This window comes from Coccinella septempunctata, chromosome 2 (assembly GCF_907165205.1).
Source record: "Coccinella septempunctata chromosome 2, icCocSept1.1, whole genome shotgun sequence".
Lineage (NCBI taxonomy): Eukaryota > Metazoa > Arthropoda > Insecta > Coleoptera > Coccinellidae > Coccinella > Coccinella septempunctata.
This window is the reverse complement of record NC_058190.1, coordinates 567,474-815,662: the sequence shown is the minus strand read 5'-3', so window position 1 is coordinate 815,662 and position 248,189 is coordinate 567,474. Positions and strand designations below refer to the sequence as shown.

Genomic DNA, 248,189 nt, shown 5'->3' with positions numbered 1-248,189 from the left:
ACAATTATAGCTAATGCCAGGAATTGGAACTGAAAACAAAGAAGCGTTATAATAACACGCATCTGTTCAACAACACATATCCACTTTGGGTAGTCATTCCATTGCGAGAATTGTCATAAGTCTACCGACAAGGGCATAGCAACTGTCCAAAACAAGCATCCTAACTGCGGATGATCCATCCATTAGGGGCATGAAGATCCGTCTGATAACAGGGTTCCATGCTTCAGATGAAAATCTGTGTTAGCCACAGGCATCTATAATGAAAGTTACACACCACAATCTGCAGCCTGTACTGTGGACAGCTCGCCATTACAACAACAGGCACTTATCTGAGAGCCAGACCGGCATTCCATTGTTAAAAATGGAGGTCTGAAATATTAAAAGTCATTAATATTACATACAGTATGATGGCAATTGGCATGGCAGTCATCCATGTTGAAGGATGGCATCTGTCTGATAATAGTGAGACAGAGAATGTGTTCAATAATCGGGAATGTAATAATAACATTCAATTATATATATATATATATATATATATATATATATATATATATACATATATATATATATATATATATATATATATATATATATATATATATATATATATATATATATATATATATATATATATATATATATATATATATATATATACATATATATATATATGTATAGGATTCGTCAAGTTTGGGGACATTTTTTAGGTGGCTTTTTTTTTGTATACATTACTATACATTCGTATATATGACCTATTGGACCGGAGAAAACCAGAAAAAAAACATTTTTTCAAGTTTGGGGTCATCCTTATATTCGATATTTTTTCTGATATTGTGGTATACATATGTGTTATTCCGTGAATGGAGTCAGAAAAATCACAAATAATGAAAAATCAATCGTTATTAAACACGTTTATTTTCAATATTTGCTTTAATTCTGTTGATTCATTGTTTCAGGATCTTCACGGTCCGTTCGCACACAGTGTTCAATTCACTCGTGTAATGATATGTGCTCAATTTATTGATATGGAAATTTCATAAATTTTTTTTGTATCTGAAAACACTCAGGTGTGTAAAAAACAGACTCTATTGAGTCTGATTGAATGGGCTATTGCATATATACAGGTTGAATGTATGTTATGAATTTTCATTGAACTGATTTAAACCAAGAATAATATGGAATAGTAATTTCAATTATTACTGAAAAAAAAATAACTGAACATATTTTTTAGAAAATTTTCTAATAGAATCAATAAATCTATGAAAATTATATAAAGCATCAAAAAGTTTAGACGCAGAATATTCAAAATATCACATGATATTTCATTTCGCCGAATTACCCAAAATAAAAGATGATAGTTGGTCAGTGGGCGTACTATATCTACTGAGTAAAGAACAGTAAATCCCGGATAGCATGCTCGCCGGATTACAGCACTTCAACTTATCTATCTACTATGACTGAAATCTATGGCAGAAATATTGATTAAGATCATTTCAATTCGTGAGAATTTGAATATTCGAACCGACAAACTGGTTATTATATGCAGCAAGTTGAATGAATAGTTCAGTAGTTCATTGCTGAAAAAGGTCCATGGTACAAATGCAGCATCTATAAAAATAGATTGAAAGGGAAAGAAACCAACATCTTTAATATCAACACACAATGAGTCCACAATAATCTATTCAAGTTAAGAAGTTTCTTCAAATTACAATATTGCTCATACTTACAAACTGACCTGTCAAGTATATTGAAAAACATGAATTGAACAATGAAATCACAGTATCAATATGTCAAATCATAAACACTAATAATAGAAAACTTCTAATAATAATATCAATTTGATGCTGATTGATTAATATTTTTCATCCTTCAGTAGTAATAGAAGACTGCAGCAAAACGAAAGCGAAAGAACCGGGTTCTCGATAGAGCTTCCCGCTGCGGTACCTAATAATTTCTAAAAAGTTCCTGTCGAACTTTGTCCTAACGTTTATACTAGGATTTTCCGGTTAATTTTGCACAAAAACGAAAAGAAAATAACTTTTTTTTGGTATAAAGTTTGCTTTTGTGATATAGTATTAATACTTATTCTTCATTTTTTTTTATAATTTTCAATAATTCAAAAAGACCGCGCGGTGAGAATGGGGTGTTTACGTTTACAAGGTGCCTCTAGAGGGCGCTTGAGTCATAAACAACGATCAGGTGTTGTTTACAAGCCCAGACAAACTTCAAATGTCGTCAAGAAATTGTAAATACGATGCTGATGCATTTTGTTTTATATGTGGTCAATTTATTATAATTCGTGTCGTGAAATACGAATTAAAGACATCTCACGTTCTCTCTGAAGCCTATGAAGCATATTTGGGCTTTCCTGTTTGGAATCAAGACAAGGCATGGGCTCCACATGTTGCTTGTAGGTATTGTAAATGATATCGTTGAATCAGTCTCCTAAACACAGAAGCAAACTTTTTCATGCCATATATTTTTTTTCGTCTAATTAGGATCTAAACTATCGAAATTTTATGCTTAGCAATTAAAGTCAAATTTGGTGTTGACCCGTGTTATTCAATAAAATTTACTGCAGCCAATCGTTCTGAAATACTGTATTTTTACAGGTAATAATATTTTTATCGTTACCATAACAGAAAGTTTTCAAAACATTACGATTCTCATAAGTAGGTATGAATATGTTATAATTATAGGAAGATCGAAGAGCCGCCACTGAAGCCCGATATGAATTAATTCATGTTGGACGGAATATATCAAATGAGTCGATAAAATTCGTTGTAACCTTTTTTTCCATCGTTGGGGCACACTTGGAATATTACTGACCCCAAACTTACCATACCATAACAAAAAGGTTCCAAACACGATTTTCATGAGTATAAATAGCTAATGTGCAGATCATGGACGTTAGATATAAATTTTTTATATTCAACTAAATATATGAACATAATTCAATAAAACTCATTGAATCCACCCGTTCTATTGTTGAGATACAAGATAATATTTTCCTCATGATCATCATACTATATCATAAAGCATAAAGGTTCCAAATTTACGTATATAACATTAACAACGATATATTTTAACTGGCAGAATCATCGAAATATTCCACTTCTCCTCCACCAGTTGGAAAAGTGTTGCTACGTAAAAGATCTCAACCGTAATTAGCCATTTTTTTCATTAATTACGTGTTTCAAACGATTGAATATAAATCCAATCCATAGGGTGCCATATCCATCCATCTAAAGCGATCAGGAATTTTCGATGATAATTATTGACTCAATAGGTATTACCAGATTGCGGAAAGAATGTAGAATATGTGTGAGAGAAAACTTCTGAAATCAAAATTTCCGTACTTAACTGAATACAGACAAAGTATTCCGCCCTTTTTATGAACTGACCCCGAACTGAACAAATTTCGGATATACAAGCTCATCAACTCCTGAAAATTCTAGAATATTCTTCCCCGTTCGCTGGTGTCTATGAAATTAACGAATGAAATAATGAAATATATCCACATAGCAACAGCCGTAGAATTCCCTGATGACGAAATTCGCTAACTTTTACCTATTCAAAGTACATATCCAAATATTGAGCAGGAAATCTTCTATAACAATGATATGAAACTCAAATGAGACAAAGTATTCCGCCTTTTTTATGAACTGACCCCGAACTGAACAAATTTCGGATATACAAGCTCATCAACTCCTGAAAATTCTAGAATATTCTTCCCCGTTCGCTGGTGTCTATGAAATTAACGAATGAAATATATCCACATAGCAACAGCCGTAGGAATTCCCTGATGACGAAATTCGCTAACTTTTACCTATTCAAAATATCCAAATATTGAGCAGGAAATCTTCTATAACAATGATATGAAACTCTAATGAGACAAAGTATTCCGCCCTTTTTATGAACTGACCCCGAACTGAACAAATTTCGGATATACAAGCTCATCAACTCCTGAAAATTCTAGAATATTCTTCCCCGTTCGCTGGTGTCTATGAAATTAACGAATGAAATATATCCACATAGCAACAGCCGTAGGAATTCCCTGATGACGAAATTCGCTAACTTTTACCTATTCAAAGTATCCAAATATTGAGCAGGAAATCTTCTATAACAATGATATGAAACTCAAATGAGACAAAGTATTCCGCCTTTTTTATGAACTGACCCCGAACTGAACAAATTTCGGATATACAAGCTCATCAACTCCTGAAAATTCTAGAATATTCTTCCCCGTTCGCTGGTGTCTATGAAATTAACGAATGAAATATATCCACATATCAACAGCCGTAGGAATTCCCTGATGACGAAATTCGCTAACTTTTACCTATTCAAAATATCCAAATATTGAGCAGGAAATCTTCTATAACAATGATATGAAACTCAAATGAGACTTTGAAACTCAATAGCAAGAAAGGAATATTTCGTACTTTTGATATTCCTATAGACGCAAAACTTCGGTGGATATATACAGGGTGATTTCTGACCAATGACCCATTGAAAGGGGACAATAGAGGACAATATGAGGAGTCAGAAGTAGACACTCAATCATATTTTATACCTACTAGTTTCTGAGATACTGGGTGTTTCCTGAAAATCATTATATTGAAACCCCGACAGTTTCGAAACTGCTGATTTTGATGATATTTGGTAACATTTCATTTTTGAGACAATCAAAAGCAGAAATCAATAAAAAAAGGACCGTACAAGATCATAAACTTTTCACGTTCTATAATAGTAGTAAAACATCCCTCTGTATATGAGTCAGAAAATTTTAATTATCAATTTCGTAGACATGAAGAAATGCTATGGATATCAATGATCAATCTGAATAGCACAAATTTTCTGTTTATAGTAGAGCCATCTGAAAAACAAAATATCTCGATTTTTTTTACAAATCTCGAAATAATCGACTGATTTCAATAATATTTAAAACTATGTTTGAGAAGCAGGTGTTAAAAAATTATTTCGATATTAAAGACTGATTTTGTGCCCTAATTTTGATGATCAGATATCAAAAACACCACTCCGTATGATTCACATTTTTATCATCAACATATTCGGAAAAGGAGAAAAAATATTTCTGAAAGAATTATTTCCCATCATTCAGAGTATCCAAATCGGTGGATAAGTGGGAGAAGTCTTAGAAGGAGGGCAGCACCATCTCCTGATTTTATCCGTTTGGATAATTTTTATAGGGTCATTAGAAAAAATTAGTCTATCCGAAAAATATCAATACTAGAGCTGAATTATTTGATGAAGTATGTGCTGATCTTCGGTATAACCCTCGAATGTTACGAAAATCAGTTTTATATGTAAAGAAAAAGCAGCTTACTGATGAAATTTCATAAATAAGTTATCATATTTCCTATGTGTTCGTTAGAAGTTCAATTCAAATATGAATTGTTCGTCTATGAATGAATTTTCCGAAACGTGTGTCTAATCAATTAAAAAAAATGTGCAATGTGAATACATTGTTGCCGAATCATTTCTTCTCGTCTTCACGAATATGTTAGTTTCGAATTCATCATTGATTTCTATAGCATTTTTTTTTGTCTTCACGAAACTGACAGAAAAAATTCTTAGCGTACAGAGTTATGTTTTGATACATGGGCGTAAAATGTTTATAATAGAGTTCTTTAGAGAATTTTGGCAAGAAAATAACAGAAAGTATGCATCTGAAAAGTGAATTCTACTGAAAGTACATATGTAACTGCAGAGAATTCACGGTGCATGAATTCACTAGTAATTATCTAGAGAATTTTCGACTGTTGTAAACGGGCTTTAAAGACAAAAATATTCAATAGTTTGGAAATTATAGAGGTTTGAATATACTGTGATGTTCAGAAAACACCAAGTATCTCAGAAATTGATGTTTGAGTGCCCATTTCTGACTCCTGATATGATCCCCTATTACCACCTGCCCGATGGCTCATTGGTCAGAAATTACCCTGAATACTCAGATACATTGGATCTTTTCGTATTTTATACAGAGAGGTTAAAAAGATTCACCTTCTTTTCCGAACTTGAGTCTTTCGATCGTACCGGAAGTGCATATCAAATGAAGTCAAAGTTCCTGAAAAGAACTGTTTTGAATTTTTTTCATAACTGATCCATGAAAAGTGATTGAAAACTTATAATTCGTTCAGATTTTTATGAAATAAATTTGGAAATTCAATGATTGGTAATTAAATCTTGTCAAGGGTCTACAACAGAGGGAAAATTTTAGACTCAAGTATATACAATAAATGAACCATTTTCGGGTAGAATACATTTCACAAATGAATTTTATTCCTGGACGTAAGACATGAAGTTTATTTTTGAAGAAAAAGAACATTTTTTACGATGAGGCCTAATTAAAATGTTAGAATAAAAAGAATTTTTTTCCGATTTATTCGAGATCTTATGTGGAAATGATATACCTACGTATATTTTTAAAGTTAGGATAACCGTCAATCCTCAGGAAAGTAGAGAGTGTTTTCATTTGAATCCTAGTCAAAATAGAATGAAATATTGTTATAAATGTTTATTCATTCGATGAAATTAACCAGAACGTTAACTTGTTGTACGCCCTTCGGGCTCGTGGGTGGAACTTTTCTCTCGTGTATGAACATTCATTTAACTTACTTGTTGTATAAAAAACTATTATATTCGACTAAATATATCGAATTATTCAATGAAATTCATTGAAACCAATCGTTATATCGTTGAGATACACTGAAAATATTAGAGTCCCCAAACTTACCATACCATAACAAAAAATTTACCAAAATTCAAGATTTCAATTGGTATGAAATATGTAATAAGATCGTGAGGACGTTCGATATCCATTATTTTATATTCAACTAAATATACGACATATCCAATATAATTCCTTGAAGCCACTCGCTTTATCGATGTCAGAGATATTATTGTCTCTACACTCTATGTTCATCATACCATAACATTAAGGTTTCCAAACTTCACGATTCACACACGTATATATGTAAATATGTAAATATATCGAGCTATCCAATAAAATATTACAGATTTTATGATTTGTATGAAATTCGTATTATCAGTTATCAAATTTTAAATATTGTATTTTATGATCAATATATGAGGGCGCTGTAGTTTTTGAATTCTAGTTTTGTATTTGCGTGAATTGTGAAGTTCGAGAATTTTTCTGTTTATGGTTATGGTTCTATTAGTTACTATCGAAGTGCCTGCACTACGATTAGTTTGATCAGTTTTGATAAAAGAGTTGAGAGTTGAGAGTTGAGTTGAGAGGAAACAGGAGGAAAACAAGTTGTAGTCCAATTTTTCTTGATGGAATTCACCAATTAATTAATGCATTGCATCATCCACTACAACGAATTTTGTAGCATATTCACGAAAAAAACTGAGTGACATAAAGAATGAAATATCAATGGAACGCTTTTCAAGATTCTTATGAAGGTTTTGTATTCTGTTAAAAGAAGTTAATTACCCAATTGGCAACTAGAAAATTTACATCTCCAAATGAAAAATTACCTGTGAAGGCGTTTTCAGAAAAATTCATTTTAATGTAATTAGTCTGTTCGACTATTGTGTCCTGCTGTTAGTTGCAAGATGACAGTGATGGACATTTCTCATACATATGGTCCGCAAGAAATACTGCCTGGTGCCTATTCCTTCACAAAAGAAATGATGAACTTTTTTTAACGCATTCTCATTAGATACCTGTCGTAGAGATTGTAGCCCCCTTCCCAAAACATGATACATTTGAATTCAAAATAATATTTGCTGTTCATGTCTTTCATCCAATATTTTTTTTGAAATTCGATTGTTATATGGCGTATTGTATAAATAATCACGTCCAATTATATCTTGTTGATGAAGTCAACAAGTACGTTTCGAGAAAATTCTACGATACACCTTTTGCTGTTCCAGTCGTATGAGTTCAATTCTTGGGAGGTTTCATTTTGAATCTCGTTCTTTATGTCACCAAATTGATGTCACGTTAGAAAAATTTGGTGAAAGTGAATGAAAAGTACAGGGTGGGCAAAATTCGATGGGATCGAATGATAGCTCCGTAACTGTAAGAGCTAGGAAAAAATGGATGGCACGTTTCCGACCTACGGCCAAAACCGCATCCCTCTATCTTTTTTTGTTTTCAAGTTATAAGTGAAAACTCATATATCGGCTCTTTGTACTGGTGTATCTATCTCGTAAAGTATCAGTGATATCGAAAAACAAATGTTACATTCTACAGACACTTTTTCATGTAGAATGTAGTGGCGTAGTCAAAGTCAAATCTTTTTTTTAAATATGAACCCTATTTTATTTCAATACATTCCAGACCTATTATATTTTCTTCTGATTCAGAATATATAACATACGTCGTGTCTCTGATTGATCTTCCAATAAAATAAGTCAAAAACTAATTCGGTCAAGTTGGCAGGCCATTTTCATTGATAATATGATAAATAATAATAAACTTTATTCTTCTATGTTGAGATTTTGAAGATCACTTTCATTCCGGATATGCTCGGGAAATGAGGAAATTATGAGATTTTCCATGGCTACATATTTACCGATTTACCTATACTAGTACTGGCATAGCCTTATTTGTGAAGGTGTTTGAAAAGGCTGTGGTACTAGTATTTAGATTATCTACTAGTTTAAAAGGTTTCGTAACATATTCAGTTGAATCCAGGTTCATAAAATTTCCTGAAAGTGATTCATTCCATATATGAAAATTTTTCATATTTTCAAATATCCGGAATGAAGGTGATCTCCAAATTCTTCTCCTATTAGTAATAATAATGAGGTTTATTCTTTGAAATCTACAAAGTTGTTACAATTTCAATATCTGAATAATAAACCTAAACCTAAGCAAATCCATTAAAGGCAGAGCCTGTGTCATTCAAAAACCTGACACAATTTGGAATAAAGTCATATTTTCAATGAAATGTCCTGCCAACTCGACCGAAATAGTTCTTGAGTTTTTTTAGTGAAAGATTAAAGACAGGACTTGTGTTATATATTCTGAATTAGAAAAATGGGACTTGAATATGTAAGAATAACACAGGGTTTATATTTGAAAAAATAACAACATCACTATATCACTGAAGTGGAGGACTGAAGAAATCTTTGACAATGCCACTGCATTCTACATGAGAAAGTGTCCGTAGAATGCAACATTTGTTTTTCGATATCACTGAAATAGAGGCACCAGTACGAAGAGTCGAAAAATTATTTTTCACTTATAACCTGAAAACAAGAAAATATAGAGGGATGGGGTTTGAGATCTTTCGAAAATTGGGGTCAGAAACGTACCATCCATTAGCCCTAGCTCCTACGGTTACAGATCTGCCATTCAATCCTATCGCATTTTGTCCACCCTATACAAGTGTACAGTGGCTTTTCCGTTAATTGAGATTAAATGAGCAGAAATAATTGCATACCACTTGAGCGATACTAATTAATTGGAAAAGCTTTAATCCTACCGTTTATATCTTTTATGAAAAAGGTTGTGGGCAGGACCCCAAACTAACCGTTTACACAAATTATGTAAAAGTTTGGGGACATGTCCTCAAACTAACCAATTCCCAGAAAAAAAGTTTGGGGTCGGACCTCAAACTTGACAAATGTCTTCAAACTGACCATTGCACAACAGAAATGGACCCCAAACTCGACGATTCATATACATATATATATATATATATATATATACATATATGCTTTCCGTGAACACAATGCTGCTGGAGCTGGATGGCTATGTTATTTCGAGTGCTCAGAAAGAGGTGATATTGGGAACAACACGCATTGTCCGACGATTTCTCCATTGCTCGTGATCCCACCTTGGAATATTGCCCGGTGGTTTCTCGTACTCCCCTGTAAAGGTGATTGGCAAAAAAAAAAAAAAAAAAAAAAAAAAAAAACATATATATATATATATATATATATATATTTTTTTTTTTTTTTCAAATTCACACAGTGTAAACTGTGGGTTGTTTCTCAGAACATGCCCGGGCGTAATGCCAAGAACATTTCTACCTTTCCTACGTCAATGGGGGTATATAACCTGTCTTATTATATTCACCGTTCCCAAGATGACAGCTTTTTGCATCCATGTAATGGTGCCTTCCGGTAGTTTCAGTTCTCGCAGATGTTTGACCGTATTTTTGTGGACTAATCCGTTCGTACTTATAATTAGAGGTTTTATGTCCACCCTGTTTAGCTTCCACATATCTCTCATCTGCCGGGACAGTGCCTCGTACTTATTGATTTTTTCGCCATACGACTTTTTCAAGTTGCAATCCAGAGGCACCGCGAAGTCCAGTATTACGACGGTATTTTCCATTTTATTCCACACCACTACATCCGGTCGATTATGTTCCACTCCTATATCTGTTATGACCGTCATATCCCAGTATAATTTAAAGTTTTCATTCTCCATTACAGTTTGTGGTGAGTATAGGTGATGTGGTGTGAAATGTGGAAGAAGTTGGAATTGAAGACCCAGCAGCTGGTGTACCACCTTGCCCATGTTATTGTGTCGGGCTAAATATTTAGTGGCCGCAATCGCCGAACAAGCCGAGGAGATGTGCTGCACCGTTTCCTCAGCAATGCTGCATAACCTGCACTTGGTATTCTCTACAGGAAGTTTCATTATGTACTTGCTATAGTTACGGGTTGGCACCACCTGGTCCTGTATAGCGAAGAGTGTTCCCTCTGTCTGCGGATAGAGGTATCCCAGTGTGAGGTAAGTATTGGATTGTGCCAGGTCCACTTCCGGCTGGTGTAGGCTAGCGTAAAACCTCCCGTGGAGAGCTTTGGCCTGCCAGCTCAGTTCTAACCTCTCTATCCGATTTTCTGTTTCAGGCTCCCCGGCTCCTTCCTCTCGGTCCAAGATGTGGATATCTCTTTGCGTGGCTACCCATCGGTGTACAGGTAAGTGCGCTCCACGAAAATATGCCCTTAGGTGTGTTTCTTCTTGCAGGCAAGCCTGTTCGATGCTGGTTAAACCTCGGCCTCCCTGTTTCCGTGGTAAGTATAGCCTTTCAGTAGCTGAGTTGGGGTGAAGCATACCGTGCTCTGTCAATGTTGTTCGAATACCTCTGTCCATTTGTTGTAGATCTGTTTTGGACCAGGTTAGCACTCCTGCAGTGTAGGTGAAGGAGGGTATGGCCCAGATATTAAGTGCTTCAATTTTGTTTTTGGCTGAGAGTTGTGTTTTAAGGATCTTCCGCACTCTTCTCATTAGCTCATTTTTCGCTCCTTCTTTGTTTTCTCTTTGTTTTATCTCATAAGTCTGCTGTATGCCCAGATATTTGTAGCTTTCCCCAAAACTCAGCTCCGCTATCTCCCTTCCATCAGATATTCTGATGTTCCCTCCTTCCACCATTTTTCCTCGCTTGACCTCAATCACGGCACACTTCTGCAGCCCGAACGACATACCAATGTCCTCACTGAATTTCCTGACGAGCTCCAGCTCGCCCTCCAATTGTTTGCGCCCTCTGGCATATAGCTTTAAATCGTCCATGTAAAATAAGTGGCTGAGTTTGGTGATGTCATTGATGGAGTAGCCATATGCAGATCTATTAAGGATCTTACTGAGAATGTTCACGGCCAGACAGAACCAACGCGAGCTTAGGCTATCCCCCTGAAAAATTCCTCTCCTTATTCTTAGCTCTTCAGTATGGTATGAGGCTGCTTTTTCTGTCATGGTGATAGTGGTTCTCCAAGATGACATAAGGGAACCAAGTAGGTCGATGATTCGCCTGTTCACCCTGTATATCTCAAGGACATGCAGCAGCCATGAGTGCGGGATCGAGTCGTAGGCTTTCTGGTAGTCAATCCAGGCCATAGAGATGTTCTTCTTTCTTGATTTTGCTTGCCCGGTGACTGCCTTATCTATTATCAGGAGCTCCTTGCTTCCTTTGCCTTTGTTCTTGCAACCATTTTGCTCCCAGGCCATGATGTTGTTCTTTTTCAAGTGAAGGCCGATTTGGTAGGATATAGTGGAAGTGAAAATTTTGTAAATAGATGGGAGGCATGTTATGGGTCTATAGTTTTCTGGCTTCGATGGATCTCCTTTCTTAGGGACCATGTACGTGATGCCCCGAGTGAAGAAATGAGGGACAGTTTGTGGGTTTTCAAGCGCCTTCTGGATGAACCGTGACAATACTTCATGGGTTGATGGCAGCGCTTTCCACCAAAAGTTATGGATCCCATCCACCCCGGGCGCTGCCCAGTTCTTCAGCCTCTTGACTGTGTCACGGATATTCTCCTCTGTAGTGCATACTGGTCCCATTTCCTGCAGATTTCTTTGTTGTTCTGCTTCCGTCTTAATCCAGGAAGCATTCTCATTGTGTGTTGCGCTCTGTGACCACACCCTAGACCAGTATTCAATCATTTTTCCGGTGGCCGGCGGATCTGTGTTCTTTTTTGGTTCTTCTTCTAGACTCCTGTAGAATTCTCTCTGGTTGTTTGCAAAGATGTTGTTTTGGCGGTATCTCAGGGTTCTCTTGTGGTATCTTCGCAGTCTATTCCCCAGTGCAGCTATCTTCTGTTTTAACTTCTCCAGATGGGTTCTCATGTTTGTGCGGTAGTTAGCATCATTTTTCTTCAGTCCAGCTCTCTTGGAGTAAACCTTCGTTTTTCTCTCAACTCTTTTGCTCGGTTTTTGTTCATGTAGGTATGCGTGTAGGACTCCTATTTCCCTTCTCAGTTCTTCTACCCTTTTTTCCAGTCTTTTCTCCCATGGAGGTTTCCTGTCTTGTTTTCTCCCTCGTTTTTCAGTTCCTGGTGTTGTCTGCTGAATGGTATTGGCAGTGACAGCCGCACAATAGACCACGAGACACAGTTCCTCCAAATCGGCTGACGCTGAGATTGTCTCCTTCAAGGCAGTATCCATAGCGTGCATCATTGCTTTCGTTTCCGGATTATTTTTTATTCTGCCGATTTTTGGCCTGGCTTCCATCGTTGTTCCTTCCCATTTAATCTTGGTTTCTCGGAAGAGCGAGAGTATTCCCTCGGTGGCTTCATCTGGTATGTTCAATTCCTGCATTTGATTATTCTCGTCGTTTTCGCTGAATCTTAGCTCTTGTGGTCTGATGGAGCTTCTTCCTTGCAGGCTTCTTCTGATAGTACGAACATTTGTGACCGGAGAGCTTCTTATTGCATCCGCCTTCATTGCTTCCAATTCGTCTGGAGCAAGCAATTTCCGCGTCTTGATATTTTTCACTTGCGCGATAAGGTGTTTTCCGGTGAATTTTTTGTCAGGGTACATCTCCACCCACCGACTAGCTAGTAGTTCAGCGTACTTTTTGGTGTTTGTTTCTCCTTGTGTTACCTTATAATAAGCATTGATGAGACCTATATTCATTTCTCTGGTCCAATGCTGCCTCACCCTTGTATGGGTTTGAGCGGGGTCCATGGAAGGGTGTTCAGCAGAACTACCAGCCATTAGACCCAAGCCGGTACCCTGGGTGTTCCTTGTTCGGGTGCTTGGCCTTGTGGTGCCAGTTCGCAGGGAAGCGCCACTTGCTCCACTTTCCTCTGCTAGGGACTGTACCAGTGGCGGCCAGTGACACTATGAGATGGTGAGGCATATCAGAAAAAAACACGAACCTCAAGGGATCACCAAAAACGGTTTGCTAAAAGCAAAGTTCGCAATATAGGATAAATGTAAATAGCTATCAGGAATTAACTATTATTTTTATTCTCTAAAAATTGGTTCGTTATATGCGACAGTTCGCTGAAAACGGAGCCGTTGTAAGCGAACACTACTGTATACAGGGTGTTTTCAAAGGTGAGGCTTTTTTTTGGAACTCATCAAATCAGTCGTTTCATCATAAATTGTCTACATAAAATATCCAAGATGGCTGAGATACAACTCCTAGAAGTTCGACGAAATTTCATTAAATTTCAAGTACGGGACTGTGGAAGATAAAACGAAACACAACATATAAACATATGGCTGGACAATGAATGGTTCAGTACCAAGTTCATTGGATTAGATGCATCAGGTCACTTTTGAGAAAATCAAAATTGGTATGACGTTCAATTCAGGATGAAAAAAAATTAGAAAATCGAGGCAGTTTCTTGAAAGTGCTATGGTAGTTATGTTGAAAAAGTGCTATGATATTTCCCCATTTCATCTCATTTTCAGGACGATTGTTGGAATGTTCGAACGAAAAGATTGTGATGCCCATTGTGGAAAAATTCGTGAATAATTTAAACCAATTTTATTGGTGAGATTTTGAGTATTCTCTGAAAAATTCTTTACCAAATTTTGGTATGAAAAGAGCAGAGATTACTTTGTATGCAACTGAACAGTGAATTGTGTATGTAACGGTAAAGAATTCACGGCGCATGAATTCTCGAGTAAATTCTCTAAAGAATTCTCGGCTGTTGCAAACGGGCTAAAGTTACTAAAAAATAATGAGAACAATTCGGCAGTCCTAAGTTTCCATTTTCATTACCACGTAAATATCGAACGAGCCATTATCCTAAACGAAAACACATAGTCGAATCAGGAGATAAGTTTTTTCTCACTGCTTTGCGATAATTCACCTAAAAAACGGTCTAAGGTGTATTAGGATCTATTTGAGTAATAATTTTCAAATTATTTTTTTCAACTTTTTCATTTTGAAAGTTTCGGATATTTTATTCTTGGTGAAACGCTTCATTTTAACCACTTCTATTCCGTTGAAAAAAAGGCCTCACCTTCGGAAACACCCTGTATACATATCTACACATAGGAAAATAATTCTTTGCCTGATAATTCTTTAAAACTTCACGTATTCTTGGTAGATCCAAGCGCTATCTCCCGCTTCCCGAACACTGCAGAATAATTGCAGTTTGCCGAGGACATGTACGAGAGCCGAGGCATGCCTCAAAATGATCATTAGAAGCAGAAGCCGCTTTCAAAGGCGTGTGGATATATTCGCGTCGCATCGATGTAGATCACGCGCTAGACAAGGAAGCGCGTAGGCATGCCTCAAACCTCTTACTTCTCAAAGAGGAAGTGGGATGAATATAGAAGAATTGTAAGATTGAGCAGGATTATTATTGAAAACAGAGTGCCGTACGATATAATGCGAAAATTCGAAAATTGGACTGAAAAGATGATGAAATGGATTAATAAAATATTCGATTAATACGTGTAATCTCCAGCATTTATTTGGTGAGGCACTGCCTCACCTGCCTCATAGGACAAGCCGCCACTGGACTGTACCAGTGTGCCTCCAGGCGCAATCCCAACACCGGAGGAGTCATCCGAGGCCTCGACTTGTCGATCGAAAGCTATATATCATTCACAGCAAACGGGCCGCTAACCCTGTTCACTGGTTGACTCAGGTACGCGGGGACGTCACTCCCCGAAGGCCGAAACCCCCCTGCGTATATATGTATATATATATATATATATATATATATATATATATATATATATATATATATATATATATATATATATATATATATATATATATATATATATATATATATATATATATATATATATATATATATATAATCACTGTAGTTATAAGAGCCTTTTAATAATATAAATTCGACGATAAGGGTCTATCGACTCTGGTTTGGGGAGTGAATGAGGTACTCTTTATTCTACGCCAAGCTTTCGCATTTCTTTAATGCTTCTTCAGGGCTTCTACAAGGACAAAATAATATATGTATATATATATATATATATATATATATATATATATATATATATATATATATATATATATATATATATATATATATATATATATATATATATATATATAGGTACAACCTCAAATCCTGTAAGTAATTATATTTTTCAAATACTATGCCTACAAATACTAACTCCTCTATGTTTTATAGTGCTTCTGAAGAAGAGATAAATAAAGTCTCGAAAGCTTAAGCTGAAGGAAAAAGAGTTTTACTTACCATTGTCGCTTTCCCAATAAATACCAAGACTCTATATATATATATATATATATATATATATATATATATATATATATATATATATATATATCTGTATAAGGACAGTCAACCATACTGTAAGCTGGCATCTGTTATAACTACAAGCCTCTCTCTGACGATAGTCAGACAGGCATTTGTATATATGAACAATCCGTTATAACAACGGTTTTCTGTAATATAATAATTACCAATAATATGTATCTGTGTGATGAGACATCGATATGTGGGCTTACAATCTGTTCTAGCAGCAACAGTCTGTTCAGCAAGGGGCCAAGGGTCCATCATCTGTTGTAAAACAGGCATCTTTTTTTGGCAACGGCCATCTGTCTATACATCCATAGACAGACATCAGTACTGGGTATAGGCAATCCGTTTTTCCAAACGGGCATCCATCCATCTATTGACGGACAGGCATCCACCAGTGTCTATTGACAGGGGGCAGTCCGTTTTTCCAAACGGTCATCCATCCGTCTATTGACGGACAGGCATCCACCAGTGTCTATTGACAGGGGGTTATCCGTTTTTACAAACGGCCTTCCATCCGTCTATTGACGAACAGGCATCCACCAGTGTCTATTGACAGGGGGTTATCCGTTTTTACAAACGGTCTTCCATCCGTCTGTTGACGGACAGGCATCCACCAGTGTCTATTGACAGGGGGTTATCCGTTTTTACAAACGGCCTTCCATCCGTCTGTTGACGGACAGGCATCCACCAGTGTCTATTGACAGGGGGTTATCCGTTTTTACAAACGGCCTTCCATCCGTCTGTTGACGGACAGGCATCCACCAGTGTCTATTGACAGGGGGTTATCCGTTTTTACAAACGGCCTTCCATCCGTCTATTGACGGACAGGCATCCACCAGTGTCTATTGACAGGGGGTTATCCGTTTTTACAAACGGCCTTCCATCCGTCTTTTGACGGACAGGCATCCACCAGTGTCTATTGACAGGGGGTTATCCGTTTTTACAAACGGCCTTCCATCCGTCTGTTGACGGACAGGCATCCACCAGTGTCTATTGACAGGGGGTTATCCGTTTTTACAAACGGCCTTCCATCCGTCTGTTGACGGACAGGCATCCACCAGTGTCTATTGACAGGGGGTTATCCGTTTTTACAAACGGCCTTCCATCCGTCTGTTGACGGACAGGCATCCACCAGTGTCTATTGACAGGGGGTTATCCGTTTTTACAAACGGCCTTCCATCCGTCTGTTGACGGACAGGCATCCACCAGTGTCTATTGACAGGGGGTTATCCGTTTTTACAAACGGCCTTCCATCCGTCTGTTGACGGACAGGCATCCACCAGTGTCTATTGACAGGGGGTTATCCGTTTTTACAAACGGCCTTCCATCCGTCTGTTGACGGACAGGCATCCACCAGTGTCTATTGACAGGGGGTTATCCGTTTTTACAAACGGCCTTCCATCCGTCTATTGACGGACAGGCATCCACCAGTGTCTATTGACAGGGGGTTATCCGTTTTTACAAACGGCCTTCCATCCGTCTTTTGACGGACAGGCATCCACCAGTGTCTATTGACAGGGGGTTATCCGTTTTTACAAACGGCCTTCCATCCGTCTGTTGACGGACAGGCATCCACCAGTGTCTATTGACAGGGGGTTATCCGTTTTTACAAACGGCCTTCCATCCGTCTGTTGACGGACAGGCATCCATCAGTGTCTATTGACAGGGGGTTATCCGTTTTTACAAACGGCCTTCCATCCGTCTGTTGACGGACAGGCATCCACCAGTGTCTATTGACAGGGGGTTATCCGTTTTTACAAACGGCCTTCCATCCGTCTTTTGACGGACAGGCATCCACCAGTGTCTATTGACAGGGGGTTATCCGTTTTTACAAACGGCCTTCCATCCGTCTGTTGACGGACAGGCATCCACCAGTGTCTATTGACAGGGGGTTATCCGTTTTTACAAACGGCCTTCCATCCGTCTGTTGACGGACAGGCATCCACCAGTGTCTATTGACAGGGGGTTATCCGTTTTTACAAACGGCCTTCCATCCGTCTATTGACGGACAGGCATCCACCAGTGTCTATTGACAGGGGGTTATCCGTTTTTACAAACGGCCTTCCATCCGTCTATTGACGGACAGGCATCCTCCAGTGTCTATTGACAGGGGGTTGTCCGTTTTTACAAACGGCCTTCCATCCGTCTATTGACGGACAGGCATCCACCAGTGTCTATTGACAGGGGGTTATCCGTTTTTACAAACGGCCTTCCATCCGTCTGTTGACGGACAGGCATCCACCAGTGTCTATTGACAGGGGGTTATCCGTTTTTACAAACGGCCTTCCATCCGTCTGTTGACGGACAGGCATCCACCAGTGTCTATTGACAGGGGGTTATCCGTTTTTACAAACGGCCTTCCATCCGTCTTTTGACGGACAGGCATCCACCAGTGTCTATTGACAGGGGGTTATCCGTTTTTACAAACGGCCTTCCATCCGTCTGTTGACGGACAGGCATCCACCAGTGTCTATTGACAGGGGGTTATCCGTTTTTACAAACGGCCTTCCATCCGTCTGTTGACGGACAGGCATCCACCAGTGTCTATTGACAGGGGGTTATCCGTTTTTACAAACGGCCTTCCATCCGTCTGTTGACGGACAGGCATCCACCAGTGTCTATTGACAGGGGGTTATCCGTTTTTACAAACGGCCTTCCATCCGTCTATTGACGGACAGGCATCCACCAGTGTCTATTGACAGGGGGTTATCCGTTTTTACAAACGGCCTTCCATCCGTCTATTGACGGACAGGCATCCTCCAGTGTCTATTGACAGGGGGTTATCCGTTTTTACAAACAGCCTTCCATCCGTCTATTGACGGACAGGCATCCATCAATGTCTATTGACAGGGGGTTATCCGTTTTTACAAACGGGCATCCATCCCGTCTGGGCTTCGGGGTCTTCTGGCTAAAACATATTTTAGTTATGATTTAAACATACCTTCTACACAAGTTATCTTTGACAACTGTTTTGTGCTTCATCTGAAAGCGTATTCGATTCGTTTGCATCATTCTTCTGCCAATAGGAACGTAACTTGTTGAATCTTCTCAATTCCATTCCAATATATGGATTCTTCGTCACCAACATGGTTCTCAATGATTTATGCAAGGATTGTAGATTATAATCTTTGAATATATAATTCCGAAGAATCGATAACTTCACTTTTGTCCTTAGTAAGGGCAAAATTTTAAACACGTGTGGTTCTTCCGACACAAAAAACAAATAATGGTGGCTCAAGGCTGAAGGAGCATCGAGGAAGCATGGGGATGCGTGCGCAGTTTTTTAGGTTTGGAAATATGACTCTATGGTCATATACTTTGAACACTGTGGTGAATTCCTTCGGAAACAAGTATACTACAATTATGATCTAGAGGACGAGACGCGCAATATAATTAATTAATAATAAGCCTCCATCAAATCTGAATCTTATTCCAACTCCTCTTACAGGCATACTCTGCATGTCAGCAATTATCGAGACAGCTATGGCGAAAATATTGAACAGTAAAGGCGCTAACACGCAGCCTTGATTTATTCCAGAGTTGGTTAAGAAATGGTCGGTTGTAGAGCCCAATACAGTATGGAGATAAAGAACATATGCAATGAATGTTTTTTAACGAGTGGGTAGTTTTTAAATCTACCCCCTCATTTTAGAATAATTCTTTTAGTTTTCATTCTTAAGTAATTTTATTTTTTCCGAGAAATATTTTCAAATTTTCAATTCAGGATTCCGACATAGTTCGGAATTGTAAACATTCCGTACCGTTTTTACTCCGTTTTCACTTCTGAAAAACGATGTCGCACCGTATAAAACATCCTGAATTGGAAGATAACCGTGTTTTTTGTTCGCCAGCACAGATAAGTCGAAATTAAGACGTCTTCATCGACGCAATATTTTACCGAATTTCGACAGTAGGGGCACATCTGATTTCCGTGGGTATAAAATCAGATGTTCCACCCCTACTGTCATTAAAGTACCCTGCTGGTGTGGATACCCAGGGGGTACCGAAGGCACTTTGGGGTGGCTCATCCTTCCCTCACTTTTCCCCCCTTCTCTTTCAGTCCACCCCTACTGTCATTAAAGTACCCTGCTGGTGTGGATACCCGGGGGGTACCGAAGGCACTTTGGGGTGGCTCATCCTTCCCTCACTTTTCCCCCCTTCTCTTTCAGTCCACCCCTACTATCATTAAAGTACCCTGCTGGTGTGGATACCCGGGGGGTACCGAAGGCACTTTGGGGTGGCTCATCCTTCCCTCACTTTTCCCCCCTTCTCTTTCAGTCCACCCCTACTGTCATTAAAGTACCCTGCTGGTGTGGATACCCGGGAGGTACCGAAGGCACTTTGGGGTGGCTCATCCTTCCCTCACTTTTCCCTCCTTCTCTTCCAGTCCACCCCTACTGTCATTAAAGTACCCTACTGGTGTGGATACCCGGGGGGTACCGAGGGCACTTTGGGGTGGCTCACCCTTCCCTCACTTTTCCCTCCTTCTCTTCCAGTCCACCCCTACTGTCATTAAAGTACCCTGCTGGTGTGGATACCCTGGGGGTACCGAAGGCACTTTGGGGTGGCTCACCCTTCCCTCACTTTTCCCTCCTTCTCTTTCAGTCCACCCCTACTGTCATCAAAGTACTCTGCTGGTGTGGATACCCGGGGGGTACCGAAGGCACTTTGGGGTGGCTCACCCTTCCCTCACTTTTCCCTCTTTCTCTTTCAGTCCACCCCTACTGTCATCAAAGTACCCTGCTGGTGTGGATACCCGGGGGTACCGAAGGCACTTTGGAGTGGCTCACCCTTCCCTCACTTTTCTCTCCTTCTCTTTCAGTCCACCCCTACTGTCATTAAAGTACCCTGCTGGTGTGGATACCCGGGGGGTACCGAAGGCACTTTGGGGTGGCTCACCCTTCCCTCACTTTCCCCTCCTTCTCTTTCAGTCCACCCCTTCTGTCATCAAAGTACTCTGCTGGTGTGGATACAGTGGGGGTACCGAAGGCACTTTGGGGTGGCTCACCCTTCCCTCACTTTTCCCTCCTTCTCTTCCAGTCCACCTCTACTGTCATTAAAGTACCCTGCTGGTGTGGATACCCGGGGGGTACCGAAGGCACTTTGGGGTGGCTCACCCTTCCCTCACTTTTCCCTTCTTCTCTTTCAGTCCACCCCTACTGTCATTAAAGTACCCTGCTGGTGTGGATACCCGGGGGGTACCGAAGGCACTTTGGGGTGGCTCACCCTTCCCTCACTTTTCCCTCCTTCTCTTTCAGTCCACCCCTACTGTCATTAAAGTACCCTGCTGGTGTGGATACACTGGGGTACCGAAGGCACTTTGGGGTGGCTCACCCTTCCCTCACTTTTCCCTCCTTCTCTTTCAGTCCACCCCTTCTGTCATCAAAGTACTCTGCTGGTGTGGATACAGTGGGGGTACCGAAGGCACTTTGGGGTGGCTCACCCTTCCCTCACTTTTCGCTCCTTCTCTTCCAGTCCACCCCTACTGTCATTAAAGTACCCTGCTGGTGTGGATACCCGGGGGGTACCGAAGGCACTTTGGGGTGGCTCACCCTTTCCTTCTTTTATCTCCTTCCCGTGTTCACCCCTACGGTTAGGGAGGCATTCTGCTGGTGTGGATACCCGGGGAGTGCCGAACGCGCCTAAGGGTGAGCCGTCGTAACTTTGTGTCGTAATTTTTCATCCCCTAACCTGGCTGAAGTCCGATATCTGTCCGTTAAATGTGCGTCTTAGGTTCTGGCTGGCGAACAAGTCCGTAAAACCCCGTATAACGTTTGAGATCGGATCCTGTTTTATTCCGTCCGTTTTGCCCTGTAAATTCACTTTTCCGCCGACCTCTTAATAATAGTACTGTTTAACGTACACGAAATTAGCTGTTAATAAACCCTTTTATTGATTAATTTCCTATTAATGCATTATTGTCATGGGTAATCGAACATAGAAGTAGTCAGCAGCTTCCCAAATTATTTCATTTTTATGTAGCATTGATTTTCGTAGTACCTAGCGGGTGAATTGAGAAGAGATGAATTGTGGAGGTTGCAGAAAAATTATGATGGTTAGGGAGTAATCAATATATCTATTATATTTACTACAACTCCAGCTTCCACCAGCTCCACACATTCTTTAACAGATATAATGGGGACTGATATCAATGTGATTTACTCAAAATGTCACAACTCGAAAATGCCCTCTGTGGAATTCTCAAATTGTTCGATCGTCCGCATAACTATCAACATTCCGATATGAGCATAGAAAATTTATAAGGTGTCAAATTTTACTAGGTATCGATAGAAAATTTTTGCAATCAAGATTTCACATTAAATTCGAAATGTGGTCGACGGAAAAACCTTGTAATCAACTCGTTTATTAATAAAAGCGATTAATGATCTCGAACATTAACTCAATCATTAATCGCTTTAATTAATAACCTTGTTGATTAAATAACTATATCTCGAGTCTTTCACTGTACGAATTTTATAATAGTGCCATTTGTGTTTCCTTGTACGCGTCGACAAATATAATTTGTGTACGTCGATTTAGACTTTCACTGGTTGTCGCTAACACCCCAGACACCGAGGAACCTTGTCTTCGGCTAGTAGCTACCAGGGTAGGTTTGCTATTCTCCCTTAAAGAATAGCTGGCGCTCGAGTACACCGAGAAAAAGCCGTTACAGTTTTTCAAATTTACATTCTTATAATCATGAATCGTAATTCAAATTTGAACAAAGGAAAATTGTTGAGGAAATCTCTGTTAATTATTAGTCATTTTTTTTCATCAATACAGTGAGGCTTACGGATTCGTAATAAAAATGGTTCAATTGGAAGGGAAAGGAGTATAGAACTAAATTTTAAGAAATTTTTTTTTATTTTCAACAGCGAAACATTCAATATCAGATCGACAACCTTGCTTTCAGTACTTTATTTCAGTTAATTTCGGAAAACTCAACGTGATGAACATCAAGAATTTCTTCTTTTGTACGTATCAACTCCTTCACATTCAATGGACAAACTGAAAATGTTGTAATATCATATACAGGGTGATTCATAACTATTGGGACATAGGCTAAGGGCAGATTGTTTGGACCAAAATATGGCGATAGGACCAAATATACCTCAATATAATATTGCTGTGGAAAAAGATAGAGGGCGTTAAAGTTGAATTTTTTATAAGGGGATAGAATAATATTTTCTGCGAAGTTCGAAAGTCCTTTATTGAAAGAATTAGAAAAGGCATAGAAGTCGGAGGAAGCCACATAGAACATTTAATTTAAGTTTATCCTTTTTATGTCACATTGTTTTTAATTATGCTTTGTCATCGAAATAAATAAATAAAATAAATAAATTGTTACTTCAAATCCACTTCCGATGCACCGAACTGTTCAATTGTGTTTTTCTTAAAAACGGATGAAAAAATATACAGTGAAATTATTAGCAAAAAACGAAAAAAAAATCAACTTTAACGCCCTTTATCTTTTTCCACAGCAATATTTTATTGAGGTATATTTGGTTCTATCGCCATATTTTGGTCCAAACAATTTTCCCTTAGCCTATGTCCCAATAGTTATGAATCACCCTGTATATGATATTACAAAATTTTCAGTTTGTCCATTGAATGTATAAAGGAGTTGATACGTACAAAAGAAGCCAACAAAATTCTTGATGTTCATCACGTTGAGTTTACCGAAAATTACTGAAATGAAGTACTGAAGGCAAGGTTGTCGATCTGATATTGAATGTTACACGCTGTTGAAAATAAAAAAAAAATTTCTTAAAATTTAGTTCTCTACTTCTTTCCCTTCAAATCGAACCATTTTTATTACGAGTCCGTAGGACTCACTGTATTTGTTCAAATTTAAATTACGATTCATGATTATAAGAATGTATATTTGAAAAACATTCATTGCATATGTTCTTTATCTCCATACTGTATTGGGCTCTACAACCGACCATTCATTCATTCGTTGCTGTATCCCGTTACCGGGAATAAATCTACAAAAAGAAGAAAAAAAAAATTCGAACAGACTTGTAACTTCTTAGTGCTAGTTGCGACTGTGTGCCCTCCTGTGACTAAAGAGACCCAACCGTGACCTACAGATCCTTCCACACTCCGGGCATGGATCTGGCTGTCGCTGTATTCTTCTCGATTCTCCATTATAACTGTGGACCAAAGACCTCCACTGTGACCTGTCTAACGCTAGTTGTTCCCAGTTATGATTAGCATTAACTGATTTTAGGGATTGATGTAGTGTATCCTTAAACCGCTTATACTGACCTTCTGGTTTCCGAGCTCCCTCTGTCAATTCACCATAAAGAGCTATTTTGGGGAGTCTTGTGTCTTGCATCCTCAGAATGTGACCGCTCCATCTGAGTCGGGCCCTCGTTACTTGAGTCTCAATTGTTGTACAACTCGCGCGCTGCAAGACTTCTGCATTCGAAACTTTGTGGAACCATCTGATGTGCATTATCTGTCTTAGATGACGTTGCTGCGTCTGTTCAAGCTGTTTAATATGTCGCCTGTAGGGAGTCCAGCTTTCGCTTCCGTAAAGAAGCGTTGGGAGGACCACTGCTCAACCGACCATTTCTTAACCAACTCTGGAATAAAACAAGGCTGTGTGTTAGCGCCTTTACTGTTCAAAATTTTCGCCATAACTGTCTCGATAATTGCTTACATGAGTATGCCTGTAAGAGGTGTTGGAATAAGATTCAGATTTGATGGAGGCCTATTATTAACCTGAAGCGCCTCAGAACAAAAACCGTACCAAGTTTATCACGGAACTTCAATATGTAGACGACTGCGCACTTATCGCTAGCAGCTCAGAGGATCTACAGATAATGTTGGACACCTATAAACTTATATACGAAGCTTTAGCCCTTAGACTCAATATCGACAAAACCAAAATCCTGGTAAGTCTGCCAGAAAGCATTCAAACAGATATCAGCCTGGAGGATGAAAACTCTTAGAACAGGTCGAGCAGTTCAAATACTTGGGAAGCTTCATAAATACTAGGGCTGACCTAGACTCGGAAATACAAAACTGTATCAATTCGGCATCACGGGCATTCTGGAAGCTGAAGGACAGAGTGTTTCAAAATCACGACCTCAATCTGAAGACCAAGACAACTGTTTACAAAGCAGTAGTCCTACCAATGCTTCTTTACGGAAGCGAAAGCTAGACGCCCTACAGGCGACATATGAAAGAGCTTGAACAAAAGCAACAACGTCATTTAAGACAAATAATGCACATCAGATAGTTCCACAAAGTTTCAAATGCAGAAGTCTTGCAGCGCGCGAGTTGTATAACGATTGAGACTCAAGTAACGGAGGGCCAGACTCAGATGGAGCGGCCACATTCTGAGGATGCAAGACAAAAGACTCCCCAAAATAGCTCTGTATGGCGAATTCACAGAGGGAGCTCGGAAACCAGGAGGCCAGTAAAAGCGGTTTAAGGATATACTGCATCAATCCCTAAAATCAGTTAATGCCAATCATAACTGGGAACAACTAGCGTTAGACAGTTCACAATGGAGGTCTTTGGTCCACAGTTATAATGGAGAATCGAGAAGAATACAGCGACAGCCAGATCCATGCCAGGAGTGTGGAAGGATCTGTAGATCAAGGTTGGGTCTCTTCAGTCACAGGAGGGCACACAGTCGCAATTAGCCCTAAAAAATTATAAGTTTGATCGCACCGATAGTTTTGTTTTTGAGTCCTTTTGTAGATTTATTCTCGGTAATACAGCAATGAATGAATGAATGTTTTGGGAACTGAGTTAAGAACAGAAACACTACGGTACTCAAAGTTTTGTACTGTTATAGTATACGCTGTTTGATTTCTTACCACGTCAATACTTCTATTTAGTTATAAGGACTTACACTGTCCTGTTAATTATACACCGGGAGTGCCCATTAGAAGTTTATGGAGTAATAATAATTCGATGTCTTCCAAATATTGTCTGAAGATATAAGTCAGTTGGATCTTCATTTCTGAAATGTTTTCAAATACCAATGACTTCCTGTTGTAACGGAAATTGCACCAAATTTAATTTTTTTTTTTTCACGACAAAGTGAATTTCAATGGACCACGGTGGTAAAGAAAAAACAAACAAACCGAAAACCTTCCATAAGTTGTATTGGGTCAAAACAGATCACACCTGAATCCAAGATCAAGGGTGCACCAAGAAAGAAATGGTTATACGTCGGCAGAACATGGCCTACCGGAGTTGTACTGCGGGAGTTCAATTTCAAAAATTTTTTTCGGAGGGGAACACCTCCCCTAAACACAATAAAGTAAAAAAGAAAGAATCCCAACTATGTTTGCTGCATCAGAATATTCAGTCAATCAATACGTCGTTTTTCAAATTACAACATGTTTTGTCCAGCCATAATGTAAACATTCTATGTCTAACCGAACACTGGCAATCCGAAGAGGAACTATCAGTATACACTCCTCCAGGTTACGTCCTGGCTTCCTTCCACTGCAGAGATAAGGGTCTACATGGTGGTTGCGCCATTTTTTTGGAAAGGGGTACGAAGTTCAATGATAGGAAAAATTTCAAGCAACTTAATGTAACTGGTTCTTTTGAATGCTGTGCAACACAAGCTATTTTTGGCTCAGAGAAATATTTGATTATTTGTGTTTATAGGCCGAATACTTTTCCTGCTAGTCGTGTTGATATTTTCTTTGAAAGTTTTACGATGATACTTGATAAATGTCAAACTGAAAATGTTAAATTTATTATTGCTGGATTCGAAAATTTTTTTCTCAATTTTGGAGACATATGACCTGGCCGTGTCCACTCTTGAACCCACTAGAATAACGCCAAATAGCGCAACTTGTGTTGATAATATTATTTCAAATATAGACGGAATTACTCATGTTATTGAGGAACACTTGGCTGACCACTCCGGCCAAAAATTTACATTTTCTCGTGGAAGCTATCTCAATATACCCTGTCGAAAGAGGAATTTTAGGCAATATGGTGGAGATAATCATCAACTATTCGAGAAGTTACTTGTTGGTGTGGGCTGGTCTGACCTATATAAAATACCGGAACACAATGTGAATGAAATGTGGGAGTTTTTTACAGAAAAGTTTGCCACCTGTTTCCAAATGGCATTTTCGATGAAATCTATTGATTTCTCCAGAAAAAAGAAAATTCGGCCCTCCCCAAAATCGGAATCTTGATGTAGTGTTTGTTATCTCCAAATACAAACCAGAACTTGAAAAAAATTATAAAATAGTGAAGCGCCTTTATGAGGCTTCTTTGACAGCCGACAAAAGGAGTTTTAATTCGTCTCTCATAGATAAGGCTGATAACAAATCTAAAACGGCGTGGAAGGTTGTTGGGGAAGTTACTAATAGGAATAAATCAGATCATAGTTCAGTACTTCCTGATGGTGATCTCAATATGCTAGCAGATCAATTCAACGACTTCTTCATTAATATGTCGAGTGCTACTTCGAGTGATACCGGACACAACATTAGGACTTGTAGTAAACCTAGAACTGCCAATTCTTTTTGTCTATTTGAAGTTCTAGAAATCGAAATCTTATCAGTTGTCAGAACGATGAAAAACAAAAAATCATTTGGGTATGAGGAAGTCCCAATGACGGTGGTAAAGAAACACATTTCATTAATAGTCAAGCCTCTTTGTTTCATGCTGAATTGTGCATTCAAGTCTGGAATCTTTCCAGATGCTTTGAAAAAGTCTATTGTCAGACCTTGCCACAAGAAAGGGAATTTGAATGATCTCTCCAATTACAGGCCGATTAGTCTTATAACATCATTTGCCAAGATTTTTGAAAAAATTCTGGTGAATCGTCTGCTGAACTTCTTCAAGAAGTTTAATGTTCTGTCCAAGAAGCAACATATGGCTTCACTCGAGGCAGAAGCACGGAGACAGCCATTTTCGAATTCATCCAAAATATAATTGTCTCCCTGGAAGGTGGTGAGTTTCCTGGTGGACTTTTTATTGATTTCTCTAAGGCCTTTGACAGTGTTAACCATCAGATCTTACTCTCTAAACTTGAGGTCTGTGGAGTCAGGGGTGTGGCACTCGATCTGTTCGAGAGCTACTTGACAAATAGAGTTCAAGTCGTGATGTTGCACGATGGGGGTGGTTGTCGTGTGTCGTCTGAGGGTACCTTGTCTAAGGGTGTACCTCAAGGTACGATGCTGGGACCCATTCTTTTCGTGGTATATATTGATGACCTACCGGAGATCTTCCGGCTGAAGAATGAAATTGCGCTAGAGCTAGCCATGAATCAGATTGATTCGAGATCCGGTCTGCATTATGAGAAACAACCCTGCTCGGCTGACGTAATAGGTGTCTCTGGGAAGATCATCTCTGACCAACCTAGCACCTCTTCGGACAATGATGTAGCGGTAACAATAGAAGAATATCTCTATGCCGATGATACGAATATTCTGGTGTCCTCTAGAACTGTTGAGGGTACTGTAACGTGCGTTTCTCGGAGAAGCTCTCGAGCGCCAGCTATTCTTTTCAATAGGAAGAATAGCAAACCTACCAGAGTAGCTGCTAGCCGGAGACAGAGCTCGATGTTGTCTAGGGCGGTAGCGACAACGAAGAAGTCAAAATCGAATTATGTAAAAGTTTATTCACACCTTCGGAAACTAATTATATGTACAAGGGAGATATGTGTGATATAAAATATGAGTGATTCTATCAGTGAAAATACATTCGGGAAATCTTATCCGGTCACGAGCACTTTATGAAATTTATACCGGGTGTAGTGAAAAAATTAACGGTTCAATAAAAATGCGCCAACCAGAACTGACGAATGCTAAGGACTTGCTATACGGTATCGGTATGTAGTTGTATTTCTCCGGAAATGAAACACAATAAGGGCGGATCTGTTCGAGACTTTTATTCGCTGCCCCAAGGGTTATAGCACGCCATGACTGACAGCGAAGAAAATGTCTATTTTTAACGCAACTACGGGATTTCACTGACTACGTGCGGTATCTCTTATTCTCTGCCCCAAGGGTTATAGCACGCCATGACTGACAGAAAAGAAGAGATTTCGGATTTAACACTTATGACGCGGAACGCGGACAGGGGGGTTGACGGAACTTTCCCTTCAGTACCCCAAGGGCTAGGGCGGATCTGTTCGAGACTTTTATTCGCTGCCCCAAGGGTTATAGCACGCCATGACTGACAGCGAAGAAAATGTCTATTTCGCGCAACAGGGTAAAGAACGATAAAATACAACAGAAAACGATACAGTACAGCAGTGTCAAAGTTAAGGAAGTAACGGCGTAGGTCTAACAAAGAAACTGAACGGTACAGACGGGGACCTACCTCCTTTGTTTCAAGCACTCGAAACTCAAAGGATTTAAAAGAAAAAACTAAAAAATTAACTCTAAGCACTGATGCAAATAACACAAAATGATTATCTTTAACGGCGAAAGAAATACGGAAAATCAACTGAATTTATAACAGAAGTTAGAAACCACGTTAGAAAGCGAAAAATCGAAAATACTGTAACCAGTCCGGCCCTTGCGGTCGGACCTTTCGAGAACCAGGGCGGTCGCTTCCTTCTAGAAGAAGCGCGAAAGGAGGTTCGCGAAGGTACCTGAATGTTTCCGGCGCCTATATAAGCCCAGCGGAGGAGCAGGTAGGCAAGTACAAGTACAGTTACAATACAAGCGACTAGTGGAAATAAATAAGAGTGGAAATAAATAGTAGTGTAATAGTTAGTTTGTGAGTTATAAGTGTATTAAGTGTAAATAAATAATTTTAATAAGTTGGACGTTTTAATTTAGCGAAGAAAACGTTACAATACTCAAGCGAAAGGAAAGCACTGAAGTAAAATTCAAAAGTCAGCCGAAGAACTGAAGTAACAGTCGAAAAGTCGAAAAGTGCCCGTCGCGGGGGGGAAAATTTGCTTTTATAGGCATATCCCCTCTCACGGTAAAAATCTGAAAATTCCAGAATGCGACAAGAATGAAAAACGTCGTCAGCTCCGGTTTATCGCATATCAACAGATGAAAAACGTCGAAATCTTCAGCGGCATGTAAGAAAAACAACGTGAAATACAGATAAGCGGTTTTTTACATTTACTCTGCCGTACGGAATATTCGAGAATTAAAATATTTTCAAAGACGGAAATTTAAAACGAAAGAAATGCACTAAGATGAACTCCAATTTTCCTCAGAAAACTGGGGTTCATCACAGTACATCATTTCATTTAACTGAAGCAATGTCATTGATTGAGGGCTGGCGCAGAGAAAATCGCCTTGTTCTCAATAGTGAGAAAACTAATGTAGTAATGTTTTCTAGTAATCGATCTAACTTGACTTGCCCTGAGATTATTGGTTTCAATAATGGTGTGGTACAGGTTGGCTCGAGTACGAAACTTTTGGGTGTTCACATCGATAGTTATTTAAGTTGGTCAGTTCAGTGTGAATCACTAACAAGCAGATTAAACTCAACAATATATATGTTGAGAGTTTTACGAAACCAAATTGACAGTATCACTCTTAAGGTTGTTTATTTCGCAAATTTCCAGTCAGTTATGTCTTACGGATTAATTTTTTGAGGGGGAAGCTCCTCAGCAGAACAAGTCTTCGTCACGCAGAAACTTGCTATAAGAACTATTTTCAATATGAAATTTAGAGAATCATGTAGAGGTACATTTAAGAGGAATCGAATTTTGACGCTGCCAGGTCTATATGTTTATAGAGTTTTACTCTTTCTTCATAAGAACAGACATTATTTCCAGGATTGAAAAAATGTGAATTCTACAAGGAGAATGCATGAATATTTTTTTCCTAGACACAAACTTTCTCTAACTGAGCGAAATGTATTTTATATGTGTATGAAGATATTTAATTATTTACCCCGTATGATAAGGAATATTGGTGTTTATGACAATTTCAGAAAACGAATATTTTCATTGATAGTTGAGTGTGAGCCTTATACGATACTTGAGTTTAAGGATTTCTGTAATAGATTATAGTTTCCGGGGCTTTGGGTTGAACTTGACTTGTTTCAATTTGTTAATTTTAGCAATTATGGAAATAAAATCATATTATTATTATTATTATTATTTCAAATGGAACACCCTGTATATTGTTTCATTTTCGCATATATCTTTAAATTCCCCATTCATTTTATGTACATTTCCCTATAGCCATCTTGAGCCGTTTTCGAGTTATTTATCGTTTTTTTTTTTGAAAAAAAATCACAAATGGAAGCTTTTATAGAAGACTGAGGATTTCATAAAAGCGCAACGCACAAATCTGGTTTTTGAGGTACCGAACAGATATTCTACGTCGTTATGCAGAGAACATTACTTTTTGATATACAGGAAGATCAAATGAGTGTCTCAAAGTTGTAACTTTCTTGACTTCAATGCTCCTGTCTCATTCTCTCTGCTCTCCATACTAACGTGCTCAAATTTGATCAAATCATCCTCGAAACTTATAGCTATAGTTATTGGATTCAAAGATATTAATAATGTAATATCTTTGATTGGATTATGTTGAAGATGAATCTGTTAATGGGGAGGGGGGGCATTTTTATCTCTTGCAGCTTTAAGTATCAAGGATAGAACTAAAAGTTCTAATTGTCTACAAAAGTTACATTACTTACTTCTTACAGTGAGTTGCTGCCATCTTAGGGATTGTTTTCAATATTGATTCCAAGGTAAATGGTGACGTTGTGATATAAAAAAACAACATAAGAAAACAATTGTTGATATGGAGAACTTTTATTAAACTGATATATACAATGTGATAAATGATGTGTACAAAAATATAGTACATGGTTTTTATTTTATAAATTCGCATTTTTTTAGAAGGACATATCTCTATGTCTACATTAGAAAATTAACCCAATGATTGGGCTTATGATTTTCATATATTTTTGTTGAACATTTCAGATTGATATTTTGATCAGACCCTATGTCAACAGAATTCTTTCAACTTCAACTTTATCTAACTAAAATCCCTTTAATTTCAAAGCTTCCTTTAACCCTACTTAAAATGACACTAAAGAAAGCTTAAAGTTTTTTTTACAAAAAAATTCTTTATAACTAATGTCACCAGTAAAATCTAGTATTATTTCGACAGTATGGCAACGATGATTTACTTCTGACGTATAATATCGTACTTAAGATGGACCAAGGTTTTTTTTTTTCAATTGTAACAAACTTACATAGGTGACACTTGTGTTCCTAAATATTCAAATCAACATATTTTACTTGTTTTTTTTAACCTGTTTCATATTCTAATCAAATGAATAGACTTAATGTGAGCCTGAAGTTTGCTTTTTCCACTTGTGACATGAACTTCGAGGTGTTTAATTATAGTCGCAGCATAATCACATAAGTTACAGTTGTGTTTCCTGATATTTTAATGAATGAGTCGATATGCTTTTTATGGCATTATTTTTTTTACTTGTAACAAAATCACCTAGTGACTCTTGCTGTTTTCGAATGAACAGATTTGATATGCTTGCCAAGGTCTGTTTTTAAATTTGTACCATATTCACATAAGCGACACTTGTGTTTCCAGACATTCAAATGAACAGAGTCGATATGTTTTTTCAGTTCACTTTGTCTGATTGCAACATGATCGCATAAGTGACACTCAAGTTCCTTGATATTTGAATGAACAGTTTTCATATGAATTATTAAGTTGTGTTTTCGTATCGTACTGTGTTCACATAAAGAACACTTATGATCCTTGATATTAAGATGAAAAGATTTCACATGAAACTTTAGTTGTTGTTTCTCGGACGCAGCATAATCACACAATCCACACTTGTAGTTCTTGATTTTCAAATGAACAGAGTCGACATGCCTCTGAAGCTTATCTTTTGTTCTCGAAGAATAATCGCATTGCAGGCAATCAAAACATTTGGGTTTCACAACTTTCAGATGAATAGAACTTACATGCCTATCGAGATGACTTTTGTTATTTGTCTCATAAGTACACAATTCACACTTGTATTTCTTGATTTTTAAATGAATAGAGTCGATATGTCTTTGTAGAACATCTTTTCTACTTGTAACAAACTCACATAGGTGACATTTGTGTTCACCAGTTTTCAGATGAACAGATGTTATGTGTATTTTAAGGTTAGAATTTAGATTTGTAGTGTAATCGCACAAATGACACTTTTCTTTGACTTTCAAATGATCAGATTTTAGATGAATGTTGAGGCTATCTTTTCGATTAGCAGTATATTCACATAAGTGACACTTGAATTTGATATTCAAATGAACAGAATTAATATGATTTTGAAGGTTTCGCTTTTTATATGTTACATAGTCACATAAATGACACTGCTGATCCTTAATTTTCAGATGAATAGATTTCACGTGATTTTCAAGGCAATATTTACTAGATGCAACATACTCACATAAGTGACATTCGTTTTTCTTGATAGTCGAATGAACTGTTTCCGCATGAGTTTGGAGGAGACTTTTTCGACTTGCTGTGTATTCACAAAACGGGCACTTGTGTTTCTTGACGGATTTCTTACGTATTTTCTTTAGATCTTTCTGACCAGAGTCGTTATCACACCGTGTGCTTTTTCTAATATTTTTTTTTTTACTTGAGACTACGTGACTTTCATGAGCTATAGCCTGTTCCAGAAGTGCAGAATTAGAATTATTCATCAGTGGATCTGATTCTTGAGGCACTTCCTTGATAGGAGGGACAGATGATATATGACTTCCTTCGATTTTGGTAAATAAGTTGTTTGAGGTACTTTTCTCATTCTTGATTATATATTCTTCTCTTTCATGAAATCCGTCATCATCTAGAAACTGTTCAACTTCTATAATTCCTGATTTTTTCTCGAACTCTACACTGAAAGGAATTCGATTTTTTTAGAAATAGGTGAACAAAATTGTAAAAAACGAAAGGTAATGGAAACATCATAAATATAGATACTCACTCATCATGAGCAACAGGAAATAGTAGCTCTTCTTCAAAATGAATAATTTGTTCGCCCATGGCCACTACCATTTACTTCTTCTCCATAAAAAAAAAAATACTTAATAACAAACCTTAAAAAGTGGCAATCTTTGCTTGCTTGATAGAGCCGTAGATAACAGATTACAGAGTAGAATGGCCGTAGATAGAGCAGAGAGCAAAGAGGAACTTCCTCTTTGATATTAGTGTTCTGTGGCAGAGACTATGGTCAAAGAGTATCAACTCTTACTCTTACTCTTTGCTATGGTCTATGGTGAATTTTTTACAGATTTACAGATTCTCTGTAATCTGTGGTAATTGACATAGAGTCTCTGAAAATTGTGTTTGGTGTATGGAGAAGGAGAATCAGAGACAAGAGACTCTTTCCCTTTCTCTATGAAGAGAACATTGAACTTTAGTTCAATGGAGGAGAATGATCGCCGTACTAAAAATGTGTTCCCGAAAACGGGGAACGTAGGCTAGGGGTCGCTGCGATCGCTACGTTTATTGGTGGGGATTTTAGCGTAACTTTTAAATGAATAGACTTCATTTTATTTTAGGTTATGTGTCGTCGTGGTTTTTCTGGTGATATTTCAAATATCTTTCTTCAAATCTATATTAAATATGAGTTCCCTGAAATATATGCAATAAAATACAAGTCATATTATAAAGGGGATGTCATGTCAGGGTCATGTTATCAGCTTTATTCATTCATAATAAATGACGAAATCAATGAAATTCAAAAGAAATCACTGATCAAAAAATTTCAACTACGTTTGTTTATCATTGTTTATTGAAAACAGGTATGTTAGTTGATTATGTTAGTTGGGGAGTAGAACATATCAAGACAACAAAAGGTAGCAATCTCAGATTTATCACTTATTAGAGAAGACATTACATGTCCCACATGTACAAACTTCTCACCAAAATTATAACTAATAGGCTGACCAACAAGTTTGACGAATACCAACCTGTGGAACAAGCAGGATTTCGCCGTGGGTTTAGTACTATCGACCACCTACAGACCGTAAGAACATTAATAGAAAAGTCAACTGAATACAATGTACCCCTATACATGGCGTTTATTGATTTCCATAAGGCGTTCGATTCTATAGAGACATGGTCGTTCACACCAGCATGTATGATGCAAGAATAGACTCCCGATACACAAACTTATTGGAGAATACACATCCCTCTTAAACCTGTTAAGAGGGCTGTGGAGAATATATATAAAGATGCCACATTTCATGTCAAAATAAACCAGGACTTGAGGACGGCTAAGATCAGGATAGGTAGAGGAGTACGTCAGGATGACACTATATCGCCAAAACTGTTCACCTTGGCCCTGGAAAATGTCTTCAAGTTATTACAGTGGAAAACTAAGGGTATAAATGTGGACGGTTCCTACTTAAACCATCTCCGCTTTGCCGATGACATCGTCTTAATAAGTGGCAACCTGCAGGAGTTGAGCGTTATGTCAAAGAGTATCAACAAGAGTATTCACTCTATCATTTTGGCCGGTTGCGTTTTAATGCCCTTGAATGTTCCTTGGTTTAGTGGAGGGACGAAAACGAATGCAGATGTTCGTTCTGTTCGCAAGTCCCAATCTGATTGGTCGCTCAGATTCTCGTTTGACTGTAGTGAATCTGAGCGCAGTATTGCTGGCGCGTAGCGTCTCCCCACTTCAAGGTTGAAATTCCATGCATTCGATCTTCCCTTGTAAATCGGCGAAGTGAAACCTCTTGTTGTTACTCTTTGGTTATGTTAAACAGTTAAACGAACTTAACGATGCCCTGAGAAAAGTCGGCTCAAAAATGAACATCCCAAAAACCAAAATCATCGGCAATACCACAGAACACATATACATTGACGGCACAATACTTGAAAATGTGGAAGAATATATTTATCTAGGACACTCAATACGAATTGGCAAGGAGAATCAAACAACGGAGTTGAAGAGGAGAATACGGCTGACTTGGATGGCTTTCGGAAAAATGAGCTGTATATTTAGAAATAATGACATCCCTATCAACCTCAAGAGAAAGGTTTTTGACACCTGCATATTACCAGTGGCTACATATGGCTTGGAAACGATGGCAATAACCAAGAAGAGTGCGAACCAGCTGAGAGTGATGCAGAGAGCGATGGAAAGAGCTATTCTTAATATAAGCCTCAGAGACAGAAAAAGAAATTAAGAAATCCGACAAAAAACCAAAGTCGTAGATGTCATCGCTCGGATAGCAGAATTGAAGTGGCAGTGGGCGGGACACGTGGCCCGACTGGACAAATCGAGATGTTCATACAAAATAACACAACATGGCGACCGAGGACAACAAAACGTAGTGTAGGGAGACCACAGAAGAGATGGCTCGATGATGTGAAAGAACATGCGGGAAATAGGTGGTTTCAGATTGCTCAAGACAGAATAGTGTGGAGGAACTTGAAAGAGGCCTACGTCCAGGAGTGGACAAAGGAGGGCTGACGAAGAGAGAGAGAGAAGATTTTGTTTCCAATACTCAGCCGAAAACTGTTATAGATCATATAATATTATGTTATGCCAACAAAATTCTTCAAGAATATCCACATCTGAACCATGCAGTTTTATTGGTTAGATATTCAGAAGAGCCCACTTCTAACGAGGGATGACAATTTCGATTTCCTTTATAATGAATACATAATCTTTTTTGATATCTACATAGCAAAGGTGCTCTTGACACACAATTTGATTTCGAGTCGATTCTTGAGGTAAGTTTTTTCCAATTTTTTCTCAAAAATGCACTCTGAAATTTTATCTCTTCTCCTCTTCTTTCTTATGCCAAAACACTCTTACACTAGAGCACTCTTCAACATTTCACCATGGTCATATGTTGTTTTCTTATCAAAAATCGATAAAAATATTATTCTAATCATCTGTCACCAGGAAGAAGGTTCACTCAGTCAACTACAACTATATAGGCTGTGGTCCGTATATACACTTTGGTTACTTCTGGTTAGTAAGTGGGCGGTCCGTATATGTCGAATTCCTGACAATTTGGTTCAATATCAGTCACCAGAGTAACCGCTCTGGTAACTTTCGGTTACCAAATGTGTATATACGGACCATACGCATAGTTAAAATCAAAATTTCGTCATCCCGTGATCGCCAGCAACACAAAAAATCTATGGTCTCAAAGCAGCGATCGTTCTCCTCTCTACTCTCTTGGGCTGTGGTCCGTATATACACTTATACACCAAAGATTATAGAGTTCTCTATAATCTTTGCTTATACACATTTGGTTACTTCTGGTTAGTAAGTGGGCGGTCCGTATATGTCGAATTCCTGACAATTTGGTTCAATATCAGTCACCAGAGTAACCGCTCTGGTAACTTTCGGTTAGCAAATGTGTATATACGGACCATACGATTTCTAACCAGAAGAAACCAAAGTGTACATGTGGACCGTAGATAGAGGATGTGGACTACGATGTGGACCACAGCCTTAACCTAACTCTTCGACAGTAATGTAATCTTCAAAGATTATAATCTTTGGTAATCTTATTATTTGTTTCTGTGCTCCATATTCTGTGCATTGAACTAAAACTTTCTTTAGTTCAATGGTTCTGTGATGTAATCTGTGCATTGAACTCTATGGAGTTCAATGAGTTCAATGAATCTGTGTCTGTGAATCGAAGTCATAGACATCAGGTTGTCTCTGATATAGGTTATCTTTTCTGCGTTGTGCGTTTTGATTTGAAAAAAAAAAAAATAAAAAATGGATATTGGAGAACGCTGTATTAAAATTGAAGGACTGGTAGATATTACCTGTGTTGAGTGAGTATATATTTTCATACTTATATTCATGACGCTTTATTACCTTTCTGTGTACTCTAACAAAAGTTGTTTAGAGTTTACTGTTACCTTATTATTGTGGGCTTAATAATATTTACCAATTATTATCTACTACTTTGGTTCAATCAACTATTACTCTTCGCTTCAATCGACTCAAGAAGTCCAATTTTTTTCAGAGTAAAGTTAAAAGACCAGTCAGGAATCCTGGACATGTTTGAACAATTTGTAGATGAAGAAGGAGTTCACGATAGAGAGGAATACATACTTAAAAATGAAGAAAGATACTCGAATTCCTTAGTTGAACAAATCGATGCAAATCAATCGCCCATGAGTAAAAAAATAGACCTTGATGTACTCAGAAAATCGATTCATTCGAAAATTAAGCAACACAAGTGTCAGTGTAGAAAAATGCCCCTTCAGAAGCAAGTTGACAGTGTTCATTCGAATATCAAGAAAAGCAAAGGTAATTATGCAGATCTAAAAGAACTGTGCTAGGTAATGAAGAATGTAAGTACATACATAATTTTGTCCTTATAAACATATAAGGCTAAGGAATCCAAAACTGAAAAGAGTGTTTACTGATTTTATATTTCATTCTTTGAATCCAGATCCGGACCTACCAAAAATTGACATGGGTAAACGTCAGTTTAGTATTGAAGAAGCTCATATTGGCTATGATGAGTGAGTATTTATATTTATATAACATGGTGTTTCCATTATGCTGGATTTATCAACTCAACTAAATTAGTTTATTTTTATGTTTAAAAAAGCATCTAAGAGGGAAACAGCTTTAGTACTTCTATTCCATTAATTCCAAATACAATTCATAAGAAATCGATAGATAACAATCTGTCATGGAGATACTATTTGGCAGGTAAATTTGTTACCTATAGCTGATCTTTGTGTTTCATTCCCTCGAAAAAATGTGCTATAAAATCCTTTACAATAAAAATAAAACTTAAATTATGGGGAAAAGGTATGTCATTGGTAATTTTCAATTGTGAATACCAAGTCAGATGGCCCCCAAGCACTGACCACTAAACTTATTACATATTTTGGATTCTTTTTGCCTGTTAATATCATCGTTGAGTATTAACCCCCCCTCCAGGGGGTTGAATGATTGATGATATTATACAGTGTGGAACCACATATGGAATAAAATTATTTGTGTCCTTAAGTTAAGAAATTATTAAAATAAAACTGTAAGAATCATTTTTTCAATTCGCCAATTGATATTGCATGGCACCATCCAGGTTGCCGAGACTGTTTATTTTTTTCTTGATAGTGACAATAATTTTTCCCTCTTGTCGAAATTTAAGATAATATTCATGTCGTAACGAAGTGAATTTTGAATCTTTATGAATTCAATCAATTATTGAATGTTAATTCTAGTTTTCATTTGATCGAAAACATCAGTTTTCTGAAGCGTAACTCAAGGATGGGTCTTTAAAAATTATTTATTTTCAAAAGTCAATTATAATTAGCAAGAATAAACAATATAGGAAGTGAATTTTGAACGTTTAAATCTCCCCAGTCGATTTAGTCTTATTGTGCTATATGAAGAGCAAAGTTTATAACTAAGAAGTGAATATCTGAGAGACTATCTACTTAAAATTCAAACTGTATATGATGAAATTAGGAGTGGGCCTATGATGATACTGAAAGCAATAAATAATACTTATAAAAGAGATGAAAAATGTATTCAGATGGAAGGCCTTAATTTTGAACAAACAATGAGAGCAGCTTAGTTTTTTTTCATTTCACCTATTTCTTATCCATGACTTCATAGTTTATTCTTGGCTGTTGCTAATTAAATGACTTAAAAATAAATCATTGTTAAAGATTCTTCCTTGAGTTATGCTTCAGGAAACTGTTGTATTGAATCAAATGAAAACTGAAATTGGGATTCAATAATGTATAATATTCAATTGATCAAATTCATAAAGATTTAATATTCACTTCATTGTGAGAAGAATATGATCTTGCACATCGACACGAGAGAAAAATTATTGTCACTATCAAGAAAAAAAAAAAGTCCTCTACAACCTGGATGGTGCCATGCAATATTATTTGCCGAATTGAATAAATGAATCTTGCAGTTTACGCAGATATCGAGGAAATCATTAAATTTTTTGTACAGGGGGATTTCACGAACTTTTCAAAACTGTCCAAATTAATGTGATACGGTCCTGCAAATCGAATGATATTTGATCGCAGTTTTCTGGAACCTCATGGATGCCATCTTCATTCCAAATTTCGTTCAGAAGATAGAGTGATTTTAATTCGCATTCAAATTTGAGAAACACCCTGTAAATCAGAATTTAGAACTCCTAGATACTACATATGGGGGTTTTTCGTGACCCTCAACGTGTTCTCTATCTCATATTGAAATGTTTCCCATCTTATCCAGGTCACCCTGTATATAGTTTGTTGGATTAGGAAATAAACGTTCATTATCAAGTGAGTATTATCAATGTCAATCCTCGAGTCCCTAAGTTTTAACCAACCCAGAAGTATTTTAGATTAAATTGAGATACAAACCCAACACTGATATATATGGAACTTTATAAACTTCAATGACATTGCTGTATTTATCTTTTTTGATTCGTTGTTTAGTTTATATATCCAGCATACCCAACATTCTTCTTTCTTTTTTTCATTTCACTTATTTTATTTGATTGGAAAAATCGCTGAATCACTGAATTTCTTTCAGTGTAGAGTTAAAAGAAAAATTGGGAGATATCGACATTATCGAACAATTCATAGACGAAAAAGGAGTTTATGAAAGAAAAGAATATTTAGTCAAAAATGAAGCAAGTAACACCAGAAGCTCAGTTACAGAGGTCGATGAAAATTTATCATCATCTGCCTCTTCTACCGAAGAAATTCCTCCAGATTTAAATCCACCAAGGAATAACTCTGAAACGACCCACCCGGAGCAGAATAAATGTCACGAAAGTCAGGTGGGCAACTTTGTAAAATCGGCTACTTCGAAAGTTAAAGAACACAAGTGTCATCTATGCGAGTACGTTACAAATATAAAAGGAAACGTGAAAGTCCACGTTAATAATGTTCATTCGAATATCAAGGGTCATAAGTGTCACATGTGTGACTACGCAGCGAAAAGAAGAGACACTCTTAACGAACATATAAGATCCGTTCATTTAAAAATCAAGGATTACAAGTGCCACTTGTGTGACTTCGCCGCGAAAAGAAGAGAGCAACTTAAGATTCATATAAAATCCGTACATTTAGAAATCAGGGATTACAAGTGCCACTTGTGTGACTATGCGGCGAAAAGAAGAGGGCAGCTTGAGATACATATAAAATCCGTACATTTAGAAATCAAGGATTACAAGTGTCATCTATGCGAGTATTTCGCAAGTAGAAAAGGAGACCTGAACGCCCACGTTAATAATGTTCATTCAAATATCAGGAGTTATAAGTGTCACTTGTGTGACTATGCCTCGAAAAGAAAAGAGCATCTTAAGATACATATAAAAGCCGTTCATTTGGAAATCAAGGATTACAAGTGCCAATTGTGTGACTATGCAGCGAAAAGAAGAGATACTCTTGATATACATATAAAATCTGTTCATTTTGAGATCAAGGAGTACAAGTGTCATCTATGCGAGTATTTCACATGTAGAAAAGGAGACCTAAAACTTCATGTAACTAATGTTCATTCGAATATCAAGGGTCATAAGTGTCACTTGTGCGACTACGCCGCGAAAAGAAGAGAGAGACTTAAGATGCATATAAAATCTGTTCATTTAGAAATCAGGGATTACAAGTGTCATTTGTGCGACTATGCAGCGAAAAGAAAAGGGCAACTAAAGATACATATAAAAACCGTTCATTTAGAAATTAAGGATTACAAGTGCCATCTGTGCGAGTATAGTGCGAGTTTGAAACAAAATCTTCGGAAGCATGTCGAGTCTGTTCATTCAAATATCAAGGAACACAAGTGTTACTTATGCTAATATTGTGCTGATGAAAAAAAATAACTTCAAGTACATATCGAGTGACTCGACTGAATACGCTGCTAATGTTGAAAATGGCATTGACAAACATATTAATTCGGTTCATTCAAAAGTCAAGAAACACGAATGTCCGAAGTTTATTTCGAGCCGAGAATTGATAACGAATGCAGTTTGAAATCTGTCCATTTAAAAATCAAGAAACACAAGTGCCATCTGTGTGGTTCTTTTACAAATAGAAAGACAGCCTGAAGCTTAACATTGTTCATTCGAGGTTTTTGTGATGAAAAAACTATACTAACTGACAAAGAAACTGCAACACCCATAAAGAACTGTTTAAATTTATATATTTTCTTTGTGAAACATAGAAAGTATAGCAATCTGTAAATGATTAAAATTTGAAGAAAAAAAACGGTTAACAAATTTTTTTTATTAAATTTATTTATTTATTTTTTTTAAACTTTTTTTGTTTCAAACTAACAATAGTAGTAGTCATTTTTGGCTACTTTCTTTTGTTTTCGAGTTATAAGCAAAAATTGGAAAAATGGGGATATTGAAATAAATTTATATTATTATTATTATTATTAAAAAAATTACAAGAGTTGAGGTTTAAAAAACCTATAAACTCAAAAAAGAAATTTACAAATTGGTACGCAGTCACAATAGGTGAAGAGTAACCTTGAAAAAAGAAAGGACCCAAAGTTATGTTTTTTTAAATGGGAACACTAGATTTTTGTGCAATTTTTTGAAAGCCTATTTTTTTCTGAATTCAAAAATATATAACATCATATGATTTATATCGATATAAATAATATAAAATGGTCGAAAACCCTTTTACCCAATATTTCTATGGTTTCACCTTTTGACGAGCACAGAAGAATAGAGTTTCCTATAACAAAAGCAGTCTCCTTCCGGCAATGTCATTCTTTCTATGCATTTTACCAATTTTCACAAAATTCGAATCTAGATATATTTCATAAATTTTTATAATAATGAAAGGATTAATAAAAGGAGACAGTGGTAATCCTGCGATGCTATATGTTTTTATGCTCATCAAAAGTTGAAACCATAGAAATATTGAGGAAAAAGGTTTTCGAACATTTTCTATTATTTATATTGCTACAAACCATATGATGTTATATATTTTTGAAATCAGAAAAAATAAGCCTTCAAAAAATTACACAAAAATCTAGTGTTCCCATTTAAAAAAACATAACTTTGGGTCATAACTTCGTAATTCGAAATTCTGCTAAGAAGGCGAGCACGCCACTGGATTCTACGTAAAAAAGTGCCTGTATAATGTTTTAATTTCAGAGCTCTATCATCAGTATTAGCGGAGATATAAATTTATTTCGATATCCCTATTTTTCCAGTTTTTGCTTATAACTCGAAAACAAATGAAAGTGGCTAAAAATGACTACTACTATTGTTAGTTTCTCAGAAAAAGAGAACGAAAATGGGGTATCAGATTTTGTCTATCTCCTCTGGTTTAAAAACTGTAGTGCTAAAACATCGAAATTTGCCCACCCTGTACACAAGTGAATAGAACCAAAAACAAAACAATAGGTCTATCTACAATTCAACAAATCTTCTAAACTGTAGGGCTCCAAATTTATAAGATATTTAAATAATTCCTTTTTGAATATTTTTTTCATTATTCAACGTTTTTATTCTAATTGGTAGTGAATTATAAATCTTTATGCATCTATATTCCATGTGTCTCTGAGAAGTTGTCAATATATACCTTGGGTAGATGTAATCTATGGAGGGTAGAGAGAGCATATTTAAAAATCGCTAGTAGTTACGATTCAAATCGCCACTAAACTTTCCATAACCTTTTCGGCACTGACTCAATCTTTATTCAGAATTCATCAGGATGAATCGACTAGCGGAGTTAGAAAGATTAGGTGATAATCACCTAAACACGGCGCTTCATATCTGAGTGCCCCCCCCCCCCCGGGTTTTCACACCAGCAGAGAACACTGGGGGTAGATAGAGAAGAAGAAATGGAGGAAAAATTTACTCCATTCACTTTTATTTTAGCGTTCCGTTGGCCATGAAATATTTTTCTCAACTTTTTGTAACTAGAACGGTGTAAGATTGCACTCATGAAATGTCGTTAATAACGCTGTTGCCACAATTAATACCGATTTCAGGAAGTGCTATTTAGAATTCAGGCTCGCTCATGAAATAGTAGGTAACCCTGATATTCTAATATCTACAATATATCAGACGGTAGCGAACATATTCAATGTAAGAGAATTTATTTAATGTTTCATCTGAATCTAAACGACTTATATTTCAGCTGAATATTTCCACAATCAGAAAGTTTGTGAATGAAGAGGATGACAAAGAATTTCCTTCTATTGGAAGACCCAAAAAAGTGGTGGCATTTGAGAATTTTATGTTTGGGTGAATTAATGCGAAAAGTTTACTACAGGATTTTCGATGAATGTCATCGTAGAATAAGTTCCTGGAGAAAATTGATTTTTCTCTTTTTAATTTAACTTGTCCTATACATTGTAAATGTCTTAAGGGATCAATAAATATATAATTATTATTATTATTTTAATATCAAAGAATAAAAAATAAACAGCCATAAACACGAGCCAGTTGTCCTGTTTATTATTAATTCATGTGAAATTTTTGTTAAAAGGTGAAGTTACTGTTGCCTTGAAACTTCCTTTAATTCCTTTTACTTTTATTAATGCAAGATGATTTTTTGTTGAAGAATTCAACATTCTTGTAATTATCCGTTAATTCCTTCTAGAGATACCCATTCCTTACCACTGCATTATATGCATTTCATCTTCGGATTGATTTTTTTGAAATCTACAACTGATGTGACGTCTTCAACCTTTGGCCAAAAAAGATAACCAAAATTGACTCTCCTCAAGCTACCGCATATTATGTGTCCATAATTAAATTTTCTTCCATAGCAAAATTAAATATATTTAAAAACTGATCTCTTGTATTTTCCATGCAAAAAACTAGATTTGGTATACCTTCAATCGGTTTGTATAAACTTCAATTAAGTTTGTCACATATTTTGGACTTCATATTTTCCGAAGTGATTAGACATTGTGATAAAATACGTAATTACTGAGACTTTCACGTAGAACGGACAACATAGTTACTCGCTGGTACGTTGCCAGATCGTACGATTATTCAGGTAATTGAAGGAAGGGTAAAACTATATGCTCCTCCTCAGATTTTAAGGATTATTTTTTTAAGGATGGAACTCTTCATAAGGAATTGAATGGTATTAGTATATTATTGTTCTGTGGGTGTTAGTCTCTACGGAAACTCGTAGTTCGCCATGATTTTTTGAAATTTTTGTAAAGTGCGTTATCTCGAATTCGACATTGTGCTATTGTCAGATTTTTTTCCCGATTTATTCCTGGATGCATAACAAGATACGAAATTCATTCGTACAAATATTAATCTCAGCAAATTTTAAATTTGAGATAAACGATTTTTCGAACATTTCATAAAAATACGAGCTATAACATAATGAATCATGAAATATTATATTTCCACCTCTCGGTCCTTCAAACCTACATTTAAATCGACAAAAATGATATTTTCATTGTTTTTTCAATCTCCTGACCCAACATAACCTAACCTCAAAATGATTCAGTTCAATTTTTAGCGAAAATTGATCAATTATTCACATTTCTCCCAATGATTTACCTAAACACCCCCATTTGTTGAGTTCTGTTGAGAAATAAATTCGAATTGATTAAGAATTACAGTGAACAAACATTCAAATGTGCATTTAATGAACATTTCAAAAAATCATAGCTACTGAAATATAAGTTTCCCAAGAATTCCTCTTGAAAAATTCTATCTAAATCTGAGTTGGGCATGAATCGTGTCCTATTATGTTATTTTTGCACAATCTGGCAACAAAAGGCACGAATTACAGTGTTACACTAGCGTCTATTTCCTGTGCTTTACAAATGAACCTTCATTTGTCATTTATCCCTGCTGTGCTGCCATCTGTAGTGGGAAGTGGGAGTTATGATGTGCGCGGTCATATGTTCCTGAATGTCAAAATTCAAATTTAATTAAATTAACGCAAAGCGGATTTTCGTATATAAAGTTCACGTTTTGAAACCCCCCAATCAGCAGAAATGAATAGTCTGTGTTATAAATGCGGCAAGGTGTTTTGCAATTCCAACATATCAATTAAGTTTGACACGCCAGGAATTTTCACAGAGATGAAACTACTGAAATCGCTCCTAACTTGTACAAAAATGCAGCGAAATATAATTATAACTGCCATTGTAGAAAGAACTTTAGTGATAAAAATAATTTCACGAACCATCAGAAGATCCACGGTGAAGATTCATCTTCTGGTAGTGGTAGTTACCAATCGGTAGGTAGGTATTCTTCTATAAAATTTAGTCATAATATACAGTCTATCATATTTTCATCACTATTTCAGAATGAAGTTCATAACCAGTTGCATAGTATTTTACATGAGGTAGATCAACAAGCTTTACGTAGAAAGCTGTTCAATTTCCTAAACCAATGTGATGATCCAGATGTAACAGATTGTATCAATTACTTCAAAGAAAATTGGGCATATGCTTACAGACTCCATGCTGGTATTAATACTGATATGCATCTAGAGAGATTTCATAAGACTCTTAAATATATGTACCTCAAAGGAAAGAAAGTTAAAAGACTAGATAAGGGAATATGTGCAATCGTGCAATTTGTTGACAGACTTATATCCCGTCATAAATCTGCTGTAAAAGTCAAAGAAATAAGAGTTCGTCATGAAACTATGACCAGCTTGGATAAAAATTTATTGATAGAATGTGAAGATGGATGGAAAATACCTTCAAATACATCTGAAGAAAACATTTATTCAAAAAACAGACAGCGATTGCCAAAAATGCCAACTTAAATGTACATTGTGTAACATCTGCATACATGAATATATCTGCTCTTGTATTGATTCACCTAGTTTCTGCTTCAAGGAAAGAAAATCTACTTCGGCATGGAGGACCAAACTTTCAAACTGATGGTGGTTTAACATTGTAGCAATATGATAATGCCATTGAAGATTGAGAATAGTTATTTTATACCACATGTTGCATAGGAAGAAGTCAACTATCAAGGTAATATAAAAAAAATTTCATTATTGGGTTTAGGACATTTAGCACATTACTATCCTCTTCTTCTATTTCTATTTTTTTCACAAAGCTTGTTATGGATATTTATGTATTATGTTTGGGTGCTTGTAGGAAATATTGTCCTTATAATAGCAGGGTGTATATCATCTTTAGATATTCTTTTGAAAGGGAGAAATAGCAACTTTTACAATCAACTTTTACAATAAAGCAGGTATAAATAAATGGCAACAAGAAGCAGATCGTAGAACCTGTTCCAGATCTCGGTGCAAGCAGAGGAAAATTTTATTAGGGTTCTATACATATATCTTCAATGATACAGGAAAAAAAAGATAAAAACTATTTGAGTGCACTTCTCTGTTATTATACTTCAAAGTAGTGGTTAATTTTAATGTATCCCCTGTTTTAGACAGTAGTAGGTGAAGGAGTGTGAAGACACAAAAGAGAAGAATTTAATTCTGAATGAAGTTGATAGGAAAAGAGACTTGAAGAGGTCCGTAGAGAAGGAGAAGGAAGATATCAGGAACGAAATTGCGAGTCATTTGAGGAACAGACATTCTCCTACCAAACTTCAAGTCATTAAAAATAATTTAGCTCCGGTTTCACCTACACTCGCAGCTTTAGATTCTAATAATTCCGTACTTTCTACAAGTAGAATTCCACATTATATGAAAATTGTTCCACAAAGATCACTGTTTTCAACCAGAAATGAAAAATCAAAGAAAAAAAATCATTCTCCTTAATCTGTGTAGAATACAGTACCTGGTTTCAATAAACTATTTAAAATTTTCTTTGACGTATCATTGATCCCAATTCCATAGAATCCCTTTCTGAATTAAGGTTTATTGTCAGTTCATTATACCATCCCCTGGAATAAATACTCACAGAAAGATATTTAATTCACACGCTGGAAAAATTTTGCTAATGATAATAGGTCGTTATTTTAACCTCAGCGGAAGATGGAGCTTTTCTACTCAACTGAGGAACATAACATATATTTATTCTCATAATTATAACATAAGAATGCTATTTTGTAATTCCAAAGTAGTTGCACATCATTCCTCATTAATACTGATATCTCTGAAAGTGTTTATATTTAACCATGATAACGTATATTATATTTAAAATAAAATTTATCCTTTGCCAATCCAATGATGATTGATGAAAGAGAGCCTGAGCCTAATCTTGTTTATCTGCCTATTCCCAGAGACAGAGTTTGTCTCTGCTATTCCTATTATTAAACAACATAAAACTGGAAACGGTTCCAAATATTATTAAACCTTTTAATTTGCCCGCGCTGCGGACCATAGAGATATGATTACAAATATTGGTCGGACACTCTGTGTTCTGGGTTCATTTGTAAGGCACAAGAAATAGACGCTAGTCTCTGTTACCCCACTTGTCATATTAGAGAGTTACTCTGTTTATGTTCTGTAATCTGTGAGAGTTACCCCATCGAGAAAGGTCTCAGAGTAACCCAGAAACTCTATGGAGTTACCTAACATAACTCCAGAGACAAACTGTCTCTACTCTGTAATCTGTGGTCTCTGCTAACTCTTTGGTCTAAACCACAGAACACTAAACTAAACTTGTGTTCTGTGGTCTTAACAGCGAGGTTACCAACGGTTTTTCCGCCTGATATTTTTTTAATCGCTTGCTTGCCTATTGCCTGAACATTTGAGCTCTACCGTGTTTCCACTGAATATTTTGAGAATTTAATTATTGATATTCTGATTTTTTGCTTAATTGCTCAAAGATTTGTGCTCCAAGTTGTTAACGATATTTTTGAGAATTTGGGAGTTTTTTCAAGCAATTTTCATTGCTCTATTTTATAGCTGTTTGTAATTCAGGAGTTTCTTCAAATTGAAGCAATTTTCATTGCTTCAATTTATAATAACTATTTGTATCTAAGCTTTCAGGAAATAGATATTCGAACATGGATGGAGAAAAGTAAGAATCCACTTTTAAAATGTTTTATTGATTCAGTATTTAAACTGTATATTTCCAGCGATAAACTGATTTGTCAAATATGTGGAAAGAAATACTCCAGTAGTTCCGCGAAATATCGTCATTTGAGAGAGGTTCATAATGAGGAACCTCCTGCTAAACAGACGGTGCATATTAAATGCCCCATTTGCCCTCAAGAAGAAAAAGTGGCTCTCGAGTCTCATGACATGTTGATTCACCACTTTCAGCAGATTCATTCTCTGAGTATCAAGACATCATTTTTAACTTTCAAGAATGAAGAAGAATTCGAGAAATGGCGAGCACTTGATAACAGAGATGTGAATTACGTAAAACGAAGAGATCGAAAAATCAGTGATGGACAGGTGGTATATTATGAATGCAATCGTAGTTATTATTCAGGTGTGTACCTATTCTTTATTCATTAAATTCAACAAATCATTAGAAATTAGGTTATATCAGCTACCGGTTTCATTTTTAGGATATACTAGCCAGTGTAAGAAACGCAGGTTGAAAACTGGGGGAAGTATCAAAATCTCTGGTTTCTGCCCTTCTAGAATTCGTGTAAAGATATGTAGTACAGGTAAATATTATAATTTTTGGTAATATTCTCCAAAGTGGAGTGTTATCAGTTATTGAATATGTTCAAGCTGTATATGTTAAATTTGTTGAAACGCATGTTGGTCATGACAATCTATTGCGATCTAAACATTCGACAAAGGACCATCAGGCTAGTAAATTGGCAGCTGGAGTCACTAAAGAAAGGATTTTGGAAGATGCAAGAACTGTAACAAACAATAAGCTAGAAGGAATTAATGTTCTTGAAAGGGCAGAAAAGAGGAGACATGATGACGACTTGGTTGCCACCAATTTGAAAGTAAGTAAGAAAAATATGATTCAAGATGGTGTTAATAAAAATTTTTCAAAAAAAAAGTAAATTTATAGATGTATTTTCAGATTGTCAAAGGTGAATCAAGTCAAATTTCAAATGATCCGATAGATTCAACAGATTTCGATGTAACTCTTTGAGATGATTATTCATGCACATGGTTTCTCATAGTTGATTGTAGGCTGTATTAGAACAAGCTAGAACGCAGCTTGGTTTATTGGATGAGGGTACCCTTCGTAACATGGCAAAAATGATTAGGGACGCTTATAACTTGCAATGTTCTACCAGCAAATAAAAAGTAATCAAGTTGCACAATTGTGGAGTCGAAAGGTTTATCGTCCACGGAGAAATTTCTCAAAGGAAAAGTATGTTTTCTGTAATTTATGAAAGCTTGATACAAATTTGACTTTTATTATTTTGAGTATTCTAGATCAGAACGAGATAAGCGAATTATGTTCGAAGAGGAAAATTGGAATCTGAAGAGTCCATATGTATTTTTCCGTTGAGGGATGTTACATATGATGGTTTGAGGGCTTTACGTGAAGTAATAAAATCGTTTTTGTGGTGAGTGGTCCTTTTTTAATTGAATTGACACATCATAATTAATTTCCAATGAAGATTATAGAGTAGAAAGGTAGGAAACGCCCTCATATCGCTAGTACTAAAAACTGACTACTTTCTGTCCAGTGAAAACACATTTGACGATGAGATGGCGCTGATAACGTATTGTCAATACGGAAAAACTGTTTAATAACAGTTTTCTGTTTTATAATTGAGGGGCGCGAAATTCGAATTGTATTCCTTGTATTGAATTTCAATATTGACCTTGTTGAGACCAAAAAACAAACATCCTGAGCTACAAAACAAAAGGATGGTTTTGTTTTGCGACCAGGATGTCTGAACATTGTTTGGAATCGATTGGTATCAATAAAATACGCCGTGTTGGATGTGATGAATTTTCATTTACAATCTATAAAAAATTTACAAAAATTTGAAATTATGGACAACGAATACAGCTTTGACTAGGATACAAGAGTACATGGTTATCTGCTATAGGCACGTCAAAGGTGTTTTTTTTGTCAAAACGTTTCGAATTAATAAACTGAGTTGAATTTGTACAATTTATATCAGAAATTAATTACATTGTAACATGGTTACCTCGGAGAAAACTTATCTCGAGAGCCAGCTATTCTTTTCACTAGGAAGATGGCAAGTGTCCGTGAAGTTAGCACCCACTTTTTCGAAAATGAAGAAAATTTTTTTTGCATTCGTTAGTAACTCGTTAGTAACTATTTGTAACACCAAAATTTTCGTTTGTACCTTAAAGATACTGGTAGAAAAACACCGCATTCCGCTGGGTGCTAACTTCACGGGCATCCACTGTTCGATTTTTCGCGAAAAATAAAATACACTTGAAAAGTCCATCGTTAGTAACTATTTGTAACACAAAAATTTTCGTTTGTAACCTAACCTATGATGGGAAAATGACACCCCCAAAACGTGAAGTTAGCACCCACATTTTCGAAAATGAAGATAATTTTTTTTGCATTCGTTTGTAACTCGTTAGTAACTATTTGTAACACCAAAATTTTCGTTTGTAACCTAACCTATGATGGGAAAATGACACCCCCAAAACGTGAAGTTAGCACCCACATTTTCGAAAATGAAGATAATTTTTTTTGCATTCGTTTGTAACTCGTTAGTAACTATTTGTAACACCAAAATTTTCGTTTGTAACCTAACCTATGATGGGAAAATGACACCCCCAAAATGTGAAGTTAACACCCACATTTTCGAAAATGACGAAAATTTTGCGAAAAATAAAGTACAGTTGGGAAGTTCATCGTTAGTAACGACTCGTAACACACAAATTTTTGTTTGTAACCTCACCTATAACGGGAAAATGACACCCTCAAAATGCGAAGTTAGCACCCACATTTTCGAAAATGAAGATAATTTTTTTTGCATTCGTTTGTAACTCGTTAGTAACTATTTGTAACACGAAAATTTCCGTTTGTAACCTAACCTATGATGAAAAAATGACACCCCCAAAAATGCGAAGTTAGCACCCACATTTTCGAAAATGAAGATAATTTTTTTTGCATTCGTTTGTAACTCGTTAGTAACTATTTGTAACACGAAAATTTCCGTTTGTAACCTAACCTATGATGAAAAAATGACACCCCCAAAAATGCGAAGTTAGCACCCACATTTTCGAAAATGAAGATAATTTTTTTTGCATTCGTTTGTAACTCGTTAGTAACTATTTGTAACATGAAAATTTTCGTTTGTAACCTAAACTATGATGAAAAAATGACACCCCCAAAATGCTAAGTTAGCACCCACATTTTCGAAAATGAAGATAATTTTTTTTGCATTCGTTTGTAACTCGTTAGTAACTATTTGTAACACGAAAATTTCCGTTTGTAACCTAACCTATGATGAAAAAATGACACCCCCAAAAATGCGAAGTTAGCACCCACATTTTCGAAAATGAAGATAATTTTTTTTGCATTCGTTTGTAACTCGTTAGTAACTATTTGTAACACGAAAATTTCCGTTTGTAACCTAACCTATGATGAAAAAATGACACCCCCAAAAATGCGAAGTTAGCACCCACATTTTCGAAAATGAAGATAATTTTTTTTGCATTCGTTTGTAACTCGTTAGTAACTATTTGTAACATGAAAATTTTCGTTTGTAACCTAAACTATGATGAAAAAATGACACCCCCAAAATGCTAAGTTAGCACCCACATTTTCGAAAATGAAGATAATTTTTTTTGCATTCGTTTGTAACTCGTTAGTAACTATTTGTAACACGAAAATTTCCGTTTGTAACCTAACCTATGATGAAAAAATGACACCCCCAAAAATGCGAAGTTAGCACCCACATTTTCGAAAATGAAGATAATTTTTTTTGCATTCGTTTGTAACTCGTTAGTAACTATTTGTAACATGAAAATTTTCGTTTGTAACCTAAACTATGATGAAAAAATGACACCCCCAAAATGCTAAGTTAGCACCCACATTTTCGAAAATGAAGATAATTTTTTTTGCATTCGTTTGTAACTCGTTAGTAACTATTTGTAACATGAAAATTTTCGTTTGTAACCTAAACTATGATGAAAAAATGACACCCCCAAAATGCTAAGTTAGCACCCACATTTTCGAAAATGAAGATAATTTTTTTTGCATTCGTTTGTAACTCGTTAGTAACTATTTGTAACATGAAAATTTTCGTTTGTAACCTAAACTATGATGAAAAAATGACACCCCCAAAATGCTAAGTTAGCACCCACATTTTCGAAAATGAAGATAATTTTTTTTGCATTCGTTTGTAACTCGTTAGTAACTATTTGTAACATGAAAATTTTCGTTTGTAACCTAAACTATGATGAAAAAATGACACCCCCAAAATGCTAAGTTAGCACCCACATTTTCGAAAATGAAGATAATTTTTTTTGCATTCGTTTGTAACTCGTTAGTAACTATTTGTAACATGAAAATTTTCGTTTGTAACCTAAACTATGATGAAAAAATGACACCCCCAAAATGCTAAGTTAGCACCCACATTTTCGAAAATGAAGATAATTTTTTTTGCATTCGTTTGTAACTCGTTAGTAACTATTTGTAACACGAAAATTTCCGTTTGTAACCTAACCTATGATGAAAAAATGACACCCCCAAAAATGCGAAGTTAGCACCCACATTATCGAAAATGAAGACAATTTTTTTTGCATTCTTTCGTAGCTCGTTAGTAACTATTTGTAACACGAAAATTTTCATTTGTACCTCAAAGATAATGCCAGAAAAACACCGCATTCCACTGGGTGCTTACTTACTTATTAGAATATAGTCCATCGTTAGTATCTATTTGTAACAAGGTTTGTAACCTAACATATATTGGTAAAATGACACCCTCAAAATGCGAATACATTTTTAGGAAAATCTCAAGAACACGCAATAAGAATACATATCTCATTCAGGCAACGTTTCGGATAACTTGAGGAACTCGCATTGGGAATTTCTCATTCATGTCACGTTCGCGATAACTTTAGGAACTCACATTGAGAATTAATTATTCTGATTATATTCGGGATAACTTCAGAAAGTCGCAATAAGAATTGCTCATTGAAGTTAAGTTTGAGACATCTTCTGGTACTCGCAATAAGATGAAACCTGGACAAAGCAATGTGAGGTCTCTGAGATTTTTCCTGCGTACACCAGTGAGAATGTCGCTTAGTTAAGACACATAGCGATCGTCGAGCCCTCGCAATAGGAGTTCGCATAAGATCCTCATTATAACCTCCCAGAGATCTCGCGGAGAACTCTGCGTTGCCTGGGTAGGGCTTTCCAACGAGAAATTAATGAAAACAAGGAAGATCTTAAAATATTCAACCTACTCAGTACATTAGCTACCAAAGGATCGGGCAGCCAATTTTATCAGGAAAGAGCTGTGTTCCTCAGTGAACTCTACCAACAACAAAAGCTGACGATAAACCACCAAATCGTTAAAGATAATATCATATCTGCTCTACAAAAAATGGGACAAGGATTATATAATGTGATAGAAAAGCGTAAGTGCATGGAATGCTCTCACGAAGAAACGTTCACACGAATGTATAAAACCATTCAGCTGACTAAGCCTAAAAACCTCGAAAACACGCTTCTGGAATCACTGCAAGGACAGTTTAATGGCAGAATGTGTTCTAAGGCAACATTAGTGGACAATTAATTCAGCACCTAATTTTCATTGATACGAGTGAAGCCGAAAATGTAAAGTTGGAAAATTTGCCTTTGAATTTGAATTTTCCTGAACATCAGTTCATATTACGGGGTTTGGTATGTTACCAGAAATCACATACTAGGACGAGCTCGGGACACTTCATTGCTATCTGTCGGAGAAATGATGGAGCGCTGGGGTTATACAATGATATGTCCAAAAAAATGAAAATTGTACCAAAAACAGTGGTACTTGACGTCCACCTGCCACCTACTATTGTATAGTATTTGAAAAATTTTATATTTTACCATGTAAATTTATTTTGAAAATATACTTTCTCTTAGAATATTATTCAATTTATATTCAAAAAACCCTAAAATTGACGAGACAGTGAAAGGCTTGGGTATAAAGACGTTTATTTCATTTTTTCTCCTACCTGACAATTCTTCGACTGCTCGGTGAAATTACGGATAAAAATCAATATGAATTGGATGTGAAATATGTGGGTATGGATAAAAATACAAAGTTACTTCGAGCACAAACATTGGGCCCCAGACGAAAATTTACATGAAAAAAATACTTTTTTTTCATTTTGTGTCGAACATTTAGTAACAGGGTACTAACGAGTTACAAACGAATGCAAAAAAAATTAATAGTAACTTACGATGAACTTTTCAACCGTACTTTACTTTTCGTGAAAAATCGAACAGTGGATGGCCTTGAAGTTAGCACCCTGAGAAATGCGGTGTTTTTCTACCAGTATCTTTGAGGTACAAACGGAAATTTCTGTGTTACAAATGGTTACTAACGAGTTATGAACGAATGTAGAACGAATTTTCTTAATTTTCGAAAAAGTGGGTGTTAACTTCGCATTTTGGAGTTGTCATTTTCCCATCATAGGTTAGGTTACAAACGAAAATTTGTGTGTTACGAGTCGTTACTAACGATGAACTTCCCAACTGTACTTTATTTTCCGCGAAAAATCGAACAGTGGATGCCCGTGATGTTAGCACTCTTCGGAATACGGTGTTATTCTACCAGTATCTTTTAGGTACAAACAAAAATTTTGGTGTTACAAATAGTTACTAACGAGTTACTAACGAACGCAGAAAAAATTTTCGTCATTTTCGAAAATGTGGGTGCTAACTTCACATTTTGGGGGTGTCATTTTCCCATCATAGGTTAGGTTACAAACGAAAATTTTTGTGTTACAAATAGTTACTAACGAGTTACAAACGAATGCAAAAAAATTTATCTTCATTTTCCAAAATGTGGGTGCTAACTTCGCATTTTGGGGGTGTCATTTTTTCAACATAGGTTAGGTTACAAACGAAAATTTTCGTGTTACAAATAGTTACTAACGAGTTACAAACGAATGCAAAAAAAATTATCTTCATTTTCGAAAATGTGGGTGCTAACTTCGCATTTTGAGGGTGTCATTTTCCCGTTATAGGTGAGGTTACGAACAAAAATTTGTGTGTTACGAGTCGTTACTAACGATGAACTTCCCAACTGTACTTTATTTTTCGCAAAATTTTCGTCATTTTCGAAAATGTGGGTGCTAACTTCACATTTTGGGGGTGTCATTTTCCCATCATAGGTTAGGTTACAAACGAAAATTTTTGTGTTACAAATAGTTACTAACGAGTTACAAACGAATGCAAAAAAAATTATCTTCATTTTCGAAAATGTGGGTGCAAACTTCACGTTTTGGGGGTGTCATTTTCCCATCATAGGTTAGGTTACAAACGAAAATTTTTGTGTTACAAATAGTTACTAACGATGGACTTTCCAAGTGTATTTTATTTTTCGCGAAAAATCGAACAGTGGGCGCCCGTGAAGTTAGCACCCAGCGGAATGCAGTGTTTTTCTACCAGTATCTTTAAGGTACAAACGAAAATTTTGGTGTTACAAATAGTTACTAACGAGTTACTAACGAATGCAAAAAAAATTTTCTTCATTTTCGAAAAAGTGGGTGCTAACTTCACGGACACAGATGGCAAACCTACCAGAGTAGCTGCTAGTCGGAGACAGAGTTCGCTGTTTTCTAGGGTGGTAGCGATAACGAAGTAGTCAAAATTGAAGTATGTACTAGTTTATTCACACCTTCGGAAACTGATTATACAGGATGTCCGGGGAGTAACTGTACAGGGTGGGCAAATTTCGTTGTTTTAGCACTACAGCTTTTAAACCAGTGGAGATAGACAAAATCTGAAACCCCATTCTCGGTCTGTTTTTCTGAGAAACTAACAAGAGTAGTAGTAATTTTTGGCCACCTTCTTTTGTTTTCGAGTTATAAGCGAAAATTGGAAAAATGGCGATTTCGAAATAAATTTATATCTCCGCTAATACTGATGATAGAGCTCTGAAATTAAAACATTATACAGGCACTTTTTTGAGTGTAATCCAGTGGCGTGCTTGCCTTTTTAGCAGGATTTTTAATTACGAAGCTATGACCCAAAGTTATGTTTTTTTAAATGAGAACATTAGATTTCTGTGCGATTTTTTGAAAGTTTAATTTTTACCGATTTCAAAAATATATAACATCATATGGTTGGCATTAATATATAAATAATAGAAAATGGTCAAAAACTTTTTTTCCCAATATTTCTATGGTTTCAACTTTTGATGAGCACAAAAAAATAGAGCTTCCTATAATAAGAGCAGTATCCTTCCGGCAATGTCATTCTTTCTATGCTTTTTACCAATTTCCACAAAATTTGAATCTTGAAGAAATTGGGAAACGAGCATAGAAATGAAAGGACTAATAGTAGGAAACTGTGGTAATCATAAGATGCTACATTTTTCTATTATCATCAAAAGTTGAAACCATAGAAATATTGAGAAAAAAGGTTTTTGACCATTTTTTATTATTTATATTGATACAAACCATATAATGTTATATATTTTTGAAATCGGTAAAAAACTTTCAAAAAATCGCACAGAAATCTAATGTTCTCATTTAAAAAAACATAACTTTGGGTCATAGCTTCGTAATTAAAAATCCTGCTAAAAAGGCAAGCACGCCACTGGATTACACTCAAAAAAGTGCCTGTATAATGTTTTAATTTCAGAGCTCTATCATCAGTATTAGCGGAGATATAAATTTATTTCGAAATCGCCATTTTTCCAATTTTCGCTTATAACTCGAAAACAAAAGAAAGTGGCCAAAAATGACTACTACTATTGTTAGTTTCTCAGAAAAAGAGACCGAGAATGGGGTATCAGATTTTGTCTATCTCCACTGGTTTAAAAGCTGTAGTGCTAAAACAACGAAATTTGCCCACCCTGTACAGTTATTCCCCGGACACCCTGTATATACAACGGAAATATGTGTAGGTATGAAATATGAGCGAATCGATCAGCAAACATACATTCGGGAAATTCAATCCGGTCACGAGCACTTTATAGAGTTTATACCGGGTGCAGTGAAAAATCAAAGGTTGTTTAATAAAATGCGCCAACCAGAACTGACGAAATGGATACTAAGGATGACCTCGCGAAGTGAAATGACTTGCTATACGGTATCGAGATGTAATTAACTGTATTTCTCCAGACATGAAAGAAACACAACCAGGGCGGATCTACTCGAGACTTTTATTCGCTACCCCAAGGGCTAACGCTCCATGACTGATAGCGAAGAAAAGGTCTATTTTTAGCGCAACTACGGGATTTCACTGACGACGAGCTTTATCTCTTATTCACTACCCCAAGGGCTTACGCACCATGACTGATAGAAAAGAAGAGATTTCGGTTTCAACACTTATGACGCGGAACGCGAACAGGGGGCTTGACGGGACTTTCCCTTCAATACCCCAAGGGCATACGCGCCATGACTGATAGCGAAGGGAAAAGTCAGGCTCGCGAAACAGGGTTAAGTACGGCAAAAGATAACAGAAAGCGATACAGTACAGCAGTGTCAAAGAAGTAGCCGGTGTAGGTCTAATTAAGAAACTGAACTGATAAAGACGGGGACCTACCTCCTTTATTTCAGGCACTCGCGGAAAACAAACGAAAACTAAAAATTAATTCCTAAGAGCACTAACTTCGCAACACAAAATTATTTCTAAATTTGTTGAACGGCTTGTGCACACAATTAAAGTCGAATTGCGGAGAAAAGATAGTACGGAACGTAAAAGCGAATAAAGAGTCAAAGTAAAGAGACTGAAGTAAAAGAGAATCAAAAGTCAAGTGACCGTCTCGGGGGAAAATCTGCTTTTATAGGCAAATCCCCCCACACGTTAAAATCTGAAAATTCCAGAATGCGACAAGAGTGAAAAACGTCGTCAACTCCGGTTTATCGCATATCAACATCAGAAAAACGTCGAAATCTTCAACGGCATGCAAGAAAAACAACGTTAAACACAGATAACGGTTTTTCGAATTTACTCTGCCTATCGGAATGAATGTACCGAATATTTGAGAATTAAATATTTTCCAAGGCGGAAATGTAAAATGAAAGGAATGCACTAAAATGAACTCCAATTTTTCTCAGAAAACTGGAGATCATTACAACATATTATTTACAAAATTTTCAGAACCACAATTGAAAAAAACCTTACAGAGGTATACAAGACCGGTATTCAAGCCCGTCAGTATAATTTCTTCATGCTTTTTTATGATTTCTTCATGTTATGGTCTCTTTATGACACAAAATATACAAATTGATTGACGAATGAACAAAACACTCGCAGCAGGTTTCATAAAACTTCGACTTTCCAAACAACAATTTGACAGTCAATCGATTCCCAAATCGAAATCCATAAAACTTTTGCATTTCTGAATATATTGAAGGCAGTTGAGAATCTTTGAATGGACTTATAAAACTCATAATTTCCCCTAAATGAGCCCTTCATGTAAGGGATGCTTCCTGCATACAACAATTTACGTCGATGAACAGTTCTCAATCGACTTGCAGTAAAATGTTCATTGCACATGGTGTAGTCAGTAGTGTTTGCAGGTCTCTACGCCCTGAAAATTTTATCCACTTCGTAGCACTGAAAATAAAAATCAATGAATGACCGAGTCACATGTTACCAGTTTTAATACTTACATTCCCATTTTCCTTAGTAAAATTCGTTTTATTTGATCCACAGTTCTTCACCATACAATAATTTTCGAACGATATTCTGAGGTGTTCGCCCAAGAAATTAGACAAAAATTTCAATAATCAGCAACTAGAACATGCTTGAATAACAAAAGGCGATACGAGGTTGTCCATGGATACGAGAATCGAAACATTCAAACCTGTTTGATCAAAATTGCCATTTGACTCTGACATCTCGCAAAAGAAATTTTAACCAGTTTTAGGGCCTTAAAAACACAGTTGAAACACAGATGGCGCTCACATAACTTTAGTCGCTTCGTTTCTTATCTTTCTACTCTACAGGGTGTCCGGGGAGTAACTGTACATACTCATACCAGAGATAGAGTTGGACTAGCTGATTACGGATTGACTATAAAAAATTAATTTCTGGATTTCCTTAGAAAGCTACAGGGTGATTTTCCAACTTCATGGAAATACTTAGACCATCATAAAATCCAAAGTTTTTGACGGATTTTATCGAAACTTAGGAGGTTATTGGCACATGCTAAGGTGAAGTTAGAAAGATATCAATTATTCCATTATTCCAGGGCCGAACTCATTTATCTTCATTTAAAGTGTTCAGGGTAAAAAAAACACTTTGTATTTCGAATTACAAAAAAATGATTCGCTTTTTAGAAAGAAGCTAAATTATGCATCAATTTTTGGTATCGCAAAAAGTTGTCACATCAACAATTATTTTTTTATGAATTTATTAATTTGGATAAAGTTCGAAAATTGCAATTTATTTACCTGAACAGGACTTAGTCATCTTGTGTAGGTCGAAAATAAATAATAAATTTTCTTAAAAAAGTCACTGAAGGTGAAGAAGACTATAATAATTTGTTGATATACTGGGTGGCCACCCCTGACACGGATTTCACTTTGGGGGATTAAATGAACGTATTTGAAAAAAAATGTTGATGTGTATAGGGTATACAGAAGCATATTTCAAAATTATTTTTATGTATACCGGGTGTTCGACAACAATGATATAGACCAGAGTTACACTTCTTCCAGTCAAGAGAACAGCTGATGAACAGAATAATCAACTGTTGCGATATTCTAAGAAATAATTGCGATATGATTCGGAAGGCTGTATCCAATTTGAAAATTCGGCAAGAGAAATGTATACAAGCTAATGGTTTTCATTTCGAACCACTTTTGAAATAATGTTGACTCAGCAATTCATTCGTTTCTATTTTCATTTTTATTAGGTACTCTTTACTGTATTTTAGTTTTTTTCATTTGGTATTGTTTCGTTATTGAAGTGCTTATTGAAGCTCTGAACTTTTTTGTAAATTTTCTACTAATACTTTCGCAATTTATATTCAAACATGAGATTTTCAGTTCTCTTCATGGTAAAAAATTCAATTTTTCGTACTTTATCCACATTCAAAAATTCATAAAAAAAATAATTGTTGATGTGACAACTTTGAGTGATACCAAAAATTGAAGCATAATTTAGCTTCTTCCTAAAAAGCGAATCAATTATGTAATTCGAAATACAGAGTGTTTTTCTACCCTGAACACTTAAAATGAAGATTAATGAGTCCGGCCCTGGAATAATGAATTAATTGATATATTTTTGACTTGACTCCAGCATGTGCCAATAACCTTTCAAGTTTCAATAATATCCGTCAATAAGTTTGGATTTTATGATGGTCTAAGTATTTCCATGAAGTTGGAAAATCACCCTGTAGCGTCCTAGGGAAATCCAGAAATTAATTTTTTATAGTCAATCCGTAACCAGCTAGTCCAACTCTATCTCTGGTAAGAGTATGTACAGTTATTCCCCGGACACCCTGTATATACAACGGAAATATGTGTAGGTATGAAATATGAGCGAATCGATCAGCAAACATACATTCGGGAAATTTGATCCGATCACGAGCACTTTATAAAGTTTATACCGGGTACAGTGAAAAAAATCAAAGGTTGTTCAAAAAAATGCGCCAACCAGAACTGACGAAATGGATACTAAGGATGACCTCGCGAAGTGAAATGACTTGCTATACGGTATCGGGATGTAATTAATTGTATTTCTCCAGAAATGAAAGAAACAACCAGGGCGGATCTACTCGAGACTTTTATTCGCTACCCCAAGGGCTAACGCTCCATGACTGATAGGGAAGAAAAGGTCTATTTTTAGCGCAACTACGGGATTTCACTGACGACGAGCGGTATCTCTTATTCTCTACCCCAAGGGCTTACGCACCATGACTGATAGAAAAGACGAGATTTCGGTTTCAACACTTATGACGCTGAACGCGAACAGGGGGGTTGACGGGACTTTCCCTTCAATACCCCAAGGGCATACGCACCATGACTGATAGCGAAGGGAAAAGTCAGACTCGCGAAACAGGGTAAAGTACGATAAAATATAACAGAAAGCGATACAGTACAGCAGTGTCAAAGAAACAACCGGTGTAGGTCTAATTAAGAAACTGAACGGTAAAGACGGAGACCTACCTCCTTTATTTCAGGCACTCGCGGAAAACAAACTAAAAATCAATTCCTAAGAGCACTAACTTCGCAACACAAAATTATTTCGAAATTTGTTGAACGGCTTGTCGTGCACACAATTAAAGTCGAATCGCGGAGAAAAGATAGTACGGAGCGTAAAAGCGAATAAAGAGTCAAAGTAAAGAGACTGAAGTAAAAGAGAATCAAAAGTCAAGTGACCGTCTCGGGGGAAAATTTGCTTTTATAGGCAAATCCCCCCACACGTTAAAAATCCGAAAATTCCAGAATGCGACAAGAGTGAAAAACGTCGTCAGCTCCGGTTTATCGCATATCAACATCAGAAAAACGTCGAAATCTTCAACGGCATGCAAGAAAAACAACGTTAAACACAGATAAACGGTTTTTCAAATTTACTCTGCCTATCGGAATGAATGTACCGAATATTTGAGAATTAAATATTTTCCAAGGCGGAAATGTAAAATGAAAGGAATGCACTAAAATGAACTCCAATTTTTCTCAGAAAACTGGAGATCATTACAACATATTATTTACAAAATTTTCAGAACCACAATTGAAAAAACCTTACAGAGGTATACAAGAACTGTACTCAGGCCTGTCAGTATAATTCCTTGCTTTTTATGATTTCGTCATGGTATGATCTCTTCATGGTATGATCTCTTCATGACACAATATACAAATTGATTCTGTTATCTGTGCAAATTGATTGACGAATGAACAAAACACTCACAGCATAGAAATACCAAACGAACTAAAGCGGTTGCATTTCTGCCTATATAAGTTGGAAGGGGTTGCTCACAGAAAGTTTCATAAAACTTTGACTTTCCAAACAACAATTTGACAGTCACCCGATTCCCAAATCGAAATCCATAAAACTTTTGCATTTCTGAATATATTGAAGGCAATTGAGAATCTTTGAATGGACGTATAAAAGTCATAATTTCCTCTAAATGAGCCCTTCATGTAAGGGATGCTTCCTGCATACAACAATTTACGTGGATGAACAGTTCTCAATCGACTTGCAGTCACATGTTACCAGTTGTAATATTTACATTCCCATTTTCCTTAGTAAAATTCTTTTTATTTGATCCACAGTTCTTCACCATACAATAATTTTCAAACGATATTCTGAGGTTTTCGCCCAAGAAATTGGACAAAAATTTCAATAATCAGCAACTAGAACGGGCTTGAAAAACAAAAGGCGATACGAGGTTGTCCATGGATACGAGAATCGAAACATTCAAAACCTGTTTGATCAAAATTGCCATATGACTCTGACATCTCGCAAAAGAAATTAAAATTTTAACCAGTTTTAGAGCCTTAAAAACACAGTTGAAACACAGATGGCGCTCACATCACTTTAGTCGTACAGTCGCTGTAACGAGACAGTGGCGACAATTGTGGTCTCGTTTTTCATCGTTTTAGCAAGAATATGGCGGATTTGGTCACGTGACTTGAGCCAATCCGCATTCCGAATTAGAGATCATAGCATTGAAATCTGTGCTTCCAAGCCGCCATATTCTTGCTAAATTTCCAATTGTCGACACTGTTTTTGATAGAGTCACTGTATTTAGTCGCTTCGTTTCTTATCTTTCTACTCTATAATATTTGATTTACAATATTATACATTTTTCTATTTCAGATATTGAATTTCAACCACCTTGGAAAAGACTACGTTTCCTCTTGATATGAGAATCAAGATGACCAAGATGTCCTTCAGTATTGAATATCTCCCGTTTATTTTGTTTTGTTTTTTTTTTTGTAAACACGGGGAGGCAGGGTTTTTTCTTCTGAGGTTTTTCCCTGAGCTCTTGAATCATATGAATAATCATATGGTTCCCCTTTGCACTAACCTCAGCTAAATTTAATAGTGAAATTAATAAAAAAGCATATTAATCACAGCAAGATATTTCTTCCTTTCTTCCTTAGCATGAAATTAATTTCATACTACATTTCAGTTTTCTTGAGCTTTTTCAATGGGGAATTCTCCTTAATTTGGGTTATCACTGCATATGCAAGTTTAAACTGAATAATTATGAGTTTCATTCATGATTTTTCCAAATTCACCGCGGAAACTATTCAAAATCATCCATCAAATATGGGGTTTAAAAATTCAAATCGCTTCGTTTCAAGTTTACGATTTGGCAACAGCGCCTACCAGACAATGAAAAGAACAATGTCCGATCAGCTTGTTTATAAAATAACAGCTGTTGATTTACAGGCGAGCTTCAACTGCAACCGGCTATAAAAATCCCATAAAATATTACGACCTTCCTCGTTCGTCGCAGACTTCATAGACAGCCATCTTTGTCTCTCTCATCAAGATAATGCATTTGTTGTCCTTTATTATCAAGGCATATTTCAGTCGATGTTGCCAGCTTGAGCAATTCTCACAAAACGCTTCAAACTTTAAATACCCATTTTTATTTTTCATTTTTAAGTGCTTAATATAATTTTTTTTGGAGAACGGTTGAAATGGTTATTTCAAAATGTAGTTTCAAAGATATTTCATAAAAAATACATCATTTTCGTCAGAAGGAGTATTCCCTATTATAATATGAAATTCGAAGTCACTATTTTTTTGGTGTGTTACCGAGAATGAAGTGAAGAGAGGTTTGAACGAGATTTCGGAAAATTTGGACCAGAGGATGGAAGAGAATATCATGGCACTTAATGGATAATGAAGTTCAAGCATGAAAAAAATAGAAGACAAAATCATGATAAATTAAGATTGACAGAGAATGTGATTAGAGAAATTGACAGTAGAATATCAAAAGGAAAAGGAATGAAATTTAAGATGATATAGAAAGACAAAATGCACATATAGAGGAACAAAATGAACAAATAACAGAACAGAATAAAAACAATGAAAGAATGACCTAAATCAGATTTTCTCAATATTGGAGATGGCAAACTTAAATTTGATAGAATAAAAAAAAAATTTATAAGAAATTTATTATCAGACGAAGCATTGTTATGGTTCAATGATGAAAAAAAAAAACATTGTATATAAGAAATTGGAACAATACAAGGATGAATTCATTCATACAGTAAAAATTGATCAAATTTGAAAGATTCAGAATGTTCATACCCAGAATATTGAATTTGAGATATAAATATAGGTATTATATTGAGTTCAATGATGCATGGGTGTATTCTTCCACCATGGGTGTCTGTATAGAGGCTAGAGATAAGGAGAACGATCGACGTACTAAAAATGTGTCTCCGAAAATGGGGAACGTAGGCTAGGTGTCGCTGCGATCGCTACGTTTATAGATAAGGGGTGAGGATTTAAACGAGGAGCTAAATGCTCATACCCGTACCGACGTTGCCACGTCTACTTCTCATTCTGAAACTGTCAACTTCAGTACTGAAACTTCAACCAGCCGTCAGATAGACGTCAAAATAAAATTGTGGAGGTGTTGTGTAGGCAAAAATAGTATATAATTTGGAATATTATTTTACTTTTGGTTTAAAATACGTACATTTGAATGCATTATTTTTGTTTTTAATTTGATGGTGGTGTTAGTCCTAGTGATTCCTCAGCCAACAGTGTTAAATGTGCGTTATTATTATAATAAATATATCTATTTACGATTGCCAAATAAATATTCTTAGAGTTCTAGACGAAGTTAAATAGTTGAATACCACTTATTTATACCTTGGAACAACGAAAATATTCGTCAAGTGAAGAGTTTTACTTGTAATGACGCTTTTGCTTGCCTCCACAATTTTTGGTCTTTCGACCAGGTTCAGTTTTTCAAGTACTGATTCTTGATTCTTCAGTTCTTCAGTTGTTCGAGGAACGTTACAGGACCCTTATGTTGTTATATGTAGATATATCAGTTTAATTTAACGTTCCGCTCAAAACTTCTCAAATTTCTTAAGATTTATTTCTGTTGGAATGTGTTCTATGGTAGTTTCTTAACAAGTTGAAAACAAAATTTCGTAATAAAATGGTATATTTTATAAATAATGGATCAATATAAAATTGGTCAGCAAGATCCATGGAAGTTTGTCGTAGCTTCATTTCGTTTCTAACCTCTGACGCTGACATCATTCTAACGCGCAAGCGTAGCATGTCATTTTCATTGTTACGGTTCATGATTGACGTATTGCAGAAATGATCTACGACATACGGATATATTCCGTATAATAATGTGTTCAATTTTGATTTTAGGACATATAAAAGTATTTTGTGATGTAAAATGTACTTAGAAACAACCTCCAATAATTGCGGCACCCAATTTTGCATGTCTTTATATTAACATTTACTTCTAGCTAGCGATATTCCATCATAAAGTCGATTCCTATGTAAAAAAATTTGAATATGGATCTCCCGCCAATTGAGTGATTCTAACCTCACTAATATGGTCTATTAAATACACACACGTGTAATATCTTTGGTCTCTACTCTGCTCAGATCCAAAGATTATAGATCTTATAATAAAAATATTCAAAGATATTACACACATGTGTAATATCTTTGAAAATATTGATATGGGTGAATGTTTAATTAATAATGAAGAAATTCAGAAGTATGATGAGTGAGTTGTATATTTATAACAACGAAAAGGGAATCTAAATTCAAAGTAATCTGCATTTTAGATTTCTACTAGTCCATTTTCGTTGTTATTGTCCTTTTTTCAGGACGTTATTCCTTCCAATCATTTATATTAATCGGTTTTCTTTCAGTGGGTCGCTAGAAAATAAATTAGAAATTATAAAAGTTGTTGAACAATTTATCGATGAAGACGGAGTTCATGAAAGAGAAGAATATATAATCAAGAACGAACAAAACAATTCAAAAAGCTCCTCTAGAGCAATTAATGAAAATCATTTATCACCTGCAAAGGAGGAGAAAGAAAATGTAAAATCTCTACATTCGAATGTCAAGAATCACAAGTGTCACATGTGTGATTTCCAGACCAATTATAAAAAGAACCTTACCCCACATATCAAATCTGCTCATTTGAATATTAAGAAATTCAAGTGTGACTTATGCGAGTATGCGGCGAGTGTGGAAAAGTACCTTGATGCACATATAAAATCTGTTCATTACCAAATTAAAGAGCACATATGTCAGCTCTGTGAATATATGACAAGTAGAAAAGATAGCCTTGAAAAGCATGTCGACCTAGTTCATCTCAATGTGAAGAAATTCATGTGTGACCTCTGTGATTATGCTGCTGGTCGGAAAGTGGACTTCGATTTACACGTTAAATCTGTTCATTTGAAAATTAAGGATCTCAAGTGTCCCCATTGTAACTATGTTACAAATAGAAAAGACAGTCTCCAAAAGCATATCAACTGTGTTCATTTAAAAATCAAGAAACACAGGTGTCATATGTGTGAATATGCTGCCTATGAAAAAAAGACCATTGAAAATCATGTGAAATCCTTTCATTTCAAAATTAACGAACAGAAGTGTCATCTATGCGTGTATGTTACAAGCAGAAAAGACAGCCTTCGGAAGCATGTCGACCGTGTTCATTTCAATATCAAGGAACACAAATGTCATCTCTGCGATTATGCCGCCAGTAAGAAGAGTGCCCTTAAAGTGCATGTGGAATATGTTCATTTGAAAACCGAGCAACATTACTGTCACCTTTGCGAGTATGTCGGAAGTAGAAAAAAATACCTTCAAGATCATATTAACGCTGTTCATTTTGGAACGAAGAAAAACAAGTGTCACTTATGCGAATATGCAGCGATTAAAAAAAGAGACATCGAGGCACACGTAAAGTCTGTTCATTTGAAAATTAAGGATAACAGGTGTCACTTATGTGAATTTGCCTCGAGTAAGAAAATTAACCTTAAAATGCACATAAAATCTGTTCATTTGAAAATTAAAGATCACAAGTGCCATCTATGTGATTATGCTGGGCGGGATAAAAAATACCTCGAAACACATGTGAGATCTGTTCATCTGAAAATAAAAGATTACGAGTGTCACTTGTGTGATTATGCTGCGAGTGAGAAAATGAGACTTAAAATGCACATAAAATCTGTTCATTTGAAAATTAAAGATAACAAGTGTCATCTATGTGATTATAATACAAGTAGTAAATCTTTACTCAATAGGCATATAAACACTGTTCATTTAAATATCAAGAAATACAAATATGATCTATGTGAATGTGTTGTAACTAAGAAAAAAACCCTTGAACTACATTTAAAATCTGATCATTTGAAAATCGAGTAATACAAAAGTGTCATCTATGTATGTGAGTATAATATACCAGGTGATTCCCCGAAGATAATCTTTTATGTAAAACTACTTGCTTAATTCGTGCTGAAAATTTGCATGTTGGGGTTTTCAATAATGAAATTTTTGCTGTTTTGACCGAAAATGTACAGGGTGTGCACGAGGAGATCATCAAGTTGGACAAATGAAATTCATCAAAACTGAAGATTTTGAAATTGCAACCTATTTTTCTAAATAAACTGCTCCACATGAGTTAGGGATATTGACTTTAATTGCAAAAAAAATATAGTTGAAATAAGATTTTTGTGATGAAAATTCATATTTAATATGATTTCAAGTTGCAAATTAATTTTAACCTGTAGGTCTGCAGCTTATATACAGGTGGTTAAGAAAAATCGAGTGAAATAACGAAATTTTATTACCAGAGAATTTAAGCATTTTAAGACTATCAATACAATGTATGGCCTCCACGAGCATCAATAACAGCTTGACATCTTCTTTGTATACTACACACGAGGTTGTTGAACATTTCTTGAGGAATTTTGTTCCATAAACGGGGCAGAAGCTCCCTCAGATCATTTAAGGATTCTGGGGTAGGTTGATGATTTATCTAATCTTCTTTGGAGCATATTCCATGCATGTTCTATGCAATTCAAATCTGGTGAGTGCGGAGGTATTGGTAAATGTGGATAACAAGCTCCTCGCGCACATTCTCAACAAACACGGTGCGGTCTAGCGTTATCGTCCAGAAATTGAAAAGTTTCACCAATAGCAGCGTGAAAATTTGGCACAACTTTGTCAATGACATGCTCCCTATAGTGTAAGGCGGTCATATTCCCAGGACAACTGTGTAGATCTGTGCGCCCGTTGAAACATATCCCGGCTTATACCATAATACTACCCCCTCTTAATGGTTGGACATCTTGGACATAGCGACGATTACGTGGTATGCGTGGGATTGTCCATACCTTTATTCTTCGAGAATCTGAAAATCGTCCATATCTGGATTCATCAGTGAAAAAGGACACTACGCCATTGATCGTTCCAATTGATATGTTTCATTGCCCATTCCAGACTTTGACGCTTATGGTCACGCGTTAATGGAACTCCTCTTAATGGACGTCTAGAACCTAGATTCACCTCTCTCAAACGTCGTCTGATGGTTTCGATAGAAACTTGGACTCCATCTGCATTTTGAAGAGTATTCCGTAGCATTCTACAGGTAGATGTAGGGTTTCTTCTCGCCGAAACGGTGATGAAACGATCCTGAGCAGGTGTTGTTTTTCGTCGCCCACCTAGCCTTGGTCTTTCCAACACGGAACCTGTCTCCCTGAACCTATTCAGAAGTCGAGATATCACACTTTGGCTGACTTGGAGCCTTTCCGCTACAACAACCTGAGTTAGGTCACCCTGTAGCATTCCGATAGCCCTATTAGCCTCAGCGTTTGTTAATTTACGTCTTGGCATTTTCAGAAAACTCGTTTAAAATCGAAGCCATTGATCAGCTGACTTCATTCCAAAATAAGAACATTTATGAAACATATGCAGAGAACCAAACTTGAGAAAAAAGGCGACCAGATTGACGAAATATCTCATGCTGATTTTTATTGGATCGATTCAAGTTGTTATTGAGTTTTAAATGATTTTACAGCGATTTTCTCGAAGATTACATACTTTTAAAAACGATTGAATACGATATCCCTAACTCTTGTGGAGCAGCTTATTTAAATTCCCTATTAGTTGTTAAAAGCTAACTTTATACTAAATTATTTTGTTATGTACTGGTGAATTAAAAAGAAGTTAAGTAAATAATAAATGTCTTAATATCCTTTACAGCCAATCTAATATCGAAGAGTATTCAACTAAATATTCTCTTCTAGGTCATACAACCAGTTATACAGAAAGTTGAGCCTAACTCTGTTATTTCAAATGGGATAACCTTTGTTTTATTACATATTTGGTTTCTCCACAAAATTTTAGCTGCGGTTTATTTGAAATCTCCTGAAATCGAACCTCAAGGTTCTGGAGATAAATTTGATGTGAAAATAGTCTTGTAGGAATTGTTATTCCTATGGTTTTCATTTTATTTTTTGTTATGTGCCACCATAGTTTTCCCTGATGATTTTTCAGGTTTGTTTCTTCGAATATTAATTTTCTGCCTTTATGTGCGATAAAATACCATAATTCACATTATAAAGGGTAGCAGGTTATCAACTTTACTCACTCATAATAATAAAGAAATCAATGAAATTCAAAAGAAATCACTGATCAAAAAAATTATACCAACATATATTTATAATTGTTTATTGGAAACCGGATAAGATATAATTGAATCACATACTTCAGAAACCCCACATGTCCACATTTCAGGCATGAGGGGTTTTTACGAAAAATCAACTTCTTAATAAAGAATGTAACAAGTTAAATTAATTTTGAGGTGAGGAAGGTGCACTAGCTGTAGCTCCTCCAGAAGATGGTTGAAGGACTTGCACAGTTGTGGTCAGCATAGTCTGAGCACAAGCCTTTGCTAACTGCTTGCTAGGTCAATACACTGATAGTATTGCTTTATTGTCTTCCCTATTATATTTTCCCTCATCTTGTTGTTTGTCAAACCTTTAGTACAAACAATAACTGAACAAAGGGCAACATGTAAGTATCCATTTGGTAGATACTGTCCACCAGATTGACAACCTGAATTAATGTCTTTGAGAACTTGTTCTGTTGATGAGTAAGTGGCTTTGGCTAGCTCTTTTATATCATCTTTTTTAAAACATGCCGCAGCTAAAGGTGTTAATAGCATTACATTAAGTTTTATACCTATAGACACTAACTGATTCAATACACAAACTGCTAACATTCCAGCAAGTGTTATATTGAGGGATATAGATGATCCAGCTTTATAGTTCTCTTTGTATTCAACTCCTCTATAATCTGATATAAAGCATGTTGTCGTTATCAACTTACTTTCCTCAGTGACATAGGGGAACTTTAATCTATAAATTTTGTTATCTGTCCTCTTGCCTCTTCTCCAGTCTGGAACAATTTTATATATCACTAGATCACAAAAAGCTACTGCTCTAGATTTACTGTTCAAGTCTAATGGTGGCATGTAGTCTTTACAAATTGTGCTGAATCTAGCTTGCAAGTCAGAGAAGTTGAATGACCCATGATATTCAAGGAACTGGCCAGGCGTTATTCCTGCTATGATATATGTTTTACTAACATGGTTAGTTAATTCAGCAGGAGTTGAGCTTGCCATATCGAATGAAGTCCTATTATCATTGTTATCTACTACATCAGTCTGAGCTAGAACTTCCTGATTTGCATTCTTCCGTTCTTGTGCCATTGAAACTCTACTATTTGTAGACTTCGTTAAGCACGTGTAGAGCCTTTTTCCTTCAGACAATTCTGATAATTTTTCTACAATACCATCTAATATACCATATATTTTAGGGATTTTAAATTCTTTGTAATCTGTGATGAATACCTCAGATCAATCAGATTGATCTTAGGATGAATACGTTGACAACGTTGATACAACCAAAGAGGAATCTTTGATACAACTGTTGGTTTTATCCAGACCAGATTTATCTGGATCCACAGATCACAGAGATCTCTGTAATCTGTGTCTGGATCTTTGATCCAGAGACTCTGGTTTTATGCATACAGTCTCTGGTTTTATGAGCAGCATACATTAATTGTCTCCAGATGCCAAATCATATCGACCAATCAGAGTGCAGCGCATCTCCCGCCAAAACATTTCTCTGGTCTGGCCAACTTTTCCCCCGACCGGGTTATTCTCGATCTCGAACGAACTTCTTCATGTAATCGTACCATTAGATCCTCTTAATTTTGATGATACTCTGTTATCTGTGAATGTAATAAGTTCAAAATTTCGCATTTCAGTTTGTTCTTTCATTAAATTTCGAAAACAGCGATTATTATCGCTTATACAGATTGCGAAAGAAGGTAATTAATTAATAATTGCTTTTTGACTATATTAAAATATTTGAACGAGTTTCTGATATTTGCCTTTCAGCCGGTGGTAATATCTATATCAGTTTATCAGCTCTAAAAAGCAGTTTTTATTGCTACGTTTGAATGATCGATATGGATCAAGAAAGGTAAAGTTTATTCATATGGTTCATTCCGATCTGAGTTACAGAATAGGGGTGATTTGATTGTTGTCATCAGCTTGCTATTTTTGTAGTAAACAGCTTCTTTGTCACATATGTGGCAAAAGGTTATCCAGTGTGTCTACATTCAACCGCCATATAAAACAGGTGCACCTGCAAGAGCCACTTACAGGAAAGGACACGAAGAATATTAAATGTCCACTTTGTGAGGATAAACTTAAATTATCATTTGGAAGCCATGACCAGTTAGTGGATCATATAGAAAAAATTCATTTTTTGACTATTATACGATCAACTCTTTATTTTGGAAACAAAGAGGAATTTGAAGCTTGGAGAGCAGTTGACAATAGAAATATAGATTATGCCTTTCAAAGAGGTCAAAAGATCAAAGATGATGAGTACATATACTATAATTGCAATAGGAGTAATACAAGAGGTGAGTATATTTAAGCTATCTATCTAAGTAACTCAATTATTCAATTACTTCTATTCAGGATATGACAGTAAAAGTAACCAAAGATGTTCAAAAGCAGGAGGAAGCATTAAAATATCAGGATTATGTCCATCTAGAATTTGTGCTAAAATAACTAATTCTGGTAACACTTTTAATAATATAGTTATTGTACTAGTGTTGATTCATTCTATTTAAGGAGTAACAGTGAACTATATTGAAACACATGCTGGCCATGATGATGAACTCCGAGCCAAACATTTATCGAAGGATCAACAGGAAATGCTCGCTGAAAAATTATGTGCTGGTGTTACAAAAGAGAGAATACTTGAGGATGCGAGAATATTAGAGGAAGGGAAGCTCACCAGAATGAATATTTTAACAAGAGGAGATCTCTCATATATCATTCGAAAATTCAATATAAACAAACAACGACATGCAGATGATATGACAGCAACAGCCTTAAAAGTGGAAGAATTGAACTGTCAAGATGAAAACACTGTTTTCTTATTCAAGCAGATAGGTATGTTTTTATACACTAATTTGATTCTGATTTAATACCTGCTTATCATATTTTTATCAGGAGAAAGTCACCCTCAGCTGCAAATTGAAGATTTTGCTATAGCTTTCATGAACAGGACTATGGAAAGAAAGCTGAGGGAATTCCCAAAAATTATTTGTATTGATGGCACTCATGGAACCAACATGAGGAATTTTGAATTGACTATTGTTTTAGTCAAAGATGAGAACAATGTTGGGTTCCCTGTATCCTTTTTGATTTCCAATCGTTTGGATCAGACGATCCAAAACATTTTTTTAGGTCATTAAGGGAAAGACTTGGAGACTATATAAAATGTGAGTATATTATGACAGACGATGATGCCAAATATTTCAATGCATGGTGCCAAGAAATGGTGAAGGATGAGAAGCCAAGGCGTTTGCTTTGCACGTGGCATGTCATAAAAAACTGGAACATCCAAGGGAGAAATAAAATAAAGAAAATAGAAATCAGAAAAGGAATGAAATACAGAATGAGGCATATATTGAAAGAAACTGACCAAACCAAATTTCTAGAATTGAAAGAAGAGTACTTCAAATATTTGGAAGAAGAATGTGAATATGATTTTTTGAAATATTTACAGAAGTGAGTTGTGATATAAGCAATTTAGGCAACTTTATTCTAATTTCATATTCTTTCAGACACTATTTTCAGAGTATTGAAAGAATAATGATGTGGTCCCATTGCTACAGGATAAATGTTGGTATTAATACTAACATGGCTATTGAGAGCCTAAATAAAGTGATAAAATACAATAAAATGAAGGGAAAGCAGAACCTACGGTAAATATTTGTATATTGATACACTATAATTATGTATATTATTTGGAATATGTGGATTTCAGAATAGAAAAATTATTAGATTTATTAGAAGATCTAGTACAAGATAAAATGTGGAAAAAAATTATTGATTTGGAGAGACCTAACGCCAATTCCTACCAAAGCAGAGTAGGTAGAGAAGCTCATATAAAGGCTGAAAATGAAGTAAAGGACAAAGTGATAGTATTAGATTCTGGTGAGTTTAAAGTTTTCTCGACTTCGGTAAGTGGAAAATTTTATATAGTTAAATATAACGAGATGTGTGACGATGAATGCAGAACCTTGTATTGTGACCAATGCAAAGTATGCATTCATAAGTATCAATGTCAGTGTCCAGAATACACTATCAAAACTGCATTGTGTAAACATATTCATGCAGTTGCTTTGGCCGAAAAGAGGAGCGATTTTGTTGTAGGTCCAGAGAGTGATGAATCTCCATTATGTATAGATGAGCCTTCGACTAGCAGAGTTCGAAATCAAAATGAAGTTGACAATTTTATTGAAGAAATAACAGAATCTCAAAATACTGTTTCCATTGATCCTAGTACCAAGCGTGAGGTAAGTTGGGTAGAAAATTGGTGATGGGAATATCCTGTGCATTAAAATTTTTGTAGACTGTATTGAAAGATACATTCCTGAAATTAAAATCATTGGATGATGAAGAATTTTATAAGATGGTAGAGATTATCAATAAAACTTATAATAGTTCTCAAGCCAAAAAAACCCAAAGAGTAGAAAAAAGGAAAATAGAAAAGCAATTATATTATCCTAACAAAAAGTAGAATATTATGAATGTTGGTGATGGAATATTATTCACATTTATAACTTGCTTTTCGTTTGAATTTAGAAGGTTAATATTAATCCACTGCTGCTTTGTGTTGGTTTTCATTTTCGATTACTTTGTAGATATCACTTAGAGGGTGTGAAGGTGGGGAGGTGGTGGGTCAATATCTACATCTATCATGGATGTCTGATTTGTAGAATATGTGTGCTTCACTTTAGAAATGATAATGCATGAATTTGTCTTTTTAGTGATTGTGAAATATAATTTCATTCATGTAGGTAAATGTGGTTTTATTTTGATTTTGGATTATCTAATTATACTAAAGAAATGTATAAGATTGCTTAATTTATATCCATTCTGAATACATTTTGTTTGTTTGTAGTGTTCACTTGTGTTGCGCACTCAAACTTACTCCGAGTAAGCTCTGATTACTCAAATTTACAAATGTATGTATGTCCTCAGAGTATGCTCTCTGAGCATGGTCATACTCTACTCTTGTAGTAAGTTTGTGAATGCAACCTTGGAGTATAATGCTATTGTACATGCACTGTTGCTTCCCATGAGTTATGCAGATTTCTTTTGTGAAACAAGTAAATGTAATTGACTCGTACTTCTTGGATATTCTATTGTTCATTGTAGAAAATAAAGAATGATAACTTTTTAACCTGGATGTTTCTGTTATTCCCTATGTCCTGCCAATTTCATTTTCAAGAGCATCTTTGAAAAGATTTGAGTGAGAAAATTTGTGTATCTCTTTTTGTAGGCCAATTCTTCAAAGTTTCTGATCAAAAAAATTTAAGAAGCAATTATGAAGTTATATTGCCTACGAGTTCTGTAGAAAAATATCCCTAGAAAGTTAATCCTTATTTTGAATAGACATCAAATTGTCTGATAACATTAGTGATTTTTTTCTAATCTATTTTGAATATGACTTAGATTTATAGTTACGTTTTAGTATTCAAAGCAAACCTTCCTTGAAGTGGATACAATTTTCAATATCTTTTTAATATTAACTAAAATGGCATAATAAATTTAGGTAATTATGAAGTTCCGTATTTTTATTACATTAACCAAATTTTATATCATATTCATCCACATGAGGAACTAACGGAGAAATTTGTACAATACTATACTTTCAATATTATTATTTTCAATCCATGTTTGAATAATATACTTCATATTAATCAGTGGATTACAAAACAGAACACTAATATCAGAGACTCTGACTATGACTTATCACAAGTTGAGCTTTGTAGCAAAGATCTTTCTTTGTAGGTTAAGCCAAAGAGTAACCAACAAGAGGATGCACTCTGTCATTTTGGCCGGTTGGGTTTCAATGACCTTGAAGTTTTTCTAGATATTGGTGGGGGTCAACCAGAAAAAGACAAGTATAAACTTTGCTCTCTCTCTTTTAGAATTTTGAATTTGGCGGTATATCCGAAATCATCGCCATTCCTTTTATGAACGAACAAACGAATAAGACAAGCTTTTGATAAACTTCAATTTTATAAGTTTTACCAAAGTTTAACTAGTGACTAGTGATATTTTAAATCGTTTTTTTCAAGACGATCTATAAAAATTGATCCTGTTTTGCATCCCTTTTTTGTTATATTTAGTTTAGTAGTCGTATTGCTCGTTGGAATACATCACATTTTGCATGATTGCATGATTCTTATTTGTTATTTTATTTAATTTATTTGTTGGTTTTATTTATTTGCTTCATATTGAACTGCATGTCATTATGGGTGACCATAGCAAGAAAAAGAAGTGTTCTGTTAAAAATTGTGCTTCGTTAGGTGAGAGACTTTTCAGATTTCCCAATCCAAAAGAACCACATCGGGTTTTGCAATGGCAATTGGCCTGTAGCGATGAAAATATTATGAAAAAAGAACCAGCCTTGTTGTATGCTACTAATAGAATATGTAGTGACCACTTCGAACCTCATTTTATGACTAGTCACAACTTGAATAAAGCTGCTGCTCCTACACTAAATTTGTTTAAGAAACCAAAAACAGTGGATGTTGAAACGCAGACAGAGTTTTTAGGACAAACTAGGGATGTTGGAGTACAAGCAGTATGTATTATTAAAGAAACTGTACGAAGAGAAGAAACTAGAAAGTCTGAAAATACCCAGACACAAACATGCCAGGAAATATCATCTAGGACCCCAAGAAAAGAAAAATTAAGACATTTGTTGAAAGTAATTAAAGCAAAAGTAGGTATTTTCTTTTTTAATCACTGTAATTGTTCCAGACGAAGACAAACATGATTGGACGATTGAAAATGGACAATATAAACCTAGAGAAATCTTTTGAAAAATCAAGCTCTAGAGTCAGTTCGAAGGAAGTTTTTAAGAATTCTTGTGAAGTACATCTTCCAAAAGTTTTGGGCAATTTAGCAAAAATTGTCTGCGACTTGAAAGATAGAAAAGCACAAGGCAGAAGATATTCCAATGAGCTTAAGCAACATGCTCTTTCAATATATTATTCGAGCCCTAAAACATACAGGAAGATGGTACAAAATTATTGTTTCCCTTCAGTCTCAACGCTGAGAAGAATGACAGAAAATATTCAAAGAAAACCAGGATTGAATGATTTTGTCTTCAGAAGCCTGAAATGGAGGTTGAAGAATAAAGCCAACGAAGATAGGATTTGTGTGCTTTCGATGGATGAAGTCTCTCTGAAAGCACATTTGCAATATGATCCGAAAAATGATGAGATTGTTGGATTTCATGATTTGGGTTAGTAGTTTCGCAAATATTATAAATTAATGTTTAAAAGAAATCTTTTCATTGCATTTCTTTCAGGTAATGGAAAGGAATTTGTACCGGCCAAAAATGCCCTAGTTTTGATGGCCAGAGGAGTGAAGGACAAGTGGAAACAGCCCTTAGGATATTTTTTCGTGAATTCAGTCTGTAGTGCTTCAGACTTGAAAACAATTGTCTTCAATTGTATAGAAAAAATGGTTGAAGCAGGGCTTGATGTTAGAGCTCTTATTTCTGATATGGGCTCTAACTTTGTTATGTTTTCTAAACAGTTGGGTATAAGCACTAATAATTCTCAGTTTCAGGTCAATGGTAAAACTTTATTATATATTTTTGATGCCCCACACTTGATGAAGTGTATGAGAAATTTATTAATGAATCATGAAGTGCACTTCGAAGGTCACACAGCAAACTGGAAGCATATCGAGGAACTTTATAATATTGAAAGAAATAAAAATTTGAAAATGGCTACTAAGTTGACTGAAGCACATATATATCCCACTTCATTTCAGAAAATGAAAGTGAAGTATGCTACTCAGATATTCAGTGCAACAGTAGTTTCTGGTAAGAAATTGTATCAAAATTGCACATTATATTATGAATTAAATCAATTGATTTTAATGAAGTATACTCATGTTTTAAAGCTTTGTCGACATATATTGCTTGTGGGGAAATGTCCGCTTCAGCTGCAGGCACGGCACATTTTTTGGAGCAGCTCGATCACCTGTTCGATCTGTTGAATTCATCAACGACAAAAACGACCAATCAATATAGGAGACCATTTTCAGGATTGGAGGACCAGGAAAAATTTTTGATGTCAATGTTGGATGCTTTGAAAGGAATGAAAGTCTTTTCAAATACAAATACAGGTAAAAAAGATGTAACTGGAACTTTTAAATGCATAAATTGTTTCCAGATTACTATCAGTAGTATCATGAGATTGTGGCATTTTCTCAAAAATGATGGACTCCAAGAGATCAGGACTAGAAGATTGAATCAGGATTGTATTGAAAACTTCTTTGGTAAGATAAGGCAGCAAGGAGGTAATTCAGTGAATCCAACACCCATACAATTTATGCATGCTTTTAAAAAATTGTCTTGTATGGATTTGTTGGATTGTGTGGATACCTTCAATTGTGCTGCAGATGTAGATAAACTTTTAATGGCCACTGTAGATTTACCTGCAACTGTAGAAGAAAATCTAACAATGCAAATAAGGGAACCTTTCAAGGTAGAGTGAAAAAGTATTTTGGGCTATGGAACTAGTTTTTTCTTTTTATGGTTTGGTTATCAGAATTACTTTTTATTTTCAGCTTTTATTTTTTATCATAACAAAAAATCAATTTTGATCTATGAATAAGGGGTACTTATCGTGTATGCATTGAATTTTAATTTTTTCATAACGTGTACCTCTAATTAGATCAAAAATTTTTTTTGTTGCTTCGTTTTGAGCATGCCTGGTGAGTAACTTGTTGATTATGAATGCACATGCTGAAAATCTACATCATTATTTCTTTAGATCACCAATGCGGATTTTAGAAGGAGTGATTTGCCTTCTAAAAATGTGGAGCAATATATTAGCAGATATCTGATAAGAAAATGTCTCAAAAAACATACTTGCACGGAATGCCAAACTTACGCATCTAAAGTTGAAGATATGGACTCTAATAAGCTTTTCTGCCACTTTAAGGGTATAGTTTAAATTTTTCCTTTTCCTTTTGTTATGGAAGGTATACTTGCAGCTTCTACTGATAAATATGGAAAGAAAACTGGAAATTTTGGAAAGTTGCTGATTCCAGATGAATCATTTGTAAAATATGTTTCATCAATGGAGGAATTACTGATTACAAATGTGAAATCAGTGGCAACCAGAACACCTAGACAGACTCTTTTTGAAAAATTGAGAGCTATTCCCTTTTATCACCCTTGCCCTCAATTTCCTTATGTGTATTTGATACATTTATTCATAAGAATGAGAATATTTTATATTGTGAAATATGCAAATCAAAATTTCAAATCGGATGAATATAATAAGAGGAAAAGCAACAAATTGAGAAAGCTACAAATATTGCAACATGAATAGTGAGTTGCTCTCAATTTTTCAAAAATCGAGGATTGTGGATAATATGTTTCTTAGGGATTCTATCCCACTGTAAGCATATCATTATGTGATCAGAAGTTTATTCCACTCAATATACTCTTTTCATAGTCGCAATGAAGCTATACAACTTGAAGGATTACAAAAAAATATTGGAAGCTATCAAGGAGGAAGTATAATGATTAAATGGATTCAACTTCGCAGGTGTTCCTACTGCTCTCTATTTTTCATGGATTATGAATATGCTCAGGGATCCTATCCCATTGTAAGAATCTTGCATTATGTGAACAGAAGTTTATTCCACTCAATATACTCTTTTTCATGGTTTCGAGGAAGCTGTACCATTTGAAGGACACACTGCAAAAAAATACTGGAAGGCTATCAGGCAAGAAGTACAATGATTCATCTTCACAGGATGTTTTTGCAATATATTTAAATTATATTGAATAAATGATTTGAAAAGATATGTGTTATTGATTTAGTGCTGCGAAAAAATATTTGGTACATAAAACTGAATCTTCCAATGTGTGTCATCTCTATCTTATATGAGCATGTAATGTATAATCTCTACATCTTCATGGGGATTCCTATCTTGCAGATCCTTTGAGAATTGATCGATTAATGAAGATGGAACTTCATTTTATATGTGCAAATAAAGCCACTCTTCATAAAAAAGTATATTATGGTTCATGTCTTCTAAATCTACTCTTTCAATTTGTGTTGGGTTGGAAATACAGTAATTAAAAATAGATCGTATCAACACCCAACTCGCAAATATTCAGAGGAAAACTATCTTTATGGAATCTTTAATTAATATCCTTCGTATATACATACTCAATTCCATTCAAAAATATTAATATGTAGTAGTGGTGAAAAAACGAACCTTTCAATAATGAAAATTTTACATGTAGATGGAACTTATTCCATATGGATAGATAAATAAAACTTATCTCTTGAAAAAGAAGTACATATATTCTTCATTTCCCCTGAAAGTATTATTTCAATTTATTTATTGGGAATACTCATAATTCGATATTCGAACTATTTTGAAAGAAGTCGCATTATTTTCATAAACGGAAATTGATTCGTTTCCGACAGGATACGAAAACGAAAGCCGATGACTGCCGATATTCGTTCGGTTCGCAACTAGCAATTTGATTGGACGCCCAGATTCTCCATTTGACTGCGGATGATTCTGTTCGCAGTATTCCTGGCGCGTATCGTGTCCCCACTCCAAGGCTAAAATTCCATGCGTCAGATTTCGCCTTGTAAATTGACAGAGTGAAACCTCTTGTTGGTTACTCTTTGGTTAAGCTATCAGCTGAAAGCTGTCAATTCATAACACAACATTCGTTTTTCGATTAACACACGTCAATATCGGGTGCATTGCGTAGGGAAAACGACAAACGAGATAGCTTTGCCCTGATTGGCTAGGATTTTGGGATTCTTTGAGAGAATTAACGTATGCTCAGAGAGAAGATAAAGTTTTGGCGGGAGATGCGCTGCACTCTGATTGGTCGATATGATTTGGCATCCTGGAGACAATTAATGTATGCTGGTTTTATGTATTATATTCAGAGATATATCTATATCTCTGATTATAATTAGAAGAAGAAGTATATTAGTGTTCTGTGGTTTTATGTTTTTTTTTTTGGCAAAGACAACCATAGAGAAAGGGAATATCAGAGATATTATTCTATATCTCTGGGGAATATCCGCTTTAGGCACTGTTCTATGGTTTTAGGCAGAGATATTATTATTAATATCTTTGGTTTTAGCCCAATTCGAATCGGTCATCATCTTTAATGGAAAATTTACCTCTTTTGAAGCTTGCAGTCCAATTTTTCACGGTCGCATACGGAGGACATTGATCACCGAGGGTATTAATCATGTCTTCGTAACACTGCTTATCTCTTAACCCTTTTAAATACAGGTACTTGATGATGGCCCCATACTCCAATTTTTCGATTTTCACAATTTCGGTGGACATCTTCTTTCTTTTAATTTATTGCGTAACTCTGGTTTACTTTTTTGACCTCAAACTTCACACTGACACTTCTAATGAGTTATTGTTCGTTTCTATGGTAAAGCATTTTTTTATGCATGGAACTGGTCTAGGCTAACTAGATATCAATACATCTTCGTACTTTGTATTCTCATATTCATTCATCTTGCTCGATATACATATCAAGTCTCAAGCCTGCAGCACTTCTCGAAACCAACGATTAGTGGTTTCCTTCATTAGTACTCTCATTTTGTACCTCTCATAATTAATCAATGGTATCTTCTATTTTTCTGATGGACGTTCTAATCGTGCTTACTTGTAAGCAGTCTGTCTCTGTAATTCCAATTTCGTAACTGAAAACAATCAGTAAAAGTTAAATACTTATCATCATTTACATAGAAAATTTATTTCATTATAATCTGTATAAATCATAACTCGTCTTCCATTCCACACCAAATTCATAAATGGTTTCCTTAAGATTCAGATGAACAGATTTCACATGTTCTTTTATGTAGTTTTTCTGACCGTTTCAAATTCTATTCATAGGAATAGATCTAATATGAACCTGAATATAGTCACATTTTCCTCACCTTAATTTTCAAATATACAGATTTCACATGAACTTCAAGGTGTTTTGTTCGAGTCCCAGACATTTTTTGATGGCAATCCAGTGGAGTATCATGATTTTTTCCAACAGGTATATTCGCTGAGCTATAACATTAAGATGAGTTTTTCTTTTGAAAACATTAAAAAATGACTTAGAAAGACTGAGGGCGATTCTTTCTGAGACATTTTAAATGTTTTCATTTCAGCATCCTAGCACAAACAGAAACGGAGATAATGACCAATGTTGGAATCGCCCAAATTTAAATTTTGTCCTATAACTCGAAAACAGAAGAAGTTTAGTTTCTCGAAAAAAGTATGAACGTAACGTGCTATTAATTTTGCTCTATCTCGATGGGTTAAAAAGATGTAGTTCATCACCAATTTTGCCCACTCTGTACAAAAATAGCACATGGTTTTAATTCTATAAATTTGCATTTGTTTCGGAGGAACATACAGGGTGTCCCAAAACTAGTGAATCAAACGTCACACTACCTCTTGACTACGATAGAGTAGACCAAATATTATCGAATCACACCAACTTTAGTTCAACGAAAATGTACCGTTTCCAAAATAATCAGAATTTTATTAAAATACCTAAAGTTGCCGATTTTCGAACTATTTTTCTCGATCACAGGGCCAGTTTGTGAAAAAGGATATCGATTTTAAATTATACTGAACTGAGATTATTGTTTTATCCCTCTAATTGAAATTATTTTAAGTAGTTAATCGATAACCTAAGTAAATGTAAATTAAAAAAATTTTTTTTACATGTTTTTTATTACTCAGAATAAACCCCCTCTATAGGGGTGATAATATGGGAGAAAAACACTATCCTCAATCACAAATTGGCCATGTGACTGAAAAAATTGTTCGAAAATCGACAACTTTGTTAGGTTTTTTCAGAAACGGTACATTTTCGCTCAACTAATGTTGGTGTCATTCGATAGTATTTGATTGGTGTCACTAGTTTTGTGACACCCTGTGTATCACTGTGTCTATATTGAAAAATTAATCCAACGATTGGAGTTATGATTTTCATACATTTTTGTTAAACAGTTCAGCCCCTATGTCAATAAAATTCTTTCAACTCTAACTTTATCTAACTAAAGTCCCTTTAATTTCAAAGCTTCCTTTAACCCTACTTAAAATGACAGTAAAGAAAGCTTAAAGTGACTTTAAATTTGATGATGAAACTGGACCTTAGTATTTAAAAATAGTTGTTCATTAAGTAAGCTACTGAACTGATTGAGAAAATAAAGTTGCCGGAAACAATAAATAAAAGTAAAATCATCATTTACATAAAAAAATTATTTTATTAGAATCTGTATGTATCGTAATTTATCATCCATTCACAAAAAATTCTTTATAACTAATGTCACCTGTAAAATCTAGTATTATATTGACAGTCTGGCAATGAAGATTCACTTCTTGTTTTAACATAATATTGTACTTAAGATGGACCAAGCATACTTCAAGGTTTTGTTTTCCAATTGTAACAAACTTACACAGGTGGCACTTGTGTTCCTTAAGATTCAAATATATTTTACTTCTTTTTTTTACCTGTTTCATATTCTAATCAAATGAATAGACTTAATGTGAGCCTGAAGTTTGCTTTTTCCACTTGTGGCATGAACTTCAAGGTATTTTATTATAGTCGCAGCATAATCACATAAGTTACAGTTGTGTTTCCTGATATTTTAATGAATAGAGTCGTTATGCTTTTTATGGCATTATTTTTTTAACTTGTAAAAAAAATCACCTAGTGACTCTTGCTGTTTTCGAATGAACAGATTTGATATGCTTGCCAAGGTCTGTTTTTAAATTGGTACCATATCCACATAAGCGACACTTGTGTTTCCATACATTCAAATGAACAGAGTCAATATGTTTTTTCAGTTCACTTTGTCTAATTGCAACATGATCGCATAAGTGACACTCAAGTTCCTTGATATTTGAATGAACAGTTTTCATATGAGTTATTAAGTTATTTTTTCGTATCGTACTGTATTCACATAAAGAACACTTATGATCCTTGATATTAAGATGAAAAGATTTAACATGAAACTTAAGATGAGAATTTTTAAACGCAGCATAATCACACAATCCACACTTGTGGTTCTTGATTTTTAAATGAATACAGTCGATATGTTTCTGAAGCTCATATTTTGTACTTGCAGCATAATCGCATTGCAGGCAATCGAAACATTTGGGTTTCACAACTTTCAGATGAATAGAACTTACATGCTTATCGAGATGACTTTTGTTATTTGTCTCATAAGTACACAATTCACACTTGTATTTCTTGATTTTTAAATGAATAGAGTCGATATGTCTTTGTAGAACATCTTTTCTACTTGTAACCAACTCACATAGGTGACATTTGTGTTCACCAGTTTTCAGATGAACAGATGCTATGTGTATTTTAAGGTTAGAATTTAGATTTGTAGTGTAATCGCACAAATGACACTTTTCTTTGACTTTCAAATGATCAGATTTTAGATGAATGTTGAGGCTATCTTTTCGACTAGCAGTATATTCACATAAGTGACACTTGAATTTTTTGATATTCAAATGGACAGAATTAATGTGATTTCAAAGGATTTCCTTTCTACTTGTAACATAGTCACATAAATGACACTGCTGATCCTTAATTTTCAGATGAATAGATTTCACGTGATTTTCAAGGCGATATTTCCTAGTTGTAACATACTCACATAAGTGACATTCGTTTTTCTTGATAGTCGAATGAACTGTTTCCGCATAAGTTTGGAGGAGACTTTTTCGACTTGCTGTGTATTCACAAAACGAGCACTTGTGTTTCTTAAGGGCTTTGTTATGTATTTTTTTTAGATCTTTCTGACCAGAGCCGTAATCACACCGTGTGCTTTTTCTAATATATTTTTTTTAATTGAAACTACATGACTTTCATGATCTATAGCCTGTTCCAGAATTGCAGGTTTAGAATTATTCATCAGTGAATCTGATTCTTGAGGCACTTTCTTGATAAAAGGGACAGATGATATATGACCTCCTTCGATTTTGGTAAATAAGTTGTTTGAGGTACTTTTCTCATTCTTGATTATATATTCTTCTCTTTCATGAAATCCGTCATCATCTAGAAACTGTTCAACTTCTATAATTCCTGATGGACCAAGCATACTTCAAGGTTTTTTTTCCAATTGTAACAAACTTACATAGGTGACACTTGTGTTCCTTAAGATTCAAATCAACATATTTTACTTGTTCTTTTTTTTACCTGTTTCATATTCTAATCAAATGAATAGACTTAATGTAAGCCTGAATTTTGCTTTTTCCACTTGTGACATGAACTTCAAGGTGTTTTATTATAGTCGCAGCATAATCACATAAGTTACAGTTGTGTTTCCTGATATTTCAATGAATAGTCGATATGCTTTTTATGGCATTATTTTTTTTTTTTTAGCACTGGCGAGTCTTGCAGTTTTCGAATGAACAGATTTGATATGCTTGCCAAGGTCTGTTTTTAAATTGGTACCATATCCACATAAGCGACACTTGTGTTTCCAGACATTCAGATGAACAGAGTCGACATGTTTTTCAAGTTCATTTTTTCTACTTGCAACGTATTCGCATAACTGACACTTCACATTCAAATGAACAGATTTCATATGGGCATCAAGGTGTGTTTTTTCACTCCCCACGTATTCACATAAGGAACACTTATATTCCTTGATATTCAGATGAACATGTTTCACATGCCTATCGAGATGACTTTTGTTATTTGTCTCATAAGTACACAATTCACACTTGTGCTTCTTGATATTCAAATGAACAAAATCGACATGTTTCTGAAGATTATCTTTTCTATTCGCAGAATAATCGCATAGCAGGCAATCGAAACATTTGGCTTTCACAACTTTCAGATGAACAGAATTCACATGTCTATTGAGATGGCTTTTCATATTTGAAGCATAATCACACAATTCACACTTGTGTTTCTTGATATTTAAATGGAAAGTGTCGATATGTATTTGTAGAACATCTTTTCTACTGGTAACAAACTCACATAGCTGACACCTGTGTTCCTCAGCTTTCAAATGAACAGATTTCATATGTAATTTAAGGCGGAATTTTATATTTGTAGCATAATCGCAAAAATTACACTTGTGATCATTGACTTTCAAATGAACAGTTTTTACATGACCGGTTAGGGCTTCTTTTCGACCAGTTTTAAATTCACATAAGTGACACTTGTGTTTTTTGATATTTAAATGAACAGAATCGATATGACTTCGAAGGCATTCCTTCTTACGTGTGAAATGTTCACATAGATGACACTGGTAATTCTTAATTTTTAGATGAACAGATTTTATGTGATATTCAAGATTCTTTTTAGAACTCGCATCAAAGTCACATAAGTGACATTTGTGTGTCTTGACCTTCAAGTGAACGGATTTGGTGTTTGACTGTAGGCGTTTTCCAATATTATTTTTTTCAATTGACATCGTGTGACTTTCATGACATGTGGTCTGTTCCAGAAGTGAAGGTTTAGAATTATTCATCACTGGATCTAATTCTTGAGGCATTGTTTCAATAGAAGTGGCAGATGATAACTGATTTGCATCGATCTTAGTAACCGAGCAGTTTGGAGTACTTTCTCCATTCTTGATTATAAATTCTTCTCTATTATGAACACCTTCTTGGTCTGTAAATTGTTCAGAAATGTCTACAATTCCTAATTTGGTTAGCACTTTTTCCTCCTCTTTACAACTGGAGGTATGATACTGTATGTGTTCATAGAAATATTTTTCCTCACTTGCAGGATAATCAACCAAGTGACATTCCGCTTCAGATTTATTGCCCGGTGTATCTAATACTTGAAGTATTTTTTTTGTAAAAGAGGCAGATGATTGATTTGAATCACCTTCTATAACTAAGGTATTCAAGCAGTTACTTTCCTCATTCTTGATAATGTATTCTTCTCTTCCATGAATTCTATTCTCATCTACAAATTGTTCAAAAACTTCTAATTTTTCTTCAAATTTCACACTGAAAGAAATATTATTTTCGAGTAAATTCAAATGAATAGAAAAAGTAGCGAAAGTTAGTCGTTATGGTATACTCACTCATCGTGGATTATTTGCACCTCATCTTTGATATCAATACTACGTTCATTTATATCCATTTTTCCTCTTAGAACGATTTATGAATATTTTTGAAATGAAAAGAAATTTATAAACAAAAATAACAACTTAACAGCCACAGATTACCACAGAACAACAGAACTTTTAACCACAGAACAGTTAGGAAAGGTAACCACAGAACAGCAATTACTTTTGTAGATCATAGAGAAAGAATGATCTCAAGCTTAAAACATAGAATACCTGATTCTATATTCTAAGAACTTAAGGAAGTTCTCATCAAAGATTATAGAGAAGGAAGATGGGAAACGACCCTACTAATCTAGTACTAAAAACCGACTACACTTTGGGCCTGTGTTTCACATACTGAGAAATTAGATGGCGCTGAAATCGTAATGTCAAACAGTAAAATTACAGTTGTCTGCTTTGTAATTTAAGGGCGCGAAATTCGAATTTTATTCCTTGTATTGGATTCGAATATCGACTTAGTCGAGACCAGAAAAAAACATCCTGAGAGACAAAACAGTACCAGGGCTTTGTTTCGTGATCAGGATGTTTTTTTTTATGTAAACATTGTTTTGAATCAATTAATATTAATGAAATACTCTGTTAGATTTGCTATATTTTTATTAGAAATTAATAAAAAAATATGACAGAATTGAAGATTTTACAGGGTATACTTAAAGGTGAGGTTTTTTTGACATGTACAACTGGTGAGAATAATTGTGTCGAAATTCTCACCTTTGAAAACACCTGTATACAAATAATACAGCTTTGAATAAAGGATACAAAAGTACATATTGAATATTATATATCAAAGTTCTTATTTCCATGCAATAAATTTTTTTGAGGCAATAGAATTTGTTGAATTTGTACAATCTTTATCAGAAATCTAAATGAACAAATAATCGATATAGGTACCATATATTTTGCATTCCAAAGAGATGATTGTTAATTTCACTTTTCGGATCTTTCTATCACTTCTGGGGAAAGACTTGGAAGTACTCTACAGAGTGTGGGAACTTCTTTCAGGTACACTCGAAAGAATATCTGAAAAAGGGGAAGTTCTTGTAATCTACTTTCATAATAAAACGATTAATTCAATATATTACATAAATTTTCTCATATATAAGATGATAATTCATTCAATTATTTTTGTCACAGATATCTAGGATGACTTACCATCAGTATTTGTCATAACACTTTCAATTTGCTTGCTTTCCATTTAATGTGACCCCTCCATGAACGGAATGCTTCCTGCATATAAAAAAGATATGCATTCAATATATGATAAATGAGTGATGAATTCAGTTATGCATTGCAGATATCTAGGAAGACTTACCATCAGTATTCGATGTATCAGTTTCAAACTGCTCGCCCTCCATCGCATGTGGTTCCTTTGGTGGCCCTTTCATGCATGGGATGCTTCCTGCATACAGCAACTTGCGTGGATGAAAAGATTCAAATTGAATTTAAGTAAAATGCAAAGATTATAGAACCTAACTCTATAATCTTCGGTAGAATGTTCACTGCACATGGTGTAGCTTTTACTCAAGTCAATGTCTTGACGCCCGGAAAATTCTATCCACTTCAGAACACTGAAAATAAAAATCAATCAACATCCGAGTCACATGGTACGAGTTTCAATACTTACGATTCCATTTTCTTTGGTAAATTCAAAAAACTTATATTCGGAGAATCCCAAACGGCAGTTTCAACAGTTCTTCACCATACAATATTTTCCATACGACATTTTGAGCAAAATCTTTGATTTTGAAGTTTATATACTCAAATAACATTGAAATAAGGTGACTAGAACGAGCGAGTTGAACGAGCGGTACGAAAATCAAAACGTAAACAAAACGGCCATGTTGAAATATCTCCATGACATGCCAAATGGCCCTTGAATAAATATTTTAACCAGTCTTAGTATTTTAATACACAACGGAACCACCAGGCGGCGCTCACGCAAGTGTAGTCGCTTCGTTTCCCATCTTCCTTCTCTATAATCTTTGGTTCTCATTAACCAAAGATGTCTTTGTAATTAACCGAGTTGAATATTGATGAATTGACATTATTCAATTAATACGTTGAAGGTGAAACTGCGTTTTATTTGTCCAATCTCAAATCACAGTCATCTTTAGAAGGCTATGGTCAAATTAGCAAGACTTAAACTAAGTTAGATCTATAATCAAAATGGACAAGAGACACTGCAATGATATCGAAGAAAATGGGTAAGTATGCCTTTCCATGGTTTCATTTCCATTCATTCTTTTCTATTTCTCCCACTTATTTGTTTCAGTGTAAAGTTAGAAGAAAACTTTGAAGTTATCGACTTCATTGACCAATTTATAGATGAAGAAGGAATTCATGAAAGAGGAGAATATATAGTCAAGAATGAAGAAAGTAACTCAAACTGTTTACTTTCAGAAGTCGATGAAAATCAAGTACCACCTGACCCCAAGAAAATGTCTCAAGAATCAGATCCTCTGATAAATAACAATGAACATGCGCACATGAATTATGAATATTGTACAAGTCAGAAATCGGGTAATGATGATGTTGAAAAATACATACAATATGATTATGCTTCCAGTCCCGAAGATCACAAAAAACCTATAAAATCTACTCATTCGAATACTAAGGAACGCAAGTGTCATCTATGCGATTATGTTACAAGTAGGAAAAATATCCTCCAACATCATTTGAAATTGGTTCATTTGAGAATTAAGGATCACAAGTGTCACTTGTGTGAGTATGCTGGGACTACCAAGCCAAACCTTGAAAGACATATTAAATCTGTTCATTTGAGAATTAAAGATCATAAGTGCAACTTGTGTGAATATGCTGGGATTACCAAATGGGACCTTAAAAAACATATGAAATTTGTTCATTTGAGAATTAAGGATCACAAATGTCACTTGTGCGACTATGCTACAATCAAGAAATCACGCCTTGAATTACATGTAAAATCTATCCATTTGAAAATTAATGAAATAAAGTGCCACTTGTGTGAATATGCTGTGAATGTTAAAGGGGACCTTGAAAGACATGTAAAATCCGTTCATTTGAGAATTAAGGATCACAAGTGCCACTTGTGTGAATACGCTGGGAGTGCCAAATGTGACCTTAAAAAACATATTAAATCTGTTCATTTGAAAATCAAGGATCACAAATGTCATTTGTGCGAATATGCTGTGAGCGAGAGAAGACTGCTTGAATCACACGTGAAATCTGTTCATTTGAAAATCAATGAAATAAAGTGTCACTTGTGTGAACATACTGTGAATTCTAAAAGGGACCTGGAAAGACATGTAAAATCTATTCATTTGAATATCACCAGGTGCTCCTTGTGTGAATTTGTTACATGTAGAAAGGTTGACTTTCGGAAGCATATCAACTCTGTTCATTCGAGGTGCCACTTGTGTGAATATTCTGGTAGGGATGAAGGAGAACTTAAAAAACATTTTAAATCTGTTCATTCAAGAATTAAGAATAACAAATGACATGTTAACTGTGTTGATTTAAATGGACAACCAACGCCAGCTGTTTGTGTGATTTCGAAACAAATCATGAAAGACTTGATATATTATACAAAGTATGTTCATTCCACTTTTCTATAATAAAATAAATGAATTTTTTTTTACCATTCTCAATAAGCCATCGCGGGAATCACCCTGTGTATATAAAGAGTTAAATAGAATGACCTTTTTACCTTGAAATGGATATCAGCATGCTTATTGCAAATGAAACATCCTTCAAATTGTAAGATTATTGAATGTACATACTATAAACATTGTGACTCTTCAACTTGTACAGGGTGGGCAAATTTCGATGTTTTAACACTACAGCTTTTAAACCAGAAGGGATAGACAAAATCTGATACCCGATTCTCGTTCTCTTTTTCTGAGAAACTTACAATAGTAGTAGTGATTTTTCCCTACTTTCTTTTGTTTTCGAGTTATAAGCAAAAAATGGAAAAATGGCGATATCGAAATAAATTTATATCTCCGCTAATATTGATGATGGAGCTCTGGAATTGAAACATTATACAGGCACTTTTTTACGTAGAATCCAGTGTTCGCTTTTTCAGCAGGATTTTTAATTACGAAGCTATTACCCAAAGTTATGTTTTTTTAAATGCGAACACTAGTTTTCTGTGCAACTTTTTGAAAGCTTAATTTTTACTGATTTCAAAAATATATAAATTACACAAATTATATGCGCCACCATGGCAGAAACGTCTTCAACACAAAACAGAGAAACTAAGAAGAGACATTGGGCGACTGACGGAGTACTTGAACGGGAATCGCGGAAGGAAGGTTGTGAAAGCTGCCAAAGAAATCATGGATAGAAACAGAACACACACGGAACGAGAAACGGAGAATGCTACAGCTCACCATTGCCTGGACACTCTGAAGCAAAAATTAAGTATGTATGCAGAACGCCTGAGGAGATATAAAAGCAATTATACCCTGAAAAGGGACAATAATTCATTCGAAAAGTCGGAAGAAACTTTCTACCGGTCACTCACATCGTCGGATGGAGAAAACGGAAAGTTACCACCAAAGGAAGCCATTGAACAATTCTGGACCGAACAATTATCAACGAAACCTCAGTTCAATGGAGATACCGAATAGATTGAAGATGAAAAATCTGAAGCTATAAAATATGAGCCGATGCAGCATGACATGATCACAATTGAAGAAGTAAAGTCAGCCATCAGAGGGCTACACAACTGGAAAACACCTGGGCCTGATGGATTACAGAACTTCTGGATCAAGAAACTTTGGATCATGCATGACAAATTGACCTCCGCAATAAATGATGTCATTGAAAATCCTGAAAAAATGCCAGTATTCCTTACACATGGCACAACGTACCTGTTACCTAAAGACCAAAGGAATACAGAAGACCCATCCAAATACCGACCAATCACATGTCTTCCAACGATGTACAAATTAATCACATCGTGCATTTCAAATCGAATTCACAACCATTGCGAAAGGAATAACATCATCGCCATACAACAGAAAGGATGCACCAAAGACAGCCGAGGGTGCAAAGAACAACTAATAATAGATTCAGTTATCTGCAATCAAGCGTTCTCCAAGCGGAGGAATATTTATGCTGCGTACATTGACTACAGAAAAGCATTCGATTCTATACCTCACGAATGGCTCTTGACGATCTTGAAGATTTACAAGGTGGATCCCAATATTGTCAAGTTCCTGAAAAACGCCATGTCAACCTGGCGAACTAGTCTTCAAATGAAAGCAGCAGATTGCTCCTTTACAACAGGACCCATTCCAATAAGACGGGGAATTTTCCAAGGAGACTCGCTGAGCCCTCTGTGGTTCTGCATGGCCCTGAATCCCTTGTCTCATAGATTGAATTCTACGGACTACGGATTTTCCATCAAGAGCGGCAGTAGAACTATGATGAAACTGAATCATCTCCTTTACATGGACGATTTGCAACTCTTCGCATCTACCAAAAAACAAATGCAACTGATGCTGAAAATGGTGGAAGGATTCTCGGAAGACATCAAAATGAAGTTTGGACTAGAAAAATGTCGACTGCTAAACATAACGAGAGGGAAAATAGAAGATGGTACGTTCAAACTCAAGGAAGGTGCAGAAATTGAAGCATTAAAGGAAGGAGACACATACAAGTATCTAGGCATAAAACAGGCAAGAAAAATCAATCAGACCCAGATGAAGAAAGAATTAACGGAGAAGTTCACCAGAAGATTGAGAAGGATAATGAGAACTGGCCTTAACAGCAAGAATCTGATAAAAGCGATTAACACCTACGCTTGCTCGGCGCTGAGGTATTCATTTGGTATTATCTCTTGGACTACCACCGATTTAGCAGCTTTACAGAGAAAAATAAGGACGATGCTGACTAAACACAATAAACATCACCCCAAAAGCTCAATAGAACGGACCGAGCTGCCACGACATCTTGGGGGTGGAGGAATTGTTGATTTGTCCAACCGTATGTTCCAGGAAATTGAAGGACTTCGAAGATATTTCTTGAGCAAGGCAGCTTCGTCAGAACTCCATCGAGTAGTTTGTGTTGCTGATAGTTCAACACCGTTAAAGCTACAACAGGATCACCTGGAAACCGTCGAACACTCTGCAGAAAGTAAAATGCAGAAACTGATTGGCAAACCTCTGCATGGAAGGCACCAGAACGAGGTCAACCATGATTACGTCGACATATCCGCGTCGAACTACTGGTTGACTTCCGGAAGGTTGTTTCCTGAGACAGAGGGCTTCATGCTCGCCATCCAGGATCAGGTGATTCCAACAAGGAACCACATGAAATAAATCGCCAAGGATGCCTCAATGGCGGACGATAGCTGTCGTTATGGCTGTGCGACACATGAAACTATCCAGCACATCACCGGGGGATGTAAGAAGTTCGCGGGCACGGAGTACAAAAATAGACATGATGCTGTTGCCAAGATTCTTCACCAAGAATTGGCACTAAAACACCAACTTCTAACTTCGAAAAAGGTTCCTTATTACAATTACCATCCAGATGCTGTGCTGGAAAACGAACATCACAAGCTCTACTGGGATCGCACTGTTCTCACAGACCGGAAAATAACCCACAATAGACCAGACCTCATATTGCTCAATAAGGATGAGGACAGAGCACTATTCATCGATGTGGCAATTCCAAATAATAACAATCTTCTAGATAGGCACACTAAAAAAATTTCAAAATACAGAGATCTCGAGGAACAAACCAGAAGATATCAAAACCATCCCTATTGTCATATCATCTACAGGCCTGAACCCGAAGAAACTACTAGAGAACTTGAGGAAACTTCAGTTGGACGAAAATATCTATAGAGTCATGCAGAAGGCGGTACTGCTGAACTGTACGCAAGTACATGGGGAATGCAGAGGAACACCGTCTGCGCCGACAGGAAGTGCGGGTGGAGCAGTAATCCAGCCTACAGCAGGGAGGCGAGGAGCGACCCGGACCCGACCACCACCACGAGCCCGACAACCTGGAAAGGGCTCCAACAGAGCTTAATCCTTTTGATATCTGGGATAAGTGAATTCTCCTCTGGAGAGGAGTGTGAAAGTCGCAAGGCTAAAGTCATTTTAATTTTTATAATAAGTGAAGAAAGTGGAAATAGACCAGGTAGCGCTAGCAAACAATAAAAATGAACAATATGAATGCTTATTTAATTTCAAATGTCGGCAACGAATATACGTATTCAGTGATTTTAAGCCAGTCGTTTTTTTAAAAAATTCCTCGTACAAAAATTAGATCTCTGATTATGGAAGAACAAATTCCACATTCGCAAAAAACGCGCTGCAGCCATATCTCCATAATAAAAAACGTTTTCAGGAACTTATGAAGTGTTGGCCTGAAAATATTTAATTTAAATCTTTCTTGAGATCAATGTCTGGAAAAACCAAAGAGTAACCAACTGTTGGTTACTCTTTGGAAAAACTATCAAAAATAATTTAAAAATTTCTATCTTCTTAATAATCTATGATTCGATACATAACCTAAAAAGATCCGTCAAAGATTTACTGTTGTCAAACATGGAAAAATCAAGATAGCTTTATCTCCTAAAAATACTATAGTCTGCCTGAAATTACCACCTGTTTCTTATGAAAAACTGCACATATAAAACATGACGAAAAAATCAAAAACCATCTGTAGTGATATAACTGTTGTCAAGTTCCATAGACTGATTCAAGTTCTTGGTGAATCAACTTTAAACATAGCTTTACATCAAAATGACCTGCAATAGCAAAAAAGAATTGATGTTGCAAATAATCCACGTAATAACATATTTTTGAGTGATAAAAAAATGGATATCGGTGAATCTAGTATTAGAATTGAAAAAGAGGTTAATTTTACCAATGATGAGTTAGTATTTATATTTATGAAGTTTGTGAACTTATATTTTACCCTGTTCCGTAGTTCGATTGGCTCCAAAGTTCTGATTTATTTCAGGGTGAAGATAGAGGAAAAATTAGGAATTATAGAAATTGCTGAACAATTTATTGATACAAAAGGGGTTCATGGAAGAGATGAATATATAATCAAGAGCGAAGAAAGTGACTCAGATAATTTAATTACACTGACCAATACAGGTCAATCATCACCTGCTTCTTTTGCGAAAGACGAAGTGTTAGATATAGTGATAAATAATTCTGATCTATCTCACTTAGAGCAATATGAGTCTCATAAAAATAACATTGGTGGTTATCCTCCAGGTGAAGAGAATTATCTAGAAAAACATGAACAATATGATCTCACTTCTAGTTCGATAGATTGCAAGAAAGTAAAGATAGAATCTCTCCATTTGAATATCAAGAAACACGATTGTCATATGTGCGATTATAGTACAAATTTCAAGAATAACCTTGCGTTACATTTGAAATCTGTACATTTGAATATTAAGAACCACAAGTGTGACTTATGTGACTTTGCTTCGAACCAGAAAAACAAACTTGATGTACATCTAAAAGCGGTTCACTTGAAAATAAAGGATCACATGTGTCACTTATGCGAATATGCTGCTAGTGAGAAACACATACTCGACATACACATCAAGTGTGTTCATTTGAATATCAAGGATCACAAGTGTCATCTATGCGAGTATGTTGCAAGCAGAAAACATTTGCTCCAAAGGCATATCAACTCCGTTCACTTGAACATCAAGAAGCACAAGTGCCACTTATGCGACTATGCTGCAAATATGAAACATAAAATCGACGTACACGTCAAATCTGTCCATTTGAAAATTAAGGAATACAAGTGCATCCAGTGCGTGTACGCCGGAACTGATAAACACAAACTTGACCAGCATGTGAAATCTGTTCATCTGAAAATCAAGGATCACCAGTGTCATCTATGCGACTACGTTTCGAATAGGAAATGTAACCTCCAACGGCACATCGACTTCATTCATTTGAACATCAAGAAGTACAAGTGTCACTTGTGTGAGTACGGAGCGAAAGAGAAAAGACACCTCGAAATACACGTAAAATCCGTTCATTTGAAGATCAAGGATCACAAGTGTCATTTATGCGAATATGATACGAATAGAAAAGATAGCCTTCAAAGGCATATTGATTCGGTTCATTCGAATACCAAGAAACACTTTACGGAGGTTAAAAGTGAACTGTAATCGATCAGTCTCTTTCTTTTATACATAATGTATAGATAGTTTTTAATGGATTTTTTCACCCTTCATATCGAGGATTTGATAGAGTGCCTTCCAGATTTTCTGAGACTTCCAAAATATGTATTTAGTCCATGCAAGAATCACTGACATCCCAGTAGGTCTTGGAAGTTCAGCTTAATATCTGGTCACAAAAGATCCCCAATGATTTCTGTAGTTTCAATTACAGAACTGGAATATATAAATATAATCTAAAAAAGTACAGTTATGTTTCCTATTCGTACAGTACAATACAGTACAGTTATACAGGGTGTCCCGTAAAGACCACGTCAAACGAAAACGGAAAGTAGATCAGAATGTGCTCTACCTGATGTGAAAAAATCGTTCATATGAAAGTCTCACAGTTTTCGAGATATTTGATGTTTTATGAAAATGTTGAATTTTTTCACTTAAACTGCTTTCTCTCTTGCAGAAGCTACAATTAAATACTTTTCGAATCAGTTTTTTTTCCGTAAATTTTGTTGAATGATTACTCCAATTCATGCAATGAAAAATACCACAAAATATTATACAGGGATTCTGAAAAAAAAAATTGAAATTCATGTTTCGAAGGAAATGTTTTTTTGTGCTGAATTCTATCTGACGTGGTATAAAAAAAAAGACACTAGACCTTTTCTGCATATTACGTTGAAAAGTTGCCCATTTTGTGAGGATTCCGAAATGGTGAAATACAGGTGAAAACCTTCTTCACGAAAAAAGATATTTGAATGTTTATCGAAAATGGAACATTTCTATGAAAAACTGATTTTTTCACCTTTTCCATAAATACTTTCATTTTGCACTTCCTGCTGAAAATAATCAATCAACAAATCAATAAAATGTTATTAAGATGCTAATTCACTGACTGAGTTTTTTTATTTCTTTTTCTTTGCCTAAAGAACTCTCGAACATCGATATGATGTGATGCGATTCAATGATTCACCAGACTTAAATCCTCTGGATCTTTTTACTGGGGTTTTTTAAAAAAAGGAAATTTATTCGAATCCTATATGAGATGAAGCACACCGCATTCGTATTTCAGCAGCCAAAATAGCGGGGAGAAGTTTGAATGGTTTGAAAAAGGCATTTCTCAATAGATGATGGGCATGTATTAGCGAAGGGGTTGGTTATTTTGAGCATTTGCTCTAATAAGAATCCTGAATTTTTATTATTGATATTTTTATAAAGTTTCTTCACAATAGATTTGTTGATGTTGAAGGTCCTGTGCGTTATTACATTATATCATTGCAATTAATGAATAATTTCATTTTATAAGTAATTTAAGGACTAACTGACATTTTTCAAGAGAATTATTCAATATGTTACAGCAGAATCTGCAAAATGAAAGAATTTGTGGAAAAGGTGACAAAATCAGTTTTTCACAGAAATGCTCCATTCTCGATAAACATTCAAATATCTTTTTTCGTGACGAAGGTTATCACCTGTATTTTACCTTTTCGGAATTTTCACAAAATGGGCAATTTTTCAACGTAATATGCAGAAAAGGTCTAGTGTCTTTTTTTATACCACGTCAGATAGAATTCAGCACAAAAAAACACTTCCTTCAGAACATAAATTTAAATTTTTTTTTCAGAATCCCTGTATAATATTTTGTGGTATTTTTCATTGCATGAATTGAGGTAATCATTCAACAAATTTACGGAAAAAAAACTGATTCGAAAAGTATTTACTTGTAGCTTCCGCAAGAGAGAAAGCATTTGAAGTGAATAAATTCAACATTTTCATAAAACATCAAATATCTCGAAAACTGTGAGACTTTCATATGAACGATTTTTTTACATCAGGTAGAGCACATTCTGATCTACTTTCCGTTTTCGTTTGACGTGGTCTTTACGGGACACCCTGTATACTGTATAAAATTCAAATTATCTTCGTAGTACAGGATATCTATGGTCATAAATGTTCTATGTTTCTATTTTTGTCAGTTTTCAATATGGAGAGTAGAGAGGAGAACAATCGGCGTACTAAAAATGTGTCTTCAAAAACGGGGAAAAATAGGAGTCGCTGCGATCGCTAGGTTGATCGATAATGTGTGGGGCAAAGATTATAGAGTAGAAAGATGGGAAACGAGGCGACTAAAGCGATTTGAGCGCCATCTGTGTGTCACGCGTGTTTTTAAGACGCTAGGACTGGTTTAAATATTCATTTGAGTGCCATTTGCAGAAATATATGAAATTTTTCAAGATTTCAGACGTCAATTTTGATCAAAGAGGTTTTGGATGTTTTAATTCTCATTCCGCTTTTTGTTTATCTGGCTCGTTCTAGTTGCTGATTTTTTAATTTTTTTGTCTCATTTCTTGGTGAAAACATCTAAATATTGTTCGAAAATTATTGAATGGTGAAGAACGGTGGATCAAATAATAAAATGTATTTTACGTGATTAAGATTTTCACTCAACTAAGGAAAATGGAAGCGTAAGTATTAAAAGTCGTAACATGTGAATCGGTCATTCATTGGTTCTAATTTTCAGTGCTCCGAAGTGGATAAAATTCTCAGGGCTTGAAGACAATTACTTCAGCAAACACTACTAACTACACCATGTGCAATGAACATTTTACTGCAGGACAATTGAGAACTGTTCATCGACGTAAATTGTTGTATGCAGAAAGCATCCCTTGCATGAACGGCCTATTAAGGGGAAATTATTATCTTTATAGGTCCATTCAATGATTCACAATTGCTACTCTTTCAATACATTCAGAAATGCAGAGGTTTTATTGATTTCCATTTGGGAACCGAGTGACTGTCAAATTGTTGTTTAGAAAGTCAAAGTTTTATGAAACCTGCTGTGAGTGTTTTGTTCATTCATTAATCAATTTGTATATTGTGTCATGAAGAGAATCATAAAAAAAGCACCAAGAAACTATACTGACCTATAGGTCTTGCATATGTCTGTAAGGTTTTTTTTTAAGTATGGTTCTGAAAATTCTTTAAATAATACCTACATATGTAAGTAACTGGAATATGTATGCTATGATGGTATATTGAATATTGGTTCATATTAATTTCTGATATATGTATATTTTACAAATTCAACTAAGTTCATTAATTCAGAATAACCTATTGTACAGAAACAACACCTTTGACGTATAGCAGATCACCATATACTTTAGTGTCCTAGTTAAAGCTTCATTTATTGCCCACAATTTCAATTTTTGTAAATTTTTTACGAATTGCAAATAAACATATAGTACATCCAACAGCGTTTTTCCTTGATATCAATTGATTCCAAACAATGTTTAAATGAAAACTAACATCCTGATCACACAGCAAAACCCTACTTTTGTTTTGTCGCTCAGGATGTTTGTTTTCTGATAGAAACAAAGTCAATATTGGAATGCAATACGAGAAATAGAATTCGAATTTCGCGCCCCTCAATCAAAAAACAGAAAACTGTTATCAAAAAGTTTTCCTGTATTGACAGTGCGTTTTTAGCGCCATCTCATTGTCACGCGTGTTTTCACTGGCCAAAATGTAGTCGGTTTTTAGTACTAGCGATATAAGGGCGTTTCCTATCTTTCTACTCTATAATCTTTGGTGTGGGGATTTAAGCGTCAGTTTGAAATGAACAGCCTTCATTTTATTTTAGGTTAAGTGTCAGTAGTTTTTTTCTGATGATTTTTCAAATACGTTCTTTCTAATCTATAATAAATATAAATTTTCTGATTTATATGCAATAAATTACAATTCACATTATAATAAAGCTTTATTCATTCATAATAAATGACGAAATCAATGAAATTCAAAAGAAATCACTGATCAAAAAATTTCAACTACGTTTGTTTATCATTGTTTATTGAAAACAGGATATTATGCTAGTTGGTTTAATGTAATCTTCAAAATTATATACATTCGCAGTGAAGAGTAGAACATATCAAGACAACAAAAGTAGCAATCTCAGAGTTATCACTTAAAATTAGAGTAGATTATGTTTCCAATACTCAGCTGGGAATTGTTATAGATCATATATTATGTTATGCCAACAAAATTCTTCCAGGCCAGCAAGGCTTGTAATATGGAGTTGTCGCGTTTCTCTTGGCGGTTACTGTAAAATACCAACTTATACCTGTCACATGCGTTCATCTTTCACCCCTTTTGAAAAATAATGAGTTCTCCAAGATTTTCATATAGAAATGTCCTGTTCTGATTGTTATGTGTTTTTCAGCTGACCTGATGATGGTCTAGGGCCGAAATCGGTTGTAAAAAGTATATAATTATAAAGTAGATTTTCCCCAGCGACGGTCTCTTTTGTCAATTGACGCTCTTTACTCTCTTTTCTCTGCCATTGTGTGCCCGACTAGCCAATCAGCGATTTTAGAATAAATTTTGTGTTAAGAAGGTAGTGCTCTTAGAAATTAATTTTTTTTCCGCGAGTGCCTTGAATAAAGGAGGTAGGTCCCCGTCTATACCGTTCAGTTTCTTCATTAGACCTACACCGGTTACTTCTTTGACACTGCTGTACTGTATCGCTTTCTGTTATCTTTTATCGTACTTTACCCTGTTTCGCGAGTCTGACTTTTCCCTTCGCTATCAGTCATGGTGCGTAAGCCCTTGGGGTAGTGAAGAGGAAGTCCCGTCAACCCCCCTGTTCGCGTTCCCGCGTCATAAGTGTTGAAATAGAAATCTCTTATTTTCTATCAGTCATGGTGCGTAAGCCCTTGGAGTAGATAATAAGAGATACCGCTCGTCGTCAGTGAAATCCCGTAGTTGCGCTCAAAATAGACCTTTTCTTCGCTATCAGTCATGGAGCGTAGCCCTTGGGGTAGTGAATAAAAGTCTCGAGTAGATCCGCCCTGGTTGTGTTTCTTTCAGTTCTGGAGAAATACAATTAATTACATCCTGATACCGTATAGCAAGTCATTTCACTTCTCGAGGTCATCCTTAGTATCCATTTCGTCAGTTCTGGTTGGCGCATTTTATTGAACAACCTTTGATTTTTCACTGTACCCGGTATAAACTTGATAAAGTGCTCGCGATCGGATCGAATTTCCCGAATGTATGTTTGCTGATCTAACATATCTCCGTTATGCGTGTAATAAGTTTCCGAAGGTGTGAATAAACTAGTACATAATTTGATTTTGACTACTTCGTTATCGCTACCACCCTAGATAACAACGAACTCTGTCTCCGACTAGCAGCTACTCTGGTAGGTTTGCTATTCTTCCTAGTGAAAAGAATAGCTGGCGCTCGAGGTAAGTTTTCTCCGAGGTAACCACGTTACAAAATGAAGCGTATTTAGCCGACGTTAATTGTTTGATCAAGGTTATACATATATTTTAAAGACTGTTTAATAAAATATAGTTTATTGATATTTATATATATATATATATATTCACATAAAATCACAGGTATAGAACAATTTCATTCGATTATTATTATTAAGCCTCTTGGTTGTAACATAGTAGTTTCTCCATCAATTTTAAATTTCAATAGAAATTCCGAAAATTTAACCATATTTTTAGTAACGAAAGCTATAAAGTTCCACAAATATAGGAGTGATTTTCAAATTAGTATAGTCGGGGAAATATTCTATTCAAAAAATTCAATTAAAAATTCTTCAACTACTCACCTCCTAATCTGTGAGTGCCTGGATCGATAACTTTACTATCTTCAAGAATATCCAATGATATAAATGAAAAATAACCACAAGCAAAGATTATAGAGTTAGGTTAGGTTAGGTGATAACTTTGAGATTGCTACCTTTTGTTGTCTTGATGTGTACTAATCCTCACATGTACATAATTTTGAAGATTTCATTAAACCAACTAATATATCCTGTTTTAATGAACAATGATGTAGGTATCATGTGTTGATCAATGATTTCTTTTGAATTTCATTGATTTCGTCATTTATTATGAATGAATAAGGCTGATTACTTAAGGTGGTTAGTAACGCGATCGTTCTCCTCTCTACTCTCCATAATGGGCACCGTTAGTGCAAAGATTCCTCTTTGGCTACTGCTTGGTTACTATGGCGACGCAAGACTCATAGAGTAAGAGTCTCTAGCAAGACTGATCTACACAGATCTAGCTCGCATTATTGCAGGGCTGGCAAGGGCTTTTAAAGAAAAAGAGGCTTGCCTTAAATTTGTTGATGCAAATGGGCATGGGCAGAAAATTTCTGATTTCTTTTTAGAATTAATTTAGGTATTACCGCTGAACTGCAAACTTAACATTAACTTAAAACATCAGTTTCAAAAACACACATTTTATTGCACAAAATCATATATATAATAATATTCACTCTATTTTAACATTGATTCCAATTTATAAAATATTTCAAACGAAAATTTTTCAAACCACCAAACTTAAGAATGGCGTTTTCCCTGTAGATTATATTAAGGCTTATTTCCACATTCAATGCATTGGCTAGCCTGCATACCGCTGCCAACTTCACCTACCACGTAGGCATGTCCATTTGGGCACTGGAACCAGTTACCTTTGCTCAACCCTCTAATTCCCACAAGCTGAGTTTTTTCAAGTTCGGTTATATCCGACAACGAGAGTCTCTTCCTGAGATCACTTAATTCTTTCTTGACAGTCTCATCCTTCTCGTCGTCATACTTGGATAAAGAATTGATGAGATCGTTCAAACTCACAATCCTCGTCCTCAAACTTTCCTCCTGAGATTTCATTTTGATCAACAATGGTGATATTTGAACCATCCTATTTAAACGATTGATTTCCCTCTGAATATCTTCGACTTCAACAGTTGTTATATTATCAACTTCCCTCAACAAGTTAGTTAAAATTAAATCAGCTTGGGAGTGCAAAGGTGAAATCAGGTCAGTCTTACCAACAAATCTTAAATCTAACGATCCCAATATTCCATAAACTCGCTTTGTTAGTTGATGTTTTATTTCGATTGCCTTCAATTTGAGGGGGTTCAAAGCCTGTTGTCCCTTTTTGTTAGTTATTTGCAAACGTTCCAGGAAGGGTTGCAAACGTTCGATCCAGAACTTTCTGTAGTGTATCAAATTGTGAGTATCTGCAGAAAAAATTATGTGATAACGAAAAATAGAATTCGTCAATAGAATTCGAAATAAATAGGACATTCGCTTCTGGGGAATTAAAACGGTAATCGATTATCGGAAAAACAAAAAAGCAACCTGTGAATTTGCTGCTAGTGTAAAAAGTTACCCTAAAACCTGTGTAGTATATGTAATTGTTGAATTATGAAACCGGAAATAAACGATTCTTGTTTTGGTTTAAATGTGTTGTTTGTTTTTTAATCTTCCGTCATTTTTTTCATTAGTAATCAGGGTAAGTACAAGTTGGGCAAAATTCGTTGTCTACTGAGGGGATCTCGAGAACTTATAAGAGCTAGAAGAAAACGAATGACATATTTCCCATCTCTTTTTCAGAGAAACAAAGAATGGTGAAAACCGTAGTCTTCTACGATTTTTTGTTTTTGAGTTATTAGCGAAAAATGGGTTTGACCATTTAAAAAAGTTCTCATACCTTTTTTCTCTTTGAAGTTATATAGATCTGAAATTGAACCTTCTACAAGCACTTTTTCACGTAGAATCTACTGACGAGCTCGAAATATTTTTCTCGTTTCGAATCATTAGGTGAACTTTCTTTGTTTCTTTAATGCAAACTTTTATTGTTCTTGTTATCTTTGAATTTGAGAGAAATCTTTCGTCGATAGATTGCACGTAAAAAAGTGGCTAAGAAGGTTCAAGTTTCAGACCTGTAACTTCAAAGACAAAAAAATTATGAGAAATCCTCATTTAGATTCATCTATGCAATTACGTGAAATGTTATATCATTTCATCTTATGTAACCCAATTATCAATATTCTTCATTTTTTATAATTCTTTTTATTATTAAAATTATAATGTTCAGTATTAGATCACCCATATTGTTCAATCTTCCAAATTTATACTACAATTAATCTCAATATGAAGCAGCAAGCTGTCTTTATTTCACAATGACGGAATTATAATGTTTAGCCAAATTTTCAGTGTCAGATCTAAAGTTCATGGAATCGAACAAACTTATATAAACCAGATATTTCTTTTTTTTTATTTTCGTCCCTCTCACGAACGTTTACTATTTCAAAATCAATTATATGATCTTCATAAAAATAATGGGAACAAAGAGCTGTTTTATCTCTATTTTTAACATCTCACAAATCGTTTTTATGTTGTTTTATTCTATTATTCGAACACTGTCTAGTTTGACCAATTTATGATTTTCTACATACTGACCAAGGGATTTTATATATCAAACCAGAAAATGCCCCTATATCTAATCTATTATTCAAATTACTGTAAATGATTCTTCCTACGGTTTTGAGGTTATAAAACACTATCCTTACATTATCATTACTTAAACACCGTTTTATTTGTTCAGACACAAACACGGAATGTATAGTATCTTGTAATAGATCTTTTTATTTTCTTCATTATTTTTTATAACATTTGTTGAACTTCTTTCATAATCTTTATTTTTAATTTTGTTGGAGATTTTCTGTATGAAAAAATCTGGAAAGTTTCGAGGGTAGTTGTTTCTCTTCAAAATACATTTAATTCCTAATATATAAATCACCTTGTTCAGTGTGTAGGAAATCAAACATTGGTCAAACTAGACATAAATGTCTAATAGAACAGAATAAAACAACATAAAAACGATTTGAGAGATGTTAAAAATAGAGATAAAACAGCTCTTTGTTCGCATTATTTTAATGAAGATCATATAATTGATTTTGAAATAGTAGACGTTCGTGAGAGGGAGGAAAATTTTAAAAAAAGAAATATCTTAGAGATATGGTTTATACAGGGTCCTGCAATAGGGCGTTAGGCTTCCATAGCTGCCAAACCAGACGTTTTAAAATTTTAGTTGAAAAGTATTTCCTTTGTACTTTCAATTCTGCATATCAGGAAATTATTTTCTGATATACAGGGTGTTCCCAAATAAAATTATTCAACAAATGAGTGATTTTTTTTAAATGGAACACCCCTTATATTTTTGCATATTTTCAATGCTCTTCAATACCTCTACCATGGTGCAAAATATTAGTGATATTAAGAAATGGATCGCGCCTTCACAGTAAGGCAGGTAAATAATAAACGAATTAATTCAGATGCATAACATCCGCAGATAATTAAATCAACGAATGTTACGATCTAAATCGAACTAACAAACTACCATCGCTCGAAGTATTACCAGAATTTTCATTTCGTCGACAAAGAGTAGATGCTGACCATGGTTTCGGTCTTATTTGACCTCGTCAGAGCAACAAAACTCAATTGTCAACGAAATGCTATGAATTGCCGGCTCCTTTTATTCCATATCAGTAGCGGGTATGATGTATAAATACATCGTACCGACATCTGACAGAGAAACGGGAACCAACCCAATTCAATTTCCTAACTCTCAGAGCGAAGATAGCAGTATGCATCCATATGCTTTATTCCCATATTGCAGATATCGTATATTACGATAATTAAGCAAGGGAAAAAGCGCGGAAAGGTTCGGATCATGGCAGTAACCATGTCATATTAGTGATATTTTTCCAAGGGTACGGATCTTATTCAGGAAAAACTGCAAAATTTCGACGAAACAGTAGTTCGGTAAAAGCCCTTTACCGATTTCCAGAAGCGATAAAAATATGAATTTGATGAGGATTTCTTTTAACTTAAGAATTTGCCTAGTCATCGTTCCTAAATGATCAATCTCTTTTATACAAGGTGTCCGTTATCAATGTCCAAATATGAAGAATTTCAAATTATTTTTTCAAATGTAACACCCTGTATTTTTTTCCATGATGATGTACACAGTTTAAAACCTTTTTTCAGAAGTAACCTCAGGATTATTTTCACTCCTGTGTCCAGCAGACACGAAAAATTACATTTCAACCAAATATTTCGGGAATAATGTACATAATAACTAACGGATATTTCAAATGAGTCACACAATGAAACCAAACTGAATGACCAATTTTTGAAAAACTTTAAAACCAAAATCATAATCCTTGAAGTTTAACATGAAAATGATAAGTAACACATACATAGGTATTATTGTGTATTCTAACGATTACAGAGTTTTATCGGCATCCAAAAAAAATTATTATTCATGAAATGGATTAACACAATTTTTCTTTGTCTTTTTCAACGGCCGTTTGTTTTTATATCCAATATTTATATAAAATTTTCCGTTCATATTTCATTTTTCGTGCCTGCTGAACGCAGGAGTGAAAATAGCCCTTTGGTTACTTCTGAAAAAATGTAACGTTTCAAAATGTGTACATCATCATGGAAAAAAATGAAGGGTGTTACATTTGAAAAAATTGAGAGAAGACAATTTGAAATTCTTCATATTTGGACAGCGATAACGGACACTCTGTATAAGAGGGGTTCATCATTTAGGAACGATGACTAGGCAAATTCTTGAGTTAAAAGAAATCCTCATCAAATTCATGTTTTTATCGCTTCTGGAAATTGGTAAAGGGCTTTTACCGAACTACTGTTTCGTCGAAATTTTGCAGTTTTTTCTGAATAAGATCCGTACCCTTGGAAAAATATCACTAATATTTTGCACCATGGTAGAGGTATTGAAGAATATTGAAAATATGCAAAAATATAAGGGGTGTTCCATTTAAAAAATCACTCAATTGTTGAATAATTTTATTTGGGAACACCCTGTGTATCAGAAAATAATTTCCCGAGATACAGAATTGAAAGTACAACTAAAATTCTAAAACGTCTGGTTTGGCAGCTATGGAAACCTAACGCACTATTGCAGGACCCTGTATAAGTTTGTTCGATTCCATGAACTTCAGATCTGACACTGAAAATTTGGCTAAACATTATAATTCCGTCATTGTGAAATATAGAAATCTTGCTGCTTGATATTAAGATTGATTGTAGTATAAATTTGGAAGATTCAACAATATGGGTGATCTATTATAATTTTAATAATAAAAAAAAATTATACAAAATAAAAAAAATAAAGAATATTGATGATTGGGTTACATAGGATGAAATGATGTAACATTTTACGTAATTGCAGAGACGAATCTAAATGCACTGGTGTTTTTTATTCGGATTGTGGATAAGATTGTTAGTTCCATGAATCGACAGAATTCTTGTTTGTTTTTTGTGTTCTGTCGGTAATTTCTGTCTCTGTGTGTAGTTCGTAATACGGAGATGCGCATTATTCAGTTCGTTGCCTTCTTTCAACACGTTTACTGTTTACTCTTTTTTTTGCTGCTTTCAAGTTACGAGATATTGTACGATTGTATGAGTTTATGGACTATTGTTTTTTTTTTATTGATACACCAAATGTGGTTTTTAGACTTCTTTGGTTAGAAATTTGTTGTGATCATTATACTTTTGTATTTTTACGTTTTGATACATTTGTAGGCCTGAAGAAGCGAAAGGTGGCTTTTGCGAAACGTCGCCACGGATGTTGTGAAACCTAAATAAACTGCTCCACATGAGTTAGGGATATTGACTTAAATTGCAAAAAAAATATAGTTGAAATTTTATTCCCAGAGAATTCAAACATTTTAAGACTATCAATACAATGTATGGCCTCCACGGGCATCAATAACAGCTTGACATCTTTTTTGCATACTACACAAGAGGTTGTTGAACATTTCTTGAGGAATTTTGTTCCATAAACGGGGCAGAAGCTCTCTCAGATCATTTAAGGATTCTGGGGTAGGTTGATGATTATCTAATCTTCTTTGGAGCATATCCCATGCATGTTCTATGCAATTCAAATCTGGTGAGAGCGGAAATAAAGGTAAATGTAGAATACCAAGCTCCTCGCGCGCATTCTCAACTATGGCTGCACGGTGCGGTCTAGCGTTATCGTCTAGAAATTGAAAAGTTTACCAATAGCAGCGTGAAAATTTGGCACAACATTGTCAATGACATGCTCCCTATAGTTTAAGGCGGTCATATTCCCAGGACAAATGTGTAGATCTGTGCGCCCGTTGAAACATATCCCGGCCCATACCATAACACTACCACCTCGGAATGGATGGACATCTTGGACATAGCGACGATTACGGGGTATGCGTGGGATTGTCCATACCCTTATTCTTCGAGAATCTGAAAATCGTCCATATCTGGATTCATCAGTGAAAAAGGACACTACGCCATTGATCGTTCCAGTTGATATGTTGCCTTGCCCATTCCAGTCCTTGACGCTTATGGTTACGTGTTAATGGAACTACTCTTGATGGAGGTCTAGAACCTAGATTCACCTGTCTCAAACGTCGTCTGATGGTTTCGATGAAAACTTGGACCCCATATGCATTTTGAAGAGTATTCCGTAGCATTCTACTACACGTAGATGTAGGGTTTGTTCTCGCCGAAACGGTGATGAAACGATCCTGAGCAGGTGTTGTTTTTCGTCGCCCACCAAGCCTTGGTCTTTCCAACACGGTACCTGTCTCCCTGAACCTATTCCAAAGTCGAGATATCACACTTTGGCTGACTTGGAGCCTTTCCGCTACAACAACCTGAGTTAGGCCACCCTGTAGCATTCCGATAGCCCTATTAGCCTCAGCGTTTGTTAATTTATGTCTTGGCATTTTCAGAAAACTAGTTTCAAATCGAAGCCTTTGATAAACTGACTTCATTTCAAAACAAGAACATTCATGAAGCATAAATGCAAAGAACCAAACTTGAGAAAAAAGGCGACCAGATTGATGAAATGTCTCATACTGATTTTTATTGGATCGATCCAAGTTGTTATTGAGTTTTAAATGATTTTACAGCGATTTTCTCGAAGATTACATATACTTCATTCAAATTTATTTTAGCAGTCGGTTGGCCATGGAATAATTTTCTCAAGTTTTTGTAACTAAAACGAAGTTAGGTTGGCACTCATGAAATGTCGTTAATGTCATAACGTCGTTGCCACAACTAATATCAATTTTTATTACGAAAATTCGAAAATGCCGAAAGTGATTGAAAAAAGAGACAGGGTTTCAGGAAGTGCTATTTAGAATTCAGGTCCGCTCATTCAAATAGTTATACCCTGATATTCTAAAATCCACAATACACGTCAGACGGTAGCGAACATATTCAATGTAAGAGAATTTATATAATGTTTCATCTGAATCTAAACGACTTATATTTCAGCTGAATATTTCCACAATCAGAAAGATTGTGAATGAAGAGGATGACAAAGAATTTCCTTCTATTGGGAGATCCAAAAAAGTGGTGGCATTTGAGAATTTTATGTTTGTGTGAATTAATAAGAAAAGTTTTCTACAGGATTCTCGATAAATGTCATCGGAGAATAAGTTCCCTAAAATGGATTTTTCTATTTTTCATTTGACTTGCCCTATACAATGTAAATGTCTTAAGGTACTAATAAATACCTAATTATTATTGTCACATCAATTTATTAAGATGAATAGCGACAAATACGCGCAAGTTGCCCTGTTACTTGTTTATTCATGTGAAATTTTTGTTCAAAGGTGAAGTTGCATCTCAACTTGAAACTTCCTTCAATTCCTTTTACTTATATTGATGCAAGATGATTTTTGTTGAAGAATTTAACATTCTTGTAATTATCTGTTAATTCCTTCGGGAGATACCCATTTCCAACCACTGCATCATATGCATTTCATCTTTGGGTTAATATTTTTGAAATCTACAAATGATGTAAGCCAAAGAAGATAACGAACATTAACTCTCCTCAAGCTAGTGCCTCAAGCTGATCTCTTGTATTTTCCATGCAAATAACTGGATTTGGTATGCCTTCAATCAGTTTGTATAAACTTCAATTATGTTCGTCACATATTTTCCGAAGAGATTGGAGATTGTGATAAAATACGTAATAACAGAAACTTTTACGTAGAACGGGCAACATAGCGTTGATTTAAAACCCAAAAATGTTTTGACGAGCTTCATAACCCCACATTTTCGTACTATACAGAGTGAAATGTGTCAAATTTCCATGGCCAACCGACTGCTAAAATAAAATTGAATGAAGTATACTTTTCAAAACGATTGAATACGATATCCCTAACTCTTGTGGAGCAGTATACTTTGAAATTTTTTTGTCCTATTTCTTGATAAAATTCTTGGTTGGTATTTACTATGGAGGACGCTAATTCTATTTGTTATACCACATGCATATTTCATACTGAAAGATGTACTTACGTAACAACTTTTTATATTCAAATATCAATTCTGAATGTTTTTCTTTGACCATTCCGTATGTTCCAACTCCTTTCATTTTAGCAGCGGCAATTCCCCGAACTGCTTTTTTAACATAGTCACTGTATCTTTCGGTAACCAATATTTTCGTCTTGCATTTCGGACACACTTTGAATCCGATAGCATCTTGTTCTTGCTCGAGCCATCCTAACATGCCGGTATTTTCGAGAACATGCCCACAATCCCTCAACAGGACGAACCTCGCATCGTCTCCGTCTTCAGTTCCGAAGAAAACTTCCTTAACTCCGTCCTCGTCGCAAATGCGACACAGGGGCGGACACGGCTCGCCGCAGAAGCCGACGCAAGGGTGACCGCATTTCAGGTACTTCTCGCACGGCGCGTCGCAAGGTGGAACGTCGCAAAGCTCCCCGCACTTCTTGGTGCATCTCCGGTGTTTGCACCTTCTGGTACACGGCTCCTTGCATACGAAGCATGGGTCGCCGCAACGTTTTTTACAAACGTTATGTCTGCATCTGAACGAACATTTCGACGAGCAAGGCTTGCATGGCTCTCGGCAGTATCCGGGGCACTTGTGGTCGCAGATCAACGTTCGACCGCATTTGTGGGAGCAACTCTCGTGGATCCGTCCCTGGTAACAGGATCCGCAAGTGCCGCGACACGGATGCTCGACTTCGGGACTACAATTCAATATGGCTGTGCACGGCTCGGAGCAGTAGGATTCCAGGTTTTTAATCGACGATGCATCTGCAATACGAAATTAGATTATTGTTTGAATAATGAAAATTTTACCTGTATATAGAGAGAACTGTTTAGGACAGCCAGTCAGAATAGTAAAAAAAAACCGATCATTGTACATAAGCGAGCGTATCAGATTAAGATATATGTGGTTAATTACATGTTGAAAAGTATATATTCTCTTAATCTGACAATTAAAGCGTGACGAAAATATGTGGGAGGGCGACAAACTTGCAAAAAAAAACGTCACATGTACTGTAACTCCTTTTTCTCGGGGTACTCGAGCGCCAGCTATTCTTATAATAGCAAACCTACCATGGTAGCTACGAGCCGAAGACAAGGTTCCTCGGTGTCTGGGGTGTTAGCGACAACCAGTGAAAGCCTAAATCAACGTACATAAATTTTATTTGTCGACTCGTAGAAGGAAACACAAATGGCACTATCATAAAATTCGTACAGTGAAAGACTCGAGATCAGTGAATTTACATAGGCAAAACGGACGGAATGAAGCAGGATCCGATCTCAAACATTATACGAGGGTTTACGCCAGCCAGAACCTAAGACGCACACTTAACGGACAGGTATCGGATTTCAGCTAGGTTAGGGGATGAAATACGACGACACAGAATTACGACGGCTCACCCTTAGGAGCGTTCGGCACTCCCCGGGTATCCACACCAGCAGAGTGCTTCCCTAACCGTAGGGGTGAACACGGGAACGAACGGGATATTCAAGGAAGGGTAGCCACCCCAAAGTGCCTTCTGTACCCCCCGGGAATCCACACCAGCAGGGTACGTTATTGACAGTAGGGGTGGAACTCAGACTCTGATATAGGAAGTTTGGCGGTATGTGCTGGGGTGAGTTCACGCTATTTGATGAAATGCGTGCTCTTGGGGTGATTGTTTCGTCCCACTGCTAGGGTCGGACTCATCAGGTAGGTTAATGAACCCTAGCAGCTACCTACGACAATCGCCGAAGCAGCGTAGTTTGTGCCTGCTATAAACGCCGGTTACGTCGAGGGTATAGTGTTGCGTCGCCGGTGGCGCCATCGTTTGGCGTATGCTGCACCGCAATAGACGTATAATCTACCCTGTGATCGCAATCGTCGTGCGCAGTGATGCCATCGTTTGGCTACCCTTGGTACCATCATGGTGAGATGAAGTATTCCTCTACCATGGGTACAACTACGCCGCCACAGAAGTGTGTAGACGGAGACTGAAGTTCCAATGATAAAAAAACGAAGTGTCGTCTTAGCTATCGGTTTGGCTACTTGCACTCGTAAAATTTCCCGAACCACCCAATCAAAATAACGAAGAAAAAAAAATTATACTCTGAATCGTAACAAAAAAAAAGCAATTCTAAAGAAATCTCCCAACAAATACAAGTAAATTATATTTGTCGACTCGTACAAGGAAACACAAATGGCACTATTGTAAAATTCGTACAGTGAAAGACTCCAGATCAATGCATTTACAGGGCAAAACGGACGGAATGAAACAGGATCCGATCTCAAACGTTATACGGGGTTTTCGAACCTGTTCGCCAGCCAGAACCTAAGACAGATATCGGACCTCAGCCCGGTTAGGGGAATGAAATACGACGACACAGAATTACGACGGCTCACCCTTAGGCGCGTTCGGCACTCCCCGGGTATTCACACCAGCAGAGTGCTTCTCTAACCGTAGGGGTGAACACGGGAACGAACGAGAAAACTCAAGGAAGGGTAGCCACCCCAAAGTTCCTTCTGTACCCCCCGGGTATCCACACCAGCAGGGTACGTTATTGACAGTAGGGGTGGAACTCAGACTCTGGTATAGGAAGTGTGTAGACGGAGACTGAAGTTCCAATGATAAAAAAACGGAGTGTCGTCTTACCTCTGGGTTCTAATGCATTAACAACGGAACATCAGCAGAAAAAAACAAAATAAACTAATCGACTCTCTCTAAAATTCCCCACAGTAAAAGAAATAAAAAAAATTGGTGAATTCTCAATAAACCCCGGAAACGAAAGTAGCGTAAGCAGTTGACACGGCGCATGCAACGTACAAATTCGGCGATTAATTAGAAGTGAGTGACCTGCAGGGGAACGTCTGATTTAAAACCCACAGGGGGGGGTGCGTAAATCAGATGTGCCCCGACTGTCGAAATTCGGTAAAATATGCGTCGATGAAGACGTCTTAATTTCGACTTATCTGTGCTAGCGAACAAAAAAAACTCGATTATCTTCCAATTCAGGATGTTTTATACGGTGCGACATCGTTTTTAGGAAATGAAAACGGAATAAAAACGGTGCGGAATGTTTACAATTCCGAACGATGTCGGAATCCTGAATTGGAAACTGAAAATATTTATCTCGAAATTAATTCAAAATTACTAGAATGAAACTAAAAAGATTATTCTAAAATGAGGGGATATTTTTGCCAGAAAAATATCCCTGCAGTGGCTTTTTTTCTTATTTTGAAGCTAATGATTCAAGAAAAACTGAAAAAATATAATCTCACTGTTTCAGCAAGCTGGAACATTAAAAAATTGCCATGAAGGTCACAGAAATTGGTTTTTTGAATTATCTCCTCTCCTGGGCTTCAAATTGTTTTCGCATACACCATAAAAGTTGTAAACCATAACATTTTCTACAAATTTTGCCTAGAGCGATTTTTTCTACGTTTGAACGTTTTTGAGATATATGGCGATGAATGTAAATTAGACTGGGTTTCTACCTTGACCTTGATCTTTCTCATGTGTGGCTAAGCTACTCGCCTTTATCGAAAACGGTTAAGAGTATGTAAAATTGCTTCAGACAAAAGTTGTATAGAATTTTTTTATTTACGACTTTCATAATGAATACAGAAAAGATTGGAGGTACAGGAAGGGAGATATTAAAAAAAATGCATCTTCAAACTGTCAGATTAAGAAACCCCCCCCCAGATTATTGTCAGATTAATGGGTCAACACGTCTGCAACACCGGGATTAACTATCTGTAGGAAAATCTGATACGCTCGAGTATGTAAGTTACGATTTTTTTTGTATTTTCAAAGGACCGCTGTGACCTTGTGTCACGTCCGAATTGTCAGTCCCTTGAAACGTAGCTTCCTTTGGGTCCAATTAACATATCTTCTAAAAATTTAACACGCTCTAAAAAGTTTTTTTACCGCTTTTTAAACTCTTCCGTACGGCAAGCCCCACCACGCAAACTGTCAGATTAACATGAATTTATAATCAGAGACATAGACACGTAGGGCATATAGAGTATCTAAATCTGACACACTCGAGTATGTATTTCTGACGATTTTTGACATCTTTGAGACCCTGCAGACGCTTTCCCCACCGCTGAAAGTGCATACATCATAGAACCTTTTTTTCTTTCTTCCATCTAATCTTCAAAATCCACTAGGTCTCCACGACGATCGAGTAAATCACGATTTTGCACTGCGGCTTCCCAACTATGAGCAACGTTCTAAATACACAGTTCATATTTATGAACGACTAAGTGATTTTTTGGTAAATCAACACTATTATTATTTATTTAAACCGGGGTCGTTTTGGCTTGGATAGCCTTCTCGAAATTGCGACCATGTAGATCTTTTGTTCTCTACCCTACTCATTCATAGGAAGCCAAGGAGGTCGTCAATGGTGTTGATAAAACCGACAACATCCTTAGGGGCCCTAGCCGTTACCTCGTGAGTATCCAGGATAGGTTTCCCCATATAAATGGTCCTGAGCGCACACCTAAACAGCCAGTGTCTCGGTCTGTGTCTTGCATCCTCAGAATGTGGCCGCTCCATCTGAGTCGGGCCCTCGTTACTTGAGTCTCAATTGTTTTACAACTCGCGCGCTGCAAGACTTCTCTGCATTTGAAACTTTGTCGAACCGTCTGATGTGCATTATTTGTCTTAGATGACGTTGTTGCGTTTAATATGTCGCCTGTAGGGCGTCCAACTTTCGTTTCCGTTGTTGTTGGGAGGACCACTGCTTTGTAAACAGCTGTCTTGGTCTTCAGATTGAGGTCGTGATTTTGAAACACTCTGTCCTTTAGCTTCTAGAATGCCCGTGATGCCGAATTGATACGGTTGTGTATTTCCATGTCCAGGTTAGCCCTAATATTTATGAAGCTTCCCAAGTGTTTGAACTGCTCGACTTGTTCTAGAGTTTTATACTTCAGGCTGATATCTGTTTGAAGGCTTTCTGGCGGACTTACCAGGATTTTGGTTTTGTCAATATTGAGTGTAAGGCCTAAAGCTTCGTATATATGTTTATAGGTGTCCAAAATTATCTGTAGATCCTCTGGGCTGCTAGTGATAAGTGCCCAGTCGTCTGCATATTGAAGTTCCGTGATAAACTTTGTACGGGTTTTCGCTCTGAGGCGCTTCTGGTTAAATAAGCCTCCATCAAATCTGAATCTTAATCCAACACCTCTTACAGGCACTCTCATGACAGCAATTATCGATACAGCTATGGCGAAAATATTGAACAGTAAAGGCGCTAACAGGCAGTCTTGTTTTATTCCAGAAATGGTTAAAAAATGGTGGGTTGTAGAGCCATTTATGCTGTATTCTAGCGGTATTATTGGTATGGAGACTTTTAAACACTACCAAGAATTTTTCGGGTACTCCAAGGCGTTCCATGATTTTCCACAGCGCTCTCCGATTCACCGAGTCGAAGGCCTTACTTAAATCTTGATTGATGGACTCTTTCTTGAGAGGGTCCAAAACAAATTTCTCAAGCATGTTTCGTGCTTTTTGTGGCAAAAATCTATAGAGGACTTGTCTACTCTCCGGAGTTGGTGTCTCGCTTCAACCTGAATATTCCTCCAAAAGCGATTAGGCGAGCTGATCTGTTTAGGCTCGGTTTATCAAGAACTAATTATAGTTTTCATTCTCCACTGCAGAGGATGATGAGGAACACTAATACAGTGAGTGTTCTCGGGGTTGATATATTCAGTGGCGCGTTGTTAAGGTTGAGGGGGGATGTATCTACTTTGATGAGTTTGTAGTCTCTTTTTGTCTTATTTCCATGATATTTTAGAGTTTGTGCGCCTTACAATTGTAATTATTGTTGTAATTATTGAAATATTTCATCTGTATTTTTTGTATTCGATTAATTTTTTTTTCTTTTTGTAACATAGTAGTACCGTTAATAAATAAATAAATAAATAAATAAATCGATGTAGGGTGTATAGATCCTTGATTGTTGTTCACGGGCCTTCTCTTGCAGCTGTCGCAGTGTAAAGATTGGGTACCACTGTTGGGTCGAAACCCACACTGGTATCCAGGTAATAGCCTTTCTTAAAGTGGAATCTTCAAGAGAATTTTACCGGCCACACTAAGCAACGATATGCCCCTGTAGTTGTTGCAATTCGACGTATCGCCTTTGTTTTTATAGAGGTTGATAACTAAAGCGTCTCTGAAGTCTTGTGGCACATCCCCCTGTTCCCATATCTTGCGGAATAGTGTTAGGAGACCATTGACAATGTCTTCATCCAGGACTTTGAATATCTCCGCTGGAACGCCGTCTAGACCAGGTGACTTATCATTTTTCATATTTTTTATAGCATTTATGATTTCCGTCATCAAGTGATGCCATCGGACTATACGCGGGCAGCCGGCCTAAGATGAATAAATCCTGTGTGCATAGCTCCCGTAACACCTACACGAACAAGCCTTTGCAGTTTCTGCAACCGGCTGCGTTTGGTGACATCTTCGGTTTTTGTCCGCCAAGCTAGAGACGCATGGGTGACAATAGGGCGTACTACCCCTGTGTATAGCCACAGTAGTACCATTTTCGGTGTCATACCCCATGTCTTTCCAAATAGTCTGTTGAAGGCCCGCATGGCCGCCGTGGCTCTGGAAAGTGTCATATCTATGTGTTTCCTCCAGTTGAGTTGGCTGATGTCCAGGATATCACCTATGTAGATATTTGCACTCACTGGCCGTTCAGGACCGGAGCTCTGAGGTCCTGAGATTCCCAAATTACCACTATAGATTATTCCTCAGAAATGTGAAAAAGCGCAATTTAGCTACTTACAGAATATTCGCTTCACTTTTCATACCATTCTAACGATTTTTTTTCATCTCTCATTTTACTCCCAGTTACTAAACATTCCCTCACTGTGGCAGAACAAATTCTACCGGTTCACCTAGTTTTTCAATAATGGGGAATTCTCCTCAATTTGGGTTATCACTGCATATGCAAGTTTAAAATGAATGATTATGAGTCACATTCATGATTTTTTCAAATTCACCGCGGAAACTATTTAAAATCATCCTCCAAATATGGGGTTTTAAAATTTAAATCGCTTTGTGCGGAAGTTACGATTTGGCAACAGTGCATACAAGACAATGGAAAGAACAATGTCCTATCAGCTTGTTTATAAAATAACAGCTGTAGATCTACAGACGAGTACTTACTGGCGAGCTTCAACAGCAACCGGCCATAAAAATACCATAAAATTTTACGACTTTCCTCGTTCGTCGCAGACTTCATAGACAGCCATCTTTGCCTATCTCATCAAGATAATGCATTTGTTATCCTTTATTATCAAGGCATATTTCAGTCGATGTTGCCAACTTGCGCAATTCTCACAAAACGCTTTAAACTTTAAATACCCATTTTTATTTTTCATTTTTAAGTGCTTCAAATAATTTTTTTTTGAGAAACGGTTGAAATGGTTATTTCAAAATGTGATGTTTCAAAGATATTTCATAAAAAATACATCATTTCCGTCAGAAGGACTTTTCCCTATTATCGTCATATTAACCTTCCTCTTTAATCATTCTTTCTACCTTTTGGTGAAAACCGTATGAAAAGAGCTATATTGATAAAATCAATAATAATAATATATAAGAATGGATGAGTAATTTTTTTCTACCTGTCTTATATGCCGTTTTAACAAAGCAGGGGGCCCTTTTCACGATGTGTCCACATTTCGCTGGGATAGACACGTCTACAATTTCCTTGCATTTACTCGAATCGCAAGGGTCTCTGCATATCCTACCACAAACATGTCCACACTCCATCAGCCTAGGGCATTTTTGGTTGCAATATGCTTTAGATGGTTCTTCGGAACAAGGTACTTGACTGGTATGGTCGCAACCAGGTATTACCTTTTCAACCTTGAAAAAATAATAATTAGAGTATCAAAATAAGTTGTAGTCTGTTGAAAAATTCAACATTTTACCTGTTATACATCAATACTTGTATGAAAGCCAGATGAATGAGCCTATGAATTATAGTTGGGGAGCCCAAGAGGGAAATTCGGGATTTACTCGGGCTACAAGCTAGAATAATGTTGCCAGAATTCCACTTTTATAAGAGAAATCTCTCGTAAATTGAGCTTGATGAACTCCAGCTCGGATAGCCGATTATTGTTTCTGAATAAATTTCTTTGCATCAAGAAGGCGAGTCAGACAATAGTTTAGCAGATGAAGTCACAATTTCATTTTCGTCGGAGGATTTGTAACGTGGTTACCTCGGAGAAAACTTATCTGGAGCGCCAGCTATTCTTTTCACTAGGAAAAATAGCAAACCTACCAGAGTAGCTGCCAGTCGGAGACAGAGTTCGCTGTTATCTAGGCTGGTAGCGATAACGAAGTAGTCAAAATCAAATTATGTACCAGTTTATTCACACCTTCGGAAACTGATTATACAAACAACGGAAATATGTGTAGGTAAGAAATATGAGCGAATCGATCAGCAAACATACATTCGGGAAATTCTAGCCGGTCACGAGCACTTTATAAAGTTTATACCGGGTACAGTGAAAAATCAAAGGTTGTTCAATGAAATGCGCCAACCAGAACTGACGAAATGAATACTAAGGATGACCTCGCGAAGTGAAATGACTTGCTACACGATATCGGGATGTAATTAATTGTATTTCTGCAATGAAAATAAACACAACCAGGGCGGATCTATTCGAGACTTTTATTCGCTACCCCAAGGGCTATAACGCTCCATGACTGAAAGCGAAGAAAAGGTCTATTTTGAGCGCAACTACGGGATTTCACTGACGACGAGCGGTATCTCTTATTCTCTACCCCAAGGGCTCACGCGCCATGACTGATAGAAAAGAACAGATTTCGGATTCAACACTTATGACGCGGAACGGGACTTTCCCTTCAGTACCCCAAGGGCTTACGCGCCATGACTGATAGCGAAGGGAAAAGTCAGACTCGCGAAACAGGGTCAAGTACGATAAAATATAACAGAAAGCGATACAGTACAGCAGTGTCAAAGAAGTAACCGGTGTAGGTCTAATTAAGAAACTGAACGGTAAAGACGGGGACCTACCTCCTTTATTTCAGTCACTCGCGGAAAACAAACGAAAACTAAAAATTAATTCTTAAGAGCACTAATACTCGCAACACAAAATTATTTTTAAAATTGTTGGACGGCTTGTCGTGCACACAATTAACGTCGAATCGCAGAAAAGTACGGAGCGAAAAAAGTCAAAGTAAAAGAGCAGAAATCAAAAAGTAAAAAAGCAGAAATCACCAAGTGAAAGGCTGAAGTAAAAGTGAACTTCGCGGGGGAAAATCTGCTTTTATAGGCTAATCCCGCCACACGTTAAAAATCTGAAAATTCCAAAATGCGACAAGAGTGAAAAACGTCGTCAGCTCCGGTTTATCGCATATCAACATCAGAAAAACGTCGAAATCTTCAACGGCATGCAAGAAAAACAACGTTAAACACAGATAAACGGTTTTTTACATTTACTCTGCCTATCGGAATGAATGTACTGAATATTTGAGAATTAAATATTTTCAAAGGCGGAAATGTAAAACGAAAGGAATGCACTAAAATGAACTCCAATTTTCATCAGAAAACTGGGATTCATTACAGATTAATTCACACTATTTTTGCACTTGTACGATAAACTACTTTAGTCATCAGCTATCTATACGACAGTTCACTTTACAATTTTTCTTACGAGAATTGAATTCTGGCAACACACTGTTATTGTTACACACTTTAGATAAAATTTATGACGCTATGAAAAACTGAACGAGTCAAATATTGAGTATGGAGAGTTGCGATCATCAACGATATGAATATGAGTCCTGTTGCCATGTACAGTGCATCCCATTTAAGATAGAGCCTTGCGGTTTTTACGTTCCTGACCTACTTTTTTGTCCCAAGTTGTCCTATCAGATTTTACATAACTGTTTCCGTTTATGAGATACAGGGCGATTTTGGAAATTGATACTTGTCTGACTCTTCCTTTATCTCCGAAGTTATTAGAAATAATGCTGAGCTAAAAATACGTCTGATACAGAATTCTGCGTAGAATCCAGGGGCGTACTCCTTTTCAATGGAACACCCTGTATTTTATTACTTCGTTGAATTTGTTATTTTTTTCCCTTCCCCTTTCACCGCAAGGCTCTATCTTGAATAACAAGCGAGAAACCTGGCTGTCTCACTCAAAATGAGATGCACTGTACAGGGTGGGCAAATTTGGATGTTTTAGCACTACAGCTTTTGAACCAGTGGAGATAGACAAAATCTGATACCCGATTCTCGGTATCTTTTTCTGAGAAACTAACAAGAGTAGTAGTCATTTTTGGTCATCTTCTTTTGTTTTCCAGTTATAAGCGAAAATTGGAAAAATGGCGATTTCGAAATCAATTTATATCTCCGTTAATATTGATGATAGAGCTCCGAAATTAAAACATTATACAGGCAGTTTGTTAGTTCGATTTAGATCGTAACATTCGTTGATTTAATTATCAGCGGATGTTATGCATCTGAATTAATTTGTTTATTATTTACCTGCCTTACTGTTGAAGGCATGATCCTTTTCTTATTTTCCATGTCCGCGGCAGATCGGTTACTGCCATGATCCGAACCTTTCCGCGTTTTTTCCTTGCTTAATTATCGTAATATACGATATCTGCAATATGGGAATAAAGCATATGGATGCATACTGCTATCTTCGCTCTGAGAGTTAGGAAATTGAATTGGGTTGGTTCCCGTTTCTCTGTCAGATGTCGGTACGATGTATTTATACATCATACCCGCTACTGAAATGGAATAAAAGGAGCCAGCAATTCATAGCATTTCGTTGACAAATGAGTTTTGTTGCTCTGACGAGGTCAAATAAGACCGAAACCATGGTCAGCATCTACTCTTTGTCGACGAAATGAAAATTCTGGTAATGCTCAGAGCGATGGTAGTTTGTTAGTTCGATTTAGATCGTAACATTCGTTGATTTAATTATCTGCGGATGTTATGCATCTGAATTAATTTGTTTATTATTTACCTGCCTTACTGTTGAAGGCATGATCCTTTTCTTATTTTCTTATAATACAGGCACTTTATTAAGTAGAATCCAGTGGCGTGCTTGCCTTTTTAGCAGGATTTTTAATTACGAAGCTATGACCCAAAGTTAGTTTTCTGTGCAATTTTTTGAAAGCTTAATTTTTACTGATTTCAAAAATATATAACATCATATGGTTTGTATCAATATAAATAATAGAAAATGGTCAAAAACCTTTTTTCTCAATATTTCTATGGTTTCAACTTTTGACGAGCACAGAAAAATAGAGTTTCCTATAACAAAAGCAGTCTACTTCCGGCAATGTCATTCTTTCTATGCTTTTTACCAATTTTCACAAAATTTGAATCAAGATATATTTCATAAATTTTCATAATAATGAAAGGACTTATAGAAGGAGACAGTGGTAATCATACGATGCTATATGTTTCTGTGCTCATCAAAAGTTGAAACTATAGAAATATTGAGAAAGAAGGTTTTTGACCATTTTCTATTATTCATATTGATACAAACCACATAATGTTATATATTTTTGAAATCAGTAAAAATTAAGATTTCAAAAAATTGCACAGAAAACTAGTGTTCCCATTTAAAAAAATATAACTTTGGGTCATAGCTTCGTAATTAAAAATCCTGCTGAAAAGGCGAGCACGCCACTGAATTCGGCGTAAAAAAGTGCCTGTATAATGTTTTCATTTCAGAGCTCTATCATCAGTATTAGCGGAGATATAAATTTATTTCGATATCGCCATTTTTCCAATTTTTACTTATAACTCGAAAACAAAAGAAGGTAGCCAAAAATCACTACTACCATTGTGAGTTTCTCAGAAAAAGAGAACGAGAATGGGGTATCAGATTTTGTCTATCTCCTCTGGTTTAAAACCTGTAGTGCTGAAACATCGAAATTTGCCCACCCTGTACACTGATTTTCAAACAATCTAGTGATTTTTTTCTAATATTCACCACTTGGAGAAAAAGTTGGGAGCTTTTTATGAAAATCTCAAAGGCACAAGTCAGCACAAATGTAGCACAAGCATATACAAAATTTTCAACAAAAAACACGGTGCTGGGCTAACTTTTTTCCAAAATCTTTATTTTTCTAGAAACTAAAAGAATTTTTGTGAAAATTCCAAAAAATTAAAGTGCTGGGCTAGCTTTTTTATTCAATTCCGCGATTTCCCGAAAAATTCGACGAATTTTCCATGCACAAGTCAGCATAAATGTAGCACAAATTATTCCACTCATTTTTAGGAACAAAAAACAAAAGTCCTGGTTTCACGTTCTTCTTCATTTCCGATTTCCCGGGAAATATGAGAAAAATTCGAACGGCACAACTCACTACATTTATAGCACAATCTATCCAGGCATAAAAACCCATTTTTTTCAAATGCTGGGCTGACACATCTTGTGGAATATCTTGAGAACCGTATGGAATTGAAAAAAAAATTCAACGGCATCAAGTAACACAAACCTAGCTCAATTCAGCACAACGAAAATTTTTTCGATAATCGAAAAGTGCCGGGCCAACTTCACACACATATCGTGGACTCCCCAACTATCAAGGCAGCCTCCTCAATAAATAAATAAGTGATCTATGATCGATTAACAGAGAATTTTGTAAATTATAAATTACATTATGTATCTTAGTATTTACCATCATTTTGCAGGTACCACATGATTCTGCACATCTTTTCTTACACGGGTGTCCACAGTCGAATGTTTTTTTACACGGCTTGTGACATACGATGTCATCTACATTTTCCGAGCAAGGTACATCGAAAAAGTGGGGACACACAGTTCTAGCTTTTTTGACGATTTTCTTGCAAGGATCGCATGGTTCAAAGCACAATTTGTGGCACATATGATCCTCATCCTTCAAATTTGTGCATCCTTTTCCAAACTTAGTACAAGGCCTCGCACATCTATACTGAAAAATTAATAAGAAGATCATAAAAACATATTTCCGACGAATAAAAAAAAATTATATTCAGTTTTATATGTAGTCTTTTATGAGAAACCGTTTCAGCTTCAAATAATAATTCCGATTTTTGTATTTCAGCTTGGGGAAAAATGTTTTCTGATGCCTAGTTCAATGGTAAATGATAATATCAGGAAAATAATAAGTGTCGAGCGAAAAATTAAGTGAGATTATATTATTTTTACGTAAATCATTGATCTACTAAACACATAATGGGGAATTCTACTCAATTTGGGATATCACTGCATATGCAAGTTTAAAATGAATTATTATGAGTTTCATTCATGATTTTCTCAAATGCACCGCGGAAACTATTCAAAATCATCCTTCAAATATGGGGTTTTAAAATTTAAATCGCTTTGTGCGGAAGTTACGATTTGGCAACAGCGCATACAAAACAATGAAAAGAACAATGTCCGATCAGCTTGTTTATAAAATAACAGTTGTTGAGTTACAGGCGCGTACTTACTGGCGAGCCTCAACTGCAACCGGCCATAAAAATCCCATAAAGTTTTACGACCTTCCTCGTTCGTCGCAGACTTCATAGACAGCCATCTTTATCTATCTCATCAAGATAATGCATTTGTTGTCCTTTATTATCAAGGCATATTTCAGTCGATGTTGCCAGCTTGCGCAATTCTCACAAAACGCTTTAAACTTTAAATACCCATTTTTATTTTTCATTTTTAAGTGCTTAAAATCATTTTTTTTGGGAAACGGTTGAAATGGTTATTTCAAAATGTGACGTTTCAAAGATATTTCATAAAAAATACATATCATTTTCGACAGAAGGAGTATTCCCTATTATATACATTGGCCAATTCGTCAATTGGTGTCGGTCCAAGAGATTGTGGATGTCAATAAAACTGTTTACATTCATTTCGGTATTAGGAAAAACACTGTAGAGACTGTTCTACTAAATTACTCCAACTTCAATTTAAAATCTGCTGAAGAATGTAAATTTTTGGGAGTCTATGTTGACAGGAATTTAAAACCTGGTCTACTCATACGAGTTTTCTCTGTAAAAAGCTCGATAACTCTTAATATGCCATCAATAGAGTGAAAGACATGCTACCTGTCAGCTCGTTAATGCGGATTTACTACAGCCCAGTTTATATATATATATATATATAGTCAACTCTCTTATAACATCTTACTCTGGGGAAACTGTGTAGAATTTAACAGAGCTTTCATAGCTCAAAAACGGATCATTCGTTTGATGTTCAAATTAAGTTCTCGTACATCATGCAGACCAGTTTTCGTTGAAAATAATTTGCTCTCTCTACCATGTATATATGTATTCAAATGTTTAATATATGCTAAAGAAAATTTTTTGAATTGGACCAAATTATGTGACAATCATGAATATAGTATGTACAAGGAACCAAGAAATTCTGCTTTTACCTAAGCATAGAACAAAAAAATTTGAGTATTCCTCCATGTACCAGAGTATAAGATATAGATTAATGAATTTTTTATTTTGACCTGTCCTATGCACTTTGTTGTCTAAAAGGATCAATAAACTATTATTATGACTTTAGCCTTGTGGCTTTCAGGAGTTATTATTATTACTCCCATATCTTCGTTAATATGGTAAAATTTTGGCTGGTATTTCACAAGCTTGTTCCTATAAGCATTCACCGTCAGCACAAGGAAAAAAAAAGGAAACAATTGCAGGCCCGTACTCAGAAATTTCAATTCACTTGTCAGATGAGAAATATCACACGGTATATGAGATAAAATAAATTCAAATAGAAACTTTATGACAGTAATCTGTGATCCCGATCGATCAACGAATCCAAAAAAAAATGAACTGTACTATTTCGTTAAGGCCCGGTACTTTCACCTTCGAATAAATTTTATTCACTGTCAATAAGTATCTGTCGAATAATTTCCTATCTGAAGGATACCTTATTTCGGTGCTTTCAGATGAAATTATTTGACGAATAACAATTCTGTGAAAACACGGTATACTACTTTTCACTGATTAATGTAAAATAAGAGACCGCATTGTAGAAAGTGTCATAATTCCAACTAGAAAGCAAATATTCCGTGAAAATCACACAAAAAATAACCATACATCCAGAATCTTAAAAATTCAACCAATAATGACGTACCGACATTCGATCTATGACAAATAAAATTTTATTAACGAGTTTCAATGACAGATTTATTCGATGAATAACATTATCTGAAAGTGAAAAGACTGCATTTTTACTTATCCTAAGAATAAGACTTATTTATCGAATAAATTTAGTTATTCGCACCTGAAAGTACCGGTCCTAAATGTTAAGGAATATTTGAGATTTACACTTGAATTTTCGTTGTAAAAACGAATCTGCAGATATTTCAACACTATCGAAGGATTCGAAGGAGTACTTCTTCAAGATAATTTCTGTTTGACAAATTGTATTCATAAGGAGGATAATTCAACATGATTTTAATAAAACAGAGTCAATTGGCGAAATATCCAATATATTCAGATGACGCAAACGGAATTTTCACTAGAATATTTGAAGAACAGGCTTGAATAGATTCATGTATTTCTGTTTCTTAATACATGCTCACAATTCACATTAAGTATTTTCAAATACAGTTCCTTCGATGAAATATCGCTGAAGTTGTCATAAAACTCTTAGCTGTATCTGTTCCGAATGTTCGTTCATCTGATTTGGTTCTGCCTCAAATTCCAACAACAAAGGGTGATAGTCCAACACTTCTTAGCTGTAGTTCTTGATTATCCAGACAGAAAACTGAACGACATGTTGAATAAATGAATGTTCTTTACCACTTTCTCGAAACTAATATATTTTCACACATCCATAATCGCTTATGAATACAGCACATTCGCAAGTCATAGGAATATATTGAAATTATTTTCAAATATCAATTGACAACTGTCAAATTCTAAATAGCGCTGCCTACAGTGGAAAAAACGAAACTTATCTCTTATTTCCAAAGATGGAAAAACAAAATCTATCAGTGCATACACCATGTTTTTAGACATCTCAGCTACAAATAATATAAATTAATATTACGAAAATGACGAAACTGATTGAAAAAAGAGACAGGGTTTCAGGAAGTGCTATTTAGAATTCAGGTCCGCTCATTCAAATAGTTATACCCTGATATTATAAAATCCACAATACGTCAGACGATAGCGAACATATTCAATGTAAGAGAGAGAATTTATATAATGTTTCATCTGAATCTAAACGACTTATATTTCAGCTGAATATTTCCACAATCAGAAAGATTGCGAATGAAGAGGATGACAAAGAATTTCCTTCTATTGGGAAACCCAGAAGAGTGTTGGAATTTGAGAAATTTTTGTTTGAGTGAATTAATGCGAAAAGTTTACTACAGGATTTTCGATGAATGTCATCGTAGAATAAGTTCCCGAAAATTGATTTTTCTATTTTTCATTTGACTTGTCCTATACATTGTAAATGTCTCAAGGTACCAATAAATACCTAATTATTTATCATTATATCAATGCATTAAGATGAACAGTCACAAATACGCGCTAGTTGTCCTACTAATTGTTTATTCATATGAAATTTTTGTTCAAAGATGAAGTTCATCTTGATTGAAACTTCCTTTAATTCCTTTTACTTATATTGATGCAAGATGATTTTTGTTGAGGAATTTAACATTCTTGTAATTATTTGTTAATTCCTTCGGGATATACCCATTCCCAACCACAGCATCATATGCATTTCATCTTCGAGTTAATATTTTTGAAATCTACAACTGATGTGAGGTATTCATACTTTAGCCAAAGAAGATAACGAACATTAACTCTCCTCAAGCTAGTGCATATTATGATATTATACTGATCTCTTGTATTTTCCATGTAAATAACTGGATTTGGTATGGCTTCCATCAGTTTGTATAAACTTTAATTATGTTAGTCACATATTTTCCGAAGAGATTCGACATTGTGATAAAATACGTAATAACAGAAACTTTTACGTGTTTTACGTAGAACGGGCAACATAGTGTTGATTTAAAACCAAAAAATGTTTTGACAAGCGTCATAACCCCACATTTTCGTACTATACAGAGTGAAATGTGTCAAATTTCCATGGCCAACTGAGTGCTAAAATAAAAGTGAATGGAGTATATCTGTTTTTGGAGGGATAACGAACATTAACTCTCCTCAAGCTAGTGCATATTATAATATTATACTGATCTCTTATATTTTCCATGCAAATAACTGGATTTGGTATGCCTTCAATCAGTTTATATAAACTTCAATTATGTTCGTCACATATTTTCCGAAGAGTTTCGACATTGTGATAAAATACGTAATAACAGAAACTTTTACGAAGAACGGGAAACATAGCGTTGATTTAAAACCCCAAAATGTTTTGACAAGCGTCATAACCCCACATTTTCGTACTATACAGAGTGAAATGTGTCAAATTTCCCTGGCTAACCGACTGCTAAAATAAAATTGAATGGAGTACCCTATATTGTTACATATTTTAGGGGAAAAATAATCTGTGGTCTCAAAGCAGCGATCGTTCTTCTTGTCTCTACTCTCCATATATGTCGCGATTTGAACAGAAATATATCCAGAATTAAATACCCTATGATATCAGAAACAAAAAATAGAAAACAAAATTTTGAAAAATATCTTCCAGAATATTTTAGCTCAGTAAAAAAAAATTATAATTATTCCCTGTATAACTAAAGGTGCGCAGGCTTAAAAAATATAGAGAATTTCGAACAATATCATAATTCCAATTTTCAGATTTCAAATATGTCCAGTTCTCCAGAAACGTCTAATAGGTATTCGAACTTGGGACAGCCTGTATTATAATCATAAAAATAATGAAGGTCAAACTCACCGTCAGATGATCCGGGTCCTGTAAAACATGGCACTTCTTGACACAAGAATGGCCACAATGGAGCCTTGCATTGCAAGGGAACGTACATCCGTATGAATCATCCGCCATATGACAAGGTTTTGTTGCATCATGACCACAAGGAAGAGTTACTTGTACTTCTATCAGACAGTTATAATCCCCCGGGGCCAAATGACACGGAATCACCGCTTGATGGCCGCAAACTAAGGTTACATCTTTAGGATAGTTACAAGGGCCGCAATCTTCACTACAACTCTTGATACATAAGTGTGTGGGATTCATGTCACATAGAAATCTGAAGAAAAAAAAATAATGGCAATCTCCGAAATGCTGTTGGATTTCAGGAACCACAAAATTATTCAATTTTGGTGTACAGGGTGTCCGAGTTAAAGTGTCCCTATACCTTATTGTGGAAACTAAAGGAGCTAGAAGGAAAAATTGAATACAAAACTTGTCTGTAATCCACTGAGCTTATTTTTTATAACCCACATCGATACAGGGTGCTGTAACGTGGTCACCTCGGAAAAAACTTATCTCGAGCGCCAGTTATTCTTTTCACTAGGAAGAATAGCAAACCCACCAGAGTAGCTGCTAGTCGGAGACAGAGTTCGCTGTTATCTAGGGTGGTAGAGATAACGAAGTAGTCCTAATCAAATTATGTACTAGTTTATTCACACCTTCGGAAACTGATATATGTACAACGGAGATATGTGTAGGTATGAAATATGAGCGAATCTATCAGCAAACATACATTCGGGAAATTCTATCCGGTCACGAGCACTTTGTAAAGATTATACCGGGTACAGTGAAAAATCATAGGTTGTTCAATAAAATGCGCCAACCAGAACTGACGAAATGGATACTAAGGATGACCTCGCGAAGTGAAATGACTTGCTATACGGTATCGGGATGTAATTAATTGTATTTCTCCAGAAATGAAACATGACGACGAGCGGTATCTCTTATTCTCTACCCCAAGGGCTTACGCACCATGACTGATAGAAAAGAAGAGATTTCTATTTCAACACTTATGACGCGGGAACGCGAACAGGGGGGTTGCATGACTATACGGTATCGGGATGTAATTAATTGTATTCCTCCAGAAACGAAAGAAACACAACCAGGGCGGATCTACTCGAGACTTTTATTCACTACCCCAAAGGCTACGCTCCATGACTGATAGCGAAGAAAAGGTCTATTTTTAGCGCAACTACGGGATTTCACTGACGACGAGCGGTATCTCTTATTCTCTACCCCAAGGGCTTACGCGCCATGACTGATAGAAAAGAAGAGATTTCTATTTCAACACTTATGACCCGGGAACGCGAACAGGGGGGTTGCATGACTATACGGTATCGGGATGTAATTAATTGTATTCCTCCAGAAACGAAAGAAACACAACCAGGGCGGATCTACTCGAGACTTTTATTCGCTACCCCAAGGGCTACGCTCCATGACTGATAGCGAAGAAAAGGTCTATTTTTAGCGCAACTACGGGATTTCACTGACGACGAGCGTTATCTCTTATTCTCTACCCCAAGGGCTTACGCACCATGACTGATAGAAAAGAAGAGATTTTTATTTCAAAACTTATGACGCGGGAACGCGAACAGGGGGGTATATATATATATATATATATTCTTTTGAAAAAGAGTGTTACAAACTTTTACAATCTGAAAATAACAATGAAGCTGGTGTAAAGAAATGGAACAAGAAACAGATCCTAAAAACCTGTTCCACGTTCCAGATCTCAGTGTAAGCAGAGGAAAAATGTCAACGGGGTACCATACATATCTTCGTATGATACATGAAAAAAACAGAGATAAAAACCTCAGAAAAAACTCTCTGTTTGCCCGTATAAGTGTAATGATGATGTATTTGTGTAAAGAATAAGCTGGAAATAATTGAAATTGAAGGACATCTTCTTCATATGCCAAAATCCAAATACTTCCTCCCATTCTTTGTACTATGATGGTTGCATGACTATACGGTATCGGGATGTAATTAATTGTATTCCTCCAGAAACGAAAGAAACACAACCAGGGCGGATCTACTCGAGACTTTTATTCGCCACCCCAAGGGCTACGCTCCATGACTGATAGCGAAGAAAAGGTCTATTTTTAGCGCAACTACGGGATTTCACTGACGACGAGCGGTATCTCTTATTCTCTACCCCAAGGGCTTACGCACCATGACTGATAGGAAATAAAAGATTTCTATTTCAACACTTATGACGCGGGAACGCGAACAGGGGGGGTTGACGGGACTTTCCCTTCAGTACCCCAAGGGCTTACGCGCCATGACTGATAGCGAAGGGAAAAGTCAGACTCGCGAAACAGGGTAAAGAACGATAAAATATAACAGAAAGCGATACAGTACAGCAGTGTCAAAGTCAAAGAAGTAACCGGTGTAGGTCTAACAAAGAAACTGAACGGTAAAGACGGGGACCTACCTCCTTTGTTTCAGGCATCAAAGGAAAAAAACTAAAAATTAATTCTTAATATCACTGATGCTAGCAACACAAAATTATTCTTAAACGTTGAATCGCAGAAAGTACGGAGCATAAACTAACTGAAGTAAAAGAGCAGTAAAAGCGACTGAAGTAACAGAATCAAAAGTGAAAAGTAGAAGTCACCAAGTGAAAGACTGAAGTAAAAGAGATCGTCGCGGGGGAAAATCTGCTTTTATAGGCAAATCCCCCCACAAGTTAAAAATCTGAAAATTCCAGAATGCGACAAGAATGAAAAACGTCGTCAGCTCCGGTTTATCGCATATCAACATCAGAAAAACGTCGAAATCTTCAACGGCATGCAAGAAAAACAACGTTAAACACGGATAAACGATTTTTTACATTTACTCTGCCCATCGGAATGAATGTACTGAATATTTGAGAATTAAATATTTTCAAAGACGGAAATGTGAAACGAAATGAATGCACTAAAATGAACTCCAATTTTCCTAAGAAAACTGGGATTCATTACAGTGCTCTTCTTTCCCTGTTGGTATCAACTTTCTTATTTTAAATGGAACACCCTGTACATTATTGCATTTTTAAATTCCTTGTAGAATTTTGAGGTAACTTTTGTACGTCAATCATGGTCCTATATAGCACCGATTCTGAGATATTCGACTTTTTCCTAAAATTTTGATAGCTCTAGGTGCTCACTAAAATAGCTGATACTATTATAGTTTTCTAATGAATGTATCGAAACCAAATTTTTCCCAGCTCTTGTCAACATATTGGATCATACGTAACATATCTATTTTTAGCAATCTGATATACAGGGTCTTCAAAAATTCGAGTTAAAAATTCTAATAGAAGTTCAATCAAAACTTAATTTTTTCAAATGGCAACCTATATTTTTTTGTTCATCATGTAGAGCGGGTTAAAATGAACAAAAAATGTATCTAAACTTTTTCTGTAAAGTGAATAGTTTCAGAAATATGGACGAAAAAGTGCATTTTCCCGTAAGAACCAACGATAATTATTAATTAGTGTTGTTACTATATAATTAGCTTTGATTTTTTTGATAAATTTAATTAACTAGATTGACTAATGGAAGAACAATAAGACTTTTTTACTCAGAATCAGTACTCGCTCCCAATAAAATTAAATTATTTCAATTTTAAAGACAGACTCATCCAACAGATACATTTTTCTCGAAATGATCAAGTAGTTGTCTGACAACGATAAGTGCTAGTTTCTATAGTTACCATATTCTATCAGCCAAAGATTATAGAGTAGAAAGATGGGAAACGAGGCGACTAAAGCGATTTGAGCGCCATCTGTGTGTCAAGCGTGTTTTTAAGGGGCTACGACTGGTTAAAATATTAACTTGAGTGCCATTTGCAGAAATATATGAAATTTTTTAAGATTTCAGACGTCCATTATGATCAAAGAGGTTTTGAATGTTTTTATTATTCTCGTACCGCTTTTTGTTTATCTAGCTCGTTCTAGTTGCTGATTATTGAATTTTTTTGTCTTATTTCTTGGTGAAAACATCAAAATATTGTTCGAAAATTATTGAATGGTGAAGAACGGTGGATCAAATAATAAAATGTATTTTACGAGATTAAGTTTTTCACTCAACTAAGACCCGTTTGCACCATACGCACTTAGTGTTAAGTGTCCCTTAAAATGAACCCTTTACTTAAATTACGTTGCACCAACTGTTAAGTGACATTTAAATGACTAAAGCTAGCCTTAAATTCAAGCGCTCCTGTAATGACCACATAGGTATTTAAGGGCGGGATTCTAACCTAAAATAATTTGTTGAACTCATAAACTGACTGCAAAACTGCTGTGGTTTTTCTGATAACGCCAAGTACCTTTTATTTGACAATCCTTATCATTATCAATAATAATGCTAATTCAGCAACAGAAAGTTGTCACTCTTTGATAATAATATAATAGTTTACTTGACACTGACTGACAGGACAATAAAGTTAGGTTAATGAAATGACAACGAACATCGGCAACCGGCCAACCAATGAAAGGGCTTTATTGGACTAGGATGAAGTTGCACCAAAATAAAAACTGAAATATCACTAGATATAAAAGCTTAAGGGCCCCTTACTTAAGATTCTGTCAGGCCGCAGTCGTGCAACTGACAATAAAATTAAGCGTCCATTAACTTTAAACTACGCTTAGTTAAGTACTCATTTTAAGGGGGATTGGTGCAAACGGGCATAACTTTAATTTTTGGAGACCCTGTATATCAAATTGCTAAAAATAGAGATGTAACGTATGATCCAATATGTTGACAGGAACTGGGCGAAATTTGGTTTCGATACATTCATTAGAAAACAAATATCAGCTATTTTAGTGAGCACCTACAGCAGTCAAAATTTCAGGAAAAAGTCAAATATCTCAGAATCGGTGTTATGTAGGACCATGGTTGTCTACCAAAGTTACCTTAAAATTTGGCAAGGAATTAAAAAATGCAATAATGTACAGGGTGTTCCATTTAAAATAAGAAAGAAGAGCACCCTGTATCGATGTGGGTTATAAAAAATAAGCTCAATGGATTACAGACAAGTTTTGTATTCAATTTTTTCTTCTAGCTCCTTTAGTTTCCACAATAAGGTATAGGGACACTTTAACTCGGACACCCTGTACATTAGCAGATCTTTATAACTCGTTTAACGAAGAAACTCGAACTCCAGGCCCGGCTCAGTCAAATCTCAATAAGACGGAAACGCGTACATAAAATATCGAAATTCGTTAAAGTAATATAGTTATTTGAAAAAACAGGAAAAATTTCGGCCAATAACTCGAAAACAAAAGAAGATAGAGGAATGCAGTTGATGTACCCTGTAGTTGATAACTTGGTTAACTTACGTGTTACACTTCTCCGTACAAAAATATTTTTCATGATCTTTGTCGTTATTGTGACATCGCCTTTTACATTTGTGTCCACAAATTAGGGAAGCATCGCAAATAACGTCACATCCACCCTCCGATACCAAAGAAAAATCTGCTGCAGTGGTAACCATCGTTATTTTATCGTGATTCTGACATTTCAAAGCAAGGGAAGGCCCAATAGCTTCTTGAGCCGTGAGAGTAGTTTTAACTTTCACCCATAGCTGTAAAAATATAACTTGAAGGGTTGACATTATGATCATGACATATCAAAATTTTCTCTTAGTCTAAGATACGATATAAGAAAATGTATACCCTCATTAGTTATTTAAAATTGGCTTTTTTTATGAAAGGTTACTTTATCCCTATCTCACAGTATTAGGTTGCCTAGTCAGAAGTGGGGCACATCCATGGTTGTCTAGATTTTATATGTTAAGGTTTAAACGCTAGCAGGGAGAGAGACAGAGAGTTCAGAAAGACGATTTTTTCGATCTTTGGAGGGTGCTGCATTGATTGAATGCTGGAATTAAAACAGATTGAATAGTAACAATAACTTCAAATTTTCATTCACACATTTATTTATCAATAGTATAATACAACAACTTAAGCATGGAATTTTATTCTGATTCTGACTCATCAGAAGTATCCACCTCAAAATCAATATCTTCTTCGTTTTCCTCAGTTTTCAAGGTGACGAGTATATCCCGGACTTGGAAGGGTGTCGCATCCCCTACGAAGCATGTTGGCTTCAAATAACCATCCAAAAACCAACCGCATTCTTCCGGGTTGAATTTGACGTAACACTGATCAGTTGCATGAAGCCACATTGCGTTAACAAGAATTATACGCAAAATTTTTTGTTTTTGTGAAATCCAGCATGGTGGGATCAAATTTGAGTCGATGCCTCTAACCTTTTTAATAAATTTATCTTTGTTTTCCTTTGTTCCAGATGTTTTTTGGAACATCCAGCATCATTGACGCTTATATACTGTTTGATGCCATAAATAAGAGCAGTAAACTCCTGTACGCATTCGAATTTCTCTCCGAACTACACACGAAACACTTCTTCATTTTTACATCAGGTTTTTTTTGGTCACAATCATCATTTTTGAGAAACTATACTCCATTCACATTTATTTTAGCAGTCGGTTGGCCATAAAATAACTTTCTCATATTCTTGTAACTAGAACGGAGTAAGATTGGCACTCATGAAATGTCCTTAATGTCATAACGCCGTTGCCACAACTAATATCAATTTTTATTACGAAAATGCCGAAAGTGATTGAAAAAAAGAGACAAGGTTTCAGGAAGTGCTATTTAGAATTCAGGTTCGCTCATTCAAATAGTTACACCCTGATATTCTAAAATCCACAATACGTCAGACGGTAGCGAACATATTCAATGTAAGAGAATTTTTTTAATGTTTCATTTGAATCTAAACGACTTATATAGAAAAATGCAATAAATTTTTCAATTATGAACTGATTTTTTTTTTCGATTCTTCGGGTCAGAGAAAAATCCAAATGAAGATTCGTATTATTCGTTATCTTACTGCAATTTCTCAATGAGCAATTTATTCGAATCTCTCTCTGAGTTTCACTCAGAAATTTTCAAATATATTCTGCCTTGATCATTACAAGAAAATTAAAAATGAGCGTTACAGATTCCCTGTTTTTTTGGTTTCGTCGAAAATTAGTACATGTACCATAAAAACAGATGACGCTGATGTTTGTTTTTCGATACAGTGACTTCATATACCATGGTGTATAAAGTCACTGTATATTTCGAGTGGTCCATCTATTCTCTGTTCATTTAATCTATGAATGTCATAACGCCGTTGTCACAACTAATATAAATTAATATTACGAAAATGCCGAAACTGATTGAAAAAAGCGACAGAGTTTCAGGAAGTGCTATTTAGAATTCAGGTCCGCTCCTTCAAATAGTTATGCCCTAATATTCTAAAATCCACAATAAGTCAGACGGTAGCGAACATATTCAATGTGAGTGAATTTATATTATATTTCATCTCCATTTAAAAGACTTATATTTCAGCTGATTATTCCCACAATCAGAAAGATTGTAAATGAAGAGAATGACAAAGAATTTCCGTCTATTGGGAGACCCAAAAAAGTGGTGGCATTTGAGAATTTTATGTTTGGGTGAATTAATGCGAAAAGTTACTACAGGATTTTCGATGAATGTCATCGTAGAATAAGTTCCCGAAAATTGATTTTTCTATTTTTCATTTGACTTGTCCTATACATTGTAAATGTCTTAAGGTACCAATAAATACCTAATTATTATTATTATATCAATGCATTAAGATGAACAGCCACAAATACGCGCCAGTTGTCCTGTTAATCGTTTATTCATGTGAAATTTTTGTTCAAAGGTGACCCTTTTACTTTTATTAATGCAAGATGATTTTTGTTAAAGAATTTAACATTCTTGTAATTATCTGTTAATTCCTTCGGGAGATACCCATTTCCAACCACTGCATCATATGCAGTTTATCTTCGGGTAAAAATTTTTGAAATCTTCAACTGATGTAAAGTATTCAAACTTTAGCCAAAGAAGATAACGAACATTAACTCTCCTCAAGCTAGTGCATATTATGATATTATTCTGATCTCTTGTATTTTCCATGTAAATAACTGGATTTGGTATGGCTTCAATCAGTTTGTATAAACGTCAATTATGTTCGTTACATATTTTCCGAAGAGATTCGACATAGTGATAAAATACGTAATAACATAAACTTTCACGTAGAACGGGCAACATAGTGTTGTTTTAAAACCAAAAAATGTTTTGACAAGCTTCATAACCCCACATTTTCGTACTGTACAGAGTGGAATGTGTCAAATTTCCATGGCCAACCGAGTGCTAAAATAAAAGTGAATGGGGTATATGTACTTGGAGAGCACGCTTATTCGCGGAATGGAAACTTAGGTTAACTCCAATTAGTCTATGAACGCAAATATTCGCATAATTGACATAATTGACAGCGTTACCAGTGCAGCTTTTGAACACCTTCTAACGCAGCTCCTACAAAAAGATGGATCAGTCGAACAGGACAAAATTCGTATCCGGAGGTAAAATACCCTCCCATTCGGATCTCCGGGGGAGGGTGCCTGAGCGAGTGAATCATCGAACAAACACCAATGAAAAGCACATAGCTTTTGCAGCATGGAACGTCAGAACCTTGCTAGACAACCCCAAGGCCGACCGACCAGAGAGGCGTACTGCCCTAATCGATAAGGAACTGCAACGAACATCCATTGCAATAGTTGCTTTAAGCGAAACACGCTTTTCGGACGAAGGTAGCTTGGTAGAACAAGCGTATACTTTTTTCTGGAAAGGCTTGCCGGAAGGCGAAATCAGACAACATGGCGTAGGCTTTGCCATTAGAAACGACCTGGCCGCCAAACTTACCGAAAATCCAGTTGGTATCTCAGAACGTTTAATGACCCTACGTTTTCCTGCAGCGAATAACACGTTTGTGAACATCATTGCAGTATACGCACCCACTTTGAACTCCTCTGACAACTTAAAGGACACTTTTTACGAAACACTCGTTGCTACATTAAGTAAAATCCCAAAACGGGAACGAATTATTCTCCTTGGAGACTTCAACGCTAGAGTGGGCAAAGATCAAGACTCAGAACTATGGCCGGGAATAATAGGGAAACACGGCACAGACAGCATCAATTCGAATGGAGAACGTCTGCTGGCTCTTTGTGCAGAACACAATCTGTGTATAACGAACACCTATTTTATTACGAGACCCAATTCAAGGGGGACCTGGCGCCACCCGCGCTCAGGGCATTGGCATACCCTCGACTATGTGATCGTGAGAAGGAAAGATCTGAAAGAGGTGTTGGTCACTAAACCCAGAGCAGATCTGGAGTGCTGGACTGATCATAGGCTGGTAATCTCGAGAATGAAAATCTCAATGCGCCCAAAATACCAACGCAAGCCGAAGTATCTAAGAGAGCGCCTTCAAATATCCAAACTACAAAACCCTTCTACAAAGGACAGATTCACAGCTGCCGTCAAAGATAGCCTAACACCACCGGATTATAACGACGACATTGAGACTCATTGGCTCCGTTTCAAGTCATCCCTTACAAATACAGCGAAAGAAATACTGGGCACAGAACGCTCCCGAAAATCCCCAGACTGGTTTGCCGACAGCGAAACTCATATCGCACCCCTTTTGGATGCAAAACACAAAGCGATGAAAACCGCAATTAACAAGCCTGGCGATGTTGCAGCCCAAATAGGTTTCATAAACATAAAACGCGAGGTCCGTCAAGAAATAAGAAAAATCAAGGACAGCTGGTGGAAAGAGAAAGCTAGGGAAATACAAGCTTACGCCGATAACCATGACTACAGGCGTTTTTTCGAAGCTATTAAAACTGTTTACGGTCCAAGCAGAAAAGCTAGCTTTCCTATAAGAGATGCTCATGGAGCTATTCTAACTGATGATAGAAAAATTCTCGAAAGATGGAAGGAGCATTACTCACAGGTCTTGAATCAAAATAACGACTCGGATTTATCCATTTTAGACCTGCTCCCCGCGTATAGTCCGATGACATCGCTTGATGACGAAATCTCAATGTCGGAAATCATAAGCGCGATTAAAAATATGAAAAATGATAAGTCACCTGGTCTAGACGGCATTCCGGCGGAGATATTCAAAGCCTTGGATGAGGACATTGTCAATAGTCTCCTTATACTATTCCGCAAGATCTGGGAACAGGGAGATGTGCCACAAGACTTCAGAGACGCTTTAGTTATCAACCTCTATAAGAACAAAGGCGATACGTCGAATTGCAACAATTACAGGGGCATATCGTTGCTTAATGTGGCCGGTAAAATTCTCTCGAAGATTATGGCTAATCGTCTGGTTCCACTCTTAGAGAAGCTTTTACCTGAATCCCAGTGCGGCTTTCGACCAAATCGAGGTACGGTGGACCTAATTTTTACACTGCGACAGCTACAAGAAAAGGCCCGTGAACAACAATCAAGGATTTATACAGCCTTCATCGATTTAAGCAAGGCATTCGACTCGGTGAATCGGAGAGCGCTATGGAAAATCATGGCACGTCTGGGAGTACCCGAAAAATTCCTAGCAGTGTGTAAAAGCCTTCATACAAGCAACACCGCTAGAATACAGCATAATGGCTCTACAACCGACCATTTCTCAACCAACTCTGGAATAAAACAAGGCTGCGTATTAGCGCCTTTACTATTCAATATTTTCGCCATAGCTGTATCGATAATTGCTGACATGAGCATGCCCGTAAGAGGTGTTGGGATAAGATTCAGATTTGATGGAGGCCTGTTTAACCTGAAGCGCTTCAGAGCAAAAACCCGTACCAAGTTTATCACGGAACTTCAATATGCAGACGACTGTTCACTCATCGCTAGCAGCTCAGAGGATCTACAGATAATGATGGACACCTATAAACATATATACGAAGCTTTAGGCCTTAGACTCAATATTGACAAGACCAAAATCCTGGTAAGTCCGCCAGAAAGCCGTCAAACAGATATCAGCCTGGACAATGAAACTCTAGAACAAGTCGAGCAGTTCAAATACTTGGGAAGCTTCATAAATACTAGGGCTAACCTTGACACGGAAATACAGAACCGTATCAATTCGGCATCACGGGCATTCTGGAAGCTAAAGGACAGAGTGTTTCAAAATCACGACCTCAATCTGAAGACCAAGACAGCTGTTTACAGAGCAGTGGTCCTCCCAACGCTTCTTTACGGAAGCGAAAGCTGGACTCCCTACAGGCGACATATTAAACAGCTTGAACAGACGCAGCAACGTCATCTAAGACAGATAATGCACATCAGATGGTTCCACAAAGTTTCGAATGCAGAAGTCTTGCAGCGCGCGAGTTGTACAACAATTGAGACTCAAGTAACGAGGGCCCGACTCAGATGGAGCGGCCACATTCTGAGGATGCAGGACACAAGACTCCCCAAAATAGCTCTATACGGCGAAATCACTGAGGGAGCCCGGAAACCAGGAGGCCAGTATAAGCGGTTTAAGGATACACTACATCAATCCCTAAAATCAGTTAATGCTAATCATAACTGGGAACAACTAGCGTTGGACAGGTCACAGTGGAGGTCTTTGGTCCACAGTTATAATGGAGAATCGAGAAGGATACAGCGGCGGCCAGATCTGGTTGGAGACTATCCATGCCCTGAGTGTGGAAGGATCTGCAGGTCACGGTTGGGTCTCTTTAGTCACAGGAGGGCACACAGTCGCAACTAGCACTGAGAAGTTACAAGTCTGTTCAAATTTATTTATTTTTTTTTTCTTTTTTTTTTCTTCTTTTTGTAGATTTATTCCCGGTAACGGGATACAGCAATGAATGAATGAATGAATTGACAGATCCAGCAGATCTTCTCGTCGGACAGAAAATGCTTTTATTTATGGCATCAAACAGTGTATAAGCGTCAATGATGCTAGATGTTCCAAAAAAACATCTGGAACAAAGAAAAACAAAGATAAATTTATCAAAAAGCTTAGAAGTATCGATTCAAATTTGATCCCACCATGCTGGATTCCACTAAAACAAAAAATTTCGCGTATAATTTTTGTTAACGCAAAGTGGCTTCATGCAACTGATCAGTGTTGCGTCAAACTCAACCCGGAAGAATGAGGTTGGTTTTTGGATGGCTATTCAAAGCCAACATGCTTCGTAGGGTATGCAACACCCTTGAAAGTCCGGGATATACTCGACACCTTGAAAACTAAGGAAAACGAAGAAGGTATTGATTTTGAGGTGGATACTTCTGATGAGTCAGAATCAGAATAAAATTCCATGCTTAAGTTGTTGTATTATACTATTGTTAAATAAATGTGGGAATGAAAAAAAAATTGAAGTTATAATATTGTTACTATAATAAGGATAAATTCAGATGCATACCACCCGACAATATGAATATCAACAAGTGTTACGATCTGAATTGAACTAGCCAATTTGCCATCGTCAAGACCCCAAATGGAGTACGCTCCACCGAAGAAGAGCAGATGCTGACCATGGTTTCGGCCTCATTTGGATTCATCAGAGCAACGTAGCATTTTTCCACGGTGGAGAACGTTTGGAATTGATGGAACTTTATTCAATATTGGCATGTTCTACTGGGTACTATACATTTACCCTGAGCGCCACCCAATATGAAACGGTGTCCGATTCAATCCCCTCCAGATGGAAACCAAGACGAAGACAATAGCATCACGGCAGAAATGATGCCAGCGGTACAATAATAAAGAATGATCACGCCTAAAGGCAATGAATACAATAAGAAGGATAAATTCAGATGCATACCACCCGACGATATGAATATCAACAAGTGTTACGATCTGAATTGTACTTGCCAATTTGGAGGGGATTGAATCGGACACCGTTTCATATTGGGTGAGCTCTGGGTAAATGTATAGTATCCAGTAGAACATGCCAATATTGAATAAAGTTCCATCAATTCCAAACGTTCTCCACCCTGGAAAAATGCTATGTTGCTCTGATGAGGCCAAATGAGGCCGAAACCATGGTCAGCATCTGCTTTTCTTCGGTGGAGCGTACTCCATTTGGGGGCCTTGACGATGACAAACTGGCTAGCTCAATTCAGATAGTAACACTTGTCGATATTCATATCGTCGGGTGGTATGCATCTGAATTTATCCTTATTATTGTATTCATTGCCTTTAGGCGTGATCATTCTTTGTTATTGTTACTATTCAATCTGTTTTAATTCTAGGATTCAATCAATGCAGCACCCTCCAAAGATCGGAAAAATCGTCTTTCTGAACTCTTTGTCGCTCTCCCTGCTAGCGTTTAAACCTTAACATATAAAATCTAGGCAACCATGGATGTGCCCCACTTCTGACCAGGCAACCTAATACTGTGAGATAGGGGATAACGTAACCTTTCATTAAAAAAAGCCAATTTTAAATAACTGGTGAGAGTATATAAATGACGGTTGTCTACCTGTTTGTACCTGGCAACCTCATATGAGTACCAAGGGAAACTAGGCAACCCATGTTTTCCTGATTCCTCGTGTAATATTCTGACGACTTATGCTCGATTTTGATGAATAACAAATGAGGGTAGTAGATCAAAAAAAGTTGATGAAAGTTAACAATATTCAACACTATTGGCCCTTGATTTAGCTAGGCAACCCATTTGCAACATATTGTCTTATTTATAACATTCGTCATCATCAATTAACAGATGAGGGTATACAGGGTGTGGCGTAATGAATGGATAATATGGAGCCTGCAAGTAGAGAACTCTATGACGGTTCAGAAAATATATTTTACGTTTAGTAAAAGTGCCTTGGTTTTCGACATATTCGAGATTTTCGAAAATTCAAGAAAATCACACCCTTCGCCACTCTTTTTGCAGGCAAGACTCCAAATGAAGGAATTCTTTCAAACTGCTTATTGGATAGTATTCCTGGATAGATACGCTATCGAATGTAAATTATTATTATTGAGGCGCATGAATAGTTTTTCATAAATAAAAGATTTAACTCAAATTTTCCGTTTTGCTTATTTTTTTTCCTAAGTTCAACCCAGCGTGGTGTTAATATGGTTACCTGAGTGCCAAAGCAAGAGAAAACATACCTGTTTAACTGAGATTCTGAAATGGTATAACTTACTCTATTTCCAGCATTATACAAAATAAATTTCTATTACAATGAGTCAAGGCAGAGTTTGATGTAAGCCTTTTTTTTTAATTTTTAGCAACTGAAATGAGACTTGCAAGCAGAATAAAGCAATTATTCATAAGAAGTTGTAAAGCATCTAGTAGAGCTCCTGATGCCCACTCTGAACACTTTTTGTAAAACTCGATTCAATTAAGCGATATTTTAAAATTGGTTTTTTTCTCTCGTATTCTTTCATTATTAAGCTTATTAAGTTAATAGTTTTTGAGCGAATTTCAAGTAACGAAGTTAATTTTAGCACTTTTGTAATTCAGAAAAAAAAGCCAAAAATTAATTTCTATTACATTGAGTCAAGACCTTTTTGTTACAAAAATGCTAAAATTTAATTCATAACTTGAAAATATTGATTTCACAACGTTGGGGTTCAATAATAAAAGAAAACGCGAAAAAATAACAATTTTAAAATATCGTTTCATTGAATAAAGTTTCACAAATGATGTTTAAATTGGCCACCATGAGTTCTGATACATACTCTATAGTCTACACTTTCTAATGAATCATAGCTTTATTGCATATCAACAATTTTGAAATGAGTATCGTTTTATTGAATTAAATTTCACAAAAGATGCTCTAAGAGGCCACCATGAGCTTCAGTACATGCTCTATACCTTCTTATAGATGATTGCTTTATTCTGCTTGCATTTCTCATTTTAGCTGCTAAAAATTTCATAAACAGTGTTCACATAAAACTAGGCCTCAACTGATTGCAATAGGAATTTATTTTGTATTAAATGCTGACAATACAGAGTTATACCGTTTCGGAATCTCAATGAAACGGGCATGTTTTTTCTTGCATTGGCTCTCAAGTAACCATATTATTTTTTACACCGCGATAGGTTGAACTTATGAAAAAAAATTAGCAAAACGAAAAAGTTAAGTTAGATCTTTTTTTCATGAAGAACTATTCATGCGCCTCAAAAATAATGAATCACATTCGATAGATCATCTATCCAGGAATACTATCCAAAAAACAGTTTGAAAAAATTCCTTCATTTATAGTCTTGCCTGCAAAACGAGTGGCCGAAGGTGTAATTCTCTTGAATTTTCGAAAATCTCCAATATCACGAAAACCAAGGCACTTTTACTGAACGTAAAATATATTTTTCTGAACCGCGATAGAGTCCTCTACCCCCAGGCTCAATATTATCCATTCATTACGCCACACCCTGTATATTTCTTATATCGTATCTTGTACTATATACAGTACCTGTGATTTCTCGCAAAGGATGGACATGTTACCCATAATGTAAAATCCATTTCGAGCACGTGACAAGGCCACACAGACTCTGTTATCGTTGGCAAGGAAACCGATCCTGTTTTCATCGTTATTTCTTACTAGAGACAGCAATATGATATCGCTTTCTTCTCCTTGATAATTATCGAGTACAGCTACTCTGACATCTCCAAGAAGGTCAATTTTCCTCTTCTCTCTTTGTATCTCGTACATTTGACTCAGATACGCTGCTAATATAGTGATTTGCCCGGGCCTATACCCGTTGAGCATCAAATATTCAGCCAAACGAACCAAGAACGTAGCTTCATGGACGTTCTTCTTGGAATTACCAGCGCTCGATTCTTCCGGGTGTTGATGGTCGATGAAATACAAACATTTATCCATTCCTTCGATGGGCGGTCTGTGCAACACCGACTCGTGATCTTGCAAATCCGGATAAATCGACGGTTTGATCAATGCCGAGATTTCCGGCCTCATTCGGTGCTGTACGTTCAAGGTGAAACATTGAACATCGTTCCGAATCATCCTCTCGAACAGACTGATTCCCAAATTGTAAAATCTCTCCATCACGTAGTTCCCGGTGCTGGGCCGCAACTGCTGATGATCTCCGATCAATATCAGCTGTTGGCAACTGGAGGTTAGAGCGGCAACCACGTGAGCTTCCAGAATCTCGGCCGCCTCTTCCACAATAACAATGGGACATTTGAGCACTTGAAGGGTGGAATGTAGACGAGCCGCTCCGGTGGTTGTCATTCCGATCAGTTTCGCGCCTCTGAGAATTTCGATATCGCTGATCTCCTTCAGTTCGTTGTACACCTTGAATGCTTTCCTGTATTTAACATTGTAATCGTCGAACATTCTCAGTAACTTTTTTTTATACAAGCTGATCCAATAAAAATATAAATTCCATCTTTCATTGACGGGGATATATCTGCTATACCTAATATCGGTTTTGGGTATTTCAGCACTTCGCTTGGAAGCTATTGCCATATTGTGCTGAAATATGAATTTTTTTCAATCCGCATTTTTCATTCGAAGAGGTTTGGAAAGTTGAGTCGGTAAGATGGAAAATTCAATGTTAATCTCCCAGAAAAATTATCCTAGATCTCAATGTGATACATATTCTAGAAGACAAACTCTTCTATACTCCATTCAAACAATTTGGTGCCGGAAATCTATCATCTGATTTTAGATGTTTTTAATATGCTGATTCCAAAAATGCCACCAGATTTTTTCTATCAGCTCTAGTTTCTGAGATACACGTTACAGGTTAAATGGTATATTTTTTTCTGATAAAGGACAACAAATGTGTTCTTTTACATAACGGTAACAAATATGGCTCAATTCCTATTGGTCATTCTACTACCATGAAGGAAGAATATGAAACAATAGCATTAGTTTTGAGAAAAATTAAATACGAAGAACATCAGTGGTCAATTTGTGTTGATTTAAAAATGATTAACTTCCTCCATGGACAGCAGAGTGGTTATACAAAATATCCTTGTTTTTTGTGCCTTTGGGACAGCAGAGCTAAAAATGAGCACTGGGTTAACTAAAAATTGGCCTTCAAGAGATGTCATGATTCAAGGAATACAAAACGTGATCAACGAATCTTTGGTTTCAAGAGAAAAAAATCTTACTTCCGCCCTTGCATATCAAGCTAGGCCTAATGAAGCAATTTGTGAAGGCTTTAAATCGAGATGGAAATTGTTTTGGCTATTTGTCACGTAAATTTCCTGGCATTAGCACGGAAAAACTAAAAGCTGGTATATTTGATGGTTCTCAAATAAGGCAACTTGTTAAAGATCCACAATTCACCACATCAATGAACGAGACTGAATCTAACGCTTGGAGTTCATTTGTTCAAGTAGTACAAAATTTTCTTGGCAATCATAAAGCAGATAATTACGTAGAATTAGTGGAAACTATGCTTTCAAATTTTAATATTCTCGGCTGTAACATGAGTATAAAAGTTCACTACCTCCACAGCCACCTAGATCGTTTTCCAGAAAACTTAGGTGATTGTAGTGAAGAACAGGGGGAAAGATTCCATCAGGATATTAAAACTATGGAAGATCGTTATCAAGGACGATGGGATAGCCACATGATGGCGGACTACTGCTGGAGCCTTCAGCGAGACTGCCCTAGTAAACTCCATTCTAGAAAATTTTATAAAAGAAAATTTTTAAGTGATTAGTGACTAATGTAATTATGTAAATTAAGTTTTTGCAATAAATACTTAAATCCAAGTGTCTTTGTTTTTTTTTAACTGTCAATAGTAATATTATATATTATAACAGTTATAACGTAAATTATATACACAATTTTTTTTGAAAATCTCAAAAACTAGATCTGATAGACAAAATCTGAGAACTTTTTTACATTCTGCATCCAAAAATTACTCAGGAACAGTTAACAAATCGCAGGCACCAAAATGTGTGTTGGCCTGTGTTATCATTATATCAATGTAATAGGATTAACATCCACAAATACGTGCCAGTTGTCCTGTTAATTATTTATTCATGTAAAATTTTTGTTCAAAGATGAAGTTCATCTTGACTTGGGACTTCCTTCAATTCCTCTTAATTATATTGATGCAAGATGATTTTTGTGGAGGAATTTAACATTCTTGTGATTATCTGTTGATTTCTTCGGGAGATACCCATTCCCAACCACTGCATCATATGCATTTTATCTTCGGGTTAGTATTTTTGAAATCTTCAAATGATGTAAAGTATTCAAACTTTAGCCAAAGAAAATAACGAACATTAACTCTCCTCAAGCTAGTGCATATTATTATATTATACCGATCTCTTGTATTTTCCATGCCAATAACTGGATTTGGTATGCCTTCAATCAGTTTGTATAAACTTCAATTATGTTCGTCACATATTTTCCGAAGAGATTCGACATTGTGATAAAATACGTAATAACAGAAACTTTTAAGTAGAACGGGCAACACAGCGTTGATTTAAAACCAAAAAATGTTTTGACAAGCTTCATAACCCCACATTTTCCTACCATACAGAGTGGAATGTGTCAAATTTCCATGGCCAACCGGGTGCTAAAATAAAAGTGAATGGAGTATATCTATTTTTGAAGGGATATTTTTTTTGTATAACATGAGATCAAAAAATCAAAAAAAGATCTTTTTTCACCCTTGGTACAAGAAATCAAGAAAAGATGAAAGGCGTAGGTATATAGTATCGTATTCTCAGTGAAAAAGTTCCTGTAGAAAGTTTTCATCGTTTTCGCATATTTCCGAAAATAAAAAAGTCATGGCACATTTTCGAAATCGACAAAATATCAAAATTTGTCTTTATCTTCAAGACAAATGAAGATATTATGAAGCGGTTTCCACCAATGGACTCTCATCCGGAATCACCCAGTATACGTCCATTCAATGATCGTTGATCCGACAATCAAGAAGTTTTGTGAAAGCCGCTTCTTTTTCGGACCGTATCATTAAATTCCCTATCTTTCCGACTGTATTTTCCAAACCTGTAGGATGTTGATATCAAAGATAAGGGAAAACTTACCTTGACGATATTGATGACAGCTCTCAATCTCTCATTTTGTGCTTCCAAATACATGTATGCGAACATTTTTTTTTCATCATTTTCCATTTGCGACCGCAACTTATTCATATCCTCACAGTTATAATAAATTCGGTTACGTAATTCTTCCAAGTCAAGCAACGGCTTTCTTAGATTTGATTTCATGTTAGCTATGATATCATAAAATTCATCTCTTGCATATTCCTCCTCTTCTTGATTACCGCCAGAGTCCTCTATACTTATATTTCGGAATTGCTATGAAAGGGAACACATTAACTTAATTTTTCATTCAATGCTCCGCTTGTTTCACTGACATACCGGGATGTATTGATATCTAGTTAGCCTAGACCATTTCCATGCATAAGAAAAATATTGCGTTACCATAGCAACGAACAATAACTCATCAGAAGTGTCAGTGTGAAGTTTGAGGTCAAAAAAGTAAACCAGAGTTACCCAATAAATTAAAAGAAGGAAGATGTCCACCGAAATTGTGAAAATCGAAAAATTGGAGTATCGAACCATCATCAAGTACCTGTATTTAAAAGGGTTAAGAGGTAAGCAGATTTACGAAGATATGATCAATACCCTTTCCGTGAAAAATTGGACTGCAAGCTTCAAAAGAGGTAAATTTTCCATTAAAAGATGATGACCTATATCCTGAAGGCCAGTTTCTGTGTCAATCCCCGAAAATATCGATGCAGTTCATGACATGATTTTATCAGACCGTCGAATTGGGCTAAAACGGATATCTGAAGCACTGCGTTTATCATACAGTTCACGTCAATTTGGACATGAGAAAAATTGCTGCAAAATGGATCCCCAAATGTTTGAATGTTGACCAAAAGCGTGCAAGGGTAGAAGCATCGCGTTCGATCTGTGCTCGATTTGAAAACGATGTACTAATGAAGGAAACCACTAATCGTTGGTGTCGAGAAGTGCAGAAGGCTATCAAGCAAGATGAATGAATATGAGAATACAAAGTACGAGGAAATATTGATATCTAGTTAGCCTAGACCAGTTTCATGCGTAAAAAAAATATTGCGATACCATAGCAACGAACAATAACTCACTAGAAGTGTCAGTGTGAAGTCGAAAAAGTAAACCAGAGTTACACAATAAATTAAAAGAAAGAAGATTTCCACCGAAATGGTGAAAATCGAAAAATTTCAGTATCGAACCATCATCAAGTACCTGTATTCAAGAGTGTTAAGAGGTAAGCAGATTTATGAAGATATTCTTAATACCCTTGGTGATCAATGTCCTTCGTATGCGACCGTGAAAAATTGGACTGCAAGCTTCAAAAGACGTAAATTTTCCATTGAAGATGATGACCGATCGGGCCAATTTCTGTGACAGTCCCCGAAAATATCGATGCAGTTCATGAAATGATTTTATCAGACCGTCAAATTGGGCTAAAACGGATATCTGAAGCACTGAATATTTCATACGAACGCGTCCATCATATAGTTCACGTCAATTTGGACATGAGAAAAATTGCTGCAAAATGGATCCCCAAATGTTTGAATGTTGACCAAAAGCGTGCAAGGGTAGAAGCATCGCGTTCGATCTGTGCTCGATTTGAAAACGATGTAGACTTCTTAAACCGAATTGTTACTATGGATAGAAAAATGCATATTTGTCTTTTGTCTTGAAAAAAATTACCCCTCATCAGGACATGTGAATCTTTATTTTTTGTAATTTTCATCCAAATCGATACATACGAGGATATATTGGAAAATTCTTAGCCTACTATAGAACCAAACAAAATTTTAATGTCAAAATGTTTTAATACTCAACGTATTCTCCTCTTCATCGGATACATTTATTATAGCGAACCTGCAACGTCTCTAGACCTTTCAATAAAAATGTTTCTTCTTGCTCTGCAAACCAGACCTCCACAGCTTTTATTACCTCCTCGTTGGAAGAAAATTTACGACCTTTTAAACTTTTTTTCAGTTGAGGAAAGACATGATAGTCGGATGGAGCCAAATCTGGTGAATAAGGGGGGTGTCCTAGTAATTTAAACCCTAAATCACGAATTTCTTGCATGGCAACATGAGATTTGTGCGCAGAGGCGTTGTCCTGCAAAAACAAAACACCTTTAAATAGCTTTCCGCGTATTCTCTCTTTAATTTTTCCCCTAGAGTGGTCAGCAGTGACGGCTCGTGCCCGTAAGATGTGGGTCGGCCAGACCCAGGATATACAGGGGAATATCCTGAAATAAAATTAATATCTATTTTTTCAACCAATAACTGAAAATGAAAACGCGGAATCCCACCATAATCTCTGTTTTTCTAAAATTAAATATTGATATATTTTTTGTCAATTAAGTTTCTGAAGATAAGTTGGATAGGGTTGCGGCTAAGGGATGGAAAAAAATATTCAATTTTATTTCCCAAAAATAAATGCAATCAGAAATGACATGTTTTTCAGCATCTTGATGTTAAGTTATTGGTTGAGAAACTACTCATTGATAGAAGAAGAAGGTAATTGAAAAGCAATTGGTGGGTTTCAGTGTCTTCATTTTGAGTGGTTGATTAATATTGAAGAAATATTAATTTTATTCCAGACTTATGCCCCATCCTGTAGATATAGTCTGATTTATTTTTATACAACAGTGTATAAAAGTTTCGTTTTCAATGCGGTATAAAGGCTTGTTTTTGGAGAAAGAATGTACTATACTTCTTTGTTTTTGCCCAGCTTTTGAATAATAGTTTTATTCCTTTTCGGTGTCTCTCTGTAAATACCGATAACAAATTTATTACAACACAAAACGTCAATACGAATCAAAATTTTAAGTTCACTGAAACACATCTACAATTTTGATTTTAAGTGAAAATGTACTAATTTTTCCTTTCTTTATTTCACCATTCTTCCTTCTACTGTCACATGATCTTGTGACAGGATGCAAAGTTTGTTTCGATTTGCTACTACTCCAATTATTCAACAATTAAAGAAATTTAGAATCCACTCAGATTGTCAAAATTTAAGAAATGAATCGAAGAAAACTGATAAACACGTGCACCCCTTTCAATTCATAATATGGGAACAGCGATGCGGATGCGATTCTTAAGGTGCCTACAGATTACTCTGACGTGACGTGGGCCCACGTCATAATGCGCATGATTAAAAAATGTAACATGGGATTTTGCGCGGAAGCGTTCAAACTGGTCTGACGTGACGCTAGGCGTGCAATCCCACGTCAAGTCAGAACAATTTGAACGCTTCCGCGCAAAGTCCTTCGTTGGATTTTGGAATCATGCGCATTATGACGTGGGCCCACGTCACGTCAGAGTAATCTGTAGGCACCTTTATATCCCCACTCCGAGGCTCGGCCGGCCGGCCTACGCGTATTCAAGAAGCTTCGAAATCACCGTGCCCTTATAAATTCACTAGGAATTACGAATTTTTATGGTCAAAAAATCACTAAACTAATTTATACGGTCGGAATACCCTTTTTCAAAAATTAACTATCCATTTAATAATAAAAAAATCTAACTATAATTAGGGATATATTATATTTTCATTGACTAAAACTACTCTTAAAAGGTGCGAATACGCTCTTTTCTAAAATAGACATAATATTTAATGATTAACTATTCATTTGATAATATAATATGTTAGAATAGACAATGAGGAAATCTAGAAATATGACAACTAAACGACCAAACCATAGCAAGGTAGGCCCAACTCGTGCTGGCCGACCGTGTATGTATCTAGCAGCGACCGTAATACGATGTTCAACTTGGTGATAACTGCGTGCGACGTAGGTGCTGTATAGTACAATATCTTGAAGCGTTTCTCTAGGCTACTGCCGGCTGGCCGACCTAGCGTGTAGCGTATTTATCGTAAGGAAAGAGAACTTCGAAATAAACTAACTCAGGGCGACAGGGGCGTCACGTTGATCGAAATAAGTTGTCGTACGTATTACTAGGGAATTAATCGAGAATTTAATATCGAAATTAATCATTTGGAATAAGTTTTGAAGAATAAAATAATTATAATTATTTTCCATTTCTCGATTATTTTTGGGTCGGCCCGGCCGACCCTGCATACCCGGACGAGCCGTCATTGGTGGTCAGTAATGTCGAATAGTAATCTCCGGTTATTGTTCTACACTTATCCAAACAATCAGTCATGATTACTCCATGGCAATCCCAAAAAACTGAAGCAAGAACTTTTTAGCAGATTTTTGGACACGAAACTTCTTAGGTCTTGGAGAACCAGAGTGTCGCCATTCCATCGATGTTGCTTTGTTTCTGGATCGTAGAAATGTACCCAAGTCTCATCCATAGCAACAATTCGGTTTAAGAAGTCTACATCGTTTTCAAATCAAGCACAGATCGAACGCGATGCTTCTACCCTTGCTCGCTTTTGGTCAACATTCAAACATTTGTGGATCCATTTTGCAGCAATTTTTCTCATGTCCAAATTGCCGTGAACTATATGATGAACGTGTTCGTATGAAATATTCAGTGCTTCAGATATCCGTTTCAGCCCAATTCGACGGTCTAAAAAAATCATGTCATGAACTGCATCGATATTTTCGGGGACTGACACAGAAACTGACCTTCCCGATCGGTCATCATCTTCAATGGAAAATTTATCTCTTTTGAAGCTTGCAGTCCAATTTTTCACGGTCGCATACGAAGGACATTGATCACCAAGGGTATTAAGCATATCTTCGTAAATATACTTACCTCTTAACCCTTTTAAATACAGGTACTTGATGATGGCTCGATACTCCAATTTTTCGATTTTTCACAATTTTGGTGGATATCTTCTTTCTTTTAATTTATTGCGTAGCTCTGGTTTACTTTTTTGACCTCAAAATTCACACTGACACTTCTAATGAGTTATTGTTCGTTGCTATGGTAACGCAATATTTTTTATGCATGGAACTGCTCTAGGCTAACGAAATATCAATACCAAAGATTATAGAGAAATCTTTGATCAATACATCCTCGTATATGTCGATATAACGTTTGGGATAACAGCGCGAGACAAAATCTGACACTGCAATACCCAAGGGCGGATCTTTCTATACATAGTTGAACTCTTAAAAATAAACCTGAAGTTCATTTCTCACAGTTACTGTTGATTTTTTTGCTTGTCTGCCCGTTGTCCCCCCCCGCCCAAGAAAAAAATCCTGAATCCGCCCTTGGCAATACCTCTCTAACACCTATGCACAAGCTGAGGCAACAGACAACAACTACATTATTCTGAAATGCATGGAATTGAAATGAAACACCAAATGAAATATGTTTTAAAAACTCACACTTAATAGGAAAGATTCATCTTCTTCCAGGTTATCCTGGATATTAGGAATGCTTTCTGCTAATAACCAATCAAGGAATTCCTTTTCTGTAGCACGGGCAAGCCAACTTCTACTAAAATTCGGGACAACACCGGCAAACACGCCTAAATTCAGAATGCAATCGTGACTTGCAATGGATCTCAGACTGTCAGTCACACCTTTTATCAATTCCAAGCATTCCTTCACTTCGTCCTTTGCGTCCCACACAGAAAAGTCAGCATCGCGGGAAAGTTCATTCAATTGGAATCCTTTCAATTTTTCATTTTTGGACTGTCCTCCGATCCTCACTATTTCATCGGTATGTTCGATTATGGATTCCAAAAATTGATCGAGAGCGTGGTTAGTGAAACAAATCACCAAGATTGGGGAATCTTTATGCCAGGCGCGTGAATTTTTGAGTAACGTTTCAACTATTTTCAAGCCGACGAAAGTTTTCCCGGTTCCAGGAGGTCCTTGAATGATCGATAATTGCCTTGTTAGAGCGGCATCGTATGCGTCGTTTTGGGATTCATTCAATTCACTAACAGTTGGATTTGGTCCTTCGTCCCAATCATCTTCCTGATAAAGTTCATTCATCTCCTCGTCAGGAACCCTAGGATCGCCGAACTTTGGCATAATCACGGTATTATCAACGTCTACTATATAATTTTTCATGGGAAATTCCTCCTCTACGATTCCCTTCAGAACGTTCAAAACGTGGTAGTAAGGCTCGAAATAGATACCGCATTCGACCATCACATAGTCGCTGTTATAAATCAACACTTCCGGTTTACTGAAACCTATAACGAGCTCTCCCTTTTCCAAATATTCCTTTTTGCGGTCCGCAATCCTACCGAATAAGATCGTCTTGAAATTGTCATTCGTGAAACACACCAGAGATCCGAACATGAATTTTTTGGAATCTTCGAATTTGAAGTTAGTCAGTTGTCCGCCGAAGTGAAATTTGAGTAGGACGCAGTAATCCCCAGTGACGGTTACGGGGTTGAGAAATTGGACCTGGGGGTGTATTTTGATGTCCTGTATGTCCCGTCGCTCTTTCCCAGACAATAAATCTTGTATACCGTGTCTTAGCGGCCCGACGAAATCTTCTCTCAACAATCTAAACTGGACATCCAAGTAGTGATTGACGTCTCTGTAAGGACCGACAACGACGTTTTTTCGAACAAACGGTTTTTTGGTCTTCACCAATTCGTAAGTTGTTGGAAAGATGCTGATTTCGTGAAAATCCTCAGGGGGTTCCTCTTCGTAGTACACCAAAGTCTTGGGTTTAGAGGATTCCTCAGTTTGGAAATTTGCTTTGATTTTCTCAGCTCCATCAATTAGAGCCTGCAAATCTTTCGTTTCGATGTGTAGATTGTGTTGTTTCTTTATCTCTTCTATATTCAATACCGAAATCTTGACGAGTTTCAGTAAGTTATCTATGAAGAAATGCGGACTTTCCGTCATAGACACTGTGCAAAATTTCGAAAAATTCCGCCAGAAAGAATCTGGATCATCCCAATAATAAACGTTAGAATCTTCGTCTTCTATCGATTGAAATGCTATGTCGGAAATGAACAACTGTAAATTATCCACGAATCCCGAAGTTAAACTTGTTTGCAAGATGTTGATCCTGAGATTTGGAAACTTGCAATCGCAAAACCTGGCCAAGTGCTTCACCATCAGCACAATATCATCTGAAGAGAGCTCCTGTCCTATATATACGAAAAAATCTTTATTTTGAGAAAGTTGTTGTATTACTTCCTCCAATGGTTTTTCTAATAGGGACTCGAGATATTCGGAAGAAAAATTTGTTGGTCGTCTAATCCTTCTAGGGTATCTGGGTCTATGAAATCTTCTTCCTCCCCTAGATTCAGATGCGGACCTAATGGAACTCGTCCCAGAGTCTGAAAATATTCGAGTTGTTCAACCAACCTGCGGTTCTTGATTCTTTCGAAATGTAGAAAATTGCAACTCACCTTTGTTTTTCGAATTCTCTTGGGAATTACGGACTGTCGATCTCCAACCACGACCGTTGGAACAAGTTGGGACAAGTCCCAGAGACCAGTTGGGACAAGTCCCAGAGGCTGAAAATATTCAAGTTGTTCAACTAACCTGTAGTTCTTGCATCGGTTATTATTTAGAAGTTTTAGAATTAATGAAAACTGTGCTAGTAGTTGGGGAGCCGACGATGCCTTATCGGGATTTACTCAAGCGTCGTGGAGTTCTAGTGGATTTTGAAGATTAGATGGTAGAAAGAAAAAAAGGTTCTATGATGTGTGCACTTTCAGCGGTGGGGACAGCGTCTGCAGGGTCTTAAAAATGTAAAAAAAATCGTCGGGTGTACATACTCGAGCGTGTCAAAACAAGGTACTGTATATGCCCTACGTGTCTCTTATAATAAATTCATGTTGATGTGACAGTTTGCGTGGTGGGGCTGACCGTAAGAGTTGAAATTGACAAAAAATTTTCGAGCGTGTCAGATTTTTAGAGGATATGTTAATTGGACCCAAAGGAAGCTACTTTTCAAGGGACTGACAATTTGTTCGTGACGTAAGATCACAGCCAAGGATTATAGAATAGAAATATGGGAAACGAAGCGACTAAAGCGATTTGAGAGCCATCTGTGTGTAACGCGTGTTTTTAAGACGCTAGGACTGGTTAAAATATTAATTTGAGTGCCATTCGCAGAAACATATGAAATTTTTTAAGATTTCAGACGTCAATTTTGATCGAAGAGGTTTTGAATGTTTTGATTCTCATTCCGCTTTTTGTTTATCTGGCTCGTTCTAGTTGCTGATTTTTTAATTTTTTTGTCTTATAATTTGGTGAAAACATCAAAATATTGTTCGAAAATTATTGAATGGTGAAGAACGGTGGATCAAATAATAAAATGTATTTTACGTGATTAAGTTTTTCACTCAACAAAGGAAAATGGAAGCGTAAGTATTAAAAGTCGTAACATGTGAATCGGTCATTCATTGATTCTAATTTTCAGTATTCCGAAGTGGATAAAATTCTCAGGGCTTGAAGACAATTATTTCAGCAAACACTACTAACTACACCATGTGCAGTGAACATTTAACTGCAAGTCAATTGAGAACTGTTCATCGACGTAAATTGTTGTATGCAGAAAGCATCCCTTGCATGAACGTCCTATTAAGGGGAAATTATTATCTTTATAGGTCCATACAATGATTCCCAATTGCTAATCTTTCAATATATTCAGAAATGCAGAGGTTTTATTGATTTCCATTTGGGAACCGAGTGACTGTCAAATTGTTGTTTAGAAAGTCAGAGTTTTATGAAACCTGCTGTGAGTGTTTTGTTCATTCATTAATCAATTTGTATAATATATTGTGTCATGAAGAGACCATATCATAAGGAAATCATAAAAAAAGCACCAAGAAACTATACTGACATACAGGTCTTGCATATGTCTGTAAGGTTTTTTTTTAAGTGTGGTTCTGAAAATTCTTTCAATAATACCTACATATGTAAGTAACTGGAATATGTATGCTATGATGGTATATTGAATATTGGTTCATATTAATTTCTGATATATGTATATTTTACAAATTCAACTAAGGCCCGGTACTTTCACCTTCGAATAAATTTTACTCACTGTCAATAAGGATACCTTATTTCGGTGCTTTCAGATGAAATTATTTGACGAATAACAATTCTGTGAAAACAAGGTATACTACTTTTCACTGATTAATGTAAAATAAGAGACCACATCGTAGAAATTGTCATAATTCCAACTAGAAAGCAAATATTTCGTGAAAATCACACAAAAAATAACCATACGTCCACAATCTTAAAAATTCAACCTATAATGACGTACCGACATTCGATCTATGACAAATAAAATCTTCTAAAAGAGTTTCAATGACAGATTTATTCGATGAATAACACTATCTGAAAGTGAAAAGACTGCATTTTTACTTATCCTGAGAATAAGACTTTTTTATCGAATAACTTTAGTTATTCGCAGTTATTGTACAGAAAAAACACCTTTAACGTATAGCACATCACCATATACTTTAGTGTCCTAATTAAAGCTTCATTTATTGCCCACAATTTCAATTTTTGTAAATTTTTTACAAATTGCAAATAAACATATAGCATATCCAACAGCGTTTTTCGTTGATACTTTTGATTTGTCGCTCAGGATGTTTGTTTTCTGATCGAAACAAAGTCGATATTGGAATTCAATACGAGGAATAGAATTCGAATTTCGCGCCCCTCAATTAAAAAACAGAAAACTGTTATCAAAAAGTTTTCCTGTATTGACAGTGTGTTTTTAGCGCCATCTCATTGTCACGCGTGTTTTCACTGGCCAAAATGTAGTCGGCAAAGATTATAGAGTAGAAAGATAGGAAACGCCCTCATATCGCTAGTACTAAAAACCGACTACATTTTGGCCAGTGAAAACACGCGTGACAATGAGATGGCGCTAAAAACACACTGTCAATACAGGAAAACTTTTTGATAATAGTTTTCTGTTTTTTGATTGAGGGGCGCGAAATTCGAATACTATTCCTTGCATTAAATTTCAATAACGACTTTGTTTCTATCAGAAAACAAACATCCTGAGCGGCAAAACAAAAGTATGGTTATGTTTTGTGATCAGGATGTTAGTTTTCATCTGAACATTGTTTGGAATCAATTGATATCAACGAAAAACGCTGTTGGATGTGCTATATGTTTATTTGCAATTCATAAAAAATTCACAAAAATTGAAATAGTGGGCAATAAATGAAGCTTTAACTAGGATACTGAAGTATATGGTGATCTACTATACGTCGAAGGTGTTATTTCTGTACAATAGGTTGTTCTGCATTAATGAACTTAGTTGAATTTGTGAAATATACATCTATCAGAAATTAATATGAACCAATATTCAACATACCATCATAGCATACATATTCCAGTTACTTACATATGTAGGTATTATTTGAAGAATTTTCAGAACCATTTTAAAAAAAAAACTTAGACATATGCAAGACCTGTATGTCAGTATAGTTTCTTGGGTTTTTTTTTATGATTTCCTTATGATATGGTCTCTTCATGACACAATATACAAATTGATTAATGAATGAACAAAACACTCACAGCAGGTTTCATAAAACTTTGACTTTCCAAACAACAATTTGATAGTCACTCGGTTCCCAAATGGAAATCAATAAAATCTCTGCATTTCTGAATATATTGAAAGAGTAGCAATTGAGAATCATGGAATGGACCTGTAAAGATCATAATTTCCCCTTAATAGGCCGTTCATGCAAGGGATGCTTTCTGCATACAGTAATTTACGTCGATGAACAGTTCTCAATTGACCTGGAGTAAAATGTTCATTGCACATGGTGTAGTTAGTAGTGTTTGCTGAAATAATTGTCTTCAAGCCCTAAGAATTTTATCCACTTCGGAGCACTGAAAATTAGAATCAATGAATGACCGATTCACATGTTACGACTTTTAATACTTACGCTTCCATTTTCCTTAGTTTTGAGTGAAAAATTTAATCACGTAAAATACATTTTATTATTTGATCCACCGTTCTTCACCATTCAATAATTTTCGCACAATATTTTGATGTTTTCACCAAGAAATAAGACAAAAAACTTCAAAAATCAGCAACTAGAACGAGCCAGATAAACAAAAAGCGGAATGAGAATCAAAACATTCAAAACCTCTTCGATCAAAATTGACGTCTGTAATCTAAAAAATGTCATATGTTTCTGCAAATGGCACTCAAATTAATATTTTAACCAGTCCTAGCGTCTTAAAAACACGCGTGACACACAGATGGCGCTCAAATCGCTTTAGTCGCCTCGTTTCCCATCTTTCTACTCTATAATCTTTGGTAGTCGGTTTTTAGTACTAGCGATATGAGGGCGTTTCCTATCTTTCTACTCTATAATCTTTCATCGCAGCTGTCCTTTGAAAACGCAAAAAAATCGTTACTTGTACAGGATGGGTAAATTTCGATGTTTTAGCACTACAGCTTTTAAACCAGAAGAGATAGACAAAATCTGATACCCCATTCTCGGCCTCTTTTTCTGAGAAACTAACAAGAGTAGTAGTCGTTTTTGTCCACCTTTTGTTTTCGAGTTATAAGCGAAAATTGTAAAAATGGCGATATCGAAATAAATTTATATCTCCGCTAATACTGATGATAGAGCTCTGAAATTAAAACATTAACAGGCACTTTTTTGAATAGAATCCAGTGGCGTGCTTGCCTTTTTAGCAGGATTTTCAATCACGAAGCTATGACCCAAAGTTATGTTTTTTTAAATGGGAACACCAGATTTCTGTGCAATTTTCTGAATCTTAATTCTTACTGATTTCAAATATATATGACATCATATATATCAAGATCAATATTGTCATGGTTGTTACGTGTAGCAAGTGCTCTAAGGCGATTAGTCGTTATGACGACTCTATACCTTGTACCAGTGATAGCTCTCACCTGTTTCATATACAGTGTGTTGATCTAACCGTTGAGGATCTGGAAACAATGAGAAAAACAGGAACTTCCAAAAAATGGCTATGCAACGCCTGTTCGTCAAAAAACATAACCTCTAAAACTGGTGAATTGGCTAATACACCGTCGATTGCAGTATCCTCCACCGATACACTCCTCAATAGCATGGAGCATATAATTATCAAATCCTTCCAATCATTATTTTTACCCGTAGTTGAGGAACTGAGGCTTGAAATATCTAACCTCAAAAACGAGGTCTCCAATCTCAGGGCTGAAAATGCACAACTACTGAGAAACATCAACGGCTCTGAACTTAAAGTACCGTCTAAAACTAAAGCTAAAACCTTTAGTGAAGCGCTGAAACCAAAAATAGACCTCAAAGATAACAAGCCCATGAGTACATCAAAGGGTAAGGAAGCTACAAGACTACAGAATGTTAATACTCCCTCTAAATCAATTGAATCCGAACACAAATCTGATACTGATTCCTGTAAGGACGACAACAAAGTACAAAATGGGGTAGATGAATTTATCCCCGTGAAGAACAAAAAAACGAGAAGAATAGATCGAGGTATTGTTGGAAATGGCAAACCGGAACTGATGTCAATAAAAGGTGCCCCTAAATACGGTTATCTGCATGTCTGCAAACTTGACCCAGCCTTGAGGCCTGAAGTCTTGGAAAAATACCTCAGCGAAAATGGTTTCAATGGTGTTATGTGTGAGAAATTAGAGTCCAATAGACCAAACGAATACTCATCCTTCAAGTTGACTGTGCCAGCTTCGATGTTCGAGGAAATGAAGAATCCTAACCTGTGGCCGGAAGGTAGCAAAATTAACCATTTTTTATTCCGCCTCAACAACAGGAAATCACTAGATCCAAAGAAAAGTGCATAGTTTTCCATCAGAATGTACAATCTCTCAATAATTGCAAATTTAGGTTAGAACAATTTGTAAGTCAACATAACCCTCATTTCTTATGCGTCACAGAGCACTGGCAAGGTGCGGAGGAACTCGAAGCATTGAATATCTGTGGTTTCAAACTTGCGTCTAAATATTGTAGACCGATTGGCTGCCATGGTGGATGCGCCATTTACTGCAGGAACGAAATATTTTATAAAGAGCGTTTAGATCTTATGAATAGCATTCCTTATGTCTTCGAGTGCTCTGCGATAGAAACATGCATTAATACTGTTAAATATGTGATTATCTCTATTTATCGACCTAATTCATATCCTAGAAGTGATATCAATGTATTCTTGGAAAGAATTTACCAACTTCTGCAAAATCTAACAAACTGTAACTGTTACTATATAATAGGTGGTGATTTCAATGTTAACATACTTTGTAATAACTCGGTAACCCAAAATTTCCTATCAATTCTGGAAGGCTTCGGGGCCAATTTGACAGTTCATGAACCAACGAGAATAACACCAACTTCTGCTACTTGTCTTGATAACTTTATAACAAACATGATCAATTGTGATGTTGTTGTTGTTCCCTCGCACCTGTCCGACCATACCGCCCAATTGCTCTCATTTCCTGCTGGCGAAGCTCACTCCAGGAATATAAAGAAACAAACTCGTAGGATTAATGAATCAACCATGCAAGATTTCCTAGAACTTCTGTCCCTTGAGGACTGGGATGATCTCTCCGTCTACCATAATCTGGATGTTGAGACGATGTGGAAAGTCTTTTTCGATAAATACAAATATATATTCGATGTGGCTTTTCCTCTGGTCGTCCGCAGGGAATCATCTCGGAGAAACTACAAAGATAACTCGCCAGAGGTCTTGAAACTCAAAAACCAATTGGACTGCTTGTACACAATGAGTCGTATCCGCCCTGAACTTATCAATTCCTACCGTGATACAAAGAAATTATACGACGACGCCATCAAACGAAATAAGGAAAAATTCATCAATGCTCAAATCTGCAACTCCAGCAACAAGCCAAGAGCAATCTGGAAGGTGATTAAAAATTTGACAGGTAAAGAAGATAGGAGTGAATCAAAGCTGCAGTCGGCCGATCCACAGAACCTTGTAAATGCTTTTAATAAGCATTTCATCTCTGTTTCCTCCTCAATGTACTCTCATGTTCCTACGAATATCGTGGACGTCTCTACAAAAACCATTCGACCAAATAGAAATTCATTCTTCCTCTTCGAGATAACTCCGGATGAAGTGATTCGTACTGCGAGATCCATGGAAAATAATTGGTCTTCTGGGTACGACGGTATACCGTTAACGGTGATCAAGAAGTCCATCACTTTAATCTCGAAGCCTTTAGCCCACATAATGTTTATAGCATTCAGAGATGGGGTTTTTCCAAACCCCCTCAAAATTGCGATTGTACGACCAATCTTCAAAAAAGGAAACAAAGACGATCTCGGAAACTACCGACCTATCAGTATACTCACTTCGTTCTCCAAACTGTTTGAAAAGATTCTGGTGAATAGGCTCCTCAGCTTTTTTCACAAATTTAACGTTTTCTCCAATTCTCAGCATGGATTTCTCAAGTCAAGGAACACTGAAACTGCGATATTTGAACTGACCAGATCGATTCTGCGGGCGCTGGAGAGCAATCTCATTCCTATGGGGCTCTTCCTTGACTTCTCCAAGGCTTTCGACTGCGTCGATCATGATCGGTTGTGTCAAAAACTATGGACCTACGGGATTAGGGATAACCAGCTTAATCTGGTGCGGAGCTATTTGAGAGGTCGAGTTCAGAGAGTTTCCGTTGAGATCGATGGTGTTGTCTACACTTCACTTGATGAAGTACTGAATGCAGGTGTCCCTCAAGGTGGCATTGCTGCACCCTTATTTTTTTTGGTTTACGTTAATGACTTGCCCGACCATATTCTGTTCGAGGAGACTATGGATTGCGCTGATGTGATGCTGGCCGCGGGGCTCAATGATGAGACGAATGTGGACGTGGTAATGTACGCAGATGATACTAATATCTTGAATAAGGCTCCCAAAGTGTCTGTGGTGGTTGAGCTAGCTCGGAAAAAATTCTCAACAGTCTCTGAATGGTGTCAAATTAACCAAATTACCCCAAATTTGAATAAAACGGAATGTGTGATGTTTGGAACCTCTCAAACAAAAACCGTCACGCCTGATACAATTGACCTGCAGGGACACTGTTTAAAACTTAGTCAGAGTACTAATTTTTTGGGAGTTATGATGGATCAACATCTAAACTGGTTTGACCATGTTGACAGACTGCAGAAAAAACTGAATTCGGTTCTCTACACCATTCGGGTACTGTCACAGCTGGCCAATTACGAGTTGCTAAGAACTGTATACTTTGCGAGTTTTCAATCTGCGATGGGATATGGAATATTGGCGTGGGGGAACAGTTCGGCTATTGGAAGATTATTTGTTGTTCAAAAAAGAACATTAAGGGCCATGCTTCACTTATCCTCCAAAACAACCTGTCGAGGATTATTTAGAAAGGAAGGTATTCTCACAATATCTGCATTATATATCCACAGATGCCTAGTATTCGTACATAAGAACCAGATCTACTTTGAGAAATACCGTAATGTGAACATGACTAGGCGCGTTCATTCATTTCACCTTCCGAAATGCTCTCTCACACTGTCTCAAAGGAATGTAGAATATATGTGCCTCTCACTCTTCAATAAGCTTCCAAAAGAACTCCAGATTCTAACAGATACTAGTAAATTCAAGAGAGAAACTCGGAAACTCCTAACTGACTTGGAACCTTACAACATAGCAGAGTATTTCGGATGCAATTCTTATCTGGGTGTATGAGATCCTATTGCAGTATATTTTTTTGTCATTTCTTTTTTCTCATGTTTGACCTATTTTCTTTTCGTAATGTAATTCGATTATGAAAATAAATATTAGTATTATTATTATTATTATTATAATTTGTATCAATATAAACAATAGAGAAAATGGTCAAAAACCTTTTTTTCTCAATATTTCTATGGTTTCAACTTTTGACGAGCACAGAAAAATAGAGCTTCCTATCACAAGAGCAGTCTTCTTCCGGCAATGTCATTCTTTCTATACTTTTTACCAATTTTCACAAAATTTGAATCTTGGAGAAATTGAGTAAGAAGCATAGAAATGAAAGGACTTATAGAAGGAGACTGTGGTAATGATAAGATGCTACATTTTTCTATTCTCATCAAAAGTTGAAACCATAGAAATATTGAGGAAAAAGGTTTTTGACCATTTTTTATTATTTATATTAATACAAATTATATGATGAGATATATTTTTGAAATCAGTAAGAATTAAGCTTTCAGAAAATTGCACAGAAATCTGGTGTTCCAATTCAAAAAAACATAACTTTGGGTCATAGCTTCGTAATTGAAAATCCTGCTAAAAAGGCGAGCACGCTACTGGATTCTACTTAAAAAAGTGCCTGTACAATGTTTCAATTCCAGAGCTCGTATCATCAGTATTAGCGGAGATATAAATTTATTTCGAAATCGCCATTTTTCCAATTTTCGCTTATAACTCGAAAACAAAAGAAGGTGGCCAAAAATGACTACTACTCTTATTAGTTTTTCAGAAAAAGAGAACGAGAATGGGGTATCAGATTTTGTCTATCTCCACTGGTTTAAAAGCTGTAGTGCTAAAACATCGAAATTTGCCCACCCTGTACATACTCGACCGTGTCAGATTTTCATACAGATGGTTAATCTCGGGGTTGCAGACGTGTTGGGCCATTAATCCGACACTAATCAGGGGGGTTTTCTTAATCTGACAGTTTGAAGTTGAAAAATGGTGAAGAAAAAAAGTGTTTATTTTGACATCAGGAATCTGCTGTTAAATTATTTTTACGAGTCAAAGACTCACCCTGTATATAAACTATTCAAATAATTCAGTGTTGAAAATAACAGCTTACGGAATATTTAAACTGTTATGTTCTAGAGATGAGAAAGGATTGGAAGGAAATTATTCAAGATGTATTGAATTCTAAAATATTTTGTTTTATTTGATAAAACTTTGGAATTACGAGTCAATTAGGCACTTTTACATATTGTATTATCTATAGAAATCTGTTGAAAATATTTCTAAACTGAAATCTATTGGGAATGTATGAATTTCATGACATTACCTCTGATATAAATGCAATTTTGTTTATTGAATGTGAATAAACTTATTATGAAATGTAAGTTGTCATGAAGACAATTAGTTATTGCTTCTCCTTCATGGAAACTCATTCGATCTTAATGGGGTACATACTGTAATATTTCAATTGAATCAATAACCCATTGTTTCGTTATCAGCATCCTGGAATGCGTTTTAATCAATTAAATTTGATGAAGAAACGCTCTTTCTATGATAATTTTAAAGGTATATCGAAGAAATTGAGTATTCAATATTTCATTCTTATTTTTTTTTTCCAGTTTCTAATTCAGATGTATTTCAAGATTGATGTAGCACATGCTATACCGTATGGGTTATGGCGTTTTCACATTGATACACTTTATACAACAGAAGGATGAGTTGAATTTTTTCTTTGATCAACCTTTTTCAACGTTTTTTTTTATTTTGAATAGCTCATATTTTCATTCGATGAATCAAATATGATTATCTGATACTTGATGCGAACTTCGGATAGTTACAACAAACTGTATACGTCTTTTTCGAACATTCTAAATGAATTTATGATGAAAACTATTGTTCTGGAGAAACCATATTTGTTTTTTTATCTTGTAATATCGTATGATCCTCCCCGAATTAATATTGTCTCCTCAATTCCAAGACGACTATTTCACCACGGTCAATGCCATATCTCTCATAACAGTGCTGAAGTCGGTTAATTTATTTTCCCTTATTCATAATAGGATGGCGAAAAGTATAATAAGCTAAATGCAAGGAGGGATGGACTGATTTCATACCCATGGTTGTAGATTGTTTTATAATCTTTGATTTAATTATTTCATATTAAATATTTCTTTTGTTTCTATTCAGAAAAATCAGTTCAAAATAGCCGCCGAAGGAAATTGATGATGAATGTATCAGATGTACTCAGAAAAAAAATTTGTTTCGTTCTGACAGCCCTAGAACCCCACCTCCAACGAAAAAAATGAAACGATATTCTTTTTACGATGGAGCGCATATTCCATGGTGAAATGTTGGAGCGTGAAGTGTAAGAGTGGTTTGGCATCGGAAAGAAGAGGAGAAGAGATCAAATTTCCGAGAGCATTTTTGAGAAAAAATTGGAAAAAACCTTACCTCAAGAATCGACTCGGAATCAATTTTTGTGTCAAGAGCACTTTTGTGATGAAAATATCAAAAAGATGATGGATTCATTATAAACGAAATCGAAATTGTCATCCATCGTGAGAAGTGGACTCTTCTAAATAAGAATATCTAACCAATAAAACTACTTGGTTCAGAAGTAGATATTCTTGAAGAATTTTGTTGGTATAACATAATATATCGCGTATAACTGTTCTCAGCTGAGTATTGGAAACAAAATCTACTCTACTCTACTAATCTACTCTACCTAAGTTTTAAATCTGAGATTGCTACTTTTTGTTGTCTTGATGTGTACTACTCCTACTGCGAATTTATATAATTTTGAAGTTTACAGTAAACCAACTAACATACCTGTTTTCAATAAACAATGATACCAACGTGGGTAAAAAATTTTTGATCGGATATTTCTTTTGAATTTCATTGATTTCGTCATTTATTATGAGTGAAAAAAGCTGATAACATAGTCCCCTTTATAATATGACTTGTATTTTATTGCATATAATTCAGAGAACTCATATCACAGGCCAACAAAATGAAAAAAAAAATTTGGTGCCGGAAATCTAACATCTGATTTTAGATGTTTCTAATGTACTGATTCCAAAAATGCCACCAGATTTTTTCTATCAGCTCTAGTTTCTGAGATACACGTTACAGGTTAAATGGTATATTGACAGTTCAAAACGTAGTTTAAAATGTGTTCTTTTACATGACGGTAACAAATATGGCTCAATTCGTATTGGTCATTCTACTACCATGAAGGAAGAATATAGCATTAGTTTTGAGAAAAATTAAATACGAAGAACATCAGTGGTTAATTTGTGTTGATTTAAAAATGATTAACTTCCTCCTTGGACAGCAGAGTGGTTATACAAAATATCCTTGTTTTTTGTGCCTTTGGGACAGCAGAGCTAAAAATGAGCACTGGGTTAACAAAAATTAGCCTTCAAGAGATGTCATGATTCAAGGAATACAAAACGTGATCAACGAACCTTTGGTTTCAAGAGAAAAAATCTTACTTCCGCCCTTGCATATCAAGCTAGGCCTAATGAAGCAATTTGTGAAGGCTTTAAATCGAGATGGAAATTGTTTTGGGTATTTGTCACGTGAATTTCCTGGCATTAGCACCAAAAAACTAAAAGCTGGTATATTTGATGGTTCTCAAATAAGGCAACTTGTTAAAGATCCACAATTCACCACATCAATGAACGAGACTGAATCTAACGCTTGGAGTTCATTTGTTCAAGTAGTACGAAATTTTCTTGGCAATCATAAAGCAGAGAATTACGTAGAATTAGTGGAAACTATGCCTTCAAATTTTAATATTCTCGGCTGTAACATGAGCATAAAGGTTCACTACCTCCACAGCCACCTAGATCGTTTTCCAGAAAACTTAGGTGATTGTAGTGAAGAACAGGGGGAAAGATTCCATCAGGATATTAAAACTATGGAAGATCGTTATCAAGGACGATGGGATAGCCACATGATGGCGGACTACTGCTGGAGCCTTCAGCGAGACTGCCCTAGTAAACTCCATTCTAGAAAATCGTATAAAAGAAAATTTTTATGTGATTAGTGACTAATGTAATTATGTAAATTAAGTTTTTGCAATAAATACTTAAATCCATGTGTCTTTGTTTTTTTCAACTGTCAATAGTAATATTATATATTATAACAGTTATAACGTAAATTAAATAAACAATTTTTTTTAAAAATCTCAAAAACTAGATCTGATAGAAAAAATCTGAGAACTTTTTTACATTCTGCATTCTGCAAAATTACTCAGAAACAGTTAACAAATCGCAGGCACCAAAACGTGTGTTGGCCTGTGTATTTAATATAGATTTGAAGAAAGGTATTTGAAAAATCATCAGAGAAAATCACGATGACACATAACCTAAAATAAAACGAAGGCTGTTCATTTAAAATTGACGCTAAAATCCCCATCCCTTATCGATAAACGTAGCGATCGCAGCGACACCTATCCTACGTTCCCCGTTTTCGGGGACACATTTTTAGTACGGCGATCGTTCTCCTTCTCTCTACTCTCCATATTTGTCAAAACCCCTTAATTTTCTGTGAACATCGATTGCTATCAGGAGAGAAATTATCGCAAAAGTAATTATTAAAATTAAAAAAAAAAAATAGTAGTATCTGTAAGACAATTGAATGAGCCCAATGCAAATTATATCCTACAACAACAGTAGAATCCTAAAATCCCAGGATTTGTTTCATTTGTAGATGGCTACCAGTCAGGCGCATAGTAAAATATAAAGGACAGAAATTAATACAGAGCATAGAACCAAAGAGGATAGAAATCTAGATCTCTAATCTACTCTGTAATCTGTGATCTCTAATCTATGATTCAGGAAGGCATCAAAATTTTCACTTTTTCCTTGGTTGGCTTTCCCCATTGGAAAATCTGAAGCTTACAAATAATCGACGACATAACCTTAACGTCAAACTGAAAACAAATGCTCAAAACAACCGCAAATCAGGCCTTGTCTTTTGTCAACTTTGCTCAGCAGCTGATCGACCTGCTTTCTGTGCGGAATTGGTGCACTTTTGATGAGGCTCTCAGTATGAAAAAAATTAAGTTAGGATTTTGTTCATCCCTGCAGCATTGATATCCGACATACGGTAATGAAAATGGTGGAATAGTCGCTCCTGGTTAGGAGGAACATCATTACCGTATATCAATTGGATTAATTGGATTCATTGATTTTCCGCTTGTGATTGTCTCTAATTGAATCCAACGGATCCACCAAAAATGTAGATCGCTGGGCTGAATAATAACCCTTACTTGTAAAAAATTTCAGCTCACCTTTGTTCCCAGAACTCCTGCCTCTCCAATTTTGAACATCAGACCTTGTCCCAGAATCTAAAAATATTCAAGTTGTTCAACTAACCTGTAGTTTTTTCAAAATGTAAAAAATTTCAGCTCACCTTTGTTTCCAGAATTCCTGCCTCTCCAATTTCGAACATCAGACCTTGTCCCAGAATCTAAAAATATTCAAGTTGTTTAACTAACCTATAGTTGTCACTTCTTTCGAAATGTAAAAAATTTCAGCTCACCTTTGTTTTCAGAATTCCGGCTTTTAAAATTCCGAACATCAAACCTTGTCCCTGAATCTAAAAATATTCAAGTTGTTTAACCAACCCGTAGTTCTTACTTCTTTCGAAATGTAAAAAATTTCAGCTCACCTTTGTTTCCAGAATTCCGGCCCCTCCAATTCCGAACATCATACCTTGTCCCAGAATCTAAAAATATTCAAGTTGTTTAACTAACCTGTAGTTCTTACTTTTTTCAAAATGTAAAAAGTTTCAGTTCACCTTTGTTTCCAGAATTTCTGCTTCTCAAATACCGAACATCGAAACTTGTCCCAGGATCTAAAAATATTCAAGTTGTTCAACTATCCTGTAGTTCTTACTTCTCTCGAAATGTAAAAAATTTCAGCTCACCTTTGTTTCCAGAATTTCTGCTTCTCAAATACCGAACATCGAAACTTGTCCCAGGATCTAAAAATATTCAAGTTGTTCAACTAACCTGTAGTTCTTACTTCTCTCGAAATGTAAAAAATTTCAGCTCACCTTTGTTTCCAGAATTTCTGATCCTCAAATCCCTAACATCAGAACTTGTCCCAGGATCTAAAAATATTCAGGTTGTTCAACTAACCTGTAGTTTTTACTTCTTTTGAAATGAAGAAAATTGCAGCTCACCTTCGTTTTCCGCTTTCCTTATTCTGCTACCCTGCATTTTTAACAGTCTTGATGAATATCGATTCTGATATTATCCAAACCTGCAGATAAAAGTGCAATACTCATGATAAATTCAGTTCCACTTTGTATATTCTCTCATTCAGTGAATCGACTGGCGATAAATTATATTAAGAAAAATTGATTTTTACATGGTGCAATCTTACTCAACTTCAAACTAAAATTCAAAGGGTGCATTTATGAGATGAATATATATTGTATTTAATGTGAATAAACACGGATAATTTGTAATCCTCAAATATAGAAATATCTTACATTTGAATTAAGCGTCAGCACTGAATAACACTAATTTATTTTTTCTTTTGATCCTCCTTAGATCGGTGATTCACATTGGACCACTGAAGAAGTAAATTCTTTCAAATTTGTTGGCATTTATGGTTTGCTAGGGATGTTAATGCACGTAGGAAACATCGATGTATCGATGTTTTTTTATCGAATCTTTAACCAAAGAGGAATCTTTGATATTACGTCACAAATAACAGAGTAGAGTAGAAGTGAACTGTGGAGAGTAGAGAGGAGGAGAATGATCGCTGCTTGCTTGCAGCCTATTCTTGAGGTAAAAAAAAACACTTTTTTTTATACCATTTATTCCGAATCGGCCTTGATAAAAAGATATAGCCATTTTTAGTTTTCATAATGAGCTGTGCCACCCCTAGAAGAACAAAATTATCTTCAGAATAACTAGCTAAATCTCTGACATTACACATCTGTGGATCTTTCAAACAGAGTTGCATTCAGCCAAAAAACCCATTTTTCAAATTTCACAGATATTTTTTATTTTTGAACGTCAAATTATGTACTCGGAAAGGGCGCATTACAATAAAAAAATATTTAATGGCCTAGTTCACAAAAAGCAGTTGATATTAAGTAAAAATTACTATTCTAATTTCTAAACAGAGCTGGTGTCTTTTCTATAAGATTACGAGGATGTATTGAAAAATTATCAGCCTACTACAGAACCAAACAAAATTTCAATGTCAAAATATTTAATTACTCAACATATAATCCCCTTAATTGGATACATTTTATTACAGCGAACCTGCAACGTCTCCAAACCTTTCAAAAAATGTTTCTTCTTGCTCTGCAAACTAGACATCCACAGCTTTTATTACCTCCTCGTTGGAAGAAAATTTACGACCTTTTAAACTTTTTTTCAGTTGAGAAAAGAGATGATAGTCGGATGGTGCCAAATCTGGTGTATAAGGGGGGTGTTCTAGTAATTTAAACCAGAGTGTCGCCATTCCATCGATTGTTGCTTTGTTTCTGGATCGTAGACATATACCCAATAAGTCTCATCCATAATAACAATTCGGCTTGAGAAGTCTACATCGTTTTAAAATCGAGCACAGATCGAACGCGATGTTTCTACCCTTGCACGCTTTTGGTCAACATTCAAACATTTGGGGATCCATTTTGCAGCAATTTTTCTAATGTCCAAATTGACGTGAACTGTATGATAAACGCGTTCGTATGAAATATTCCGTGCTTCAGATATCCGTTTTAGCCCAATTCGACGGTCTGATAAAATCGATATTTTCGGGGACTGACATAGAAACTGACCTTCCCGATCGGTCATCATCTTCAATGGAAAATTTACCTCTTTTGAAGCTTGCAGTCCAATTTTTCTCGGAAAGGTTATTAATTATATCTTCGTAAATCTGCTTACCTCTTAACCCTTTTAAATACAGGTACTTGATGATGGCTCGATACTTCAATTTTTCGATTTTCACAATTTCGGTGGACATCTTCTTTCTTTTAATTTATTGCGTAACTCTGGTTTACTTTTTTGACCTCAAACTTCATACTTACACTACTAATGAGTTATTGTCCGTTAAAGCAAAGTGGAAGACGTGGGTGATATCTTGTGTTCGAAAAAGATTAATCAAAAAAAATGAAAAATTATATTCCGAAATTCATTTCAATCGATGAAACCGTTTGTGAGATAGAACTAAAAATAACATTTTTTATGGTATTTCAACAGCCTGTATCTTGTAAACAGAACCGATTCGGAAAAAATGGTAAAGGAAAAAAGTGTTTCTTTTGATTGCAAGAATCTACTGTTGAAATATTTGTATGAGTCAGACTCACCCTGTATATGCTTTTATGATAAAAGTTGAGTGGTGTTGGATTTTTTCCATAGATATTGGAATCATATAGGATGGCCTTTTTAAAAGTTTCTTCTTATATTGCAGTTTTTTTGGTAGTTATTTACTTTCAATTCAAAAAGCAAAATCATAGATATTTCATTTACTTTCCGAGTTCCTGAATACTGTTTCAAATGTATCAGCTATATCTTGGAGATATTTCAAAAATTCCCCAACTTTTTATGATATTGTTCGACATTATCTATTGAGCTAAAATATTCTTCAAGCCTGAGCCTTTTCAGTTATACAGGGAATGAAAATAAATTTTCCATTTTGTCATTTCTGATATAGAGTATTTAATTCTGAAAATTTTTCTGTTCAAATCGTTGCATTCGTCCAAATGGTTTTCAAAATATCGAGAAAAAACTGAAAAAAAAAAGGATTCATGAGTACGAAGTATTATATTTGTTATTCCTGTTCTAAATATCTTAAGCACAAACCGTTTTCACATTTTTGATGTCAAAGAACGTGGAAATGTTGTATATTTTCTGAATTTCGAAACACTCGTTACAGGGTGTTACAATATTTACCATAACTTTCTTTCTCGAATTACAATCCTAATTTTTTGTGATTGCGTTGGATTCTACCAAGAAAAATAATGATACTGTTCTAACATGAATAATTCCTGAGTTAATTAGGATTTTCTGATTTTCGTGCGTCATAAACCACTGTGGACAAAGAATATACGGACCAAATATTGGGAAAATATGTAGGGTGGTCCATAAGTAATGAATAAAAAAATAAAGGAGAAAATTAATAAATCACCCTGATACTTTTTAAAATAGGACGATAGTTCTATAAAAAATGAGTTATTTAGAAGCAACTAGGTGACCTCTTTCTACCCTAGTTGTAGTTGTAAACACATTTCTTAATGAATCAACCTGTATAAACAAGGATATCATATTCCATTCAAGAATCATTGAAATCTCAGATGGCTATGGAAAATCGTTGATAATAGCCCATAAGTTGATATTTGGTGTTGAGGAACTCAGGTTGGTATTAACCTATAAAAAATTATGCTAATAAAAAAGTTTAAAAAATAAAAATATGTACTTAAAACATTAATAAATAAATTTTCTGAATCATAACAATTTAATTATAACCAAAAACCACAATAACAGATACTTATGACATAAAACAAAATCAGTACATATTCTTTGCCTAAATCATGATTTGGATCCAATAACATGAAGCAAACTAAGCAAGTGGATCTGTTTGACTTGAATGAACATTTCTTAAGTGCCTCTGAAAACTTACTGGTTCATTTGTAGCGAAATCACAGAATTGACACTTGAGTTTCCTAATTTTCAAATGAACACAGTCGATGTGCCTCTGAAGGTTGCTTTTATCGCTCGACACGTACTCACATAAATGACACTTAATATCCCTGATTTTCAAATGAACAGATTTGATATGTTTTTGGATATGACGCTTACTACTAGCAGCATATTCGCAAAAATCACACTTATGTTCTTTAATTTTCAAATGAACGGTTTTTATATGGTGTTGGATAATACTGTTATTACTAGCAGCGTATTCACATAAATTACACTTAAATTCCCTTATTTTTAAATGAACAGTTTTCACATGCTGTTGTATAATACACTTATTACTAGCAGCGTACTCACATATATGACACTTGTGTTTTTTGATATTCAAATGGACAATTTCGATATGGCTCTGAAGAAGACTTTTAACGTTTGTATCATAATGACATAGATGACACCGGTGTTCTTTAATTTTCGAATGAACAGATTTCACGTGTGCCTTAAGGGTACTTTTTTCACACGTGGCATAATCACACAAGTCACACTTGTGTCTCCTGATATTGAAATGAACGGAGTCGACATGACTCTGAAGTTTAAATTTTCTACTGGTAACATACTCACATAGGTGACACTTGTGATCTTTAAGCTTCAAATGAATAGATGTCACATGTTGTTTGAGGGTAGTTTTTTCACTAGCGGAATATTCGCATAAATGACACTTGTGTTCCTTAATTTTCAAATGAACCGAATCGATGTGGCTCTGAAGTTTAATTTTTCTACTAGTAACAAACTCGCAAAGATGACACTTCTGATCCTTGATTTTCAAATGAACCGATTTTATGTGTATGTTGAGGGATCCTTTCTGAGTAGCAACATAATCACATATGTGACACTTAAGCCGGTCACTTTTCTCAATATTCGAATGAGAAGATTTGATACGCCCTTGAAGACTACTTTCTCCACTTGCGACATCTTCACATAAGTGAACAGATTCTTCATGCGTTTCAAGATCTTTTTTATCTTTCGCAGCATATGCACACAGGTCGCACTTATATTTCTTGATGTTTAAATGAACAGACTCGATATGATTTTGAAGGTGCGTTTTGGAACTTGCGTTATATTCACATAGATGACACTTGCATTCCTCGATATCCAGATGAACAGATTTTACATGTAAATCAAGGTTGGTTTTCACAAAAGCCGAATATTCACATAATTCACACTTATGTTTCTTGATATTCAAATGAAAACTGTCCACATGATGTTGAAACATTTCTTCTTGATTTGTAACATAATCGCAATAGGCACACTTGTAATTTTTGATACTGAAATGGGGAGGTTTTGAATGCCCTTCCACATGATCCTTCAAACTGGAAGCATAATCTTCTGGTATGTGATCTTCAATATCATCACCTGTAGGATTATCAACCATGTGAAATTTTTCAGATTTCCACTGTTCAAAGTTTAGAGTTTCGGATTTATTAATCAATGCCTTGAATAATTGAGGGAATTCTTCGGCAGAAGCAGTGGATGACGATTTATTTGAATTACGTTTTGAGATTATGAGAATTGGGTTACTTTCTTCATTCCCGATCATAAATTCTTCCTCATCTATTACTTGCTCGGGAACGTCTGTAATACCCGATTCCTCTTCTAACTTAACGCTGAAAGAAATCATACCGTTGGAACCAATTGAACTCTGAGAAATGAAGTAATGGAAACAAGAATTAAACTCACACATTATATGTGATAGGTACATCTTCTTTTATGTTAACATTACGTTCACCCATATCTAATTTCTCATTTATCAACAAAGAAGGATGTATAGTAAGAGAAATGTTCAATTCACAACTCTTCGAAAATCTACTTTCTGGAAACCTTCAGTTCAGTATTAACAAGGACACTCATTGGTCGAAAATATATAAATTTAATGTCTGCTCATTGATATTATGTGTTTTCACTAGCTTATTTGCACAATTAACAGCACAGAATATCAAATAATAGATTAACAGCTTGCTTGCTTGTGTGCCCCACATAAGTGACGGTCCTGGTTCTGTCAGTCAGTGAGCTGACAGCTGATCCAAAAGTTTTGACATTTTCTTCTTTCTCAGAGACAAGAGACTCTTTCCCTTTCTCTATAGCTGTATTCGGGTTCGGCTTTTGGACGGTCCGAGGATGGTTCTAGAACTGCGCAGAGGATTTTATACTAGAGCGCAACAGTTTTGCGCAGTCCTAGAACAATTCTCGGACCGTCCAAAAGCCGAACCCGAATACGACTTATGTTCTTTCTTTTACAAAATTGAACCACAGAATACATTATGATTGAACTCTATGGGAACCATAGAGTTGTCTCTTTTGTTAGGTTACTAATTCTTTGGGTCTATGGTTGAAGTAAGAAGAAAATCAATAAATAAATAAGTCAAGCAGGGATGATAGAGTCAAGTTTTTTTATATGGAGGTATTCTAGAGGAATAAAATCAAAAATTCGTATATATGCCACTTCTAGAAAGTAGATTTTCCGAGAGTTGTGATAATATTGGAATATTTCTTCCAATAAACACCCTCCTGTGTTATCGAATGACAAGGTAAAAATGGATATTGGCGTAGAATGTATTAATATCAAAGAAGAAATTCATACTTCCTACAATGAGTGAGTATATTCATTATGCATCAATTGCTTTTCTTCTCTATATCTGCATCGACTTGAAAAATCGATTTTTATTTTCAGTGTAAAATCAGAAGAAGAATTCGGAAATATTGACACTTCTGAGCATTTTATAGATGAAAAAAAGGTTCATGAAAGAGACAAATATGTAATTAAGAATGAAGAATCTGGCTCTTCAACCGAAGAAATGCCTCTAGTATTAGAACCCCCGATTATTAACTCTGAATCTGTTCAAGATGATTATACTTCTGGTTCGAAGGATCATGAGAAGTGGCAATCAAAATCTCTCACAGGAAAGTACATGTGCGACTTATGTGACTATGCTACTAATAGAAGAGACAGCTTACAAATTCATGTTGACTCGCTCCATTTAAATATAAAAAGACACAAGTGTGACATGTGTGAATATGCTGTGAACTTCAAAAATTCCCTTGAAGTACACGTAAAATCAGTTCATTTGAAAATTAAGGATCACAAGTGTGACCTATGTGATTTTGCAACAAGCAGAAAAGGTAGCCTTAAGAAGCACATCGAATGCGTACATTTGAACATCAAGAAACACAAGTGCCTCTTGTGTGAATATGCGGTTAAAGAAAAGAAGGACCTTAAAATACATGTAAAATCTGTTCATTTGAAAATTGGGGAGTACAAGTGTCATCTATGTGATTTTGCAACAAATAGAAAACGTAACCTTCCAAGGCATATCGATACTATTCATTTTAATATAAAAAATAAAAAGTGTCGTTTTTGTGACTACGCTGCAAGTGGGCAACATAAACTTGATAAACATGTGAAATCGGTACATTTGAAAATAAAGGATCATAAGTGTCACTGGTGCGAATATGCCGCGAGTGAGAAATACATACTCGATATGCATGAGAAATCGGTTCATTTGAAAACCGATGAACACAAGTGTCAAATGTGCGAGTATGTTACAAGTAGAAAAGACAACCTTCAGAAGCATGTCAAAGCTGTTCATCTCAAGATTAAGGATCACAAGTGTCATCTATGTGGATATGCTGCTAGTAACAAAAGCCGCCTTCAAAGCCATATTGACTTCTTCCATTTGAATATCAAGAAACACAAGTGCGAATTATGTGACTATGCTGCAAGTGACAAAAAAGACCTAGATACACATATCAACTCGGTTCATTTAAATATCGAGAAACATACGGGTGAACCTGAAAAAGAACCACTTCCGCCAGCTTAGTACACCACGTTGTCGGATTTAAATCATGATTTACGCATATTTATTGTCCTAAGTATCTCTTTCTATTTTAATGATTTTTAGTTTTGATTTCATCATTTTCACCTTTGATTTTAATATTTTGAAAAAATATCAATGGTCAATCGTTCTTGGGCGTTATAAACTGTTTTTGCATGTTCATTTCCGGATAAAAAACAATTTATATGCAGGGTGTATATAAAGGTGAGGCTTTTCCTGACAGGAGGTGGAACTGGTAAAAATAATCACCAAAAATCACCTATACAAAACTTCCAAAATGGCCAAAAATTTAAAAACATTAGAAATGATTACTGAAATAGATCCTAATACAACCCTAGATCATTTTTTATCTGAATTGTCGCGAGCATTGGGAAAAACTTATTTCGTATTGACTGACTCACCTGTATGGTTTCTTTTGGGGAATTGGCCTGTTAGATTTTTACGTGGAAATGAAAATGGAAATTTAGGATTGCCGAATTTTCCTCATTCAAGTGACCTGATGCAACTAATCAGATAGACTCGGATGTACTGAACTATTCATTGTCCAGTCATTTGTTCATGTTTTGTTTCGTTTTTCTGATGCTAGTCATATCCCACAGTCCCCTACTTGAAATTTGTCCAAATTCTAGGGATTGTAGGACAGCCATCTTGAATATTTATATAGACAATTTTTAATGAAATTACTTATTTTAATAACTTCTACAGTCCCTCGAAAAAAAGCCTCACCTTTGAAAACACCCTGTATATTTTGATACTGATTCTTGAGGTCAAAAAATAGTTGGTTCAGCACAGGTTAAAACCAGAGATATATCTCTGGTTAAAACATAACCATTCAAATTTTTATAATGAGCTATACCAACCCTGGTAACCTCACACTCATGCCCCCAGTTGCAAAAAAGTCTCTAGAATCTCAATGTTTCATCAAAATTTTAATTCTCCATTGAAAAATAACAGTTTAAAATTTTAATGGAGCATTAAATCTTAATGGCGTCATTCTAACTGGGATATCGACTTGTTGAAGTTAAAATACATACATGCTGACACTGAGTACCATTTCAACTTTGGAAATAAGCTACTGTATTAAGTTTACCTAATTTTCATAATTGAAATGGTTAAAATGGGTTATTTCGGAATCTGGTAATTTTTGTACGAAATGAAATAAACACAATAATCGATTATTTCATATTGGCGATGGATATCCAAAATCCAAGGTAATATGGGGGTTTTAAGCTGAATTCAAATCCAAAAATCTAGGCGCCCTCTGCCGGCTGAATTACGAAACTACTTTGTCAGTACGGCAAAGTCGAAACAAGTTTTGTAGGTTATCTATGAAGTTTTGTTTCTTATGTTTACTCTTATCTGTAATGTAACTTAATTCTGTGAATCTTTCAAATAGAGTCGCATTTAGCCAAAGTATCCAATTTGACGAATTTTTTAATTTTTTGAAATGATCAAATTAAAAGTTAGCTTACTTGAGGACGAATGTTTTTTGAAGTACCCTCCATATTTTGAACGCACGTTAGATCATAGACAAACTATGTGTCAGATGGCTTATTTTAGTGTTCTGCGATCAGAGATATAGACCATATTAGTGAGGTTAGAATCACTCAATTGGCGGGAGATCCATATTCAAATTTTTTTACACTGGAATCGACTTTAAGATGGAATATCGCTAGCTAGAAGTAAATGTTAATATGAAGACATGCAAAATTGGGTGCCGCCATTATTAGAGGTTGTTTCCAAGTACATTTCACATCACAAAATACTTTTATATGTCCTAAAATCAAAATTGAAAACATTATTATACGGAATATATCCGTATGTCGTAGATCATTTCTGCTATACGTCAATGATGAACCGTAACAAGGAAAATGACATGCTACGCTTGCGCGTTAGAATGATATCAGCTTCAGAGGTTAGAAACGAAATGAAGCTACGACAAACTTCCATGGATCTTGCTGACCAATTTTATATTGACCCATTATTAAAAAAATATACCATTTTATTACGAAATTTTGTTTTCAACCTGTTAAGAAAGGATCATAGAACACATTCCAACAGAAATAAATCTTAAGAAATTCGCTAAAATATCCGAAAACAGGCGAGAAGTACGCGGCATTTTTAGTCCCATAAGAAATGCATAGGGAATTCAGGGACCAGATCCACGGATGTATCGCGATTCAAAATTCCCGCCTAACCTCACTAATATGGTCTATAGATATATCTCTGTCTGCGATGCTCTGGACACAGAACATAGACATAGAGACATGGACCGAGCAATGCCAGCATGAAATTGGCTATTTATTAGAAAGAGAGAAAAGCTCGTCGGGACATTACCTTTCTCTTTTTTGTTCACATAGAGGTGAGTGTAGACCAATCAAAATTCTAGAAAAAGACAACTGCATTCCCGACGTGTTTTTCTCTCTGTCACTTTTTTTGACCGTATTTCATGCATAGATATAAAGGGAAGGCACAGTCCATGTCCCTATGTCTATGACACAGAACACACATACTTTATGGCTTTGAATAGAAGAGGAAGATAGCAAGGCCACCTGCTGTCAGATAGAATAGAATAATTTATTAATCCTGATAGACATTTTACAATGTATAGGACATGTCAGTTATACCAAAATATTACACAACAATGGGTAAAGAAGAAGGGAAAAAAACTTATTCCAAAAAATATCATTCTTCAACACTGTAAAAACATTTCTTTTGCAGTACAGTTTTCACTACATTACGAAATTTCGATTTATTCAGAGATTTTATGTCATTCGGCAATTTATTGTACAATTTTATACATTGGTATATGGGCGATAGACGTCAAAATAAAATTGTGGAGGACAAGTGTAAATACAACACATAATCTGGAATATTATTGTACTTTTAGTTAATCTACGTACATTGAAATAGCATTATTTTGTTTAAAGTTTGCTGGTGGTGTTGGTTTAGTTATTTTTCCGCTAACAGTGTTAATTAAATTTACTTTAGTAATGGTAATTAAAGTATTCAATGACTTGGGCAAGTTACACAATATTTTAGCAGTAAATGAATAATTATGCCATTCTTTTGCTAAGTTGTTGGATGTGGAGGCAGAGGAAATAGAGACTGTCAGTTTTTTTCGTATTTCTGGAGGAGTTTCTGTATTTTAGCATAAGAAGCTTCACATAGAGACAACTCTGGCTTTATATGAATGATTTGACTGCTGCGAGTGCTGCGTCGTCTGAGGTAGCATCACAGAACACGAATATACAAGAGGTTGTCTCTGATACAGCGTATGGTCCGTATATACACATTTGGTAACCGAAAGTTACCAGAGCGGTTACTCTGGTAGTCGTTTTTTAGTACTAGATTAGTAGGGTCGTTTCCCATCTTCCTACTCTATAATCTTTGCGGACCACAGCCAAGAAATGCTATGTCCCTACTAATCCACAGAAACACGGATGACACTTGTTTGGCCCAGAGATATCTCTGGTTTGGCCGCCATTTGCGTGGGCACGAAGAGTGGGGAAGAAGAAAATTTAGGCAGGATTTATGAATTCGGAATATGTATAAAGTATTAAGTTCGAAAAATACACTCCGTCGCCTTTCTCTTCTACTATTGTTCTTTTTATCGAGTTTAGTGGGAAATTCGATTAAAAGAACGATAGGAGTAGAGAGAGGCGATGGAGTGTATTTTTCGAACTTAGGTAAGATAGCCGCTATAGAGCTCAGGTTCGAAAAATGTTAGGAATATTAGAAGGAAAAAACAAATTTCAATTAATAAATTAATATATTGAACTTTTTTCAAATTAACAAAGAATCCATTCATGACAATGAAAACTAATGATGTTAAAAATGAGTATCCCAGAAAAATACTTCTATATATGACTAATGTTTAGAATTATCTTGGCAGAAATGACTACATAATACATAGATATTTATTAGAATAGAATTATTGTCTTACACATATTACTCTGGCTGTGGTCCGTATATACACTTTGGTTACTTCTGGTTAGTAAGTGGGCGGCACAGATTACAGAGTAGGGTTCCGTCAGAGATATAGAAGGGGTCCGTATATGTCGAATTCCTGACAATTTGGTTCAATATCAGTCACCAGAGTAGCCGCCAGAGACTCTGGTAGCCGCTCTGGTAACTTTCGGCAGAGACAAAGTCTCTGCTTTCGGTTACCAAATGTGTATATACGGACACATATGAATGTGTAAATTTGCTCTTGGTTGTTAATTCAAAGAATAAACTTATTGTCATTTACTTCAATGAATTTGAACCCCTAGAAGGAAAAAGGTAGAGACAATTGTGGAACCTGACTAGCAATGATGCAAATCTTACTCATAATGTGCTTAGCACTTACAAAATATAACTGGAATGGAGAAATCTTAATTTAATGAAAATATCAATCTCAAACAAATAAAACCCCTATGTCTATGAGGAAGAAGAGGCATTAAGTTCTGTGAACAGAAATATTAGATTTCTGTGGCAAGTGCATAGAATCATATAGAAGAAAAAAAAATATTGTTTTTTCGAAAAAATGGGTGAAAGTTGTATAAATATTGAGGAAGAGGCACATATTGCCTATGATGAGTGAGTTTTTATACTGTGATGTATCCATTATTTTACATTACTATTTTATTTCTCCTAGTTCAATCGATTCGAAAATTCGCATTTCTTTCAGAGTGAAGTTGGAAGAAAAATCAGGAATGGTCGACGTTATTGAACAATTCATGGATGAAAAAGAAGTTCATGAAAGAGAAGAATATATAATGAAGATTGAAGAGAGCAAGCCAATTTGCTTGGTTACAGAAGTCGATGCAAATGAATTATCATCCACCTCAATAATAGAAGAAAAGCCTCACGTTTTAGATCCATTGATGAATAATTCTAATCTTGATCACTTTGAACAATATCAATTTAATATAAAGAACATGGGCGATTATCCTAAAGGTGAAGAAACCTATCTTGATAAACCCTCGCATTGGGATGCTTCTTCTCCAAAAATACAATCTTTGGATTTAGATTTTAATACCAAGATTCACAATTGTAACATGTGTGATTATGAGACTAATTATAAAAAGTACCTTAAGGTACATATCCAATCAGTTCATTCGAATATAAACCAGCACAACTGTAATTTATGTCAGTATGCAACAAAAAAGAAAGAGAACCTTCAGAGGCACATAAACACTGTTCATTTAAATATTAAAAAACATAAGTGCCAATTATGCGAATACGTTACAAATAGAAAAGATGGTCTTGAAAATCACGTCAAGTGTGTTCATTTAAATATGAAGAAACACAAATGTCACTTATGTAATTATGCCGCGAATTCGAAAGCTAGCCTGGATGGTCACGTGAAATCAGTTCATTTGAAAATTAAGGATCACAGGTGCCACTCGTGTGACTACGCCACAAGCGTGAAATATCACCTTGATGAACATGTGAGATCGGTCCATCTGAAAATTAGGAAATACAAGTGTGATTTGTGTAGCTTTGCCGCGAGTCATAAAATCAATCTAAACGAACACGTTAATTCTGTACATTTGAAAACTAAAGAATTCAAGTGTCATCTGTGTGACTACGCTACGAATAGGAAAGAGGTCCTCCGAAACCACATCGACTCTGTTCATTTGAACATCAAGAAGCACAAGTGTCGTTTATGTGAATATGCTGTAAATAACACGTTCATGCTTGAAGTACATGTAAAATCTGTTCATTTGAAGATTAAAGAATACAAGTGTCACTATTGTGATTACGATACGAACAGAAAAGATCATCTTCAAAAGCATGTTGACGCTATTCATCTAAATATTAAGAAAAACCCTTGTGAATCTAAATGTGAGTCATAGTTGTGGATTTTCCTCGACCATAATTGAATTTGAAACTTCAGAATGGTATAGTTTCATTCAGGAGGATGAATAATTTTATGGAATAGATGCCCTTCAGTATTTAGTAGCTTATTCGAGGTTTTTAATGCTAAGCTCTCAAGAGCTTAGGGAAAAACTAATTTTCAATTTTGCTACGTTGCCGCTTATGCGAAAAATTACTACAAACTTCGTTATTTCAAATGGGACACCCTAATTATTATGAGCTTTTTCGCGTTTCTATCCCAGCTGAAAAATTAGTGAACTTCTGAATTGATTTGTGTTCAAACTATTTTGATGTTTGCCATGTGCTGGGAATGTTATAAAGTCTTTTAGTTTATTTATGTTATTTTTGCTGTATTGGTTTTTATTCTTATTGTTGTTACTTTAAAGGGGAATTCTCCTTATTTTGGGTTATCACTGCATATGTAAGTTCAAACTGATTAATTATGAGTTTCATTCATGATTTCTTCAAATTCACCGCAGAATCTAGTCAAAATCATCCTTCAAAAATGGGGTTTTAAAATTTAAATCGCTTTGTGCGGATTTTACGATTTGGCAACAGCGCATACAAGACAATGAAAAGAACAACGTCCGATCAGCTTGTTTATAAAATAACAGCTGTTGATATACAGGCGCGTACTTAGTGGTGAGCCTCAACAGCAACCGGCCATAAAAATTCCATAAAATTTTACTAACTTCCTCGTTCGTCGCAGACTTCATAGACAGCCATCTTTGTCTATCTCGTATCTCATCAAGATAATGTATTTGTTGTCCTCTTATTATCAAGGCATATTTCAGTCGATGTTGCCAACTTGTGCAATAGAAACGGAACGCTTTAAATTAAATACCCATTTTTATTTTTCATTTTTAAGTGCTTAAAATAATTTTTTTCTGGGAACCGGTTGAAATTTTTACTTCGAAATGTGACGTTTCAAAGATATTTCATAAACAATACATGATTTTCGCCAGAAGGAGTGTTCATTATTGCTTCTTCATATTTCATTTATTAATGGAATACCCTAAAAATGTTCTATTGCTTGTGTAATAGCAATTAAATAAATAAATTCAACCTTCTTCGCTGGTTGTTATTTCATAACTTTGTCTTAGAGGAACATATCAATGTGTCCATAATAAAAAATGAGCTCAATGATTAGGCTGATGATCTTTGTTGAAGATATTACACATAACGTTGGTTTGGAATTTCTGAAGATGATCTAGGAAGGGGTTGAATCCCTTATGTGATGTGGCTGAGCAAAGTTCTCAGTTCAAGTAATAATAATAAGGTTTAACATCTCAGTCAAAATTTTATTGAATTGAAAGTTAACTGGGATTACAAACAAGTAGTTAAAGTTCAGTCTCTCTCAATTGTAAACACTTGAAAAATGTTTGTCTTAGCAAAACTAGAAAATTTTCGCAGAAATCTAGAAGTTATTAACAATGTAATGTTTGGGAAAATTTGAATTTTTTTTTCATCAGAAAAACGGAAAAAAATTTTGGTGTTTAATTATTTTTTATTATTTTATCGTTTAATAAGCGTTTTCATCAACTCCTTGAGTTCGTGTTGGCCAAATATATTATATCTCTGCCAAAGATCTCTTTGATATCACCTATGGAGAATATACACAAGGAGAACCTTTGAATAAAGAGGAGACCCTCTATAAGGAGAACGATCGCTGCTTTGAGACCATAGATTTTTTGTCTCCTAAAGTACACTGCGCAAAAGAATTAACGCACATTCTGAAAATCTCAATTTTAATGAAAGTTAACTCTACATTGACTTTATAACTTATTCTTTATGTTCTCTCGGGAGGGTTTTGAACGAAACAAGACACATTAAATGGAAGAAAAATTCAGGATTTCACCGAATCTTTTGTGAAAGAAGAGAAATGAACAATTTTCAAAATACTGAAATGCTGATAAGTGATTTAATATTTAAAATTACAGCTCGGCAACGAAGGTTCATACTCAAAATGAGTGATCTTAAAATGTTCTGATCTAATCCTTCCCAGATTTCTCCGAGTTGGATTCCTAAGTCATTAAGAGTAGCTGGATGATTTTCTGAACTTCTCAGCCTTCTATTGAGGTTGTCCCAAACTTGCTCAATCGGATTGAGATCTGGACTTCTTGCTGGCCATTCCATTCGAGAGACTTCAACCTCTTCAAGGTACTCCTGAACGATGCGCGCACGATGGGGTCTGGCATTATCGTCCATAAAATTGAAATTTTCACCAATGTATGGGGCAAATGGCACTACATGCTCTTCGAGAATGTTCCTTAAATACTTATCAGCATTCATAGCTCCATTATCAACGACCACTAGGTCTGTGCGAGCAGTCAAAGATATTCTACCTCATACCATAATCGATCCTCCCCCGAAACCAGTAGTATTCAGGAAATTGCACTGAGCATATCTTTCATGTGGACGTCTGTATACAATGGAACGTCGATTACAATGGTAGAGGCAGAATCTAAACTCATCTGTGAAGAGAACTCTTTCCCAATGGATATGCTCTCTCGCAAAATCCAAATAACGCGCCCTTCGATGGACTGGGGTAAGAGCTGGGCCTCTTGCCGCGACACGAGGCCTTAAATCATATTCTCTGAGGCGATTTATTATTGTCTGAGTGCTAATTTGCACCTCATGAGTTTGCTCAAGCTGAATTTGAAGGAGGCGAGCGGTTGCAAACCGTTGTCTCAACGAAGAAACTCTCAAGTAACGTTCTTGAATTGCAGTTGTTACCCGTGGTCTACCCTGTCCTGGTCTTCGGACGTTCATACCTGTCTCCCTGAATCGCTTCAACATTCAGGACACACTTGTATGGGAAACTCCACACCTTTCTGCAATTCTTGTGCATGTCCACCCTTCTTCTCGCAAAACTACCGCTTGGGCACATTCCTCTTGGGTCAAATTGCGTGTTTCGCGTTGCATAGCGATCGAGTGTAGCAAATCAAACGAAAGAAAAACTATTGATCACTAGAAATGATCGAGAACAACTGATTTTAGAATGGAGCCAATGCATTCAAAATCTGATAATATCATCTTTTTTTATTCCTGCTGGGAAACAACATCTGTATTGAAGAAAACCGTTGAAAGTGGATAACATATGCATTCATAATTCTGATAAAAATAATTATCATTGAGAACACCTTCAGTTGTAGAATAAATTTGAGATTTCCATAATGTGCGTTAATTTTTTTGCGCAGTGTATGTACCAATAGGGTAGTTCGTGTTTTTGCTAATAGCCGCGCTGGCGACCGCGGGATGGCGAAATTTTGATTTAAACTACTTGAAGTTGGCTGAGTTTTTCTGGTGACAGATGATTAGAATAATATTATTTTCGATTTTTGATAAGAGAACAAGATATAATCATGGTGAAATGTTGAAGCGTGCACTAGTGTAATAGTGGTTTGGTTTCGAAAAGAAAAGGAAAATATAAAATTTCAGAGTGCATTTTTGAGTGAAAATTTAAAAAAACCTTACCTCAAGAATCGGCTAGGATTCAATTTGTGCGTTAAGAGCACTTTTGCGATGAAAAAAGATGATGGATTGATTATGAAAGAAATCGATATTGTCATCCCTCGTGAGAAGTTGACTCTTCTGAATAAAAATATCTGACCAATAGATTGGCGCCTAAATCCCCACCTTTTATCGAGCAACTTTACAATCGCAGCGTCTCCTATTTTCCCCGTTTTTCGAGACACATTTTTAGTATGGCGATCGTTTTCCTCTCCTCTCTCAATCATTGTAGTTCTTTCTTGGGTTCAATGCTCTAATAATTATTAGGTCTGTGATGCTCTCCATAGACATACCCATCAAAAATTAAAATCAAAGATCTTTGTTAAAAATAATAATAATTTTCAGTTATGAAATTTTTTTAAATAACAACACAAACCCTAGAAAAAACCGAACATAATACAAATATAAAACTAAGGCATAAATTTCTACATCAATTCATTTTATAATGGTCACCAAAAAGAAACGTTTGGAACGGCTTTGTTTATTTTTATTTTTCATGATAAATATTAAAACACAAGATCTTATTGATTTTTTATTGAACAACTCTGTAAAATAGGAAATTTAACAACGTCTTTTTACACGCGTCACCCGAGGGCAATACAGTTATTTACAAAATTGCGAAATTATTTCTTCTTACTCCTATTCCTTTCTTTTTCGGCATGCGTCACCACCTGCTCATCAACATAGAGCCCTCTTCTCTTCCTTGCGTCCCTCAAAATGATACTCGCCCTAACAGCCTTCTTATCTATCTGATCCTCGATATTGTGTCTGTAATACGGATCTTCGTTGATAACTCGATAGTGGCTGTATGTCAAATTGGGAGAAGCCTGACCTGACGTAATTTTGCGCATCTCACCCACAAAATCCGTACTGTCAATAACGGGCAGATGAGCCTTCACCAAGTATTTTTTTTCTGCCTCGTCCATACACACAGAGTCGAGGACTTTACCGTTTCTCTTTTCGACCACGTCGTACACTCTTTTCAAAATCATGGTGATTTCTTCCAATCAACACGTAAAGTTGTTTCACCCTGATTTTTGTTATATATTTGTTTTCCGCAATAAAACTCCAAACATTCTCTTCTATTTTAGTCTTGTCAGGCTTATAACCACGATGTAGAACATAAACTTCTTGCCCCTCCTTCAAATTTCCACTGAATACTCTGGCAAAAGCTACGGTAACAATATCTTTCTCCTCTTCGACTTTTTCACCATTTTTCAATGCTTTTTTTCTCACTCTGCTTAATTCTTCCAATATTATTGACCTAGTTTGGTATTGCGATAAATCAGACTTATTCACACAGAACATTTTAGAAACATACAACACAACAGGGGCCTCATCATCGGAAGCACAATTTTTTAAATGGGATATCAGTTCATCTTTGCATTCGTTCAAGTAGGGATCTTCACAGAGAACACTTTTGTTTACCAAATATTCGATTTTTTCTGATGGAATGTCACATTGGGCTGGAAAAACATTGAGGCACTGTTGGAGTATCGTTTGTGCTAATGATTTCCAAGTCTCTTAAATAGATTTAATTTGTATTTTGGGATCTCTGTGCTTCATATCTTTAGTCATTTCTTTAATACCCAGTTTCTCCAAAATGACATTTACTTTTTCCTTATCCTCTTGAACTACTATTGTTGCATAAACATATTTGAGTGTTTTCAAACATAACTGAGTAAATACATTCATTTTTGCCTTTTGTATAGCACCTTTCTTTATCGCTTTACTCTTTGCATCAATATACAGATCGAAATCCCATAGTTTTTTGTTCAACGATTCAACAGTTTCACCAGGAAGCATACTGGTGAACATTGCTGCTATTTGTTTCAAAGTGAATCCCCATCCATGTATTGCACTGGCAAAAATAACATTTCCCTTTTCCGGTTGGAAAAGCAGATCGGTATTTTCGATATCAACTTCACTTATTCCTGTATACTGATACAACTGAGCGACTGCAGAATTGCAGTCTTCGATAATTTGGGAAATCCTGATGAAAATTTGGTACACGTCTTTGTTCACGAAAAGCTTATCTAATTTATTGAGTAAAAGAAGCATTTTAGCTTTCTGTTCAAAAGCTTGCTTTATCGATTCTCTAGTTTGCACACACACACACCTTCAACAACGTCCACTAATATAATAGCTCCGTCACTTACTCTTACAGCTGTCGTCACTTCTGATGAGAAATCTATATGTCCAGGAGTGTCGATCATATTCAACAACATTAATTTTTCAGTTTTGGTAACATCACAATACACTGGATTCATAAGAGATACCCCACTGCTTTTCATCGTAATCTTACGTTCTTGCTCATCCAATCGATCGTCCAAATATCTCAAGGAACCGGCTGAACGTCTGGTTATTATGCCGTTGGTTCCAAGAAGAGAGTCTGCAACAGTAGTTTTGCCGTGGTCTATGTGAGCAAGGATACATATGTTTCTTATACATTTCGGGTATTTCATACACAAACTGATATTACTTTTGCGCTGGGCCATCGTCGCCATTTTTTATAGATTCTTCTAAATTTAAACGTGAAAAAAACTGGATATGAGATACTAAACACAAACATTTGAAATTTGAATTTGACAAAAGCACTGAAAAAATAGGATACACAGATAACGAGAACGTTGCAGGTTTTTTCGTACGTAATGGCCTATACACTAGTATAGTTTTGGCCTTCAACATTTGTATATTATTCAGAATTAATAAGGTTTTGAATAATTAGGCTATGAACTGACTACGAAATGCAAATACAATTGTTATGGTTTTCTTAGCACTTACATTTTGATAGGACATATTCATTGAACTCTATGGTCCATAGAGTTCAATGGACATATTGAAAGAAAATGACAGAGGGATTTTGCTTCATGGAAACTTTAGTTTGAAAACCTGTCTATATTGAACTTTCAATGCATGTCTATCATTCGTTTTTTTATGTTGCAGACACTTGGTGAAGTATAAGTAGCACAGAACACTAATATAAGTAGTACAAGTAGAAGAGGAAAAATTTTGTTCTTTTTTCTATGTTTCAGATACTAGAGTGAACTTAGCAACGGTTTTCCAGCCACGGTTTCTGACGTACGGTGCTTCGATGGCGCGAGGCGGAGTCGACCGTGCGCGGCGTTGCCAAACTGCACAGAAGGAAGTGAACGATTCATTCGCTTGTATTTCGATATTATTTCATTGGAATGAGAGGAATAATGAAATTTACTCATTATTTCAATACAACCTATGTCTCCTGGCATTTGATTCTAAATAATTATTGCCTGTTCATTGATATCCGTACTATATAAGTGAAAAAATTATATCTCCGAAAATACTTCGTGTTCGTTGATGATTTTTTCGCTAAAATGTGTGTAATTGTATGCTTTATCAACTTCAATTCTCAAATGAATTTGGGACGCCGTCAGGACTTGAGGAATTGGGATTTTTGAGCCAGCAACGGTTTTCCGTTTTCGTAAAAACTCTATATCTCCGAAAATACTTCGTGTTCGTTGATGATTTTTTCACTAAAATGTGTGTAATTGAATGCTTTATCAAATTCAATCGTCAAATGAATTTGGGACGCCGTCAGGACTTGACAGAATAGGATTTTTGAGCCAGCAACGGTATTCCGTTTTTGTAAAAACTCTATATCTCCAAAAATACTTCGTGTTCGTTGATGATTTTTTCGCTAAAATGTGTGTAATTGAATGCTTTATCAAATTCAATCGTCAAATGAATTTGGGACGCCGTCAGGACTTGACAGAATAGGATTTTTGAGCCAGCAACGGTTTTCCGTTTTCGTAAAAACTCTATATCTCCGAAAATACTTCGTGTTCGTTGATGATTTTTTCACTAAAATGTGTGTAATTGAATGCTTTATCAAATTCAATCGTCAAATGAATTTGGGACGCCGTCAGGACTTGAGGAATTGGGATTTTTGAGCCAGCAACGGTTTTCCGTTTTTGTAAAAACTCTATATCTCCGAAAATACTTCGTGTTCGTTGATGATTTTTTCGCTAAAATGTGTGTAATTGAATGCTTTATCAAATTCAATCGTCAAATGAATTTGGGACGCCGTCAGGACTTGAGGAATTGGGATTTTTGAGCCAGCAACGGTTTTCCGTTTTTGTAAAAACTCTATATCTCCGAAAATACTTCGTGTTCGTTGATGATTTTTTCGCTAAAATGTGTGTAATTGAATGCTTTATCAACTTCAATTCTCAAATGAATTTGGGACGCCGTCAGGACTTGACAGAATAGGATTTTTGAGCCAGCAACGGTTTCCCGTTTTCGTAAAAACTCTATATCTCCGAAAATACTCCGTGTTCGTTGATGATTTTTTCGCTAAAATGTGTGTAATTGAATGCTTTATCAAATTCAATCGTCAAATGAATTTGGGACGCCGTCAGGACTAGACAGAATAGGATTTTTGAGCCAGCAACGGTTTTCCGTTTCCGTAAAAACTCTATATCTCCGAAAATACTTCGTGTTCGTTGATGATTTTTTCACTAAAATGTGCGTAATTGAATGCTTTATCAATTTCAATTCTCAAATGAATTTGGGACGCCGTCAGGACTAGACAGAATAGGATTTTTGAGCCAGCAACGGTTTTCCGTTTTCGTAAAAACTCTATATCTCCGAAAATACTTCGTGTTCGTTGATGATTTTTTCGCTAAAATGTGTGTAATTGAATGCTTTATCAAATTCAATCGTCAAATGAATTTGGGACGCCGTCAGGACTTGAGGAATTGGGATTTTTGAGCCAGCAACGGTTTTGCGTTTTTGTAAAAACTCTATATCTCCGAAAATACTTCGTGTTCGTTGATGATTTTTTCGCTAAAATGTGTGTAATTGAATGCTTTATCAAATTCAATCGTCAAATGAATTTGGGACGCCGTCAGGACTTGAGGAATTGGGATTTTTGAGCCAGCAACGGTTTTCCGTTTTTGTAAAAACTCTATATCTCCGAAAATACTTCGTGTTCGTTGATGATTTTTTCGCTAAAATGTGTGTAATTGAATGCTTTATCAACTTCAATTCTCAAATGAATTTGGGACGCCGTCAGGACTTGAGGAATTGGGATTTTTGAGCCAGCAACGGTTTTCCGTTTTTGTAAAAACTCTATATCTCCGAAAATACTTCGTGTTCGTTGATGATTTTTTCGCTAAAATGTGTGTAATTGAATGCTTTATCAAATTCAATCGTCAAATGAATTTGGGACGCCGTCAGGACTTGAGGAATTGGGATTTTTGAGCCAGCAACGGTTTTCCGTTTTTGTAAAAACTCTATATCTCCGAAAATACTTCGTGTTCGTTGATGATTTTTTCGCTAAAATGTGTGTAATTGAATGCTTTATCAACTTCAATTCTCAAATGAATTTGGGACGCCGTCAGGACTTGACAGAATAGGATTTTTGAGCCAGCAACGGTTTCCCGTTTTCGTAAAAACTCTATATCTCCGAAAATACTCCGTGTTCGTTGATGATTTTTTCGCTAAAATGTGTGTAATTGAATGCTTTATCAAATTCAATCGTCAAATGAATTTGGGACGCCGTCAGGACTAGACAGAATAGGATTTTTGAGCCAGCAACGGTTTTCCGTTTCCGTAAAAACTCTATATCTCCGAAAATACTTCGTGTTCGTTGATGATTTTTTCGCTAAAATGTGTGTAATTGAATGCTTTATCAAATTCAATCGTCAAATGAATTTGGGACGCCGTCAGGACTTGAGGAATTGGGATTTTTGAGCCAGCAACGGTTTTCCGTTTTCGTAAAAACTCTATATCTCCGAAAATACTTCGTGTTCGTTGATGATTTTTTCACTAAAATGTGCGTAATTGAATGCTTTATCAAATTCAATCGTCAAATGAATTTGGGACGCCGTCAGGACTTGAGGAATTGGGATTTTTGAGCCAGCAACGGTTTTCCGTTTTCGTAAAATCTCTATATCTCCGAAAATACTTCGTGTTCGTTGATGATTTTTTCACTAAAATGTGCGTAATTGAATGCTTTATCAATTTCAATTCTCAAATGAATTTGGGACGCCGTCAGGACTAGACAGAATAGGATTTTTGAGCCAGCAACGGTTTTCCGTTTTCGTAAAAACTCTATATCTCCGAAAATACTTCGTGTTCGTTGATGATTTTTTCGCTAAAATGTGTGTAATTGAATGCTTTATCAAATTCAATCGTCAAATGAATTTGGGACGCCGTCAGGACTTGAGGAATTGGGATTTTTGAGCCAGCAACGGTTTTCCGTTTTCGTAAAATCTCTATATCTCCGAAAATACTTCGTGTTCGTTGATGATTTTTTCACTAAAATGTGCGTAATTGAATGCTTTATCAATTTCAATTCTCAAATGAATTTGGGACGCCGTCAGGACTAGACAGAATAGGATTTTTGAGCCAGCAACGGTTTTCCGTTTTCGTAAAAACTCTATATCTCCGAAAATACTTCGTGTTCGTTGATGATTTTTTCGCTAAAATGAGTGTAATTGAATGCTTTATCAAATTCAATCGTCAAATGAATTTGGGACGCCGTCAGAATAATGAGCCAGCAACGGTTTCGGAAATCTTTTTTGTTGTTATTATACGAGGGTTCAGTTGTTATAAAATTTCATTTCGGTCCTTTTGAGGTATTGCAGTGAGGAAACGTGCATAGGTCCATAAAATTCCCTCACAATATGGTCATTCATCATCTGCAGTGCAAATAAGCAACACTCAATTTTATTACATTGGGCTTTTCCATCGATTCGGTTATTATTGAGGGAGGCCCCCACAGGATTGTCTCAGCCGTCAGGCCGGCCATTCTCTTATTATGTACACACTATGAAAATTACAGAATTTTATCGTATGGTCAATATAATAGTAATAATGTTTAAAGATAGCCATTGTAGGTAATGTTGAGTACACCATGACATTACCGAAAAAATGATATCATTATTATTATTGGTGATTAAAAAATAAATCCAGAATATAATCGTTTGGGGGTCTTTTCAAGTATCAAATATGAAAATTAAGTAGTCGCCGCATTTTTTTATTTTAAATGATCAGCGCATCAATAATTGATGTCAAACCGGCCTAACTGTTATTATGAATTATTACTATTATTTATTATTATTATTATTTATTATTAGTATGAATTATTACAAAAGATATGTTGCCACAATAATACAAAATAATTTTACAGTATATTTTTACAGCTCAAATCACTTTTTTGCGTTAAAAGTTCCCATCATGGGAACTGCCATTGTCTTTATACAAATTTCTTCCCGATCGCATTTTTCATAACTATATAGAATCAATTCCAGCTTTGATAGTAACAAGCAGCTTAAGTGGAGATTATTTTAATAAATAATCTCCACTTAAGCTGCTTGTTACTATCAAAGCTGGAATTGATTCTATATAGTTATGAAAAATGCGATCGGGAAGAAATTTGTATAAAGACAATGGCAGTTCCCATGATGGGAACTTTTAACGCAAAAAAGTGATTTGAGCTGTAAAAATATACTGTAAAATTATTTTGTATTATTGTGGCAACATATCTTTTGTAATAATTCATACTTTCATCTCTAATAATTCCGGGAATATTTTCAATCCTCCAAATCAATCAAATAAAACCAAGAAGAGCTGGAGGGATCGTAAAATGACACTTAGGTTTTTGCCAAATATCAATAATTCATATATAGAGTATTTTAACATTCTAGCAGTTCATTTCAAACTATTTTCAAAGGTGAACCTTGAAAATCAACGGTAAGATTCGACGATTATAACTCAGTTATTGAGTTCGATTCTGAATTTTTATAAAAAAATAATAAATCTCTTTAATGAATTATATCCGGACAAGGCTGTGTATCATGCATTTTCCTGTTTTCTTCTATTTTATCATAATAAGTCAAATTGACACTTTCGTTTCACATCACTCAGGAGAAAGCCCGCTTATGAAATAAAATTACATTAAACACCTTCACAAGATTACATAGATTGAAGCCATTTCAAATTTATTCAAACAAATTCTTCCACTGTTTATCGCCCCATGGGCAACGTTTAGAGAAGACACAGCTGCTTGCGGGTTTCCTAGGTAATTATCCTTTTCTCCCATTTTTATGGCTATTCGGCGCTTTTGATCTTTCTTTCTCAAAAACGCACGTTCAATAGTCGCACTAATTGTTTTGACGACGTATAGAAAACGGTATGAATGTAGATTTTTTTCTTCATAATTAGTAATGAGGAAATCAAATACTTATGTTAACTTATTCAATTACGAAAGGAAATTAATTCACTCGAAATTGTATTGAAAAGAGTGGATATATTATGAAGAAATCAATTTCATTCCCATTAATATGTATATCAATCGATTAATTAGATAGGTAATATATGTGAATCGAGTGTCAGTCGATCTATCGGACCTATTATTAGTCGTCACAACCCTTTGTTACAATTTATCAAATCATCAAAGTCTTAATGCCTCCGATTAGTATTTACTAAAAATAATTCATTCACACAAATTGCATAAATAATTTTATATAAATGTACTTATTATAAGTTTAATAGTTGGATGTTATAGGATTGAATGAATGTACCTATTACACGCTGCTTTTGCCTAGGTACAGAAATGTCTCTACCTGAAAAAATGTTATTTTTCACGAAAACGGAAAACCAAATTCATTTGAGACTTGGAACCGATGGAGCATTCAATTACACACATTTTAGCGAAAAAATCATCAACGAACACGAAGTATTTTCGGAGATATGGAGTTTTTACGGAAACGGAAAACCGTTGCTGGCTCAAAAATCCAAATTCCTCAAGTCCTGACGGCGTCCCAAATTCATTTGAGAATTGAAGTTGATAAATCATTCAATTACGCACATTTAAGTAAAAAAATCATCAACGAACACGAAGTATTTTCGGAGATATAGAGATTTTACGGAAACGGAAAACCGTTGCTGGCTCAAAAATTCCAATTCCTCAAGTCCTGACGGCGTCCCAAATTCATTTGACGATTGAATTTGATAAGGCATTCAATTACACACATTTTAGCGAAAAAATCATCAACGAACACGAAGTATTTTCGGAGATATAGAGTTTTTACGAAAACGGAAAACCGTTGCTGGCTCAAAAATCCTATTCTGTCTAGTCCTGACGGCGTCCCAAATTCATTTGACGATTGAATTTGATAAAGCATTCAATTACACACATTTTAGCGAAAAAATCATCAACGAACACGAAGTATTTTCGGAGATATAGAGTTTTTAGGGAAACGGAAAACCGTTGCTGGCTCAAAAATCCCAATTCCTCAAGTCCTGACGGCGTCCCAAATTCATTTGAGAATTGAAGTTGATAAAGCATACAATTACACACATTTTAGTGAAAAAATCATCAACGAACACGAAGTATTTTCGGAGATATAGAGTTTTTACGAAAACGGAAAACCGTTGCTGGCTCAAAAATCCCAATTCCTCAAGTCCTGACGGCGTCCCAAATTCATTTGAGAATTGAAGTTGATAAAGCATTCAATTACGCACATTTTAGTGAAAAAATCATCAACGAACACGAAGTATTTTCGGAGATATAGAGTTTTTACGGAAACGGAAAACCGTTGCTGGCTCAAAAATCCTATTCTGTCTAGTCCTGACGGCGTCCCAAATTCATTTGACGATTGAATTTGATAAAGCATTCAATTACACACATTTTAGCGAAAAAATCATCAACGAACACGAAGTATTTTCGGAGATATAGAGTTTTTACGGAAACGGAAAACCGTTGCTGGCTCAAAAATCCCAATTCCTCAAGTCCTGACGGCGTCCCAAATTCATTTGACGATTGAATTTGATAAAGCATTCAATTACACACATTTTAGTGAAAAAATCATCAACGAACACGAAGTATTTTCGGAGATATAGAGTTTTTAGGGAAACGGAAAACCGTTGCTGGCTCAAAAATCCCAATTCCTCAAGTCCTGACGGCGTCCCAAATTCATTTGAGAATTGAAGTTGATAAAGCATACAATTACACACATTTTAGCGAAAAAATCATCAACGAACACGAAGTATTTTCGGAGATATAATTTTTTCACTTATATAGTACGGATATCAATGAACAGGCAATAATTATTTAGAATCAAATGCCAGGAGACATAGGTTGTATTGAAATAATGAGTAAATTTCATTATTCCTCTCATTCCAATGAAATAATATCGAAATACAAGCGAATGAATCGTTCACTTCCTTCTGTGCAGTTTGGCAACGCCGCGCACGGTCGACTCCGCCTCGCGCCATCGAAGCACCGTACGTCAGAACCGTGGCTGGAAAACCGTTGCTAAGTTCACACTAGTGTTTCAGATTCACCTAACCTCATAACTCTGTCATAACCAAAGATATTAATTAACCAATATCTTTGGTCATAACCATTGAACTCTTTGGTTCCCATAGAGTTCAATGGTCATAACCATCATTGAACTCTATGGGAACCATAGAGTTCAATGATAACCATAGACCTTATTATTAGGTCTATGGTCATAACTGAAATCTAACCTGAAAATATTTTGTTGCCGTTTTGGTTTCGGCGTTTAAGGTGAGTTTTATATTAAAAAGAATGATTTGAGTTTTAGTAGAAACTGCAATAAACAAAATGGTCTTCTTGAAATTTTCGAATCAAAAATTAAATTAAGTACATAATTTTGATGAGGATTGATAAGAAATGATGTTGTTCTTGTTACCTTTATTACTGGCTAGAATGCCATAAGTGAAAGGTCCTTCAAAATATATGCAACATTCAACTTGACAGGATTTACTTATTTTATAATCTCCTTTAAATCCAGATACGGACTTAACAAAAATTGATATGGGTGATCATCGTATAAGTATTGAAGAAACATTTATTGATGAGTGAGTATTTATATATTTTTTATTTATTTCTATTAAGCTGGATTTGTTAACTCAACTGAATTAAGTTATTTTTATGACTAAAATGCATTTAAGAGGGATCCAGCCTCAGTACTACAAATAACAATACAATACATTAATAATAAATCTTGATTATTAAAATGGAAACACGAAACCTCGGTTTTATTTGGGTTAGGACGCAAATGCCACTCGAAAATGTAATTCTTCGAAATTTCTAAATCTGTAGATAGATTATTCTTTATAGGTACATCTAAAATCAGAATGAGGTAATGCGTAGGCAATATCATCAACATATATAAATTTCTAAGAAGAAGTAGTAGGGATATCACACATATAGTGTTTTTGGCTGGGATATACACAGGGTGATGTTCATCTTATGAGTGAAATTCCACAGTTCAATAATTCTGATTGATGATTTCAAATTTTGTCACCCTTTACTATCGCTATTCTCCAATATTCCTGACATCGAATAAACCATATCCGTACTGGGAATCTCTTTCTTATTCGATTAGAATGCATAAGCTCTTCTCTCTTTAATGCACCCAACCTCTCGATCTACTGGAAAGTCACGTGACAGTGAGTCCATGTATTATAAGTCTATGCTAAGAACCAAGGCAGTGGCGTTACATGGAAAAATGTATATACTTTCCCATATTTTCGAATTGAAAATTGATGTGACAACAATGTCCGAGTCCAATTTTCAATTTTAATTGGAAACACTAAGCAACTATCTCACTCCAGTCTTTGGACAACAAAAAATGTTTATTTTCCATTTCATGTATTTATGGTCCAAGGAGTGATCTAACCTTACCTCACTTATATTGGTTAGGTAACCAGCTGTGGCTTGTTATTTGAATGATGAAAGTTTATAAACATCAATTGTATCTTTCTTTATTCATGTATTTTATTCTCAGTTTAGTTAATACATCCAGCCATACATTTTTCATTCTTTTCTATTTTTTTTTCAAAGAGTTCAATTGACTAGAGTAACCCAATTTTTTTCAGTGTAAAGTTAGAAGAAAAATTAGGAGTTATTGACATTGTCGAACAATTTCTGGATGAAGATGGGATTCATGAAAGAAAAGAATATTTAGTCAAGAATGAAGGAATTATCTCAAGAGAAGACGATGCAAATCTATTAACTCAAGGAATTTCTTCTCGAGTTGTAGATCCACCGAGGAATAACTCTGAACCGGTCCTTCTGGAGCAGAATGAACTTCATGAATGTCAGATGGGTAACCTTGGAATTCATCTGAAAGCTAAAGAAAACAAGTGTCGTATATGCCAGTATTGCACAAGTGGAAAGGACCACCTAAAAGTCCATTTCGACAATGCTCATTCAGATATCAAGGATCATAAGTGCCACTATGCTGCTAGTTCGAAAAGTAACCTTGACAGACATACAAAGACGGTTGATTTAAATGTCAAAAAATACAAATGTCACTTATGTGAATATGCCACTGCTGTTAAAGGAAGCCTTAAAGTACATATAGAGGGGGTTCATTTAAATGTCAAAAAATACAAATGTCACTTATGCGAATATGCCGCTGCTTTTAAAGGAAACCTCGAAACACATATAGAGGGGATTCATTTAAAAAACAAGAAACACAAGTGCCACATATGCGATAATGCCTTTAGTTTGAAAGGTAGCCTTGACAGACATATAAAGTTGGTTCATTTAAATGTCAAAAAATTCAAATGTCACTTATGTGAATTCGCCACTGCTGTTAAAGGAAGCCTTAAAGTACATATAGAGGGGGTTCATTTAAATGTCAAAAAATACAAATGTCACTTATGTGAATATGCCGCTGTTGTAAAAGGAAGCCTTAAAGTACATATAGAGGGGGTTCATTTAAATGTCAAAAAATACAAATGTCACTTATGCGAATATGCCGCTGCTTTTAAAGGAAACCTCGAAACACATATAGAGGGGATTCATTTAAAAAACAAGAAACACAAGTGCCACATATGCGATAATGCCTTTAGTTTGAAAGGTAGCCTTGACAGACATATAAAGTTGGTTCATTTGAATGTCAAAAAATACAAATGTCAATTGTGTGATTATGCCACTGCTGTTAAAGGAAGCCTTGAAGTACATATGGAGGGGGTTCATTTAAATGTCAAAAAATACAAATGTCACTTATGTGAATATGCCGCTGCTCTTAAAAGAAGCCTTAGAGTACATATAGAGGGGGTTCATTTAAATGTAAAAAAATACAAATGTCACTTATGTGAATATGCCGCTGCTCTTAAAAGAAGCCTTAGAGTACATATAGAGGCGGTTCATTTAAATATCAAAAAATACAAATGTCACTTGTGTGAATATGCCGCTACTGAAAAAAGAAGCCTTGACAGACATATAGAGTCAATTCATTTAAATGTCAAAAAATACGAATGTCACTTATGTGAATTTGCCACTGCTGTTAAAGGAAGCCTCAAAGTACATATAGAGGGGATTCATTTAAATAACAAGAAACACAAGTGTCATATGTGCGATTATGCTTCTTATTTGAAAAGTCACCTTCACAGACATATAAAGTTGGTTCATTTAAATGTAAAAAAATACAAATGTGACATATGTGAATATGCCACTGCTGTGAAAAAAAGCCTAAAAGAACATGTAGATTCAGTTCATTTAAATGAAAAATAAATACAAATGTGAATATGCCACCGCTGTAAAAAGAAGTACATATAATGTCGGTTCATTTAAATAACAAGAAAAACAAGTGTCACATATGCGATAATGTTTATATCGAGAAACGGAAAATTTTTTGTGTTTTAATGACTGTTTTCATAATCTTGAAATATATTTCTCTAATACATTAATTAATTATTTACTTTATATATATGACATACCTATAAAAAAATACAAATATCTATAAATACTGTATGTTTCAGATTCACCCAACGTAAAAAACTAAAAAGATTTTTAATCAAATTTTCGTTCCAATATAAATATTAAGAATGTTGATATAGGTTGAAGGAACAATAAAAACCTAGATCTCGATGGCGACATTTCGGTGGTTTATTTCTCACCTTCCTCAGGCTACAATTAATGAAAAAACAATTTCAAACACAACAACGATATCACAATAATACAAAAAATATAAAAGGATCAAGTTGACAGTCAATCATCAATCATTTTTTTTTGTATTATTGTGATATCGTTGTTGTGTTTGAAATTGTATTTTCATTAATTGTAGCCTGAGGTTCTTTAGTTCAATGCGAGCCTTAAACCACATGTAAGTTCTGAACTTTTAAAAGTCCAGAAAGACAAGTGTCTCATGTGTGAATATGCTGCCAATAATAAAAGTACCCTTAACAGATATATAAAGTCGGTTCATTTAAATGTCAAAAAATACAAATGTGATCTATGTGAATATGCTGCCGCTTTAAAAACGAACCTTAAAATACATATGAGTTCTGTACATTTAAAAGTCAAGAAACACCAGTGTCACTTGTGTGAATATGCTGCTAGTGGAAAAAATAACCTTAACAGACATATAAACTCGGTTCATTTAAAAGTGAAGAATCACAAATGTAACTTATGTGAATTGAATATGCTGCTAGTTTGAAAGATACTCTTGACAGACACGTGAAGTCTGTTCATTCGAAAATTTAGGATGCCAAGTGTCTTTCCAGTCATCAGGAGAACTTAGGATCACAAGATTTTGTGATGAAATACTAATTTTGATCAAAATATTATATAAATTATTGTAAACTGCATTCATGTTAAATATCACAAGACTTCATAAATAAATTATAATAAACGTGTTCAGTAGCTTATTATTTAACGAGCCACTTTTTTTCAAATACTACATACATTCGAATGATGGCGGTTCACCTCTAGGTGCTTTCTGTATCCCCTCGGGGTTTCCACACCAACAGTGATTCGTACTAACTTTGGTAGAGGTGGACAATGGCAAGTTAGGAGAAAAAGAACCGCGATTGCGTTCCGGTCCCCCCCGGGTCTTCACACCAGCAGGAGAATCGTACAAACAGAAGGGATAGAACACAAATTGTGGCAAAGGATGGGTGAGGGTGGAGGTTGAAGTTCCCAGATAATAGTACGGAGTACTGTCTTACCACTCTACTTCTGTTTATTTGCTAGTATGTGATTGTGTTAGTATGGTCAAGACTAACATTAGTAAGTGCAATAATCTCTTATAAGGTGAGTTATATTTATTTATTTATTCATTAGTGTTTTGATGACGACGAATATGATACTTCGCAAACATATTTTGGTACAGCATATATTACTGGTTATCTTGAAGAAGATAGAGATTTATTTCCTATACAAATTACCTTTTCTCATTTATGTGTTTGTTAAATCGAAAGACAATAAATAATAAAAATATCAGACACAATTATGAAAGTGAAAATTGATACATTTTATTGATGTGTGTACAGATTCTTCTGGTCATCACAATAAATCAGTTTCGTTTATCGTTTGGAGCAAAGATATTACAATATCTTTGGTTTGGAGTATGATCATAGAATTTTTAATTTTTTTAAAATTCATCAGATACCTGATGATATAGATAATCAAAAAGAGTTTTTCACAAATTTCTTTAATCATATAAGTGAAATGATACAATGACATTTTTTGGATTCTTGTAAAATCTTCAACAAACTACACTAATATGCTCAGAAAGTTTTGGACGAACTTGAGCACAATTATTAATCCCATAATACCTTGACAAATAACGCGATAATCGAAGAAAATCTACGTTGCTTTCACACACAGAACGAAGAATACTTATTTGACGCCATGTTTGTTTACAAGTCGCAGCGCCCTCATCGGTAGTTTCATTTGTAGACATTGAACTTTCTTTAGTTCAATGTTTGTAGATGGCCACTAGTCCGACACATGAGTAAAAAATAGAAGATGTAAGTTCTTCTCTATGATATTGCGTCCCCTTCTATGTTTCAAGATTTGTGTTCTGCCAATGAACTCTATGTTCAAGGTGTTCTGCACAGAAAATCATAGAGAAAGGGAAAGAGGTCTCTGCAGAAAATGGTCTAATGAATTAGTCACAGATTAAAGAGATTCTCTGTAATCTGTGGGATAAGTTTTTTCCATTGAACTAAAGAAAGTTCAATGGTTTTTTCCATTCCCACCATAGAGAAAGGGAAAGTCTCTCTTGTCTCTGATTCCCACAGATTACAGAGTAAAGAGTAACATTCCTTTGCGATAATTTAGCTAACAAACGGTCTAGGCCTCAGATCAATAAAAATCTTATTGATCTGAGGTCTAGGCAGATTGTCTATGGGTCTAGAGTCGTGTTAGGATCTATTTCAGTAATCATTTTCAATTTTGTATAGGTTATTTTTGGTGAAACGCTTCAATTTGACCAGTTCTATCTTCTCTGTTGAAAAAAAATCTTACCTTCTAATACACCCTGTATATAACGGAAAATAATAATGCACTACTCTCGATTCAGCATCCGTTTAAAATCCCAAAATGAACAATAAAATTAAGAAAAAAATAAACCAATTGATAATTGCAGTAACAAACACTTTATTTGATTAATTTTCAAATGGACATTAATTAATTAAAAATCTTCTTTTCTCACTCACAGTATATTCACACAAGACTACGTCATTTGTGATCCTTAATTCTCAAATGAACGGTTTTTACATGTTTTTCAAGGTCCCTTTTAACATTCACAGCATATTCACACAAGTGGCACGTGTGATCTTTAATTTTCAAATGGACAGATTTTATATGTGATTCAAGTTGTGCTTTGTTACCTGTAGCATATTCACACAAGTGGCATTTAAGATCCCTTATTCTCAAATGAACAGATTTCACATGTAATCTAAGTCGTGATTTATTACTTGTAGCAAATTCGCACAAGTGACACTTGTGATCCTTAGTACCTAAATGAACAGATTTTACATGTCTTTTAAGGTCCCCTTTTTCACTTCCAGCATAATCACACAAGTGACATTTGTGATCCCTAATTCTCAAATGAACAGATTTTATATGTCTTCCAAGGTTCTTCTTGGCCTTCGCCGTATACTCACACAAGTGGCACTCATACATCTTGACTTTTTCATCAACTTTCAAATGAACAACTTTTACATGTGAGTCAAGGTACCTTTTATCATTTGTAGCATATTCACATAAGTGACACTTGAGTTTCTTGATATTTAAATGAACAGCGTGGATGTGCCTTCGAATACTACTTTTTCTATTTGTAACAAACCCACATAGATGACACTTGTATTCGTTAATTTTCGAATGAATAGATTTCACATGTAGTTTCTCGCGACCTTCAAGACAGAAAGCATAATCACATTGTATATGGTTCTCAAAATGATTTTCTTCACCTGCAGCATTACATTCCATATGACTTTTTCGACATTCATGTTTCAATTGGGCAGGATCAGAGTTATTGATCTGCGGCATTTTCTTCTCGTCAGGTGATAATGGATTTGCATTGACTTGTGCAAGTAAGCAATTTGAGTTATTTTCTTCATTCTTGATTATATATAGTTCTCTTTCATGAATTCTTTCTCCATCTATAAATTGGTCAATAACGTTGATAACTTCGAATTTTTCCTCTAACCTTTCACTGGAAGAGATGAGTGGAAAAATGGAAAATAATGGAGGGAAATGCATACTCACTCATCATAGGAAAAATGTACATTTTCTTCGGTATTATTACAGCATTCACCCCTATCCATTTTGACCCCATTCGAAAACTCAAAAAAATTAGTTCCAAGGATGATTCACGAATAGGGAAAAATACTGAACAACTGCGAAATGGATCTGATTTTTCTTTTACATTTTTATAAGGTAGCCGGCCGAAACAAAGTAAAAAATAGAGTAAAAAGTAAAGACTCCAAAGAACCAAAAGGCAAAGATTAATTACTTAATTAATTAAGAGTTAACCTAACTCTTTGTTGGAGACATTGAACTTTATGAAACCATAGAGTTCAATGGTTGGAGAGCACGAGAGCATAGACCTAATCGTTCTTCCTCTATCTATAAATGTCTATAGGTTCTCCTTCTGTGTACCACAGAACATTGCATTGAACACATTGAACTAAAGAAAGTTCTGGGAACCATAGAGTACAATATTAGTGTTCTGTGGTTCAATGTATACGTATCATAGACATAGAGACATGGACTGTGCCTTCCCTTTATATCTATGCATGAAATACGGTCAAAAAAAGTGACAGAGAGAAAAACACGTCGGGAATGCAGTTGTCTTTTTCTAGAATTTTGATTGGTCTACACTCACCTCTATGAGAACAAAAAAGAGAAAGGTATGTCCCGACGAGCTTTTCTCTCTTTCTAATAAATAGCCAATTTCATGCTGGCATTGCTCAGTCCATGTCTCTATGTCTATGATACGTATACCATTGAACTCTATGGGAATTCCCATAGAGTTCAATGACGTATACTCTGTCCATAGTCCTAATAATTTTATTAGGTCTATGACCCTGTCTGTCCGTGTTCTGTGCTAAATAGAGTTGTTCCAGAGACAAGAGAAGAGAGAGACTGCCGAATAGATAGGCAACACGGGGGACACGTTTTTAGAATTAGGTTAAGAATTTTTGGAATCCCGTCGGAAATGGCGCTAGTGTTTGGTGGCCAGTTCAAGAACTAGTGGATGTGGATGAAAGAAATCTGTAATCTATGACAGAACTCAAGTCAGCTGATTTCCGTCATTCCGTCTGAGTTTGTTTTGTTTAATGCGAAAAGTTAGAGTATTTCGAGATTTTTGTTTATTCCCCGAAGAAGAAATTTTTTGCTTTTGAACACATGGTGAGTTTTTGTATATATTCCTATTTCTATAATCAATTAAAATTATGGGTAAAACTTCGATTTATGCCCCACCTCGGATTTTAATGATTATTTTTTTATAGATAGAATTTTTTATAAGGAATCGAATGGTATTAGTCTCAATCTGCGGAAACTTATAGTTCGGCAGTTATGATTTTTTGAAATTTTTGTAGAGTGCTTTTTCTCGAATTCGACAAAGTGCCTACGTCAGATTTTTTTGCCGATTTTTTCCTGGATGCAGGAGAAGATACAAAATCTATTCGTATAACTATCAATCCCGGCAAACTTTTAATTTGAGAGAAATGATTTTTCGAAAATTTCATCAAAATACGTGCTATATCATTATATTATCATGAAAAATTATATTTTCACTTTTCGGTCCTTTAAACTTAAATTTAAATTGCCAAAAATGATATTTTCATGTATGAAATTGTTTTTTCACTGTCCTAACCCAACCTAACAACCTAACCTAACCTCAAAATAATTGAGTTCAATTTTTAGCCAAAATTGATCAATTATTCACATTTCTTCCAATGAATTACCTCAAAAGCCCAATTGGTTGAGTTCTGTTGAGAAAAACATTCGAATTGATCGAGAATTACAGTGAACAAACATTCAAATGTCATAATTGAGTGCATTTAACGAACATTTCAAAAAATCATAGCTAATGAACTATAAATTTCCGCAGATTGAGATTACTACCATTCGATTCCTCATGAAAAATTCTATCTATAAAAAAATAATCATCAAAATCTGAGGTGGGGCATAAATCGAAGTCGAGCCGAGTATTTTATAATTTGTTATATGTATGTGTTGTGATGGATCCACCAATGGCAAAAAAAATTAAACTATCGCTGTTTACTGGTAGTGGAGAGCTATTATTTGGAATCCATAGGCAAACCATAAGTTCCCCTGCAATAATGGGTTTAGTTAACGCTTGGAGGAAGAAAAATAATTGTAAAGGATCGATGTGGACTGCTCTATTGGTAAATGATGATCACTTTAGATGTGAATTATATTTTGTGTCGTGGCTCCCTAGATATATTGAATACGATTTTTTTTTATTATTTCGATTAGAGAAGAGTACTTTCCATTCATTAATGAGTATTTTTGGACATCATATGTATGAAAAACTGTACCGTGGTGGTCATTTTCCAATCGGACTAGAAAAATCTTTGCTAATAAGCATTGCATATTTAGCGAGAAAAGAAACAATATTGTCAATTTCTGACAAATTCAATGTGGCCTGTTCCACAGTGCATGCCTGCATAACAAATTTTATGAGAATTATGTCTAAAGACCTCATGACGAAATTTATAACTTAGCCTAGTAGGGCTTTTGCAGAAGAAACCGAAAGAAAGTTCAAGCGGATATGTGGTTTTCCTGGCGAGTTTAATAATGTTTCTTGTCGTGTTCTCAAAATTTTGGATAAAAATTGAATTGTAAATATAAATAAATACAAAATCTACCAGTCACTACTCACATAGATATTTTGCCTGTATATAATAACTCTGATTGCACTACTTATCTCTAATATTGATTTTTTTAGGAGTTATAGGAGCTATAGATGGATGCCACATCAAAGCTAAAGTGCCAGTTAACCAACAGGATAGCTATCAAGACAGAAAATCACAGCACTCAATCAGCATTCAGGGTATATGTTCATCCGAGAAACTATTTTTGAATGTTTCAGCTGGTTACGTGTAGTTATGTGGTTAACTTCCTGTGACGTCATTGAAACGTCATAGTTACATGGTTATCCTCGCCAAAATGTGGTTACCCAAGTAACTACAACCTAACCATAGTTAACCACTAGCGCCAAAATTCGCCTTATATGTGTGATATCCCTACTACTTCTTCTTAGAAATTTATATATCTTGATGATATTGCCTATGCATTCCCTGATTTTAGATGTACCTATAAAGAATAATCTATCTACAGATTTAGAAATTTCGAGGAATTACATTTTCGAGTGGCATTTGCGTCCTAAACCAAATAAAACCGAGGTTTCGTGTTTCCATTTTAATAATCAAGATTTATTATTAATGTATTGGGCTCGACTTCGATTTATGCCCCACCTCAGATTTTGATAATTATTTTTTTATAGATAGAATTTTTATGAGGAATCGAATGGTAGTAATCTCAATCTGCGGAAATTTATAGTTTATTAGCTATGATTTTTTGAAATGTTCGTTAAATGCACTCAATTATGACATTTGAATGTTTGTTCACTGTAATTCTGGATTAATTCGAATGTTTTTCTCAACAGAAATCAACCACTTGAGCTTTTGAGGTAATTCATTGGAAGAAATGTGAATAATTGATCAATTTTGGCTAAAAATTGAACTCAATTATTTTGAGGTTAGGTTAGGTTGTTAGGTTGGGTTAGGACAGTGAAAAACCATTTTATACATGAAAATATCATTTTTGGCGATTTCAATTCAAATCCGAGGTGGGGCATAAATCGAAGTTTTACCCGATTTTTTCCTGGATGCAGGAAAAGATACAAAATCTATTCGTACAACTATCAATCCCGACAAACTTTTAATTTGAGAGAAATGATTTTTCGGAAATTTCATCAAAATACGTGCTTCATCATTATATTATCATGAAAAATTATATTTTCACTTTCCGGTCCTTTAAACTTAAATTTAAATCACCAAAAATTATATTTTCATGTATGAAATTGTTTTTTCACTGTCCTAACCCAACCTAACAACCTAACCTAACCTCAAAATAATTCAGTTCAATTTTTAGCCAAAATTGATCAATTATTCACATTTCTTCCAATGAATTACCTCAAAAGCTCAAGTGGTTGATTTCTGTTGAGAAAAACATTCGAATTAATCCAGAATTACAGTGAACAAACATTCAAATGTCATAATTGAGTGCATTTAACGAACATTTCAAAAAATCATAGCTAATGAACTATAAATTTCCGCAGATTGAGATTACTACCATTCGATTCCTCATGAAAAATTCTATCTATAAAAAAATAATCATCAAAACCTGAGGTGGGGCATAAATCGAAGTCGAGCCAAATACTCTACTGGAATCTATAATGCGTCTCTACCAAAGATATTACATGTGTAATATCTTTGGTCTCTAAGTCTCTACCAGAGATATATCTCTGGTCTCTACCCTCCAAAATCTTATTTTTATCGAAAACTAACCAAACAAAACGTACAGCTGACACCTAACAGCTGATGACATAAATGTCATCAGTAACTATGACGTCAGAGATAACCATAACCATAGTTAAGCTGTGGTTACAGCGCCAAAATTCGCCCGTGTTTTTGGCTGGGATACACACAGGGTGATGTTCATCTTTTGAGTGAAATTCCACAGTTCAATAATTCTTGAACAAATCGACTGAATGATTTCAAATTTTGTCACCCTTTACTATCGCTATTCTCCAATATTCCTGACATCGAATAAACCATATCCCTACTGGGAATCTCTTTCTTATTCGATTAGAATGCATAAGCTCTTCTCTCTTTAATGCGCCCAACCTCTCGATCTAATGGAAAGTCACGTGACAGTGAGTCCATGTATTATAATAATAAGGCTGTGGTCCGTATATACACTTTGGTTACTTCTGGTTAGTAAGTGGGCGGTCCGTATATGTCGAATTCCTGACAATTTGGTTCAATATCAGTCACCAGAGTAACCGCTCTGGTAACTTTCGGTTACCAAATGTGTATATACGGACCATACGCTAGGTCTATGCTAAGAACCAAGGCAGTGGCGTTACATGGAAAAATGTATGTACTTTCTCATATTTTCGAATTGAAAATTGATGTGACAACAATGTCCGAGTCCAATTTTCAATTGTAATTGGAAACACTAAGCAACTATCTCACTACAGTCTTTGGACAACAAAAAATGTTTATTTTCCTTTTCATGTATTTATGGTCCAAGGAGTGATCTAACCTTACCTCACTTATATTGGTTAGGTAACCAGCTGTGGCTTGTTATTTGAATGATGAAAGTTTATAAACATCAATTGTATCTTTCTTTATTCATGTATTTTATTCTCAGTTTAGTTAATACATCCAGCCATACATTTTTCATTCTTTTCTATTTTTTTTTCAAAGAGTTCAATTGACTAGAGTAACCCAATTTTTTTCAGTGTAAAGTTAGAAGAAAAATTAGGAGTTATTGACATTGTCGAACAATTTCTGGATGAAGATGGGATTCATGAAAGAAAAGAATATTTAGTCAAGAATGAAGGAATTATCTCAAGAGAAGACGATGCAAATCTATTAACTCGAGGAATTTCTTCTCGAGTTGTAGATCCACCGAGGAATAACTCTGAACCGGTCCTTCTGGAGCAGAATGAACTTCATGAATGTCAGATGGGTAACCTTGGAATTCATCTGAAAGCTAAAGAAAACAAGTTTCGTATATGCCAGTATTTCACAAGTGGAAAGGACCACCTAAAAGTCCATTTCGACAATGCTCATTCAGATATCAAGGATCATAAGTGCCACAATGCTGCTAGTTCGAAAAGTAACCTTGACAGACATACAAAGACAGTTGATTTAAATGTCAAAAAATACAAATGTCACTTATGTGAATATGCCACTGCTGTTAAAGGAAGCCTTAAAGTACATATAGAGGGGGTTCATTTAAATGTCAAAAAATACAAATGTCACTTATGCGAATATGCCGCTGCTTTTAAAGGAAACCTCGAAACACATATAGAGGGGATTCATTTAAAAAACAAGAAACACAAGTGTCATATGTGCGATTATGCTTCTTATTTGAAAAGTCACCTTCACAGACATATCAAGTTGGTTCATTTAAATGTCAAAAAATACAAATGTCAATTGTGTGATTATGCCACTGCTGAAAAAGGAAGCCTTGAAGTACATATGGAGGGGGTTCATTTAAATGTCAAAAAATACAAATGTCAATTGTGTGATTATGCCACTGCTGAAAAAGGAAGCCTTGAAGTACATATGGAGGGGGTTCATTTAAATGTCAAAAAATACAAATGTCACTTATGTGAATATGCCGCTGCTCTTAAAAGAAGCCTTAGAGTACATATAGAGGGGGTTCATTTAAATATCAAAAAATACAAATGTCACATGTGCGATTATGCTACTCCTTTTAAAAGTCACCTTGACAAACATATAGAGGCGGTTCATTTAAATATCAAAAAATACAAATGTCACTTATGTGAATATGCCGCTACTGAAAAAAGAAGCCTTGACAGACATATAGAGTCAATTCATTTAAATGTCAAAAAATACGAATGTCACTTATGTGAATTTGCCACTGCTATTAAAGGAAGCCTCAAAGTACATATAGAGGGGATTCATTTAAATAACAAGAAACACAAGTGTCATATGTGCGATTATGCTTCTTATTTAAAAAGTCACCGTGACAGACATATAAAGTTGGTTCATTTAAATGTAAAAAAATACAAATGTGACATATGTGAATATGCCACTGCTGCGAAAAAAAGCCTAAAAGAACATGTAGATTCAGTTCATTTAAATGAAAAATAAATACAAATGTGAATATGCCACCGCTGTAAAAAGAAGTACATATAATGTCGGTTCATTTAAATAACAAGAAAAACAAGTGTCACATATGCGATAATGTTTATATCGAGAAACGGAAAATTTTTTGTGTTTTAATGACTGTTTTCATAATCTTGAAATATATTCAATACATTAATTAATTATTTACATTATATATATGACATACCTATAAAAAAATACAAATATCTATAAAGAAGAAGTTAGTTTTTGATCAGATACAACTTACCCTTTTATGTTTTTGATTCTATGTTTCAGATTCACCTAACCTGTGTGTGTAATATCTTTGAAATTAAAGCATAACGTTTCGTTTTGGTGCTTAAGGTGAGCTTGATATTGGAAAGGATAATTTGAATTTGTTTTTAAGTTTCAGTAGAAACCATAGAGAATGTCTCTGGTAGAAACACAGATCAATAAAAAACATTTTTATTGATCTGAGGGTAGAAACGACAATAAAAAAAAGAGAAATAAGAGACTGCGATAGCACTGAACTCTATGGTTCCCATAGAGTTCAATGATAGATAGGCAACACAGGGGACACGTTTTTGGAATAAGGTTATGTATGTTTGGAACATTGAACTCTATGGGAATAGAGTTCAGTGGTCTGCTGTAGAAACGAGCCTTAAACCACATATAACGTCCAGTTTCATAATCAAATTTAAAGTCACTTTAGGCTTAAAGCTTCCTTCAATGTCATTTTTAGTTGGGTTAAAGGAAGCTTTAAAATTAAAGCGACTTTAGGTTTGATTATGAAACCGGCCGTAAGTTCTGTACATTTAAAAGTCAAGAAAGACAAGTGTCTCATGTGTGAATATGCTGCCAATAATAAAAGTATCCTTAACAGACATAAAAAGTCGGTTCATTCAAATGTCAAAAAATACAAATGTGATTTATGTGAATATGCTGCCGCTTTAAAAACGAACCTTAAAATACATATGAGTTCTGTACATTTAAAAGTCAAGAAACACCAGTGTCACTTGTGTGAATATGCTGCTAGTGGAAAAAATAACCTTAACAACAGACTCGGTTAACAAACTCGGTTAATTTAAAAGTGAAGAATCACAAATGTAACTTATGTGAATATGCTGCTAGTTTGAAAGATACTCTTGACAGACACATGAAGTCTGTTCATTCGAAAATTTAGGATGTCAAGTGTCTTTCCAGTCATCAGGAGAACTTATAGGATCACAAGATTTTGTGATGAAATACGAATTTTGATCAAAATATTATGTAAATTATTGTAAACTGCATTCATGTTAAATATCACAAGACTTCATAAATAAATTTTAATAAACGTGTTACTTTCATTGATTGTTTTCAGTAACATTCTCTTCTGAACGTGTTCAGTAGCTTATTACTTAACGAGCCAATTTTTTCGAATACTACATACATTCGAATGATGGCGGTTCACCTCTAGGTGCTTTCTGTCTCCCCCCGGGGTTTCCACACCAACAGTGATTCGTACTAACATTGGTAGAGGTGAACAATGGTGAGTTAGGAAAAAAAGAACCGCGATTGCGTTCCAGTCCCCCCCCGGGTTTTCACACCAGCAGGAGAATCGTACAAACAGAAGGGATAGAACACAAATTGTGGCAAAGGATGGGTAAGGGTGGAGGTTGAGATTCCCAGATAATAGTACGGAGTACTGTCTTACCACTCTACTTCTGTTTATTTCCTAGTATGTGATTGTGTTAGTATGGTCAAGACTAACATTAGTAAGTGCAATAATCTCTTATAAGGTGAGTTATATTTATTTATTTATTCATTAGTGTTTTGATGACGACTAATATGATACTTCGCAAACATATTTTGGTACAGCATATATTACTGGTTATCTTGAAGAAGATAGAGCTTTATTTCCCATACAAATTACCTTTTCTCATTCATGTGTTAAATCGAAAGACAATAAATAATAAAAATATCAGACACAATTATGAAAGTGAAAATTGATACATTTTATTGATATTATCCATACAAATGTGTACAGATTCTTCTGGTCATCACAATAAATCAGTTTCGTTTATCGTTTGGAGCAAAGATATTACAATATCTTTGGTTTGGAGTATTATCATGGAATTTTTAATTTTTTTAAATTCATCAGATACCTGATGATATAGATAATCAAAAAGAGTTTTTCCACAAATTTCTTTGATCATATAAGTGAAATGATACAATGACAGTTTTTGGATTCCTGTAAAATCTTCATCAAACTACACTAATATGCTCAGAAAGTTTTGGAGGAACTTGAGCACAATTATTAATCCCATAATTATTCACTACCTTGACAAATAACGCGATAATCGAAGAAAATCTACGTTGCTTTCACACACAGAACGAAGAATACTTATTTGACGCCATGTTTGTTTACAAGTCGCAGCGCCCTCATGGGTAGTTTCATTTGACACATGAGTAAAAACTACTACCAAAGAGTAACAAGTTGTTACTCTTTGCTACTACTCTGTAATCTGTGAGTAAAAAATAGAAGAAGATGTAAGTCCTTCTCTATGATATTGCGTCCCCTTCTATGTTTCAAGATTTGTGTTCTGCCATTGAACTCTATGTTCAATGTGTTCTGCACCATTGAACTAATTGAACTTCTTTCTTCTTTCTCAGTGAACTAATAACCCATGGAAGGAGTCTAACCGTCAGATGCAAAGATATTACACACACATATTAATATCTTTGGTCAGATGCGGTCGTAATGCGGGTACGAAGATAAATTCATAGTGATTTCGGTTTATTTCTTTAATTTCAAATATTTATACAATTATTTCGACATATCCTCTCATTATTTCAGAATAAGATATTTCGAACTACTAATTTCTTGTATTACTTTGGAACTAGGCAAATGGTTTTATAATAAAATATGAATTAATTTATGTTGAATCAATTTCTTTACGAATGAAAGAGAAATTTTCAACATTTTGTGAGTTTCATAGGAATTAAATTTAATGATATAGGTATTTGAATGAATTATCAAAACATTAAATATTTCTTGATTGATTATTGTCGATTGGAAAGAATCAATTTGATATATATTTTTGCTCAGTTTTGTTAGAATTAATTTGATATATATTCCCCATAGACTTATAATACATGGACTCACTGTCACGTGACTTTTCAGTAGATCGAGGGGTTGTATGCATTAGAGAGAGAAGGGCTTATGCGTTTTGATCGAACAAGAAAGAGATGAACTGATTCCGTGTGGGCAATGTCAAAATCATATGATGGATATTAACGCAGACGTTGCCCACAAGGTGTTCATACGTTGAGTATTATTCACATTATATTTATTCTTGAATGAAACTCACATAATTTTTATATTTTCCATTTCGAAGGAATGTTAAGGAATTCCTGTTTGCCTTCTCGGAAGCTTGTTGAACATTTATTATGGAAAATTTTTACAATTTTCGCAGACTTTGCCCACAAGGTGTTGATAAGTTGATTATTATTCTCATTACATCTATTTGTGACTAAAACTCACATATTTTTTGACATAATTGATTTCGAAGGAATGCTATGGAATTTCTGTGTGTCTTCTCGGAAGCTTGTTTAAAATTTATTGAAGAAAATTTTCGCATAAACTTGTGTTCTATAACCTTTTGACAGCTTGCCCACAAACTTTCCATCTTATTCAACCAACCGACTTCTCTCTCACATGCGGAGTCCATGTTATTTATAAGTCTATGATATTCCCACAGGATGCGTTCATTCTATATCAATAGTTTATAATTTTTTTTACGTATTCTGAGAAATGTTAATTAAAAAATTCTTTCGAAATACTTTATGTTGAAGTAAGAACTGCTGGCCAAAGTTGCTTTGGGACCAGTCCACTTCTATAAAACAACCTGCTGACAACTAATATTATGTTCGGCCTAATGCGCATGCGCAACTAAGTTAGGTACACGTGCTATTAATGGTGCAGAAGCCAGTTCTGTCGGGAATGCGAATAGATAAAGGCTACTCTCACTATTAATAGTTTCAAGCGACCATCAGCCATTTTGTATTATTCACCAGTGTGTTAATATATCTTCAAATAAACTTTGTTAAAACCGTCTCATCAGTTTTAAGAGTATCCACCCTCACATGGTAGCAGCGCTTGTGTGTATGTGCGTGCGTATTAATTAACAAACAGAAGACTAGAAGACCACGTGTTAAACAGAAGACTAGACGACCACGTGTTCAACAACAAGCATGTTCAATCAAGAAGAGATGATCGAGATGGACCAATCCGATGCAAGCGAAAGGTCAACGATGGGAGTACCAGAAAATATTTTTGCAATGCTCACGAACACCAATTTCGTGAAGATGTTGGCAGAGCAAATAAACAACTTGAATCCTCCGGCAACGTCAACAGGAAGCACAGTATCAGAACAATCTGTGGAGAAGGTCAATATACCCACCTTCATAATACCTCAATTTGAGAACAGCGACAAGCTGAGGGGTCATTCCAATTTCCGTTCATGGAAACAAAGAGTCGAACGTGACATTAGGGCCCTAGGAAGATCGCAATTTCTACTGCACAACATGGGTGGACCAGAGTGCAACATGAGCGTAGATGAGAAGAACATGTACAACGCTCAAGTCCTACAATACTTGGAAGCATCGTTGCAGCACGCTCCCAGAGCTGTAATAGAAAATGAAGAATCGGCAGCTGAAGCCTTCAAGAAACTTATCCAAATGTTCGGCAAAAATGATGTTCAAAAAATGGTGGAAGTTTTGGACAATTTTGGAAAAATCACATTTTACCCGAAGATGAACCCGGTGAACTTCGTATCACAATTCGAAAAAGGAGTTCAAGAATTCAAGGAACTGGGCTTTCCGTTGGACCCGAAGATCATAGTGGGATATTTTCTACATAAAATCAAGGATGCTAGTGGTTTCTTGGCGTTTTTCACCACAATGGCTACACTACCAGAGGAAACGAGGACGTACGAGTTCGTAAAGAATGCCTTTCTGGAGGTGGCGAATAGCCAATATTTTAAGGAAGCAGAAAACAGTATGTATTAGAATGAATCAAATGATAGTTTGGATATTTGTTCCGAGTGTTTTGGTATTACAGGTGAGAATCTCAATACTGAGATCAATGAAGTGTATACTGTATGCTCTTTTTGTATTGACGATCCCATTGGAGAATGTACTTTTGCTAATCCTAATTCAGTTTCAGTGCTCTGCATCAAATGTGGTAAGAGAGATGATAATAATTGTTGTGATTTTTGTTTAGAGAATAGGTCTGATCGAACAAACAGGGATGGTTCCAAGAAAGAGAAATATCCAGCAAAGAGGTCTCCTTATTTTAAAGAGAAAAGGGCAGAAAAGAGTCCTTACACACTAGATCAGTTGGAGAAAATAAAGAAAATGTCACCAGCTGAAAAGCGTGATGCAAGTTGCAGAAAATGTGGTTTGATGTTCCACAAGTCAAACACATGTGTGAACACAGAGAGATTCTGCTTTTTCTGCCATAAGAAGGGACACGAAAAGAAGGACTGTAGGAAACTGAAAGATCAAAAATCTAGTAAGTCATTGTTCGATTTGAATAATTTCAGTATGTTTGCAACATTTCTAGTTGATTCTGGTGCATCTCACCATGTAGTGAATGTACAGAATATTTTGTTGAACTATCAGGCTTATAAAGAGCCGATATCTGTTGTTTTGGCATCGGAAACTGAAAGCACTATGTCAATGGGTCAGGGAACTCTTCCATTATTAGTACAGTTTGGAAAAAGTTCGCACATTGTACATCTAGCTAATGTTCAGTATGTCCCCGAAGTAAGGGATAATATTCTCAGTGTCCGTGCATTTAATATTCAGTTTGGGACAAGTCTTGTGCTAAATGCTAATAATGGATTTATTTTATCTAGAAAATTAAGAAGAAAGATCTCCCTGCTCTTTGTATCGGATGGCGTTTATCGAATTTCAGCAAGAGTCAATCCTGGTGATACAAGTAGTATCAACAAAATTAATGTTAATAAAGTAGAAAGTACAAATAAACAGTTAAGTTTGAAAGATAATTCTAGTTTTAAAATGAAACTCTCAGTTATCAAATCCAATAAGAAAGTCAATAATAGTAGAAGAGAAACACGAAAATTACGTAAAAGATTTACTCGTAATCAGTTAAAAATGTTGGCTCAGGAAGGTAGTATGTGGCATCGTAGAATGGGTCATATATCATCTTCTTACTTAGGAAAATTACCTAATGTTGTTCAAGGAGTTAAAGAACTCACGTATAATCTCAGTACTAGTAATTGTACAATTTGTTCTAAAGCAAAAATGACCAGAAAAACATGTTCAAAAGAAAGAGATCGAGCCACTAGAGCTTGTGAAATTCTTCATTCAGATCTATTAACTGTCAATCCGCCAACACATTACACTAAGAAAAAGTATATTTTAATTGTTCTAGATGATTATTCAAGATATGCACAAATATTCCTAATGAAACAAAAGTCTGAAACTTTCAAGTTTTTGAAGTCTGCTTTGAACTATCTTCAGTCATTATTTCCTAGTCCTGGTCAATTCAGAAAATTACGTTGTGATAATGGAACAGAGTTTATCAGCGAATCTTGTCAACAAGTTCTCGATCAGTTTGGTATTCAAATTCAGTTAGCAGAACCTTATCAACATGAGCATAATGGAACTGCTGAAAGGTTCAATAGAACACTCCAAGAAAGGGCTAGAGCCTTGTTATTTGAATCAGGCTTTCCAAATACTTTCTGGGGTTTTGCATTTTCGACGGCTTGCTATCTATACAATCGTACGCCTCATTCATCATTAGACTTTTTGACTCCATATGAAAAACTCTATGGAAAACAAGCCGATCTGCAAAATATAAGAATTTTCGGTTCACAGGCAGAAGTTAGAAATGAAAATGTTCCAAAAGGTAAAAAGTTGAATGCAAGATCTAGCACAATGTATTTAATAGGATATACCGATACTGGCTATTTGTTGTATGATCCCAAAACATGTAAGACTATTACATCTTGTAATGTTCTAATAAATGAAGAGTTGACCTACAAGTCATATGAATCAAAGTTATCAGTCCCAAGTGATGAATTAACAGTTTCGTCTGAATCTGTTGAGTCCAGTGAGAATGTTTCTGTTACGCCCTCTGTAGGCAATTCTGTTGCGTCCATTACGGACATATCTGTTGTGCCACCTACTGGCAATTCTGTTGTATCAGTTGCAAACAATCCTGTTGAAATGAAATCAGTTGAACAAAACTCTGATTCTGTAAGAACTACAAGTCCAGTACAGAGTAGCTCCAACAATTCTGTTGATAAAATAAGTGCTACAAATATGTTAGAAAATGTTTCAGTTAGCTCTCAGATAAATAATGAGATAGAATATGAAGAAATATCCCAGCTAGATGATTTTGATGGCAATGAAACCAGTGGACTTGATATGCCGCAAATTTCAGTTAATGCCACAATTTTGAATCCATTTGGTTTTGTATATGATACAAAAATCTATCAGACAAGTAAAACACCTCAAACATATCTGGAAGCAATGACATGTTCAGAAAGTAGTAAATGGATTACTGCCATTCAGTCCGAACTTGAAGCTATAAACCAACATGAAGTTTGGGAAATTGTGGAAAGAAAACAAGGTATGAAAAGTATTCCGTTGAAATGGGTATTTACAGTTAAGGACAATGGTGTGTGTAAGGCTCGTTTAGTTGTTGTAGGATGCAAAGATACTGAAAAGTATACTCCTGAGGAAACTGCATCTCCTACACCAGCTCTATCAGTTGTTAAATTATTATTTGCATTATCAGTTTCTAGGAATTGGCATGTTGAACAGTTGGATGTCAAAACAGCATTTCTTCATGGTGAAATTGATCGACCAAAATATGTAAGTGTTCCTGAAGGAATCAATCTTGATAAATCAAAGGTAATATTGAAGTTACGAAAAGCTCTTTATGGATTATCTATAGCACCGAAATGTTGGTTTATGACACTTGATAATTTTCTGAAGGATTCTGGTTTTGAATCAAATTTACGAGAACCATGTTTATATAAGAAAAAGGAAGATAGTAATATCATTTTGATTTTAGTATATGTTGATGATCTATTAATTACAGGTAGTTGTAGAAACCTTATTCAGGAAAATGTGAATATGTTGAAGTCACGTTTTAACGTAAAACAATTTGGCTTTCCTACAAAATTTCTTGGTTTGGAAATCACTAGATCAGAAAATCAGTTGTTTCTTCATCAAACACAGTTTGTTAATGAAATGTTGAAAGAATTTCGAATGGAAAACTCAAATTCAGTTGACACTCCTTTAGTTCCCCAAGGAAATCATAAAGTTCCGGAAGTAACGAATGAAGCAGATTTTCCGTATAAGAAAGCTATAGGTTCCCTGCTGTATTTAAGTATGTTCACAAGACCTGATATATCCTTTGCCGTAGGTTATTTGGCTAGATTCCAAGCTAATCCACAGCAGTATCATTGGACATTAGTTAAAAGAGTTTTCAGGTATTTGAAAGGTACAAGTCAGTTAGGTCTAAAATTCACAGTAGGATCTCCAATTTTGTCATGTTATTGTGATGCAGATTTTTCAGGTGATAGGTGTGGTCAAAAGTCGACCACAGGCTTTGTGATTTTTGCATTTGGTAATCCTGTTGTATGGTGCTCAAAACTTCAATTAACAATAGCACAAAGTTCAGCAGAAGCGGAATTTATTGCACTTACTCATGCTACTAATGAAATTAGTAGAAGAGACTGTGGGTCTCAGAGCATTTCCAGTTAATATATATGAAGACAATGAAGCAGCAAGACGTAACTGTCTGGCTAGCACAAGTAAAAGCCGCTTGAAGTATGTGGAACGTAAATATTTATTGATTCGTCAACACGTAAGAAATAAGAAAATTAATATTGTGAAGATTAATACTAATGATCAGATTGCTGACATTCTGACAAAACCATTGAATGCAGTAAAGCTCACTAAGTTTCGTGATCACCTTGTATTCTATGAGGTTTGATTTGCATGAAAATATCCAATCCAAGCAAAATATGATAACCAAGTAATAAGTCATAATGATTCAATATTATAGGAAGAATATGAGAAAAGTCAACGACAAACTCAAAACATGCTCTGTTTGATCAAACATTTCATAAGTAATATTAATTTTTTCTTTTCAGTCATTATGTATACCTTATCTGAGTAGTGTTATAAATGATCTTCGATCTCAAACATACTCTGATAATGAATTCTGTTGTTTATCTTAGTATCTTGAAAGGATCTTCGATCCCTTAGGTACTTTGTTTATATGTCTGTTGAGTGTTTTATCTGTATATTGTGGAAAGGTTCTTCGTTCCTGGAAACATAATCTGATAATACTCAAAATTTGTTGTATATTTGTTCGAGTTATATTGGAAGGGTCTTCGGTCCCTGGAGATATACTTTGATGAATATACATGTTGAAGTGTTCATTTGAGTCATGTAAGAAGGGTCTCCGGTCCCTGGATACATACTCTTACGAATACTAGTGTCTTGATTTGGAAGGGTCTCCGGTCCCTGGAAATGATAGATGCGAAATCCAAAATTCTGACCACATGTGTGTAATGAATTAATCATGTTAGTCCGATATGATGGAACATACTATGTATGTGATCAGTCATGTCATTTATATGTTGATCTACTATGTGATATGTATGCATTATGGCATATGTATCTGTTGATCAGTTTCAGTTGATATGATGGTATAATATCACTTGTGGGAAGGGTCTCCGGTCCCTGGACACAATGTATTGATACCATACCAAATATTAAGGACAGTTGGTTCGCTATAAGGAACCCTATTCCATTGCCTCACAGCAACAGCTCTGTATGGTTCCACTGACAATCCTGTTGTAGGTTTAAGGCTTGATTTATATAAATTCTAATAAAAATACTATCTATTGTACACTTTATATATATTCTATATTTCTTAGTTTATCGAAGTCAGTTAAATGGAACTTTCAGTTTTCTGTTGATTAGTTGTCAGGTCCTCAGTTTGGGAGGGGGTGTTGAAGTAAGAACTGCTGGCCAAAGTTGCTTTGGGACCAGTCCACTTCTATAAAACAACCTGCTGACAACTAATATTATGTTCGGCCTAATGCGCATGCGCAACTAAGTTAGGTACACGTGCTATTAATGGTGCAGAAGCCAGTTCTGTCGGGAATGCGAATAGATAAAGGCTACTCTCACTATTAATAGTTTCAAGCGACCATCAGCCATTTTGTATTATTCACCAGTGTGTTAATATATCTTCAAATAAACTTTGTTAAAACCGTCTCATCAGTTTTAAGAGTATCCACCCTCACACTTTACATGGCTTAGAGGTGATTATTCAAAGTTTTCTGATCGAAAATTTACTCATGCAAATTGAGCTCTTTCCTAAGAACGAGCGCATTGTCATTTTGGCCAAATGTATTTTTTTCGAATTTTAAGCCATGAATTTTTTTCATATAACCATTAGGTTTAATACTCCTTGATATAATTATAAACAACCCATCATATTTGATCATCTCAAACTTATAATTTTTCGTACTAGGTAATGACTAATGGTAGAGTTTGGTAAAAAAATACAAAAATGATCAAAAAAATTTATTTTCAAGTAGAGAATTTGAATACATCTGGTGGAACAATTAAAATGACAAATCTGAATAAATCATAAATAAAAATGGAAGATTTGGATTATTGTCCTTTAAAATGTATTAATTTAGTGTACATTTGTCTAATATGTTGTTTTGCATCAACAGTTTTATTTTGGTGATGTATTCGTATATTGAAATATACCTCTAAAATACTATACACTACTTGAAGAAGGTGGTTATTTAAAGGATCCTGATCAAAAATATGTTCATTTAAGTTAAGGAAAATACAATCAAAATTAATGGAGCGCATTGTTTTTAAAATTAATCGCTGCCTCACATTACCTGACTTAAGATCTGGAAAACTCCTTAATACTGTTTCAGCTCTTCTGCAAATTGAAATTACATCTGCAGAAGGCTTCATCAAACCACCTTTATTTTTTCTATCCAGTAAAAGAGATAGAGAATTTTTACTAGTCAGAGATGAAGAGCATATATTACAGCTGAAAGTTTTTGTCAATTTTCTACAAACAAATCCAGCTATATAAGCCACAACATCACTTGAATATTGATCAAAATTAAAATATTCTAATTCTTCACCTACAGATTCATCATCTTCCTGATTTAATGCATCTAATTCATTTTTTTCCCTCACACTACTGCTTGAAACTCTCAAGATGCTGGTTGAGTCCTGTGCAAGGCAGTTTGCTGCTTCTGAAGTTTTAAGCTCTACATGAATTAGAAGCTTTTTATATGCGGCCTCGAATTGAATTGCTGTTGGATTATTATTGAATCCACCTCGAGATCGAATATTAGAAAAAAACATCTCCAAATGATCTTGACTCAGTTTGTAAGTGAGGAAATATTGGGGATGTTGATTTTCTAATATTCGATCTCTCACAATTCCTTGTATACTTGACATATTTATTAGTAAACCTAATAATCCAACTTTTCTACGTGATGTTATGTTTTTTTCACCTTTTTCATCTTTTAAATTAATCAAATAATCTTTGGCATAATCAAAATAATCAAAAAAGAAATCTTTATTTGCCATAGATAAGGGTTTTTTGAAACTACCTTTTCCTAAAGAGTTTCTTGTGTTCATAGCATCAAAAATATTGTTTATAATGCGACAGAAAACTGCAGTAGCATGAGCACCTTGAAACTGTTTTAATTTCAAGTCATCAGAACAGTATAAAAGTGCATCTGCAACACTGTCACTTAATGTTTGCACTGCCAACTTGACCTTCATTTTTTCTTGACAATAATTAATGTGTCTAGATTTTATTTTGGTCGCAGCATGCAATCCATAATGTTCCTGTAATTTTACTAAATTTTTTATGAAATTCCAGTTAATTTGATTCATAGATTAATAAAACAGGAGATAGAGCATCTCGACAAAAACGCGTTCACAAAATACTGCCATAAATATGAATTTGGATATCTTGGGTGGGGGAACTGGACAGGGGCGGATTCAGAACTAGCCACACTGTGAATATTTCAGGTAGTCGGCAATAATTTTATATCGAATGGAAATATGTTTCAATGCAAAGATTTCGAGTATTTTTCTTATGACAACTTTTCAAAGGGATGTAGAACTAATATGTAATACCAAAACAACTTATGTAAAAAAGAATTTATTTTGAATACAATGTTACCATACACAAATAGTCAATATGACCCTAACCTACATACAGATTATTTGAAATTTTATTCACTAAGCATAAACTGAAAACCAAAAATTACTTTCATGAAAAAAATTCCCTTTAGAATGGTTGATTCTCAAATCAATAGAAGTGGAAGCAGCTGAAGTTTACGGAATTTGTATAATGAGAATCTAAAAGAGTTTGTTCATTGAAGAAATCCTCAAGTCTTCCGTACAGATTTTGCGGAATGAAACAGTAATGCAATACTGTAAACATGAACCAATGATTGTGAAATAGGAAATTATTTTTTATTGTATACAGTAACTCATAAAAGAATCCCTCAATTCTAGATGAAGCATCAATATTTTTTTTTACGGGCAGTTTTAAATTGAATTAAGTTATATTGCATATAAACTAAAGAGCAGTGTTTTTCAGCAACTCAAATACCTAGTTCAACAACCTGCTTCCCCCTTCAAATTTTTATACCACCTCGAAAGTGCTTTTTGGTGTTGAAGTGCATAATAATCAAGAGTTATTTTACGAAACTGTAAGCTCTAACTCAATAATAATGTAACTTTTAAGCAAAGCTTTCCAAGCTTTCATCTTGAATTTTTCTTTCCAATGAATTAGGAACTGCTTGTAGGGCAGTTCTCTTGAAGTACTGACGACTCACTCGTAATCTTAAATCGGTTTTTTGACGTCAATTAGCTGTTTTTTAATTTCTGTTCTCCGCTTGTCTCCTGCAACAATTTTTCAACTGAAGTTTTACTTCGAATATGAGGTATACTGATAACAGACATTTTCATTTAATAAATCATAAAAATAATGGGAATATCCGAGCTCTAATTGAATGGTCATTATTGTAATCATAATTACAGTAGTAGCATAATTTTTAAATTGAAATACGTTTTAGAAATAAAGGAAACTTTTTTGATTTTCACAAAAAGTTCCAAACATGACCTCAGCTCATTTTTATGGATTTTTATTCCTAAGACGAGTTCTATTTGCCATAGCCATGTATAAGGAATTTTGTATACCTCCCTGGGTAGGTATGTACCTCACTTGTTTTATCCTTGAACTACAAGAAGCTTTCATTTCTGCAAATCCTGAACTGGCATTCGTGTTTCTTGATATTGTTCCCATTTTCCTTCCATTTTCCTCAAAAACTCCAGTACTGATAACAGATTTGGCACAGTATTGGCTATAATTACAACATTATTGAAGCAATTAAAATCTCGTTCTACTGTTCATCTCGAAACCAGGAAGAATGTTTGTACTAAAAAGCATGATATAATAAGAAAAAATCTACTATAAATTTCAAGTTCAGAAGTTGTCAGAAATCACTTGCAAAATTCCAAAGAAAGTGATAATCAGACAATAAAGCGATTTAAATAAGTGGTAAACTACCTATCTTACCTCACTCGGGATGGTATCTTTTTTCAAATTTACGGTAAAAGTCGATTACTCTCATTATACTAAAGTCTGGAGTATAAATTACAAGAGAAGTGTAAATTGTTTTCAAGACCCAGTGCAACTCTCCACTGCCGTCGTCTGGTTTCATTTCTGGGAAATCTAAAATTGAAATCAATTATTTGATTGTATAAACTCAACATTTCAATCCCATCATCAGATGGGATTCAAACTTAATTCGACCCTGGCGTGCCCTAACTCCCTCCCCTGATTTCATAAAGTCGTGAACTCAAACAAGAATAAAATATCAAAAACTTACCAGAATAAATAAATCGCTTTCCTCTTTCGTGTATAAATTGCACTTTTATTTCAAACACACGTTTTTACGGCACATCGCTGCTTATTTTCCAAAATATTACGACGTGAATGATTGAAATAATATTTTGACAATTACAAATACACACGCCGTCTTAGAAATTTTAGAAGCGATCTGGAGGGGAAAACAAGCGAAAATTCATTTCATTGGTGGTTTTTGGAAGTGGGAATAATTTGAAAAATGAACAGTCTGGAAAATAGCCTATGATCCATCTATTTAATCTATGATTTGATTACCATCCTTATCAAACAATATACCCCAATCACCGAACACATTACGAATCAACTTTACCATATGACACGCGTCTAAAATGATGAAAACAGGTTCCTTGGTTACAGGATGAGCAAAGTGACTGTGAATATCATTAATATCACTCAGTTTTGCTCCCAAAATAGAAGCCATTGATAAGTTTGTAGCTGCTCCATCAAATGTAATCGAAGAAATTGTAACACCAACTTGATCAAGCATTGTCAAACAACCCCTCACCATATTGGCTTTTTCTTCAGCACCTAATCCATTAATTAGGAAATAGGCTATAGGTAATTTCCATCTGCTATTCAGAGCAACTATCAAAAATACCAAAGCTTCCTTTGCCTCTGGTAAAGATTCACTTTCCATAGGATACCCGTAATTTATGTATCCCACTTGTTTTCTGCCATTCCATTGAATATGTTTACGAATGGACATTTCATCCATTACTAAATTACATATTAAAGTCTTTCCCTCTTTCTTCATTTCTCTGGACTTGAGTTCAATTGCTCTTAGGGACTCTGTTGTGTAGCCTGGTGATCCATCCACAGTTTTATACCATTTTGATAAAGTCTTAGGATGTGGTAGACAATTTGAAAACATACTTCTCACATAATTATATGCAGAAGTCGAATAAAAATTGAGAGTAAGAGCAAATGTTCTCAACTGCTCAGGATATTCCTTATTTGTTGAAACTTTGAGTTGTCTCAACACTAACTCTTGTTCAGCCTTCGGAATACATTCCTGTAACATAAAATATTTTATGTGAATCACAAACTAATTCAAATATCTTTGACCCACAAATCTGAAAAAAAATTTCATGGCATACCAAGATTCAAAGATTACTTACCTATATACTTACCCCAGATATGTAGAAATGAAAAAAATATGTGAGCTATACCTTCGAGTTGGTTTCTGGGAAGAGGGGGCACCATCCTTACTGAGCCAAAATAAAATAAAATTCTAAAACACATGCACTTCTTCAACATGCATCAATTTTCATTAGTCAATGATTCTTTATAGGCCTTCAGTTCATACTTGTCTTTTACCTGCATTATGTCGTAACAATTTTGAGAGACATTTTTAGAAGTTTTCAAATGCACTATAAGTTCTTTCAGCTTTGTCACCCTGCTCTGCAATTTATGTTTTTTAGTTCTTAATTTATTATTTTCCTTTCTAATTTTTTCGATAGTCCTATTGGCAATATTCCAAACCATTTTGGCTTCAGCTGTTTTGAGTGCAGAATATTTTACGTCTCCAAAATAATGCCTCCTCCTGCAAAATAATTATTTGAAGCAACTGAATGAAGCATAGGATAAGATAGACGAAAATACCTTATTTTCTTTTGAACCTGAGGTTTTTCAGAGCAATCCTTGGCATTGATATTCACAGGCTCAGAGTAGTTTTCAGAACTGAAAATACATCAAATCTGAATATAAAAATATTGCACTATTGAAACCAAGTAACCACCTAGTTGATGGAAGATCCAGCTTGAGTTTTTTCTCTTCAGAAGTAGATTCTGCTTGAATCTCCTTCTCAGCTAATCTTTTCCTGATTTTTCTTGGTTTGGGTGTTCTTTTTTTCAAGTGATCAGGAAAATCAAAAATTGAGGGAATTGAACCTTCTCTCAGTTTGATTTGGCCGAATTGTCTGACCACATCACTTTCAAGAAAGTGGTTACTACATAATACAGTAGAATTTGTTGGCTCAAAATTTTCCCTTTTCATGGCTAAGACCCATAGGGATCTCAGTTTTGAATCACTGGGAAATCTGCAGAATTTTTTATATTAATAAGAAAATTATTCAAGAAATATAAGGTACAAAGATTAGAGATTATATTTATAAATACTCACGAGAAAAATGAAATCCCATTGCCTTTTCTGTACCTTTGCGTACAATTATAAGCCGAACACGACTTTACCATTTCGAAAAATCAGAGGTGAATAATAATTTCACAAAAATGAGGAAAAGTGCAAATAAAACTCAAAAACTAGCGATTCACGTATACTTCATTCAATTTTATTTTAGCAGTCGGTTGGCCATGGAAATTTGACACATTTCACTCTGTATAGTAGAAAAATGTGAGGTTAAGACGCTTGTCAAAACATTTTTGGGTTTTAAATCAACGCTATGTTGCCCGTTCTACGTAAAAGTTTCTGTTATTACGTATTTTATCACAATGTCGAATCTCTTCGGAAAATATGTGACGAACATAATTGAAGTTTATACAAACTGATTGAAGGCATACCAAATCCAGTTATTTGCATGGAAAATACAAGAGATCAGTATAATACCATAATATGCACTAGCTTGAGGAGGGTTAATGTAATCTTCTTTGGCTTACATCATTTGTAGATTTCAAAAATATTAACCCGAAGATGAAATGCATATGATGCAGTGGTTGGAAATGGGTATCTCCCGAAGTAATTAACAGATAATTACAAGAATGTTGAATTCTTCAACAAAAATCATCTTGCATCAATATAAGTAAAAGGAATTGAAGGAAGTTTCAAGTTAAGATGCAACTTCACCGTTGAACAAAAATTTCACATAAATAAACAAGTAACAGGGCAACTTGCGCGTATTTGTGGCTATTCATCTTAATGAATTGATGTGATAATAATAATTAGGTATTTATTAGTACCTCAAGACATTTACATTGTATAGGACAAGTCAAATGAAAAATAGATAAATCCATTTTAGGGAACTTATTCTCCGATGACATTTATCGAAAATCCTGCAGTAAACTTTTCGCATTAATTCACTCAAACATAAAATTCTCAAATGCCACCACTTTTTTGGGTCTCCCAATAGAAGGAAATTCTTTGTCATCCTCTTCATTCACAATCTTTCTGATTGTGGAAATATCCAGCTGAAATATAAGTCGTTATGATTTAGATGAAACATATTATAAATTCTCTTACATTGAATATGTTCGCTAGCGTCTGACTTATTGTGGATTTTAGAATATCAGGGTATAACTATATGAATGAGCGGACCTGAATTCTAAATAGCACTTCCTGAAACCCTGTCTCCAAAGATTATCTATAATCTTTGCCTGTCTCATTTTTCAATCACTTTCGGCATTTTCGTAATAAAAATTGATATTAGTTGTGGCAACGGCGTTATGACATTAACGACATTTCATGAGTGCCAACCTAACTTCGTTCTAGTTACAAAAACTTGAGAAAATTATTTCATGGCCAACCGACTGCTAAAATAAATTTGAATGCAGTATATAGACTACAGAGAACATTTGCCAATGTTTTGCTTCGAATCAGCTGATTATCTTCTATCTCACAAACGTTCCCGTGAGTCTCTCTCTACACTCCTTCCATGGGTTATTAGCAGAGATATAGATATATCTCTGGTTATTAGTTCACTGTTCCAGAGACTGTTCTTTCTTTAGTTCAATGTTCTGCACAGAAAACACCATAGATGGTCCAATGGATAAGTCCAAAGAGGTTAATCTTTGATAAGTCACAGATTACAGAGATTCTCTGTGGGATAATAATATGGACGAGAAAATGCATTTTTCCGTAAGAACTCGCAATTAATTGAGCTGATTGAATATGGTAACCAAAGATTATAGAGTAGAAAGATGAAAACGCCCTTATATCTCTAGTACTAAAAATCGACTACATTTTGGCCAGTGAAAACACATTTGACAATGAGATGGCGCTGAAAACGTATTATCAATACAGAAAAACTTTTTAAGGACAGTTTTCTGTTTTATAATTGAGGGGCGCGAAATTCGAATTTCAATATTGACTTGTTGAGACCAGGAAACAAACATCCTGAGCGACAAAACAAGAGGATGGTTTTGTTTTGTGACCAGGATGTGAGTTTTCATCTGAACATTGTTTGGTATCGATTGGTATCAATGAAAAACGCTGTTGGAAGTGATAAATTTTTATTTGCAATCTATAAAAAATTTACAGAAATTTGAAATTATGGACAACGAATAGAGCTCTGACTCTCTGACAAGGATACAAGAGTACATGGTTAGGTACGTCAAAGATGTTTTTTCTGTGAAAACGTTTTGAATTAATAAACTGAGTTGAATATGTACAATTTATATCAGAAATTGATATGAACCAATATTCAATTTACCGTCATAGGATATACATTTCCGTTACTTATATATTATTTAGAAAATTCTCAGAACCACAATTGAAAAAAACCTTACAGAGGTATACAAGACCTGTATTCAAGCCCGTCAGTATAATTTCTTCATGCTTTTTTATGATTTCTTCATGGTATGGTTTCTTTATGGCACAATATACAAATTGATTGACGAATGGACAAAACACTCACAGAAGGTTTCATAAAACTTTGACTTTCCAAACGACAATTTGACAGTCACCCGATTCCCAAATCGAAATCCATAAAACTTTTGCATTTCTGAATATATTGAAGGCAATCGAGAATCTTTGAATGGACGTATAAAAGTCATAATTTCCCCTAAATGAGCCCTTCATGTAAGGGATGCTTCCTGCATACAACAATTTACGTGGATGAACACTCAATCGACTTGCAGTAAAATGTTCATTGCCCATGGTGTAGTCAGTAGTGTTTGCAGGCCTCTACGCCCTTAAAATTGTATCCACTTCGTAGCACTGAAAATAAAAATCAATGAATGACCGAGTCACATGTTACCAGTTGTAATACTTACATGCCCCTTTTCCTTAGTAAAATTCGTTTTATTTGATCCACAGTTGTTCACTATACAATAATTTTCGAACAATATTCTGAGGTTTTCTCCAAGAAATTAGACAAAAATTTCAATAATCAGCAACTAGAACATGCTTGAATAACAAAAGGCCATACGAGGTTGTCTATGGATACGAGAATCAAAACATTCCAAACCTGTTTGATCAAAATGGCCATATGACTCTGACATCTCGCAAAATTTCATGTCCCTCGAATTGATATTGTAACCAGTCTTAGGGCCTCAAAAACACATTTGAAACACAGATGGCGCTGACATCACTCTAGTCGCTTCGTTTCCTATCTTTCTACTCTATAATCTTTGATGGTAACCATAGAGTCTCTGGTGGCATTTTTGGAATCAGCACTTTGAAAACATCTAAAATCAGATGTTAGATTTCCGGCAGAGTCTCTGATGGTAACTATAGAAACTAGCACTCAACTACTTGATCAATTTGAGAAAAATGTATCTGTTAATTGAGTCTCCCTTCAAAATTGAAATAATTTAATTTTATTGGGAGCGAGTACTGATTATGAGTAAAAGAGTCTTTTTGACTTTCATTAGCTTATCTAGTTAATTAAATTTATCAAAAAAATCAAAGCAAATATAGTAGAAACACTAATTATTAATTATCGTTGGTTTTTACGGAAAAATGCATTTTCTCGTCCATATTTCTGAAACTTTTCACATTACAGAAAAAGTTTAAACACATTTTTTGCTCATATCTCTCTATCTCGTTGAGTTAAAAAGTTCAGGTAATCACCAATTTTGCCCCATGTTGCTGAAGAATACATGAACAAATGTAGTAATTTCTATAATTTCAGAAAGCTCTGTACCAATCTGTTATGTTTACAATCACAGTGTTGATCTATAAATAGTTGTATATCTTTTTTATCAATAAAAATGCAGCCATGTTTTTCTGTCATCTTATCACGTGAAGACGGCTGAACCGATTTCATCCAATTTTTTTTGTTGTTGAAACCTTCCTCCTATTTGGTAGAGGATTATATATATTATACCGGCTGGCCCACCCGAAAGTAAATAGAGTAAATAAAGATCTTTTGAAAATATTTTCTTGTGGTGTGTGTAGGGTGTTCAAAAGCACAATTTAAAATTATTGTCATATACAGGACTATATACAGAGTGTTCGAAAACAGAGATATAGACCAAAGTTACACTTTTTTGAATTCAACACTATGTATTTTAGCTCAAAAATGGAATGGAATCGAATTTGGTCATATCCTCAAGACAAATGAAAATATCGTGAAACGGTTTTCAGTTATGGACTTTTCACGAAAATCGAGACCAACACTCCTTTCGAAGTTTTAACCTATTTAGAAGTACCAGAAACAGCCAAAATCAAGCAAGTTGGGATACCCTGTACAGGGTGGGCAAAATTCGATGAGATTGAATGGCAGCTCTGTAACCGCAAGAGCTAGGGAAAAATGGATGGCATGTTTCCAACCTCAATTATCAAAATCTTCTATCTTCTTTTTTTCAAGTTATAAATGAAAACTCATTTTTTGGGTCTTCGCACTGCCGCCTCTATTTCTTAAAGTGTCATTGATATCGGAAAACAAATGTTCATTCTACAGACACTATTTCATGTAGAATGCAGTGACGTAGTCAAAGATTTTTTTCAGTCCGCCACTTCAGTGATATAGTGGTAACTTTCATTTTTTTAAATATAAACTCTATGTTATTCTTACAAATTCCAGTTCCATTTTTTTTTTTGATTCAGAATATATAATATATGTCGTGTCTCTAATTGTTCTTCCAATAAAAAAACTCATAAACTAGTTCTCTCAAGTTGGTAGTTCATTTTCATTGATTATCAACAACAGGCCAACACACATTTTGGTGCCTGGGATTTTTTAACTGTTCCTGAGTAATTTTTGGATGCAGAATGTAAAAAAGTTCTCAGATTTTGTCTATCAGATCTAGTTTTTGAGATTTAAAAAAAAAAAATGTGTATATAATTTACGTTATAACTGTTATATAATATTACTATTGACAGTTAAAAAAAACAAAGACACATGGATTTAAGTATTTATTGCAAAACTTTAATTTACATAATTACATTAGTCACTAATCACATAAAAAATTTCTTTTATACGATTTTCTAGAATGGAGTTTACTAGGGCAGTCTCGCTGAAGGCTCCAGCAGTAGTGCGCCATCATGTGGCTATCCCATCGTCCTTGATAACGATCTTCCATAGTTTTAATATCCTGATGGAATCTTTCCCCCTGTTCTTCACTACAATCACCTAAGTTTTCTGGAAAACGATCTAGGTGGCTGTGGAGGTAGTGAACTATTATACTCATGTTACAGCCGAGAATATTAAAATTTGAAAGCATAGTTTCCACTAATTCTACGTGATTCTCTGCTTTATGATTGCCAAGAAAATTTTGTACTACTTGAACAAATGAACTCCAAGCGTCAGATTCAGTCTCGTTCATTGATGTGGTGAATTGTGGATCTTTAACAAGTTGCCTTATTTGAGGACCATCAAATATACCAGCTTTTAGTTTTTCCGTGCTAATGCCAGGAAATTTACGTGACAAATACCCAAAACAATTTCCATCTCGATTTAAAGCCTTCACAAATTGCTTCATTAGGCCTAGCTCGATATCCAAGGGCGGAAGTAAAATTTTTTCTCTTGAAACCAAAGGTTCGTTGATCACGTTTTGTATTCCTTGAATCATGACATCTCTTGAAGGCCAATTTTTGTTAACCCAGTGCTCATCTTTAGCTCTGCTGTCCCAAAGGCACAAAAAACAAGGATATTTTGTATAACCACTCTGCTGTCCAAGGAGGAAGTTAATCATTTTTAAATCAACACAAATTGACCACTGATGTTCTTCGTATTCAATTTTTCTCAAAACTAATGCTATTGTTTCATATTCTTCCTTCATGGTAGTAGAATGACCAATAGGAATTGAGCCATATTTGTTACCGTTATGTAAAAGAACACACTTTAAACTACGTTTTGAACTGTCAATATACCATTTAACCTGTAACGTGTATCTCAGAAACTAGAGCTAATAGAAAAAATCTGGTGGCATTTTTGGAATCAGCACATTAAAAACATCTAAAATCAGATGTTAGATTTCCGGCACCAAATTTTCATTTTGTTGGCCATATTATAATATGATAATGAACTTTATTCTCTTATGTTGTGTCAGGTTATGGGAGATTTTGGAGATCACTTTCATTACGGATATTCGAGAAGATGCTCGGGAAATAAGGAAATTATGAGAATTTCCATGACTACTTCCTATTTACCAATTAACCTCTACTATAGTAGTGGCACAGCCTTTTTAGTGGAAATGTTTGAAAAGACTGTGGTAATAGTATTTACATCATCTACTTGTTGAAAAAGTTGCGGAACATATTCAGTTGAATCCAGGTTTATAAAATTTCCTGAAGGTGATTTATTCCATATTGGGAAATTTTTCATACTTTCAAATATCCGGAATGCAAGTGATCTCCAAAGACTCTCATATTAGTAATAATTAATGAAGTTTATTCTTTGAAATCGACAAGGTTATTAGAATGTTAATATCTGAATAATAAACCTAAGGAAATCCACTGAAGGCATTTAATAACCTGACCCAATTTAAGAGCATAAAGTTCATTATCATATTATCAATGCTAACTGGACCGATCTAGTTTTTGAGTTTTTTTATTGGAGAAACAATCAGAGACACGACGTTTGTTTCATATTCTGAATCAGAAAAAAAATATGGGACTGGAATATGTAGAAATAACACAGAGTTTATATTTAAAACTATGAAAGTTATCACTATAACACTGAAATGGCGGACTGAGAAAAATCTTTGACTACGCCACTGCATTCTACATGAAAAAGTGTCTGTAGAATGAACATTTGTTTCCCAATATCACTGATACTTTACGAAACAGAGGCACTATCAGTAATAAGAGCAGAAAAATGAGTTTTCACAATTATAACTTGAAAACAAAAGAAGATAGAGGGATGCGGTTTTGGCCATTAACAATCTTTTGAAAATCGAGGTCGGAAACGTGCCATCCATTTTTCTCTAGCTCTTACGGTTACAGAGCTGCCATTCAATCTCATAGAATTTTGCCCACCTTGTACTTTAGATTAAAATGTTTCAAATAATAAGAGTTGTTAGGCGAATGTTGACCAAAAACCAAAAGTGTGTAAGGGTAGAAGCATCGCGTTCGATCTGTGCTTGATTTGAAAACGATGTAGACTTCTTTAACCGAATTGTTACTATGGATGAGACTTGGGTACATTTCTACGATCCAGAAACAAAGCAACAATCGATGGAATGGCGACACTCTGGTTCTCCAAGAAGACTAAGGAATTTCGTGTCCAAAAATCTGCTGGAAAAGTTCTTGCTTCAGTTTTTTGGGATTACCATGGAGTAATCATGATTGATTTTTTGGATAAGGGTAGAACAATAACCGGAGATTACTATTCGTCAATACTAACCACTCTACGGGAAAAACTTGAAGAGAAAAGACGCGGAAAGCTATCCAAAGGTGCTTAATTTTTGCAGGACAACGCCCCTGCACACAAATCTCATGTTGCCATTCAAATAATTCGTGATTTAGGGTTTAAATTACTAGAACACCCCCCTTATTTACCAGATTTGGCTCCATCCGACTATCATCTCCTTCCTCAACTGAAAAAAGTTTAAAAGGTCGTAAATTTTCTTCCGACAGGGAGGTAATAAAAGCTGTGGAGGTCTGGTTTGCAGACCAAGAAGAAGAATTTTTCAATATATCCTCGAATATTGTTTATTTGTCTAGACAACATCTGCTCTTGCAGGCGATATGGCATTTTAAACACATGTACATATTGTTTAGACTTTAGAACCTTCTTGACGAGAAATTCCATAAATCTCGATAACATCCGCTCTTTCATACTAGAGAATGCTAAAAGAAACCTGACCTGATCTTTAGCTGACCGGAAATATGAATTGTGTCAATAGACCTACACCAATATAGGAATGCATGAACCATTATCAACGACAAACAGGAAATATTCACATTTACCGAAAATTAACATCTGAATAATAGAATCCATGTCTAGACGATTCAGAAGGAGCCCATAAATTTATTTGACACCAAAAACGAACGGGAAACAAGAATGTTTCCCATCTACAGCTAATTATACGATTTCTCACTTAAATCAGAACCGAATTCAACAAGTCGCAAGGAACCCCAGAGCTTATAGGGGCCTAATTGAGACTACAAGAATAGGATCGTACATAACTGGGCGCGAATTCAATATTTCAAATCTGAGATTATACTGAAAATGGGGCCCAAGAGGAACCCCCGCCCAAAGACACCTTCGGTTCAACCATCTGAGGGCAACAAATTGAGGACGACATGCTGGGGGCCCCATGAAGAACACCGAAATAGGTTAACACATAACTGACCGTAAATGCATCATTACAATTATGTGATTATCGCCGAGTTGCGTGAAAGTCCCTTAAATTTTAATACTCCATTAAAATTTTGATCCTTCATTTATCCCTTCGAAAATTACAGTTTTAAATTTTTATGGGGCATTAAATCTCAATGAACGTTCCTACAACTACAATTTCTCTACTAACATCTGGGAGACCCATGGTCAACGCATAGATGTATAATACTAATATAATATATATACAGGGTGGCCATTTGAAAACGAAACAGACGAGATTACAGACGAAATAAATTTTTTCGATAGAAATGCTCGGACAGGTCGATTTCTGTTTCGAGGGGGACAACTTAAGATGTAGGTTACGGACGCATAGCGCTTCAACCCGTGCTACTACAACCCTCACCCCCAATTTTTGAATAGGGAAGATGGGGTGAGTGATACCTCATTTGAAAGGTATTTTTATACCGATTTCAGCACAGTGATTGTTTTTTCATTTTATGCATTAGTTCTCGAAATATTCTTAACTAAGTATTTGAAAATAAAGTGGTGTTTTCATGGCACTTGTAGTGTTTTTTCGTGAAAAATCGACCTTTTGAGCTTCAAAACAACCATGACTGTGGCTTCCTTCCTCCAATCCACTGACATAGAAATCTTTAATCAAGATTAACATGTTTATCTAAATGTCGTTGATTGAAGAATTCTGCGGTTCTATTCGCACATTGATTGTTTGCAAAAAAAAGTGAAATTATTTCCACCCGCTCTGCAATTGAATAAACCATGTCGAACAATGAATTAGAACACATACAAGTCTCGATTCAAATCTAAGAATAATTCACATGTCAAAGAACCAGTAAGCCAACTTAATGATCTGTTCGTAATAAATAAAAAATTATCGATTCTCATTTTTTTGAAAAAGATATGAATTCAATAATCAACAAAATGAAAACATTATTGAGGCCAACTGAGAAAACACTTCATAATTAAGACGGAAATCGTTTCACGAATTGGGACTGGAATATTTCTGTGGCATCATTAATGATTTGATTTTCTTACCTGGTAATCTGATTAGAGATATGTACGTATTTGGACTTTTTGGAGATTTCTATCGATCAAGTGTTACCGCATGTTATTGGAAATACGGCAAATTATATCGAAGATAATTTAGATTGAGTTTCAGCAAGATTGAGCTCCTTCGCAATACGCTTTGTTTGTTCGACATCTTGATTGAAGATTTCTATGTCAGTGTATTGGAGGAAGGAAGCCACAGTCGTGGTTGTTTTGAAGCTCAAAATGTCGATTTTTCACGAAAAAACACTACAAGTGCCATGAAAACACCACTTCATTTTCAAATACTTAGTTAAGAATATTTCGAGAACTAATGCATAAAATGAAAAAACAATTACTGTGCTGAAATCAGTATAAAAATACCTTTCAAATGAGGTATCACTCACCCCATCTTCCCTATTCAAAAATTGGGGGTGAGGGTTGTAGTAGCAAGGGTTGAAGCGCTATGCGTCCGTAACCTACATCTTAAGTTGTCCCCCTCGAAATAGAAATCGACCTGTCCGAGCATTTCTATCGAAAAAATTTATTTCGTCTGTAATCTCGTCTGTTTCGTTTTCAAATGGCCACCCTGTATATATATTATATTAGTATTATACATCTATGCGTTGACCATAGGTCTCCCAGATGTTAGTAGAGAAATTGTAGTTGTAGGAACGTTCATTGAGATTTAATGCCCCATAAAAATTTAAAACTGTAATTTTCGAAGGGATAAATGAAGGATCAAAATTTTGATGGAGTATTAAAATTTAAGGGACTTTCACGGAACTCGGCGATAATCACATAATTGTAATGATGCATTTACCATGCTGTAGATTTTTCACCCCTTCTTGAAACCGACTTCAAGTTACTATTAGGAGAACCATGGCAAACTCTCGCAGTTATAACTAGAGAAGATGCTCAAAGAAGGGGTGAAAAATCTACAGCATGGTTCAAATAACAGTTCCTGAAAATTTCATCTTTTTGCCGTGAAGGGAAAAGAAATAGCTGAAAATTCAAGACGAAAAACAGTTTTTTGTGAATAACTCAGAAAATATCCACTTTAGGGCAAGGGTGTGATGCATACACTCACATTATTTTTTAACGTAGATTCAATATCTGCCATAAAAAATGGGGTTCTAATTTGAAAAAATTGGTTTTTCACGATTTTGTCATCCCTAACTTTGAAAGCGATTTTTTCACCCCCTGTATCATGAATCGCGATTTCGATTTTTAAAGTGGATACATCCATCTTACATCTTGAAAAATCCCAAAAATGAAAATTTTCCATCCAAAAACCTCGAAGTTATTCTTGTTTCAGCGGAGCTCTATTTTCGATTATTTTTTTTCGAATTTTCCCGCTCAGAGAGAATTTTCCAACCAAAACTGAAAAATGTTACATCAAAATAACTTGAAATTTTCTAAGGAATCTATATCTGCAATAAAAAAATGGTGTTCTAATTTGAAAAACGGAAGTTGACGTCGTTTCTGGAAAAACCGGAGGTGCTCATGCCTTGAAAATATTTTAGATTTCATCAGCATCGTGAAATACTTATAAGTGCTGAATTTCATGAAAATACGTTCAGTAGTTTCCCGTATAAATATGGGTGAGGTTCCTCGTGAAAGACCCTGTATACATATATGTAGTTTCAATACTATCATTAGCATATTTCTATTTATAGCGACTTTGCCATTTCATTTGGAGAAAACTATTCGAAAATTCATGAGAAACATCTAAACTAACCTAACCTTTTGACCTTAGAATTCCACAATCTGACCGCAGCGACTCACTGATTTTCCCCATTCTCAGGGACACTTTTTCTCCACCATTCTTAAACAGAATGTTGAGGTGATAATGAAAAGATTTCAAGAACTCAAAAATTAATTGGTATATTTGTTAGGACAATATTTTCACTTGATATCAGAATGAACAGATTTCACATGTACATCTAGTCGACCTTTCGCACTGGTAGCATATTCACATAGATGACATTTATGGTTCTTCATTTTTAAGTGAACAGATTTCACGTGTAAATTCACCAGACGTTTCTCACTCGCAGCATATTCACACGAGTGACACTTGAACTCCTTGATATTCAGATGAACCGATTTTAAATGAATCTCGAGGCCCTTTTTCTTATTGGAAGCGTAGTCGCACAAGTGGCACTTGTGGTCCTTTATTTTTAAATGAACGTTATCGACGTGCATTTTGAGCTTATCTTTTCTACTTGTAACGAAGCTGCATACTTGACACTTGTGCTCCTTAATTTGTAAATGAACAGTTTTCACGTGTACGTTGAGACTTCTCTTCAAACTCGCAGCATATTCGCAAAGGTGACATCTGTATTTCTTAATATCCAAATGAACGGATTCAATATGTTCTTTGAGACTGATTTTTCTGTTCGTTACATACTCGCATTGGTCACACTTCAGTTCCTTGATTTTCAGATGAATAGATTTCACATGTGAATCCAGTTGGTTTTTCGTAGATGTAGCATACGGACACAGATGACACTTGTAATTCTTGATATTCAGATGAACAGTGTCGATATGCTTCTTGATGCTGTATTTTCTACATGTGACAAAGTCGCAAAGATGGCACTTGAATTCATCGATTTTCAAATGAACAGCCTTCACGTGTTCATTGAGTTTACTTTTTAAACACGCAGCAAACTCACATAAGTGACACTTGTGTTCCTTAATTTTCAAATGAACAGATTTCACGTGAATATCCAGGCTATTTTTCGAACTCGCGGCATACTCACATAAGTGACACTTGTGTTCTTTAATTTTTAAATGAACAGAGTCGATATGAATCTTAAGGCTGGTTTTCCTATTTGTAACATACTCACAAGAGTCGCACTGGTACTCGTTAATATTCAAATGAGCAGATTTTACATGTGCTTCGAGATTTTGCTTTCCAGTAGTGGTGTATTCACATAGTTGACACTTATGTCTCTTGACACTTGAATGAACAACATGCTTTTTAAGGTACCTTTTTTTACATGTAAGATATTCTTCAATTTTCGAATGACCCGAATTGTCATGTACTTCTAGGTTTTTTTTTTCATCCGCTGAATACTCATGCTCCTTGTTGTTTGAATGAATTGTGTTGATATGCTTCCGTAAGTAGCTTTTCCTACTTGCAACATACTCGCATAAGTGACACTTTTGATCCTTTATTCTCAAATGGACAGATTTTACGTGTAATTCAAGGCATCTTTTAATATTCACACGGTAGTCACAAAAGTCACACTTGTATTTCTTCATATTCAAATGAACAGAGTCGATATGATAACGAAGGAGGCTTTCTCTGCTTGTGACATATTCGCATAAGTGACAACTGACCTTTTTAATATTGAAATGAAGATTGTCGATATGCTGTTTAAGGTTATCTTTTCTATTCGTTTCATGATCACAGAAGTCGCACTTGTATTCCTTAATTTTCAGATGGATAGATTTAACATGTGCATCAAGATATCTTTTATCACTAGAAGCATATTCACATAGGTGACATTTGTGTTTTTTGGTGTTCGAATCAGATTTCACTACTCTTTCCTCATAAACTGTTAGATTAGACGCATAGTCATATTTCATCTGATTTTCTAGATAATTTTTTTTATTTGCAGTATCACTCATGTAACTTTTCTGAGATTCGCTCTGCTCGAAATCAACCAATTCTGAGTTATTAACCAGAGGTTCTAATACTTGAGTCGTTTCTTGAGTAAAAGGGGCAGATAAGAAGAAACAATTTGGCTCTCTCTGTTCATTTTTGATTATATATTCTTCTCTTTCATGGACTTCTTTTCCATCCACAAATTGTTCAGAAACTTCTATGGATGTAGAGATTCCTTCTAATTTTATACTGAAAGAAATCGAAACAAAACAAGAAAGTAATCGAAAGTTACAGACATATAAATACTCACTCATCAAGGGTGATATGCACCTCTTCTTTAATGTTAATAATACAGTCACTCACATCCATTTCTTCATTAAGTATTAATTGTTGAATACTCAAAGATTTCCACAGATTACTGAAAATCTGTGAAGATTTCTCTTTGAAAGAAATATTTTTTCAGCTCATTCCAAAACCAACCTCTTTGCCAAAACAAACAGCAGAGACAAGAGCAAAGAACTCTTTGCTCTTTGTCTTTGACAATAGAGCCCTCACAGAACAGACCCATTGACTTACTTTATGAGAGCCCTTTCTCTATGAACCAGAATGTCTACATTGAACTAAAGAACTTTCTATTCAGTCTATTCGAAAATACGTATTTTTTCAATTTCATATTTATTCAAATAATTTTCAATTTTTGATATATATATATATATATATATATATATATATATATATATATATATATATATATATATATATATATATATATATATATATATATATATATATATATATATATATCAAAAATTGAAAATTATTTGAATAAATATGAAATTGAAAAAATACGTATTTTCTCCTAGGTCAGTCTATTCGAAAATACGTATTTTTTCAATTTCATATTTATTCAAATAATTTTCAATTTTTGATATATATATATATATATATATATATATATATATATATATATATATATATATATATATATATATATATATATATATATATATATATATATATATATATCAAAAATTGAAAATTATTTGAATAAATATGAAATTGAAAAAATACGTATTTTCGAATAGACTGAATAGAAAGTTCTTTAGTTCAATGTAGTATGTATATATATATATATATATATATATATATATATATATATATATATATATATATATATATATATATATATATATATATATATATATATATCAAAAATTGAAAATTATTTGAATAAATATGAAATTGAAAAAATACGTATTTTCGAATAGACTGACCTAGGAGAATAATATAATAGGAAACAATCACAGATTACAGAGAATCTGTAATCAATGTAAGGTAATGAAAACGTTATAGCACATATACTCACTCATCATAAGGAATATGTTCCTCTTCTTCAATATAAATATAATTTTCACCCATATTTTTTTGGGGAAGACCCTCACAGAACACATACGCACTTGATTTACTCCATGACAACCCCTCACAATAATTATTATATTATGTATATAAAAAAAAATTGGCCAAGACACAGTAATAAAAGATTTTCATCCAGTGAACTAATAATAATAATTATAATTAGTTTACTGTTTGCACCTACAGAACTGAAATTTGTAAATATAACCTAAAAAAATATTTTAAAACAAGAAAAATTCTAATTCCGAGCATATTAATCAGCAATTGTAATTGATACAATAATAGTTTCAATTTGTTTGATTAAATTAAGATCATAAATTGCAGTACAAAATCAGGGCAGTGCATAGATTCACCCAGAGACTCTTTCCCATTCTCTATGGATTCACCAGTCTACATTGAACTAAAGAAAGAAATGGAAGGGACTCTCGGGTCAGCAAAAGTGAGGCCGACTGAAATAGACAATTGGATGTGTATCTTTCTCTCTCTATACTTGCGCAAGGAGAGATAACCTATTAAAGTTTGAATTTAAATTTTTGACGTTTCGTTTTTCTGATTTGAATCGTATTTTTTAACAAATCAGGACGTTTTCTGAGTTGATTATGCGATCATAGATAACCTATATGCGATGTAAATTATATTTTTCATAGTTGTGTAGAAGGAATTTAATAATTTTTTTGCCAAATATCTGCACCAATGAGATGGAGATATCTGAAATTTTGGACTCGTTTCTCGAACTGTGATGATTGGAATCATATTTTTCATCAATTCAAGACGTTTTCTGAGTTAATTTTGCGATGTTGATCATATTTTTCAGAGCAGTGCAGACGGAATTTAATAAGTCTTTTTTTTGTATGAAAAGAACAGAAATTTGTTAATTTTAACTAGATTAGTATTTTATGAAAGAATGTAATCATGTGAAATTCATCAAGGTTTTAATCTACATGTTGAATATACATATTTTCCTTCTACTATACTGAATTTTAAGTTAATTAAGGAGCGTTGTCCAAAAAAAAACAAGTGTCAATTCTTTCTATATTTTTATTATATACAATATATAAAATAGTTTACATATATCTTCAGTATCTAATAGTCTACAATGAAAAAGAAAATTATTGATTTCAAATAATTTAAATTCACTCGAAAACTTACATGTGCTCTGCTTCTCATCGGATTAGATTAGGTTAGAGGGATCTTCGTTTGCAATTAATATTACAAATGGTGCCGACAGTAATAAACAAATATAAAATATCACAGTGGTAACAACATGCATACAAACACAATAAAAATAAAAAACAAATCTCATCACATATTCTTTCTCGATAAGAACTTCTAAAGAATATATAGTTTCATTTAAAAGCAACCTTTTCACTTCTCTCCTAAAATTCATCTAGGACTTGTCATGAAACTCAGAAGGAAATTTATTATATAGTTTGGGGCCGCAGAAGTCTATGCCCTGGTGTATGCGCTTCAGATGGTGCACTGGAATCTGCAAGGAGTCTTTATTTCTTGTTTCATATGCATGATTTATAGAATTGGTCGGAAAGTTCTTCCAGTTCTGATGCACATAACACAGTGAGTTGTATATGAAGAGTGATGGAACTGTAAGTATTCCATGATCCTTGAATGTCTTGGGATATTATTGAATACACTTGGTACAGCATCAAGTTTCAATATTTTTCTTGTATAACTTGGATTATGAAGGTAATCTTCACATATTCTACTATACTTTGAGGGATACCAATTTTCCCTTCCTACAGCAGTAATCCAAAGTTCCAAAATATCTGGGCGTTTAAAAGGAAACCTAAAATAAAGTAACATATAATGCTTTAGAAGTCGCAAAAAGGGATCTCATAATGAAAATATTTAAAATAGACCTACCTGTGGAAAGTCTTTGGCTCATTTTTGTTCGGCTCATTGGAGCATCCTTTAGCAACTTGTTACAACCATCGTTGTAACAAGAGTCTGAAATTTACCAATTTTGCGTGACCTCAAACAGTACTGATATTGATGGGGACAATAATGATTTGAGAAACACAAAAACCTGTAAAATACTTTCTCTAAAACTTTATACCACAAATTTACAAACAACTGCAATTCTGAAGATTACTTACTTTGATTTTTTTTTAACCGTCCAGTTAATATCGAAAGAGGTCTTTTCAGACAGTTTCAACCCTTTTAATTCCCTCGGGTGGCCAGGTAAAGGTAATCTGTCCCTTCACTAGATCCATATTTCTCAGAAACCGAAAATCCAGATACTTAAAGGTTTTCGAGTGGGATTCGGAGATTCTCCGATTTATTTGAGTTTTTTCAAGTTTCAAGCGAATATTAATCGTGAGTTTTAGCATTCTGAACACTTTTAGATCTCTTTCCAATTGAACACAACCGAAATCATCCCAAAAACTAATTTAAACTGAGTAATCAACAAAACCGTCAGCTGATTGATGTAAACAAAACATCTAAAAGAGAGAGAAGGGATACCCACCAATAGTCTTTCTCTCTCCCACACTTTTGGACACACTTTCGACCGATTTGCTGAACTGCGGGTCCCTTCCATTTCTTTCTTTAGTTCAATGCCAGTCTATGATGGGAACCATAGAATTCAATCCAGCATACGCCTTACCAACCTGAATTCCGCAACACAAATTACATCAACACCAAAGCCATAGAATTCTATGATACTTTTGATAGTTTGGAGATGATAACAAGGCATATTTTTTTAAATATCTCACTTCCTGTACCTCCAATCGTTTCTGTATTCATTATGAAAGTTGTAGATAACAAAATTCTATACAACATTTGTCTGAAGCAAATTTTTAGCCCTTAAACGTTTTCCAGAGATATGACGTTTTCGAGCTAAAGGGTGATAAGGGTGAGGTGTTTAGCCACACCTTCGAAAGGTCAAGGTTAAGGTAGAATCCTAGTCTAATAGCCATTCAACGCCATATATTTCAAAAACGTTCAAACGTAGAAAAAATTGCTTCGGACAACTTTTGTAATGAATGCCAAACCAATTTGAAGCCCAGTAGAGGAGATAATTATAAAAAAACTGATTTTTGTAACGTTTATGGCCAATTTTATAATAAATTTTATAATTTTCCTCTTGGGCTTCCCAACTATATGTTGAGAACGCGTATGATTAGGATAATGTATTGTTGTTCACAAGAACAAGAAAAGAATCTGTCTTGTTTAATGTTCCCATATCCTGCTGTAATAAGAAATTTAAATATGAAAATGAGGAAACAAGAATTGTAGACCATATATACCCCAAGTTTAATCTAACAACAAGTCAAAAACAAATGGAATAGAGAAAAAAAAATTTTAATTCACTACCTGGAAGCATGAAAGTGATAGAAGATTTCAAAGACTTCAAAAGGAAACTTTATGGATTTTTGTTAAATTTGGAGACGTATGATATGAATGCTTATTTGAGATGAGTTGAACAAACATTATATTTTGCTTGTTAGTCCTGTTTTTTACACTATTTCACTCCAATTTCATTTTCACAATGATGAATTTGTTTCGAAATAGAGACCAATTTATTATTATAATCAAACCATTGTTTGATTTGAATCAAAAACGTTTGTTATTTTACTTAGACTTTAAATTGTTATGTTATTTTGTAATTGAGTTTATCTCGTGAATAAATAAATAAAAATGAATACATTTTTGGTATCATATAATCCCAACAATCATATATGTGCTACTTTATTTTCAAATAAACAAATATTACATAATTATTTCCAAAAGTTTACAAATTCAATTTTCAAAATAAACAAATTTTACATCCCATGCAAGGTCACTAGTAACATAATCAAAAGACTGTTACTCGTTTTCTTTCAAATTTGAATGAACAGAGTCGACATGGTTTTTAATCGCACTTGGTCTATCTGTACCGTAATCACAGAAGTCGCAATTGTATTTTTTTATCTTCAAATGAACAGATTTAACGTGTACCTCAAGAATTTTTTTTTCACTCGCAGCAAATTCGCATAAGTGACACTTGTGATTTTTTATATTCAAATGAACGAAGTCGATGTGTTTCCGAAGGTGAACTTTTCTAGTTGCAGCATAATCGCACAGGTGACACTTGTGTTCTTTAATTTTCAAATGCACAAAATCGACGTGATTCTGAAGCGACTCTTTTCTGTTTGTAGCATAATCGCAGAAGTTGCACTTGTGTTCCTTTATATTCAAATGAACTGATTTTATATGTATCTCGAGGTCCCTTTTTTTAACTACAGCATATTCACATAAGTGACACTGGTGTTTCTTGATATTTGAATGGACAGTGTTGATGTGGTTCCGAAGAAGACTTTTACTGTTTGTATCGAAATTACATAGATGACATTTGTGTTCCTTTAATTTAAAATGAACAGATTTCGCGTGACTATCGATACAACTTTTTTTACTTGCAGTAAATTCACATGAGTGGCATTTGTGTTCTTTAATTTTCAAATGAACAGAATTTACGTGTACTTCTAGGTCTCTTTTTTTATTCGTAGAATATTTACATAAGTGGCATTTGAGCTCTTCTATTTTCAAATGGACAGATTTTATGTGAACTTCCAGGTCCTTATTTGTATTCGTAGCGTATTCACATAAGTGGCATTTGTGTTCTCTGATTTTTAAATGAACGGATTTTATGTGTACTTCAAGTTTACTTTTTACACTTGTTGCAAATTCACATAAGTGACATTTGTGCTTTTTGTTATTTAAATGAACAAAATCACACTTGTGAACTGACTCAAAATGTGCTTCAAGCTGACTTTTATAACTCGAAGCATAGTCACACAAGTGACATTTATGATTCTTGATATTTAAGTGAACAAAATCGACATGGTTTTGAAGGCTGCCTTTTCTATTCGTACAATATTCACATAGATGACACTTGTGTTTCTTGATATTTGAATGGACTGAATCGATATGATTTTGAAGGACATGTTTTCTATTCGTAACGAAATCGCAGAAGGCACACTGGTGATCGTTAATTTTCAAATGAACTGATTTCACATGCATTTCGAGAGTTTTTTTTTCACTTACAGCATATTCACATAAGTGACACTCGTGTTTCTTGATTTAACACATGAATGAGAAAAGGTAATTTGTATGGGAAATAAAGCTCTATCTTCTTCAAGATAACCAGTAATATATGCTGTACCAAAATATGTTTGCGAAGTATCATATTAGTCGTCATCAAAACACTAATGAATAAATAAATAAATATAACTCACCTTATAAGAGATTATTGCACTTACTAATGTTAGTCTTGACCATACTAACACAATCACATACTAGGAAATAAACAGAAGTAGAGTGGTAAGACAGTACTCCGTACTATTATCTGGGAATCTCAACCTCCACCCTTACCCATCCTTTGCCACAATTTGTGTTCTATCCCTTCTGTTTGTACGATTCTCCTGCTGGTGTGAAAACCCGGGGGGGGACTGGAACGCAATCGCGGTTCTTTTTTTCCTAACTCACCATTGTTCACCTCTACCAATGTTAGTACGAATCACTGTTGGTGTGGAAACCCCGGGGGGAGACAGAAAGCACCTAGAGGTGAACCGCCATCATTCGAATGTATGTAGTATTCGAAAAAATTGGCTCGTTAAGTAATAAGCTACTGAACACGTTCAGAAGAGAATGTTACTGAAAACAATCAATGAAAGTAACACGTTTATTAAAATTTATTTATGAAGTCTTGTGATATTTAACATGAATGCAGTTTACAATAATTTACATAATATTTTGATCAAAATTCGTATTTCATCACAAAATCTTGTGATCCTATAAGTTCTCCTGATGACTGGAAAGACACTTGACATCCTAAATTTTCGAATGAACAGACTTCATGTGTCTGTCAAGAGTATCTTTCAAACTAGCAGCATATTCACATAAGTTACATTTGTGATTCTTCACTTTTAAATTAACCGAGTTTGTTAACCGAGTCTGTTGTTAAGGTTATTTTTTCCACTAGCAGCATATTCACACAAGTGACACTGGTGTTTCTTGACTTTTAAATGTACAGAACTCATATGTATTTTAAGGTTCGTTTTTAAAGCGGCAGCATATTCACATAAATCACATTTGTATTTTTTGACATTTGAATGAACCGACTTTTTATGTCTGTTAAGGATACTTTTATTATTGGCAGCATATTCACACATGAGACACTTGTCTTTCTTGACTTTTAAATGTACAGAACTTACGGCCGGTTTCATAATCAAACCTAAAGTCGCTTTAATTTTAAAGCTTCCTTTAACCCAACTAAAAATGACATTGAAGGAAGCTTTAAGCCTAAAGTGACTTTAAATTTGATTATGAAACTGGACGTTATATGTGGTTTAAGGCTCGTTTCTACAGCAGACCACTGAACTCTATTCCCATAGAGTTCAATGTTCCAAACATACATAACCTTATTCCAAAAACGTGTCCCCTGTGTTGCCTATCTATCATTGAACTCTATGGGAACCATAGAGTTCAGTGCTATCGCAGTCTCTTATTTCTCTTTTTTTTATTGTCGTTTCTACCCTCAGATCAATAAAAATGTTTTTTATTGATCTGTGTTTCTACCAGAGACATTCTCTATGGTTTCTACTGAAACTTAAAAACAAATTCAAATTATCCTTTCCAATATCAAGCTCACCTTAAGCACCAAAACGAAACGTTATGCTTTAATTTCAAAGATATTACACACACAGGTTAGGTGAATCTGAAACATAGAATCAAAAACATAAAAGGGTAAGTTGTATCTGATCAAAAACTAACTTCTTCTTTATAGATATTTGTATTTTTTTATAGGTATGTCATATATATAATGTAAATAATTAATTAATGTATTGAATATATTTCAAGATTATGAAAACAGTCATTAAAACACAAAAAATTTTCCGTTTCTCGATATAAACATTATCGCATATGTGACACTTGTTTTTCTTGTTATTTAAATGAACCGACATTATATGTACTTCTTTTTACAGCGGTGGCATATTCACATTTGTATTTATTTTTCATTTAAATGAACTGAATCTACATGTTCTTTTAGGCTTTTTTTCGCAGCAGTGGCATATTCACATATGTCACATTTGTATTTTTTTACATTTAAATGAACCAACTTTATATGTCTGTCACGGTGACTTTTTAAATAAGAAGCATAATCGCACATATGACACTTGTGTTTCTTGTTATTTAAATAAATCCCCTCTATATGTACTTTGAGGCTTCCTTTAATAGCAGTGGCAAATTCACATAAGTGACATTCGTATTTTTTGACATTTAAATGAATTGACT

At 35.3% G+C, this 248,189-nt stretch overlaps 20 protein-coding genes and 2 long non-coding RNA genes across 44 annotated transcripts; 10 read left to right on the top strand and 12 right to left on the bottom strand.

The window, feature by feature from the left end:
- Nucleotides 1-10,042: 10,042 nt before the first annotated feature.
- LOC123308699 lies at nt 10,043-15,354 on the bottom strand. Its single transcript, XM_044891468.1, has 2 exons — nt 15,221-15,354; nt 10,043-13,555 (listed from the first exon to the last, which is right to left on the bottom strand). The coding sequence occupies exon 2, from the start codon at nt 13,445-13,447 to the stop codon at nt 10,043-10,045; it is 3,405 nt and encodes a 1,134-aa protein (XP_044747403.1). The 5' UTR covers nt 13,448-13,555; nt 15,221-15,354.
- Nucleotides 15,355-31,704: 16,350 nt separating this feature from the next.
- LOC123308531 (zinc finger Y-chromosomal protein 1-like) lies at nt 31,705-34,084 on the bottom strand. Of its 3 annotated transcripts, none has more exons than XM_044891235.1 (2): nt 33,916-34,084; nt 31,705-33,827 (listed from the first exon to the last, which is right to left on the bottom strand). In XM_044891235.1, exons 1-2 carry the CDS (start codon nt 33,984-33,986, stop codon nt 32,420-32,422), a joined length of 1,479 nt encoding a protein of 492 aa, XP_044747170.1. In that variant the 5' UTR covers nt 33,987-34,084; the 3' UTR covers nt 31,705-32,419. The 3 variants fall into 3 exon arrangements, with proteins under 3 accessions (XP_044747170.1, XP_044747172.1, XP_044747171.1); XM_044891237.1 differs by having other exon boundaries at nt 31,705-33,784; nt 33,916-34,056; XM_044891236.1 differs by having other exon boundaries at nt 31,705-33,822; nt 33,916-34,050.
- Nucleotides 34,085-37,598: 3,514 nt separating this feature from the next.
- Nucleotides 37,599-42,177, top strand: LOC123308525 (zinc finger protein 64-like). The gene is made up of 4 exons (XM_044891227.1): nt 37,599-37,742; nt 37,937-38,223; nt 38,369-38,441; nt 40,474-42,177. Exons 1-4 carry the CDS (start codon nt 37,684-37,686, stop codon nt 41,741-41,743), a joined length of 1,689 nt encoding a protein of 562 aa, XP_044747162.1. The 5' UTR covers nt 37,599-37,683; the 3' UTR covers nt 41,744-42,177.
- A 3,532-nt stretch (nt 42,178-45,709) lies between these two features.
- Nucleotides 45,710-46,658, top strand: LOC123308697. The gene is made up of 3 exons (XM_044891466.1): nt 45,710-45,812; nt 46,045-46,121; nt 46,191-46,658. Exons 1-3 carry the CDS (start codon nt 45,791-45,793, stop codon nt 46,656-46,658), a joined length of 567 nt encoding a protein of 188 aa, XP_044747401.1. The 5' UTR covers nt 45,710-45,790.
- A 1,819-nt stretch (nt 46,659-48,477) lies between these two features.
- On the top strand, nt 48,478-50,098 carry LOC123308547. 5 transcript variants are annotated; one of them, XM_044891260.1, is made up of 6 exons: nt 48,478-48,834; nt 48,893-49,251; nt 49,331-49,432; nt 49,482-49,726; nt 49,795-49,866; nt 49,920-50,098. In XM_044891260.1, exons 1-6 carry the CDS (start codon nt 48,821-48,823, stop codon nt 50,031-50,033), a joined length of 906 nt encoding a protein of 301 aa, XP_044747195.1. In that variant the 5' UTR covers nt 48,478-48,820; the 3' UTR covers nt 50,034-50,098. The 5 variants fall into 5 exon arrangements, with proteins under 5 accessions (XP_044747195.1, XP_044747198.1, XP_044747199.1 ...); XM_044891263.1 differs by having other exon boundaries at nt 49,910-50,098; XM_044891264.1 differs by having other exon boundaries at nt 48,479-48,834; nt 49,807-49,866; nt 49,910-50,098.
- Nucleotides 50,099-50,256: 158 nt separating this feature from the next.
- Nucleotides 50,257-63,931, top strand: LOC123308553. The gene is made up of 2 exons (XR_006537140.1): nt 50,257-50,302; nt 63,673-63,931. It is a non-coding gene; the product is annotated as an uncharacterized LOC123308553 (long non-coding RNA).
- A 2,546-nt stretch (nt 63,932-66,477) lies between these two features.
- Nucleotides 66,478-68,438, top strand: LOC123308529 (zinc finger protein 64-like). 2 transcript variants are annotated; one of them, XM_044891232.1, is made up of 2 exons: nt 66,478-66,568; nt 66,726-68,438. In XM_044891232.1, the coding sequence occupies exons 1-2, from the start codon at nt 66,504-66,506 to the stop codon at nt 68,233-68,235; spliced, it is 1,575 nt and encodes a 524-aa protein (XP_044747167.1). In that variant the 5' UTR covers nt 66,478-66,503; the 3' UTR covers nt 68,236-68,438. The 2 variants fall into 2 exon arrangements, with proteins under 2 accessions (XP_044747167.1, XP_044747166.1); XM_044891231.1 differs by having other exon boundaries at nt 66,478-66,577.
- Nucleotides 68,439-70,526: 2,088 nt separating this feature from the next.
- Nucleotides 70,527-71,841, bottom strand: LOC123308548. The gene is made up of 2 exons (XM_044891265.1): nt 71,326-71,841; nt 70,527-71,271 (listed from the first exon to the last, which is right to left on the bottom strand). Exons 1-2 carry the CDS (start codon nt 71,582-71,584, stop codon nt 70,766-70,768), a joined length of 765 nt encoding a protein of 254 aa, XP_044747200.1. The 5' UTR covers nt 71,585-71,841; the 3' UTR covers nt 70,527-70,765.
- A 169-nt stretch (nt 71,842-72,010) lies between these two features.
- Nucleotides 72,011-73,653, top strand: LOC123308541. Its single transcript, XM_044891250.1, has 6 exons — nt 72,011-72,207; nt 72,278-72,362; nt 72,449-72,810; nt 72,869-72,970; nt 73,025-73,348; nt 73,409-73,653. Exons 2-6 carry the CDS (start codon nt 72,340-72,342, stop codon nt 73,651-73,653), a joined length of 1,056 nt encoding a protein of 351 aa, XP_044747185.1. The 5' UTR covers nt 72,011-72,207; nt 72,278-72,339.
- Nucleotides 73,654-73,691: 38 nt separating this feature from the next.
- Nucleotides 73,692-75,446, top strand: LOC123308540. Of its 2 annotated transcripts, XR_006537138.1 has the most exons (5): nt 73,692-73,969; nt 74,026-74,166; nt 74,229-74,760; nt 74,817-75,052; nt 75,109-75,446. XR_006537138.1 is itself a non-coding variant. In XM_044891249.1 (4 exons), exons 1-4 carry the CDS (start codon nt 73,692-73,694, stop codon nt 74,982-74,984), a joined length of 1,119 nt encoding a protein of 372 aa, XP_044747184.1. In that variant the 3' UTR covers nt 74,985-75,446. The 2 variants fall into 2 exon arrangements, 1 of the variants encoding a protein (XP_044747184.1); XM_044891249.1 differs by having other exon boundaries at nt 74,817-75,446.
- Nucleotides 75,447-85,647: 10,201 nt separating this feature from the next.
- LOC123308526 (zinc finger autosomal protein-like) lies at nt 85,648-87,730 on the bottom strand. Its single transcript, XM_044891228.1, has 2 exons — nt 87,565-87,730; nt 85,648-87,487 (listed from the first exon to the last, which is right to left on the bottom strand). The coding sequence occupies exons 1-2, from the start codon at nt 87,621-87,623 to the stop codon at nt 85,876-85,878; spliced, it is 1,671 nt and encodes a 556-aa protein (XP_044747163.1). The 5' UTR covers nt 87,624-87,730; the 3' UTR covers nt 85,648-85,875.
- A 1,870-nt stretch (nt 87,731-89,600) lies between these two features.
- On the top strand, nt 89,601-97,000 carry LOC123308537 (zinc finger protein 64-like). Of its 3 annotated transcripts, XM_044891245.1 has the most exons (3): nt 89,601-89,813; nt 89,882-89,981; nt 95,572-97,000. In XM_044891245.1, the coding sequence occupies exons 2-3, from the start codon at nt 89,977-89,979 to the stop codon at nt 96,749-96,751; spliced, it is 1,185 nt and encodes a 394-aa protein (XP_044747180.1). In that variant the 5' UTR covers nt 89,601-89,813; nt 89,882-89,976; the 3' UTR covers nt 96,752-97,000. The 3 variants fall into 3 exon arrangements, with proteins under 3 accessions (XP_044747180.1, XP_044747178.1, XP_044747179.1); XM_044891243.1 differs by lacking the exon at nt 95,572-97,000 and having other exon boundaries at nt 89,882-91,220; XM_044891244.1 differs by lacking the exons at nt 89,601-89,813; nt 89,882-89,981 and adding an exon at nt 95,116-95,484 and having other exon boundaries at nt 95,572-96,998.
- A 5,996-nt stretch (nt 97,001-102,996) lies between these two features.
- LOC123308510 (NFX1-type zinc finger-containing protein 1-like) lies at nt 102,997-169,923 on the bottom strand. Of its 9 annotated transcripts, none has more exons than XM_044891193.1 (19): nt 169,785-169,923; nt 169,473-169,552; nt 169,344-169,400; nt 169,215-169,271; nt 169,086-169,142; nt 168,957-169,013; nt 168,828-168,884; nt 168,699-168,755; nt 168,577-168,633; nt 154,997-155,104; nt 153,000-154,924; nt 147,704-147,976; nt 144,138-145,160; nt 134,153-134,397; nt 128,794-129,106; nt 123,614-123,886; nt 118,555-118,798; nt 110,937-111,698; nt 102,997-103,792 (listed from the first exon to the last, which is right to left on the bottom strand). In XM_044891193.1, exons 2-19 carry the CDS (start codon nt 169,507-169,509, stop codon nt 103,143-103,145), a joined length of 6,252 nt encoding a protein of 2,083 aa, XP_044747128.1. In that variant the 5' UTR covers nt 169,510-169,552; nt 169,785-169,923; the 3' UTR covers nt 102,997-103,142. The 9 variants fall into 9 exon arrangements, with proteins under 9 accessions (XP_044747128.1, XP_044747130.1, XP_044747132.1 ...); XM_044891195.1 differs by lacking the exon at nt 169,785-169,923 and adding an exon at nt 169,680-169,696; XM_044891197.1 differs by lacking the exon at nt 168,577-168,633.
- Nucleotides 169,924-172,746: 2,823 nt separating this feature from the next.
- On the bottom strand, nt 172,747-175,015 carry LOC123308522 (zinc finger Y-chromosomal protein 1-like). Its single transcript, XM_044891217.1, has 2 exons — nt 174,679-175,015; nt 172,747-174,605 (listed from the first exon to the last, which is right to left on the bottom strand). Exons 1-2 carry the CDS (start codon nt 174,729-174,731, stop codon nt 172,871-172,873), a joined length of 1,788 nt encoding a protein of 595 aa, XP_044747152.1. The 5' UTR covers nt 174,732-175,015; the 3' UTR covers nt 172,747-172,870.
- Nucleotides 175,016-175,319: 304 nt separating this feature from the next.
- On the top strand, nt 175,320-183,100 carry LOC123308696 (zinc finger protein 808-like). The gene is made up of 3 exons (XM_044891465.1): nt 175,320-175,591; nt 175,670-176,815; nt 181,471-183,100. The coding sequence occupies exons 1-3, from the start codon at nt 175,533-175,535 to the stop codon at nt 182,672-182,674; spliced, it is 2,409 nt and encodes an 802-aa protein (XP_044747400.1). The 5' UTR covers nt 175,320-175,532; the 3' UTR covers nt 182,675-183,100.
- A 3,633-nt stretch (nt 183,101-186,733) lies between these two features.
- LOC123308530 (elongation factor-like GTPase 1) lies at nt 186,734-189,086 on the bottom strand. The gene is given in 2 exon segments (XM_044891233.1): nt 186,734-188,324; nt 188,327-189,086. Coding segments are annotated over 2 exon segments (1,560 nt in total). The 5' UTR covers nt 188,717-189,086; the 3' UTR covers nt 186,734-187,154.
- Nucleotides 189,087-196,678: 7,592 nt separating this feature from the next.
- On the top strand, nt 196,679-210,545 carry LOC123308524 (zinc finger protein 845-like). 2 transcript variants are annotated; one of them, XM_044891226.1, is made up of 4 exons: nt 196,679-196,767; nt 197,015-197,081; nt 198,105-199,377; nt 210,042-210,545. In XM_044891226.1, exons 2-4 carry the CDS (start codon nt 197,038-197,040, stop codon nt 210,411-210,413), a joined length of 1,689 nt encoding a protein of 562 aa, XP_044747161.1. In that variant the 5' UTR covers nt 196,679-196,767; nt 197,015-197,037; the 3' UTR covers nt 210,414-210,545. The 2 variants fall into 2 exon arrangements, with proteins under 2 accessions (XP_044747161.1, XP_044747160.1); XM_044891225.1 differs by lacking the exon at nt 210,042-210,545 and having other exon boundaries at nt 198,105-199,982.
- Nucleotides 202,597-204,042, bottom strand: LOC123308544 (RE1-silencing transcription factor B-like). 3 transcript variants are annotated; one of them, XM_044891257.1, is made up of 3 exons: nt 203,734-204,042; nt 203,436-203,680; nt 202,597-203,378 (listed from the first exon to the last, which is right to left on the bottom strand). In XM_044891257.1, the coding sequence occupies exons 1-3, from the start codon at nt 203,790-203,792 to the stop codon at nt 202,702-202,704; spliced, it is 981 nt and encodes a 326-aa protein (XP_044747192.1). In that variant the 5' UTR covers nt 203,793-204,042; the 3' UTR covers nt 202,597-202,701. The 3 variants fall into 3 exon arrangements, with proteins under 3 accessions (XP_044747192.1, XP_044747191.1, XP_044747190.1); XM_044891256.1 differs by having other exon boundaries at nt 202,597-203,627; XM_044891255.1 differs by having other exon boundaries at nt 202,597-203,680; nt 203,734-204,041.
- A 14,630-nt stretch (nt 210,546-225,175) lies between the features above and the next one.
- LOC123308549 (THAP domain-containing protein 6-like) lies at nt 225,176-228,068 on the bottom strand. Of its 2 annotated transcripts, XM_044891267.1 has the most exons (6): nt 227,937-228,068; nt 226,552-226,702; nt 226,169-226,468; nt 226,033-226,110; nt 225,748-225,973; nt 225,176-225,638 (listed from the first exon to the last, which is right to left on the bottom strand). In XM_044891267.1, exons 2-6 carry the CDS (start codon nt 226,620-226,622, stop codon nt 225,636-225,638), a joined length of 678 nt encoding a protein of 225 aa, XP_044747202.1. In that variant the 5' UTR covers nt 226,623-226,702; nt 227,937-228,068; the 3' UTR covers nt 225,176-225,635. The 2 variants fall into 2 exon arrangements, with proteins under 2 accessions (XP_044747202.1, XP_044747201.1); XM_044891266.1 differs by having other exon boundaries at nt 225,176-225,973.
- Nucleotides 228,069-237,744: 9,676 nt separating this feature from the next.
- LOC123308520 (zinc finger protein 808-like) lies at nt 237,745-239,963 on the bottom strand. The gene is made up of 2 exons (XM_044891215.1): nt 239,797-239,963; nt 237,745-239,735 (listed from the first exon to the last, which is right to left on the bottom strand). Exons 1-2 carry the CDS (start codon nt 239,853-239,855, stop codon nt 237,782-237,784), a joined length of 2,013 nt encoding a protein of 670 aa, XP_044747150.1. The 5' UTR covers nt 239,856-239,963; the 3' UTR covers nt 237,745-237,781.
- A 2,131-nt stretch (nt 239,964-242,094) lies between these two features.
- Nucleotides 242,095-243,473, bottom strand: LOC123308554. The gene is made up of 3 exons (XR_006537141.1): nt 243,011-243,473; nt 242,778-242,940; nt 242,095-242,700 (listed from the first exon to the last, which is right to left on the bottom strand). It is a non-coding gene; the product is annotated as an uncharacterized LOC123308554 (long non-coding RNA).
- Nucleotides 243,474-244,558: 1,085 nt separating this feature from the next.
- LOC123308538 (zinc finger protein 64-like) lies at nt 244,559-245,969 on the bottom strand. The gene has a single exon (XM_044891246.1). It carries the CDS (start codon nt 245,913-245,915, stop codon nt 244,722-244,724), a length of 1,194 nt encoding a protein of 397 aa, XP_044747181.1. The 5' UTR covers nt 245,916-245,969; the 3' UTR covers nt 244,559-244,721.
- Between the last annotated feature and the right edge of the window lie 2,220 nt (nt 245,970-248,189).

Excerpts from the sequence above, each read along its gene's own strand:
- LOC123308699 (XM_044891468.1), bottom strand. The coding sequence starts at position 13,447 with ATGGCTGGTAGTTCTGCTGAACACCCTTCCATGGACCCCGCTCAAACC.
- LOC123308697 (XM_044891466.1), top strand. The coding sequence starts at position 45,791 with ATGTCAAAATTCAAATTTAATT. Across the intron at positions 45,813-46,044 it reads GTCAAAATTCAAATTTAATT|GTGATAAAAATAATTTCACG; the intron begins AAATTAACGCAA and ends GAAAGAACTTTA. Across the intron at positions 46,122-46,190 it reads GTAGTGGTAGTTACCAATCG|AATGAAGTTCATAACCAGTT; the intron begins GTAGGTAGGTAT and ends TCACTATTTCAG.
- LOC123308531 (XM_044891235.1), bottom strand. The coding sequence starts at position 33,986 with ATGGTAGTGGCCATGGGCGAACAAATTATTCATTTTGAAGAAGAGCTA. Across the intron at positions 33,828-33,915 it reads TTTCCTGTTGCTCATGATGA|TGTAGAGTTCGAGAAAAAAT; the intron begins GTGAGTATCTAT and ends AATTCCTTTCAG.
- LOC123308548 (XM_044891265.1), bottom strand. The coding sequence starts at position 71,584 with ATGGCACAAGAACGGAAGAATGCAAATCAGGAAGTTCTAGCTCAGACT. Across the intron at positions 71,272-71,325 it reads GCCACCATTAGACTTGAACA|ACTGGAGAAGAGGCAAGAGG; the intron begins GTAAATCTAGAG and ends AAATTGTTCCAG.
- LOC123308525 (XM_044891227.1), top strand. The coding sequence starts at position 37,684 with ATGGATATTGGAGAACGCTGTATTAAAATTGAAGGACTGGTAGATATT. Across the intron at positions 37,743-37,936 it reads GTAGATATTACCTGTGTTGA|AGTAAAGTTAAAAGACCAGT; the intron begins GTGAGTATATAT and ends AATTTTTTTCAG. Across the intron at positions 38,442-40,473 it reads GCTCATATTGGCTATGATGA|TGTAGAGTTAAAAGAAAAAT; the intron begins GTGAGTATTTAT and ends AATTTCTTTCAG.
- LOC123308529 (XM_044891231.1), top strand. The coding sequence starts at position 66,504 with ATGTGTAATATCTTTGAAAATATTGATATGGGTGAATGTTTAATTAAT. Across the intron at positions 66,578-66,725 it reads GAAATTCAGAAGTATGATGA|TGGGTCGCTAGAAAATAAAT; the intron begins GTGAGTTGTATA and ends GTTTTCTTTCAG.
- LOC123308510 (XM_044891193.1), bottom strand. The coding sequence starts at position 169,509 with ATGCAGGGTAGCAGAATAAGGAAAGCGGAAAACGAAG. Across the intron at positions 168,885-168,956 it reads CCGGAATTCTGGAAACAAAG|ATTCAGGGACAAGGTTTGAT; the intron begins GTGAGCTGAAAT and ends GAATATTTTTAG. Across the intron at positions 134,398-144,137 it reads TCCTTTGCGAGAAATCACAG|CTATGGGTGAAAGTTAAAAC; the intron begins GTACTGTATATA and ends ATATTTTTACAG.
- LOC123308522 (XM_044891217.1), bottom strand. The coding sequence starts at position 174,731 with ATGGGTGAACGTAATGTTAACATAAAAGAAGATGTACCTATCACATAT. Across the intron at positions 174,606-174,678 it reads GTACCTATCACATATAATGT|CGTTAAGTTAGAAGAGGAAT; the intron begins GTGAGTTTAATT and ends GATTTCTTTCAG.
- LOC123308541 (XM_044891250.1), top strand. The coding sequence starts at position 72,340 with ATGATCGATATGGATCAAGAAAG. Across the intron at positions 72,971-73,024 it reads TGCTAAAATAACTAATTCTG|GAGTAACAGTGAACTATATT; the intron begins GTAACACTTTTA and ends ATTCTATTTAAG. Across the intron at positions 73,349-73,408 it reads TTTCTTATTCAAGCAGATAG|GAGAAAGTCACCCTCAGCTG; the intron begins GTATGTTTTTAT and ends TATTTTTATCAG.
- LOC123308544 (XM_044891255.1), bottom strand. The coding sequence starts at position 203,792 with ATGGATAGGGGTGAATGCTGTAATAATACCGAAGAAAATGTACATTTT. Across the intron at positions 203,681-203,733 it reads GTACATTTTTCCTATGATGA|TGAAAGGTTAGAGGAAAAAT; the intron begins GTGAGTATGCAT and ends CATCTCTTCCAG.
- LOC123308540 (XM_044891249.1), top strand. The coding sequence starts at position 73,692 with ATGACAGACGATGATGCCAAATATTTCAATGCATGGTGCCAAGAAATG. Across the intron at positions 74,167-74,228 it reads AAGGGAAAGCAGAACCTACG|AATAGAAAAATTATTAGATT; the intron begins GTAAATATTTGT and ends TGTGGATTTCAG. Across the intron at positions 74,761-74,816 it reads ATCCTAGTACCAAGCGTGAG|ACTGTATTGAAAGATACATT; the intron begins GTAAGTTGGGTA and ends AAATTTTTGTAG.
- LOC123308524 (XM_044891226.1), top strand. The coding sequence starts at position 197,038 with ATGGGTGATCATCGTATAAGTATTGAAGAAACATTTATTGATGA. Across the intron at positions 197,082-198,104 it reads GAAGAAACATTTATTGATGA|TGTAAAGTTAGAAGAAAAAT; the intron begins GTGAGTATTTAT and ends AATTTTTTTCAG. Across the intron at positions 199,378-210,041 it reads GCCTTAGAGTACATATAGAG|GCGGTTCATTTAAATATCAA; the intron begins GCGGTTCATTTA and ends AAACATATAGAG.
- LOC123308538 (XM_044891246.1), bottom strand. The coding sequence starts at position 245,915 with ATGCATGTGAAATCAGTTCATTTGAAAATTAACGATCACCAGTGTGCC.
- LOC123308537 (XM_044891243.1), top strand. The coding sequence starts at position 89,776 with ATGGACAAGAGACACTGCAATGATATCGAAGAAAATGG. Across the intron at positions 89,814-89,881 it reads AATGATATCGAAGAAAATGG|TGTAAAGTTAGAAGAAAACT; the intron begins GTAAGTATGCCT and ends TATTTGTTTCAG.
- LOC123308696 (XM_044891465.1), top strand. The coding sequence starts at position 175,533 with ATGGATATTGGCGTAGAATGTATTAATATCAAAGAAGAAATTCATACT. Across the intron at positions 175,592-175,669 it reads ATTCATACTTCCTACAATGA|TGTAAAATCAGAAGAAGAAT; the intron begins GTGAGTATATTC and ends TTTTATTTTCAG. Across the intron at positions 176,816-181,470 it reads GAACCACTTCCGCCAGCTTA|TTCAATCGATTCGAAAATTC; the intron begins GTACACCACGTT and ends TATTTCTCCTAG.
- LOC123308526 (XM_044891228.1), bottom strand. The coding sequence starts at position 87,623 with ATGGATATAAATGAACGTAGTATTGATATCAAAGATGAGGTGCAAATA. Across the intron at positions 87,488-87,564 it reads GTGCAAATAATCCACGATGA|TGTGAAATTTGAAGAAAAAT; the intron begins GTGAGTATACCA and ends TATTTCTTTCAG.
- LOC123308549 (XM_044891266.1), bottom strand. The coding sequence starts at position 226,622 with ATGGTAAAGTCGTGTTCGGCTTATAATTGTACGCAAAGGTACAGAAAA. Across the intron at positions 226,469-226,551 it reads AATGGGATTTCATTTTTCTC|ATTTCCCAGTGATTCAAAAC; the intron begins GTGAGTATTTAT and ends AAAATTCTGCAG. Across the intron at positions 226,111-226,168 it reads CTGGATCTTCCATCAACTAG|TTCTGAAAACTACTCTGAGC; the intron begins GTGGTTACTTGG and ends ATGTATTTTCAG.
- LOC123308520 (XM_044891215.1), bottom strand. The coding sequence starts at position 239,855 with ATGGATGTGAGTGACTGTATTATTAACATTAAAGAAGAGGTGCATATC. Across the intron at positions 239,736-239,796 it reads GTGCATATCACCCTTGATGA|TATAAAATTAGAAGGAATCT; the intron begins GTGAGTATTTAT and ends GATTTCTTTCAG.
- LOC123308547 (XM_044891260.1), top strand. Across the intron at positions 49,433-49,481 it reads TGTAAAGATATGTAGTACAG|TTATTGAATATGTTCAAGCT; the intron begins GTAAATATTATA and ends GAGTGTTATCAG. Across the intron at positions 49,867-49,919 it reads TAGATTCAACAGATTTCGAT|GCTGTATTAGAACAAGCTAG; the intron begins GTAACTCTTTGA and ends AGTTGATTGTAG.